This window comes from Siniperca chuatsi, linkage group LG3 (genome assembly GCF_020085105.1).
Source record: "Siniperca chuatsi isolate FFG_IHB_CAS linkage group LG3, ASM2008510v1, whole genome shotgun sequence".
Lineage (NCBI taxonomy): Eukaryota > Metazoa > Chordata > Actinopteri > Centrarchiformes > Sinipercidae > Siniperca > Siniperca chuatsi.
The window spans coordinates 16,908,428-17,196,785 of NC_058044.1; the positions used below are offsets into that span (position 1 = coordinate 16,908,428).

At 40.1% G+C, this 288,358-nt stretch overlaps 11 protein-coding genes and 1 long non-coding RNA gene across 40 annotated transcripts in view; 4 read left to right on the forward strand and 8 right to left on the reverse strand.

Moving 5' to 3' along the window:
• Nucleotides 1–211: 211 nt before the first annotated feature.
• Nucleotides 212–11,621, reverse strand: stim2a (tromal interaction molecule 2a). 3 transcript variants are annotated; one of them, XM_044190884.1, is made up of 12 exons: nt 10,759–11,621; nt 7,525–7,655; nt 6,152–6,263; nt 5,950–6,061; nt 5,698–5,813; nt 5,154–5,331; nt 4,883–5,060; nt 4,536–4,697; nt 4,241–4,341; nt 3,898–4,151; nt 2,617–2,803; nt 212–2,451 (listed from the first exon to the last, which is right to left on the reverse strand). In XM_044190884.1, the coding sequence occupies exons 1-12, from the start codon at nt 10,880–10,882 to the stop codon at nt 933–935; spliced, it is 3,174 nt and encodes a 1,057-aa protein (XP_044046819.1). In that variant the 5' UTR covers nt 10,883–11,621; the 3' UTR covers nt 212–932. The 3 variants fall into 3 exon arrangements, with proteins under 3 accessions (XP_044046819.1, XP_044046820.1, XP_044046818.1); XM_044190885.1 differs by lacking the exon at nt 10,759–11,621 and adding an exon at nt 10,049–10,238 and having other exon boundaries at nt 3,898–4,061; XM_044190883.1 differs by lacking the exon at nt 10,759–11,621 and adding an exon at nt 10,049–10,238.
• An 885-nt stretch (nt 11,622–12,506) lies between these two features.
• LOC122873635 (recombining binding protein suppressor of hairless-like) lies at nt 12,507–20,122 on the reverse strand. Its single transcript, XM_044190619.1, has 11 exons — nt 19,983–20,122; nt 19,092–19,130; nt 18,843–18,938; nt 18,548–18,713; nt 17,956–18,130; nt 17,625–17,762; nt 17,245–17,357; nt 16,922–17,062; nt 15,663–15,818; nt 15,400–15,503; nt 12,507–15,317 (listed from the first exon to the last, which is right to left on the reverse strand). The coding sequence occupies exons 1-11, from the start codon at nt 20,000–20,002 to the stop codon at nt 14,975–14,977; spliced, it is 1,491 nt and encodes a 496-aa protein (XP_044046554.1). The 5' UTR covers nt 20,003–20,122; the 3' UTR covers nt 12,507–14,974.
• Nucleotides 20,123–20,584: 462 nt separating this feature from the next.
• hgsnat (heparan-alpha-glucosaminide N-acetyltransferase) lies at nt 20,585–29,373 on the reverse strand. Of its 3 annotated transcripts, none has more exons than XM_044189583.1 (18): nt 29,187–29,373; nt 28,152–28,267; nt 27,906–28,042; nt 27,340–27,458; nt 27,133–27,202; nt 26,709–26,778; nt 26,402–26,505; nt 25,991–26,067; nt 25,819–25,849; nt 25,371–25,531; nt 25,103–25,218; nt 24,753–24,874; nt 24,195–24,321; nt 23,898–23,984; nt 23,661–23,738; nt 23,398–23,468; nt 22,791–22,903; nt 20,585–22,361 (listed from the first exon to the last, which is right to left on the reverse strand). In XM_044189583.1, exons 1-18 carry the CDS (start codon nt 29,356–29,358, stop codon nt 22,180–22,182), a joined length of 1,953 nt encoding a protein of 650 aa, XP_044045518.1. In that variant the 5' UTR covers nt 29,359–29,373; the 3' UTR covers nt 20,585–22,179. The 3 variants fall into 3 exon arrangements, with proteins under 3 accessions (XP_044045518.1, XP_044045519.1, XP_044045520.1); XM_044189584.1 differs by having other exon boundaries at nt 28,624–29,251; XM_044189585.1 differs by lacking the exons at nt 27,133–27,202; nt 27,906–28,042; nt 28,152–28,267; nt 29,187–29,373 and having other exon boundaries at nt 27,340–27,456.
• Nucleotides 29,374–30,158: 785 nt separating this feature from the next.
• Nucleotides 30,159–33,116, forward strand: LOC122873193 (dynactin subunit 6-like). The gene is made up of 7 exons (XM_044189589.1): nt 30,159–30,308; nt 30,517–30,581; nt 30,759–30,864; nt 31,013–31,098; nt 31,200–31,247; nt 31,358–31,500; nt 32,779–33,116. The coding sequence occupies exons 1-7, from the start codon at nt 30,280–30,282 to the stop codon at nt 32,869–32,871; spliced, it is 570 nt and encodes a 189-aa protein (XP_044045524.1). The 5' UTR covers nt 30,159–30,279; the 3' UTR covers nt 32,872–33,116.
• Nucleotides 33,117–33,354: 238 nt separating this feature from the next.
• On the reverse strand, nt 33,355–46,436 carry gtf2e2 (general transcription factor IIE, polypeptide 2, beta). 2 transcript variants are annotated; one of them, XM_044189588.1, is made up of 8 exons: nt 46,189–46,436; nt 44,953–45,113; nt 37,606–37,688; nt 36,825–36,932; nt 36,070–36,252; nt 35,785–35,878; nt 34,310–34,425; nt 33,355–34,144 (listed from the first exon to the last, which is right to left on the reverse strand). In XM_044189588.1, exons 2-8 carry the CDS (start codon nt 45,110–45,112, stop codon nt 34,025–34,027), a joined length of 864 nt encoding a protein of 287 aa, XP_044045523.1. In that variant the 5' UTR covers nt 45,113; nt 46,189–46,436; the 3' UTR covers nt 33,355–34,024. The 2 variants fall into 2 exon arrangements, with proteins under 2 accessions (XP_044045523.1, XP_044045522.1); XM_044189587.1 differs by having other exon boundaries at nt 44,953–45,117; nt 46,189–46,429.
• Nucleotides 39,314–43,304, forward strand: smim18 (small integral membrane protein 18). Its single transcript, XM_044189590.1, has 2 exons — nt 39,314–39,567; nt 42,141–43,304. The coding sequence occupies exon 2, from the start codon at nt 42,146–42,148 to the stop codon at nt 42,467–42,469; it is 324 nt and encodes a 107-aa protein (XP_044045525.1). The 5' UTR covers nt 39,314–39,567; nt 42,141–42,145; the 3' UTR covers nt 42,470–43,304.
• Nucleotides 46,437–79,816: 33,380 nt separating the features above from the next.
• LOC122873690 lies at nt 79,817–81,056 on the reverse strand. The gene is made up of 3 exons (XR_006377496.1): nt 80,916–81,056; nt 80,070–80,142; nt 79,817–79,950 (listed from the first exon to the last, which is right to left on the reverse strand). It is a non-coding gene; the product is annotated as an uncharacterized LOC122873690 (long non-coding RNA).
• Nucleotides 81,057–86,183: 5,127 nt separating this feature from the next.
• Nucleotides 86,184–199,251, reverse strand: adgrl3.1 (adhesion G protein-coupled receptor L3.1). Of its 16 annotated transcripts, XM_044189075.1 has the most exons (27): nt 198,739–199,251; nt 190,863–190,968; nt 188,422–188,502; nt 173,066–173,231; nt 164,046–164,259; nt 148,757–148,866; nt 141,339–141,353; nt 139,440–140,228; nt 125,613–126,047; nt 124,345–124,448; nt 123,271–123,456; nt 121,769–121,807; nt 115,773–115,956; nt 111,384–111,506; nt 110,968–111,173; nt 109,368–109,544; nt 108,169–108,378; nt 102,924–103,144; nt 100,369–100,435; nt 99,248–99,339; nt 96,277–96,445; nt 94,649–94,828; nt 94,006–94,099; nt 91,579–91,707; nt 90,855–90,872; nt 89,864–90,166; nt 86,184–88,853 (listed from the first exon to the last, which is right to left on the reverse strand). In XM_044189075.1, exons 4-27 carry the CDS (start codon nt 173,223–173,225, stop codon nt 88,210–88,212), a joined length of 4,869 nt encoding a protein of 1,622 aa, XP_044045010.1. In that variant the 5' UTR covers nt 173,226–173,231; nt 188,422–188,502; nt 190,863–190,968; nt 198,739–199,251; the 3' UTR covers nt 86,184–88,209. The 16 variants fall into 16 exon arrangements, with proteins under 16 accessions (XP_044045010.1, XP_044045009.1, XP_044045018.1 ...); XM_044189074.1 differs by lacking the exon at nt 190,863–190,968; XM_044189083.1 differs by lacking the exons at nt 188,422–188,502; nt 190,863–190,968 and having other exon boundaries at nt 91,579–91,617; nt 94,700–94,828.
• Nucleotides 199,252–199,544: 293 nt separating this feature from the next.
• Nucleotides 199,545–239,026, forward strand: si:dkey-92j12.5 (multiple PDZ domain protein). Of its 7 annotated transcripts, none has more exons than XM_044189065.1 (45): nt 200,164–200,652; nt 201,495–201,589; nt 202,358–202,524; nt 203,902–204,129; nt 204,429–204,497; nt 204,679–204,801; nt 205,497–205,580; nt 205,992–206,096; nt 206,297–206,399; nt 206,594–206,685; nt 207,128–207,341; nt 207,729–207,803; nt 208,409–208,488; nt 208,741–208,887; nt 209,978–210,163; nt 210,370–210,531; nt 211,000–211,209; nt 211,990–212,166; nt 213,762–213,876; nt 215,965–216,163; nt 218,153–218,194; nt 219,985–220,311; nt 222,086–222,286; nt 222,880–223,057; nt 224,592–224,702; nt 225,112–225,177; nt 225,634–225,705; nt 226,206–226,305; nt 227,712–227,920; nt 228,316–228,407; nt 228,526–228,655; nt 228,935–229,027; nt 230,152–230,226; nt 230,349–230,699; nt 230,984–231,067; nt 231,839–232,032; nt 233,109–233,256; nt 233,369–233,440; nt 233,670–233,793; nt 233,934–233,977; nt 234,274–234,396; nt 235,092–235,196; nt 235,884–235,987; nt 237,010–237,133; nt 237,662–239,026. In XM_044189065.1, exons 2-45 carry the CDS (start codon nt 201,577–201,579, stop codon nt 237,806–237,808), a joined length of 5,865 nt encoding a protein of 1,954 aa, XP_044045000.1. In that variant the 5' UTR covers nt 200,164–200,652; nt 201,495–201,576; the 3' UTR covers nt 237,809–239,026. The 7 variants fall into 7 exon arrangements, with proteins under 7 accessions (XP_044045006.1, XP_044045004.1, XP_044045005.1 ...); XM_044189066.1 differs by having other exon boundaries at nt 200,262–200,652; nt 233,697–233,793; XM_044189069.1 differs by lacking the exon at nt 224,592–224,702 and having other exon boundaries at nt 200,161–200,652.
• Nucleotides 239,027–242,452: 3,426 nt separating this feature from the next.
• Nucleotides 242,453–248,915, reverse strand: tyrp1b (tyrosinase-related protein 1b). Its single transcript, XM_044190956.1, has 9 exons — nt 248,763–248,915; nt 247,091–247,449; nt 246,699–246,807; nt 245,745–245,958; nt 245,106–245,310; nt 243,595–243,762; nt 243,081–243,260; nt 242,843–242,989; nt 242,453–242,761 (listed from the first exon to the last, which is right to left on the reverse strand). The coding sequence occupies exons 1-9, from the start codon at nt 248,774–248,776 to the stop codon at nt 242,556–242,558; spliced, it is 1,602 nt and encodes a 533-aa protein (XP_044046891.1). The 5' UTR covers nt 248,777–248,915; the 3' UTR covers nt 242,453–242,555.
• Nucleotides 248,916–249,313: 398 nt separating this feature from the next.
• Nucleotides 249,314–257,964, reverse strand: si:dkeyp-118a3.2 (actin cytoskeleton-regulatory complex protein PAN1). Of its 3 annotated transcripts, XM_044190937.1 has the most exons (7): nt 257,493–257,760; nt 255,786–256,970; nt 254,794–254,892; nt 254,578–254,652; nt 253,687–253,804; nt 252,855–252,965; nt 249,314–250,271 (listed from the first exon to the last, which is right to left on the reverse strand). In XM_044190937.1, the coding sequence occupies exons 1-7, from the start codon at nt 257,554–257,556 to the stop codon at nt 250,097–250,099; spliced, it is 1,827 nt and encodes a 608-aa protein (XP_044046872.1). In that variant the 5' UTR covers nt 257,557–257,760; the 3' UTR covers nt 249,314–250,096. The 3 variants fall into 3 exon arrangements, with proteins under 3 accessions (XP_044046872.1, XP_044046870.1, XP_044046871.1); XM_044190935.1 differs by having other exon boundaries at nt 254,578–254,892; nt 257,493–257,766; XM_044190936.1 differs by lacking the exon at nt 252,855–252,965 and having other exon boundaries at nt 254,578–254,892; nt 257,493–257,964.
• Nucleotides 257,965–271,007: 13,043 nt separating this feature from the next.
• Nucleotides 271,008–288,358, forward strand: part of ptprdb (protein tyrosine phosphatase receptor type Db) — a 169,554-nt gene continuing 152,203 nt past the window's right edge. Inside the window, exon 1 of the mRNA XM_044189821.1 lies at nt 271,008–271,227. The gene's annotated coding sequence lies outside the window, so the exon portion shown is untranslated. The remainder of the gene's footprint in view (nt 271,228–288,358) is intronic.

Consider the following 288,358-nt stretch of genomic DNA (forward strand, 5'->3'; position numbering starts at 1 on the left):
GCAAAATCCTGATTGGTGCATGGAAATACATGATATCACGTTTTTCCAACTGAGCCCCACCAAATCAAGCCAGTGAGAAGACCACAGAGAAACACACAAATACAGATGTATGTACATGTGAATCATATAATCAAGACTGTTCTATTGCTGGCTGAAAATTGTGTGTTCATATAGCACCCCATTATTTATAGTAAGAAGCTTATTGACAACATAGGTTTTCAGGGCCTTTAATCAGACTCTGTTTCATACTCATTATCATGCGACTCAAATTGGGATGGGGAGTGATTGAGACAACACTAAATTAAACAAAATGTCTCTCAGAATAGAACACAATAATTTTCTCTAGTAAATGTCTTCACTGGAGGTTTAAATTGAATTCAAGCATTGCCTCTGTTATGCAGAAGAACATCGTCAGTTTAAATATCGTCTAATCCTTTAACCATAGGCAAAGACTCCAAAAAATCTGCATCTAAAATAATATATGGTATCAACCATATGTCTACATAAGACTTACTAACAGAAAATAAATCAGCTTCATATATAAAATAAGCTATGTAAAAACTCATCATACTCTCCACTGAGAGTCATATTGATGTCCTTACATATGCAACTGACTTATGGGTCCAAATGTACTGTATTGTATTGCCATTTTTTTTTACAGTCAACATTAGACATCATACATTTATAGTGATTATGCCATTACTTTTAGTATCAAAGTCAGAGAATGGAAACATCAATATATTATTTGTTTCTCTTACTCATTACTACATTCATTTTGTTATTCTGGACACCACTGGCTCTGAAAATGTCCAGTTTTAGGTAAGATTATGCTTTCAAAAACTTTTCACTAAAAGATATGTTCAATGAGGTCAAACTCCCTTTTTTGGTTTAATAAAATGTAAAAACAAAAAGAAAACATTCTAAGCTCATTGTCAGAGTTTCTGAAGACCACTTTGAAGCTTCTCTGGAGTTGACTCATGTTTCTTTTTAAAAAGATTTTTGAGCTTTAACGATTTCTTGCTCTTTTCCTTATCCTTGTGCCTGTCATCTCCACTCTCACGGGCTGATGCAGGAGATTGTAAGGCAATCCTTGGTGGTGGCAATGGTGGCTCCACCGCTATCAGCCTGCTCTGGGGCAGGTTGGGTGTTGAGACAGAGAGGCTGGTTGGGGTCAAAGCCATGGAGTTGCAGGACTTCTCAAGGATTCCATCATAAACAAGCTGGCTCAATGGGCCAGCAGTGAAAACATCTGATGACGACTTCCATGGCACCTGGGAGGTTACCATAAGGTCTGGCTGTCCAATTTGACCTGGAGATGAACTTGATTCAGATACTTCCAACTCCTCCCTCAGTATTGATTGTTTGGGTATTTCCATTGGAACACCAACTCTGTCCCAGGAGATTTTTCCTGTGGGAGTGTCTGTGGAACTGTCATTGTCATCTCTTGGCATTCTTGGTATTCTCCTTCGGAGAGAACCAGCAGACATCTCAAGTTCATCTCTCAGTATCCTCCTACTTGTTGATAGTTCTAAACCGAACTCTTGCTTCTCTGTAGAGGACGAAGTATCCATAAGTGCTTCAAATTTCTCTCTGGGTAGCATCTTTATGGAAGCAGTATCTGTACAATACTCCAGCTCATCTCTAGATATCTTTCTTGATGGTGTTCTAGTGATCTCAACCATTTTGTCCATTGCTAATGCCCTCACAGAGGAATCAAGCTGGCATTCCCCTTTATTCCATGGAAGCTTTCTAGAACCTGTGTCTAGGGACATTCCCATTGAATCTCTTGTAATCCTTCTGGATACTGAGTCAAACGGACGCTCAACATCATCTCGTGTCATCTTTCTTGAGGGACTGTCCATTGAAGCCCCCATCATATCTCTTGATAGCTTCCTAGGTGCCACATCTGTTGTTGCTTCTAATTCATTCCAAAGAATCTTTCTCACATCCAGAGGTAAATCACTTCGTTCTCTGTATACATTCCTTGAAGCAGTGTCCATCAAATCCCCTATTGTATCTCTCTCTACTCTCCTGGCTGGAAATTCTGCATCCAACTCATTGGAAAGCCCCTTTCTAACTGAAACATTCATGGGAACTTCACTCCTGTCTCTGGATATCTTCCTTGATGTAGCCTCTATCAAAGACTCTTCTTTGGACATCATCAAAGAAGGGGTTTCCAAAGAATTATCCAACACTTTGTCTTTTGCCAGCTTCCTGCAGGAAACATCTACAGAAGTTTCATGCTCTTGTATAGACATTTTGCGAACTGGAGATTCAACAACAGCTTCTACTTCTTTACTCAAAGGCTTTGTAATGGAGCTGTCTGAAAGTACCTCAGTTTCATCATGATAGAGCTTTTGAGAGGAAGCATCAACAGTGGGACTAGGGAACATTTTGCTGAGAGGAGGTGAAGTCATATATTCTGTGTCTGAAAACATCTCTTGGGAGTCTCTATTAATGAGAGAAAGGAAAGGAAGAATAAGGGAAGGAAGGGACAAAGAAGGAAGGAATCAAGGAATGAATGACTGTATCAACACAGGTGTTGCTGAAGTGGTTTAGTATGAGCAGTGTGTAAAAACAAATTGGCTTCTAAAAGTTGTGGACAGGGAGACATACTGTTTCTTCAGAGTTTTCAGGAAGAGACCCTCTTCCTCATCAAAGCAAGGGTATGGGGCTCGGATGGGGATGAGAAGGTCGGGGTCTGGGGAGATCATGGCGACTGGTGGCTGAGTGACGGTTCCGGGACGACGTGACCGGCATATGGTGGATCCCCTTGTTCGAGGAGAGCGCTTCAGTGGTGGAACTGGAGGAAGGCCAAAGATGAACCAATCAGCAAAACTGATCAACCCATACATAACAGACAGTGGTGTAGTAGTAGTAATGAATATGTAGCCCTAGTTTTAGACCTTAAAGGCCTGGTAACACCAAAAACTGGCACAACAAAATTTGTCTGCGCGTCCTCGCTAAATATGTGGTTCTAGAAGCTTGTTGACGTAGGGACTACTCGCAGTGCTTGTTGGCAAACTACTGTAGCTGGCAAGTTAATCACCGAAATGCTAGCCAGCAGGGAACATGCTAGCACTATTCAGTCACAATAGCTTTTCAAGCTTCTTTCTATTTTCTCTGTACTGTTTCTGTACTCTGTAAAGAGTTGCTAAAGAAGGAAAAGAAGCTCTCTGAGCTAAGTTTCAGTTAGCTCAGTTGCTAACAGAAACATAAAGTTCACACAGTTTTTTTTTAAAGACGTATGTGTACCATTAACTTATTTCACCATGGAATTTTGCCATTTCAGATGCTGGTGTGACTAGACTTTTATGATACTGGAGCAGGTTGTTAGATAGTGTGTAGCTGTGTATACTCTGCATTACCATATTGGTTATGGTAGTGTCACAAATGGAAAAGAACACCAAAAGTAAGGGGTACCTGAGACTGTCCCTCACATTTCTGTTTTCAATTTATTGTGACATTTGCAATGTTTGAGACTTCAAAACAGATCGAGTTTTATCTGACCCATGTAGAGAGGATTCTTAGCTGCATATACCACAACCACAGCATTCCAATGTTCAACAGATGTTGATTTTGAAAACATGATTCAGATTTGAATGAATGAATTTACAGCTTTGTGTTAACTGAGACCATATGCCTTGGATTTACACAGCATATACATACAGATTGAAGAAAAAATATAAGAAAAACATGTGATGAGTAGAGAAACACAACAATTGCAGATATTTCCATACAGGACATGAGGCGTGACTGAATGGGTTGAGTATGAAAATTATGCAAATCACATGCCATGGTCTCCATAGTCACCAGATCGGAACCTGATTAAACACTTTGTAGACACTATTGGGATTCCAAATAAAGAATCAAAAACTCATCATTCCTGTTACTTACCTGGCATCTGTGGTAAGACTGGAGAAGCAGACTCTTCTAACAGATCTTCTATGGATCCATGAACGGAGCTGTGGCATGAACAAGATGGCTGGGGCACTCGGGGCAACCCAAGGGCAACTGAGTCTGAGTAGAGCTGAGCAGTGAGGTTCGCTAGGCCAGGATTCCTAATGATGGGGAAGCCACAGAGGCGCTCAATTTGCTGCCAGCGATGGAGGCGCTCCCGTAAGCAGGCTGTTACTTCAGACAAGGAATTTCTTTGGGAGATACAAAGACCTTTGTGACATATTCCACATTTACTGTGACAGACACAAACAAGACTTGCACAGGTAATTTTGTGACTCACTTTGCCTCCAGGATCTTGTGGTCAACTTGGTCTAGAGAGGAGCTATGGGCGACATGGAGAGTACCCAGCACAGAGCTCCTCTTCTTCTTAATCTTCTCTGCCTGCAAGGAAGTATAGGTGAAGGTCAGTTGATAGGTACGTAGGTAATTTGTTAGACATTAGAAAAATTTGCTACATTAATAACCCTGTGTCTAAACATTCGTTTTACATTTTTTGCAATTACTTGCTTACATATCCAGTTCAGTCACTCTAAATAGCAATACTTTTTCATGTGTCTCCCTTTTTCATGCATTACCTCTTCCTTGGCAGAGGCAAGTTGTAGTACTGCACTCTGCTTCTTGACATTGTAGTACTGGACCTCTACCTCATGTGTCAGCTGCAGCCACTGCTGGAGGGCCTCTGAGGCAGTCCAGCTAGCATGCATGTCCATCTCTGCCTGCTTCAGTGCTCCAAGGACCTAAGGGGATGGCATCAGTCTAATGTTAGAGATCAGTATGTAGAAGTTTTGTTGAAAACTGCAAGTAAAGCTTAAATCCTTTCCTTTAAATCCTTTAAGCTCCAAAGTATAGCAAGGGTGAGGAGCATCTAGCGCAGCATTTGCAAAGTTGTGACCTCTAGTTGTATGGTTTGTGGTGTGTCTACCTGCTCCAGCTCTTCCTCTGCATATCGGAGGCGGCTGAGCTCACTGACAGCTCCCTGCCTCAGCTCATGCAGGCGGTAAGCCTCCTCCTGCGCCCCCATGATCTCATCCCTCATCTTCTCCTCAAGGTTCTGTTTTTCCTCCGCAACATTACGTTTTTCTTCCTGGGCTCGCTCCAGTCTTAGAAAGTGAAATGTTTTTAGTGCAATCAAACAAAACAAAGTAAATTCAATGTACAGTAAGTGAGAGACTCGGTGAATACTGAATACTCACTGTTCTTGCAGATCTATGAGGCTCTGTTCAGCACTCTGCAGACTTTCCAAATCTTTCATCATCTTGCCTATGTGGACTTTACTGGCTTTGTTCTGGGCCTGGGCAAACCAGCAGCCTCCAACTCCCATCACCACCGATACAATTAGCAGCAGGTCCTTCATGTAGTTATGAGGGGGACCTATGGTGGAATGGAAGGTCATGATTATAAATGGATCATAAATGCATCATGGATGATGGGATAGTAAAGAGTAATTTTAATGACACAAAGTTTACAACATGGAACAAGCCAAAAACACAAACACCTTGCATATTTCCATTGACAAAACTTTTTAGCTTCAGCACACCCACCCACACAGGAGCTTTCTTGGATAAACAAGACAATGGGAGCATATCAGTGGTTGTCCTTCAAATACCAGAAAAATCTGGGGAAACTGGGAGCATTGGTTGGTATGCAAACTAAACAAGCAACTAGGCAGATAGCCAACAGATACATTAAAGAGACGTAAGAGTAGGGAGAGGGAAGAGTCTGAGGACTTGTTCTTACGTGTAGGCGGTCCAAACAGAACGACATCCAGAGCTTTGATGTTGAGCTTCTGTTTGTCTCTCTGGTCCTGAACTCTTAGGTGGCCACTCAGGAATGAAGGTTCATTCGCTGCAATCCTGCACACAGATGTCACATTCAGTTCAGCGTGTTGATATGACTCTTAACAACAACTGACTTTTACAGTAACTCACACAACAACACACAAGAGAGTTAGTCTTGGTTGACTATAGCATCATCGTTGGATATTCTTACCTGGGAAGTGTGTTTCCATTGACCTTAAAGTCTTTAAAGTTCCTCTCATACTGTGGCAACTCAACAAAGTCTTTCAGCCAGCGAAGCACCTCATCTTGAGTCCAATTATGTACTGAGAAGTGAGACAAGGAAAGAAGACAAAGTGAGACAAAAAGTGAGACAAAGTAGAGCTGGACAACTTTGAGCACAAACACACACACACCTTCAGACGACTTCCAGCCCCTCCAGAGCTCCTCAATTGTTATGTGCTGGTCTTCTCTGTGCAGATTGCTGTGTTTGTTGGTCTGCTGCTGCTTCATGTCTTCAATGATGAACTGCAAAGACAGAGAGGGACACAAGGAGGAAGTGAAAATAAAGACTTAAAGAGCAAGGTTAGGGGTCACAAGCACATAACATTAGCTGAGCACAAATTCTCAACCTCTCTGTCCAAAATAAAATGAGTGGGTGTTGCAATTTGTTATATAGGCTACTTGGATTTCAATCTAGGAGTGGGTGTTTTGAGACTGTTTTTATTGAGAATGCATGCAGAAGCATGCATGTGTATTGCAAACTTCAGTGATTGCGTGAATGTGTGTGTGTGTGTGTGTGTGTGTTTATGCTAGTGCTGTCTTGGAATGTGTCCTTGGCTGTAAACGGGGGCTTCATATGATGACTAGAGGAATCTTGTAGCTATGTTCTGATGAGCCCGGGCCCCACCCCTGACATCTCTATGGCAACCGCAACCTGAGCCCCTGGATACTGTATCCCTGAACTGCATTCTGGAAGGCAAAGGAATTCTAGAATTCTGGATTTACTACCAATGTCACATATGACTAGAGACACATGCTCCTTGGACAAAATACTTATTCACTCTGGATATTATTTATTACACAAACACGCTTTTACATGCAGTACATATACCTTTACACACACATAAAGAGCCATATGCAGAGTTGAAGCACTGATCACTTGTTTACATGGCTAAACAAGTGAAAAATGAAAAACGTGTTTTGTATTTGACTCATTAACAAAATGCTTTTGTAGACTATGCTTTGGAGGTGTAATAAATCATAGGTCTGCAAAAAAGCAACAGATAAATGTTTCAAACCTTGCTTTGGAAAATAATTTTGTAATATTTAGGAATTTACCATTAATATTTATTCATTTTTTTCATGGTTATATATTTTTACTTTGATGGGGAAAAAATCATGCAATTAACAAATACAAAGTGAAGTTTGATAAACTTGAAATATCAGTGTATCTCTTCAACTTGTTTGTGACAAGGATAACAAACTGGCTGAAGAATAAGGGAAGCTGGAGTCATGGAAAAATTAAGCAGAGTTATACTCTTAAGTGTGACTGAAGGTCACCAGTGTTACAGTATTCTATTAGTGCAAACCAATTTTGTCACTGAGCCAAAAGCAAAGTTATACTGTTGCTATCCTTGAAGTAGCATTTGACTCTACCACCAGCCAGGACACCTGTTGTTGTACTGCTTTACCCAGTCTGTCTCTTGCATGCAAGAACATACACACTCAAGGATTCAAACATGGTTTAGAAAATGGGGTAAACAAACAACAAGAGTGAGTTTTGTACCTCCACACTCTCCTCCACCTCAATCCCTCCATCTTGGTCATCGTCCATCATCTGATGGATGCTCCGCAGGGCCTCCAGGCTGTAGCGATCCGCCTCGCTCATACATGGTGGAGATACCACCATGCAGGGGTCTACATGGGTCAGGAAGGCAATGTCATTATTTCACTCAATTTATCCATGGAGTACCTTTCATTTATTCATTAATCTAGCTCAATCGATTATATAGATCAAGCACTTTCTTTTGTATGTTAGAGCAGATATAAGCAGAGATCATCTAATTGTCTCAGTACTGAGAGATTCTAATTATTTTTGGCTTATACAGGGAATGCACAATGTATCATTCCATTCATTTACTTATTCATTCTTCTCTTTTACTGTACATCAGAGAAGTCTCCTCTATTTGTCTGTCCAAAATGTCAACATTTCAACAAAAAAATCAAAACATGTCAATGGCCATGATTTCTCTTAAAAATACAAATATGTTTGGGCCAGCAATTATTAATTGCATGTGTATCATAATGAATTATACAGGGCATCCAGCTTGCTTAGTGGTTAAGACTTGTGCAGTATAATATTTCAATGTCCCAAATTTGATTCTGGACAGGGGAATTTGTTGCATGACATCCCCCTCTCTCCCTCTCCCTGTGTTTTCTGTCTGTCTCTGTCAATACAGCTTAAAATGGCTCCAAAAATATTTTTTAAAATAACAATGAAAATACAACCATGTCTATCTACATATAATGTATTAGGCAAATATGGACAATAAACTAACTGCATAATCAGTATACTCCATTTGATGACAAAACAATCTCACCTCAAGATGCATTTAGTAGCTACTATGGACATTTCCAAGGTCAAGAATGCACTCCTGAACCTCAAGCCATTTGTTGTTATACAATATTTGTAACAGAAATAATGTAATACGTGACATTTGACCTGTCTTTTCATCAATCATTCAAATCATTTTTTACCACCATTATCCAGGAAAGTGTTACAGTTTTAACCTTTTTTCCCCAAGATTTGCATCATATCAGAGCCCAATGTCCAGTCAGTCTGCACCAGAGCTCTCATGTACTTCTAATGTTTTTTATTTGAAGAATTCATTATAGGAGGCAGATGCCACTGAATTAAGAGATTGACAAGTACTAAGGCATACCTTTACATTACAGTTTTCACCAACTGTGAACTGGCAACACATATTGCCAATGACAAACACTTATAGACAGACACACTGTTTTCACACTGCACTTCTGTCACTCAGCTCAAGCTACAGAATCCCATCAAGAATGGTCCAGATTACGGTCATAAAACTAAAACATGTTTGTTACAACTGTGAGAGCTTCGACTGGTTTGACCAACAAGTTTGAGGCTCAATCCCTAACTCCAGCGCACTACAAGACAATGTGTGCCAAATGTACTTGGTCACATGCCAGTGAGGACTCTCTGGAAAATTGGTCATTGTGGACAAAACAACTGTTGTAATTAGGCTTTATATCGTACTGTGTGTTCCAGGCTTAATACAGGAACACTAATAAAATATATGAGAAGATGACGCACAGCTTTCTGTCATCTGTCGTACTGAGTCAGAGCCCATTTTTATCTCTGTGACCCAAGGGTGCTCCAAGGAGCTGAAGGAACTCAGGGGGTGAAAGATCTGCTAGTAAAGCCCACTATCAAAGCAAGCTCCAGTAACATTAGCCGCTCCCCATCCACAATGTAAGGATAAATAAAGCCATGGGAAAAAGTGGCTTCAGGGAAAAAAAGTGAATTCTTATTTCTGACATTAACTTCAGAACATTTTTGCAAAAACATTGGCCTCAGAAGTTGATGTTCAATAAAATAAAAATGTAGAAGAACAACTGAAATAGAACATCAGGGGATGAAATGGCTTAAAATGATTGTTTTCCTTGATTGATGTATGCATTGGATAGTATGACAGATGTGAACTGTTCTTTTCAAGATAATTATTGGCATGGCAATTAATAATTACATTTTTTGTAGTATCCTTAAATATTGAGACCTTTGAGAGACCCATGTTCGTCTGCTCTCTCCCCCAGCCAGGAGATGTACCACTGTGCCAAGCAAAGACATTGGTCCCCTGGTTGTTGATGAAACTTGCATTTCTCAACAGTGAGGACACTTCTCAGCTGGATGAGCTATCAAATATTAATGGTGTATGCAAAGGCCCTTTGAACAGTGTGTGTGTGTGTGTGGGTGGGAATTACTAATGTTGTAGGGACATTAATCTGTTTACACAGTCACATTGTGGGGACTTGCCTTCCTTATGAGGACAAAATGCAAGTCCCCATAACATAAATCATTAGATTTTAGGGTGAAGACTTGGTTTAAGGTTAGAGACGCTTAGGTTCAGGTTAATGTTAGGGTAAGGGTTAGGGTTAGTTTTAGGGGAGTAGTGGTTATGGTAAGGGTAAGTCTCCAGGGAATGAATGTAAGTCAATGTAATGTCCCCGAAATTTATGGAAACACGACCGTGAGTGCGCGTGTGTTTTAATGGACATATGACCTGAGTTTAACCCTTTCCACAGGTGAACTGAAGCTGTTGGAGTCCAGGGCACATGGGACTGGAACACAAAGCAGCTAGAACAACTACTCACAATATCAAGATAAAACCCTTTGACAAAGTCATGCAAGATGAGAAAGAACAGGTTCTTGTTTCCTATATGTCTTTTTGGCAGCATATGCAAGATTCACAAAGACTCCAAAACAAAATATTACCAAGAAGTGTTCTGATAATGTGAGCTGTTCTCTCTCTCTCTCTCTCTCAGTGTCATCAAAATTGACTAAATTGGCTTAAAAACAAGGTAATTCTGTCAAGTCAAATAAATACAGAAATAAATAACACTTTCAAAAACCTTTCGGAATTGAATACCAGTCGCCGCACGTTTTGCAAACAAGAGATGAAAAATAGAATGCAAAATGTTAATGAGTTAGAACAAAAATCAACCACAAATCATGAAAAAATTATTTGGAAAGCAAATTTCAAAACAGACGCATAACAAATGCCATGTTATTCTCAGCAGCGGCAATGTGTAAACGAGACTGATGTCCTGCTCCTAATAATTGGCGCACTATTGGCGATGACAGGACAGATTTGAATACGATGCAAAGACTTTGTCAAGCATAAGGGTGAGAAGTGATGTACAGCTTTCCTGTTTGATTTAGACTGTCCTTTGTTGGCTGGACGCATCATTCAGCAATCAGCACATAGCCTACCTGTTGGGTCGAAACCTACGCTCCTACCGGGGAAGGTGAACCCCTGGAGGTCCCCGGAGCCTTGCGCGGCCACAAAGAGCGCAGCGGGGAAAACGAGGAGGAACAGAGGGTACAGAGGCAGCATTTCAGATGGTAGATAATATTGTCGTCCAGAGTTGTGAAAATTATTTAAAACAGATGGCGAGAGAACATAAACAGTACCGACCCCAGTTCAGGAGGCACCAGTGTCAGTCTGCAAGAAGTGTCAAGCGATCTGTGTTGCTATTACGGGTAAAGCCAGAAGCGAGACGTGATACTGATGATTCACTTGAGAAAGGAGGCAAGCTGGATAACAGAAATGTATGAAAGAGCACAACAACACACTTTAGAAAGTTTGCAGTAATGATTTGCAGAGTCATCCAAACACAAGAGGGCTGTGCGTAAAATACTCCAAAAGTGGGGAATGGTATTCCGGCAAAATGACAGATAATGGTATTATAAATCCATACTGGGTAATAAAAACTTAGGATAAAAAGTCCTGAGGCTCATCCATCATTTTTAAAATCCAGTGTTAAAACCCCACACACAGCAGATCTCAGGAAACGATTTTAAGGGCGCATAAAAAACACCCCTTTTAGGTCAGATGATGTTTAAATGGGAAGACAACATAGGCCCATAATCCTGCTAAAGATGCAGACTGCTTCTCTGTTCCTCGTGTCCACTTGGAGATTGTTTTGTGTCGGCTTCTGCTCTTTTTATAAGCCTGCTAATCGTACTTGTCCACTGCTCTGTTCTCTCGTCTGTCACCCCTTTCCCAACACAAACGCCGAGATCTGACGTTCTTACTCGGAATTGTGACCGCCTCTCCCCCTTCTCTCTCTCTCTCTCTCTAGGAACAGGGCGTCCAGCACTTTATTACGTTTCCTAACCCATTCCCCCAACTTAGCGCAGAGGTCAAACGTTCCAGTTTGCTATAGCGTTGATCCAGTGACCTCGATATGACGTTTTTGGATAGGCTTAGTCTATCATTTGTAACAGAACTGAGCAACTGCTTCTAATGCATAATATCGATGCGTGAAATCAACACAACAGTCATTCCTACTAGATGATTTTACAATCCTTTCTGGTTTTATGGCTTTACTAATCCTGGTTTAGGTGGAAGTCCATTAGATCTCGCTATGGGAAGTATTGCTTGAGATCAAGACTATCATGCCAGGAATAGTGTGTAACATGTAAGGTCATGGCCAGGCTGTCTGGGTCTGACAGTTGTATCCTTGTTCAAGCTATGCAAAGGGACTTAGTAAATGTTTGTTCACCTGTTTATGGGGTTTGATGTCTATATATGGCTTGGGATTTCTTCAACACACAAAAACGCTCAGACAGAGTATACCTCCTCAAACTAAAATTATTAGTAGAAACGTCAAGAGGGACACAAACAGACCACAGGACTACACATGCACACACACACTTTAACAGTAACAAAGTGTCACGTTTCATTCCAGCGATTCAGCTCAGAGTTTAAAAATAGTGGGTCAGATTTGACCTCTACCCTGTGGAGCATGCCCAAGTGGCAAGAATCCAAGGATCTGAGTGAGTTTGCAGTACATGTGCATTTTACATGATTGCATCTAACCATAGTCCTACAGCTTCTACTCTGCTCATTGATTATGGTGATGAGACAGAGAAAGGAAGAGAAGGGAAGAATGCAACAGCAAAAGAAAAAAATATATACATCTTAAATACGAAACAAGCAGCCACCAAAACACTTATACGGGTGACATTCAGCTTCAACTTGTTTTTATTCATGACCTTCACTGAAGAACCTTGGCAGATTGAGTTACTTACAGAGTAATATGCCAGACTGAAAAGACGAAGGGATATCATCATATAGGGAAAGAGCAGTGAGAAACAAAAGGCTGGACATGAGAGTACAGACACTTATTCCATAAAACACGAGAGCAGTGAAAATGATCATAAACCTGCCAGTATGATGATATGATGAGGTTGATTTAGCATGCTAGCTCACAGTCGACCTTATGACAGTACTAACTTACATCACACCTGGCCTTGTAGATATTGTGTGGTACATGGTGACTAAGTAAGGCACATTTGAGAATGCAGACACGAAGAAGAAACTAACAAGGTAGATTGGGGATCCAATGAGCAAAGATTTTATCAGGTGTGCTAATGACCAAAAATGCCACATCCCTCCACCTCTGAAGATCCTGACGACTACAATGTTGTTGGAATACTAAAAGTACATCCTTTAACAAACTGTTGTGATATAAAAAATGAATCTAATCAAGACTATTGTATACTGACAGCATGAAAAGAAAATGATGGAGAATGGAGAGAAAGAATGTTCAGATGGTGTTGCAGGATTGTTATGATGTAAATACTTTGCTATACAACCATAGATCTACTTTTTAGGCATGTTGAAAAAACATATGCAAGAAATTAAGTAATTCACATCATTGTCATGAAAACATCCAACTGGCAATAAGCTGGCCAACCCACCACATTTACTTGAAACTCAATCTTGAAACGTGATATACAGTATGATACAAAAAGCATGATGCAAGTCAGGATACTTTGTGAGGAATTTTAAGCAAGACATGATGCTGTTAGTAGTGGTTTTTAAGGCAACATAACCTGAATGACATAATGTCATTCCTGACAGTTTAGTGAGTCAATTTAAATATCCATTTTTATATTCAACCTGCTGAACAAGGTAGGAGCTTGAATCTGTACAAATCATCACCTCATCGTATAAGACCCAAAGCACAACCACAGCTGATTCAACAAGGCCCAATCCCAACGTGACATTGCTGAGCTCAGGTGGACTGTGAGGACAGTGCTACAAGCTACACAGCAGAGACGATGGTACAGCTCTTCCTCCATCACAAAAGCACAAACTCAAAACTTGAGGCCCCTCCAAAACGACTGTGCCATGTGCGCGGAATGAAATCTTTTTGAGCAGACGGATATTAGTTTTGACTTTCCTTCTTTGTTCCTTGACTTAGTAGTAATTTACATAAACTTAGTACTGTAATTTTGTGTACAGGCTTCACTACTGTGAAATAAGCAGCACTGCTGTGTACATACATAGCTATGGTAAAAGAGGGAGTGATTATGTTTAGATTTGAGTTTAAGCACTCTGGTACAAAAACAGCATACTGATTAGAAAACACAGGTCTTGGTCTCGCAGAATACACTGATGGTGTATTTAATATTATCACATACATACACTACACTAATCAAAAATGTCATCGTTGATATAAAAAGTATTATGGGACTGATCAGTCAAGCCCAGTGACCTAGAAGATCGAAGGCAGCTAAGTAAAAAACTGCAAGCAGATATGCACATGTCTTAATTGTCTGATGAGTCTCCTAAAAAACTTTAGCCTGATCATCTTTTTTCATAGTTATACAGCATGTAGGAAAATTGAAACTGCTGAAATGACTGTTAAGTATTTATGAATTTGGCGATCTAGTTCCTAAACGCACCAGTGAAGATTAAAGAAAGAGGAGAAAAGCAGAGGAGCTGCAGTCAGAATATGAAGAGACATACTACAAGCCATTTCCACTTTGACCACCCCACTGAGATAAAACTCAAATAGGAGTTAACAACATGACGAATTCTATTTGGTAACAAAAGTGAACTTACTAAGCAGTATCATACAAAACCTGTCAAAATGTACCTCGGCAAAAGCTTATAAAATATAATATGAATAAAATAGTATAATAATATTCCTTGGTCCGTAAAAACTATGTTAGTCTTACAACAAATTTTTCCCTTGCACACAGCAGATAAATCAACAAGTTTTTCAGTAAAAACATGACTTCGGTAGAAAGAGAGCATAGTGAAAACGTAGCTTCCAAACCCACAGGCATATAAAACAAAATCGTTCTTGTACAGTTCAGATTCATCTTCTTTTAGGTGAAAGTCTTGGATATCAAGGTCCTTTTAAGTGGTGCTTTTTACATGTCCACAACAAACCACAAGAGGGAGCTAAAGAGATGATTCAGTCATCCCAAGTATTTTTTGTTCTTTGTTTTCAAACTCTCTTCAGCATTCCTGATGATCACAATTGCTCTCTGATGAAGAGTTTCCGAGTCTGTGTGCAATTCTTCACAGGTCCATGAGCCTCTTTGGAAAGTACATGCGCACATTTTCTCACTCAGTCATTCAAAGCACACATACAAAAACAACAACACACACACAGAGTAAGTATTACTATGACAGCACCGACATGGTTGACGTCCCTGACGACATGCCTGAGTCACTACTGTTATAAGCCCCATGGCCGTCCCCGAGCCCGCCCAACAAGGATGAAGGTGAAGATGAAGATGCTGGTGATGACGAAGAGGTGCTATGTGACCGCAGAATGGCACCAGCAGCACTGCAGTGGGGTCGGGGCCCTGGTTCAGGGGTGTAGGTGAAGGTGAGGGCGGTGGCGTAGATGATTCCATCATTGCGGACCAGCGTGACAGGGACCTGAACTGGCTGTCTCACCCAGCGCCAGCCCTCCCTGAAGGCAGAAATGTCCGGCACCACACACAGGACGCTCTCTCCACATCTAAGGGGACAGACGGATGAAACAAGGTTTGAGCATTTGAGCCATTACACACTAATGTGCACACTCAGATATAAACGCTCACCTGTACATGGTGTCAGCCTCCACATCTCCGAACCACACTCTGAGGTTAGGGGTGAAGTTCTGTCCTGTCAGCTCCAACATTGCCACATCTCCTCCACCATTTAACTTGACACAGACATACAAAAAAAGGTTTTATGTCTTTAAACGTCCCTACAAGCAGAGTAAAAACTAAAAGAGGAAGTAGTTGGTAACCAGAATGGCACTCATGTTTGCTAATAAAAACCATAACGAGCATATTTTCAACAGAAAAGGCTGTGTGCGTACCTGCAGACTTTCCACCACAGGGACAGGTGTGACTGGTGTGTGGACGGGGCCCATACCCTCAAAAAATGTGTACTCTGCCTTGTCAGTGCTAATGATAGTCCAGGAAGCCCCATCGTTAACAATCTCCTTGTTAGTTTCTTTGGAGCACTGTGTGGCCTGGAAAAAAACCCATTAACATAGAAATAAATTTCACTTTCCATTTTTATATCTAACAAGGAGGAAATCACACCATAGTGTCGGGGTAGGAGCTTGCCAATGAAAGGGACAGAGATTGGTCTTAGATATAAAAAAGTGAGCCACATTTCAGATCATAAAATTTGCCTTTTTTGCATGTGCTGAGTCTTGTGGACTTTAAATAGAATTTTCTTAACAGAGTTGCAAACTGGGAGGAGCTCTCACATCCGCTACTGGTTACAGAAGTAAAAATCCTATTCATTTTCACAATAGACAATGTTAGGTGACTCATAGTTTGATCACTTACTCTGGCTTGGATCAGCATGAAACAGTACAAAAGATTAACAACTGGGTTAGAAAATATCTGGATAAAAAGTTGAAAGTACAGGCTTGTGTACGTAAAAACGAAGAAGTTAACTTCAACTCCAAAGGTGCATTTTGACAAAAATCATCCAATCACCAGACTTAAAAATGTGTTATGTACACCACTAACAGCAGGTGGAAGCTTCAGATTATACTGTTGAGAAAACTGATAAGCAGCAGCATAATAATGCAATCTGCAGCTTAAACCAATATGTTTGAATTCTGGGTACATTTTGAATGATTTTGACAACTATGATGCCGTGTTTTGTTGCAAACTGCAATGACAAAATGTTTAGAATTTATTACAGCTCTGATTTGCGCCTCTGGCAGGCTTCTTCTCCATAGCAACAGCGGCCGAGTTTTATGGATACTGTATTTAGAGCCGTCCATCATGCAAAACGGACGGACAAAACTTGATTTTTCAGAAACAAAGTTGAAATAATTAAAACTGATGGCCACAACATAACATTATCCGGAAGAGCCCCATGTTTCTATGGTAAGTAGCATTGAGATTATCACTGAAATTGTCTTTAAAATGGGAATACAATACAATACAATAATACAGAATGGGGAGATATACATCCGGAACAAAACTTTCTAATGTGTTTATCACAAAAAAAAAACTGGAACTGAGATTTTATAAGAACCAGATTCAAAAAACAGAATTAAACACTACTCAAACCCGCGCGTGTGTGTGTGTGTATGTGTGAGAGACTGTGCACCTGGAACTGGATGATCCTCTCCTGTGAGAGACACAGATACATTCTGTCTGTATCTTTCAGATAGAAGCAACACTTGTGAAGCTGGGACACTGGGTCATCTGCATCCATTAATGCAGTCTGCTTGTCCACTTTGCGAATGACCTGAAGAATTGAGGCAAACACACCCATCATAAATACAAAGAAACAAATAACGAACATTTGCAAGTTAACACAAACACATCTGCACAATTACAAACACATTCAAGTACACTAGTGGTACGACTGCTCACTTTCTCGCAAACAATAGACAACTGACATATGAACTGACATAGACACATGCATACCAGTCTGGGCAGGGCCATGCCAGTAACAGAACAGACCAATTTGACCGTCTGGCCATAATGAATATAGCCATCTCTCACAGCAAACTCCTCTCCTTCAGACTCATCATCGTCCACTAAACAAAATGACACAGAACACAAAAATAATGTAAATGTCTATACCTCCCTCTCTACCTTTAAATAGGTGCTCCCGATCACTGAAATAGTCAACAAACACATGAAAGATAACAACACCATTAAAATGTGTGTGTTTCTGCTTTTATGCAGTTATGGTGTTTAACATCAATAAAAACTGAAACTAAGGAAATGGGCACAAGGGATAAAATAATATGGGGGGAAAAGAAAAAAACAAGAAACACAGATGAAGACAACGTGTGACTTACACAGGTGGATATAGAAGGCACCCCACTGTTGGGAGCTGGCATAAAAGTTCCCCCCCTCCACGTGAAGATACCTGGTGCTAACTGTCTGGGAACGCAGGCGGTTAAACAACGCCACTTTAGTCCCTGAAGCGATACACACTGGGGAGAGAGAAAAATAGAAAGAGTGAGTAAGAGAGAAAGAGGATAAAGGAAGAGAGATCAGTGTTTCTGCTGTCAAAGGGAAACACTTCTTTTTCACATTAAAATTAAATGTCAGTGTGAAACCATACATCTGTCCTTACATGAGCTAGTGTTTATGTGTGTGTGTGTGTTGACACATCCTGCAACTCACAATCTGCATTTTTCAAGGACTGTTTCTTCTTAGAGGGCTTGGAGATGACCTTGATCCTCTTACTGAGGAAGACTCCTATGTTGGCGCTGTTCCCATACAACATCTTCACAGACAGCATGAAGTGTTTCCTTTTATCCGAGTCACTGATATACAGTGTCTTAGCTGTGCAGAAGTGCTAACGCAGGAAAAAGATACAGATTAGGGGATTTTGTATGAGTGTGTGTGTGTATCCCTTTCACTTCCCTCTCTTCCCCATTCTGAGAACAAGTTCACTAGTGGCATTAGTGCAATAAGAAAACACAAGGACATGCAAGAATTATTAGCTACAGTGCGGACATAGTTAACAGGGTTTTACAGCAACAATTAAGAGAATATGGTCAAACTGCACATTTGCAAATTGCACTGTACATTTCATGCTGTGGTTACTTTGCATGGTTTATCAGCAGTGAAAAATAAAGTACAAGTACCTTGATTATTGTTAGAATGAGTGAAGTATGGGAAGAGTATGTGGACAGTGAAGACTACCAACACCATCACATGGAAATATAATTAAAACTCCTGCAGTACTGTGTTATTATAAATGCGTTCCCACCTTCCCCTCGAGATTGAGTTGCTGCATCTCCTGTTCACTGTTGCCTATCCCAATGAATGCACACGGCTGGGCCTCCTGCTCTGTGCAGCCCTCCTTCTCCATGTTCTCTAACTTCTTCTGCCAGCCACTGCCCATCAGATACACACATGGTGGAGGGCAGAAAAACCTAAGTGACACAAGTAGAAGTCAAAAAACATACAGGACTTCCAATGCATCTATTTTGAACTGAAGAGGTTTCTCCATCAAACACACACACACATTCAAATTGTGCAGCTTTTAACTGTCCCACACAAACCTTTTTTCATTGCCATATGACTTTTGTGCAACTTTCGCATGTAGTATGAGCACTGTTTGATCATCTTTACCCTTCAAGTAATTCCTCATAGCCTCCCTGAAATGGGTTGAAACACGCGTTAACACTTCGACAGCACAGTACAGATTGTTCTCACATCTACTTTATTCAAGTTGTTTTTTATTTACACTGCACTGATTTTAAAGTTTTGAGTTGTTTGCACTGTGAAGGGTTGCCTACGTTTCTACCTACCTTGTCAAACGCTGAGGCTGTGGACGCTCACCAAACTTCCTGCAAAACAAAAACATTTTGGTGCAAGGTGTTTACATGTGGTTTATAGTGCTGGGGTAATGTATTAGAGACAAAAACAACAAGCTTGACTGAAAGTGGGTGAAAAAACGGTGTGGCAAAGTGCACAATGTCAGTGACATCCGTAATGCAGGGGCGCTTCTACTATCATTCTATGTTAAGAAGATAGATAAACGTGTAAGACCATAGTTTGAGGTTTAGCCTCTGTTTCTAGGCTGTTTTTAGACTTGGGATGGAGCTACTGTACAGTAGACAATAATGTAATAATGCAGACGGAGAGTTTAACAGTGCAATGGTTCAGTGACACTATCATTCTCTTTTTGAGCTACGTTTTGATGAGAGGAAAATTAAATTAAACATATACATGTATGCTTAGGATGATGCTTAACTAATCTAGCAATACTCCAATACAACTACTTGCTGCTATGACGTTAATGTACGTTAACAATGTTGCAGTCTGAGTAACGTTAGTTTGTAAAGGTATTACATTGTTACTGTGCTCAACTTGTTGAAACTGAAATTAAACAGACACAGAAGCAGTAGTTAAGCCAAAATGCAAAACTGCTGACTGACAAAAAGTTTCTGAAATAGTATGTCGATATCCTGCGACAATTACAAATGGCAGGGAAACCAGGCGATACTACGAAGAATAGTTTTGCACAACTGACCCCCACATCAAGCCACAAAGTAGCACTGTGTGGGGTAAGCTTACTGAGGCCAAGGCAACAATAACACCCAAAAACATCACTCAAAAACACTATAAACTGACAACGGTTTACCACAACAAACAAAACTTATTTTTAATAACCTTATGCTGTGAATTTCAGCACTTACCCCGTAACAACGGGCGCCATCTTCCAAATAAGTCTCCCCCCAGAAAAAAATCGCGAGATCCCTCCCCCATCCCTCTCACCAAAGCCAACGGCACAACAGAAGAACCAGAAAGAGGGGCGGTGTGACGGGGCAAATGGGTGAGAAGAGGGGGAGGGAGTGGCGACCGACATAGGGCAGACGCCAAAACAACAGGCGTGGGAAAGTTACAAAGTCGCGCGAGAACGGAAAAACTCTCACAATAGACATGAATTACAATGGACCAATTTTATCGCGAGATGCGGAGGAACTCTCACATCTTGCTTTTTTTCCTCACAAGGAACCTCACTGTAACTCGATTCCCACGCCTTATTGAGCAATAAAGCAAACTACACCTCTCTACCATAAAGAGCTGGAGACACAGCTTGAAGATGTGTTACATGAACTGTAACACTGGAAATATACATTCTTATATATATTCTTCATATGGCCGTTAAAAGACTAGTAATTATTATTCTTAGAGGAACATCAGTATGTCCCCTGCTTTAAAGGACAACAGACTGATCATAAAGAAATTATTACAACATTATAATAAAACTCACCCTTAAACTCAAACAACAGCAATACTATTTTGGAATAAGTTTTATTACATAAACTTTTCAAGCAGTGGATATAAAAAAATAAATGTGTAAAAGTTTGACAAAATTAATTTAATCAATTTAGGCAGTACTAGATGAACAATTATTCCAGCAATCAGATAACCTACAGATTGAAAATATGATTTTGCTAAAGTGTTAAGAAATGTAATATGTATATTAAATGCCAATCGTAGAAAGCGGCCACATTTACACAGTACTGTGGGAGTAATGGCAGCATAGTTTTATGGTGAGATAAGACATCGTCAACAGTGGTGAAGGAAGTATTCAGATCTTTTACTTAAGTAAAAGTAGCACTCTGTAACAAAACACTCTATAACAAGTAAAAGTCCTGCATTCAAACTCTTACGTAAGTAAAAGTACAATATGCTTAAAGTATCAAAAGTAAAAGTACTCATTATGCAGAATGGCCCATTTCAGAATCATATATAGTGATATATCATATCACTGGATTATAATTATGGCAGCATTAATGTGTTCATCACTTCAATGTTGCAGATATGTTAGCAATGCTAACATAAAAAGGGACATGTGTAACAAAGTAATAAAAAAAGGCAGTTCTTTAACTTCTGTTTTTGAAAACCTAATCAAAAAGATTAACCCACATGCATGCTTCTGATTTAACCAAAATGCTAAACGAGCAACCACCAGTGGGGTTCAATAGTCATGGGACATGCCCTCCTTCACTTCCCCTCATTACTTGGTAACAGGTAGCATCATAGGTCACACCACTGGACACTTGCTGAGCGAGGGAGCAGGGTCGAAGGGGGAGCAGAAGATTGCAAATGGAAAAAACACTTGCACTTTAGAAAGCCTACAAACTGACAATAATAAATGATGATTACGTCTAAAGAGACAAGTGACGAATGATACATTGCAGATGTTTAACTTTCATATTTTAAAACCTCTACATACTGTTTCCCCTTGTTTACATATCACTTCCATCTTCCACTGTGTAGTGGAAATGATGAAATATCACAATGCATTCTTGGTAGCCTTTTCTCTTGTACATCATTTACTGTCTCTTTCTGGTTTTGAAGAGTCAATCTCACAAAAACCCACTTTAGTTTTCAGGGTAATGCAACAGTACTTAAGATGGCAGCAGGGATTCTTTCAAGGGGACGTCAACAAGGGCTTCTTTAACCACTACTGAAACAACCTGCTGCTGCAGTCTGTGGTACAAGATGAGGAATGAAAACCAGCATATATAACACAGTCACAGATTAACAACAGATTAACAATGTCAGTCTTAATAATTCTCAAACTATTCTTGGACACGTTCTTCCTGAGTCAGTTAAGATATTTGGCAGGGATCAGCTGTTTCATATATGAAGGTCTTTGGAAAAAGTCTTTTTTACGGTCCTATAGAAGAAGTGACTAAAAATTGAAAAAACTGAAAAAGAAAGAGGTGAAACCCATAGGTGTTCAGAGACAGAGAACCACCATAGTTTTGACAAAAGAAATCAGTCTCCTGTTTACAGCTTTCCAAATGTTGTCAGATTTTAACTCTAGCGATGTCCTCTGGTATTGTTGTCTGAATGTCCCATCATTTAGGGACTCCACTTCTAAATTGTCAAGAAAATCTTCTTTCTGTAGAGCACGTAGGAGATGAAGATCCAACAGGAAGTAGCCACAAGGTTCTGGGTGAGATGCTCAGTGTGGGATTGGCTGTTGGCCATGCGCCAACGGAAGGGGAAGTACTCCTCAAACACTTCATGGCCCACATACACAAGGATGGAGTTCATACCTGGAATCACACAGTAAGAGTGAGGTAAAAGTCCCATGACTTTTTTTAGATTTGCACACTAATAGTCCAACTCTAAAAGGAATTGATAAATTGGTAAATTTGCTAGATCTAATTTCTCTGTACCCTAACAGACAGACCATGCCAGTAGTTAGACAGTTCATTGATTGTATAGACTTAATACTCATACAAGTACTAATATTGAACTACATCTCCTGACCTAACCTTTATATTCATATCAAACTAAATGAAAATACTGTACTAGTCTGAGAAATGGAAGGTGGAACTGGTTTAAAGTCAAAGACAACAAGTGGGTGGCAAGTATGTCCACAGCTCATTTGTGATATCATCAAGGCCAGTGAACAAAATGCTTACAGTTAAAATTGTCTGCTAATCCTTAGCTTATATATGACAATGCAGTGCAATGCTCACCAGGGTAGTAGAAAGGTGCTCCAGACCACCACTTCTTCACATCCACTGTGTAGTACATCAGTACTAGCAGCACATACGCAAAACAGGCCAGTGTTGTCACATAGGACAGAGACCTAGAAGTGAAATGAACAGGCACATGCAGCATTGTTAAAGACATTCCACTGCAAATATTTAGCAATGATATCTTTGTAGGTGTAGGGAGCTTTCATTTCTCCCTAGTCTAACTTCACAAAGCTACTTTCATACATGACAACAATTCCACACCTGTAATTTAAAGTCCATTATTTGCAGTGGCTTGTGCTTGTAGGGATCTCAGATAGCATGTTTTTAAAACATTTAAAAACAAAGTGATGAAAGAAGGACTACAAAATGTATTATCCACCCAGCTGGAAAATTTCCATTGGCCCTCCAAAACATCCAGACCTATCAACACTAAGATATCAGTTAGGGTGGTACACAACAATAAAAAAAAACTAAGAATGTCTCATAACTTTTTAAACTGCCTATTTGTTGCAGCAACTTCCCCAAACATTCAGTCAACAGACACCAGAAAGCAGTTACTCAGCAAACATTGTTCCATCTGAAAGTGCATAAAAGCAAACTTTACCATAGGTTCTTGTTGACAGGAATGAAGCCCTGGTCTGTGGAACACTTGGTCAGAACTGCTGATATGACTCCCTGTGTGTTACAATAGACTTTATTATTCACTCAGGAAAGCAAAAATAAAATAAATGTGTGGAAAATCACAAACATGCTATTTAGCAAAACAATGACTCATTTAATATACTTAGAAGTAACAAAACATTGATACACATTGTGTGCACATACTGTAGAAGCATAAGATGTGATACAACAAGTTAATGTGCTTACCAATAACAGACCCCATATAAGAAACCTTGACATGATACTTGTGTGGAGATCTCTGTAGTGTAAGATTATTTTTCCTGCCTGGGGACAATTAAAAATACAATTCAAACATTAAAAATGGATCCTTTTCAGTTTTTCTAATGAGCTATACTATTATCAGTTTTGACATCAGAAATATAAATACAAGCAAGAGACAAAAAGAGAGAGAAAGAGAGAACCAGACAAATACACATTACAAACCTGTAATCCAAGAAAAGCCATGAGGATAGAGTTGATGCTGCCAAGAACACCTTCTGGATCATATGGCATATGAGTTGCATAAATGCCCTTAATTCAAGTGAAAACAGAAGTGGATTTTTGTAAATATACTTAAGTTCTGACACAGTTTACCCTTGCATCACCTGTAATGTTAGTATGGCTGGGGTTAGCAATTGTGTATGGGCCAATCAGTGAGAAACCTGATATGTAAGGTCAAGTTATAAAAAGACTAAATGTGACTACTGTTGGTATGTTTGGATTGTTTTGCTGGTCACTAACCCGTGATGAGGGAGTCTGGTAGATGTGGTTTACTCCAAGCAGCCATCTGTCGATGAAAGCAGCCGCTCCACCGGTGCAGTTAGCATACAGGCCCATGTCCCCAATCCCACCTGGACCCAGGTAGCCTCTGTTCAGAAGAGTGGGGTGAAGTCAATTGTCAATTATTTTATCAATTCCTTTATGATACATTATTAGAAGAAACTATATACAAGTGTTAATTTAGTTTTATTCCCTCATCTCTGTTGAGTAAAAGCTTAATTTAAAGCAATTTAGCATCTTACACTGCTAACTAGAAAGCAGTCAGAGTGCATACCTCTGCCAAAGCTGTGCAATTCTCTAAATATATTTCAATGAAAAATTTTTAAACCTGCAACTGCACCTGGGTCTGAAATTGTTTTTTAGCAATAGACACTAGTAAAGCATAGCATACAAAAACACATACAAAAAGACCAAAGACACAAATACTTTTCAGAAGTGTACAAAACTGTGTTGCTTGCTGAGCATTTCCTTTATTACATGGATACAAGGAGACACACAAACATGCCATGTTTGACTCACGTTGGGCAATCTGGTACAGGAAGTAGGAAAGTGAGGCATAGCCAGATGATTTCTAAGAGAAGCACGCACAGCCAGGCTGGCCAATACAGCAAGATGTCAAGGCCGGGGGACCACCAAGCATCCTGGAAAACATAGACACTCCTCAATCAAACACTTCCGTTCTCCTTTATATTAAAATATTTAGCATAAATACATTCATCATAGATAAATTACAGTCAGAACATCAGAATTAATGTATACTTTTATGTATCCACTGCGCATATGGTAATTTTATTTTAGGTAACTCTTGTACCAGTTGAACACTAAATAGAAAGTTAAAGAATGAGGGTAAAATGCAGCTGTTGGCTGACCGTTGTAAGGATGTCAAGATGACCTCTCGCCACCAACAGATCCAGGCAGGCTACAGCTAGGTATGACCAGGCCAGGCGCTGCAACACACCTGGGATCCGCAGGTTGTCCCAAGATACTGTGGAGTGGATGAGAATGGAGTGTGAGCACACATGCAAGCAGAAACAGGCAGGAAGAAATGACCACAGTGTGAAACAGTATTAAAGAACATGGTCTATTAATCATCTAAATGGTTTATAGTCAACATCAAAAAAGTCTTTTTATACTCACATGGTCCCTGGCAGTAGTTTGGGTTGATGATGAAGACCCCGATGATGAAGAGCTGCAGGCTCCTCCACACAACTTTCCTCAGCAGTGAGCAGCGAGTTGAGCCTGCACGGAGCAGGGAGTTGATAGACAGGGCGATGGATGTCCCCATTATAAACACAAACCTGGTGGAGGAGGGAAACACAAAGTGTGAGTAAATGAGACCTTTATTTAAGGTACAAATTTCACAATTTAACTGGAATAAGGTTGATTTCATGGTTTTGGTGCTTTTTCGGTACATACAGTGTCATTATTATTACAAAAAAATAATATTACTGTATATTTATTTTAATGTGTGAGTGGAAATAAAGAGCATTCAAATAACTTTCCAATTCAAGAGTGGGGTCAACTAATCGGCAGCACTAAGATATGACAGGGAAACTCTGTAGAAGAACATTTTAATTAAGCTTACCAAGGGAAGACTAGATCTGCAACAGTAAGGCCTTTAAGGAGACAAATGGGAAACACAGGCTTCAAAATCAACTACAATACCAAGGCAGCTTACACAGATCTGTGAATAATGACTAATTTGTGACCTGGTTAAAAAAATTTAAATTAAAAAAGTAGAACCAGGTGAGGCTCACCATTCCAGCTTTCGTGTCTAAAGAACCAGTATCGTCCCCCTCCATAGTTCACAAACACCATAATGACTAAAGCAACACTGACAGGAAATAGAGAAAATGTATCATTACTGAAAGGCACTGAGTACTGCAGGCAAGAGATAATACCAAACAAGACAAGCAAAGTTACATGGACACATTTGTTTCAAATGATGCAAAGTTAAAATTTAACAGAAATACGGTTAAATGGTTCACATTAGCAAGAAAAAAATCCCATGAAACAAATATTGCAACTTCAGGGCACCTGATCCATGTTAATATTATTAGTAGGGGCTCATTATTGAGTGGAAATTCCAGTGTCAACTGCCAAAATGTCTACAGTGAGAATCACATGATACAGTACAACGACAGATCAGACCGGGGGGTGTGCGCTACCCTCTGAATGTGTCCAGAGACCGCAGCCTCTTGCTGGGGCTGGGTGCTGGAGGAAGGATGTTGTCAGTAACTGTTGCCACTGTCCTTCCAGGGGAGCCCAGTTCCTGAATGGTGAAAGGTAAATATCATTACTGTTCAACTAAAAGCATACACACCTGCCTAATAAATATCAGCAGGGATGTATCACAATGCAAAATTAAAATACAAACCCTAATAAATAATAAATAGTTATCAGGGTAGTGCCATCTTGGCTAAATAAGGTCCTACAGTTTGTGGTTGGAAGAATGCCCTCTACACAAACACTCACAGAGTTAATGAGCCTCTCTGTCTCCATGGAGCCGCCAATTCGGAAGAGGATACTCTTCACTACATCGAGCCTGGACAAGAAGCAATCAACCAGTTTAGGAATAATTCTATAATACACACAAGCTCACAGTTCACACTTGATACACAAGAATACAGCAGCAGGAGCTCTGTGCTTGGCAGTACTCTTAGTAAGTGTTGTTTATGCCACAACACTGCGACAAATATTTCACCAAAATTATTTAAATCTAATGAAATCAGGCTATCCTTAATTTAATATTTCATATATAGATTAGGGTTTTGTTTGCATATGTACACAAGACTGTGTAGATTATCTAATCGGTGTGAAACTCATCACTCGCTCTACTTCTAACTATAGAGCTGTACTTCTGCTTTTAGAGAATAACAAAACAATAAAATTACTTTACCCTAATATTGTTTTTCCAATGGCAGACACCAAGGCCAGTCCAGCAAAGATAAGAAAAGCTACCAAGATCGCTGTGTGAAGAGAGTGGGGAATTATCTAAATGTAGCATGTTTTTTGTTCAGCATGGTAGGGATGAATATAGCATCAAAACACTTGACATATGTCCATGTCATACAAACTTATGAATGCGTTTGTGAGTGAGACTCACGTATGTAGCTGTTGACGGGGTCTGCATCAGTCACTATGGAGCAGTTGACTACTGAGGAGTCACTCAGATTTTTCACCCACAGAGAGTAGTTGCCGTGCTCCCCAAAATGGAAAGGAACTCTGAAATTAAAAATGATGATGCTAACCAGGCAGAAAAACAGCCAGACTGAGATATCTCTCTCTCTGACTAACTTTGAAGTGGAACTGTGAAGCATCTGTGTGGATCTGGGAAGATCCTCAAGTGTTATATTAATTTATTCATTCATAATTAGCCCAGCTGTATTATCTTGTCCATAAGGGCGTACTGTCATGTAAGACCATATCTCTAATTTTCAATCCCACAAAAAATATTTGTTTAGGTAACTAAGTAATGTGTTTGTAAAACATATTTGGGTCAGTTTAGTAAAGCTGTCAGAGACAGAGTGTTTCCATTAGTTGACAGATAAAGTGTAAATGAGACTTTAAGAGTGGATTTCAAGGTAATATTCCCAAACATTTATACAGTATACATTTTTATATATTTTCAGCTCTGGTGTATGTGAAACATGTCTGTGTTCTTTAACTTACGTGCAGAGCTCCAGGTTGACAGAAGTGCTGTTGAGCTGTAGTGTAATTTCATGCTGTGTGCTCACAACAAAGTCTACTGAACTGGGCTGGCCAGCACTGGGACCTGCAGGTACCACCCCTAGCTGCTGGTACAAACACTAGCACACAAGGAAACAAGGGTCAGAACATCTTCATCATCCTCATCTGAAACAAGTCATATAGCCACAGAATCAACTGGAGGAGAATATTTGGTGCGTGTAAGCCTACATGGTAGCAGCGCTCTGACATCCAGGACACCACCACCTCGTGGTCCAGCTCATTGTTGACTGTCAGAAATGCCTCATCCATCCTCAGGACTAAGTGCTTATGATGAGGGAAGCCAGCTGGAGTAGGATATAACAGTACACATTGTGCAGATCAGTCGAAATCCATTAGCAAATCCATTTGCTATACAGAAAGAGAAAACATGCAGAAAAGATGCTACAGCCTACAGTGTAGCTGACCACACCCAACCGTGAAGCCACTGTTCACTGAACAGACGTTATAAAAATTATTCATATAATCAGAAACCCATAACACTGTTTGCTATTGCACTGGTTACAATGCGTCAAATAATCAGTTTTCCTGACTCCATGTTGATAAACATGTTGTACAAGTCAGAGAAATCATACCGTGGAGGCTCTACTGTTTAATACCTTCGTAGAGGCTTCAGCTGTGCAACTAGCTTTCTGTAACTTACCTCAAACATATGGTTCACTGCTATCGTTATGGACGAGAAACCTATTCCATATCAAAGTGTGTGGTATCTTGATGGGTAGACGGAATGAAAAAAAAACTGCAATCTAACTTCAAGCTATAGCCAGTCAGCTAACGTTGCTGCCTGGAAGAAAAAAGCATGTGAGAGGGCTGAAGTTATGGCTGCAGAGCCCCGTGGTCACATGCTGATTTAATCCGTAAACTACCCCCAGGAGGGAAGTTCAAACTGGAGCTCATTCTTCGACTGTCAATTGTCTTCTTGAGTTGGTGTTGTTTTGCCCGAATCTACAGTTAGCCCCGAGCTAACAGATGTTATAACTTAAGTTAGCTAATAGTCGAATACCTAAACAACATATCTATCGTGGCGAATCTTCGGTTGGCTGCTGAAAGCCACCAATGCTGCAAGACGATTTAAACACAGAAATGGGTCAAAGTGATTGTGAAATTGTGCAGAACATCAGTTGGGTAATTAGCTAGCTATAGCTAACCTAGCTACGAAGCACTATCCTGCCATTAGTTCACTTGTCAACAGTCCGGCGTACTTACAGGTAGATATTTCAGCTGTCAGTGGTACCACGCAAACAGCTACAACCAAAGTAATGGCAGCAAAGGTAAACATATCATATTTCTCTGGTTGTGTCATTTCTTTCTGTATTGCCTTCACCCCTACGACTGAAGATATGTGTTTTGAGTTCTTCTTCAGTTTCGTTTTTGCCATAGCAATTTCCCCTTCCGACCATTTCTTGTTTTGACATTGTAGAGGGAGCGATAAGGGACAAAGTACACGATTAACGCTAACGTTACCTGAACACCACCACTGATCAACCACACTAGCTACATCTCTGTCTTGAAGCCTAGCTACTTGTGTTGTAAAGGACCATTGAGGCCACCATAACAGGCTGACGTAGAGTATGAGTGTGATGTTTGTGATGAAGGTTAACCAAACTGTGCCCTCATCTGTTTGGATATATGGTATTTCTGTTTGATGTTGTAAATAGCCAGTTTATTTTGACTGAGGCACTATAGTTACATACGATCTCAGTGCAGTAGTAGATAAGATACAATGTTTGAAATGTTAAACTAAAAACTAACGTTTAAATCCAATATTTCCATAGGCTGTGCGGCCTTATTCCGCTCTTCCTCGCTGAAACGAACGCATTGTGCGTTAAGCTCGCGGCAATGGCCAGAATAGTCTGTGGACATGTTGGATTTACACGTTGGTGTTTGTTTTTTCGTACCAGAGAAACATTTTGTCTGTCCAGACAGACAAAACACATATGTGGTGGGATGACGGAAGATGAGACACCCCGTTTCTGAATAAAAGCTATAATGTGACGGAATCACTAATATATGGAGCACTAAGGTCATACATGGGACTACACAATAGACTGTATAAAATAGCTACACTGTCTGTTGCAACCATCTAGGTCACATCGGTGTTTAAAAGCGTATCTTCGTGATCATTTTTACAAACTAGAGAAGTTCAAATGAGCTGAACTTCCCAATTCCCATTCCCAGATTCATAGCCATCTTTTAATTAATTGTCGACTGGCGCATGCGCATACGCTGTGATAACAAGGACTCCAAATCGATAATCGAGTGAATCGACTGCGCCTCCCACCGGACTTCATCTATCACAATGGCAGATAAACAAAATGCTCAGAAAAGGTAATATTAGTGTTAGCCCGTTAATAACGTTTAACAGCTAAGCTGACAGTTTATAATTAATAAAATGATGACTAAATAGCCACAATGAAGTAACGTTAACCATGTAGCTAGTTTAGACAGCTATGCGAATTGGCTAGCTAGCACCGTTAGCTAACATTTTCACCTTTTTTTTCTCCCATGTCCTCTGTCACTGTTTTACTTTTTTCAGCGTCAAAATAGCCGCTGGGGCCGTAGTTTGTGTTGAAAGTGAAATTAGAGGAGATGTCACCATAGGTAAGATGTTTCGCGTTGGGTCACTTACAAGTAGCTACTGCTGACTTGACAAAACTTGTATTTCTTTACGTTACCTTAAATCGGATCAGATTCTCAACTACTTTTACACGTTTACTTTTCGTGTGTGATCCAACGATAAAGTTAACGTTACCTTTTAAACTTTTTGTGTTTCCTTAGGCCCCAGAACAGTAGTCCACCCAAAAGCTCGTATCATTGCAGAGGCAGGACCCATCGTGATTGGAGAAGGCAATTTGATCGAAGAGCAAGCTCTGATCATTAATAGGTAATTTTAAGATTTCTTGTACCTCAGTGTATAATATGTACATCACTGTTACGCATACAATATGGTTAATATTTGCATATGGGCTCTGTTTGGAAATCATCTTTACCTGCATTATAATAATTACAAACTTGCTTGTTCTACCCTACAGTTACCCAGAAAACATCACACCAGATTCTGAGGTGGAACCGAAGACAATGACCATTGGCATGAACAATGTATTTGAAGTTGACTGTGGTATCCTTTTGACTTTCTATAAGTCAAATGATTTCATATTGTAACCATCTCATGAATGTTAACTATCAAAAATCAGTTTTTCCTTAGCTGACAACTAACAGTATCACAAGCCCTGAAAATTGGGGACAACAACGTGATTGAATCTAAAGGTGGGATATTTGCATTCTTGTTTGGCTTTCAGTTTGTGTTCAAGATGGATGGAGCATTCAGATGAACGAAGTCACGTACTGTATCAAATATCCTCTATCTTGTTATCTAGCTGACGTTGGTAGGAATGTGATCCTCACCAGTGGCTGTATCATTGGAGCCTTCTGTCAGGTCAACACCTGTGAGGTCATACCTGAGAACACGGTCATCTACGGCTCTGGATGTATGAGGCGGGTTCAGACAGAGAGACCACAGGTATGGATACGCATGTTTGGGGTGTAAACAGGTACACAAGGCTTGTGATTAGCTTTGCAATGTCAAAACCAAAGCATTCCATCCCATTTTGTGCTTACAGGTGGACCGTTAAAATGTAGGTTTTCTTGTTAAGACTCTGTCAGAGAGGTGTTGGTTTAACTCATATGATAAATGGAGACTGTAGTTCATGGTGGTGTTTTATTAGACTGCATATTAATTGTACAGGTGTTAGTGATAGTGTATCCACCAATTGTATCTGGCATCTGTATAGACAGGCAATGTCCATTTAATAGTTCTGGGCAGTTAATTTCTTACAAGCATCAAACACTGTCTCATCATTCCGATCGACATAATACTGTACATGAACATGGACTCAGTGCTGGCTATTTCCATAACAGACCTGTCTTACTAAATCAAACAAATCTGTTGACAGAATGGTAAAATGTGTGTTTTAGTGGACCTTGAGTTAGATTTAGCTTCTTAACTGATTTAGAATAATTTTAAACTGTATTTATTTAATGTTTTGTTAAGCAAATTGCTACTTAAAGCCCAAGGGGTGAGCAGTACAGCAATACTATTGCCAAAAACACATACCAGCAGATTGTCTCAATGTGCCTACCTTAAAAATGACTGTTAAGAGGTACATACTGTGCATAATGGTAAAACCCTGCTCTGAATGGTTACACATTGTGGTCATGTTTATATAATCACAGATCTTTATTGTCTTTGAAGCATGTCTTTGACTTCATCAGCAGTGTTTGTCATGTCTGAAAGTTCCTACATACATAAATATTAAAAGTAATGATCTTTTCAACCATGCTGTGTGCAAAATCACAGTGTGAAATACAAGCATAAATTGAAGCTTGAACACGTCAGACCCTATGTTTTTACAGCCCTCCACTAACTTAAGAATAGGATGCAGTAACATATTAACACTGCAGGTACCTCTAGGTGATCATATGGGATTTTGCACATTACTGCATACATCTGCATGGAAGGAAGAACAGTGGGACTCTGGGCACCATAAGTTTAACAAACTGTACGATAATTTTTGTTACAGCATTGCAGTTTTTAATTTCCATTGGGTATTTTTTTTTCCATAGTCTACCAGCCTGTTCAGGAAAACGCTATAAATCTTGGTATTTCAGGTCTACTGTGGTTTTAAGTAGTAGTGCAAGATTTTCACAACATGGCCAATGTCTGACTTTGAAAGCATTATGAAAAACCACGCTTATAAGTCCTCATCTTATTAACATGTTTGTTTTGTCATCTTTACAGCCTCAGACTCTTCAGCTTGACTTTCTGATGAAGATCTTGCCAAACTACCACCATTTGAAGAAAACCGTTAAAGCAGGCCACAATGCTAGCTAAAATTTAACTTTTATACTTTTTAAGTTGAATTGTAAATGGCAAGCAAACCCTTATTTAAATGGATCTTGCTGGAAGGAAGCATGAATGTATATACTTATATAATATGTACCTAACTTCATCAGTACTTTCTCACTTACTGATAAATATTTTCTACTCTAACTGCAACAGCTGATTAAGCATTTCATCTTTATCTTGCTGTGCTGATGTACTGTTTTTTTATGATTAATTAAATAACCTCAAAAATGCTGATGGTGTGCAGCATATACTAATTTATGATTACTAGGTTATAAATAGTGCAGTAAGAGTACATAGGAATTAGAATGTTTTCAGTGTATATCCACATTTTGAAAATGGAGAGAAATACTAACAATAAATGAAACATTTTAAGTATTTTCATTTAACACCTAAATGTTAGTATTTCAAATGGCAACCTACTGATGTAATAGAATTGTCACTGCAGCGCATGTAAATCAAGCAACAAGGCAGTCTTCCTGTAATTTATTAAAATAAGTTCAAAAAGTTTTGTATTTTAAAGCAATATGCCATGGTGCTGCAAAGTGAAAGAATTTAAATACTTTGAAATTCCACAAGAAGTAATGTCCAAGATGTTTCATGCTGGATGAGGTACCTCAATGTAATGCACTGCACAACACAAGCCTGTCTTCTGCAATTCCTATTAAAAGGATGGAAGGCAGCCATCAGATGAGGACTGCTGGCCTTTCAAATAAAACCTTCCACATACACCTCTTTGCTATATACTAAATAAAATGAAGGAAAAAAGTATTTACACACTTCAACCTCATTTACATTTTAACTAATGTTGCAGTGCCCCTTTAAGGATGGTCGTTTTGGTAAGGGCATTCAGTGTCCTTAATAGTCACCGTACTCTTTTCCTCGAGTGTCCTTCAGTTATCGCTAATCAGTAAACAAACTAAAAAGTATTCCACAACACATTTGCTATTCACTCCATGTAATACAAGACCACTGATCACTGAGAGGAGTGCAAAGAAAGGAAACAAAGCTAGTTTGTTTGACGTAACAGACAGCCGTGAAAAAGTCTTTGTATTGTAGTGTGGCCAGGGTCTGCAGCCATATCTGATTTATAGATTCTACATCACTCCTCTGAGGGCACGAAGCAGTGAGGGAATGGATTTCACTTCTTAACAGGAACACCATCTGAATAGTCCTCCAGGACGCCTGCCAAATGGTTGTTGTGGGTCTTGAAGTGTCTCTTCCTCTGCCCACCTTGCTTCTTCCTCTTCTGAACTGGTAACTGCAGGGAGCACAGAAACACAATCAGCACTGACTAAGTTGCTTGATTAACAAAGTACAAATGTCAACATTAAGTGTTAAAATGTTGAAGCCTTTATTTCTAGTGAAATAAATCAGAGCAAGTATAAGTGAAAATCAAGCACATGAGAGACCAGGGGACACTGACCACTTTCTTTGGTCCTGTTTCTTGCATGGAGGAGATGCCTTGTTTCTTCAGGTACTCCTCAATCTTTTCTTCATCCATGGAATCAACTGGGACGCTCCTCCAAAGTTTCTGGAATTCTTCAATTGAAAGACAAAGTTTTTGAGCCAGTTTTTATATCTTCATAACATCATGATAACAATACCCAAATGAAATCAACACTAGTGAAATCATAAAAAATACAAGGTCAATATAAACATGCTTATTTTATTACGCCAAAATGCCTTCTTCAGAGCATAATGATAAATCTCAGACTTTCATATTTAAATTACTCCTCTGTCAGGGACAGAGTACGTTTATAAACATGAATTAAAATGTAAATATGCCACAGACAGGAAAGATTGACTAACTTTCATCTGCAGTCTGATGCCAGAATGTTAAATAGCCCTTCCCGCAAAGATGAAAAATCAGTGTTGCTGCTCCTGTTAAATGTGAGACCAGGACATTGATGTATATCCTCGGGCAACAGTAGGCAGAGAGCAACGGTGAGTTATTAATTATTTTTGTATTTCACTAATATGATGCTCAGCACCCAGCTGAAGTTTTTTTTTAGGCATTCTCAAAGACTTTAAAAGGCTCTTTGCACCTATGGTCCACCCAGGCAGGTGTTTACATTTATTTTGCCTGATTAAACCTTGTATGATACTGCGTTCATGTCATACGGGATGGATGAGAGAGATGGGAAAGATTCCCATGTTTACGACTTGCAAGCATTTATGTCACAGAACAGCTCAAGACGGTTGTGCGATTACAGAGATGGTCGAGTGAGGGTTAAAAATACTGTGCATTGACAATATAACACTACATCCATTAAATTTGGCTTTAATCATCTTGAAGGACAGACTTTAGCTGATGCGAGGTGTCCGTATTTTCTTGATTTTCAGGCACTTCTGTATTATGAAGTCAAATATAACGGAGCTTTCAGAAAAGTTACAACTTTGTAACTTTGATTGCTCACGTGAACGATATTTACAAGTCGGAATCTGAAGGCAGCATGAGGGCTGAGTGGGCGTGCACAGACTGCATGATGGAAATTAGTCTGATCCTATTAGTTTTGTGGCACCTGTTAGGGTGGGAGCGGTTACACCTTTATCATTCTTATTGGTTCATGAAGTTCGGTAAGCTCACAAAATTTCAGCATAGTCTTGCCCAACTTGAAGTAAAACATTTACCATAAAGCCAGTTTCAGTTTTGGTTATTTATATTTGTTTTTCATTAACCAAAGAAAAATTAGAGGCTAAAGAGCCAAAGTTTGATGTTTTGAATTTTTATATGATTATATGAAAACAATTAATGAATTATCAAAACTTAACAGCAGCCAAATCTTTTAAATGCAGAGGGCCAGTAACTGACAGAAAGACAGCCAAGACAGAGACAGACACAGAGAGAGAAAGAGCGAGCCGTATCACAGTTGACTGACAAAGCTGACTTATGCTCACCTTCATCTACCACAAACTGGCAGTGCTTGTCATTGTAGAATAGGATCTTCTTCTTATCTGGTCTTGTCACAAAGATGATCTGATCCCCCAAAGCCTGTGAACACATGAGAGCTCATGTCTCTGCTAATATCGTTTTGTCACCTGAGCGTTCACTCACCATAAAATGGTGTGAGACAGAATTGTATGTCCCTTCCATTAATCAACATAGTATATAGTATGCATTAGGTGGGATTTTTGCGCAGACATTCATGTGCTTAAGAATAATTTATATTTATTGTTTGTTACCTTGATGGCCTTGGCAGAGTTGGGCAGCCCCTCCTCTACGTCGTCCAGCAGCACTCCTCCCAGGCCCAGCTGGTCGTGTTTGTCCAGCAGCCTCAGTAAGGCTTTCTTGTCCTTCAGGTTGTACTTGGGCTTGAAGCCATATGTCGCATCCCGGACATCAATTTTCGGGTTGTTGACCAAGGCCTGAGATTGACAGAAAGTGAAGAAGTAGATGTCAGGTTTTAAGTCTCTAGTTAAGTAGTTGACTTAGCTAGGAGAAGTGCATATGTATTTTAAACAATTTGTGTGTGATGTAAATATTATGTGAATTAAAAAAAAATTTGCAAACCGTAATACCCTTTTTTGTGGCTTTCATCTCTTTAAAAATAAAGACCATAAATACTGTGTTCTCCTTCTGAAACATGCACACTTATATGCCGATTTTCAGCTACAGTAGCTCCACATTTTTCTTCAGGTCATGTAGTTTTCCACTACTAACACGAGTATCTTCAACAAGGTATTGAACGTTGTATGATGTGTGTTATCAGCATCAGCCCTCAGCTTCTACTCAGTGTCTTCCTTCTTTTGCAACATACAGGATGGTGTTAGAGAAGAATTGTTTCCAGCGGCTCACATCAGCCTCCAGATGACTTTGAGGGAAAATAAGTGTTTGTGGAAGTGGATTTCAGCTGTAAAACACGTCAGTGAAATGGTGTAGGACAAGGACAAGTGTACTCCTGATGATAAATAATAGGTAGTATAATACATAAACACACCTCAGTCATGAGCCATTGTTTCTGTTTCATGCTGATGTCAAGAAGTTTGGTCTCATCCAGAATCTCATCTAGGGTCAGGAAGTGTGTATCGCCATTCTGATGCCTTGTCTGAGAGTTGAGTACAGAAAAGCACATGGATTAACAAAGAAAACACACATACAGAGTCAACAAAGTATAAAATATTCCTTAGCGCTTATTTTAAAATGTAAGCAATTCTTAGCCACACGCCTTTGACAGGGTTTTAGCCAAATTTCTACAGTGATTTTGTGCCTTACATCCAACTGTCAGGGCATTTTACATGGGTTAAAACTCTGTGATGGTACTAAAAATGCACACATTAAAAGAAAATCTGTCAACTTGAGTGTGAGCTCTGCAGCGAGGGATGAGTCAGACAGCTAGTGTGACAGGGCCTGGCTGTCTCTTTGCAGAGCCACAGCATGATAAACAAGCTGTTAACATACCAAAAGAAAGACTGGGAACCAAATGTTACGCAGCGGACACAACTGACTCACTGGGCTGACACAACAGACAACAAGTCAAGCTTTTAAAGAGCTTTAATGGAGATGACGACAAGCTTAAAATCTAGCAATTAAGTGGATGCTGTTGTGACAGCTTAAAATCAACTTGGAGAGGAACAAAAATCAAGAGACTGAAACACACTTGTCTAAAACAGTGCTCATTTGCAGAGGCAAAACTTCAAAGATTAATACAATCACCACTAAATTGCGAACTTTGAGAAACCTTTTTCAGAAGTAAAAAAAAATAATCTTCAGAGGCTTACCTTCATATAATTGACTATCTTGGCTAGGCAGCCAAACTTGTACCCAGAGCTCGTCTTGATGTTAAAGTTGCCATTACTAGACTCTGTGGAGAAAAATAGAAAGAACAGTTTAGGCTAAATATTTAAAATGTTATATTATTTATTGTTAAAGGTTGACACCAGTGGAGTATATGGACAGACAGAAGTCACAGGTTCTTGTGAAAAATGTTTTGTTGGTAAAACTCAATAGAAATGATTTGCACATTCATATTTTCCAACCTCTTTGTCCTTTCTGTGGCACTCAGACTCAATCCCATTTGTTCTGACTGAAGATGTCATTCTTTAAAACGGGTCACAGATATATTAGGGCTGGGTTTAAAAAAAACAAACAAACAAAAAAAACAAAACGATTTTCCGATTCAAATCGATCTTCATTTGAAATCTCCGATATCGATTCATAAAATCAGCACATAGATGCGCCAAACGTAAGGCGAAGGACGTTCACAAACAGTGCGTATAAATGTTGATACATAACCACATGGTATTAAAGTGTGAAAATTACTAAAAGTCTACAACATATTATGCTAATTTACATGTACCACGGATGTTTTGTGAGTCGAGTGCCATTCAGGTATACAGGTTCCCGGCCTCACCTGACTGAGTGAGTGAGCAGTCATCAAACAATCTTTATAACAATCTATTTTTGTTTTCTTTTAATGCAAAAATAACACCACAACATTTAGAAATGCAATACTTGAACTGTATATGATTAAGGGACATTATTTCATCCATAAATGTCAAGTTTTCTTTCTTATTATATATATTTAGAAGATAATGGCTGGGGAAACACTGGGGCGTCTGAGTGGAAATATCAGCTCTGTCATAGGTGATTTAAAAGGGTAAATTCTTAATGTTAAACATTAATATTTTAAATAAATAATTTACAGCATTAGTTCACTGTGAATCTCTTTCATATCCAAGCAAAACTGGTATTGTTACTGAAATGTCCCAAACCGAATCGATATTGAATCGAATCGGGACCTTGTGAATCGGGATCGAATCGATCTGGGAAATCAGTGGCGATACCTAGCTCTAAAATACAACTTAATTTTTAAACAAGGCTAAGCAATTTCCTAAGACAGTGGAGCACTGTAGTTTGAAGCAAACTTTACAGGAATAGTGTATTTGTTGGGGACTATTTCCAGTTGCAAATTAACACACATGCAGTATGGTGTGCTAGTGAGTATTTACAGCAGCAGGACAGTCTATGTGGGATTGACTCAAAATAAGGTAATACATAATAAGGAAAAAGCTATATCAGGCTTTGGCTACGCAGCCAAAACTTAGTTGGATCAATTTATTGTTAGTTTTGGTCTTTTCATGGGATTTGTTGACAGTAAGAAATATACAGAATATTACCAGCTTTATCCTTTAATATAACAAATATATCCTAAAAAATACTGCAGGAGATACTATGAGAGTAATCTGATAAGAATGATTTGAAGTCTGGCCAGCTGGTCCTATTCTCTGTTGGAGTCCAATAATGCTGCTCCCCCTGGAGACTGTCTGAAGTCTGGACTCAGCACTTGCCAATCAAAGCTGAAAACAGACACTGATTCATAAATGATTCATGGTGTGGGCGGGAGCTTCTGTTGCTGTGAGCAGCGATGTGGGCAGGACACTGGAATTGTGACAGGCCGGTTAACTAATGGTGCAGAGGCAGGGCTAAAAGAAAAGAGCCAATGATGGAGAGAAGCCTGTGCCGTTCAGCAGAGACATGAAGAGCTGCAAGGAGTGGCGGAGGGAGCGAGCGAGTACACGAGCGACGGCTGAAAGTGCATGAGAGCACTGCTGAGGAGGAAAACAGGTCGAGGAGTAAACGCGAAGGAGGGAGAGTGGAAGACAGAGTGATAGGTGGAGCACCAAAAAGAGGAGAGTGCATCTGTTGACTTGCGTCTTCTAAAGACTGAGCCAGACACACAGGTGAGTCTGCATATTTTTTGGAATAGCATCATCAGAATAGTGTGTGTGTGTGTGTTTGACATCAACAGATCATCCACAATCCACGGTATGAATTTAAGCTACAGACTGTTCTTGGTCTTACTGTGTAGCTATGACTATAAGGTTCTTTTTGTGAGTAATCCAGCATTTGCAGGGTAAATCATACATTCTTAAATGCAGCTGGTCTATTTATGAAGCCAATTCCTTCTGCATTAGAGAAACCTAAAATCGCACATAACCATATCCAGCAACTATGTATGTAAAAATGTAATTTATACTATAATAACGACAACAACTAAGACAAGATCTTTAGATGGCAATTTAATATTTAGGACAAGACTGAGCAAACACAGAAGGATTAAATAAACATGGATCTGTCTGCAGACTAACAGCTTGAATACCAAGCATCAGAAACAGGGTGTGTGTGTGTGTGTGTGTGTGTGTATTTCTATGTCTGTATGTGTACTCATGTGCATCTTGTCTGTGTTTGTGGAGATGCATGACTCGGTGCAAACTGCAGCTCTCAAGACAAATCAATGAGGGATTGACAACTGTGAGGAGCCAGCCTGGGGCATTAGGAGTGTATAAGTGTGTGTGTGTGTGTGTGTGTGTGTGTGTTTAGTGAATAGCAGCTGCTGTGTAGCCAGAGAGCAATATCTGGTCCTACAACACCTTTGAGAGCCTGAATGGGGTGGGGCTCATTTAGGGTGAGATAACAGATGCTGTAGGAAGCCAATCTGTCCTTATGTGTGTGACTGACAAAAGAAAGGAGTAGAGAGACCATTTTTTGGGGGGTGGGGTGGGGGGGTTGTTGTCATGGCAATGAGTTGAAGTGAAGTTAATATTATGAGCTGGGTCTGCAATAAGAGGATGCTAAAGAGGGACCAGCGAGTTAAGTTGCATTAACTGAGAAGAAAATACCACAAAACAGTCACCACATTCTGTGCACAGTCAACAGATGTGACAAATTAATTTATTTTATAAAGCACATGTATATTATTTTGAGACAAAACCAAACCAAACCTGTACTTAAAATGTGAAAGAACATTATTACTAAAAAAGAAATGCATCATAACAACATCTTTAAGGAAACAACCCCACAAAAACAGACAGCTCAAACTCAACATAAAGTATTATGCTGAGTTTGGGCACCAGTGCAAGACCATAAGTTATGCGTGATGTCTTGAGACAACTGAAGCTACTACAACAATGGGTTCTATCACATTACAGTTTCAGGTAAAAGGGAAAACAGTTACAGTTACAAACACACAAAGAGTATTCACCTGTTTCTGCAAGTGCACTAAAATACACTCTCACACATACAGGTCATACTAAGACACCACAGATCTATCCTACATACACAAAAGCATGTGTTTTTACACACAGTAAGCAATGTAACCTTACAAGATTAGCCTAGTGTAAAAAGAAGCACTAATGCCTTTCTTCCTCAACTCATTCCTCTGGTTCACTCAAGTAACTGGGTCAGCTTCCTTGGTCTCAGTATGTGATAGAAAAATGTCTGTGATTGTGTTTGTGCATGTGTGCGCGCATGTGTGTGTTTAGAGCATGTATGCTCACTGCACATGTGTGAATGCGTGTGTGTGTGTGTGTGTGTGGGCAGAGATACTGGCACACTGTTCCCTGAGGATTTAAGATGGTAGGCTTTGGCTGAAAATGTGAAAGGAAAGCTGAAGAGAGACAAATGGCCTGACAATGTGCACATTGCAGAACATCTTTTAACTTCATCACTAGATTGCAATTCCTTAACTACAACATCTTTATCAGGTGTTATGGCCGAAGAGTTGCAAACCCAGTGTGGGTGCCACATTTCACTGTGCAGCTATCCTTTTCTACCAGACTTTTAAGTCTATTTTTGTTCCGAGCAGATGGCCTCAGTGGGGTTTATGCTCTTTGCAATATAACCTTTTGCTCTAGAAACACATTGCCTTCTCATTTAACAAAAAATCTTTTCTGTAGGCTAGGGTTTAGTTTGTGTACAAACTGACATTGCAATTTCTCATTTTACAACATGATACCCTCTATGACGGATAATGATGTAGTACTGTCTATCATAATCACATTGCAGCAAATTACCTAAGAGAAGCTCTGATGCTTTTAGGAGAGGAAATGTCTTTCTTATCCTGTCTGTGGTCTCTAGTGAGACTATATCCTTCAAACAGCACATTAGCTGTATGAAAGTGAAAATTAAATTCAGGCACATGATCTGTAGAGATTATTCATTTTGTTTTGTTTTGTTTTTAATATTTAGGCTATTATTTTAACATTCTGGCACTACAGAGCCCAGTACATCACATTAAAAATAGTATATCACATTAAACAGTCAGAGACTTCTAAATATTATGCCCTAAGGAGTGATTCTTCGACTACTTTCATTTTTTAATCTTTCTCTCACCATGGAAACAAGTATTTTACAACCATCACTCTCTAATTTGGTCTCCATAATGCTGTCACCACCTCACAGTTAAACCCAGAACCAAACACTGTCACAGGCATTAACAATCTGTCTTTCTCCATTTTTTGTTGCTTCAAACCAGAAATCATGGCCAACATCACTACCACTATACACCCAAGTAATCTCCCATGGCACCCAGAAGCGGCCCCTCTCTCCCATGTCTCCTTGCAGGTCCAGGAGGTCTACCCTTTCCATGATGGCTGGAATGTAGCCTGCTTCATCATCCTTCTGCTCTTCATCCTTACTGTCCTGTCTCTCGCTGCCTTGGCCGTGCTCTATGAGCTACTGGACTGTGGGTGCTGTGCCAAAGGGAAGACACATCAGCAGCTACAGGAGGAGGGGCCGGGAAGCTGCAGCAAGCTCATGACCAGCATTTGCAAGGAGCCAGAATCCCACACTGAGGTGGTATAGTGGCAGCAAGGATGAGGATAAGGAAGAGTGGGGGTTGGGTTTCATTGCTAAATTGGGCAATATCCCAGCGTTGACCCCGATGACCACCCGAAGAACTTCTAAAACTGCCCAATAGTGGTTCAATTGCTCACAGTTAAGAGGATGCAGGGGGAAGACACAAGGTAACAGCAAAGTAAAAAAGGAAGGGGGCAGTTTGTCACCGAGTCTAATCAGCTATTCAATTCAGTTAGAAGGGAATCTTCACACATCTACCTTCAATACCACTTAAGACACAGGGCAGACCCTGAAAGCTATATTTTACACCAGAAATACTAAGACAGAGCACTTGAGAAGTCTAGTAATAATAGTACTAGAAATAGTACTAATAGTGTGGCTGGAAAAACATGATAACATAAAAAAAAACACTAATCAGACTGTATATCTGCTAGTTTAAAAAGCAAGTATTTTTGTTAAATGACACCTGCCCTGTGAGTACTGCATGTCCTTGTGACCTGCTGGATGCAAATGAGCTTCTATGAGACTTTGTAAAAGTGTTGTATACAGACAGAAAATGCTGTCTACATCTAAGGACTTGAATATCCTAGTTTCCCAACAGGACCTGATAAACAACAAATAAATGATAGTTGGACAGCATCATTGCTTTGGATAAAGCCTGTGTTTCTCTATTCCTTAGTAAATGTTATGCCTGTGTTGTCAACATGTTTAGCATAGCAACATTATCTCATGATGAGAGATGCTTGATTGCTGCACAGTGATGTAATTTGTCATATTGAGCACAATGTATGATTTCATATGCCTTACCACAAAATGCCTAATAAAATGTCAATGAATTATGTACCAGAGTTTTTTGTGCTGAAAGAACAGCCGTATAAAGGGAACAGGAAAGGGAAGATACGTGAAGTGATCCAACATAGAGCATAGCCTAGCCTAAAGTGTAGTACTGGGTGGTGAAAAAGAAGATGACAACTCAATTTGAAAATTTATTTTTAACAAAGCTCTGTTGTCAAAATGTCAAAAATTATAAAAATATTTTTATATATTATATGTTTTAATAAGTTTTTCTCTGTAAAAGGTTATAGGGTCGCTGGAGACCCGAGATATGCAAGGGTTACATTTTTAATTAGCGGTATGCTGGATGTAAGTAACGGCAGGTAATGTGTTTCTGTTGTCTCATTGTTACAATGAATAAATACAGACACAATGTTGAAAAGGTTTGTTTATATTAGCTTACGTCACAGTAACATGATGGTGCAGCACCATGGTGTCAGGTATAATGCAGAGAAAGCATTTTCTTTGATATTGGAGGGTTTTGATGACAGTAGCTCTGGAATCGAGATGTACCTGAGGCTACTAATGATGAGGAATTAGTTTTTGTGCCATTTATGAATCAGATCATTTAAAAGCAGAACTGGAGCATGAGAATGATGAATCTAGCTCAGGCGACATGAGCTCTGAATGGGACAATGGTCAAGATACAGTCCAAGTAGTGGTCTCAAGAGAAGTTAGGACAGATGAGGGAGCCTTATAGGGAGCCTTATATAGTTGCCTCAACCTTACTGCTATAAACATGCAAGTAGTTTTCCTGGCCAAATTTCCAACTTGGGAAGCCAGGAGATCTCACAAGCATTGCACTTTCCTGGAAAAGCTTGACCTTCAGCTGTTGTGGCCATGGCTGGAGAAAAGGAAAGAGGTGCCACAACTTCCAGAAGCTGATGGATGCTTTAAAAGTCTTTGGTTTATCCAGAAACAGAACAGCTTCAGCTGAGGAACTCATACAAAACTGCTGGAGATTCCACTTCTGTTTATTAAGTAGGAATCAGTAAAATTGTTATATCACTTTCTGATCCATCATCACTGCCTAATCTCCACCTAACAGTGTGCTACTTTAGAGATTGCAAAACTGCATGAGATGCCACGCAACAAGGCCCCATTGCTTAAAATCCAATTCTGACATGTTCTCTTACTCTGTTTAGATACATACAAAACTGCAATACATCCAACCAAAAGAGTGGTTATTTTGTAATATAGAATTGTATTATTCAAGCTGTTCTCTAATCATTTAAAGAGGTATGCAGGGGAGGAAGACTTATCCAGAATTTAGATGAAACTGATAATAGCGACATATGTTATATTTTGGAGGAGCTACTCCGATTTTGAATAGAATATGATACAAGTCAGTCAAAAGCAGTGGCTTATACAGGGGCTCTTATGTTTGAGCTTGCTGTTAAAATTACAAACATTAAGGACTGGTATTGACTTGGCTACGGTAATGACATTAGCAGACGTTGGTGCATCCCTACTGATACTTACAAGTACAGTGGTGAAGGGCACCAGAATCACCTGTTACAATGATACTGTATGTCGGCGGTACTATGGCTTCGACCCCTACACAACCCACTTACAACACCAGGAAGAGGCTATTCACTGTAACAGTCAAACATGTTAGGAATCATTATAAGACTAAAATAGTCTTCTTCACTTACCAGCGCTGTGTTTGGACCCTGAGGAGCTCTCCTTGTCAACTTTGGGCTTCTTCTTCTTGTGCGATCCAGAGTCTGAGGCAGCCTGTCTCTTCTCTACAGCTGGAGTGGACAGAGCTCTTTTCTTGAACAGCTCCCTCTCCCTCAGTAGAGCTGGATCCATACTGGCTGACAAGACACAAAATATATCAAAAACAGCAACCATTTGAATAAGACAATGGCAACTTTTTAACTTTAAATCAGAGCTAGCCATCTCTCTCCAAATAGAGCCTAGCTGTTAAGACAGAGATTTCATATAACCTGATACTTTTCATCATGCAATGAGGAGATGAAAAAGAAATCTAACTGTTTTCATATCAGCATGGAAACAGGTGAAAAATTGTAACTATAGCTGGATTTGGGGGATCTTTACCCTCTGTTCATGGTATATGTTCTCAATTGCCTCCAAGTTCCCATCAAGTACAGTGCACACAGCAAACTACACATTGGAGCTCCATTATTCCCGCACAAACAGAGGCCAACCAGTACTTCAATGCTGGCCCTACAGTTTCCCTGTGTAAGTTTTAAGACACATTTATTTAAGAATATGCACCATCTGAGCACAATGTAAACTAAAATAATAAAAAGGTCTATATATGGACAAAGGGCTCCTCTACAAGACAGGATGACTGACAGTGAACCTAGGCCTTTTGGGAGCTCTATGGGTCAGGGGTTTCCGGGGCAGTTGTCTGCTTTGCCCGTTTGATAATCTAGACTTGACTGAAACCAATATAATATAATTTGAAATTAAAATCTCCTTTTGTACCACTCTAGAACAGTTGTACGTAACTGGGAATTCATGTAAATACTGTATTAACACGAATGATCAGCGCATGAAAGCGCTTGTGCACCAAGTTAAACTGGCGTCAGAGAGGTAAAGGTACCTTGATAAGACCACCAAAATGTAACAACTACATTAGCATTAATATTAGCTAGTTCATTTGCAAGCCGGGTTACAAGTAACGTTAACTAGTTAGTCGGCATTGTTCTAAATTAGCCTGACGATGTTGCTTTATTGTGATCATGTAAACCCCCAAAATAGCCATGGCTAACGTTATCTACTTGATCACACGTTGATGACTACTTTGGATATTTGGATAACAAAATATGTAACGTTAAGCAGACATAACGACACAGTCTGACACTTGGGTTTGTTAGTTAGCGTTAGCTTGCCGATTTGTTAGTGAACGTTAACGTTACCTGACACTTTGTTCCTGTTCTCAGAGAAAGTGACGATTTAGTCCAGGAGGACTATCTAATTTCGGACGATATCAAACAGAATGAAAATGCTTCCTTCAGCAAATCACCGCTTTAACTTGTTTCTTCAAGGATAATATAATTTAACGTTAGCTAACTAACTTCATACACAAAATATCTCTTTTTTTCTCATCTTTTACTTCCGCTCTTGTTCGACTTTTCGGATATCGACAGCGAATCCTTGAATGACGTCATCACGTATGATAATTCACAATTCAGAAAAAAAGACAACGAATGGTGTGCGGATTATGTTATAGAGTATGATCAAATAAAAGCAATTATTTAAAACTATTATTAGAAAATAAATAACATATATGATGAGATATACTTTACCCACTGAATGTAATGATAATGGTAAGAACCACTGAAGAAACAAGATATTATAAAAGAGGAAGCAGATTTGAAAGGCGCTCAGGCTCAGGTTTTCCCTCAGGTTCTGACATATTTTACTGCTTCCATGGCAATGTTAGGTTTTTTGTCAAATTAGCAAAACACATTTAAAAGACAAGTGTATTAATTTTTACAAAACACACATAAATTACAATCCAAATTCCGCAGGCATTCTTTGCAAGGATTCACAATATTAAAATCACTGAATCTTATTCTTTTAATATATTGTTGAGAGTAGTCATTCAGAATACGTCTTCTCAGTAGTACTGCTGGGTATAGTTCTCTAATCACTGCACCTTTGATTATCTCATATCTTGTCCATTAATTTGAAAGTATCTACAAACCCTGACAAATGCTGATTATTTCGAGGGACCAAATGGCACAAGGGCGCCACTTAGCGGTTTGTTTATGCTATACTGCCTCACACACATTTTTCTCGTTTTTCCCCCTTCCTGCAGGGTTATACTGAAAAGTTAACTCTGAAATTCTACCAGTTCTGTCAAGTGTTTTAAATTGAATGAATATTTATGTAATCTAATATAAACTGTAATACATTATTACAGTAAATCATCCCTGGTTTGACTGACTAAAAGTGGTTAACATTTTTAGTCTGGAGAAATTGTCTGCCTTGACTGAAGAGCTATCCGAACTGCACATGATTTTAAAGGTTAAGTAGGGAGATGCTCTCTATTCTGACTCTTAAGTTGACAATAAACAGATATGTCCAAGCTCAACATGAATGGCATTTTCAGTGCAGCAACATGAGAGAGGAAACCATGTGACAGACATAATAACAAGGCAGTGAACAAAACAAGTCCCAGTTTCAAGTTTATGTTTATTTGTTGGTTCAACTGTTAAACATACAAACACTGATAAAAATACTGTTGCAATAACATAATGTTTCTTCAGGACTAACTGACAAAACATCAGACAAAAAGAAAACATCTAAAGTGAATCAAAACCTGAGTGCAATATATATGATCTGTTTTTGTTCAGTTAATGGATAAACATGACATCTATGCAATGATGAAAACCCTGCCATCACTGTGTTAGACTGAAAGCTGTGTCTTTGTAGTTTTATTAATGTATGAGGGCAAGCCCTACAGGAGTTTAGATGTGAGGCCCTTCAGCACTTCTAAGCCCATTGGTTTCCTCTGGCATCCTTTCAAAGGAAAATTCCACTCCCTAAAGGAATTGACCATTATTATGTGCCTATAGTGCAACTTTGGCCATGGCTGAGGCTATAATACATTCAGCACACTGATCAATAAATATGATTTAGCTTTACTTGTCACTACTTACTACATTCAAAGATGTACTATATGGGAGGGTGAAGCTGGTGAAAGTTTAAAAAGGCCATAACGTCCACACTACAGTGATGGCTGCTATGGAACTGAGTACATCAGTTCATCCAACTGAAGCTGGACTTTGCTGACTGAAGAGGGCAGGCAACACCACCACTGGGTATACTGATGTGAGAGAACCAAGACACCAAAGCAAATAGAGAGCTAAGCACCCGGGAGTTGCAGAGTGTGGAATATAAGATACACAGAGCAGAGCTGGACCATGGCGTTCAGCTGAAACTGTAAGAGGGGAATAGAGGGCATTTTCCCCAAATTAGTTCTCAATTCCTGCACACTTGTAACTTGTTTCAATCTGAAAGCTCCTTAGATATTAATGTAAAGAATCATTTCACAGCATTCTTTTTTGGTGTGATTGGCTTGAACATACTGTAAAAGTGTTTTCTTTGTGAATTCAATTGCTTTGTGAGTTGAGGTGCATTGAACCTTTGTATTTCAGAGTCTGTGGTCTGTCACATCTGCAGAAAATATGTGTATTCATGAAGGACCTCATCACAAAAAGCTGATTGGGTAAACATTTTTTTCAGGCCCTTAAAGACATCTGAAGGACACTTTTACAAATGTATTCAATACAGTCATTGTGGAAATAACATGACAAACAGATTGTACCAATTGTTCCACGATCTGCAGGTCTGTGTGAACACATGGCCCTGCCTATGGTGTGTGATTTAGAAATAGGTAAAATAACAACATAAATCAAATCAAAAAATGGTGAAAAGCCAACAGTTACACAGTAATTATCCATTCATACACCAAACACATGTAGTAGATACTGTACATACTGTACTCACTCCCTTTGTTCAAATTGTATGCTGTTTGGTTATCCCTCATGCATTTGTTACAAGGATGTTAGCATGTAAAGTAAGCACGGTGCAACAGCTCTCTGATTACTTTGCCGGATTTAGTTTTTGATGTGTATTGTATTCTCTTTTAAAAGCCCTGCCAGAGTTTTTTTATTCACTACACAACACACTGTAGCATATAAAGTGTATTATTATATACTCCATAGGGATATGAAAATTTGAATAGGAGTGTGTGTGCATATTTGTGTACATTATTTGAAAATTTCTCGTCTAAACTCATCTTATCTTTTATCTTCCATCTGTTTCTTTGCCACAAGCCTGAGATGTTGATATTAAAAAAAAAAAATCAGTAAGACCTCTGGTGTGGTTGCATGTGTGTGGGTGAGTGGACACAAGTCCTTGGTTGGGTGCATTGTTAAAAAATTTTGCTCAGTCCAACAAATATTACAGAACACTGTTTATGTGCAGGTACAGAACAGAACATAAAAACAGGCATCGGTTCATCCAACTTTCCAACGGATCATAGGATATAGGATAATTAGCATCTCCAAAACTCATAATTAATGATTCAGCAGGCCAGTCAAAGAAGTGAGCCCACATGAATGATTAAATATGTGCTAACCTAATTTAGGGCCTAATTCATAATGAATGAATTACACTGTTTGGACATAGCAGAGAGAGAACGGAAGAGAGAGGGAGAAGATTTAGACATCAGAGAATAGCGAGACTTATGAAGTGACAAACATAAATTATTCTGCTTCAGATGGCTCGACCTAACATTACTTCAACTGCAGTCACTTTCAAGCCACAACTACCTGGGCAAGTCAAGGTATAACCATGGCCAATTAGACCGATGCTGTCACCATACAGTGACCAAAACTGGAGACCGAATTAAATTCATTTTAGGAGTCACCATGTTCTCTTTTTCAGTCTGTAGAGGTTTAGTATTTTGTTGTTTCTCACAGCTAAAATTGTTAGAGACAGTCATTTATTAGCAGGTCTGTGTGCGTGTAGCCTACAAGAGAGGGATAAGAGGGAGTTTGTTTATTATATACTACAGTAACAGAGAGAGAGAGAGAGAGAGAGAGAGAGAGAGAGTCAGCACTGTAATCTAGAGGTGAGGAGTAATATCAAAGAGAAGAGACGAGTGAAATCCTGGAGCTGCAGCCAACCAGTGCAAATCCCTGTGGAGGAGAAAATCTCAAAGTGACAGCTTTCAATTACAACGGTATGAAAATGCATGTGTGTGTGTGTACTACCTGTCAGCACTTCTGGGCTTCACTGACAGTTCAATGTCACAGCTTCTGAATTGAAAGTACCTCATGTACACAAGAAAGCCCACGCACACACACACACACACAGACACACACACACACACTGTTTCTCTCGTTTTCTTTTTTCTTTCTCTCTGTCTCGTTCTCACATTTGTCTGTGCTGTATTCTCAGGTGTCTGGGTCGAACTGCTGTTGGACCTAAAACCAAAGAAAGAAGAGGCAGATACTGCACACTGGAGCTCAGTGTACTACTGTACATTGTGTGTAGGTGTATGTAATACACATGAGTGTTTGAGAGCATGTCATGGATATTGATCGTGTTTTACCTGGGGGAAGCAAAGGCCACTAGTAAACAAAATATAAGCAAGGACTGTGACATTCATTTTCATTCATATTCATTTTCTTAGTTTATTTAAACTATAGGGAGACTATATATACATATTGTTAAAAAAAAGGGATGTGTGTGTGTGTGTGTGTGTGTGTGTGTGTGTATGTATATATAGGAAATCTAGCTGAAGTTAATTAGCAGCACCCCCTGTCCCTGGTTAGGTTGTGCAATATCTTAAAATTCACTATGTGGCCAAAGTATATAGACACATGAACCAAGTATATGGACACAGAAACATTCTAACATACTCATACTTGATTGTTGAACATATCATCCCAAAACCATTGGCATTTAACTGTTGCAGATAGAAATTTGCTCCCATTCAGCCAACAGAGTATTAGTGAAGTCAGGCAATGATGGCGGGCGATCAGGCCTGGCTCACAGTCAGTATTCCACTTCAACTCAAAGGTGTTGGATGGGGTTGCGATCAGGGCTCTGTGCAGACCAGTCAAGTTCTTCCCATCCAAACTCTTAACTCAATAAAACAGTAATTCAAGGTAATTTATATTTAAGATTGATATTTAAGTAGATTCAGTGTACTATGTATTTGTTTTGTGAACACATTATTAGAATTCATATATGTGTAATTAGTCATTATTAACATCTTATTTTACAGTGGCACCTTGTGGTAGCAAATATTTTACCTTTGAAAAAAGTGCCAAATGCTCTTTTACAGAATTGAGATCAAATCAAACTTTACAATTATAGTAACCACAAGGTGGCAGTAGAACAGCATTATTTTCTGTTGCAGCCTGGCGAGTGACTCATCGAACCAGAGGGGCTGCAGCCTCTCAGACAGACAGAGAAGATAAAAACAGCCAAACCTGCTGTATTGACCCCAGTCTCAGGGCTGTAGCTCATCTTCTAACCTTTCAGAGTGAAAAGCACACTGTGGCTGCAGAGGCATCTGGATTTCCTAGTTAAATACAAATAGAGAAGATCATGGGACAAAGCACCTCTAATAGAGGAGACGTAGAGGGCTGACATGCTGTCACGCTTTAAACCAGACCAGCAGTATGTGGCTTTGTTCAGACACTTTCTCAGCATGCCCTTTCTTCAAACCTTGCATCAAAGAAATCAATGTTCTGATTTTGACTGACTGGTGAGAAGTGCTCTGGTCAAGCCAGGCAATCCTTTGCTAAATCTGACAATTTAAATGAAGATGCCTCTTAAGGATTTTGAACAAGCTCACTTGCTGTGAGGCGGCTGGTGAGGCATCATTATGTAAGACAGCACAGACACTCAAGGATGGGGCAGAGTTTTGTTGCCGAGGCAGTTTTTCAGCTATTCTGTACTTTGTAGCAGAAATAATTTCCCAGAATAAGTCTTAAAGACTGGTGAATGTGAGATGACGAACAGCATTAATCCATTATTCTGCTGTTTATGTAACTAGAGAAGGGGGATTTTCATGAATATACAGCAAGGGTTAAAGGCTCTACCTCTCTTTAACACTGTTTTCTTCTGAAACACACATACACGTCTTGTGAGGACCTTCAATGACTATATTCTTTCCCTTAGCTTCATTCCCTGACTTCAGCCTTCATCAGTAAATGCTAAACAATAACTCTTAACTTATCCATGCGTGTGCACATACATCTGTGCGTGCTACTACCAGATGTATGTGTTAGTGTGCTGTTTGGTTGTGTGGGTGGCACCCGAGCACTACAGGACAGCCAGGTGAAACGAGTGTGTGCTGTCCAAACCCTGCCGGGGCAAGCTTATCCTGGTTCTTGATGTTAATCTGAGGATTGAGTTTCTGTATAGTGGGGGGGTGGGTTGGGGGGGTGCATGCTGACACCTGATGGTGTGGAGGTCAAAGCTGTGTGTGTGTGTGCTCCTCTTGCCCTTTCCAAATGTCACAGAAGGGCCAACTCCTGAGGAGCGGGCCCATAATGTGGGCCCACACATTATGAATTTGTGTGTGTGTGTTTGCGTGTGTGTCACGATAATCTCCACTATTAAGCCCTTTAAACGGATCATTTCGACTGATGTATGTGTGTGTGTACTTGTACTTGCTACATAGTGAGGACTGAAACACATTTTTTACCTACAGAGTGAGGACATTTTTGGAAAGTGAGGACAAAGTGAGGAAGTTCTCACAATTTCAAACGGCTGTAACCTTCTGTTTGAAGGTTAAGACTTAGTTTTAAGGGTTAGGTTAGACTTAGGTTATGGTTAGGATGAGGGTAAGAGTTAGGGTTAGGCATTTAGTTGTGATGGTTAAGGTTAGGGTAAGGGGCTAGGGAATGCATTATGTCAATGATAGTCCTCACAAAGATAGCAGTACAAGGATGTGTGTGTGCAAACAAGAAAGTGTGTGCACATGTTTGTGTGCACAGCCTGTTTGCATGTAACTCTCTCGTCTGCATCCCGTTCTCTAGTCTCTTATTGCATCTTTAATAATCATCGTCCACAGTACAGTGCAGTTCACAAACAAAGTCTTCAAAACAACATCTGCTTACCACAAAATTTCAAAATGGATTTTCATATATTTTTCCCAAGTGTTTTATAGCTAAGTCTTGATTTATATTCATGAACAACTCTCCTAAAGTTAGAAATAAGAAAGTCAAAGCACTATTCTGTCGGGCTTTCAAGAGTCACTTTATTAAGTGAATGGAGGCCCACTTTTTCTAATACTACCATGTTACACTAACTAGATTTTCCAAGGATTTGTGGGGCAGAAGTGGCCCTGCTATGAAATAATTAGTTCACACATGTATAGAAACGCTATAAATTTCAACATTAACAATCTACAAGCCTGGCTTAGCTTGAATCCCCATTTGTGTTTTCACTTAAATTTATTCCTTACCCATGTGACTAATGTGGGTGAAAACAAAAACGAGTGCTCCATGGTGCTGGATCCATGCTAGCATTGTCCGCCTACAGTCTGTCACCAGTCGGTCCTAATCTATTCCTTACGGCATAAAAAACAATTAGCAGAGCCACAGTGGTTGCTTGAGAATTGTTGACCATCATTGCCAAAGAGAAACAGAAAACGTATGTGTCAAGCAATTGCTTTATGATGCTAATGTTTGTTTTTTCATGGGGACTTTTTAGCAGCACATCCTTTTTGCCAGCTGGGAGTGTGCAACACACAAGACAATGAACAACTGCAAACAGGCAATGTTTGATGTATTCCTTCTCTGCTCTTTTCACTGTTTCTGCTTCATTTTCTGTTTCTTTTTTTGCTTTTTTTTTGGTTGGTTTCTACATTCGACAGTGTTGTTTGTGTTACGAACACTGATTAAGCTGTCCAGAATTACAGATATAATACATGACTCACTCAGTTTTAGCCAGAATAATACAATGATTTGAGTTGTGCAGCAGATCAAACTACATGTCTCATATTGAAAAGCAGCTTTAATTTGCAAAAACATTATGAAAAACAAGTCAAATGCATCCAATGATTCTATATTCCATTAGTACATGCTGATGAAAAGGTACATATTTACAGCTTTTAGAGTCAAACTCTAAGGGGGACTGGGAGTGTTGGTGGTACTGATGGCAGGGGGTCGCACAAATAAAGCCAGAGTGCAGTTTATAAAACAGTTTCTATGACAATCATAACACAACGGGTTGTTTTACTCATAGGCAGAATGCATAATGATAGTGTTTGAATTCTTACACACTGCAAACTATCATTATTGGCAACACAGCTTTTTATCAAAGGAATAAAATGACCTTACAGTCATGTTATATCATCGGAGAAACAGATAAGACACTAATGGTTTATATGTACAGTATATGTTAAACAACTTTGAAGAAATACTGTATTATGTCTCTCATTTGTATTCCTTCAAGATGCAGAATGGCTAAAGGATAAGGTTGGTGATATTCTATATTTTTCTTATTGTCAACTAATCCCATGAAAAGACCAAAACCAACAATGAATTGATTCTACTAACAAGTATTGCCTCAGTGGCCAAAACCTGATATACTGTATCTTATTCCTCTATGCCACGGACCTTACTTTTATAGAAGAAGACATTCTGACATGTCACAGTAGGAAAAGCACAGGTGTGAATAATAAAATTAATAATGGCTAAATTCAATTTAGCTGCTTCAGTTTTAGGGTCCTCGTATTGTGCATGCTGTCACACTGTCATAGCTTACTGGGACACTAACAAAACCATTGTCATTATTAGAAACATCTGTGCTTTTCCTACATTACTAATACAAGTCAAATTTTCTGTTGTGAAAAATGCCCATTGTTGTGCAAAACTATTAAAAACACAAGTAAGCCACACTGAGGCACTGGGTGACATGTTACGTCTGGCAAGTCGCAAAATGTTGATACTGAACTCATCAGTAAAATGTTCACTTACAACATATTTTATTTGTTTTCCGCTAAAATAACTGATCTTGCAATACAATATTTCCTGCATAGTGACTACAGCATTCAAACATTTTAGGGTTATATTTAGGCAACAAAATAACTTTCGTTAAGGTCAGGGAAAAATCATGGTCTTGGTATGATACAGAAAAAGTCTACAGTGACTTGAAATACGAGACACAAAGTGATTATTAACTTTTAACAAACGCCATGATATTTCCCTAACCTTTATCAAAGTGTTGCCTAAACTTAACCACAGACGGGACTCAGGATGCGAACCCCGGTTTCTGGAGTCAAAACCCAGAGCTTTGTACGATCACCATCCAACCCGGCCACCTCCCTGTGACTCATGTGTGGTACGTAAATGTAGCACTTCATTTGCTCAGAAAAATAATCCAGCGATTACATTTGCCAGTATAATGTAATTGGGAAACCAATTTAGTAATATATAAACATAATTTCTAGGAAACAGGGTTGTCAGCAGGAATGAATGGGCTTGGACCTGAGTGCCAAAGACAGTGTAGGGAAGTGGGAAAGTATTGAAAGACAAAAAATTACTAAAATAGCACAGTTTCACTAAAGCCACTCATATCCACTCATCTACATCTATTCTGGACCAACTCACTCATGTTTTTGTAAATTCCTCTTATGTTCTAGGGTGGATCATTGTGGCTTTCCTACTTGACCAACTGGACCCTGTGGTAACAGATGTCGTGGGAACAGTAAGGGTCAGTCATTTGTGTGTTTGTGTAATTGTGTATGTGCCTGCATGTGTATGCATATGCATATCTGTGTGTGTGTGTGTTTACATGCATAATTTATTCAGGAATTCCCACGATATCAGCTGGAACACATTACTTTCCCAGCCTCTCTCATAATCCTCTTCCCTTTTCACAAGTGTTTCCCAGACCAAAATGGAAAACCAGCTGAATAATGAAGTACAATCTGATACAATACTTCACATGTTTTCCCTCTTATCATCTCTAGTAATAGACAAAAAGGGTAGCTTAATAGGCTGTTTAGGTTGTACACTATTGATAATTTAAAGACATCCCTTTAGAAAACTGAGGAAAAAAAGACAGATTCATATTCAATCCAGTATGTCTCTGCTTATTTAAATTATATTTAAGAGTGTATTGGGTAAGATTTTACTGTACCAATAACATAAAATGAGTATATATCAACAAAATTCTGCCCATATTCTCATTTGGAATAAAAACCCATGGGCCAGCACACTGCCAGCCCCTTTAGGTACCCAAACCCAAGAATCAGAACAATATTCAGTAACACTTTAGATTACAGCCCGCAACGTACAGCGTAATTACAGTGTAATACTTTGTACTAACGGTGTACCAGTACATATACAGTATGTAGGTACTGGGGAACAACGTGTGAAGTTATAGAATAAGAGGATCTTACAAAGAACTTAACTACTGGGTACCTATTCTATTATCATAGGGTGTGTATGACCTACTGAGTAATAATCTGGACATTTGGGATGAATTTATACTGTAGTTATTATTTAACTACTGGGTACCTATTCTATTACAATTACAGGGTAAAGTATGCCCATAAAACTGAGCAAAAATCTGGACGTTTCAGGGACGATAGAGTGATGACTTCTGCATCACTTAATAAATCTGATGTGATTTTATTTCAAAATGACCTTATTACCAACAAATAGGCAAACTACATTGTTCCTTTATAATGTTGGAGTACTTAACCCTCCTATTGTGTTCAAAAAGGGTTTACACCCTTAGTGTTCGCGGGTCAAATTTTACCCGTGTTTGAAAGCATTAACAAGCACTGAAAAAAACACTAATTATCATCCAGTAAAATGTTTTATCTACTAAATAACTAAATATTCATCAGTAACCATAATATTTATATACTTAGTTTGATATTTTACATAGCTTAGACCACATTTAACTTACAATGTACAAATCGTTTTTAGTTTAAAATAGGCACAATTTATCTCCTATTTTATTGCTCATGATGAACAGAACAGGCAAATATATTATAAAACCATGAGAGGCTAATGATAGCTGTTTCCACCACAGACAGAGAGCTTGCTAGATGCTCCACTATGTTCACCAGCAAGTTGCTAACTTTGTCTGCATGTCATTTGGTGCTGGGCAGGTAGTGCACAGTGGTTTTAGCAAAGCTTTTTTGCTGAACACAGGTGCCTGCTGCCAGAAAAAGGGGGAGTTTGTGGGCTGGAAAGCTAAACAAATAGCTAAAAGAAGCTAAAAAGATCCATAGACTGTGAGGTGAAATACAGAGTTGGGTGATTATTTATCTGTGAATTTGTCACTACAAGTGGCACCCTTAACATTATACATACTCATTTAATCCATTATAATAAAAGTAACACAACTAAGGGTCTACAGCCCATGCTGTGCACAGTAACAATGCTAACACACTGATGTCTAGCATAGCACATGTTTACAGATGTTATCATCATGACATCATTTTAGTTTAGTGTTAGTATACTAACATTTGCTAATTGGCACAACACATAAAGTACAGCTGAGGCTGATGGGAATGTCATTAGTTTTGCAGGTATTGAACAAATTAAAATATTGACCTGATGATGGCGTTAGAGGAAAAGTTGAACAAATATAATGGCAGTCCATGCTATTGCTGTCGAGACATTTCACTCAAAATCAAAAATGTCAACCTCTCGGTGAAATGAGTGGAAAAGTCAGGGTGCAGAATTCATCCTCTGAGGACCGTGAATATCTGTCGAAAATTGGTGGACCGACCGGCCGACCAACAGACCAAATGCCATCCTTAGAGCCATGCTGCTAGTGTGGCTAAAAATATTGATTGAATGCAGCTTTAAGTCATTTATGCTGTGAGGATATTAATTGCAACATGGGCAAAGTGATGAATAAAACATATAATATTTAGATCACCAGGAGAATGGTAATAGGAACATAGTGCATGTTGTTGCATAATGAAAACTTGGAGGCTGAATGTGGAGGATCAAGCTCTCTTCCATTTTGGGTGAGATTTAATAATCATTATGAGGAAGGAGATGATTGCCTCTGTCCAACATTCCTCCCTCCTCCCACACTCCCCTTCATCCCTCTTTATTGGAGCTTCTGCAGCACATTGAGCACATGCAGCCGCAGATCCTTCAAAAGGCGCTGCAATAACTACTCATTCACTGCTGTTTATATTTGTTCTGTATGTGTGTGCATATAATGTGTGTGAACCTGCATCCACACACAAACACTTTACTGTGAAAACACACGGATAGACACATGCACGTGTGTATGTCAGTATTTATATAATACATGTATATGTGGTTAACCATACAATGTGATACCTTATGATTTTCCTTTGTGATTCATGCAATCTATCAGCAAATCGAGATTTATGTTATAAAATGTGTTTAGCGTATGTGTTGTTTAGGCTCTCTTCCCTTACAGCTTGCTGTCAAATACTTGATGTTGATTAAAGCAAATGTTAATACTAAAATTCACTTCATACTTTCTGTCTCTCACACGTTTCTACTTCCTCTCTCCTGTTGCAAAGTTAACACCACACATGCTATTCCCTCTCTGTCATGCTTTCTCCATCTCATTCTCCCTGGCTGAGCCTGGGTGTGTGGTGTAGGTAGCAGTGATATTTTAGTTGTGGTTATTATTAGTCTCTCTGGAGAGCTCCACCTGTAAACAAGTCACGCCACTGTCAGAAAAGGAGGTGAAACCGACTGTGAGACATGGGCAGCAGGGGGGATGCAGAGGGAGCAGCACACTAATGAGAAAATAACAAGCACAGAGATAAATATTAAAGGAATACGTCATCCAAATGAGTATTTTTGTATTGATTACTCCTGTAATGAAAGTCTTGATAAAAAAGTTTGCAGCAACAGAGTCTTTAAAAGTGGAAGCCATTTCTGATACAAAGTTGATGTTGACACCACTCTATAGTCAAATCTCCCTAACCAGGAATTTAGTTTTAGCTCAGTCTGTAAACATCTTGATGCTCAATTGATCATGACTGTGCAGGATTTTGCTGATTAGTTTATTTTGCAATATTTTAAAGGGAAAAGAGCAAGGAATTGAACGTAAATATGTAATGAATGAGTAGATTGAAAAGTTTCTGCCGATGAGTTAATATTGTTTGGATGCTTTATAACTTTTCATCTGGCATTCCAAATGATTCCTAAACATTTTTGAGCGGGGTAATAATGGTTACATACTGTTACCCTAGTGTTACGAGCACAGAAAGAGCCCTCAACTGTGGTCTAACATTTGACAGGTCTCACTGTCGAAAAATGGTTGGATGTATTTGTTAGTGTGTCACATTAACTTGTGTGGATGAAATGGAAACTTTAAAGCAAACAAGCTGTGAGGTATTATGTAAATACATTAGTAAATGTACCTTTAAAATTTAAAATTTAAAAGTCTTTTTAAAATCCATCTAAAATTCATTCGTTTATTTATAATTTTAAGACAGAATAATGGAGTGGAATTATTAATTGGCACATGTAAAGGCAGCTTTAAAACTTTTTTTACTAATTGTTTTTTAATAGCACAATTTAAATGCAAATTTAATTAATCACTTAATAACTTGTTTCAATATATCAATTAATTAATCAATTATAATTAAGCACTGAAAAAGTCTATAATTATTTCAGTGGCATATTTAAGCCTCTATACAAATTGCCCCCAAGGGACATAAAAGATTTATTGAATTGTACTGAATAGAATCAACCTTGGCCATGTGTCTGCATGTGTCACTGTCTGCATGGTCAGCTTTAACATCGGGAGGCTACAGGTCTTTTACTGAGTCACTGTCACAACATGTGGCAGCTGTTATCAGAGACAAAGGTGGAACTCAACAGGATTTTAAATTTTTTCCGGTCACTTAGAGAACTTAGAAGAACTGAAACGAACTGTGTGTGTGAGTATGTGTGTGTTTGTGCATGTGTAGGGGCTCTCATAGTTGATTGCACTTGCATTTACTGCAAATCAGCTTCAGCAGCTTGTTTCTATAGAACATTGCAGTAAGAACAAAATGAGCTCACTTTTTAGTCCTTTGCAGTAGGACACTTTTTTTTGATCTAACTGATGTAATGTGTCTGTAGCCACAAATCATTTAAATGATTAAACTGTTTAATTAAAACTAATTGAATGAATTGAACTGAATTTACTTTGTATCACAGTTATTGATACTGACATGTAAATGTATAATATTATTCCTGTTATTATTAATATGCCTCTAGTATATGTACATTCAGTTGATCTACTGGCTTTTTTCTGGCTTTCACAGAAGAGTAAACTGTACTTATTTTGTTACATTTTCACACAAAGCTCCTGCATAAGAGGCCTTGCATTATGTTTACAAGTGTTATATGTTGCCATACAAATTGCATTATACATGTTGGAAAATATGAATGTGTGTTTCTCTGTAATGCTGGAACAGGAAAAGAAAATTTATTAGTGATTGATTGATTGAAGCATCCTTAGTTTGTTAATGATGCAATGTAAATTGATCAATTTAGGCTTATAAATGCAGTCAGTCATAAAGAACGTATTCATTGTTGTCTCTTAGGGTTATTAAATTAGAAATAACAAGCGGAAAAATGCATAACTCACTGTAATGTCTATTTCATTAATGACATTTTAAGTTTGTATCACTGATGGCCAGTAAACCCAAATTAGTTGCGAGTGATTTGATACATTATGTACATATTTGCCTGTGTTACTGCATATTACTAAGTATAATGTTTGATACTGTATGACTACTGTATGAATGTTATTAATAACTGATGTATTAAAACTAAACAATAATGTGCATTTGTCAACCAGATAAGCCAGTAAAAGATCCATGTAATGTAGCCATGAATATTTCTGTGACTGCATGCATTGCTAAAGCAATGTCTGCACCCAGCTGAGCTGAACACAGCCTCTGTGCTTCAGACATGTCAAATTCACAACTTCTGCCACCCAACCTCCACTCGCTCTCTCCTTTTAACTCCTGCTTTTTAATATCACTTTCACTTTTGCTATCTTCACGAATCTCTTAACGCAACCATCTCTCTCACTCTCTCACACACACACTCTCCCACTGTCTCATTTCCTCACACACCCAGCAATCTTTTCAAAATCACTTCCTTGATTCACATCTTTGCCCTCCCCATTTATGAGCACTTTATTGAGAAGCAGAGAGGTGGCAGAAAAACAGACATAATTGCCTAGGGTGGTAAGTTATTGGAAAATGGATGAATTGCTTTCTTCAGGGAAGGGCTGTGAGAGTGTCAGGAATAAAGAAGGTTCCTTAATAACACTGAAGGTCAGGTGCAGGGGTGTTGGGGAGTGACTTCTTCATGCTGCAGCAGGGGGATGAATAAACACATACAGCATTTTTCTCTCTCCCTTTCTGCATATGCAGTTTGTGTGTGTTTTTGAGGGCATGTGTGTTTGTGTGAATGGGGCACGTGAGTAGTAAATTGGGACCGCTAATAGTGTTATTCTTTCCTGACTAAGGTTAGTGATCCTTTTGATAGGGTCATTCATGTTCATCTCCGTGGTTACAATCAGACACCCTCAATATGGTTCAGTTATGTTAAATGAGGATGGATATAGAAAACAAAAGAATATTGCTGAGCGAGGCACACATAGTCAGTCTAATAACAGCATTCACCTATTGAGTTTTGATCATGTCTGTGTGTGTATGGTGTGTATTTGTGTCACTTTGTGACATTTTCATTGTCTCATTTCCAACTATTTCAACTATTTCAGAGTTTGGGAAAGTACATCACATACTAAAGGTGTGAGAAACTCTTTTAGAGTACTGTGTCTTTATCGAGGAAAGTCAGGATGTTTACAAGGTTTCTGGTATTTGGATGGTTTTAATGAAGCATCTCCTGCAGTCATTGTCACTTTAATGTTTTGGTGGCACCTGCAGCTGCAAATGAAAACTATTTTTTGTTTTGTTTTTTTGCTTCCAGTTACAGTGAATTCTGCCCAGTTGCTTTATGACCAACGGGTAATAGTCACTAATCTCCAGCCACAAGAAAAAAGACAAATGTCCTATGTTCGGAACATTTACGACATGGATTAATTTATATAATAATCGTATATGTGAGATGAAATATATAAGAATGTGGTCACAACAGTGTCAAAATAGCTATAAATACCTAAAACCAGTAAACAAGTGCAAAAAAAAAAAGGAATATTACACTTTAAAATGCATTTCTTAACCAGGCTGGCTACCTGTGCAAGCCAAGAGTTGTTACCACTATCCAATTGCTAGGATCAAACATTTGTCCTAGTCTGTGGTTTCATGATAGGTTGACTTTATACAGCTATTGAATTGTTACACCAATCAATAATCAATGTGTAAAAAGTAAATGTACATCAAAGTAGATGTGAGCAAAACAATCTGTTTGGGAGCAAAATACTAGCATTTACCTGTTCGCAGACCTGTTAGCAAAATATTTAGAATGCATACATAACATGAAAAAATAACAAAAATCCATTTGAGGTAGTTACAGATGCAGCAAGCAGGTACATATTTTTCCCTGTTTTTTTTTAACTAACTCTGTTAGGTTAAATAATCATATACCTTAATTGGTATACCTTAATTGGTAACACTTTATTATACAGCCTGCAATGTGCAGTATAATTATTTGTACTAACAGTGTACCAACAGAGTGTGTGTACCTGCATGTTTTTGGACTGTGGGAGAGCACCCAGAGAAAACCCAGGCAGGCACAGGGAGGACATGCAAACTCTACAATCAAACTCAACCAATCCTTCTAAATGCCAGATTGTTGTTCAGTCAGCTGTACTGTACTCCATGATATTAGAATGGGTACCTTAGGGGCTAGTTAAAAAATACCAACATTATAAATTCTTTTTAAGTTCCCAGATTGTTGCCTCCTTATTCTTTAACTTCTCATCTTGTTCCCTTGTACCTATCAGTATGTACTGTACAAGTACACTGTAAATTGGGAAGAATTACGTTGTAAGTTGCGGGCCCTATTATAAAGTGTGACCTCTTATTTTTTTATTAAGTGTTCTGGGTAGCAACAGAATGACAATGATCATGCTTTAGCAACAAAATGACAATGATGGTACTCTCAGTAATTAAGAGACAGAGATCCTGGACAAGTTGTGAGTATTTTCTCTGAAATCACATGGGGCCTTTGCATTAAGAGGTTACCAACCCAAGTACAGCTGAAGCAATAGACAACTTGCTGATTATTCGTTGATCATTTTGAACAAGTGTTTAGAAATTGCTCTCACAGTATCACAAACCAGATCTGATTTGATGTGATCGCTCAGGCAAAATGGAACATATGCTGCATTTCCGTCCAGTTGAGACCAAATCACTGCCTACATTAGGTGCTTGGGAAAGTGATGTGATGTAACATCCCAATGCACTGGTCAGTTGTTGGGTTGTTGTCACATAGGTAGTTATCTGTACTGAACGCCTGTACTATATTTAAGACATGATATGGCCTCAGTCTGTAGCAGAGGTTGCCTCCACTGATTAATCTAGATTTTGGGTGATGTACTAAGACAAGGTACAGTTCATTTTTCATGCATTGTTACTAAAACAACAGTTCAACAGTGACGATGTTTTAGCAAAGAAAGGAGAAACGTTAAAGTGTTGTTTAAATAGAATAAAAACTTTCTGTTTTTTAGCTTATTCTATATTTTCATTACTGACATCTTCAAACACCTGTCTCACCTGACACATTGGTTACCACTCTTACACACAAGAAAATGCAATATTCAGTAATATGAAAAGTGTATGGGTGAAATAAATTACTCACTGTATATTCTCTAGTCTATTTCTCTTTCTTGCATCTCCTTTACTTAACCTGTCCAATTAGTCAAGGCAGACAGATGGACACCTGATGAAAATAGATATAAAGGCAACTCTCATCAACATCCAGCATATCCAGCAGACCAGGAACAGTCAGCACATTGCTGCCATTCTGTGGGTGGACTTTCTGTGACCAATCAGTAAGAACTGCATGGGAGTGACAGGAGTTAGAGCTGCAGGAAGTTCCATGAGAGTTGAGATGTGTTTGTTGAAGTGTTTGAGGGCAAAATGATGGAGTCTTCTGCATTTTTGCCTGTTACTGTTTCTATTATTTTTGTTGAGGTTTGTTAATCTTTCCCATTATGATCTGTATCAGGTGTCAGAGGCTGTGTTGGAAAATTTTGAAAAAGTAATCATTACTAATTACTTATTGCTTTCTTAAAATTGTAATAATAGCAATCATAATAAGTACCTAAATACATGTACAATCCCAATACTCTATACTTGTTCTTATCTTATCTTACCCTCTAAAAGTCATACCAATCAGCTGCCATTGGAGTTTTGTTCAGAATTTGACAGATGATGTAGACATGAGCAGCATATCCTCCACTACGCAACCTGACACAAGGCATCATTTCTCTCTGTGTTACTGCTGCTCTACCTGTCGAAAACTGATCTTAGCCTGTTCAGTAGGGGTAGAGGAATTCTTAGTGTTATCCATAACTGGACCAGGCTCTTTGACATGGACCTGTTTTCTGATGAGGTGCTTCAACAGATTGTTTGCTGAATTTGCTTCAATGGATCGAAGATTCTCAACAGGACTGGGATTTTTGCATTCATTTTGATATGACAGTAGAGAGATGACAAGAAATGAAGGGAGAGAGAGGAGGGATTTGAACCATGGATGTTTGCGATTTCATGATGAGCATCTTAAAAACCAAAGCCACCAGCATGCCCTGGACTGGATTCAGCTTACGTTTAATGGTGATATTCTTTTCTGTACATGGCATGAATTCCTTGATAGATATTAAAACAGGTTTTAATTAAATGGAAATCAATTTCACTGAAATAAAACAGCAATGCCTTACACTGCTGTGTTACTGAGAAGAAAAAAATAGCGTGATTACATTAATGTCCAACATTAATGCATGTTGCCATTCATACGTTCCTGTCTGGCTGACGTAACACTGAATCAGACCTGTAATGAGTTAAGCTTGGGGCAAGTTGGTATGTTAGGAATATAACAACAGTATAAAGTGAGGTAGATAAGTGTGTGTGTGCAAGCATGTGTGTGCGAGATAGAGAGATGGAGAGTGAGATGGGCTTTGTAAGGATTGAAACCTTTCACAATTACAAGCCTTGCAGACAGCTCTGAAACCATGAACACCAAGCAGCACTTATGTTGTGTGGTTCTGAGAGTTTGGCTTTTTTATATATAGGCAAGTGACACCTCATGCCTTCTCTGCCGGGACACAAGACCTAACATCATTCACACAAGGACAAACACAGCGACACCTCAGTGTACATCCATCTACACATATAATGCCTGGACATGACCACACACGCGCACACATTTCCCAACAAAAAAAGTTTCTCAGTGGGAAACTGGGACAAACTGTTCTGGCAGTGGAAAACGTCTGTGCTCAGAGAGCAAATCTAACTGTTTGGCAGCCAACGAAGCGAACGAGCAGGCTAGCATGTGCACTGGAGTGGCTGCACACACACGTACATATTATAAAGTAGCAGGCCACAGTGGCAGATGTAAAATGGATGACATCTGGCTGTAGCGAGGTTCTCTCTCTGTGTTCCTGTTTGTCCTATTATCCTGAGAAATGGAGGGAGAAGTGACTAAATCTAGCATGACTTCTCAAGTTTTAGAGGTAAACAAAATCTCTGTCATGGGAGAATGTATTTATGTTACCTGAAGGCAAATAGTAACCCAATGAATGGAAGATGAGCAGGAAAAGGTAGACGTGAAAAGGCAATAAGAGGAGCTGAAAATAGGATGTTCAGGAATAAAGAAGAAACGATAAGAGAGCAGAAAGAAAAAAAAGGTTGATGGGAATAGGGTAGGAGGGAAGGAGAGGAGAGGAGGAGAAAAAAAACAGAGGAGAGGAAGCAGAAAAGGGAAAAAAAGATAAACACAGCGATGCAAAGGAGGGTTTTTTTCTCACTTTCATTCAGTCTCTCTTTCACTTTCTCTCCCCCCACTGCTGCTCTCACGGGAAGTTTTGAGTTGCTTGAGCTGTTTGGAGGTGTTTTGAGTGTTTACCAGTTTGTGTGTGTGTGTGTGTGTGTGTGTGTGTGTGTGTGTGTGTGGGAGGTGGTAAATTGAGCAGGTGTATCAGGAACAAAAGAGCAGGGAAGATCAGTGAGTCAACTTTCGCCATGCTGTGTGTGTTTAAGCGCATTTGGGAGTGCATGCGTGCATGTGTCTGTGTGCATGTGTGTGTGTGTGTGTGTGTGTGTGTGTGTGTGTGTGTGACCGAGAAAAAGAGAGGGAGTGTAATAAAACTGTCGACTTGGGGGATTTGTCAGGGGAAACAACACACGGTGAATACCACTTAATGTGCAAGAGAATACACACACTCAAAACACACACAAATACACAAACACAGCACTGGATTATGTTGATTTTTGTCAACTCCAATAGGCACTCAGTGATGCAAATAGGCTATGCTTCTGATTGTCTCTTGGTCTGAGGTGAAGATGTGGCTCTTGACAAACCGAAAGCCTTCCAAAGCTTAGTTTTTATTTTTTGAACATCAGCCTTTATAAACTGTCACAGTTGTTCCCTCGAACACACAGGACACACGACATCTTCAGTTCACATACTGTACAGAGGCAGACAAATTACACAACATTATGACAGCTCAGAGTTTGTTTATTGTACAGAACACAATGTGTGTGTGTCACAACATGCAAATCAAGTGCTATAACCTGAACACGAGTGAGTCAACAATATTATTGAGTACCGTTGTCATGTAAAGACTTGTGCTCCAGGTAATAGCAGAAAAGAGCGGCATCACCTTGGGAAACAAAGAAGCCATTTTAACTGCATTAAAATACTTAAGCAGATGCACATTTTGTCAAAAAAAATTGATTTTATTTAGTTTTTGTCTTTTTCCCCTTCCTTGTGATCCCTCTCTTTCAGAACTTTAATGAGGTGCAGCGTGGGTGCTGCTTCTCTTTCTGTCTCCATCGTTTTTTCCTGCATCCCTCTACTCCCACTATTCCTCTTTTTTTAATCAAACACACCCCAGTCCAGTTAAACTGCCTCCACTTTCCACAGTAGGTACTCACAGAGGAAGCTTTCTGAAAAATGGTCACTTTCTTAAAGAGTTGTAATGAACTGCCTTAGACGTTCCATGATGCAACATTTGGGACATTAAACTTGTGTGTGCATGGTCAGTCTATAACTGTCTGCAAGGGGAGCACACTTTCTGCTGCGGGCAGTGTTATAGGGGAGTGGTGTGTGGCCGTTTAGTGCTGCCACAGCTTTGGAAAGGCAATATACACAGCAGTAAAAAGATACAGACAGGCTTTTTTTTAACACTGCAGATTACCTATTATTACCATCTGCTTCTTCATTACTCTTGTTGACTTGTTGACACTCCAAACAGTCACTGAAAGATAATGAACACTCAATTGCTTAATTGTCATAAAAGTCAGAAAACACAGACATAATCATGGAATGGAAGTTTTATGCATGTTAGTGGTGTCATATAATTTATTTGTTTTTTTTTTATTGGTTGGTGGGTTTTTATAGGGTTTGTTTCAAGCATCTTGGTTGTTGGTTATTTTTGTACTATTAATAAAAAATTTTTTTTAAACAAAATAGCACATTAGAGGGGCTTTTAGTCTTATTGGTTGCCCAGGAAAGATGAATTTGGTCGTTTGCGTTTTATTTGTCAACTACCTATTTTTTTATTAGTCACTTCACCCTGTGTGCTTGCTGCTTTTAACTCCACTGGGATTCAATCCATGTTCACCATGTTCTTCTGTGATTCTGGAGGCGGTGTACTTCACCGCAAGATTATCTTCAGCATTGATGAACACATAAAACCAGAGAGGAAAAAGAAGAGCAGGCTGATGAAGGACTCTGCAGAAAATGTACCCAATGGCAATAAATGTACACACAGCTTAAACATCCACAGCGCTTTTTCCCCCTTGCACACGAGCTGAATGAACACAAAGATTTTGTGGTGCAAGTCCCCTCGGCATTCAGGCAGCTTCTGGCTGCAGATTCAGACCAGGTCAACATCACTGGTATTTGTCAGTACAGATACGAGTCAGCGCACTGGATTTGAGTATTATGCTTAAGTGCTTGAGCCCAGCTATAGTGGTCCTTAATGAGTTCATATTTGTTTTATAAAGTTAGAGAAATACAGACATTTTGTCATTTGTTTTCTTTTAGATTACTATCTGACCATATGCAAATGCTTGAGTGCCTCAATAAAATAAACAGAAACAGAAATTTCTTCTTTTGCATTTCTTTGTTTGCACAGCTGTTCTGAAACCATACCAAACTGTGACCCCAAAGCTGCAGTATCAGACCGTGAATTTTGTGTGGTGTTCGTGTTAGAGAGATAGATGTGCTTTCAGTGTGTGTGTGTGTGTGTGTTGCACTGGTCACAGTGTAACAAAACTTTCCCTACAAAGGATTATGAAAAGTGTCATATCAAGAGAAAAATGTCATTAGCGTTGTAAGGTTCTCATGTGACAGATGGGATGTGGGTGTCAATATCTCAGCCTGTGCTGGTGCCTTTATGTATGCATGCACTGTAGGCGTTCAGTCTTTCTTACCTGCGTTCTCACTCTGTCTCTCTCTTCCTCTCTCCCTCTCCCTGTGTATGTTCTATCATCCCTCCTTCTCTCTTTAACTATGCAATACATTTATGTGGTGTAGTACAGGTAACTCAGGGATGAAGTGGAGTGTGGTACTATGTGGGTGTTTTATGAGGGATGGATAGAAAAGATGGAGCAAAAAGAAAAGGAGACGTATAGAGAGAAAGAGAGGGCAGGAAGGATAGATTGATAGATAGAGAGAGAGAGAGAGAGAGAGACATGCAGGTTATCCAGCACAGCAGAGGAAGTCTCTACGTGCATGCTCTCAACTGGCTTGGTCGGAGTAGGACTCTAGTGCGCATGCTCTATTGGCCCAAAAATCCTGTCCAGTGATCAGTTTACATAACATTGAATAGGACGCCATCATGGAATGTGCTATCCTGTTTTCTTAAAAAATCGATGATAATAAGTTCATGCAGCTTATTCAAGAGAAGTATTTGTACCATCAACTCCTGTCTCATAAGCATCGACTATGCCTCTTTTGTGGAGCAGTTTCCAGTAGAGAGGCTAAATGAAAGAGGACAGCTAATAATCTTCGTTAACTTCCTCTGTTTTGACTTCCCAGCTATGTTTTCTCTGTTTTTGACTCTCAGGCTCTCCGTTCCCTCAGAGGTCAGCACTGTCAAGACCTACTATTGGTAAATCGGTGCATATTTGCATGTCAAAGTTCACCTCACTTCAACCCTGTGAGCAAATCCATTGATTGCGGTGATTCAACTGAAATGAATTAATTTTGCACCACTACCTGGCAGCACAAGCAAGATTATGTGCGTGTGTGCAGTGAGTATTCAAAGAGAAATGGTACATTTCTTACCTCATCAATTACTTAGTTCAAAATATCAGGCAAATATCAGTCTTAGAAACCTCACCTCTTTGGCATATGACAAAAATACCACCTATTATGTCTGAGACTGTACTCCCAAGAATTATAACAGCATTTGTCATTTCAGCAAATCACCAAAAACAACATGCAGTATGTTTACGTTTACGTGGCAAAGCCCTCTAGAGGACAGAATCATAACTCCTGTCCGTCGGGAGCAAGGAGGAAGTCGAGTGACGTTATTATAGCATGGGAGATCGCTGTTCATTTCCCATTTCCTACCGACAGTCAACATTTCTTTCCTTTCCCTGACCTTAACTACATGGTTATCATTGTAATCATGGCAATGAAGGTCACCTTAACGAAGTTGTATTTTTAATCCAAAATTACTATTATGGTCTTTCCTTAAACCTAACCAAGTAGTTTTTGTGCCTAAACCTAACCAAACCTTAATCATTAGCGTTGTCAGATCATAAAACAGATGTATTTTTCCAACAGTTATTTGTAACGGTTTTGGAAAGCACAGACAAATGATCCTGCCAATAGGGTCGTCAGATCAGATAACCATGAGGGCATGGACAAAAGTATTTTTGGAGGACTTGTTGGTATGTTTTTCGGCGTCAGTAATACAGAATGTCATCAATTTATAAAACATTTTAATAAACTCATCTCTGGTATTTCTGCTGAGAAAAGCAGGGGATAGTAGCAAATCTCAGTTTATCCTTTCTCTATGTATACAAGTTAAATGTAAAAGTATGATGTTTTTTAAAATGCATGTGGGCCCGCTGGGATCCATGATGTCTGTAGGCGTGATTCTTTCAGGCCTGAGGTGTTGTTTTGTGTGTGTTGGTGGACTATCCAACTTAAAGTGTGACATAGAATGAATATGTGGGCAGACAACAGTGTTTGGTGTTGGCAAAAGTCTGAATTCAAATGCCTTTTGCATTGTACTGGCCACCTGGACTGTTAGCCTACTTATGCTATATGTGGTAAAAACACAGGAATGAAATATAAGCTTGCTTTGATCAAGGTGGCTCACACCAGCTGCTTGGGTTTCCATAGTGTAAATGTATAAATTGCCATAACGTGGTCCAATAAAGACTTTTGAAATTAAAGTTCAAACGCATTTTGAGCAGGATATACAGAATATACACTACATATTGTCCAAAATGTATGTAACTCTTACTGTCCATGATCCATTCTAAAAGTTACTGACAGAAATTTGCATTGCATAAAAGAGTAAGACTGATTAAGTGGTCAGACCAGACCAGTTAGTTTAGAAAAATATTCCTTCAGGCATGTGGTACCATTGACAAATCAAGCTTGCCACTTTGAGCTCGGCATGTTTTTGGTAGGAGGCTCTGCCATCCAGGGTCATATCATTTAAGTGGAAAGTTTCAATAAAATGGGTTGAGGTCAGCGGAGGCAAGACAAAGATGGAAAACTCAATGTCAGGAAAAGACAATGCAAGTAAAATAAGTCATTACTATTCCCGAAAAACATGCAACGTGTTACTTGTGCTAGGATTGGTCAAGCTATTTTTCAGATATGGAAAGACAGAAAGACTCAGCCAGCTGACCAGTGTCCAGATGGACAGTATCAGTTTGGATTGACACTTTCGTCTAAAAGCTACAGCCAAACTCAATGTGGTTTCCAAACAGTGAATGGATTTTCTAATGACTTTCCAAAGATGTTGTCTTTTAAGTTAATGCTACAGGAAACTCAGAATCTTAAATTTACAATTACATTGGAGTTGGTTGCCTTGCCATCAACAATAAGTGTCATCAACAACTCCCTTACGCTTTCCTCCCTTACCAGCGCTTGTCCATTTTTAGTTGTGTCCGGAATCACTCCCTTTTGCTCCCTTTGTCTGCTGTATTTACTTTCCACAGGAAGTGCATTTGGCCCAAACCACTTGTAATTGTCTATTCTGCCTTGCAGGCAGTAAGTGCAAAAGGTCCAAATGCAAGGCGGGGGAAGAGTCACTTGTAATCTGAAGAGTTTTGTTTTTTTACATATTTATCACTTAATAGCTACACCTAGGCCTTCTTTCAACCAGTTTCATATACACAATTGCTACAGAATCCTGCAGTTTCCTACAGTCATATTACTGGAGTATCTTTTCGTAGAAAATCCAGAACAATGTTGAAAACTACTTTGATAGCATTTACAATGAAATAGGTCTTTGAATGTACACTCGAATAAATCTTTTTAATATTCATAGAGAATTTAGAGCCATTAAAGCCAATCCACAGCTTCTTATTACGTCAATTTGTTAGGTCACCTGCTCGCTGTAATTCTTGAAGCCTTTTCATGCCATGTTCCAATACTTTTTCTCTTCGGATTCATAAGAAATAATATGTCTCTGTACAGTTTGGGAGCTCATGGACAAAGAAGGGATAAAGAAGAAAAGTGAGGGACGGTGTTTGATAAAGCATGGAAGAGGGGATCTGGGATTAAAAGAAGAGATGGGGGGAAAAAGGGAAGAGGTGCCGTGGTATGTGAGTGGATGGAAGATGCGTGAAGTGGGATGGAGACCAACGACTTTCCGCACGTCTCCCAGTAGCAGTGAGCAGATGTTGGACCCACAGGCCACCACCAGCATGGAACCCCTGAAGCTGGCACTGTGGCAAACACACCAAACACACATATACAGTACATTCACACACACAGATGCACTTATACATCATGTGTACATACACACACCAGAGCACTGAAACATTTCTGTCCCACTGTACTGTATAATGAGGTCACGGAGCTGGGTGAATGTGCAGTGAGCTGATGACAGTAATGTCAAATACATTGAACAATTTCATTCATACAGTTAGTTGTGGGTTAAAGGTGCAATGTTAATTATTTTGTCTGTGAAAAAAACACACAGTATAGTTTCTTGTCCCCTGGCCTTGATAGGAGTGAATATGAATTTGGAGTACGATGAAACTAGGCTAAGGACATTCTGCATTAATTACGAAACAAAAAGAATTTATGTTTTCCTAATGCAATCCATGACACAGTGTAAAACAATCTAGCCAGTTTCCTATAAAATCCATTCCTGTGGGACACAATAAGGTTCTCATCCCTCTTGTTGATGATCTCATTTGTTTATCTCAGGTCTCAGAATCAATAATTTATTGATGGTAAAATGCTACATGAAGTTTTAATCAAATTACGGTCCACTAGCTGTCCGTTCTCTGTGTGTGCTCTGAAAAAAAATCTGGTGTACACAGCCCTGGCTCTGTAAAAGGTAAACAGATAAAGTGGCTCGGACCGAGCCATACAACACTAATCCAGCCATTCCAGCCATGATTTGTGTGTCAGGTGACTTGCCCATGGACATTCAGCTTACTTTCTAGTTTGTCAAGATATGTTGTTGTTGTGATGTTAGCTATAGTAGCAGGAGAGTTGTGAGTATCGCTGTCTGGAGCTGGTGTGCTCTTGTCCTCTCTGGCTGTTAGCATTGCAGCTGCAACTGTAGGAACAGTTTGCTAACCCACAACCTAGCTAACGTTAGTTACATTACTTTGTCGTTGTTCGCTCTATATGATGGTATTTGTCATGGTACTGGGTTTCTCCAGAATCGCATACCCCACTTTTAATTTCCATAAGAACATGATGATAAAAACGTTGACACAAACACTCACACACACACTAACAGCAGGGGCACTGGGTCGATGAACATGTGGCAGTAGATGAGAGACCACAAGAGTGTATGATAAATATTTGAAGCTTAGCGCAGCAGATCTGTAAGCGATCAATCAATCTGTAGATTCCATGGTGATACTATGTGTTTGTGAGGCTATTTTTGTGTGTGTGTGTGTGTGTGTGTGTGTGTGTGTGTGTTGGTGTTGTGGGTGCATGTCAATGTTTGTGAGTTTGTATGTGGGATGCAGAGACAGTTTGTAAATGTGTGTTTCTATGTCTATATGCAGTATACTACTGTGTGTGTGTGAGAGATCTGATGTTATATTTAAGAGACTTACTTTTTGAAGGCTTGAATAGAAACACATCTGAGAGGTCCTAGGCTGAATTCATACCAAATCAGGCGTTGCAGTGAAAACACCAGTCCTTCCATTCATTTGAATGGGGGTAATGCGTTTAGACTGCGGTGGTGGGTTTGGTGTGAAAAGTTGAAACAGAATCAACTTTCAGAGAAACACAACCCGACGTCACGCTGCGGTGGCCAATCACGTAAACCGGCGATCAGACCCTGTCAAACTGCTCCACAGTCACCCTGAAATATCGCTGAAACCGGGCGCTATCTAGGCGGAGTTCATGGACCAAACGATGATACTCTCCCAGTTTTGTTCTTCAGCTTTGACATCTGCGTCTGGCTTGCAGTCTTTGCTGCAAAATAGCGATACTAATAAGCTTCTTTTGGTTTGGGTCCATTTGTTTGAGAGAGAGAGAGAGAGAGAGAGAGAGAGAGAGAGAGAGAGAGAGAGAGAGAGAGAGAGAGCAGTGGTCAAGCAAGCTAGAAAGTGAGCTTGATCACTAGGCTGTGTTGGTTGCTTTTGTGAGCTTTTCCTTTAAGGCTATCGTCGACCTACACTAGCTAATTACAGACACAAGCAGAAAAGGTGATTCACGTTCACAGAAGGAACGATTTGTACACTATACGCACTGCTTCAGTGTGGTTGGTGTGTATTTATTGCTATTATCTATCACCATCTGAAAGTCCAGTAATAGGAGCAATAGGGAGTAAAAATGTCTGTACCAGATTTCATGGCAACCCATCCAATACTGTCAAGATATTTCAGTCTGAACCAAAAATGTCAACCTGCTGGTGGAGCTGGAGGAAAAGACAGGTGATCACTAAAATTCTATTTGAATTTGTCATCTGGGCACCATGGATATCTGTACCAAAATTCATGGCAATCTATCCAATAGTTGAGACATTTTACTAAAACCAAAAATGTCAACATCGTAGTGGCACTGGTGAAAAAGGATCACCAAAGTCAGTAGGCTTCATCCTCTGGGCACCATGAATGTCTGTCCAATATTTGTTGAGATATTTTAGTCTGGACCAAAGAAAGTGGTGGACCAACCAATAAAGGTCTAGGTTGACAGACTGACTCGCCCCAGTTGTAACAGTACAACTTGGACAAGGAGAGATTATTACAATGAAGACATTAATAAAGAAGAACACTTACTATATTTACTATAGTCAAATTTACTCTAATTTCAACATCTTTTGAACACATAAACAGGACACAATTGGTATTCAGCCCAGCAGTCTGAATTCAGGGTTTTCGGTACTCAGCCCAGCACTTTGCTACCCCTGACCTGATGGGCTGAGACGGCTGTCTGTCCAGATGAGAGCTGGAATCCTTTGGGCTGGATTCGTTCTGATGACGGTGCAATCCCCAGATTGTCAACCTATGCCAGGCCCTATGATTGGATCAGCAGACATGGATAAGGGGCTGTGTATGCGTGTGTGTAGGTGTATGTCTCCTCCTGTGTGCTTGTGTGAGTTTATATGGCCTCAAAGTAAAAACTCTGACCATCATATTTCCCCTGCTGTTTCTTCGTGTTTCTTCCTCCTTTTTGGTGTTTAACTGTTTTCTTTCATTCTTGTATTATCCCAAAGATTGGCTTGACTTGTGGTAGAAATAGAATAGATTAAAATAGACTTGGAATCACAATCTATCAGTTATTAATTATACATTTGATTTGGTTGGGAAATTGAGCATGGAGACAGGGTTTAAAAGTTTTTTACACCATACACCACATGAACACATTAAGGAGCAAAAGAAAAATTAAAACTAGAAGGGGAGGGAGTAATAGGTAAATAACAAAAGCACATAATCACCTATTTGTGCAAAGTTAAATGCTTCATTATTACATTTAAAGATTAAGCAAGTTAATCAAAAGGGAAAAATTTAATTCCTCATTATTTTTGTGGCTTAGCTCATGCTAGATACATTACTAGGTGTTTTCATTTTAACAATATACAAATTGAAATCCAGTTAATGTAGTGCATATCAAATTTTTTGTACTTCCTGATTGTAAGCTTCTGTAAGCCTTAAATAATAAAGATAAAATCTAGGATGTTGGGAACTGGCGTAGGCACAGCAGTGAGGCAACAAACCAATTTGCATACCTTAAGGCCTGTTGCTTGAAGCAATGTATTTTTGCTTTTAATTTAAAAAGCCACGAAAAATATTGTCTTCCTAAATTTAATTCCTTTCTCTTTCTCTGCCCATTCATCCACCCATACAGCTTTATTTAATCTACTTGCCACCAACAAGACATTTGGAGCTGGAGTACTGAACAATTTCAAATGAAACTTCAAGCAAACCATTGTTAGTTTGTCGAGACCATTTGGAGCTTAAGAGAAGCTGAAGTCCCAATAAGAATCAAATCTCATCAATGCAATAAGGTTGATGCTTGTTTTGAAAAGCAGAACACTTGTCCTTTCTAGAGAGAGTCTCTTTTTTTCTTCTTGCAACATTGTTTTCCAATAAATCAGCCATTGTTGCCCGTCCTTGAGAGTCTCTTCTCAGTCAAACAGCCAAGAGATAAAAACCCCTTGTATCGTCCCTCGACATACAGAGGTACCATTTGTGCAAAGCGATCCTCAATCAAAGGTTGAGATATCCTTGCAGATCTGAGGGTTAAGAGTGCGTGTGTGCGCATGATGTGCGTGCGTGCATGAGAGTGAGGGGTAATTGAGGCGCTTCATCCCTGAGTTTTGATAAGGGGACTAATGGTGCATGTGGTTGCCGTGGAAACCTTTGTTTGAACATAACAGTACAAAAATCTTCATTCCTCCACACAACACACATATATGCCCCTCTCTCTCTCTTTCTCTGTCATATGAGAGCGTACTTCTTGCATCAGTAATTTGAAAAGAGGCAGCAGATACATAATGAAGAGTCCTTGGATGCTCAGCAAACAGCTTTTTAATCCCTTCCCTGCCTATGAGGGTTGAATATCTACCAACAAATTGTAGTCAGGGTTTGAGTTTGGCCAGATATCAGGAGGATGTTGAACAAGTGCAAAAGAGGCTGCAGTTCATCAAAACACACACAAATATGGATGCAGGGATACATACACAACATAACCCACCTACACACACTCACCTTCCCAGGTAACCAGCATTCATGCTGAGAGTGTGTTGGTAAATTGTTAATATTGTGAGGTGCATTGTGGCTTATACATTTGAATGGTTCTTAAATTACATTTTAAATTTAGATGAGCTGTTTCAGTTAGCTGACAAATGTGTTGTCCTGTTCACTGAGGGAGGGCTCAGGGCATCTAGTTCCTACAGAGTCAGTTCAGGAAGGACCAAGCAGCCAATCAAAATGCACAAAACGTAATTTTTGCACATCACACCCATGCTAGAGTTTGACAATCAGGCACCCTTTTTGAGCAGTGCGAGATGTACAGTGTGTGTGTGTGTGTGTGTGTGTGTGTGTGTGTGTGCTCATGTGCCTGTATTATGTTAAGTTTTTGGGCTATGGATATTATCTAACAGTTTTCCAATGAGGCACATCCATTACAGCAGGCAATCATGCTAGCAGAAATTTAATCAAATTGAATGTTTGATGATGCTTCTGCAATTTCTTCTGTAAACTCCAACATTTACACAGCCCCTTCTCACACAAAATACCTATTGGCTATTGTCAATAGTCTACTGTACAGTCTATGGTACCAACTCAGCTTACCCACTGACTCTATGCAAATATCTATGATCTATGCAAATAATGCAGGTACATGCACGATGGAGATATGAGCCTGTAAATGTTTGCACCCAATATTCAACCCACATACTTCACCAGCAGTGCGCCCAAAATCAAACACTTTGTTTTCAGGAGTTTTGTGTAGGTGCTCAGTATTCCTGCATTCACTGATTTATGTGAGCTAACTATAGCTCACATAAATCTCCTGAAACCTGACTGTAGTTTGAGATTCAGAGCCACAGTGCTGCATATATAAACAAAGAGCTCTCCTCACATTCCATATAAAAATACATACTAACATGCTCTGCAATCTTTCCTGAGATGTGTTTAATCTAACTTAAAGTGTAAGTTCTCTTACGACCTACAGCAGTAAAAGAAAAAAAAGAAAAAAGACAATCTTGAAAATGTGAGCTACTCAACCTTGCACTTGAACCTTACAACACATTCTCAGCTTAACATGAGGTTTATTCATGATGTGCCGAAGAGTGAGGCTATGGGCCAACTAGAACAGCAACAGTGAAAAAGAGAACGACAGACAAAAGAAATAAGTCTCACTGGTCAAATTTATCTCACAAGGTGTCTCTGTGAGCCACAATGTACTGTAGCCATAGCAACTGGCACCCAGCATCTCCTGAAGGGAATGTGAAAAGGATTCATGATTCATATCCAAACAACAGCCTGAGAATCCAAATATATTGAGGTAAACCGCCACCCCCAGACAGTCAAGCTGACAGCTGTGAGGAGGAGGGGCCAAGCAGAAAACAAATAAACAAAAACAATCACACTGATCCTCCGTTCACTTCATCCTAAGCGCATCACTTGTGGTCATTGTTTTGTGTTTGCCTCTTGTGAGCTCATCCCTGTTGACTCGTACTGACAAACTGCATGATGGTAAGAAGTAATAACTTTGTCATGCCAGCAGGACAGAATAAAGTAAGACTGGCAGCTTTGCTACTGAGTCAGCTCCTGTGGATACACACTACGACTGAGTTGGTTTTCAAATTCACCAGTTGAGGAAATGGATAAATTAAGTCTGATATGATGGGGAGTTTTATATCAATCAGAGATAATGGTATGTATACCATCCAAAAAAATAACTGTCAGCAAAATTCTGATGCATAGTTTCATGTTTTTGAACAAAAAACATGCAAATGCAACATACAAATACAACTGTTTCACTCCACTTTTAGGCTTGCATCAGTGCAAATTTCTATATTTGCTCCAAAGCCATTATCCAGAAAGAACAGCCACGTTTATAGCCTTCAGAAAAAACACCACATTCACTGCCAATGAAAACATACTAAGCAAGCCAGAACTACTTGTGAACCGTATTTAGTAGAGCTGAGAATACCGTTCGGAATCATAATAACCAAGATTGGGATCTCTTCATTACCAAAAGTCCCCCCGTTCTCTCACTCACATTGCAATCCAGTCAGCTTTGCCACATTTTGCCTGCTCAAGTAAGTGGCAGCAATCAAGTCCCTGCCTGCTGGGCCCACTATAAGGCAGCTGTGCCTCATTACCAATCAGAAGAAAAAGGGAGACATGGCCCCTGGGAGACACCAGTTTGGACTGTGGTGCTATTTGGAGATAAAGAAAAATAAAAAACAAGTTTCAGAGTCATGTTGCTGCTTTACCTATCTAATACATCATGGTGAACTTGATGGGAATAGAGCTAGGGGTACACATGCAGGTTTCTATTGGTTATTTCACAACCTACTAAATTAAAAATCATAGGCGGGCTAATTCTCCATCACATTATAAATCACTTCCTAAAAGTAATTATTATGAATATTTAATTACCTTTTGTCAAATCCTACTGACATCCTTTTTATAGTTTATCTTTATTTCTTTCATTGCTTATGTATTACTGAGCTTTGCAACATTGCTTTGAAAAGAGCTATTTCAGATAGACAGAGCAGCTTACGTGTCTTGGATGTTTATTTGGTACGTCCACTTTTAGTCTGTTGCAATGAACCCAACAAACTGAGAGCATATTTGTCAAATGGTTTTTGTGTGTGTGTTTTACTGATGATTGGGGTCAGAAATTAGTGCACATGAGCTGCATAAATAACAACAATAGCAACAAGCAAACCAAATATAAGTTAAAGGAAAGTTAAAGGTGGCGTTCCACACAGAAGTACTCCAACTATCAAACACTGAAGGCAGAGCGAGTTAAGTTTCAAAGATTTCCAATTTAAGACAGTGAAAGATAAAGAAAAGTGATGTTAGAAAATAATGGTGGAGGTTATCTTGGTGACAACGTGAGGTGCTTGTGCATGCTGTTTCTCTGCACTACAATAGAAAATAGGTGGACAGAAACATATTTCCTTTTCTTTTCAAGACAAATAGCCTTTCATAATTAGTCGTTTGAGCACAGCTTTCCCCATTACACTTTCACGGTAAAACCAGAGCTACTTTTCTGTCCACTGGACAGTTTCACTACAGTTATAATGAATTCACTTTAGACCAGACCTAACACTTGTGTCAACAGCTACAATCCTTCTTAAAACTTAACAACGCATGCAATTACTTAGCATTGGTGTTTAAATCATACATATTATGTGTAATTTAATTTCATTATAAGACTGGTGTTAGAGATTAAGAGCAAGGTGGAAAAGCCACAGTATAGCCAGATACACTGGTTCCATTTAGCATCCAGTAGAAATTATGAAACTGTGAAAGGAAACACTGCTTACGCTTCTCTTTTCTCTGTATCAAAAAGAGGCAGGGTAGACTTTGGTCTCTAGTTTGTGCCTAAAACACGTTTGCAACTGGCCAACAACTACTCAGTGCATTGTATATATTAGATAGATACACCATGGTCACAAAGTCATAATATGCCTCCATTGTAAAGACAACTTTATGCTTATAAAGGGCTCAAATGTTAAACAAAATGTTCTTAGAAATACACAGTACCGTTGCACCTTTCATTCAACTCTTCACCGAGAACAACAGGTAGAGTCGAGCAAGGGAAACCTGCAAGCCACCATTTTGGGCCCTGTGGTTCCACCTGTGCACAAATTAACAGAGGTCAGATATAGTTTGTAAACGAGTTCCTACTTTGGTATGGTAGTGTGTCATAACAAAAACAGAAACGGCACAGTCTAGATTTAAAATGCACTCCAATACCTTGCTACAGGAAAATGTTCACAAGTGTCATGAGGGCTGACAGTACATCTCTTCATTTGCACTGGCTTTCCTCCTGTGTGATCACGGTCAATTATTAATTGCAAGTGTTTCCTTTTTTTCAACCTTTGCTCTATTATGCAGTTAGGATTATGTGTGATTGCACATTTGGGACAATCTAAAAGTTCTTTTGCTAGTGAAACTTGATCAATTTAAAAAAAGTAAATGAATCCATTTCAGAAATTAATATGACATGGGTCTGGCCTACTGTACTAGCTCTCCACAAAAGCACACTGGCAGTAACCCACTGTCTATCTTTCATATACACTAGTGACTAGCCCTCTCCCTCTCCCAGCCATCCCGGCTATAGTCTAAATGTCAGTGTTTTCTGGGCTCCTAATGTGTTCCTAAAATAGTATCTCCATTGCTGAGCCTCTGTGAAAAGGCACGCTCCAGAAAAGGCATATTGGGTCTGACTCACAGCAGAGGCAGCAGAAACACCATGCCATCCCAAAGCCAATTAAACATGCATGGGGGTGTATGTGACCTCAAAAAAGCCAGTGGATGGATGGCCACTCTCTCCCCCATCTCTCCCACTCTGTAGCTCACCTTCTGTCACTCTTTTGCAAAGGCTTTTCTTTTCCCCTTTTTGCCAATTAGAGTGAATTATTCAGGGTGGCCTGTATGTATCTGTTAAGTGTTTTTCTTCCAATGAGCACTCTCACGGAAAATTGAGGTGAGGAGACGATGAGCAAGAGCGCATATGCTACAGCACACAGGCTGGGCAGTACAAGCAGATGAGCTAGCATAGACATGGCTATGCATTCACACACTAGCATGCACACACACCTATAGGTCAGTGGAGGGATCCCTGTGCATTTTGATGTGTTTCCAGAGGTCAGGGCAAGGCTAGCCATTCAAAAGCTATTATGATGTGGCTTAGAGAAAGACTAATTAGCTTTATCTCACAGCGAGCTTCTAATCAACTCAGGAATGGCCACATAATGCTAGATGGAATTCCCGGACAACACAATTAAAATTGTGTAATTTAATTCCAAGGACAGCCCCGGAATTCTAGAATGTGAGGTCATGTGTTCCATTCCATTCTATTCCATCAGAACCTAAACTAGATGCCAGAATGGCTGGGAAATATGCCTCCTGTGCTTTGTAATGCCTAACAGTGCAGAAGAAGGAAATGGGATGGAAATCTTGAAATGTCATACTATATATGGATGGGCTGATTTTCTGCATTTAATCAAATTCAAACTCAGCTTTAAATGTCATAGTTGCCTTAATTAACAGAGACCACAATGTAATATCAGTTTCACAATGGGGGCTGCTTGTTACCAAGCCATTCATTCACATCCATCACTAACACTGGATTCCAATTGCATACTAGGTTGCATCCATCACAAAGTATTCAGGGACTGACTCGCTGGGAGAAAAGAGCACACTGATCAGCTTTAAATCTAAGTCAATCAATTAACCTTTGTTTCTAGATAAACAACATTAAAACATCTGTATATATATGAGCAAGCTCCATCCACTGATGAAGACTTCAAGATGTGGTTAAAAGCTCAGGAAAAAAGCCAGTAAGTGGACCTTGAGTTATTTGTCAAAATCTGTATTGTATATACTGTATCCAAACTATCATCAGTTAATTACTGATTTAATATTTTAAACAGTCTATGAGTATGTCATCTAATGCTGCGTTCTATGACATCCCGGTTTGCTTGACTTGAACTTTCATATTGCTATTTCTCAGCATAGTCTGAAGAATTGCCCGAACATTTCTGAACATGTACTTTTTCAACAACTCGCAACTATTTTAAGCTATGAGTGACTTTCCAGGAAGCTATTGTGCATGCCTTGCTCTGTTTAGCTTTTTGTAGTCCCTGCATTACAGTTGCCACATTTAGATTCCCTCAGCTTGCCATAGTCATTAATTAATCATATACAATGAACAGATTGATTCCCTTTAATTTATACTCCTGCTCATCCTTGCAGTCTTCTGCCTTTGGTTCGTGAGCTGAGTCTGAGAGACATGTCACCTTGTAAGACATACTGAATGCCTTCCCTTGAAGGAGGGAAACAGAGAGAGCGGGAAGATAACACAGCCAGGCAGCACTAACCGATCAGAGCTCTCCAGCAGAGATATGACCCACATAGACCAATGCTCGTTTAATCAGCCTGCTACCAGCAGCATGGCGGGGAAAGTGGGAGAGGGAGGGAAGGAGTGACAGGGCGAGTGTGAGTGTTAGGTGGCTCCAGTTAGTTTTAAAGAAAGCTAAAATACATTTATAAAAAAATGCAATTACTTTCCACATTTTTTCTTTCTCATTTTCTCACACTATCATTCCTTTTTTGCTTAGTACTTCTATTCCTGTGTGCACTGACGTGATAGTGAGCTGCTGTAGCAAAAGAGTTTCCCCTCGGGGATCAATAAAGTATTTCTGATTCTGATTCTGATTCTGATTTTCTCCCTTGTTTCTACTGGTCTCCTTGTTTTTTCTCATTATTTTCCAACTCCCCTTACTCTATTATTTTCTTTTCTTTCCTTTCCATAAACTGAATATATGATCAAAGCAGATAAGAAATGGTGAAAGTCCTCAATAAAACACAGATACTGTGCAGATATTACAACCAACTGAGTCTAGTGAAACATTTGTGGTGGCACTACTAGAAATAAAAGGGTGTATGGCAATTTCATGAAGCTTTTGATATCTATCCTAAGCCAGATAAAAAAAACATTTCATTTCTCTTTTCACACGTATAATGGAAATTTATTGTAGGTCAACCATTGATATTAACTGTCTGGGATGTGTTATGACCATAAATTGTCTCTTTTCATATCATTTTTCAGTTGTACATCAAGTCTCGAAATCTACAGCTACAACAAATACAAACCCAACGGACATCAGTGTGAGAGAAATTACATATAGATGGGTGTAGGTTGCAACGTTATTACAGTGTTAGTTGTTCTTGTACCATTAGCAGATAACCCTGTCATGTGTTAGCATTGTCACAGTCTCACCGAAAGTATTCAGAAATACTGAGCTCTGAATACCTAGCTAGGATACCAGTGAATGGAAAGAAGTTTGAACATCAGTAGTGCCCTGCTTAATGGACGGTTCTTTCTATGTAGTTATATGTATGAGTGACTGAACTACAGACATAGATAACTACTTTAAGACAAACCACATGTAAGTTGGCTCCTTTAGCACCAGAAGAATTGTCTCTTCACTTGGAGAACCATGGTTATATGTGTAACCCAAAGTTTTTTAAAGACCAACACACACCTGCAGGTTCTTGTCAACGTGCCAGGATATGCAACTGTGCTATTTTCCAGTGTAGACGCGTGCCATCTCTCCAGAAAAGCAGCAGTTATATCACCCTTACCTTGACTACGGGTGTAAATTGAAGTGTGTCAAAAACGCGACACTGCGTGAGACAGCCAATGTGTGTTATAGTAATGTATCTGTCAACCCAGTTACACAACCCAGCTTCAGAATGAGATGGTGTACCAAAAAAAGTTAAATCTGCATGTACTTCTAAGAAAAGACCAATGTGCAAATATGCATGCAGGACTGCAGCCCATTCCAAACAAGTTATTTACAAATCTACATACACACTCTTAAACCCACAAATGCTACCACACACAAGTACTGCTGCTTAAAGCCAATGTGTCAGATGCTACCAAGGTTTTGCTAGTCTTGCAAGATACTATGGCCAAATGGGAGGAGGCTGCTCAGTCCTGCCCTCCAGAGGCAAAAATGACTGGAAAAGGTAACTAGTCATCCCTCATCTAGGATTCACCACAGTCCACCCAGGGAATCATTTAGAATGGTTATTGCTGGGCAATGCTAAGCACCTGCTCCACAAAGGAGTTGCCTACCGCTACAGTACATTAAGCAGGTAGTACTGTATAAATGGACAGACCAAGCCCAAGAGGCACATATCTCAGCAAGAGGGGACCTACGCCACATTGCCCATGATGCCATGATGCCAGGGATAGATTGTGCCCTAACAACTGATGGCAGAGGCATAGACCTGTAGTGTAACATCCACAATCTGGTGGGAAGGCCTGGACTGGACAGTGATAGGTCCAGGAGCCCTGGTTTGAAAAATGTTATTTTTCAGTTTTCTGATGGGCCTGTCTTTTATGTACGACATACACTTTAAGAGCGCTGACAGGACTGACTTTAGGCAGCAGTCTGAGCCAGTCTTGGCAGAGAGGCAGCTGCCTCACTTTTAGAAGAAGCCACAGCAGGAGAGCAACCTTATATAACTGACATTTTCCATCATTGCCAGCATTTCCTTGAGTGTGGAATGGGATATCCCAGAGTCTGTGAACCCTTAAAAAAATGCAGGATCACAGGGGCTGAGTCAGTGGGAAGATGTGCCTACTGGGAACTACAACATGTCTTCCACCTATTTATGTAGATGAATCGCGCTGAAGGTGCCCAAGGTCTTAGATGTTAGTCAGTACCTTGGCTAGCAGCTAGGTCCACTTGAAGTCCAGGCTCAAAATACGACTCCAACTCGCTCCATGTCTGTAATAATACGTTTTTACCAACCTAGGAGGTCCCAGGTTGTCTCATCTAATATCTGCAGGATTTTTGAGAACCATGACATGCTTGGTCAATATAGAGCTCACCTCCTTTCTCTACACTGTTTGTAGGAGGGATGGAGTGAGGAAGGGAAGGAATGGCATACAACCGACATTGAGGCCATTGATGGGCCATATCTTATTTCCCAAGGTGAGAGGAGTAGTTCCCTAGACAGCAGACAGCAGTCTGTCCTTCCACTCTCCTGGACTGGGACCTTCCTTGGACATCTGGATTGTCTCTGCACATGGACCGCCCTCAGCAATACAAACCAATCTTTACGCCATTTTGCAGAAGCATGGGGGAACCTAAACTACCCTGCCTGTTGATGCAAGATGCTGCAATCATGCTGTCCATCCTGACCATACTAAGTTGGCCTTGCAGACACAGAAGGAAATGGCAGAGGGCTTGTTGTATTGTCGTCATCTCCAATTCGTTGATATACTGTCACAGAAAAAAGTAAAGCAGAATATACAATCTTGTCCCTGGGGCAGTAAACCACACAAGTACATTATGGTAGCCTCTCTTTTTATAAGTCCAATTTTAATACCCTACCATTTGTAATTCTAGCTTAACTTACTAGTTCTAGTGCAAGGACATGATCGCTCACCAGCTTCCCATCCATGAACACTGCCAATTATGTTTGCCAAACTAAGAGCACAGGTGCTAAGGATTTGACTCTTGTTTCTGCAGTAGTGGTCTAGTGCTTTTACCCCCTGCACTATCCAGGTGCTCGAACCAGTATGCTATCCCTGTACTGACTTTCGTAACCTTTAGGTGACTGGAAAAATAGACATAGAGATCATACCTATACCAAAACATACATGATCTTTAGATAACCATGATGAACCGGCAAACAAACTGGATCTTGTATTGTGATACCTCCTGTCTGTCTCCTTTTCTAGTATCCTACTGTTGTGGCATCAAGTAAATAACGTTCGGCAATGGACATTGTTTCAGATGAAAGATCTTACAGCAGATATTTGACCTAAACAGTAAAGGCTGCCCTCTTACACAAACATACATCTATTACGCATACACCAACCTGCTCTCAACCCTCAAGTGACCATTGAAGGTTAGGTGCACAGGTGCTTTGTCTGAAAGTAATTATTCTCATCTCATATGGAATATGTAAATGGTTGGAGAGTTAGTCTCAATACGATGGAGAACTGTGGCATGCATATATACTTGCCAGACAGTCAAAATTCTTAATATTCTTCTAATATTCTTAATAAAGCCCCTAGTATTATTCTGTAAACTTTTGCCTTCATTCAGCCAGGATACTGAAAAGCTTTTACAGACAGTTGTTTTTACAGATTTTCAGAGAAAGGTAGAATTTCATCCCAGAATGAAACAGAAATGCATGTGGCAAAATATTGGCAAACCTGCAGTATGTATTCTCCCTTAATAGCTAGAAATGCATATTTGAAGTGAAAACACTGTTGCGTTCAACTCTGTGTTTGCATTTAATTTCAATGTAATAACACTCAAGAGGCAGAAAACCGCAAAGCTATGTCAGTAATTTATTTGTTGGCAAACAACTTTCACTGTTACAACAAATATTAGTTATGAGATCATTCAACTTGGAACCCATACAAAAATAATAAATAATTAGCAATAATATTGTAATAATAATCATGATCATAATAATTTAATAAAAGAACCATAAAACAAACCCAGTGCCACTTTATTTATTCCTGCCTAAAGCCAGCTTTCTTTCCTCTAAGCTTGTTTTGCTGTCTTTAAACCAATAAACAGATAAATAAATAATTTCTTTCTCTGGGACATGGAGGGGGCTTGTGGGACACATGTGCAAGCTACACTTCATAGACTTGTGAAATTTTCCTCCCAAATAAGTAAACATTGGCTTTCCACATTGGACAGTGCTGCTGTGTGCAGAGTTTTCAGATCTTCAGTAATGTAATCTTGGCATTTCACAGGTTAGACCCACCCTTTTTCAAATAGTGGAAATTCTCTTCACTTTTTTTTAGTTTAGAGAATTTATTATTCTCAGCATACTTTTTTTGTACAATAAGATCTCAACCAGCACAGCAAGGTGATGTCAATTGGTAGAATATTTGGCAATAGAGAGGATATGTTTCATAAATCATTCTTGTGATACTCCAAATATCTGGTATCTTTGCTTTTTTCACCCAGGCTCCTTTTTGTGCCTAAAGGAAGGAATGCTTTATTCAAGAACAAATGAGATGAGACCCACTTCCAGCAAACACTAAAACGTAGCATTTCCATAATAACGGTCTCTTTCATAATTGTGCCACTTCATTTTCTCTTTAGTTTTAAATCTACACAGTGGTAAAGTATATAGTAACAATTGATTTGCAAAATGTAAGTGACAGTGGTGTTGCTATAAAAGGACCAGAATGAAGTGTGCGTAGGGTATATGTGTATTAATTAAGGAGTGCTTAACTGTCTCTGTATTTACGAAAGAGTGACATGAAAGATTGTTCCTTGCTCGTTCTGTAGTCTACACGTGACCAGAACATATCATTGACATTTCAGAACAGTTCCACAGACAAAAGGTTTGCAACATAAAATTAAAAATAACAGACTTGGTCATATGCAACATTTGTATTTGTATCTGTATTCTGTACAATACATAGAAACAGTTTGTGATTTCTTTATAATCCTTTGATAACTGAAAACTTTTACAGAAGAAAGGAGAAGAAACAGAACCCATTCTATTTTTAAATTCAGTCTGTTGTAATATGATCTTCCTTTGTTTTCAGTGAAATACACAGTAGCCGCAGTCACTACAACTTGCAGGAATGTTACACCAGCCCAGACACAACTCCAGTTTAGCAGATACGAACAGGAAGAGAATTCAGAACATCAGCGTGATATGGTCACAGTTCGGTTGCCCAATAAAATAGTTTTTGGGATGATCAGTAGTGAGGGCATATATCATACATCCTCCACTTGATTGGCAGGTAGTGGGGCGGGGCCTCTTTAAGACCAGTTTATGTTGTGAACACCAGAGTTTAATATCCTGCTTTACCCTTTGGAGAGGTGGAAACATTATCCCAGAACCCAGTGTCTTTAAGAGTGAGACAGAGAGACAGACATACAGACAAACAGACAGGCAGCTCCTTTAACCAGGGCTGGGGGCCACGCCCCTGTAGTGGTGGTAGTGGAGACTATATGCTATGATCTGCTAGAGGTCCATATTGGGGAACTTGTAGGGCTTCGGTCAATCCAAGATTCCAAATTAAAGTAACAGGTAGGGTAAAATTACAGCATCCCTCCCCCTTCCTCTCTTTTCCAGGTTAAAAGTTTCATTCCTGTTTGATGTTCACAAAAAGTCTCTCAGAACTGCCCTTTCAGCCTGCACCATTTATGACAATACGTTCAGTCCCTGCTTTCGTTTGACCAGCGATATCTCAACCATATTGTCATGAACCATAGTTAATGTCACACACAGTACATCAATCCAGTCAGTCAACACCACAGAATGTTTTCATTGGAAAGTTGGAAGTGTGAGAGTGGGCTGGGGAGGGATAGAAGTCTCTTGATTGGCTCTATAGACTGGTAACCAGGTGGGAAGGGTCTATGGGTGGCTCCTCAGGCGACGAATCGGACTCTTCCTTGTTGCCGGACACCATGTATCCATCACTGCCACCACGGCCCATGTGGTAGTAGCTCTGTAGCTCGTGGAGGTGATTCCTGGAACCCAAGTTTGGCATGCTCTTATAATAGACGTCATCCAGCTCCGGAGCAGTGGCACTCTTACAGGGCTGCAGCTCCCCAGAGCTGTCTTCCTCTCCGTCTGTTAAGCCATTCATCTGCCCATCCTGAAGGTCCGTCAGTACTGGCATGCTGGTGTACAGTGAGTCTCTGTGGTTGGGCGAATGTGTGTGCTCGTCAGTGTGCTCGTTGGTCAGCAGGGGGAAGAAGCTCTCACTGGTCTCCTGGGGAATGCGCCGTGGCCGGGAGAAGCTGTGGGGGGGTGGTGGAGGTGGGGGGTGGCTGTCTGGTGGAGGAGGCCGTGGCGGCAGAAGCGGAGCGTTGGATTCCTCTCTGATAATCTCCAAACCCAGGTTCTCCTCATGGGGGAAGGCTGCAGGGTTGTCTAGCACCATGGGCCCATTGTCCTCTTTACCACTGCCCACACACCCACCAACTCCACTGCTGCTGCTGCTGCTGCTGCCTCCTGCCATGCTCCCTGAAAGACCCAGGTAGGAATAATAGTTAAAGCATATTTCTGCTCATTTTAACGAGGAGCAGTGTTATTACTAGTATAGTGACATGTGGTGATGATTTTAGCACAGTGGAGATTTCAGTGTTAACTAGTCAAAAAAATTATTTTTTAGTGGCTATAATGAATATTTCCATATTAACAGTGGATAAAATTTACTATGTGTAATGTAAAAGGGGTTGGTCATACTGATGAACCCAGTGATGAGAATTATCACCTGACTCTGCAGTTCCTTTCAGCTTTACGCAGAGTTTAATTGTCTTTGATCTCATTGTTTTGGCTTTCCAGCCCACAACTTTACTGTTTTGGTTCAGCTCACCGCTCTCATTTTCGGTCACAGCAGGCAGCTTTCAGCGAAAAAGCTTTATAAAACCACTGTATGCTACTTTCCCAAGCGGCAGACAGGCAAATTTAACAACTAGCTGGTGAACATAGTGTAGCATTTTGAAGAGTAAGAGCAAGATATTTCCTTTTGGAGTTGGTAGAGACCAAAAACAGCTAAAAGGAAAGTGAGTATTGGACTGACATTCGCCAGGTGGCCAGAAATACGACTCCAAGTGAATGCTAATGTTTCTCAGTATCTACTGGATTGTAAATAGGTGACTGTACGCTATATCGACACAAAGATGATGATATATCAGTGTTGTGCTCACAAGCTGTTTCAGCTGCCCCCAAGTGGCAAAAAAAGTTATTGCAGGTTAATTTACAACATATGTATATATCTATCAATAGTACAAAACTCTAAATGCTGTTTTTGGCACCCTTTCTGTTTTGGAACATTTTGAGGCAAAAAAGTATTTACGCACCCAACTTGTAGAAGGGAGGTTCAGCTCTCTGAGGGAAGTGTTTAATTACTCTTTTAAAGAATCCGAGGCCAAGAATTCTTAGTTATGCGCTTTACAAGCAGTTCCCCTGTCTAGATAAACCAGAAGTATGTGACTGTCTAAAAGTGAAATGATTTCAATCAAAGCAGTCACCTCCATTGGCCATGCTGCTGTTGACCAGCTTGTTCATCAGGTTGTGATTGCGCTCGGTGTTAGCTCTCTCATGGTTGTTGAGGTAGGATGGGATGTAATTGGAGGTCAGCTCCTTGAGGATCTTCTTCTCCAGGGTCGTCTCCTTGTGGTTGCTGTGGGTGCCATAGCCGCCACTACGGTCTAGAATCTGGACGCAGTCACTCAGGTACTCACTGCTGGCCATGCTGTAGTTGTTGGCATGGTTACCATTAAGAGGGAGTGTATCCATAACGCTGGAGTCTCTTGCGTTGTTCAGGATGCCCTCTGAGGAACAAATAATTTAAAAAAGTAATAATTATTAGGATTCATAAATAAACTAAGTGGATTTCTCAGAAGAGAGATTTTAATTATTGTTTGATATCATAGCGTGTGCTGTGAATTGAGGATTAAAAAGTAGCAATGATAATTTTCTTGGAAGAAAAATGCTTCAAGCGTTCATAATTCATTTACGAGAAACCTCAGAAGTACTTTCTTTTCTCCATTACTGCCAGCACTACAGCAATACAAAAAGAAGAGTTTCAGTGCAAAATAAGATAAATAGTTTGAAGTGACACTTACATTGCAAGTAATGTTAAGGGCAAACCCATTGCACCTCAATGATAACTCAAATGCCAATTGGTACATTTGATCCACAATATTTCAATTAAATGAGATTCAATGGTAATACTTGTTTTTTTATATTATAGATGTATTGTCCCCCAAGAGAAGAACTTTTAAATAGCATTTTCTAGAAAATGAATCTGCAAATATGTGACAAACCAAATAAGACAACTGTATTACATGGACTGACTACTGATTTGGAAATAAGAGCTTTAGCATGGCTGACAGCCAAACAAAACTACTGTTTGGATGTTGATTGGGCTGAAAATGTTGGACAGAGTGCTTTGGAAGCAAGAAAAGAGAGAAGAAAGTCTGTGATACTGAAGTAGTTGGGTATTAATTTAGCCCATACTTGTATCTCGGTAAGGTGCTAATGGACAGCATGAGGGAGAAGAGAGAAAAGACACAGATGTGAGTTCATACATTGGGAGAAAGAAAACTTTCAGCAGCTATTAAATCAACAGTTGCACAGTAATTGGAGGCACGATGAAAAATGTTTAACAAAGAAACCCTTTCTCAAAATCAAAGTCTGTTTTTGCCTTATTGTTAACTGGCTGCTATCAGGTTTATTATTTATTTAACACAGAGAAAACACCTCACAAATGATTTAAAATGGTATATACAACAGACATGCAGTAGAAGTCAAGCAATACACAAGTCTCAATTGAAACATACAAAATGAAGCACATAAAATAGAACATACAAATATTTCATGGCTCCCAAGTAGCTTATAAAAGATATAGTGAATCTGCAACCAGTAACATATATTGTGCATCTATAGCATACAATAAATCAGCATGTGAACTTGTTATACTGTTGTGATAAATCATCAACAGAATTTTCTCTCTGTGAGAACTGCCCAGCGGGTGTCCTTTGTGAAAGATTATTGCAGTGTGATTGATCGCCTCACTTGGGAGCCACAATAAGGCTAGATCAGATATGCAGCCAAAAGTGCATCACAGTAGCAAACATTTTAAAATGAAATAATCATGCAAAATAAATTTAATGTAGTGAAAAAACAACTCAAAGCTAACTTTCCAAATGTTGTATGTTTATAATAGGAACATCAGGCACACCTTGGGTGTTGTACATGCCCACGGCTGGGTTGTTATAGACTGCCGAGTCCCCCAGGAGAGTGTTATAAGGATTGTTAGTACCATGGGGACGAAGGAGAGCATTAGTTATAAGATGATTAGCCATGGCTCCTGGTACAGGTAGATAGAGAAAGAGAGAGGAAGAGCAACAGCCATGTCGAGAGAGAAAGAGAGAGGAAAAGCAACAGCCAAGTCAAGAGAGAAAAAGAGAGAAGCGCTCGAGAAAGGAAGGCAGAGAAAGAGGTTGAAGGAGAGAGCATGTAGACGTTGCAGAGTGGAAGTACGCAAGAAGGAAAAAGAAGAGGGGAGAGTGAGATGGAAAGTGAGTGTGTGGAAGAAAGAGGGAGAGAAAAGGACAAGTAAATCAAACAAGCAAACATAGTTTGAGGTGAAAGCCAAGAAAAAGCTTGATAAGTCATTCTTGCAGCCACTGCGTACAGGCTGAGGGAGGGGACGAGAGAGAGAGAGCGAGAGAGAGAGAGAGAGAGAGAGAGAGAGAGCGAGAGCGTAGCATAGCTTGGAGAAGATTGTGCTGCAGTTCAATACACTTGAGCAGAGTAGCATGACTACAAGATAGTTAATGGACAAAGGGGCCACAAAAAAGTGTTCTCAGTGCATTTTCTTCCCTAGGTGGCAGAAAGATCAGGTACACATAAAGACACTGCAGAAAAACAAACACGAATGATCACAACATCTCTTATACATTCATCCTCATGTTGTATTCCCTACTGTATCAAAAAAGACACTACGTCTACCTCTACTCCTAAGTGTGTATGTATGTCATATAGCTTCAAAACATAGGTAAGAGGGAAAAAACTGAGACACTAAAACATCTCTGTGGTGACATTTATTTTTTTATGCTAAGAGGCACAGTGTCTTAAGCTGTTTAGCTGAAAGAAAATACCAAAAAACATTTTAGTTATCTAACTCCTAAATCCAATGTTTGAGGACACCACAGTTCAGTTCAGTTCATATTAGTAAAACTTCATTACTATTTCCCTTTCAGAAATGAGAAGTTGGCCATCAGCCTGAACTTGGCCGACAAAATAAAGCTCCAGGTAGAATAAATAAGAAAGAATGGAAAAATGGAAAAATACTGACACTATAAAGACATCAGGGTAAATATGTGAGGGTGACCAAACAGCTAATTCACACCCATAGTCCCAACTAAAACAGACAAAAGAAATAATATATATTAGACATAATAATGTCTTAAAATGTACTTCAAAGTTAAAATGAACACATTCCTTGTTCATTTTATTCTCTTCTAATTTCAACAAGTCTATCTCCTATCAGAATATCCAATTTATTCCACCCCATCTGTTTCACTAAGCCACAGTACGTAGTCATTTGAAATCTACTGGCTAAGCAGCTCTCTGCACCATACTTTAAAGTGTGAGGGAAGGAGGAGGTGGGGGTGTCTTAAACCCTGCCTCACTAAGTGTGTGATAATTCAGGCGCTGACACACACCGTGTCTGCTTTAACATCAATCTGTCATGCTAACAGCTTATTAGTGGCCTAAAGGAAGTGAGGGCCACACCTCGACTTAGAGACTAACAAATGGCAGTGTATGTGTGTGTGCGTTCCACTGTGTGTGTGTGTGTGTGTGTGTGTGTGTGTGTGTGCGTGTGTGCGTGTGTGTGTGTGTGTCAAAATATCTAGTCATTTGGGTGTCTATGTCCTCATTACCCTAGCCCTCAGACAGCTATAGTCATGGAATCTGTTTTTACAGTGGCTTACTCTGGAGGGACAGCAACAGAAGCTCAGAATAAAGTGGAAATACAGTGAACTAGGCCTAATACTCATTTAAAAGCTTGGTAACTACAGTAGCCTATATGATGAGATAAGCTAGGCTGAACATATAGATTCTCAGGTGAAAAATACTGCAAAACTTTGCTCTACTTTACTGTACATTTCTATTGCTGTGGTGCAGTAACTTCACCTGAAGTGACACACTTGTACATTCGGCTAATAATTAAGCATTAATCTAATGCAACTCTGCATAACTTATTACGTATAATAATAAAAGGACCACTGATGTTCAGCTCAAGACTTGCACACATACTTTAGTTTAAAATATTTATCACCCACAAATCCTTGGAAAAAGAAGTCCTCTGTCAACTCTGCACTTTATAATGGGACCACAGACCGGTTGATGTTTCAGTTGTGACAAGAGTCTGCTCCTAACTCTCCCGCCTGTAAAGTCATCCTTTGAAGCAGCAGAAAAGTAGTAAGTTATATTTACACTCTATTCTGCTAATCCTCCTCTCTAAAAGAACACAGTACCATTATCGGAAGTTTGGACTCCTACCTCTTTACTAAATGACTGCTGTCTGAGCCTCCCGCTATTAATAAAATAGATATGATGACAGTGATGAGGATGCAAATGGTAGGTATCCTGTGGTTACCTCTGTTGAGCGTGGCGGAGCTGTTGATGTCTCCAGTGATGAAGGAAGACTCCTGTTTCCTCACAGTGTCATTCCACATCCGCCTGATACGACTCTATACACAGGAGAAAAGAAGCAAGAGAGAAAGAGAAGGAAAAAGAGGTAGAGGAGGTAGGGACAAAGACACAGAGGAGTAGCAATAATGGAGGAGAGGAAGGAATAAAAGGAAGGTACAGGAACAAGTCAAGGGAGGAAAGACATGACGAAAAAAAGAGGGAAAGAAATATGGTAAGAAACGTAATATATGGGAGTATGTGCAAAAGAAGGGCAAATTAGTGCAGGAGAGGCCATAAAGGAAAAAGCAAATCAACAACCAGCAAGAGAGAAACAGGTGGGGGAAAATAATCACCCGTCAATGCCATTTATACTCCATCTACCTGTGTGTCAGCATCAATATGTGAAGCTGTAAGTCAGGGTTTGGGCTATCTCACTTTCAACACAAAATCCACATTTTAAGTCTGAACATATATAGCATTCTAACTTCACAAGTTCCACATTAGAAGTCTTTTTTTTGTTAAAATCGAAAAAAAATTGAAACTGAGCTGAATCTAGTTGAAAGTGAACAGCGATAACCCAAAACCCTCATGGCGTGCTCCGGTCTCACCTGAGAGTCTGCTGTGCTGTAGCGTCCAGGTGTGCAGGCAGGTAAGCTCACCTGTGAGCCTGTGGAGTAGCGGCCTGGGGTCCGTGAAGTGGTGGTCTTACTGGAGGAGGAGATAGACGTCTCCACACTCTTGCCGCTGCAGCAGTGAGTACGCAGACATTTGCCGTATTCTTTACGCACCTGGGCAGAGGAGGTGTGAGGTGGAGAGAGTTACACACAGACACACTATGCACATATATAAAACCAAAAAGCACAGGGGGGAGGAGGAATTGATTGATGCTCCAATTTTAACTTGTAGATAGTGAAGCATATTTTTAAGATGACACACCCACAAAGACACAGACTGGAAGGGCTTAACTTGATATAGTGTCCCTGTTGACTTCTCCTTTTACTCAAACTCCTTGTGCAAACACTAACTCCATGAAAATTTTGATATTAAAGGATTAACTTCATAAACTTTCCCCCATGAACATCCACCCCAAATGTTATTAAAGTCTCATATCCATATGAAATGAACACATTCCTTCGGGAGACATTTGATGCAGTTGTACACACAGAACATCTGCATTTAGATCCCAATCAAGTTAGAACAAATAGGACTGTAATTGCTTTTTAACAAGCTTGTTGGACTGGCAGACGTGTATTGCCACATGCTCTGTTTGAACAGCTGTGTGGTGAGTTGCTCCATGCATCTTGGGAGAAACCATGTTGGACCGCAGCCAAAGAAAACATCAGCACTGTTCTGAGGACATCTCTCAGGATACCTGATCCCACGGCCTAACACATACCTAAGTACAGTGCGTGCACACATGTACACACACTGCACTTGTTTACTGCTTGCACGCTTAAAACTAAAAACTCTCTGTGGGACTGCAGCCAGACGAGAGTATTAAGCATTTGATGAATTTTCTTTCCATATCCTACTCCTTTTCTGCACTCCCAGGCACTGACAGTGTGTGGGAGACTCTGTAAAAATATCCCAGGATGTGTAGGCTCTTCCTGGAAGCCACATATAATTCAAATATAAAAAGTGATACATGCTTCTAATCCTTTAGGCCAACCAAACCCAAAGCACATATAAAGGAGGTCATCCTTTGAAATTGGGGGTTGTGTGTCAGTGTGAGCAATGTATTAAAACACAGAAATCATCAGAGGAGTGTATCTGTAACCACTGCCACTGAGCCATCAAAACATACATAGATTTCCTCTGCATGTGTCAAAATTTAAAACAATTAATATTATTATTGAAAAAGCCATTTCAGGCTTGATGACCCTGTCTGATGATGAAAAACTTTCTTTTCTGTCTGGGGGAAGACAGAAACACCGTAAGACTAGCAGCTCAGTGTGTTACCTGCTGCCACAAGTCAAGACAGAAAGTGAAAGAGAAAGAGAGAGGTAGTGAGAGTGAAAAAGTGAGAGAAGCGAGCAGCCAGTAGGGTTACTGAATGGCCAATCAAACCTGTGACAGCTCTGCAGATACTTTTGGTGTCCCTGCTGATCACTTCTAGTATGTGTGTGTGTGTGTGTGTGTGTGTGTGTGTGTGTGTGTCTGTGTGCGCATATATTTGTCTGCCTGTCACACTGTCTGTGTATTTATGTCCAGCTTTGTCTCAGTTTGTCTCCCTCACCTTCTTCTGCAGGATGCAGTGAAAGATGAAGATGAACATGCCCTGCAGGGAGTTGAAGATGGTGAAAAGGTAGGCCATGATGACGGTGCTCTCGTTGATGTACATCAGGCCGAAAGCCCAGGTCAGGCCCAGCAGACACAGCAGGGCTATGGCCCCGATCACCCAAGACCTACACAAGAGGGGAAATAATTGAGAGGGAGAAATGCTCAGTCACTTAAGATTAAAATTCCATTCAATATCCTACATTCTTGACAACAGATATCTACATAATATGTAAAGGATATAAGGTTGCATTGTAAGTAGGGTAACATGAGAGGCTTGTCTCTTTCCCTGGATCAGAAAAGCTATTCAGCCAAGTTTGATGCATGTGGGATCATGAGGCAGGAGAAAGGGGTTAGAGAGGGTTCATTCGGAGTCCCACCGCTGTGGGAGTGGGATGGAGGAAGCAGTGGGAGGTTTTGCCTAAAAGAATTATACTCTTATGAAAAGGGTGAGAGAGTAGAGAGTGAGAGAGTGGATTTGCTCATTTAGATAGCATCTCAAGAGACGGAGGAGAGGTTACAAACCAGCTGACGTCAGCCATCAGTATCGAGAAAGTCAAGCATACAAGACTTTTTCCAAGTTTCATCCAAACTCTATCACTCAGAGTACCTGGCAGAGGGTAAAAGACGTTTTCACAGGCAAAAGTGGGCACTGAAGTCTGTTAGTGCAATTGTGACTATAACAATTTAATTGAATAAAATGTAATAAAAGTTTTCAAGACTGTGAACCTCCATTTCAAATAAAGCCTATGCAGAAGTGAGTCATAAAGGCCAAATGTCAGAGGAATTTGGTCTCGTGGCATGTGTATGCATTGTAAGTCCTCCCCTGAGCGTGTGCGTGTGATTGTGCGAGCGGCCATGTGAGTGACTCCACTGGGCAGTAAGTAGAGGGACATTACCGCCATTATAAATGACATTTCTCACTAAAGGTCACAGTTTTCGGGTCTGCCACAGCCGCTAAGATGGCCGTTAATTTGATTGGCTGACTGGGCAGTGATCACCTCTCATGCGAGGGATGGAGACAAAGAAGGGGGGTAAGGAAAGAAAGAGGGTGGATGGGGAGAGAGAAACACAGAGGGGGAGATGTTAGGAGAGTCAGGAAGAAGGAAGAAAGAAAGAGGAAGAGAGTAAGTAAGTGAGACTGAGGAGATTGATTCGATGTTGCCCTCTGTGGCACCGTTCAGGCGAGACAGAACCTCCAATAAAGCTCGTCTGACGACCCTCTTCAATAAAGGGTACACTCATCCCTCTCTTTTCCATCCCTTCATTCCACCTCTTCCTCCAGTGCTCCCTTGAGTCATTGTTTCTGTCTCAGCTCTGTTTCCCCTCATTCACATCTCACCTTTATAATATTTCAATAGCACATTAAGTCTATAGGTCATAGGAACTCACAAATCACACATCAAATAATCCATTTTACAAGGCAGGTTAATGGTTAATTTAAGGATAAGCATATAGACTCTAAGAAGGTTCTACACACAAGTAAGACAACAAGCAAACCAATCAAAATGTCTCTAGGAAGACGAAAGGCATCCTGATTGGAGAGTGGCCTTACCAGAGCCAATCCACAATAAAGACAACTTATGATAGCTTGGAGTTAAAGAGACAAAGAAAACAAAAGGAAGAAAAAAATAAGAAGACAAAAAGGGCATGATGATGATTAACAAGTAAATGAACCACAATAAGACATGACTAATGAAGTGAAAGTGATTAAAATCTATTCAGCCTTCAGTTTGCTTAGAAAGAAGAAGGAAAGTCATTAAAAAGGAAAAAAGATCAGAAAGCATCATATTCTAAATCATTCTTTGATTTTTATCTTTCATCAGGCTTTTTAAATACATTCCCCTGAACTGTGCTGAAGCAAAGATCAGCTGGTTTCATCTTTATTTCTGAAACGCTTCTCACTTGAAGTCCTACTTGAAACTGCTGTCATGAAAGATACATTGGCAATAATATTTAAATGATAAATCAAATGAGTAAGCCATTTTGTGATTTACATTATAAATTCTGAGCTGTGCCTCAGTAAGGCGTTGAGCTGAGAGCCATGGCATATTGTTTGAATTAGACTGAGCCTTTTGTCTTGAGCTGCACTGGAACGACAAATAACACAATCCTGATTAGTTAGCTTAGTAGACAGAGTTTCAGCATTCAGTGGAAATTAAGTCATATTTCACTGGCATTCTCTAAGGGTGATATGAGTAATAATGACATGACTGGGAATAACAATATGATTAATTCAATGACAAGCATCTTGAAATGATGTAAGTCAAAGGTGAAATGTGCTTCATGTGACACATGAACATACAAAAAAAGGATATTAGATTTAAAGGCATAGTTTGACATTTGGGAAATACACTTATTGGCTTTCTTGCTTAGAGTTTGATGAGAAGATGTATGCCACACTCACGTCTGTAAGGTGAAGCCAGCAGCCCGTTAGCTTAGCCTAAAGACTGGAAACAGCTAGCCGGGCTGTGTTTAAAGGTAGAAAAATCAAAAGCTCACTATTAACATGTTATATCTTGTTTGTTTGATCCATACAAAAAACTAAGTGTAAAAACAATAATATGCCGTTTTACACGAGGTTGTGTGCAGGTCTATTCCTCTCCTGGATAAGAAATAGTCTGGCACATAACCATCCATAAAACCACAACTTGTGTTTTTACACTTTGTTTTTCGTACAGATAAAACAAACAAGATATAACATGTTAATTAGTGAGCTTTAAAAGTGCTGGGAGGAGAATTTTGTTACTGTCAGACTGAGTCTGGCTAGCTGCTTCCCCTTGTTTCCAGTCTTTAAGCTAAGCTAAGCTAAAAGACTAAAAGATTATTCCTTTAACTTAATCCACACACAAAAGCATGCCAAATCATGCCTGCTTTCAAAACAAGACGCACTGGTGTGATGGCAGGACTGTGTGCACACATGTACTTACTTGATGTTGTCCAGACATCCAGAGTCTGGTTTGAGAATGGCCGTATGATGGAACATCTTATAAAGAGCGATACCGAGGAAGATTACATTCAGCTGAAACACACACACACACACACACACACACACACACACACACACACACACACATACAAGTTGATATTCTGCAGCAACAAGCCTAATTAAAGACACAATGTCACCACAACAATTCACTCACACACAGTGCATATCATTTCATTTTCCCTTCCAGCAGTAATTGGCTTGGGGACACAGTATCAGCCCACAATCAACAGCTCTTTATGTGCTCAAAATACAGCAGCTTGAGCATCAGGGAAAATACAGCAGTCATTACATCCATTGAGGATCATTGTTACAATAGAAATCCAATTCTCACAGATGCTTTCTATTCTATTGGCCTGCTAATGCATAGAAAGGGTGGTTTAATAATGACTGTCAGGACTGATGTACTGGGTCTCTGTATATCTTACCAGTGGACATAGAGTCTTAACAGTGCAGTCCCACCTGCACCTCTCCCACTTACAGCCAGTTAGATCAGTGATAGCCTGCCTGACATTTCTTAAATGAGTACAGAGCATGAGTGTACATGCTGACATTCACCTAATTGGGAACATCATTCTGTCTTTCCCAAACACTGTTTTTTATATATTTTTTGCTTTTTCTGTCGTCTAACTCTATTTCTGTCTCTGTTCACTTGTTCAAGATATAATGTCTGTTCCTGCTCCTCTGTGTTCCTCTTTTTACTGTGTAATTGGGCTACATTGTAATTAAGTAGCAAGGCAAGGACGAAGTACAGTGCCATCAAATCATCAAATAAGTGCCGAAGAGTAACATAACTTTAATTCTTATCATAATCTGCGATTTTGCTCTATGTCCTTCCAAAGATTTCTCGCTTGTTGGAATATGTGCCGACTTGAGAGTTAATCCATGAGTGGGAATTATTAAAATGACATATAAAGTTCCTTTAGCTTTCACTTACACTGCTTAGGAGCTCAGGCAAACCTTAATGTAACCTGTTGTTCCAGCACAAACATGTGGCAGCCATTCTACTTTGTACATGTGATGCTATGTCAAGTGTGTGTGAGCATGCATGTGTGTGTATCTCACCATAATGATGAGTGTAGCAGGGCCTATAAAGCTCCAAATAAAGTATGTATCCAATCGCAGCCAGCACCTAGAGAGACAGAGAGAGAGAAAGAAGTGAGCAAGAGGGAGAGAGACAGAGAGGGAGAGACATCATGCATGAGAAACAGAGGGAAGAAGAACAGGAGAGGAAAGACGCATAGGGATTAAAAACATGCGCCATTCTCAGATGGATGTAGGGTACCAAAGATTTACCATCAGAGGACAGGACATGCATCATAGTTACACACACATACACACACACACACACACACACACGCGCACACTCAAAGGAGGCATGGGACAAAACACTGTACATTACATGACATACAGTATATCAAATGCATCCCGATAGAGGGAGGAAAGGAATTGGGGGGGATGAAAAAGTGAAAGAGATGAAGAACAGTGAGAAAGGTGTTGCAGGATGAAGGAAATAGACTATACACACACCTCAAACATACATCACACACAGAGGTGGAGACAGCGAGAGATGTGCCCCTGTGATAAATAAAGCTTTACTTCCCCCTTAGGGCACAGATATATGACACGACCACATCCTGCGGTCGCAAAAATATGACATGACTGTGTTCATTTGAATACTGAGTTATGGATGCAGCCCTCATACCAGGCTATTTATGAATTCTGGCTGTGGAGAGGTTAAAGGAGAGAGGAGGGAAACACACACACATATAATGTATTCACACAAACATTCACCTACACCTTCAGAGACAGAAGACATGCATGAACACACATAACCACACACACGCATGCATTCATTTCTGACCACAAGGTTAGCATTGGTAGTAAAAGACAGACTGCTGTATGCTAAATAATGTTACCCCAAACATCTTCACTCATCAATTGAAAAAAAAAATCCCAGAGTGACCTCCACTGAGGTCAGACCCAACGGGTTGCAGAAAAAGGTGCCAGAGAAAAAACGCTGGAGCAAAATGGCCAACTGATTCATGACCAGCTGCTTTTGAATTATTAATCTTTCAATTTCCACCACATTAGAGAGCCCTCCATTATGGGTCCCTGCCTGTGTCACTGTATCCTCCATTAGGTCTCCTTTGCTAACTCATAGCAACCTTCATTATGGGAGGTGAATGAGACTCAGTGCCACTGGCTAATATAGGGGAGAATGGGTTCTGGTATGTGACAAGGTGACACAGCAGGGGATGGCAGATGATATTTTCAGAGGTTTTGTCTCAATGTGTTATGTCAAAGATGATAAGCTGTGGCATTTTCAAGGCTGGACTGATAAATGAGTCATATAACTTTTTTTCTACTTTTAATTAAATGTACTTTGCTATTAAAATACTTCTTCTACTCAACTTCTTTTCAAATTCTTTCAAATGCATAAGGCCATTAAAAGCAGAATTGTTTGGGTGGTGACATGAATCTTTTACACCCTCACTGATTTTGGTGTGATTTGTATGATAAGCTCTACGTTGTTCTCCAAAAACATATCACTTAATTTTGCATTTTTATTGTTAAACCATAGCTATTGTCTCAATTCAAGTCTCCTCGTCTAATGGCATGCAGTCTGATTATTCATCCAGATCTTGGCATTCACACACTCATGTTTTAATGATCATCCCACAATGAAATATTGATCTAAGTGGCATAAGGATTGGTGTGGCTTGACAGTTAAACACAGTTAAATTTAACCCTTTTCTTTGTCTTCAAACCTTTACGAGCTGATGTGTAGCTGGTGAAGAAAACGTGAGCATTTGAATCATTTAACAGTCCTATAGTGTCCTGTAATTTTTCACTTTTACTTTCATTTATATGATGAGATTTTAAATGCAATGTCCACATTGTTAATGTCCTCTTTAGTCCTTATGATTTCATACAGTCACAGAATACAGGAGAGGTCATGGACTTGTGCACCATATACATTATATGCACATTATGCACATAATATGCATATGCACTGTATGAATAAAATGTTGGCTTCTTTTCAGAATTCCAGCTTGAATATGTTGAATATATATTGAATGTTCAAAAGTGTATTTGTAGGTGGCCTGTTATGCATATGCTTCATATGAATGAGATGTTGGCTGCCTTTTCTTGGATTCACCATGTCTCTCAGGTTGGACAAGTCAAGCATGCATGAATACACTACCATGTGCCTAATGTATGTCCTCATCCCACTCACTACTCTGCTCTTCCTCCAGGGAAGCCAGCTTTTGTTTTTACCGCACACAAGTGCAAGTCAGTATGGCACACCCTGACTGACTACTTTATCACTCCCTTTATCACTCCTTCCATATTCACACATTGTTGCTGCTGTGCTCATGCAGGCACTCTGTGGTGCATCCTTCCTTGCTAGTCCCCATACTTCCCTCCCCCTCTTTCTTCTTCTCTGCCTCTCTCCCCTCTCAACCTCTCTGTATTGACGCTTCAGAAGTGCCACAGCTTGTAGAGTCCACTGTGGCAGACGCAGCCAAAATGACAGCAGGCACAACAGCCTCCCTCCCTCCCTCGCTCCATCCTTCCTCCACGCTATGCTCTCTTTGCCACCCCTCTATCCTTACACTCGGTCGGTGCCGTAGCTCCTGTAGTCCACTGCAGCGGAGACGGCCACTATGACAGCAGGCACTCCATATCCTGCCAGGTAGAAATACTTAGTCCTGGAGTGTTCGCTCTCAAACACCTCTACCAGCATGATGTAGAGCTGCACCCCTTCCAGGAACATCCAGGTGAAGGCTGCCAAGAAGAAGAAATGGAGCAAGGCCGCGAAAACTGCACAGGCAATCTGGTGTGGGAAAGAAAAGATGGAGAGGATTTAAAAATACAGTAACACTACACACAATATTACTCAAGAAATATCTAATCTGGTGGACATTTGCACGGATGAGTTAGAAAGTGGAAAAAAGACCTAAACACTGCAGGCGATAAGGGTATGAGTCAGACTTAGAAATTAATCATTTATCATATTCACATAAGGAAAGAAATGAGAAGGACTAAAATTTGGGCTGCCAATACTGGAAGAGACAAGAGAGGGAGAGGATAAGGCAAATAGATACAGAGGGAACTCACAATCATAGTATACTATAACAGCAATTACAGGCGACAGAATGACTCAAAATCACTTCAAGATAGCAATATTAGTTGAGCCTCCTTCACACTTTACTCCACGTCTACATCTACAAGTCATCTAAGAAAATAAATGAGAAAATATAAATGACAAGTTGGTGCTGCAGCCTCTGCTGATTGACCACATTTCAAACAGAAATAGTAAAGCACTTTCAAAAGGGGCTGAGAGAGAAGGAGGTGGGGAGTTGGTGAGGAGGGCGAACGACTTGGCAACACTTGAAAATACAATATGATTTTTTGTCAATGCCAAGGATGAACAAAAATGAGTGGAACTGCTGCAAAAATGACTCAGCAGATTGGTATGAAAGAGACACATAACATTTGACACATTTTAGAGCTTGGAAAAAAACAGCAGTAACATCAGTTTAGATACTGAATAGTAGGGGGAAAATTACAGTTTTTATGCCATTACTGGAGCTGAACTGTATGTTTTAAGTGAACAACATAATCAAAATAAGGTACAAGTTCTTAATTTAGTTTCTTGTGAAATGGTGATTATCAAAAATCTAATAAAAATGACAACACTGCTACCCACCAGTGGTTATACATTCACATTGAAAGTGAGTGAATGGATTTTAAATCACATTGTTAGTAGCCAGTGAAAAGTGACAGATGAAAGGGATGTAAAAGAGTTTGAGAGGCAGATGATAAAATACTTGGAAAACCCTGTGAGAGAGTATCCTGAATGTAAAAAAGAGAAAAACAGAGCAGCAAAGGATGAGCAGTAGGAAAATGAAAGAGGGGTATCAAACCTAAAACTGCATTAACAATTTAGGCAATAGGATAGGAAGAAAAGAGGGGTGCTTAAGAAAAGAAGGCGAAAGAATGAGCGGTGAGATCTGGCCCGTCACATTCAAGGCAATGTTCTAATCCAAAGAGTCACTCCTAAATCATTGAATGGGAGAGCTAACAGACAGACTTTTATAATGGAGGGGTTTGCAGCGAGAGACAATTACCTAATGTCTAAGAGACAATGAGTTTAGGGGGCGAGGGAGTCACTCATTTCCATTTCTAATGATCGCACAGTGTAGCTTACACACACATGCACACACACACACACACACAGGTAAAAAGTGGCTGCTTATGCAAAGTCATTTAGTTTTCCTCCTGGAATTACTGGCTTAACTGGCTGTGAGCTAAGTGACGCCAAGGATGTTAATGGAGGTCACAAATAGTCACCAGTAATTAACAGGAGAACGGCTCACACAAATACAGCAGCAGACATACATACAAAGAAACATGATCCCTCCCACACAAACACACACAGACAAAGAGAAATACACAAACCTCAAAGTCAAAATACATTCTATCAAATGTTTGTGTGAATGTTTTCTCACTGAACGCTCAGCGGGATGCAAAGGCCTGAGGCTGCTCTAAGGTTTCTTGAATACTATGCAGGAGATAAAGGATACAGCCCTGAGCGCTACCTCCCCCACAGACATACATTCCGTCATGATTCAAACAACTCACAGACAAAGAAAACATAGGCTACCTAGCACTAACATGTCTACAATGTAAGAAACTGCGCTCTGTAGTACAGTAAGGTTATGACAGTAGTTGCACATATCGAGGTTTACTACAGTATGTGCTGATCATATTTGGGTGACTGTGCCCAGAGGAATTAAAGGAGAATGTCTCATCTCAGAATCTGACCCATACGATTTTTGTGCAAGCCTTAATCCATGATTAGCGTACTAAATGTGGACCATATGGAAAACCCTCCACATTCTCTGGGGGCAGGAATATTTGTTATGGGTGTCATCAGGACCACTGCAGTTAAGGGTGCATTTGTTGTGCTGAAAATCTCTATTCCACATTTAAAAAACACAATAGTAGAAGAACAACACATGCAGTACGTTTGATAAATGTACTGTCACAAAAACATTCTAATTTTTTAGCTTGTGTAAATTGTATTGTACAAAGCTCAACCAACCTCCACTGCCTATACACAAGTACATACAAAGGATAATGTTATTTGGCTAACACCTTGAGCTATTACCCCACAAATGGGTTTATTTGTTCATAACAGAGGTCAAGCAGATCTTTTTCCATATAGCTGTTGATTTTGGTAATGTTCTTCCTCTTCTACAGTTGTGAGTTCCAAAAGCTGAGCACAGTTTCCACATGAGCAATAGAGGTCATGCATCATTAACCATAATAGAAAGTCACAATCTGGTAAGGTCTGGCTAGTGGGAGTGAAAAAATGAAAATGGCCAATTAGTTTTTAACTAGTTAGTTATGAAAGTTACTTTAGCTCTATTTGCACAAGCCTCAATGGCTGCAGAGAGTGGCGCCGTTCACATTGAACAACATTTCAACCATCCAGAGTCCACTTGAGCCAATCAACCAGATACTCTAAAGAAGCCATCACTGGTATTAGCAGAGGGGCTTGAGAGATTTTGCCATCACAAATAATTGCTATGACCATAGAGGTGTAGAGCATGCTGCATTCATGAACAGTTTTTACTTGAAGGCATAGCTGACTCTGAAGCATAAGGATCATTGGACAGTATGTTGCTTGACATTGGATGCACACAATGACATACAGCCAATTCAGACTGACAGTGACCCAGAATTAAAGGTTGGTCTGAATGTCAACATGCATTCTCTGACCTGGCCTGACCCTGCTCATGAGCCATTTACAACATGATGGTGTACATTGTAATTCTCAGGTTTAAGTGTTAAGTGTTTCAATACTAACTGGAAGAATGCACTCAATAGAGTGCAGATTTCCGCCAGGCCTGGTATCACCAAATGGCATATGAATAACACACCACTGAAATTTTGCATGTTATCACAATGCCTTTTTAACTTTTCATGCCATTTATTCTTCTGACTTTTATTGTGCAGAGACGGCGTGTCATTTTACGCGTGAATATCATGGAGAAAAAAATGTCAGGTGACGTAGTATAAAGAGCGACAAAGTCTGCGTAGGGATGAGGCACTGACTGTATATAAAGATATACAGTCTATGAGAAGAGGTCGGGGTGGATGGATGGGTCAAACAAATACAGGACTTTCATCCAGGAGACCGTCGTTCGTGTCCCTTTAAATTACGTAACCTAACTTAACTTACATACATATGTAACTTAACTGATGTAGCTATCGTACTTACCTACCGGCCAGTTAAGATGAGTGAGGAGTCAGCAGTCAATGGCGGTATAAAACAGAGCAGTCAATAAAATAGGTTTTTCAAAAATTGTAAATCACCGCAACCACAAGAGGTCCTTGAGCATAGAGTCATAAATGTGCACAAAAAATATTAGGCTAGGCGAGATTAGCTGCAGATAGATACACACACACACACACGACCAAACGATAACAATTGAATTCATGTGAAATTTCTATAAACGTATTACTATACTCTAGTATAAACCTCTATATTGCATATTGGCAGCATCTATGTTGCAAACATAAATTCTGCTTTTCTGAATCTCAGAGAACCTTGAAAATCTTTGATTGCATTGTAGCAACTTTTTATGAGAAGACCAAATAAAGAAAATAAGTGACACCACTTTACCAGCACTTTCATGATCAATATCCAGAGTAAATATTGCAACATCACTTTAAAAGAAATGAAAGTCCACAATGCTGTTAACCACACAGGCCTGGATTTATACAAGGTAATTCTACAGTTTAGCGGTGATATGTGCACACTTGGGTCTTGTGTGAAACTACAGCACTGACAGCACTCTAATAGGAATGGTCAAATGCAGGTTGAACCCATATTCACTATCCTGCTTCATATGGGCTTTGTTTGTGATAGTAAACATCCTTCTTACAACCATCAGGATTCCCTGGCAAAGGAGATAGACTGCAGCTACAGTAGCCTGTGGGGGGAAATGACTAACAAAAGCAACTGAAGACTGGAGCACAGAACATAAACATCAGCTAAGCTAAAACAAAGCTTTAATACATTATCTAGCCATTAAGGAAGTCTGTGTAATATGCACTTTGTGCATTGTAAATAATTTCTGTTGCAACTGGGAACAGACCAAAGACCAGGCAAATTAGTTTTTTTGTACTCTACATATTTATTATATTTAAGTTAATTTGCCATTCAAGAAGTATAACAGCCTAACTGTGCAAGTAGCCTAATGTTATAGCATTGTTTTTGTCTCCTTTTCTGTCTTGGTTGACAATCCTTTCTGAATTAGCCACAAACTATAATACAATTAATCTGAGGAAGGTTGTAGCGCTCAGTATAGTAATGATGTCATGGAAAACTGAGCATTTGCAGTACAAACAATGCCAGTCAACTCAGTAAAGAGAGGTGCTTAAAAAAGTTGCATAATCCAGGCTGGTTTGAATACACAGATATGGTTTGTTTAACAGCCACCAAGAGAAACTTCTGTTTTCGATTTATTCCGGGAACGCTGCATGTATCAAATCTGCTCTCTTATTCATGTAGCAGCAATGTGGTCAACCACTGACAGCAAGTTAGTAAACATTTCACAATTTACTGTGCCAACAATGCAGTATGATCAGTGGTATTGGTCAGTGGACATTTATGCCAAGCCTTCGCCAACACAGCATGAATAAAAAAGCACATTTTGAAATGGAGCCTGTGTGCAAAATTTGTTTTTATTTATCTATTTCATTGCTTGTAGTCAAAAGGATATGTATGCACACATGGTGTGAACTGTACACACACACACACAAAGAAAATGACACCCTTCTTACCGGCTGATCGGCCCTGTTGATCCCGACCAGGAACAGTGACTCAGCGATGAAGAGGCTGATACAGAGGTTCTTGTGGATGGTGTTGCGGTCACTTTGCAGCCCGCGGAAGAAGCAAAAGGTGAAGATGCAGATAAGAAGGCAAACCAGCGACAACAGGATCCCCACCCATGTGATGACGTCCAGGAGCAGGTCGTGCATGCTGTCTGCTTTCTGCAGGAAGTGCAAGAAAAGAGAGAGACAAGCTTGAGTGGATTATTTAATAGCCAATTACAGCTACTATATTTAGCTATGTTTAGCCTCGGATTGCTGAAAACATACATGAGTCATAGTGTTGTCACATGAAACATACTGTAGGAACAGACACACAACCCCCCTCCCCTGACTTATGTGAGACTGGCTGTGTGTCGCTGAGCATTCAGGGCCACAGCTTTACGCTGCGTTGCACAGGTGTGCTGGCTCTATCCATCAGTGTCCTGCAACCTGGCAGGCAGAGCAATGTTCAACATAGCACTACTGTGATGGATCTACTGCTCAAACCCTCACACTGTGTTCACAAAGGGCTGCCAAGCTAGCTCTGACCATGACCCCTTTAGAAGTAACACACATCCTCTGGTCCAGAGGGAGAGACTGGATGTCACACAATATCCAGAGTTACAAGAGCCGATTTGTGAGAAGGAACTTGGTCTTAACGTAACAAAAGAGGGAGACAAAAAGTACTTATCCCACACACAGCGGGACAATAAGGTTTTTATCCACCGCCCATAGTGGCTCATGGATATCAAAATATATGAGCCACTTTCACTTTCTGATCAGTCAAATATAATTTTTCCAATAAAATAGGACCAGCAGCTTTAGTCTCTGATGTAAGTTTCTATGGTAAATTAAAATGTATCTGTTTTGGTAATCCAGAACTCCATAGACTGAACGTTTGAAGTGCAAATTTTTGTCAACCCAATGTCATCATCTGGCTTGACGAATCAATTGTAAAATTTCTCTTGCCAAGTATGATTACTCAGTGCTGGAGAGTCTGGAGAGTTATAATCTATTTTCCAGATGTTGTGGTCTCCTTCTCTTCATTCCTTCCTCTTTTTTAGAATCTGTTGACCAGCCTTGCCAGCCACAGCTAATCAAATGACGAACAACTGACCTTTTGATCCTGCCCATCCCCCCCTGGCAGGCACGGCAGATTAAATGCCTACCTTGACCTTCACATGGGCCATGAGCACTGCAAAGCTGGTGAGGTGTGTGCAGGAGCAGCTGGTGTGTGTGCGATTGGTGCCCAGCAGACGACAGTCCTGTGTAGACCAGAATCCCGTCATGGTGCGCTTGGAGTAGCTCCAGAATGAACAGTTGGGATTGAAGTTCTCTTCCGAATGCTAGGGGCAAGGGAGGAGGAAGGGAGAGAGAGAGAGAGAGAGAGAGAGAGAGAGAGAGAGAGAGAAATCAAGACAAGAAAGAAATTGATCAAGAAAGGGACAAAAAGGAGGAGGGGTGAGGGAAGTAGGAAGACAGAACAGATACTTAGTCATGGGGAGGTGGGAGGTAGAAACATGGAGTGGTGGGAGAGCCAAAAAAAGCGAGAAAAATGGTGGGAGGAATTAGTGGAGAAAGGGATGAGAGGAAGAAACACAGAAAAGGAGTCAAGCACACACAACAACAAAACAACAAACAGAAGGGACAGAATGCGAGAGTGCAGCAACAAATAAACATGGACCGTGGCAGGAGGTGACAGTGCTGTGTCCGTGCTTGTTGTGTGAGATTCTGGAGTGTAGGAGCTGCTTGTGTTGTGTAAACTGATGAAGCCGTGTGTGTTAGGTTTGTAAAGTTGCACTCAAAATGAGCAAGTGAAACAGTGAGGATCTTTTTGCTGCCAACAAGCTGGATCACCAACTGGATCAGCATTTGCTTGCTGAATGAGCAACACAAAATAAAAGTGTTGCATTGAGCACGACAATTCATACAGTGTGAAGCAATGTGGAATTATACCCTAATTCAGTCTGTAATTATTGTCAATACCAGAGCTGTCCTTATGTCATTTGGGGTAGGGTAATGTCAATGTAAAGTCACGTCTTCACTTACACAAGCCTTGATAAGCAAATAATTCAACATTCAAGCTATATGGCTATGCCTGTCCCAGTCCTATTTTTTACCAGGTCAAACGAGAATGTTTTTGCTTTTAAGTCTTAAATTAAGTCAAGTCTCCAGTAAGTCAGGCCCCCAGCAGTCAAGACCAAATCAAGTCTCAAATCTCAAGTCTAGAGTCTACAGCTCTGGTTATTACATATAGTTGTTATCAAAGGATAGGGCTTCTGTTATTCTATATTTTTCTTATTATCAACAAATCTTACGAAAAGAACAAAACCAACTATGCATTAATCCATTTCTCAATACTTTCCGACTTCCCCAGCCTGTTTGTGGCACTCAGGCCCAAGCCCAATTGTTCCTACTGAAGATGAAAATCTTTAAAAATGAGTCACAAATATATAGTGTCCTTTTTAAAAATGCTAAATAATTTCCTAAAACAGTAGATTTTAGCAAGCATTACTCAAACAGAAAGAGTAGTGCATTTGCTGGGAACTATTTTACTGACTGACTATTCAGCTATGCATTAATACACATTTGGTGTTCTAGTACTATAGCACCAGAACAGTATATGTAAAATTGAATCAAAGTAAGCTATAGAATATAGAATATCACCTGCCTTATCCTTTAACCTGTATTTCGGTCCCATTATCCCACAGCAAGTTCTTTTTTTATTGTTTACAAAAAAATAAGTCAACACCTTGAACCCTTTCTTACCTGCAGGTGTTTGACAGTGAAGACCACAGGCTCAGACAGGTAAACCTTATTGCTCTCCTTGTTAATGGATGCTGTGATGACCGGGGAGTTGACGATAACAGAGTAATTAGGGTAGACCGCCTCGCTGCTCAGTCTAACGCTTGCATTCTCTGTGGACAGGTAGGAACCCAAGTTCCTGTACAGGACAAAGGCCATCCTGATCTCGCCTGTAAGAAAACACACGGGACATGGAGGAGGTGCACTTGATAATTGTCTGGCTTAAACCATGATGACAGAAATAGACGGTGCATGTGAGAAAGAGCAAGAGATTGCAAGTGGGAAAAACAGTGGGTTAAACAGAGAGAAAGAGAGAGAGAGGGGTCATAGACCTCATAGTGAGAGTGAGAGGAGGAGAGAATGTGAGATTTCTCTTCTACCGTTTCTGCCGTGCTGCTTGAGAGTGCTGGCTGACAGCTGGATGGAGTTTCCATGTAGTTCTGACTGAGGGAATGTCAGGTCTGCTAGGTTCCCATCCGTGCTCAGCCTGGCCACTTCCAGCTCTGGAACACACACACAACACACACACACACACACACACACACACACACACCCTAATGTCAAGTCATAGCATAGCACGTTACATCAGGTTTGTTTTGCAGCTTCTTGTAATAACCATGTTTTCTCACTAAGTGCTTCACAGCAGACCACAGGCATGAATGCTGGAGCAGTTTCTTCTAAACAAAGAAAATGAAAAAAGCTGACATGCATCAAAGTGAAATAACTTGGATTTTTTTACTATAAAAGGCAACAATGTCTCCAGGCAACTGGTCCAACACATTGAGGTAGATAATCCAGCCTCTCTCTTGTATTGTAGGAATCTAATTTCACCATCCAAGTTCGTTAGCACATTCCCGATTATGGCTGTGTAATGTATTAGATAAAGTTTCTAATTAAGGACTAATTATACCTTTGGTGTATCGCTATCTTGTGCTTCTGAGTGATTTGGTGATTTAGACACTGCTTTCATGGTGAAAACAGCGCCCTGATCAAATAAACAACACAAGGACATGCTCAGATGGAAATGAGAGTGGAAGAGGAGGTGGAGTGGGAGAAGAAGGTGAAAGGAAAGGAAGTTGAGGAGGTCAGGGAGAAGTGCTGGAAAGAGGTAAAAGAAAATAAAGAGTGTAGTCAGAGGAGCAGAATGGCTGAGAGATGGGAAATGAGCAGATACGTTGAGAGGAGAGGACTAGAGTGGTGATAGGCAAAACGAAGACTATGTTCTCTCACAGAGTACAATAGATAGGGCACAAAGGCAAGAGATACTAAGGTCTGGGAGAGAGGAAATGGAGGCAGAGTGAGGCAGGCAGACATAAACACAGACACCGATATGCAAATACTGGCAGAAAGAAAGAGAAACACTGGATAAGTGTTCCTCACTTGCACAAGAGCCAAACTAAACATTCAAGCCATGTACACAAACATATACACATTAACACACCGACCTACCCACACACATGCACATACATGTACACACATCCACAGCCACAAACAGCGCAGTGGTATCAAAACACGCTGAGTCTAATCTAATTAAAGTATCCTTGTCATGACAATCCTCCTCCTAAGAAACACACTTGTTCATTATCGTTATCACACAAGCATGCTGTTACCGCTGTGTTATCCCTTCAAATCACTGTTTTGGTTCTAATAATAACACTATTTATTCATCTGCCTAATACTGTGCCGCATAGTCACACACACAATTTAACACAATAATATCACCTACAGTAGCTGCAGTGGCTTCTTTAAAATGCGTCATTCAAATAATTTATTCCTGTCGTTCACTCTCCTCTGAAAGACTTGTTAAAAAAATGGGGGGGGGAGTGCCATGAGGAGAGTAGAGAGGGAGGAGATGGAGAGAGAGGGAAGTGAGGATGGAAGAAGAGAAAGAGAGATGAGAGGCGGTATCGGGCCGGTTATGAATAAAGGGAAGAGATAATCACGGTGGATCTGCCCACTGGATTAGCTGGGAGGGAAGATTAACGGCACAAAAAGGAGAGGAATGCGGAGACAAATTTTTCCACAAAAAGATGATTTTGTGTTTTAAGTTCTTCAGAGATGTGGTAGCCTACATCCTGATGACTGTTTATGTAACCATATTTATGCGGTGCGCTCAGGAGGAGAAAAAAAAATTGAAGGAGATAGTGAAGAGTCTGAAATTATGTAAGGTGAAATTGTGTAGGATGGCAGTTGTTGGGAATGAACTGTTGTACTAAAACTCAAGTGAGAACAAGACAAAGTCATGTTGTATGGAGTGACTTTGTGGAATCTGTCTCTACTGTCTGTTTGATAAGAATAAATGTGGTAATGTTATCACTATGTCACGTGATTTAAATAGCTGTGATTTCATTGCTTACTGATGTGAAAGTGAGCACCAAAAAAAACCTTAGAGCATCATTTGACATTCCACCACAACCATCTCCCTCAAGCATGCACTCATCCAGTCTTCCTCTTTACTCATCGCCCTCAGTTTCCTCGTCTTCTCCTGCTCCTCCTCCATGACTTTTCATCTCTGACTGAGTAATATACACAAGCACAGTGAATCCTAGTAATGGGGAGATGATGTGTCGGAAATTTTGAAATATCAAATCAAAAGGGGAGTAAACAGGAGGATAATCAAGGGAAACATTACTGAGTGCATCTCGTTGGTCTGGGTGCAGATGAAACGATGGCTCACAGATATATCATCATCTAAAGGCATGAAATGCAAAGAGGGTTTTCGCTCTCTAGTATTTCTGCCTTATTCCATGGCCCAATGATGACAGGATCAGTGAGAGAAGATGAGAAGAGATGATGGAAGGAGAGGAGAGTGATGTGCACAACGCCATAATAACTAGCTTTGTTCTGCTTTGTCAAGTGTGCCTACAAGTGGAGGGAAGGAAATACAGAAAGAATAAATAAATAAAAATTATTGTGTCTGGCAAACAATTCATCCCTGCCTCAGAAGCCTCAAGAGCAGTTGTTTTTTTTTCCTGCATTTGTTGATCCATGAGGATGGGTCTCTGTGGACTTGACCCTTCAAAGCCACTCACAAAACAACCTGGACCTCTTCATCATAACCTCTCTTTGACAGCTTTACATACCCACTCTACATAATGGAGCATGCGTGTAAAGCTGTAAATACATGTAGTCTATTGTATTATTTTATTTGGATGTTTATGGAGCCAGACAGGTACTAATGGTAAAAGTTTTGATAACTTTTACCACAAATTAGTAATTTGTTCACTCACATTAGTGATATGTCCAAATGACACATTATACAAAAGTATTGTATAGTATTATAACAGTAGGACCTGAAGTTATAGGTTAGTGTGTCGCGTCCAGTAGTAGTTACATTTGCCCCTTTATCATACAATTTTGATATCAAATTGGATGTTGTTTCAGTAGTTCTATTGTACTCTTGCTGGTCAGCTTTGGCTGCAAGCTGCACACATGCTGCTGCTGTGCAAAATAAACAGCAAACGTTGTCACATCATGGATAATAAAAATGAGCTACTTCTGTTTTACAGTTTTATTTCGATTTTATACTTAATAAAAATAACATGGTTATCGTTGACATCCCTTTAATGTTTATTATGGGATAACATATTTCCGTTCTGTTTCCGTTGTGTTTATTCATGCACACAAATTTTTAATTGGACAGAGTGGTTTACCAAGAAGCACAAACAAATATTATTAAATATTTTACACTCTTTCTTGAAGTCCTGTCAGAACAATATCTCTTACACAAAATCTAGTGGCAGCCATAGGAAACTACAGTGCAACATCAACAAACGCATCTTCTTCCACAACCTTCCATGATTTTTTTCTTTTAGAACCCCTTCCGAACACATAATATGAGAAATATACGAACACATAAAGCTTTATACAGTATTGTAGTGATGTTTAATATATTTATTTAATCTGCAAGATTTTTACCAAGGTATCGTTGGCTATCTGTCCAGCAAGTTCAATGCCTGCTTCTCTGCTTCAGTATTAAAGTATTTCATATTCTTCTACCATTTTACTTTTGCTCCTTGTAGAATATTACTGTAACTTATTTACCATGCAATCAGGCAATTGTTTAGCCCGTCACATGTAGGGTCCTGGTGCTGTTAATTCACCTCGCAGCTCAGATTCATGTGCACAAACTACAAACTAATCTTGCAGTATTTCTCTCAATAGCATTCTTCTGCCCTACTTCCATTCTTGTCTACTCGTGTCCATTCACGTGTACAGAACCTGTGTGTGTGTGTGTGTGTGTGTGTGTGTAATTGCACACATGAAGGATGATGTTATTTTTTGACGAACTTTGAAGTTAGATAGTATCCTTTGTTTCTCATTTCTCGTTTGTATTATAAAACTTTGATTTGAGGCGGCGGGTTCAGTAATGCCTGCTGTCATTGTTGCCTCTTACTATGATATTACATCATATTCTTAGATTTTCAGCAGCCTGAGCTGGTTTACGTTGTTATAAGATGTAGAAGAAAAAATAGTGAAATCTAAGAATCATATGCCGAAATAAGGGCAGAAATTCTTCCCTCTATTACATTGTATTCAGGTAAAGTCAACGAAACGTAAAAATGTTTTTGTTCCAGCCGAGCCATACTTTGCGATTTAACACCTAAGACAAACCCAGTGCAGCCACAGCCTTCAACAGCCACTGTGTAGCTTCACCAGTGCAAATACAGGTTAAGTGCCTTGCTTGAGGGCATCTCGACAGGCTCCTTGACAGTTGCAGGGTCCAACTGAGTTTGGAGGACAGGAAGGAACCAAAACAATTTACTCACGGATGTTGTCAGTGGTCTCCTGCACAATGTCAGTCTTGAGGAGGTTGTCAGCTAGCATAAAAGCCCCAGTCTCCACGGTGTCGAGGAGCAGAGTGGCCGAGTGCAGCTGCTCACTGGTGGGCAGCTCTCTCCACGCTGTCTGGGCTCGTGGCTGCAGCAAATTATTCACAGTCTCCACCATAGCCTGGGGCAGCAGTAGAAACACAGAGGTCACATGGAGGAAGCCAATGCTAATGCTTTTTATCACTTTCAGTCAATGATGCTAATGTGAAAATTAATGCAAATCCATTGGAAGTACAAATAACATTGCAACACCATAACTACTGAAGACAGCAGTCAGTGGGATGCAACAGTGAGAATGCAGTGCCTTTTCATTTATCATGTTGATAAATCATGACAACAAAAAATGTTAGCGATGCAAATATAGCATTCCCATGCAGACATAACAAAGGCAAAAAGACAGAAGCTGTTAAATAAAAAGTAAATTTCCAAAGTTGTAGTCCACACTTTTTAATGTTCATTACCACCTTTTTTTCCTCAAAAATTCTCTTTGTAAAAGGCTGCTGTGATAGCAAATCCATCACAGATGCTCTGAAAATCAAGCTAAGCTAATTAGCTGATTGCAATCACCATGTGTCTACACCCCCAAACCTGGTTCATTTTCTTTTTTTTAAAGCAGCAGTCTTATCTTTGAGTTGGAAAACTTGTGCTTGAGGGTCTGAGAAGAAATTAGAGTTTTATCAGATAATGTCTGCTGGGTCATATCCAGCAGTGCAGAACAGTTTTGAATCCAAAAATATTACCAAACGGAGAAGAGTTGGCTCACATAGATGAAATGTTCTCTGCGAAACAATACTTATTTTGTCTCCAGCTCACATTCCTTTATGCTCTTAAGAATTTACCTCCTCATTTTCAGACATGAGCACCACACATACACAGACACACACACACACACACACACACACACACACACACACATCTTTAAAAGACCCTGGGAGAGATAAAGAAACAGAGAGAAAAGATAGCCGGTGGAGAGAGGGGGAGAAGAAGGGGAGAGCCATGGGAGAGCGATAAAACAGTCCAGTGAGTCCATGGTGACAGCTGTCCACTGGGAACAAGGGAGCTGGAAAAGCGAATACAGGTGCTATCAAACACACACATCTCACACTCCTGTTTGTCTCTTTATTTTCTCTTTCTCTTGCTCTGACTGTAAACCACCCTTTCCGCAAGCACACTCCCATCCCTCACATATCTCTCACTCTTTCAATGCTTCTCTCACTTGAGGAAGGTGGATGGGAAAATGGAAAAATGACTGCAGGTGCCATTATACAAGCAAAGGGGGTCTCCAGTGGGGAATTGCAAGGGCAGGAAGAGTGAGAGACATCAGTTTATTGGCATTCACACATCAACCATTTGACTTCCTCCCTGCTCCTTTCACTCAGGGTTAGGGAGAAGTGAGAGACCAGGAGAGAGGAGGGAAGACAGTGGTTGTCGAGAAGTAAAGAGTGTGTTTTGGTGTGTGTGTGTGTGTGTGTGTGTGTGTGTGTGCAGTGGGTAGGGAAACCATCCTAGATAGAGAAGCAATGTAGATGATGACTCATATGAGTGTTGATGGCATGTGCTACAAAACGTGCAGTTAGCCTCTGAGATTATAACTAGTCCTACCTGTTTATTTTGGGGGTGTGACACCCACATGTAGATACAGTATATCACACACATGAAATGGGTGCTTAGCCAACAAGCTAATATGATAATATTATGTCCTCTTATAGCGCTATCAGCTAATTAGCTGGGACGCATATCTTATGAGTTTGGGAGGGCTACATGTAAACAAAAACTAATTAATCCACTGCTTCAGCAAACAACCAGAATAAGCAGGAAACACACACACATACACCAGCAAATCTGTTTCTATCTCCATTGTTTCATTGACTGTGACAAAAGACTACAAGTTTCAATACTTTAAAGGAAAATCCTGGTTTATTACAACTTGGGTTGTGTTTTTGTAGTTGCCCATCATCACAAATGATGGGCAAAGTGATGACATTTGGGAACACAATGACAAGTCCAACAGAGCAGGAAACACAAGTGGTCAGACAATCAAACTGCTTTCAAACAAGCTAGTGCTGAAACAATCGATGATGTAAATGGACAAAAATTTAATCAGCAACTATTTTGATAATCAACTGATCATTTGAACCATTTTTCAATCTAAAACGCCAAACATTCTCTGTGTTCGAGCTTCTCAAATGTGAGGATTTACCTGCTTTTCTTCTATGATAGTAGACTGAATATCTTTGTGTTTTGTATCATTGTAAATTGCCTATCTTTGGGTTTTTGAATATTGAACACATAAAACAAGCATTTCTTGGCAAATAAATAACTTCAATTAATTAACCATAAAATAATCAACAGATTAATTGATAATGAAAACATTCATTACTTGAAGCCCTAAACAAGCCAACAGTTTATCCAGATTATCTGAACTGAACTAAAAGTGAGCATACCCAAAACTTTGGTAACAATCCCACTTTGCACAGGAAAACAGTGTGCACGCACTCTAAGTGTGATGGATGTCTGGTACCAACCAGACAATACAGTAATAATTTTACAATTCGCCTTTGTTATCTCCTCCAAATGGCTTTGTCAAATCTGGGGATTTGTTTAAGACCTATATGATTGTTTGACTGCTTGTGTTTCTTGCCTTGTTGTACATTAGCAATGTTGCTGCATTTCCAGATCTCTGCAATTAATGTGATGAGTACAATTATCACTGATAGAAATGATGGCCAAAACTACAAAAATAATACCCAAGTTGTATGAAACCAGAATTTCTTTTTAACTGCTTGTATTGTGGAAATAACACTTCCTCTGTAGCCCAAGGGCTGTATTGGGTGTGTGCATGAATGAGTCCATATGCACTGACATATGCATGCCATACATACAATGTGGCGGTGCATTTGTTTAATGTGCAGGTACTGTATGTGTGTTTGCATAGTGTATGGGATACACGTGTGCTCTTATGAGTGCTGGCATTAAAATGTGTGTGTGTGTGTGTGTGTGTGTGTGTGTGTGTGTGTGTGTGTGTGTGTGTGTTTGAGGGTGTGAACAAGGGGCTGGGAGAAGCATTGCAGTGCATCATTCTGCTCCACTTGCTTTACAGTAGCAGTCCAGGCAACAGAGAGAGTTAGAGGAGAGGATTCTCTGTAGGCACGGCAGATATGACAGCAGTGGCACTGCTTTCCATTCACTCATGCTGGTGGTGCTGCTCCTAAACGCTCACTTTGATGTGTTTCAGATAACCCCCCTTTTCTACTCTCATTAAACTTTTCATTGCTTTTTATTGAACTTTTGATTATCTTGCATTTTCAATTTCATATAATTTTTTCATTGAAATTTAATTCGCTGGCACTGAGATTGCATCTGTAGAGGAGAGAGATAGGTAAGGAGAAGAAGGGGTGTGATTTCCTTGAGGTCCAGACATCTCCACATCAGAAACTCAAAGATGCAATATATGTGTTTGTGTGTGTGTGCGTGTGTGTGTGTGTGTGTGTGTGTGTGTGTGTGTGTGTGGTTGGGTGTATGTGTGTGGGCGGGTGTGCCTGTAAGCTCTGGTGCCGTTGGTGACATTTCTATCTGCACAAGTATGAAGACTTGAGGGCTTAAATGGAGACAGGTTTTTTTAGGGGTCTTCAAAGAGGGGAGAGACTCTGCAGAGACAGATAAGGGTGTCGTTTGTGTGTGTGTCTATGTGTGACTATGTACTACAGGGTAGGCACGCGCATGTGTGTGCACATACACACATACACACACCAGTAAATGGGGCAGAAGTGAAATGCTTTGAAGCGTTGGGGTAATCCAGCGTAAACAGCAGCGGCAAGACAGACTAGAGCTGGGCTGTTCTACTACTCCCAGCTACACAAGGGGAGCACGGGCACACGCACAAGCACATGTGCATGGATGTACAGTATGTGTACACTCACGCACAGTAGGACACACTTTGTAAAATGACGGAGTTGGGATGTTAGAAGTATGGAAAGGAGCAAGAGAGGAGGAAAGAATGGGATTTTTTACTTGTACTCGCTTGGCTGAGCTCTGAGAAAGTGCATGTTTTGAAAATGTTTTCATCAGAGAAGCAGGCTTATCTGTCAGTTGTTGTTGGAGTTTGTCTTCCCTGACAGGATGAGTTTGCAGCTAAATCAGGCTTTAAATTCACAGCATGCCGTGTTCTGACCCACCATCCATAAATAGAGGGCAAATTAGACATTGTCATTGAGCATCACTGTCTCCTCACTGCCCCCTTTATTGTTTTTCTCTTTCTCTCACATTCCATTTCTGTTTCTGTGAATCTCTTTTCTTTCTCTGTTTAATTTCTGCCCTCCCCCCTTCCTCATGTCTTTCTCAGCCTACCTTGCAGACTCTACCTCCCTCCATCAATCCACCCTACAGCATCAAAGCCTCTCCACACCACCAACTTCATCATGAATAAATTGCCAATTTAGTATACATGAAACGAGTCCCCAGTTCCCCAAACGAAGTGAGAGAGGAGGAGAGATGAAGTGTGAGAGGGAGAGAGAAAGAGAGAGAGAGAATTCAATTATTTTTTGTCTCTATTAAGAACCCAAACCTCCTGCCCACTCTCCTCACTTGGCAATTAGTGCTGTAGATAATTAACGAGGAGAGGGCAGCACCACACCACATCCCTAATCACACACATTTCTATTTGGCAGAGTAAGGGACTGTTGGTATAATTTTGTTTCACATTACTAAGGCTAATTATATAATCGATCACTCCCAGCCCCCTGCAGTACCCAAGGTGTGTGGTGGAACATTTTGATTTTAACCTGTAACTAGCTGTCTGAAAGCAGCCACTCTTTGAAATGCAGCATTTAATGGATTAAGGAGACACATCAAAATGGCTGACTATTTTGATGTGACGGCACAAGATCATTGTTGAAAATATATTTATATATTTGTAGCGTGTGTGAGTGTGTGTGTGTCAGCTTGCATATAGTCCTAAGCCATGTTCTATGATGTGACATTGCTGACTGGTGCTGACGTTAAGACTTTTTCAGGGGAGAGTGGAAAAAAGCCTGCATCAGGAGAAAAAGAGCTAGCACATCAAGGGTGTGTGTGTGTGTGTGTGTGTGTGTGTGTGTGTGTGAGTGAATGTGTGTATGTGTGTCAGAGGATGCAGAGAGAGAAAAAGAGCTGCAGTCTATCTACAGCACATGGATGAGGAAGGTGGGGTCCTTTGATGTTCTGAATAGTGATTTTAGCTAAATAATGTTAAATTTTCTGTTCATGACGTGAACCCATGGCATTAACACAAACAAACATCAATACAAGCAGACCAACAAGGATGACAAATAAATTAATAATGAGCCACAAACACAAGCTGGTATTATTTTTAAGGCACTGAGGCCGTGACCAAGCAATATGCAACAGAATATCTATCACACTCAGTTCTTTCTCTCTGATACAGCAGCAGAGAGGACATTTCATTGAATGGAGATGGATGGCGAGTCATTTGGTTCCAGGCAGGCCTGTTTACAATTCTGCAGACAGAACTGCAAAATAGATGAGCTTTTATTGATATTGATCATGGCCTCTTATCAGTACCATTGATTCTGAATGCAAAAAAAAAGAGAAATTGAAAACAAAAGAGTGGCAGCAAACCCTTTGAGGAGACTAAAAACTTTTGTTTGCAGACACCAGTGGATAGTTACCAGGGATTCTGATGCACACTGTAGTTCAGGACCAGAATAGACATTAATAAATCACCACCCTCCTCAAAGAGTTGGGATGCAATTCATAAGACAACTGCTGCAGCATAGAATTAGAATTCTACATAGAGCGTTATAATGTGTGATCACACAGACACAAGCTTGCTTTGCAGATTACATGCTGAGTGTGAAAAAAAAACAAAACACGTCTACTACATCACGGGACTACAGTGTGGCAAAGTAAGCAACGATACCAGGAAGTGGAAATACCTGTGTGAAAAACCTGCAGGACCTTTCTCTCTTCTGAAGCTGTAAATTCAAACAATCCAGCTGTTAGCGATATAAGACCTCTCAATCATACACACACATGCACACACACATACACTTGGGTGCACAAAGGCAGTCACACCCACTTCATTAACACTGCACAAAAAGACTTTGGTGGCTGAAATATATTGCTATTCTACTCACTCTTTCTTGCCTCCTTTTCCTTTCCCTTTTTCTTCCAGAATGTTTTCATAATTTCTTCTGTTCCTCCATTCCCTTTTCTACTCATTCTCTGCATCTACCGTCAAGTGAATTGATGGCATTAATTACTATACCACTCGTGCGTGATTGGTCATATTCGATTCTTAACGAACATTAGCATAATAAGCTGGCATATTACTCAATTAGGTAATTATAATTGGGTCATTATTAAAAACAAGGAGGAATGCTTTTCCTCTTTTTTTCTACAAATTCAACCTTTAACAGGCCATTTGGTCAACAGCAAAACACAGATTAATTGAATCCACTTATCCAGTATGTATTTACTTTACATGTGTTACCGAATTACTTAGAGAGGGAGCACAGGAGATGTAAAGAGTGTGACATTGAGACAAAAAGAGAGGAAATGAAGCGGACACAGTGACTGTATAAGAGGTGGCACCAGCTGTCAATCTGGCTACTAAACCCCGCCTATCACTGTTGACCGCAGCAGAGACAATTAAGAAATAGTCCGCCATATAGTCAGTCTGTCAATTAGCCAGCCAAGCCAGCCAGTCAGCCATTCCCCGATGATTTAACTCACTTTAATTCAATGCCTATATGAACAAAGTACAGAACTAAATTCTTTCCTTGTCTACCGGAGTAGTAAAACAGATCCTTTGTATACTCAGGATCGAGTTTCCATTAATGTGACCCTGAAGTAAGTACTCAAACCTGCTTGTCGACAGCGTCTTCGTAGCCGTAGCTCAAAGACTGAAGTTCATAAAACAATGAGCTATGACGTAAAATGTGTCCCAAGCCTGTTTTCATCTCAAGTACTGTATGTTTTAATGAGAATAACTCCCAGGGCAAGACAGAGTTTTATTAAATTTCAGTCCTGATCTGAAAAGAGCTGAGGAACCCTGCCAAAGACTAAAAGCAGTTATCTATCACCAATAATGTTGAGCAAAACACAGAAAAGGATAAAATAATGTCTAAAAGCAGCTATTTATCATCCGGAACTCTACAGAGTTATGTATGGTTTTTCATCAAACTCTGCACACAGAGACTTTTCTAACCCCTGAAGAATAATAAGAAGAAGAAGAAGTGGAAGACAAAAACACTAACCACTGACAATATTCATCTTACTGTTAACTTGAAAGAGTCCCTCTATCTGTTCCCTTTTCTCTCCTTCATCCCTCTTTCTCTTAATTTACCTTGCATCCTTCCCAATACCAGTGCCTGCAAGAAAATCATTTATCTCACTCAATCACTCACTATACACGAACTGTCCCTGGCTGCATTACCTTGGTGAGGCTGCGGGCAGCGCTGTCTTTACCCCCGGGGGTGAGGTTCCTGAGCTGGACATCCAGCAGTTCGACCAGTTGGGCCATGGCCCGCACTGTGGATGGCACATCGCCAGGACGCAGAAGCCCTTTGGTCTGTTCTGCCAGCTCCCTGGCAACGATTGCTGCTGTCTCGCCCGAACGGAGCTGGGAGTCAAACAGGGTGACGGGGGCGGAGGGAGGAATAAAGTGAAAGAATGAGAGAGATGGATGGAAGTTAAAAAAAAGTCAGATGAGGTGAGAAGTGAAGGGAAAGTTGGGAAGAGGAGATAAAGTTAGTGAGAGTGTGAAGAGAAGGACAGTGAGAGGGAGGAGAGAAAAGAGTACAGCAAAAGACAGATGGAATAATGAAAGGACAGGAGAGGAAGGGCAGAGAATTAAAGGACAGATGGAGTGAGAGAAGTAAATGTGGAGGAATGGAGGTGAGCAAGACAAGAACAAAGAGGACAAGAGTGATTAGGTTATTTGAAGGGACGAGAGGAAGTCAGCCTTTTCTTTCCATCACCTTACTAGTGTTATCATAAAATTATTTAGGAATACTTTACAGAAACATCTCTTACTGTAGCGCCTCTGCTGCAATGCTGATTATACAGGGACCAGGTTTTTCATGTTTTGTCTCATAAAGAAAATCCTTAAAGCCTTGTGGCTCATGTGAGAACAGACACAAAACAATCAATTGAAATTTTAGGAAGTTGTGATAACTGGGGCAGCACTTTCCAGAATAAAAGTATCTTCACAATGCAATGCATTCTTTGCAAATTAGCCTATATCATGATGCCTGGTAGCCTATTATGATGATAGCAAAGTGTAAGTGAATTACCTTATTGGACATTTCCATGCCCCTACAGCTATATAAAATCTCTCAGATCTCAAACACGAGTTTAGGTTAACAAATGAAGATGGATTCATGGCCTTAATCGTACCCTGTGGTCAGTGTGTCTTCATGTGTGAGAAATTGCTCCAGGACTATATCACATACCCTTAAACTAGGGCTCAATGGTAGCCACGAGGGCCAGCAGCGGCATTCAGACTTACTTTCTGCATGATGTGGTTGACCCAGGGCGACGTGCAATTGCTGAGGTCAGGGCCTTGGGGATCCCAGTAGCCAAAATGGGCCACGCACACGTATGTGGCCACGCCTGCAAGACAAGCAAAACAAACAGGGTAAGACAGCGCTGACATTCACCAAGAGACACAAAGACTCTTGAGGTGCCTGGGGTTCACTGAGCAGTGTGTGTGTGTGTGTGTGTGTGTGTGTGTGTGTGTGTGTGTGTGTGTGTGGATGGTAGTTGAAGGATAGAAGAATCATCCTTGTCATGTGAGCTAATTGATGTAGGAGAATTTGTCCTAAGGAAGTGTGTGTGTGTTGTGAGAATTTATACTACTACTCTACATTTTTAGAGGGAATTGTATATGTTGTAATATATATGTTTTACTTTGTAACAGCCCCTATTCCACCTTCAGACCCATTCCATCTTACTCCTCTCCACTCCACAATCCCTGTCAAAAAAGGGTGATTTTCCATTGCTGTAGAAAAGTATCTCTCACTGTCAAGTCTTCTCTATGCACTGCCACTTTAACATCTTGTGATCACACATGATCAAGTGTGGGTTGTGTGTGTGTGTGTGTGTGTGAGTGTATTGCACTTCTTGCACAATCTTTAATCTATTTATTTTCATTTTAATAATTTAATTGTCAAGTCAATTTATTGACAATGAATGTTGACTAATGTGCTTTACAGAGGAATTTAAAATACAATGAAACAATTCAAATTATAAATAATTACGTTTTTATGTTCTCTGTAATGCACTTTGGTCAACATTCATTGTTTTTAAATGTGTTCTATGAATATATTGACTTGACTGGACTACATTTAATTATTGGAGATAGTAGCTAGTTACTTTACAGGGCAAGGTTTCACATGCAAACACACATACAGCTCCTAAAATGTGATGTGCTGTTTAAATTACTAGCCCGCAGCATGTGTAGTATATAGACCAGCTACAACGTTAGAATACTGTGCTCATAAAGGATGCTGTGTTCTGCTGCGTTTAGTTTTGTATTTAATTATGGTATTGATGCTTTCACTTAAGCAAAGGTAGGAAAATGTTTCCACCTTTAGCCAATGAAACACTTCTAAAGAATGGAGGAAAAAGGAGCAAACACAAAATAATAATGACATATAGAAGGACACATTGCACTGGACAAAGCTTTCACACACACTCTAACCAACCATTCACTGGTCCTACCATGCCAACTACTCTATACATTCTGCTATCCACCCACCCATGCAGCTTCCTTACCCAGTGTCCCTACAGGGCAGGGCTGCTTGGCTGTCTGGCCTTGCTGTGTCCGAGGCCATGATATATCTGCTGTCACCCTTGGACTGCAGAAGTCTTGGGGAGGCAGGGCAGGAGGCTGTGGGGCTGCTGGAGGGACCTGCACTGGAGGGGAGCGTCCTCCAGCTTTCTGGTTGGTGTCAGGAATCTGGTTGGTGTCAGATGACGAGCCACCGGCAGGAACCAGGACAGGCTGGCGAACCGTGGTGGTGGTCCGATAGCGCTGGCCAGGGGAGGTGGTGAGGAGAGGCCGTGGGGTGGTGTAGTAGGGAGGAGAACGAGTGGTGGTGGTGCGGCTGGTAGATGAAGAGGAGGAACCTCCACCACCCACTGGACCTCCTCCTCCTCCTCCTCCTCCGCCTCCTCGGTTAGGGGGGATCATGGGAGGGGGGCGATAGTCTGAAGAGAAAAGAGAAAGAGAGGGGGCTTGAATTCACAAAAACATAGGGTGTGGATTCTTAAACTAAGATTCAGGACCCAAACTGTTGTGCAGATTTGTGGGTCCCAGCATGACTGGAGTGTAGATGTTTTTTTATGAGGTCTTCATGCCAGAACAAGAGTTCAAACTGTATTCCCAGGATGAAAAAGTAAGAACAACAGAGTTCAAGGAACTGTGATCAAGCAAACTGTCTGTGTCAGCACCAAGTGATGTGAGCAATGGCTTATAAACGTAAATATTATATTATAGTGACAGACACTAACACATTTGCAGGCATTCATTTAAACAGCTCTAAATAGCTTTGACAGGGAGTAGCTCATGTTTCTGATGACTTCCCAATGTTAGTGTTTCATCCTTCGTCAGTGTAGCCATATGCCAGATCTCTGTGGGTGTTATTTTATTTCTTTATTTACTCCCAAGTTCAGGACATGTTTCCAAATGATTCAGTCAACAACAGTTATTACAGAACAGCATGAATGTATGTGCTAAAGTGGTACAATAATTGCAATAATGTCCAAGAAAGACCAAATATTGGTTTGTCCTGCAAAACATGCACAAGGTTACCAGTCTTTCCTATGGGGCCGGTACACACAGTGGTGGTTTTTGCTGCCTAACCTGGCAGAAAAAAACATTATTTCAGTGTCATGCATGATTCATAACACCATGAAATCACAAAAGGCGTGAGGGCCACTTATATGCATGACACACTCTTTTACTGTCAACATTCCATTGTAAAAAGGCTCAATTATTCACATTGACCCTGTTCAAGGGACAGAAATAAAAAATGAATGGATGAGATGATGGGAAGAGAAAGGAATAGAGCATGTATTTGTGAAGTGTTACAGTGTCCTCTTGTGAACATACTGTATCAGTGTGTTGCACTCTACCCGCTAACCTCCGGTTGCTTTCAACTGCACGTGGTACAAATCAATATTGCACGATCAAAAGTTGGGTAGAGGGAAATAATTATTTACAATTTTCCATCACTTTCCCTTTGAATTCTTTTAATGGCCTCAAATAATTTGGAAGTCCTTATGTGTAATACTGCATTCAGGTGGAGCCAATTTTCTATTCAATTCAATTTTATTTATATAGCCCCAAATCATAACAGAAGTTATCTCATTGCACTTTTCCTATAGAGCAGGCCTAGACCGTACTCTTTATAATATTATTTACAGAGACCCAACAAATCTCACCATGATCAAGCATTTGGCGACAATGGCAAGGAAACACTTCCTTTAAGAGGCAGAAACCTTGGACAGAACTAGACTCAATGGTGGGCCGTGTTAGGTTTTGAGAGAGAGAGAGAGAGAGAGAGAGAGGTTTTGGGGGTGGGAGGTGGGGAGAGGGAGGCACAATGCAAATACCACCTAGAATTATTTTTTTCTAAAGCCACATCTTCACACATTCTTAAACAAAGCAGAGAATAGCTTTGTCTGTCACTGTGAACACTTTTATCATACAGCTGAGATTGCAAAAAGTATTAAAGTAGTAAACTCAAGAATATCTTTAGAAATGTGTAATTACAGAAAACACACCCACAACTGTGTATTAAGTTTGAACCTGCAGAAGTTCCATATTATGCAAATTAGTTTGGATAGCGCCAGACTTTTTAAAATATTTTCTAAACTATATACTTTTGCACCTGGTTCTTCTAGATGCAACTACAACTTACTGTATGCCAATGAGTGCTTATGCCAAATCATCACAGACCACCATACTTTGCTTGCAGGCCTATACGGATAGATTTCCTAAAGTACACATAAAGGCAAGCCCACAAACAAACACATAGGCAAACAGACATAAACACAGCGGCAACTCCCCTCACAAAACTACTCAAATATAAATATAAATTTAGCAATATCATGTTATGCCACTTTCACAATAGAAATATATATTTCATATTCTCAGGTTCTGTGCTTAGTCATTGGCTGAAACTATTTTCTACACACAGTACGAAAAGCTAAACCTAACAATGAAATACTGCAGAGTCCAGAGAAAGCTGAACCTGGCTGAACTTGCCTAAAAAGATTTTCCTCACCATCTCCACATCGACCAGCAACAATGAATAAGATTTATCTTTTTCTGAAGAGTGTGAAATATAATGACATCATATTACATGATTTCTGGGTAATGGAATCCTTCAAGCTCTCAAAAATGCAGGTATCACTTGCTGACAGTTGGGGTAGCGAAAGTGTGAAGTTGAATTGTGCAGCTTTAAGTTTGTCCTGATTTTCTCGATTCCATGATTATCAGCAAAAATGGAAAGCACAAGCACTTGTGTTTCTCTGTCTAAGGGGTTGGTGTGCCTAAGGCCATAATATGTACTACATGCTGGTCACTGACATTGAAGGGTTATAGAGTTTCTCATCTCTCAATAGGGCTGTATGTTTTGCTCAGGAAAGGGCTGTGATTATATGAATTTAACCAGTACAGGCTGGTATAATTGGACACTGCAATGGGTTTTCGGTGTACTGTATATAGGCTGTATGCTGTTAGGGTGTAATGAAAGTCATTAACATGTGCTTGATTTGAGGGGACCAGATTTCCATGAGGTCTGAATTGGGATGTGATGTGCACAAAATTAGTTTACTGCAGTGTTTTGGTACATTTTGTCATTTTTTTGATGTTTTTTTTGTTCCTTTGGGGGTGAAGGGAAGGTGTAAGTGTGGAGAATGATGTGGAATGAGTGTGTGGACATGTGGGTGGTAGGAAAGAGTGGGTGTTTATATTATTTACTGTGAACTGAAGTTGTCCCTTCCTGTGGATTTTGAATTTAATTAAATACACAGTACTTCTCTCTTTCTCTCTCTCCCTCTGTCTGTCCATCTGGTTGACTGACAGCCATGTAACATCCCCCTCCTCCTGTACGTTCTGTTCTCTTCCTCCTCAACTAAATGAAGTGTTTCCGTACCTAAACTGTGCTGCTCCCCATTCCTGAATCACTGCCACCCTGCCTCATGCATTCTCCACGGAACATTGCCATCAATCATGCGTAGCAGCAGTGGCCTAGGGACTAGCTGTCAATCTCTCTGTGTGTATATGTGTGTGTGTGTGTGTGTGTGTGTGTGTGTGTGTGTACTTATGAAACAGAGAGTGAGTGTGTGTGTGTGTGTGTGTGTGTGTCTATCTGCACTCAAATGGGAAGCTCCATTAGGGGCTCTGCCACAACAATAGAAGAGTAATGTGTGTGTGTGTGTGTGTGTGTGTGTGTGTGTGTGTGTCTGTGTGTGTGTGTCTGTGTGTGTGTGTCTGTGTGTCTGAGGTTGATGTCTGCTGTCATTTGAGTACAGGGGGAGAAAACACAGGGGCTGGCAGCTTGAGGTAAGGTAACACAAAAGCCTGCAAGCATCACAGGCAAGAGGCCACAGCACTTCACTACCCATGCATCTCTATCTCTTCCTTCTCTCCTCCTCCGTCCTCTGCTGTTCTCTTGACATTTTCCACCTGATTTGATCGCTCACTCACAATGTTCTTTCACTTTCTGCCACACTTTTTATTCTTCCTACTTCGATTTCTATATTTCCCATCACTCTCTTTCAAGTGTGCTCGCCTGTGTCTTCATTTTGTCTTCCTTTGCTTTGTCTTTTGCTGCAAAAAAGATCTTGTAATGTGGTGAATTCATCACTGGCATCACTCAGGATGCTGTGAAAGATGCTGTGGGGAACTACAGCAACTTGACATAATAGCTTCATGAAACATTTATAGAGAAAAAGGCTAGAGGCTGTACTCATGGGGACTGACATATTGCCCTGCGTTTAAGCTTAGGAAGTCTTGAGTAAATGCGCTATGACAACTTCATGATGTCAGCTAACCTAAATGTTCTCTTCACCAAGATTGATGCCACAAGAACAAGCATGTGACACAAAGCAAAAATACAGTCACAAAATCAGTTAAGATTTTTGCACTTTATATATACCCTGCACATGCATGTAGGTGACATATTTTGACAGATATGTTCCATGCATTTGTGTATCAAAGTTGTATGATAAATGTGGCTCTTCAACAGCCACATTCTACTGCAGAAATGTAAGAAATCTGATTTTTTATGTTCTTCCTGCGCTGTTGCTGCACTGGCTCTCCGCCCTCAGTCCTATTGCAGCATAAACTATTCTATTCAGCACGGGGCAATATGCTTGAAATCAATCACATGATATTAATAAGAATGTCAAGATATCACAATATAGTCTATGCAAAATAGAAGGAGCATAATTACACGCATATCACTTGTAGGCACAGGGCTATTTGAAAATAGAATAAATAATAAGAGAGCTGTGGGTGTGGTAACCATATTTTAAGACTAAGATCTGACTGGGACTGAGACATTGTCTAAGTAAATTTGTGGTTTGGAGGTTGTACTGTATATGCATACAAGATCACATGTAAAAAAATAAATAATTAAATAATTAATAAAAAAAATGTGAATTTAATGAACCGTGTTCCACAGTTGCAATCAGTAATACTCTGCAAACATATAAAACAGAACCCTCAATAATTGTTTCATCTTTTCTTTTCTCTTTCCATATTTTTGTAAAACAATAACACATTATGAGCATAGCATAATGATACGATACCACTAATAGCTGATAAGCCCTAATTCTATTCTGTTCTACTGGTCAAATTTCATCTGCCACAAAAGAATGTGTGATACATATTTCTCCTCTGCTGTTTACATGGTCAATAATAGATTTTCAATTTCTGCTTTCTAGCTATCATGGATGGGAAGTCCTTAAAGTGCTCAGAAAAATGGAAATTTGAACATTCCATGACAACTGACAAACTCACAAATCTGCTGAGGAAGATTGTTTGGTATGATCGAAAACTCTGGAACAGCTGGAATGGTGAGACTGTTTTGTTGACTATTCTGCTCTATTCTTTTCTATTCTGTTTGTTTTCCTGACCTGTAGCAAGCCCAGGGGAAGGTGAAACAATGGCAGGCTGGCAGTAAACTTGTTCCGGGAGTTGTCTATCTGTCACCACACTGGAGGGGCCATAGAGATGCTGTCAGCCTGGGATGCTAGCACATGATCGTCTGACATGCAGACAGACGTGTGTGTGTGTGTGTGTGTGTATGACTGTGTGTGGCGATGTTTTTTTGTGTGGGTAAGACTGCCTGTCTCTGCCTCTACTCTGTTGCCGAGAATGCTCTTGTTGACTTCTCACTCGGTAAACAGAGGGATCGTAAATCCACAACACAAAAGGTAGAAGGCAGAGAGGATAGGGAAAATGAACTTCCCCTGGCAAGTTTCCCACATCGTCAGAAAAGTGGTACACAGCGAGTGACAGAGAGGCTGAGTGAAACAGAAGCAAAGAGAAGAGGGATTTGAATTAAGGCTCAAGTTTCACAGAACTGAGACGAAGTGTCTATTATACTCGTATGGTCTTAATATGCAAGATGATTACTTTCAGCAATTTCCTTAAAAGTTACTGCCTCCTTGCCTTCACACACACACACACACACACACACACACACACACACACACACACACACCATCTTGAACAGTTGGGAGGGATGGATCCAGAGGGCTAACAGCAAAATGATAATCTGGAAGGCACAAAGCTTTCTAGGCTGGATAGTAGCACAGACATTGAATAGGGCTGCATACTGCGATAACGCACTGCCCCTATGGCTGGAGTGCACACACACAAACGTACACACACTCACTTGTACATACACTTTTCGCTCAGTTGTGCTCTAAGCAACACACACACACACACACGTGCATGCAGATACACACACTTGAGCAGAAATTTACTTTTCACTCACTTAAGTGCAATGCAATGCAATACACACACGCATACGCACACAGAGCTTGTGGCGAGTGGCTCTAGCCTGCTGATAAGACAGAATGGAGCACTTCAAAGCAGTGATACTTGGAGATAGAAAACAACCTCAGCTAATAGAGCCTCCCTCAAAATGGCTGCCAGGCACCACCACGTTCCACAGCTAACGTGTCACATATAGACACATCACTGCTCAGCCCTATTGGCTTACCAGTTGCATAATCATGTCATCCCTCTGCTGAGGATGGAGACACCTGCAGCAAGTTTGCCAATTACATGCTTCTTTCTTAATCAGGGGAAGTTCCCTTGTTCAAAGCAAAACGCTAATGGAACAGACCATTTTTTAAATTTTTTGTTTTCCTGTTTAATAATGGAGAGAATCATCAGCATATTTCTTTAAAGTCCAGATTGTGGCCTCTCCTATTCCAAACATGCATTGAATTCCTTTTAATTCTGTGAGGTACACATGAATATATAGTAGGCATCCAGCAAAATCCTATTACTGTGTTAGAATGAGTGCTGCAGTCTCTAGCAAGTGACCCTGTGGCTATTCAATATTTTGCTCCCCATAATTTACCACCACGGCCCATCATTTTGAGATTAAGATTGTATCCACTTTGTTGCCCTCCTACACATTTTTATACATTTCAAAAATGAAATCTGAATAGAGCACAGCTATGGTGACACGCTCTGCTTGCTGCTCTCTTCTGTATTTACTTCCTGCGAGGCTGTGGGTTTCCCCTCCACCCTGTTGTCCTGGCTAGGCCTGCTTAATTTGGCATCTGCTTTTTGGCAGAAGAGAAGCGGTGCGGAGGCCAAATGCACACAGTGGGCCTGGCTGGGGCAATCCAATCGATAAGGACACACTGCAGGCAAGGAACAGGTGCATCAGACTCTCTCAAGCAGAGTTCAGTCTCTGCTGAGACGGCTGTGTCGTAATCTTTTTGGGAAAGAAGGAGATAGGCAGGGAGGGGGAAGGCAAAAGGTAAAAAACAAAGAAGAGAGGGCAGAAGTGAGAGCGGGAGTGTAGATTAGTGTATATTAAGGTTGCCTTGTATAATACTGTTCACTGTTGTACATGATTGTGGATTGTTGACTCCTTTTTTTGTATGACTTGAACAATTGTAAATAATATCCAACAAGACACACATGAAATGTTCTGATCATAGCATCAAAAACATTTAAATTCAAAGGTTTATGTTTTGCAAACAATCATTAAACATACTAAGTAAGCTGGCTTTCATTTAGACAGAGCTCAATCATCTCAAGTGGTGTGAACAGTCAGGTCTGTCAAGTACTATACACAGACAGTATGCACACTCGCACACACACACACACACACACAAACAACTTGGTGTGACAAGCCAGAACAGAAATGTGCTGAGGTTTAGTCTAATCAGTGATTTGGAGAAAGAGGGGCTCCACTTCAACCATTAACTCTTGTTATTCTCCCAACTTTAACTTGTTTCCAGCATTTCCTGCACTGCTTAGCCCTGTTGCTTGATTGCAATCTGGTGCCAAGGAAGGAAAAAAGGGAGAGGAAAGGAGAGGAGAGGTGGGGGAGGATGGTGTAAATATGTGGAGGGGGTAAAGACAATACATACTCCATGCTTGACTTCCTTAGGAAATGGAACACTGTGATTCCAGACATTAAAAGTTCAAAGGTGAACCTTTACATTTCCATAAACTGACAGAGGGGCAATTAGAGTGTATTTATTATTTATTAACTGTGTATTTATTAGATTCGAATAGAATGCCAGTGATTGATTACTCTCTAATTAAGAGTGAGGGTATCACTTTTTACACTTTGAATATTTGGCTGAAGCAATGGGTTAGTATAATGCAGTTTTATTTGTGGTTACATGGATTTCAGTGGAGTTACACAGTTTTTTTTACTTTGTGTAACTCTCAATAATAAAATGATGCTTGAGCAAAATGCATTCAAATGCATTATTATTTGCACTGGAGACAGTGCAAATAATAATCATTAATTTTTCCTGCATTTAGGTATTGTTAAAAAACAAATTGTCAAGTTTGAGTTATTTTTCACTATGAATAATTTTTTGTACAGCATAATTAAGAGGTTGGAAAAAAATTAGCTGTATAGTAGGTGCGCAAACATTTGGTGGTTGATTTTGAGCAATAGAACTGTAGTAACAAATTGAATATTGCACATGTATGTAAAAGCATTGAAATAATCTTAAAGTGAGTGAATGCTCTTACATAAGTTGCTTTGATAGTTGAAGTCATTATTACAAAATGCTTGTAACCAGTTGTAATACAATATATTTTTGTCTCCTTCAGATTAACTTCTTTAACAATGTCTCTATATGACAGAACAAAAATACCTCCAGGGTTGCACAGGGAAACTTTCATAATTACATACTGTTCCTGTTATACCAGTTTCAGTGTACTAGTTTTATCCTGTAGAAAATGCAATCAGATTGTCTCACCTGAATTTAAGAACTTAAGTAGATCATCACCTTAAAGGTCAAAAATTGAGACAGCACTAAGAAAACATATGGTACTTGCAAGATGTAAAAAAATTGCACCAAAGAAGAAAGAACAAAAACACAGAGAAGTGGAGTAGCAGGAGAAACTGAGACAGAAATGAACAGAAAATAAGGGTGCAACAAAGATGGGAAAGGGAGCGTGTAAAAGTGTACCCTGTTTGCCCCTCCCATTCTGAAGATGCAGATAACATGAATAATTTTGCAACTTTGTTGGGAAAACTTTCTAAAGTGTGGCAAGGCAGACTGGAGGTGATAAATTATTCAAATGTTTCATCGGAGCCATGCCGCTTGCGTAGGGCAGGCCTCTATAATATGCATGTAAGAAGACATGATGAAACAACTCCATAAACAGTAGAGAGTGAGAGAGTGTTTAGGGATTGTGGGGTGGGAGGAAGGGGTCATGCAGAGAAAAGTGACTTTGACTCTGATTCTATGTAGGCATTGACACACTAGGCCTCTATGATATATACATCTAAGGACACTCGATGAAATAGCCTTGTGTGATGAGGGAAAGAGTTGAGCGCAGAAAAGGAGGGCAGATTAAGTGAGAGATAAAGGACGACAGATAGAAAGAGACAGTTATATGTGAAGGGGAAGGGGAAATATTGAGATTCCTGCTATTGTATTGTGAGTGTATGTGTTCAGGTGAGAGACTGGGAGAGAAAGAATGGGTTTTTAACAGACAAAGAAGAAACAAACAGACATGGGAAACAATAAATGTAGGGAGGCAGTTCACTTTCTTCTTAAGCACCAAGGGAGGAGGAATATGCATTTCAAAAAGATCATTTTCTGCTGCATGCTGCATCAGTGGTGTGATGGAATACATGGGAGTAAACCTTTATATTATTTGTTGGCCTAAGGTGAACTAAACCTTGCCATTTTCATTTCTTCCCCTGTGATGTTTAAATTCTTATGTTTAAAGCAAACTAGAGCTGCAACGATTAATCGCTTTGTTGTCAAATATTAAATTAATTGGCAACTATTTTAATAATCAATTAATCTGTTTGAGTAATTTTTTAAGAAAAAAAAGCCAATTCTCTGATTCCAGCTTCTTAAATGTGAATATTTCATGGCTTCTATACTCCTCTATGACAGTAAAAGGAATATCTTTGGGTTGTGGACAAAACAAGACATTTGAGGATGTTATCTTGGGCTTTCTGACATTTTATAGACCGAACAATTAATCTATCAATCGAGAAAATAATCAACAGATTAATCAATAATGAAAATAATCGTTAGTTGCAGCCCTTAAGCAAACCTCATGTGATATACAATGCTAGGCTAAATGTTTAAATTTTTCAATAGTGGGCTCAATTCGATACTTCTTTCAATACCTTATACTTTGAGGGATATTAGCACTTTTTTCTAAAACCTTTTTTGTTTATTAAATAAACACAAGCCAAACTTCTCAAACACAGCAGTGTTTAATGTTGTCTTATAACAAAGCTTAAATTTCTGAGTTCCCAGACCATTTTCACAATTGAGAATGACTTCCAGATGGGAGCCGAAACATCTTGATTCTGAAAACAGTGTCCAGATGACTACGACTGAAACCTTTTCTACGATGGAATACTCCTGGACGAATGAGGGACTACACCGTCTTATAACAAACACCAATACTAGAACTTTGCTGAAATGTAGCACTACAGAACTGGCAAAGTTATGACTTAAATTAAGACTTATTTTGACTTAATTTTAGATTGTGTCATAAAAAAATAAACTATCTAGTCCAAACAGTCACAATACTTCAGAATGGCCTCTTCTAAACGGTCCAGTGAGCTGCCATTGTTAGACAGGTAGACGGACAAACACAGTAATTGGTGCTTTCTGTGTCGTACCCAAATTACACTCAGTTCTCAGTGGCCTACCTCAGCCTTCAGCCCCCATTTCCTGTCTCATTTTATATCTTTAAGAAGTCCATATGAGCCCGAAACAAAAGCAGGGCAAGCATTACGCTACATCAATAATGAGTGGAAACCCTCAGAGTCACCTTAAAGTATATGCTATATAATATATTTATAGTGATCCTAAATAGAAAAACACCTTTCTTAGACAAGTCAAGAAGGAATGAAGAGCAAAATATAGGGTCCAGATACAACAACAAAATAAAACTTGAATGAATCGACTTGTCGCCTCATTTTCCGAAGAATGAGAAAATCATGCAGTTAAGGTAATTAATTTATTCCTTGTCTTCATTGACTGAGGGAGCGGAGCGAGAAGGACAGTAAAGGAGTGGGGTAGCATTGATTGTATGTATTTATCTCCCGCTGGTCAGCAGTCTGGCTTGTTGCTGTGCACTGGAGGTCATTCTCCACATTGAATCCCCATTGATCTCCTCTTTAGAGCCTCCTGAGACACCCAGAGCTCCATTATGAGAGTGATCACACTCTCAAGTGTACACCAATAAACACATATGCACGCTCATGAATAGAGAAACACAAACTCATACTGTAAGTACATTAGCACATTAGCACAAGGACATGCACAACATTATGCCTGCGTAAACACACACATACGCACACATTTACTGCATGGCCTCCCTTTCCACACACACACACTGATCGGTAGAAACCAAGTTTAATACTGCCTCTCTCTATAATTCCTTGTACTGCGCTTCCTAACTTCGTGTAAGAGCATGCATTAATTCAGACATCATTTAATAAGACACGCAGCCAGACTGCCTTGACCACTCCATAGAAAGGTGCTGAAAGGCAATTACGTTGGGCAAATAGCCCTTCAGGCACCAGGGGCCTTTCCATCCAGAGGAAGGAAGGAGGGGAGGGTGGACTCTGACCTCACACCAGTTGAAAGAGAGTCACTGTGGGTTAGACAGTATTCCTTGCCTATTCAGACGGACACAGCGATGCTAGTTAAAACCTGCATTGGTGGTTGCTCTACAGTAAATGAATCAACCTGCAAACTGGATTCATGACCCTCCTGACCTGGGTTGAAAATGAGTCAGACACTGTACAGCTTAACAGTCATATCTCTAAGTTTCATAAAGAAGATCCGCAAATGATTTTATTCAACTTTCAACTTTAACCTGCTTTTCTCCTGATTTCCTGATCAATATATGACCACCCCAGTGTAAAGGATCAGTTCATCTGGATTACTCATATTTTCTTACTTAATATCTACCATGTAGAGAGTTTTGGTTCACGTCACTGCTACACTTTAAGCAGCAATAATTGATTTTGGCCACTTGGCAGCAGAACAAGGTGTAAACACAACATTGACATGTTATCACCTTATAAAATTGCTGTGGCAAACGTGTTAGCAAAAAACTGCCTATTTATACATTCAGCAGACAAATGTATTCACTCTTCTTTTAGCTCTTTTTTTCATCTCCACCAACTCCTTAGGGAAATATGTGGCTTTTAGCAGCTAAATGCTCCACTATTTTCACCAGCTAGTCACTAACCTTGTCTGCTGTTTGGTGTTGTGCAGATAGCGTACAGTCAGTTTATCAAACCTTTTTGCTAAAAACAGCTGACTGCTGAGGCTAGAAAAAGTTTTGTGAGAGCAGTAAGTGAACCAAAATAGTTGTGGGCCATAAAACCCAAATAATGAGCTGAAATATGCTAAAACGCTTCATAGAGCTGAGGGGAACTGCAGAGTAGGGTGATAATCATGTGTGGGTTTGTCATTGTGAGTGGCTCCTTTCACATTACATGTAGTCATTAGATCTTTTGTTGATATAAAGATATTGATCAGTGCAGCTTTAAAAAATTAAACCACATGTCTTTCTAGACAAAAAAAGCCCTGGTTAATCCAACAACCTAGCTGTCAACTGTTTTCGTTGAAAGCATGGTGTTTTTCTTCTTCTTCTGCCACTAATGTAGCCAATGAAACAGTTATACAGACAGATATTTTTTGTTGCATGTTATATCATACAAATTAATTGAAATACATGTGTCTGTGTACAGTTGTGTAATTATTTATTAACCATACTATTTCATTAGAAGGGTGTTATTTTTGTTACAGCTTTAGTTATTCTTGACATTTCCCACTTTTTAAACATCAATATGACAGAACATTTTAATGTATTACAATTGAAGAAAGTTTCATATTTATTTCTTGCAACAAATAAGAACGTAACTTCCATTCAAAGAGCCGTAATTTCCATCACTACATGTCATCCTCTCCCTCTCCCCTGCCTTTCCTGTTTCTCTCTATTGTCACTGTTAAATAAAGCAGAAACGCCAAAAAAAAAGAAAAGAAAAGAAAAACATCTTTAAAAAGCTGTCTGGTCGAGTTTTTCAGAAGCCAAGCCCCCACCCCCACCCCACCCCAGATGGCGCCAGTGAATCAAACACAGGTTGAAGTGTCTTCAGATTGTCATCATAAGATGTCCTGTATGAAAGCAGTATCAGTTCCTCCTCCCTCCAGACCCATTTGGCTCCATTCTTGAGGAATGCATTATGATTTGTTAAGCAGCTGGGGAAACTAAAGAGAGGGCTGACAAGTGGTACACTAAAATGCAAGAGGCATTTACAGTATGTAAGGCTCAGCATGACATCATTATAGATAGCTATTCTTCTAAAAGGTAGAGATTAAGGTAGTCTTTATGATGTCTTTGTGATGTCTGCAGACATCTACAATTGGTATATCCAGATCACCTATAAATGTATTCTCTTTTTTTTATTTGTTTTTACTCTAAAAACATACAGATACCATGGGGTGGTGGGGAACCAGTCATAATTGAGAATTGAGACAGCACAGATGGTGCTTTTCTTCCTTTTTAAAGTCATTTTGCAGAATTAATTATTGGAGGAAGATTAGTGTCTGTAAGTATTCCTTATGTTACAACAGAAAAAGCATTTATCATTATGAATATTAAAATTAAGTAATATTAAAAGCATTACAAATATGCCAAGGTATTTCATGTGAAGATTTAAAAAATCACATCACAGCTTGTCCAATAAATTTAGTGGGGAAAAGTACTCAAACTCATCTTTTTTCTTCTTATTACCCATGTGTAATAAAATAAAGAAAAGAGACATTAAGAATGGCAAAAGGAAGAGAAAGAGGAATTGGGTTGAAGGTGGGACCTACCATTGTTGCCAAAGTCCAGTGAGTACTTGACCACGTGGTAGTTATTCCACACGTACAGCAGGTTGTCTCTTGGGTTGTAATCCACTGCAGCAATGTACTGGTAGGAATTCGGGAATGGTATGTTAACCGTCATCTCCTTGCTCTTATCAGTGTTGTACATGTAGTCAATTTTGTTCCCCGTCCCTTCATTGTCGTCATCTTCGTAGACTGTTTTGACCACGTACAGGACTCCGCAGATCATGAAAGCATTGGAGGCAGAGCGTTTGTCATAGCTGGTGTCCCACGAGCCTTCAATGCGCAGGGTATAGGGGTTGAGCTGGCTCACCACAATGCGCCCGTTGTTCTGTTCTGTTGCATAGATCACCCACAGTCCATTCTCATCCACCGCTAGGTCAATGTCTGACTTGCCCCCCCAGCGGTATGGCGAGGTGTCGTGGTAGTTGGCATTGGCAATAATGGCCTCTCCACTCTTGATGCGAGTGCGCAGGTCAAACTTTACAATGTTGCGGGTGCGCTCCTTGTTGAAGAACAGTGCCCCGTCATAGACGACAAAACCAGTCCCATCCACACGATGTGGGAGTTTGTAGGTGGTGGTGGGACGGCCTGCAATGAAGTCCTCCTTTGATGAGTACTCTGTCAGTGTATCTGTGCGGTATGGCGTCCAGGGCATGTAGTAGATCTTGTCTGAGGCCTGCAGTGGGTCTTTGCACCACGCGCCAGACTGGTGATCTGACTCAAAGAGATGTTCACTTTGGTACACTCCTCGCAGAATGCCAGGGCAGAGAAATACTAAGGAACAAAATTTTCACATTAGATACAGTTTTATGCACATGCTGTAAAATGTAAATACTATTCTCTCTAGAATTTCTGACAGTGGCTGTGAAATATTTGCCTCTTTTCATAAATGTTACATTGTGTTTTAACTTAACCTTAACCACCAGTGAGTGAGGATGACATGATAGGCTTACTGTGTTGTGATTTCGATGTTGTAAAGTCACTGTCATTCTTAAGTACAGCAACAGCATGCCTCCTATTCAACAGATAATACCCTGCTCTCACAGCTAAGAGAAAAAGAGAAAATGGCACATTTTGTTCTACTTCCCCCCTTTCCCTCTATTCCCATTCCTGCCTCCCTCCCCGGCTCCTCATTAGTCTCATAGCTCTTTCTTCCCTTCTCTTCCTTTCTATTGCTGTCAGGAACAACCAACTGTAGAACTGAACACGTCTTTTATCGCCTGCTGTTTCTGCAATTGTTACAATAATTCATTTCCCACTCCGTGCTTGGTATTTCCATCTTATACTGGGGTCATGTTTTATGAGTGATGTGGGAGACGTAGTAAATTCTGGGAAGCCAGAATCATAGGGACCTTTGTAATTTAACTGGAATGTTGTCACATACACACACACACATACACACAGCAGATACATACAGAAACGGGCCAGATGTGCATCGTGGTTTTCCCATTCTTCCCAATAATATAATTTCAGATCCCACACAAAGGGCTGAGAATATTGATTTAATTTTCATTGGCTATTCAAATCACTGGCATAATTTTCATATCATGGGGAAGCATTTGAAATATTAAATGTCAATGTAATTCTCTGTTCATTGGCTCATCATAAAAATGTGCTCAACCCGTGGAGAGTTTGTTAACTGACATTCTACACGATACCATGGAATAATATGGGCCTAGAGTGTATCTAATGAGAACCAGTGTTTCGAAATTGCCTCTATATGCTGAGATCAAGCTGTCTTAATATAGCAGCAGTGACTTTGAAAGAGATGTCAGTCTGCCACAAGGTACAAAACGCTTCAGGCGCTAGCATCAAAAAGTGACACCAACCCCAACCCCATATTTTGAGCATGTGTGCATGTGTGAATGCGGGCGTGAGACTTACCTTTCTGTTCTACTTCTGCATGAGCCATAGGCAAAAGATTTGAAGGGGAAAAAAAAGATGGAAAGAAAGAGACAAAAATAGATTAATGATGCAATAATAAGGAAATCACGATAATACAATCTCAGATCTCCATAATCGTTCTCATATTTCATTCTAACCTTGTGATAGTGCCAGTATGCTCTCCATGTGTGATTGGTAATAACATTACATAAGTGTCTGAGGAGACTGCACTGCAATGGGAAAGCAATCTGACAGTAATGCATCACACATATGTCACACACACACACAAACACATATGGGGGAACAAACACACATGTGCAGACACAGAGAGAGGAAGTGGGATACTGAGAGTAAACCCACAAGAGCATGACACCAAAAACACACACATATTCATAACAGTGGTCCTATCCCTAGTACAGGACAAAATACAGCAATACAAAATGACCTGAGATAATGAGCTCTTTAATGTATGCTAATAGCAACAGAACAATGAAAACCAGAAAATTGATTTGATTACAGGGATTGTGTTTCAGTGGACTAGCCAAAACTGTCACATTAAAATTTCTGATGCTCAGTGGGTGAGCAAATGCTTTGTGTATGTCACCTACTCTGTGTGACTCTGTGTATGAGTGCACAATCATCTGTGTGTGGAGGTGGGAGCATACTGAATGCACTAGAGATTCAACGGAGGGTTGTTCATGTCGCCCCGCAATGAAATGTGCACACTTGCTCGAAACCTCTTAAACATATGAATTCCATTCCACCTTGCTCCCAGGGGGACTGAGTGGAATGTGAACATGGCAGAAACCTAATCCTGCAGGCAGTGCCCTTGTGTCTTTTAAGACCGTTAGAGACCTGCTGAATGGAACTGGTCCCCTGAGAGAAGAAACAAGGAGAGGAGAGGAGAGGAGAGGAGAGGAGAAAGACAGGCAGAGTCCTCAAAGGAAAAATATTTGGAAGGAGTTCCGGATGGCATATTTATATATAGCACAAGTGCACCACATATTGCACAGTACATGCATAAATTCTTTAACACATTAAAGCCAAAACTCATCACCAGCCACAAGACATACACAAACACGTGAGACAAACAGAAACACACAGATATAAGCACACACACACACACACACACACACACAAGCAACCATCAAATCCTAGTCTCATGAAAAATGCATGGTAACTAGTGTGGCTTAGCACAACTCCCGATAAATAAGCAATCTCTGGAAGGAGATCGTGTTAAACCTAAAACAAGTGTGTATATGCGTATGTGTGTGTGTCAGTGTGCTGTTACAAGTGAAGATATGAAATGGTTCACCACAAGGAAGCAGTTCCCCTGTGAAAAAAGCTGGGAAAGAAAGCAGATAGTGTGTCTGTGCAGGGCGTTGTGTGCGATGGAACGACAGATATTGATGTAAGAAATGCACACACATACTTGCACACACACATTTAAACAATACAATGAGACACATTGTGGTTGAGAAGACGGGGATTAATGACACAGAACAACAAGGACTTTGCATCACCTGAGTCTCTTGTACAACCTCCCAGACACAAAGGAAGACACGCAGAGTTCAAGGCTGCCAGTAACTAATAGATTTTAAATGAAAAAGTGTGGCGGCAACAAGTATACCAAATGGCACACAAAATGTCAAACAAATGTCATTCAATTTGTATTGCTGCTTGTTGTTTCACTAGATTAGCGGATACCTCTGTTGGTGACCTCATTGCAAGATTTTTTTCGAGGCATCTCTGTTTTTAATCTCTGTGACAAAGGTAAGAAACAAACATTTTTCACGAATCACAGTCATTCATCTTTCAGTGCTGGATATACGTTGGTGAGACATTTGTTGGTTTTCTCAAGGTTAGTTCACACGTGCAAGGTGATACAAGAGATGAGAGGTCTTTTGTGCTACTGCTAATTCAGCAGCGAGTAGAAGAAGAACAGAAAAAAATATGGACTACGACAACTTGCCAGAAAATGTCCTTGTTTCCAAGAGGACGTCAACAAGAAAGCATCTTCTCTCAATATTTTTCTCAGTGTTATTCATAATTGAATTCTGCAGAGGTGTCGCATGTTTTTATCTATCCAGTATCTTTGACTGATCATTTGCAAAACCACTTAGACTGCACTATTGAAGAGTTAGTTCTGCAGCTACAACACCCCCCCCCCACCCCACCCCACCCCCACACACACACACACACACACACACACACACACATAAATGTGCTCATTTATTCCTAGCAAGGCTTTGCATGAATATTAGAAAACAACAGCAGAACAATAACACTAACAGTAATGCTGTGTTGTGAAAATGTGTTGTCTGTCTAGTTTCAAATTCATTAAAAATCATCTAAATATTCATTAATGTCTACGGTAGTATCTTCTATCTGCATTAGAGTTTTCAAAATTTCTTTAATCACATGAACACTGTACCTTGGATACCTTCTCTGTCACTTTCCCTCTCTCTTTCCATTTCTATTTTTCATAAACACACCATGCACACACAAACAGTGTTAACCTGACTGTGGTGTAAAGATAATTAGCATTTTTATTGAAAGCGTATGGTTTATTAAGGAGGTATTTGTCTAGGAGGAAAGACAGTGTGTGTGCTCATGAGTGTGTGTAATATGTGTGTGTGCGTAGGGCGTGGGCATGCTTGCGTGCATGCTTCTGCAGACGAGTGGCGACAGCAGCCTTACCACTATTATCTCTGATCTCCAATCAGCTCAGCCAGCTAAAGCCCAAGGTCATTTATGGACACGGACATTTTCTTCATTCTCATTTCATTATTCTATTCGTCTCTCTGTCCTCTCATCCTCACCTGCCATTCGCTCTCGTCATTTCATGCTGTGCCTTTCTCCTCGTTCATCCTCTCCGTTACGTCCTCTGTATTTCCACCACTTCCCCCAACCCCAAACCCTGTCCACCTCTCACACTGTGTCTTTTATCAGTTAATTCATTCTTTCTGTTCCTCGTCTGCTGGCCTCGTCTAACCTATTTCTCTCTATCTCTGTTTCAGTTGTCGCTCTCTCGCTCCCTCGCTCCCTCGCTCCCTCGCTCCGTCCCTCCGTCCCTCTCCTTCTGTCTCTTTGGGTCCTTTCCATCTTCCCTCATTCTCTCTGGGAAACAAAATCGCCTGCATATGTGTACACACAAACACACACACATACAGTATACTGTGAATGCACATAAAAAGAGACATGCACACAAGGCCAGAATCCTAGCTGTGAGCAATTGTTTCCACGTCAACACCTGCACACACACGCACTCACACACAAACAGCTCTTCTCATGTTATCATGATAAAGTTATTCCAAGGGTCCAATCTGACAGAAGTCTTTAATTGGACAGACAAGAAGGTGATTTTATCTTTTAATTAGCTTTCCTACTGAGCCAAGATCTATTGTCTAAAATAGACTGCATGGGTATTGCATAACATATCACAGTTTTTCCTGATTAATACACTAAAAGTGGTAGTAGGCTAATTGCTTCATAGCGGCAGTTGGAGAGCCAGGGTCTACTGCATGAAGATGAGGAAATGGATAGACATAATCCCAAGTGTTCCTGGCTTTTATTAATGGATGACCATGAATGAAACAATACAAATCATCACATAGCTTTTTTTCTGCAGCATAGTGTATTTGTAGAGATTAAATGTATCCATGTGTAAGAGCTGCCTTGGAGAAGCACGTTGTACAATAGTGTGCTAATAAGATATTTATAGTCTGCCTACAGTGCTATGAGCAAGTATATACAGGTGGCTAATTACTGCCAAAGCTAGCTGGCTAGTTTGGCACATGACTGCCACATACTCATACCACAGAGAGCCAGACAGGGAAAGTGAGAGAGCACTTGATTTTAGCTTTGGAAAACAGCCAAAAACCTGCAGTGCAGGGAGGAGAGATGAAGAGCTGAGTAGGTAGTGCAAGCCAAACATCCTCAAGAAAAAAAAAAAGGAGGGGAGAGTTAGAGGGGCAAAATTTCCCAGAAAACTAAACCGTACATAATTTAATTACCTGTTTTACAACCCACTTTGAGATTTGTTTGCAATATCTATGTAGTGGGAAGCATAACAGCTCTACTTCAACATCCATGCTCGGGAAAAGTACATCTACAGTATGAAGTGGTGTCTCTTTGGAGCTCAGCTCATTTTTTTCCCCATGCAATCAGTTTCTGATTAGCAACACCTGCCCTCAGAGGCGATCGCTAGGGGTCAGGTGTTTACACTCAACAACCAGCACAACCTGTGCTTAATGTCGAGGGACACTTTGAGTTATGGATGTCTCTTGATGTTACAGCCATTTGAGCGCACTAAAGCCAACCCTACCATCAAATGTAAATATGATGATTTGTTAAAGTTGCAGCATGTGAGTGCTTTAGGAATGTGAGTTTGAGTACACTGTCATATATTTCAGAAAACAAGCCTCCTTTATTGATCCGTCTTGATTTATGGCAACATTTTGGAGATATATCACCGCTTAATGTCTTACAGAATGTATCTTTCACAACATCGCAGCTGACAGCATTGATTTGCTATGTCAAACACGCCAGCTTGATCATAGACGGCTGGATCTCCGGCCTGAATGTCAGGGAACAGGAGTATCTTATTCTTAGGTTCAGACATTATTACAGCTTTCGAAGAAAATTGATTTCATAAATATTTGAAGGATGCAATATGTGGGCTCTGTAAAGGGTCTTGCCACGTAAAGCTTGAGGTATTCTCAGACAAAATAATGTAAAGTGTGGAGTCATGGTATCCAAAGACTTGTTTCACATTTATACAACATGTATTTCTCTGCAAAACTGTGAAACATTTCTCATGGCTAAACACACCCACAGGAGCTAGGTAGTGTATCACAGTGCTACCTGATCCAGCCTGAACACTTAGTCAGTACACGGAAACTGATAATGTACTGTCAAAGGCTCTCTCTCTCTCTCTCTCTCTCTCTCTCTCTCTCTCTCTCTCTCTCCCCTTCTCTATCTTTTTCTCCAGTGCTTCATCTCTCTCTCTATGTCCCTCCCTCTGTTAGATGAGCTCTCTGATGACTTTGGTTTCAGATGCTGTCTATTTTTGAAGGGGGGGCGTTACCCTGACAGACCCATTGTTTATCAGATCAGCACACAACTCATCTCCCTTTGCGCTTAGTTGTTCCTAAATTGCTGCTCTCTACCGTGATTCATCTAGGAAATACGTGGTGCTGTATTTTCAAGCAGGCACGGAGTTATAACAACAATAAAGACAGAACATGCAGACAAGTTTCAAATTAATGGATGAGACAAGAGCGAAAACACACACACCCTGTTTTGATGCATGTGTGTGGTGTGTTAGTGTGTGTGTGCTCGTGCTCGATGGGGCATTAAGCAGGTATCAGGTTGTGTTTCCATCTGCTCCAGAGAGGACTCTGATAGTCCTATTATTTAATCTGCTGGTCATTCTAGACGCCAGGCAAGAGCTGTTTAGCCAGACATAATTGAATGCTTCAGTGTGGGAGATCACCTTGGCTGTCTGTATGGACCATGGTGCCAAAGCTGTACACTCACAATGTTAAGTTTCGAAAGAATTATCTGTGGTTTCTGCAGCACTTCAGAAGGAACAAGGCAGTTTACTCATAACAAGACTTCACTTCAAATGTCTTCAAAACAAGTGAGGCTAAGTCCACTTTTTCAACAATTTTTGGCAAAAGTAAGATTTACAGACAAGGCTAAATGGACTTGTGTTAATAAATCATAACTATGTCTTATCTCAGCTCCAACTCTGTCTGTCCTTCTGTCTTATATTTATTCCACCGCAGAGATGTTTATAGCGAACAAAACATGCCAACAATAAGATATATAGTACTTCACTGCTTCTCGAATCTATGTTTATGTCAGCTTTACAAAGGAGACCATGTATAAATGTTATGTGATATGGAGTAATATGAAGTATTCAGTTGAAAAACTGATTATCATTTATTTTCATCTGAAAGTTATGTTTGGAATCTGCCACAACCTCAAGTGCAGTAGGTCGACTATTGTCATAGTTTTGGCTTTGTATTCTGTTATTTCCTGTATTATTTTGAAATAGTCTCCTTCCCTCAAGTATCTTTTAGTTTTGCTTCTGGTCTTTGATTGCTTTGATTGTTTTCACCTGTGTCGTGATCCATTTCACCTGTGTCTCATTGTCTCCCTAACCTAAGTGTATTTAAGTCTGTGTCCTTCCTGTGTTCATATGTCTGTTTGTATCTCTGTCAAGCATGCTGGTTTCTTGTACCTGTGAGTTCTGGAGTCTTTGTTTCCCTTGTTGCTTACTTGTCTGTAGATTTTTGAATTTTTGCCTGCTCACTGTTGGACTTGTTTTTCTGTTTTGGACCGCTTACCTGCTGAGAGTTGCTTTTGCCTGCCAATTCAGTGTAAGCCTTTTTGTTAATAAATTATTGATCTGCACCAGCCCTCCCTGCTAGTCGACATATGGGTTCCATTCCATTCCATTGTATACCCTATTTCCCTGCTTGACTAATTCTAACAGCTACTAGACTGAGAATTGTATTTTTTTTTACTGTTCAGTGCCTGTACTCTACTTATTGTGTAATAGGTCCTCTCATTGCAAAATTTGCTATAATTTTGGTATATAGTATAACATTTTTCTAATCTTTTAATTCAGTGCTCTTACCAGTATGTTGGGTTTTTTTTGTTTGTTTTTTATTTTTTTTTTGAGAGATGTAGACAAAGGTAATTCAGCTTTCAGTAAAAACTATCTGAACGATGAACATTGAAGGAATCCTAACCAGGAGAAGCTGACAGCAATGGTGGTGAAGACAACAACTCCATGATCCCACGCTACTTCACAGCGTCATTTGTTGTTTTTTTTTGTGAGACCCCTAGCGGCAGAAATGACACTCAGAATCTTTAATCCACACTGAACCCTTTCATTATACAGTGAGCTGTAACCTAGATTTTGGGGAAAACTGTACTGGTAAAAGTTTCAGTTTTTGGGATATTTTACAACCACTTTCCATGAACGTTTCACTCCAGTGACTACGACCTCCCAGTCTGTTATTGCACGGTCAAAGGTCATATCACCATCTGTTATCACTGGAGCCTATCCTTCTTTCTCATCCTTCCTCTCTCTGACTTTCCCAGTCAGTTTACCATATAAACTTCCTATGGGCACACTAATTACTGATGTTTCTTTTTGGATTCAAACTGCAGGCTAAGTCAGAATGAAACACTACAGGCTTTTCACAATTTTAACTTTTAGAAAACATATCGATTTTTAAAATTAATTTTAGAGACTGATGTATGTCAAACACATTTAATTGACATTCACAATGTGTGGATAAATGTTGCTGAAAACAATTCACAGTGGTGGTAAGAGGTGAAAAACATGTTTTAAAAAACCTTTTTTTTAAAAAAAAAAAAAAAAAAAAAAGAATACTTACTGTATGGGACGCACTCATATTGGACTTCCAAGTATTTGTATGTGCCAGGGCAGGGGTCAGGGAAGACGTCAGGCCCAGCTACCACTGCACACTGGGTACGGTTGTTGCATCTACATGGGGACGAGGCAGATATGTTAAACACATCCAGATGCTCAGATATATGCTCACAAATACCCACTGAAAGATGCACATGTATCTTTGAAGTCCAAAGCGCTCTGATACAGCACACACCCCCTCTCACATGTGATGTAATACAGTGAGATGTATTATATTCACATATGAATCACAACATTCACCCTGACACTCAAGTGTCATCTGTGTTTAAGGACCCTTTACATAGAGCAGACAATATGTCCTTATTGTTACACCTGGAGTGAACATTACATTAATGGAATCATTGAGTTCACTTTTATACAAGGTGGTCCACAATGGCTACTGAAGAGCTGTTGTGCAAGAACACTTCTGGTGTGTGTGTGTAGCAGTTAGAACAACCTATGGCTTTAAGAGTATTTTGCCCCAGACTCCTGGTAATTAATTTTAATTATCTGACACACAAAAAGTAAGTATTTCTCACTCGTATTACCACAGGTTATATAAGGCAGCACACTACGTATATTTACTATATGCCTGTGAGGGTTTATGTTTGCATGCATGTAGGTGTGTGACTATAAAAAATGCATATATGACATTTATGTGTGTTTGTAATTAAACATGCCAAGGCCAGTCCTCACAACCATGGTTGGAGCCCATACATTATCATGATAGATGCATGTAATAACATAAAATGCTATGCCACACTGAAGTGGCACTTCATCTAAATACCGCTTCCTGGTTTAAATAAATTATTGAAATAATGTGAAAGAAGAATATATCATGTGCAACACTAGGGATGCAGAACGCATGAGGGGAGAAGGCCTATTTTAAGAAGGCTTATGAGTCATTTCTCTTCTCATCTGAATATTTTCTTTCAATTAGTACAACTGTTCTGTCTCTCCCTCTTTCCCTCTCTGCGCACCTGTCAAACAGGCAACTTTAAAAACGTTCAGATTCTCCCATTGAGATTTTTAATGAGCATGCTAAAACCCTCAAGTCTCTTTTCTTACAGTATCATTCAACAATTTGCATAATGAAATATGCATGAGAGCTAATTTAATATATAGTTCAATATTCACATATAACAAAGAACTAATGTAGGCTACATATCCACTTACTATATTGGTGTCTATTACTGACCAGTGCGTCTGTGGTCAAGTGAGGGGTTATTGGAATTTAAAAGGTTTAAAACTCTGTGTTGCGATGTCTGTCATATTCTAATAACAATACCCGCCAGTCCTCTCTCCCTCCCTTCTTTTTTCTCGCCTCTGTGCTTTTTAATTTCTTGCCCCGGTGCCTTCATCATCGGTCACCTGTCATCAGTGCAAGTTGTGGACTGGGGGGACACAAACTGACACGCCGCCACAACTTTGCTCACAACACCCACCAATGGACACGACTGGCTGGCACACGGTGGTGAATCAGAGCGCAAAAGCCCATTTGCTGGCGCAAAAAACGCCCAGTAGTTATGATGTCGTCACACTGGGAGATGAAGACAAGCGATTAGAGCTACCTGTTTCACTCAAAACTTTGTGCTCAAAAGTGCTGCCATAGGCGTAACTGTGGGATTAATTATTTCCACACACACAGTTTAAGGAGAAAGAACTTGAACACTGTTAACACTAAGAAACCCAAGGGGGTTAATAAAAATGTCTGATCCCTAAAGGAGAAGGAAAAAAAATCTAACTGACACAAACAGATGCTAGTGAACTGGGCAGTGAAACCACTTGACATCAAAAAGTCATAGCACAAAGCCAACAGAATAAGTAAAGTAACTGAAATACAATACATTAAAAAATCCCAGATGCAGGGAACAGGCAGCGTAGAAGAAAGAAAAGATGTAAATGTGTTCAAAGAGAGCAACAGGGAGATATTTAGGTTTCGCACAAGCTGTGGGTGTGAGTATGTGTATGTGTATGCGTTTATTTCTACTTTATGATACTGCAAAAAAGGTTCAGTTCTCGGGACTTTCACAGCTGAGTCATAAAGCACTGAAGGTTATTGACTGGTATTTTAAATAGAGGGTATAGAGCAAAGATTTGACATAATCTCTTGCACGCTCTATATCTCCGCTATCACTCCTTCTTTCTCTGTCTATTTTTGTCTGCACTACCTTTCTTTTTCTTTTCCCCACACTCTCTCTAAGCCCAGATAATAAACTAATTTCTTTCTCAGCCTTCGTCTTCATCCTTCCCGCAAAGGAATTATTCCTTTCCGTTCCTCCTTCTTTGTCTCTCATTCCGACTGTCTGTTTATCTGTCTTAAACCCACTTAGCTGCAGTTTTCGAAGTCACACCCAGATATATGTGGTAGGCCCCTTATTGCTGGCTTCTTTCTCTCTCTCTCTCTGTCTGTCCTCTCTCCCTCCCTAATATCTTTCTCATTCCTGCCTCCCTCAGGGCGTCATCTCCATCCTCCCTCTGTTTCTCCCTCGATCCCTCCATCCTTAGTAAAGCCTGTGCTGACGTCACCATTCTGTCTGAGCCAGTAGTCTGAGTCAGATCCAAAAAAGACTCCCTTATGTCCCCAGTGCCTCCATCTCCTTCTTTTTTGTTCCTGTCTCTCTGTTACTTTCATTCGCTCTCTGCCAATGTGTTTATCCAGCAGCCTTACAAAACATAAAAACATCAGCAAAAATTCACATTTCATTTTCCTCTCTGCATTCTGACCCATGATGAATGTAGATGCAGAACATGCACATATCACACACACACACATCTTTTCAACCTATTTCTTATGTTACACCAAAATATTTTTTGTGGGAGTTTTTTTGGTGTTGGCAGAAAAGCTCCTTTTTTTAATTAGCATGACCACATCAAAACAAGGCAGTGGCCTGGATACCGCCTTGCCTGCTGGCTTTCTTCCCTGCAACGTGCAACACACACGCTCACAAACACACAAACAAACTATTCACTAACAAAGCCGAGCTGTGGCAGGCAGGGAAAGAGAAAGCTGCGATGCTGCAGAGGGTGCTGCTGTTGTTATTGTCTCTGATGTTTTTCACTTTGTTTGGCAGACCTCCCTTCACTCCGTCTCTGTCTCTCTGTCTCTATCCCTCATATAAACATAACTGACTGACTGATGATTTGATAAGGCTGACGCTGCTGATGGAGCATGTGTGTGGGTATGTGTGCATATGCTGGCACATGCATGTGTCTGTGTGCAGATGTAAAACGGAATAAATATTTGTGTGTGTGTGTGTGTGTGTGTATGTGTGTGTGTGTGTGTGTGTGTGCGCGTCTGCCTGCATGTGTGTATGTGCTCGAGTGCAGATGTGCTGAAGAACTATATAATTACAGAGCAAGTGAGAGCTGGGAACTAATCCTCATGAGTTGAAAGAGGTGTCTGAGAGTGAGTGACGCACAAAGCCTCAGCACAGTCCTCTGGAATCAGCATTCAAGTACAGTCAAATCGCTCCGCAACACTGTCTGAGTCATCTACAACACTGTGTGAACATGTTTAACACATACAAACTTTCTGGAATGGTGTCTGAATATCATAAAGACACACACACACAATAGACTGTGCTGCCAGAAAATTCTAAAAGCATACAAACATTCCAGAACAAAACTGGAACATTATACACACACATTCTAGAACACTGGCTGTACATCAGTATATTAACTTTTTTTTTTGCTGTTTATATAGTTTTCACTTACTTGTATTTGGATTTTTAACTGCAAGTCTACAATTTATTATTATTATTATTATTATTATTATTATATCTTACTTATCCGTATATATTTTAATAGCACATTTCTTGTGTTTATGTATTTGTTTTTATTTCACACGCTTTGGCAATGTTAACATCTGTTTCCAGTAACTACTAGCATATTGATAGTGTTCAAAGAAAACTTTGATATTGATACATATTAAACTGCTTCTGTATCATATGCAAAACTGCACTACCTTTAACAAATGTGACTACATTCATTTAGGCAGACATTCACACATTAGAGCAATTTGGGGTTCAATATATTGCTCAGTGGACAGTAGGTGTCAGGAATCAAACCATTAACCCTCCTATTAATGACCAACTTGCCCTACCATCCGAGCTACAACCAATATAATTTTCATTATACTGAGCTGCATGGAAATACAAAGTTTGATAAAACTCAAGTAATATTTCCTCGGGTCATGTGATAACAACTGAACCAGACCCGTAACAACTGAGGAAATTCCATTTGCTGATGAAGACTGTAAGATGCGTTTGAAAGATCCAGGAAAAGCTGGTAAATTGACCTTGAGTCAAGAATATTTTGTCAAATTACTCAAATATTCCCTAATTTGCCTCAGATCCTATTTTTGAGAGATTTAGCATTTATCTTCATGAGTAATTCAGTAAACAGAATTGTTTGTAGTCATGACGTCATGTCCAGTCTAGCCTCCACTCTATTAGCTTCTGTAGCTCAATGCAGTCTCTCATTTCTTTCATCTGTCTTTCTGACAACATTAAGCGTCTTCCAGGGGTTTACTTTCCATAATCTGCATCTCCTACAGCCCTTTCTAACTTGTTAAAAGCTGCTTAAAAACAGAAATATCAAATAAACAACATTATATTGTTTTCTAAATCTACCGTCCTTATCTAGACACATGAAGGGAGCCACACAACATACTGTTGAGAAAGGCTCTGTTCCAAGTTTTAGTTGTGGGTATGTCAGTGGGATTAAATTTATTTTTTTAATTTTAAACTTCTGGAACAGAAAGATTATTAGTGATGACAAGAGACTGAGCATTAAAGTCCTGATTTAACATTATTATTACAAAACATTATAAAAATAAGCATAATAGAATTTTGTGGAACGATGGAGTGCTTTCTGAAAATTCCTAGAACATTTATCTAAAAACAAGCAAAGGCTGTGTCCGAAATCTCTCCCTATTTGCCATATATTTACCTTTCACCATTTTTTTTATGTCAGTGTGAATTTATGTGTGAAATGTAAGCACTATATAATGCCCTCATGAATTCCCACATTGGAACACAAAAGTAGTGCCCATGGCTTGAAAACAACCTGCTAACAATCCCACAATGCAATGCTTCACATTGTATAGATGCGAGAATTATAGTACAGTGGTGCGACTCTACATCTCTCAGTGGTGATGCAAAATGACAATGATTCAGGAGTATCCAAAATCTCAGTTTACTTCACTACTACTTACTGTAGAGTAAACTATTAAGTAGCATAAGTGTCTCTTATATACGGAGTAGTGAATCAGGGGATTTTGGACACCAAGATATTTTCTTTTTTCTTTCTTTTTAAAATTTTATTTTGACATATTGAACAAAACTAAATAAGAACAGAGCTTAAAATCCCTGAACTACTTTGCAACAAATTTCATAACTACATTACTGAGCATCTTTTGGCTTCTATTTTCACAGAATTCAGAATATTGGGAAATCTCTTGATAGATCTCCCTCTGAGAGTTGTGCAATGGTGGGAACATGCAATATGGACTAATGGCGTGCATAATGTCACCATTTTTTTTTTCTCACGTAGTTCACACACACGGTGGGGTAACTTGCAGAAAACAGACTGGAAAAACATGTTCTGCTTTTGACAGTTGGACTCATACATACACCCAGAATGAGGAAGACGATGGAGGAAATGGTGGGGATGGTTGGGATAACTCTACACAGACTGAAATTATTTGAAATAAAAACATGAAGAGTGGAAGGTAAAGGAGCTGATGTCAAACTGCATAGTGATTCATTCAATTATGTTTCATATGAATGTGTTTGCCTTGTGATCACGTGTTTGCCTCTTTAATCAATAATATTTATGTTCATTCTCATTCCTGTGTAATGTAGTGGCCTTTAGCGATTGTTTCTTTGTAAATAACATAAATCCCATATATTTCCTCCTACCTTTAGCCAGCATGTAGTTCCACAAACAATATGATTGAACACAACTTGACAAGAATTATTGCTCGAAAATACTCTAAATTGCTCTGTATCAGAAGTCCAAATTATCCATAAAAATGAATGAGTGAATATTGTACAGTACAGTATTGTACAGCATTGTAATAAGCCTAAAAATATTTCCCATAGTAAAAAAAATATTTTATAAGATTGTAGCACATTCTGAAAAGAAATTAATTAAATTAATTAAGTAGAGGGAGTTGAGCAGTTGGAAAAACATAAAATAGAAGACAGTTTGTGAAAATAACAAAAGGAAGAAGGAGAGATGATTTCACAGGGCTTTTTATGTCCTGCAGGAGTTCAGGAAACCCATTTGACAGCAGACAGAGCATAGTTACTGTATCTCACTACAGGATAAAAAGCTGTTAGGCTGCCCATACACTCTCCTCCTCTCTCTCTCTCTCTCTCTCTCTCTCTCTCTCTCTCTCTCTCTCTCTCTCTCACACACACACACACACACACACCATATATGATATTCCACTGCTACTGGCCTCATTTCTGTTTTATTAGCTCCCTGATGTGGTTATACACACATATACAGCAGGGCTGCTTGGAGATGGACAAATGGAGTGATGGGAATGGATGTTGGACAGGAGGAATAAAAAAGGGAGTGAAACTGTGGAAAGATGCAAAGAAACGGGGATGTAGTAAGTAATTGAAGAGTGATGCAGGGATTGTGATTGACAGAGGTAAGAGAAAGGGAGCAAAAGACAGGTGTCTGTGTGTGTTTGTGAGGATATGTATGTGTATATGTCTACCATGGGGTATAGTGAAGCAGATGCATCACATCCTGTGCCAGCACCACCACACCACACTTATAAAGAAATGACAGATCTGTCTCTCTCTTTCTCGTTCTCCCACACACATACGCACAAACACACACATATGCATACACACAAACACTGACGCACTCCTCTGTGGTCCCTGAATGCATTTCTGTCAGCTCTCAAACAGCCTGTCAGACAAGCCACAGGTAAAATAATGTTGTTTTCACTACTGGGACAAAGCTTTGAAATGTGTTACATTATTAATATTTGGCTGGAGGATGTCACTCTGTCCCATTTTCTACCATTCTTTCTGAGCATGTCAAGTCTAATTTTTGACATGCAGCATGAAATATATACTGTGTACACCACAAATACTGTATATGCTGTATGTCCAATATGTAGCTTCTGTCAAACAAACAGCACTTCCCTGTATGCCTGGCATTCTCATGCACGCTCTTTGGTAATCTCTCAAGTCAACCACTAAAGTCAAAGTGTACTTGAACAGTGAATCAAATTTTGATCCTGAATCCAAGAAATTGCAGTCAAGGCAAAGGAATCAGCCGCTTGTACTGACACATTTCGGTGAACAAAAAGAAGATTTTGCTAAAGTTACGTACATTTCTGCAGCCTGCATAATGCCAACATGACAACATATAATAAGAAAAACTTTGCATTGAATGTGAAATGTGTGGGAAAGTTGTCTGAGTGACTATAAATAACTGGATAGAAACTGGATATGTGATGGATGTTAATTCAGCCTTTAAAATTGACCTATTTTGTTGGTGATAGTGAATCATTTTTGAATAATGTTCTATTTTTTCTGCAGGAAATTATCTTCTGGGTAAGAAAAAGGAAATATTACAAGAAAAAAGTGCTTAATAATAATAATAATAATAATAATAATAATAATAATATTATGTGTCTTATCATACACAGAGCCACACAAATAATGCCAACACAAACACATTATGGCCTCTTTCTTGCTAGCAGGCTGATGGCCAAGTAGTTTTTGAGCTCCGCCATCTCCCCTCTCCTTCCCTCTTCTCTTCCACTGGTAACCATGGCAACTTCCACATCGTCCGATTCCAGGACACACTTAGGGAGTGTTCCTCCTGATTCCACCTAGCAACATTCCTGTGCAGACATCTCTGTGTTTCTCTCTGCCTTACATCTGCGTGTGCATGTGTGCATTTCTCTACGCGACACCTCTTTCTCCACAGTTTAATCCAAGACCACCTGCTTGCACAACTCCAAATCCTCCTAAACGCTAAAAGACGAGTAGCATTTCAGACAGCTGGGGTGTCTCTCTTGGTTGGTGAAAAGCAGAGAGGCGTGTAAGACACCATCACCACCAAGACGACGGAGCCACGCCACACCGAGACACTTTAGTCAGCCTCACCTCAGGATGCACAAAAAATGCATGCTGTTTCAATACTTTATTGCCATATCAACATGGTTGATTGGAATTTGTCTTAGAGTGCTCACTTAAACAAAGACAGAAGAAGACAAAAATAGTAAAACCGTTCACTTGTAAAGCACATAATACATTAAATAAAGTATAAAACAGATAGGTAATATCCAACCCATACGATAATCATAAAAGCATAAAAGCTTACATACAATACTCATAAAAAACATAAAACAATGGGTAAAATAAAATCCAACATATATAAACCTCATAATAAAACATTAGCACCTGTAGGGAAATTAGCAGCAACATCACTGCTGCTGCTTATGCATGTATGTTCATGTACAAAGGGGGGAGGGCTGTTTTTTGTGGCCTGGTCTGGTTCTGCACTTCAATGTCAATGTCAAAGTATGAAGTCAGCCAGGAAGTCAGTCGCTGTCTACATGCCAGCATGTCTTAGGCACTGACTCACATGCTAGTCTCTGGATGTGTCAGGCTTTGTGTGTGTACGTGAGAGAGAGAGAGACAGAGAGAGAGAGAGAGAGAGAGAGAGAGAGTGGTGTCTAGACCATTCTCAAACCATTCTCAGACCACCATGTAGCTTAGGTGCTCGGTGAAGCATGATAACTAACGCTAGCAGAGCTGTGGCAACAGGAGAAAAGGGTCAGACTGTCAGTGGAGACTTTGACATGTGGAAATACAGAGGTTTTTGGGAGAGCAGCACAGCTGTCAGTCAGGGTGAATGTATATTGGTGCATGAGTGGGTGGATGGAGAATGCAGCTATGTGTAAGGGACAATAATATTATGTGTTGATGAGGCACATTTGTGTTCAATGCTGTCATATATCTGAAGGAAAGTTACTGTATGTGTTTCAGGACTGGCTGTATGACAAAATACAGTATGTCCATCTTTAAGTGTATCTTCTCTTTAGATATATGCATTATCTGTGTGTGTGTGTGTGTGTGTGTGTGTGTGTGTGTATGTGTGTGTGTGTGTACATATGCATGTATGTGTGTGGGCCCTAATTACCGCACTGAGCAAGGGTGACAGTTGGGCCCCCAGGGTGCCGCAGGGCATCTCCTGTAAATGTGGTGACTATATGAGGGTGGCAGCACGCGCACACACATGCACACACACACATACATACACACATTAAGTAGGACATTTCCAGATATGACCTCATTCAGTGGGAAGCAGGATAGTTAATGGAGGGAGGAGAGAAGATGAGTGAACAGACAGAGACAGAAAAAGTCAGAGATAGATATAATAGGAGGAAATAATTGTAAATATGCTGGTGTGTTCATCTCTGCAAGACATCACACACACACAAAATGGTAGTCACAGCCTCAGTCGCCTCAGTGCAAAACTTCAATTTAGCAGATAATATTGTTTTTGCACTTAGAGTCACTGGGCTGGAATAATGATCAAAAATGTAAGATTTATGTAAGGTTTAGAGCATTTATTTATCTGTGTCTCTCTCATTATCTGTTCCGCCTCTCTCTTCTTCTCCTTCTGTGTTTACAGAGATGGATTAGACTCAAATGAAGAAGACAGATGAAAAAAAAGTGCCAGACTGTATGGCATAGTTCACTGGTTACGCAGTCCTGGACTGCAGCACATGCCTAGATTGCAGTCTATGATTCAAGTGGTTTTCTATAATTCAGAGAATCAAAGGAAAAGAACTTCACAGGTTTCGTTACAGTCTCCCGCGTGAATGGTTCAAACGCTCAGGCGCACGCTCGCTAACACACATGCACACATACAAAAGCATACAACTATAGATGCACGCATGCGCACACGTGCACACACAAATGTGTTCACACAATCGCACACTAGCGTGGTGCTTTGAAGGTTCTAAAGAGACAGGCTGCCAGAATAAGTTGACCAAGATTGGGAACTGATGAGCAACTCTCTCAATTTATCTCTAAGTGTGTGTTTGCGTATGTGGGCAAGAGAGTGTGTGAGCAGACATGCATGAGCCAGTAAGAATGTTCATGAATGTATGCATGTGTATTCATTGGTGTGTGTGTGTGTGTGTGTGTGTGTGTGTGTGTGTGTGTGTGTGTGTGTGTGTGTGCACGCACGCGCACAGGGGTTGGTGCATGACTGGGGTTTAATCTAGAGACTTGCGATGTCTCTCTGGCCTTCAAACCTGGTGCATTTGGTCAATATGGGGCCAAAATATAGAATACATACTGTAAAATTAGGCAACATGCTGAACCCCATAAGCCCTTGCACTTCAGCCTCAACCCCACCTTTCCCCTGAGCTGGGGAAAGAAAAGGGTGAATGGAAAAACAGGAAAGGGTGATGAAAACTAAAACAGATGGTGAGGGAGAAAGGAAAAGTGACAGCAAGGGTGAGAAGTATGGGGCGAGAAGCAATTTGAGGAATGAAAAGAGGGAACAAAAAACCTGGAAATGGAGTGACAAAAATGGAGATATCAAGAGAGTGACAGATAGGAGAATAATAGATGAAGTATGTTGTTATTTAGCACTTCCAAAAGCAAGGGAGAGAAGGGGAGCAGAAGAGAAGGGGAACATCTCCCTACCCTTGTCTTTCATGTCAAAGTGGTTTTCCTTTGTGTTGAGGGACTTCTTCAAGAGGGATAGGAAGGAAGAGAAAAAGGGAGAACAATAGAAAGAAAGAGAGGAGAGAGAAAGTGAGAAGGGCAAACAAGGTGACAAGGTGGGAGAGGCGGTATAGAAGTGTCAGGGGATAGTCTGTTTGAAGTCCAGAAGTAATTTTCTAACATGGTAGCTGTGGCCGTGGTAGCAAAACAGAGTTTGTGTGCCTGTGTGCACTGTCTACACATTCTTCAGTGTTCACACTTGCAGCCTCAAGTGCCTGAATGCATGTGTGCGACATTGAGAGAGAATGAGAGCGAGTGTGCTGAAAAGGTACTCGGTCCATGAAGCACTCAAGTATCAGTGAGGGACAAGGAGTGCATTGTGAAGCATCTCCGTAGAAGCCATCAAGTCACTTTTATGTCAATAGATCGCTATAACTTGCAGGCATTCCACCATTTTGGCTTGCAGCTCTCTCCCTGTGCAGAATTGAACAACCCAAACCTTCAAATGCTTCTGCTGTCCTGATATAACTCTCCCCAGTGACACTTTAATGTACACTCAACCTAACCACCCTAGCTGTAGCCAACATGGCTGCTTTGAAAAATACAATGAAATTGATCCAGTTTTTTAGGCAAACACATATAAAGTACAGTGGAGGAGACTTGTGTCAGTGGAGTAAGCCTAATAAAACAATACAAAATGGAATGATATGTGCATTTTCTTAATGAAATACTAAAGGTAAAACCTAAATAAAATTGAAGTAAGCTGCAACAGACAAAGAATGTTCAGTAGCCATTTTGAAATAGAGGCATTTCAGTTCAAAACACGATAAAACAGAGTGAGTCATTGAACTGAGGCCAGTATATCGCTAAAACAGATTAAGAGTAACTTTCATGGCCACGGCTTTGTTTCCCCTTCAACCCAGTGTATCCCAATGGGGAGATAATCTGGGAAACGCAGTGATATCAGGTCCTCTCTAGGTTGCCTGAGAAGCCTTGTGAGACCCTCTAGAGATATGAGGCTTTGATATCAAGACCAATTATGTGGTATGGGCGCACACACACACACACACACACACACACACACACACACACAAACATACGCGCGCAAACACACACACACACACACACACACACAGATATCCTTGTACTTCTATCTTTGTGAGGACCGTCATTGACATAATGCATTCCCTAGCCCCTTACCCTAACCTTTACCATCACAACTAAATGCCTAACCCTAACCCTCACCATAACCATAACTTAATTCTAACCTAACCCATAAAACCAAGTCTTAACCTTCAAGCAGCCCTTTGAAGTTGTGAGGACCAGACAAAATGTCCTCACTTTCCAAAAATGTCCTCACTCTGTAGGTAAAAAACATGTTTCAGTCCTCACTATGTAGCAAGTACAAGTACCCACACACACACTCCCTGGCCTTAGAGAATGGAAGAGAGGAAAACAAAGAGAGAATATGATACTGAGGAAACACTGGGCAGGCAGAACATGCTCTGATTTTATCAGCCAGTTGAGCTGGGCTTGAAAACCAGAGACGATACAGACACAGAGGGAATGACAGAATGTAAACTAGACAGGCTGAAACAGACTGAAGAAGAGGGCTGAGTATGGGAAAGATTTAAAAGCACACCCAAGCATGCACAAACCCACTGCAATGTGTGCAAAAAACCCAATACAGCCTTCAACACACATTATCAAGTGCATAAACACACACATTAGACATGTGAATGAGCACACACTCAAAGATTCTCTGTGTGCATTTATGTGTAATACTGGTGCTTTTAAAACACACAACACACTGTGTGCATGAGCATATCTGAGCTTCGTTCACACACAAAGGCTCACTCACAGCCTCTTGCAACACACACACACACACACACACACACACACACACACACAGTGAAATATATATGTGATAAACAGTTGTTTCCGGTCTGAGTCACCTCCATAGAGGATCACTCAAGATTAAGTTTGGCCTCTGGCTCTGCTAATTGGAGCTTAAAGTCTGGTATAGCCCCTGGGCAGTGTATGCGTGTGTGTGGCACATGCTGTGTGTATCTGTGTGGGTGTGTGTGTGTGCTTGCGCATGTGTATAAATTATGGATGGTAAGGGCTGTAGGAGAGTGGCCACACAAGCTGCAGCTGCCAGAGCGAGTGGAGAGACCGAGCCAGGCCAAAGCAATCGCAATCAGAGCATCGCCACGTGACACAGACAGGTGGTTTGACAGAGAGACAGAGGAGCGAGCGAGAGAGAGAAAGATGACAGCAATATTGGGACAAAAAAAATAAGAAAGAAAATAATGAGACAGCAGGAAAGAGCACGCAAAGTCAGAGTAACAGGTGATCTGAAAAATTGAGATACTAATGGTGACATGAATGAATTCTTCATATCCAGACAGTCTCATTACACAGAGCATTCCTTTCCCCTCATTGCTATTTTTGTTTTGCTATTAGTTTCCAGTTAGGTCTCATCATCATAGCTGTCCAATAAAAAAAAAGTTGGTACTGTGAAGAGGCCACAATACTATAAAACACCATTAACAATACAACTAACCAAGACCACTTCTTCATAATTATAGCTAGTACCAGTAAAACGTATCATAAGAACTTTGTAAGGAAGTAAGGAAGTGTTAACAAAATGGTCATCAGGATCAAAATTTTAATCACTCAAGAAGTAAGTAAAAAAGCGTTCTCTCCATTATTAAAAGTACAATCTAGAATTAGGAGAAATAGTGACCGCTGTGCAGGGTTAAGCGAGGAAAGATGAGGTATGAGAGTAGCTTTGGCAGAATCAGACAGCATTAATACATTTTGTAACCAAAAAATAAGCTTCTTACAGAGGTGATAGGTGGAAAAATTATTGCTGATGCAAAATTTTACTTTGCACATTAGTGATGATCATTTCCTTCAAGCAAGTATGCTATGCTATTCAATGAGCTTGTCTAAATATAACTCAGACACCTAAAAACATGTTGGCTAAGTGAGACAATAACCTTTCTCTATTTCAGTTATAATTGCTGGTATCCACACTTTATTTATCCACACTTTACATATTCTATCAAGCTCTTAATTGTCCAGTTTAGGCCTCTGAGACTTTTAAACATGAGTGGGAGTCAGGGCATAGTTGGCTAACATAACTATGATACCTAACCCATATCTTTCAAGTCTCGTGCTTATTTTGTGAGCTCCATGTCTTAATGGCTTTGTTGGCGTCTCACAGCAGTAAAGTGAACATCTCAGGGGTTGTTATTCTATTGTTATACTAAAATACCAGCGTGTATTGTAACCCTTATTCAATGATAAACTGCTAATTCTGTGGAGCACTCTTCTTGGCAGCACTGTCAGGAGAGGAGGCAATCACACTGGCCAGCTGTAGCGAAAGGGTTAGCTGAGTAATTTCCATTGTCTGATAAGGTGCAATTGTATGGCATTATACTGCATGTACAGGAAATGAGAGCAGCAGAACTGCATAGGGTGGGGCTCACAGGTTACTCTGGTTTCCACAGATGTCCCATCACCTTTTCTCCATCACACTACATCTGACAGGTGTGCTATGCTGTTGTGTCGTTTTTATTCTGTTGTTGTTTGCTGTCAACTTTGTTAAAGTGGGTTAACGTGTGAGTAAGAATTTGACATTGATACTTCACCAGGATGAATACTAAATGAGCAGTTGACACTGCACACCTACTGCAGCATGGATCTCTGGGACTGAGAGATGTCTGTCTCTCTCTGCTGTACAAATAAATACAAATAAGTAAAACAGCTGAAAGTATTACTGTTTTGGCTAAATCTCTTTGTGCCATGAGTCAGCCTTGTGTATTTTGTACCAAAACCTACCATGGGACAAACGTAATTAACAAAGCAGTACACAGAATTAATTATTTTCACTGTAGTTGACCAATTTTGTTGGTACCTACAGTCCTCTGAAAATGGGAGATTTGAGGGAAACCTTCTACAAAAGAGGGTTTCACACTCTCACAGGCATTTGTACTTTTCACAACACTCACGCAAACACATATATACAGTGTTGTGCATGAACATGCTTATGTTTTTGGTGAACGGTGAACTGAATATATCTGCTTGCAACGAACGTGAGCGTCGTTCAGTCCCGCGAGAGTTAACAACGCTCAAGCACTGTGTTTTACGGCCCCTAGCATGCCGGTGTATTGGGTCACAGAATCTGATGGGTCACAGATTTTTGAAAAGACACATCGAGCTGAAGCATCCGACCAGTCTTGGGAAATGCCTGCGAGTGAATGATTATCACAAGAAATCATTAACAAAGGGTAAGACCATGAGCCAACAGCCACAAATTCCCCCACCCAAGTCAAACTCACAGCATTTTGTAAAAGAAAAAAATGGAAGAAATGAACGAGAACTAGTTAATTTTTTGGTACTGTTAATTTAGTTCAAAATTTAAAATTGTGAACTATGAATGTGAACTAGTTCATTTTAATTTGTGTGAACTGAACTTTGAGCTAGCTCTCAACTCTGCATATACACATACTGTACACTGACCTGAGTGACATGATCTTGTATGCATCAGGCAGGTAGCACCGTGTGTTCTCCATCTGGGCGGGGTCTGAGTCGCAGATCTTGTCATCAGTGCGGCCATAGTTGGCGCTCTCGATCATGATGACATCTGTGCCTGGGCAGCGCAGCTCAATGGGGTAGGACTCACAGGACAGCTCCCTGCGCACCACTGCCATGGGGATTGGTGCACGGCCATAGGCTGGACACAGACACACAAACACACACATTAGTACAAAGATGATGTTATGATATAATGATAACTGTCTCTACTACCTACTGAAATACTGGAATACTAGACTTATTTATAGGGCTGCCTTTAAAATGTGTGCACTGGAGGCCTAAATTGTACAAGCACAGATTGTGTTCAACTAAAACTGCATTTGTAGCCTTGTCATATAGACTAACTATCCCACTATACAAAAACAATAGCATCACTGAAGATTTTTCATAAGGGCATGTCCACTGTCGCAAGTGAACCGACTTGTAATTACTGTTTTGCAGTTAGCAGTTTTAGATATCACTCTAGATAGAGAGTAATTGTCTGGCAATTTCAACAGGCATTTAGTGCTGCAGAGATTATTCAAAGATGGCAATGCCTAATTATTCTCAGAAGTTGCTAATTTGATGAATACATCCACTCTTACTGTACTGAAATAGGAAACGTGTCATTAATTCCAATAAGATTGAAGCTATCTGTCCCAGATCGTTTATACTGCTGTTGCTTTACTTCCTTGCTGGTTTAGTGAATAGAACTGATGAAGTCTCTTGGATGTTGAAACATCTGCAAGACCAAACAGCAATCAAGTTGCCATTGACTAATCAAGTCTAGATATCCTATAAGATGAATGTCTGGCAATCATTACAAAGGGAAACAGCAGCAGCTTCTGGTGCAGAGAGGCGTGGGATATGATGGGGCATGTGCTCTTCATAGTCCCATCAAGTTCCAAGATGACACACACTGCAACCAAAAAGTAAAAAAAAAAAAAGTGCTTCAAGAAAATATGAGCTTGCAGTTCTGCTTCTGGGATGCCTCACCTTGCAGCAGGTGCTGCTATCACACTTCAAACCTTTTTCACGGCAGACATTTTGACTTGTCATATCGGGAAAAGCACAGATGAAACAAATTTCGTTAAGGGCGGCTCAATTCCATCAAGTGTCCATCAGTGAGCCATGACACTGAGCCAGCATGCAAAAATACCAGGACTCTGAAACAAGCTCACCTAAATGGAATGCAGTCATTTTTAATTGTATCATTTTAACCTGTGCTTTTCATGCTGTGACAAGTCAAAATGCCTGCTGTGAAAAAGGTCTATAATCAGGACTATAATGTGACATTGTAGTTTTTGCTGTATGTGTTACATATGTTATTAGAATAGTTGTCCTAAGAACATGATCTAATGAAATGATCTAATTTCATTAATAGTATACTATTAATAAATTATTTAATTGAATAATTCATTTTTTTTTTTTTAAATGCAGATGTTTGTATTACTTACTGTTTTTGAAACTATTTTATCTTTTCTAACTTGACAACAAATCTTATGAATCCACCAAAACCAACATTCTGGTATCTTATCTTATCCTGCTAACCACTACTGTCCATGTAGTCACAGCCTTAAAACTCTATTGTCATCCAAAAACTAAAACAGTATGGCACCTGCACTGACCATGTTCAACATGATGGAAGAATATGTCACACACATGTGGCTCTTTTATGTGTCCTTATTCTTTAATTATTTGCTTATTAACACTCTAGATACATATTGTCTTGTGATTAGAGTAGGGTGCTGTGATATTGATGGTGTGGGGCTGGATGTTCCCAGGGATTTTGGTTGTTGTGGTGTAGCTTGGATGTTGTTATTCTCTGTTCTTGGGAGCAGCAACCCCTGTGTGCATCAACCATCATCCCTTGATAGATAGGTTATCAGCTGAGGTGTTCACTTGTGTTGCTCGGATTTGTCATCACCTAGCCCTACTGTAATTGTGATATAATTATAGAGTTTCTTGTGTTTACTTTTACACAGCTTCATATTGTGTGTCACCGGCTACCCCTGCCAACGGACCTCATCTGAAAATTTTAGCTATATCTGGTGCAATATACCTAATATGCATTTTCCCTGAATAGACAAATAAAATATATTAAATCTGACGGTCTGTAGTTTGTGGCTACAGGCCCAGTGATTGTGGACTGCTTGTTGTCCCGTTTGTTTTTATTAAAGAATACATCCTGTCAAGGCCTCCCAAATCATTTCTTAAAATGCACGTGCACACATACACACGTGCATACACATGTGCATGTATGAACACACATACACGACTACCCGCACTTCAAACACAGACCTACAACATCCATGAAAAGCAAGGCACAGCACCACCTTTCTTGCTCTCCCTGTCACAATAACCATAGCAACCCCGTCCTCCCTCCCTTGGCTCTCTCATTGGCTGGAGGAGCGTCATGGCTACACAAATGCTGCAAAGAATCTGAATGAGCTCAATGACACTCTGCCCGGGCTCTACTTAATACTGCCCTTCACCACATCACACACAAGCACACACACAAGCACACACACACACACACACACACACACACACGCATACAAATGCTCTGAGTGATGACATGTAGAGGCAGACATTCATAGCCAGTGTAGCCAACATCTGTGTGGTGCTGGTACCTAAGGACATTCAATTGATAATGGCAGGCGCTAGTTTAGAGATAAGACTGATATATAAATAAACTTTACTGAAAATGTCCTCTCTAATGAACACACACACCGCAGGCTATGATTAGACATTAAACACACATTCAGATAGGATGTGTGTCTCAGTAGTGGCTGAAGATTTGAAGGACTGCATGCATTTTTGTGTGTATAAGAGGGGAGTGCTTAGGGCAGTGGGTCATTATTGTGTTAATACGAGTGTTAGTTTATTAGTTTTTCAATGGCTGCATCATGTCTGCCTTTGTGAGCATGAATGTAGATTTTGAAGAGAGGGTTAATAGAAGCGTGAGGGGATCAATACGCAGTATTGTAAGGCAGCTGTCTAGACTGGCTTTGGATCAGATGTCTTACAGTGTTGCCTTACAGGGTCCCTGCTGGGCATAAAGAGAGCATTATGACACAAACACACACACTCACACACACAATTCAAATAAGGGGTCTATCTTTATTCCAATTAAAAGCCACAGAAAATGCTCTGACTTGCATAAACCGTCCTGTCTCGTCAGTCACCTTTTGATTCATCTGTTTATATCAGCCAGTCTCACCTATACAACTGCACTGTGTTTAACCTGGCTCCAAAGGACTCACTCCGCACATATATCTGTCACTTTTTTCCAAACAAGCATGTGCCGTCACACAGCACCTCTTCATTCATACACATGATATACAAACACACACACACACTCGTGCACATGCAGTACAGGCCAATATTTAGCTCTCTGTCTTTGCACACATGCAATAATGTGTGAGCTGGCAAGTGCATGTTAATGTGTCTGTCATTAGTTGTGTAAGTGATGACAGAAACTTGGCAGCCACAGACAGTGCAGACAATCTTATTCAGACACTCTCATTGCCTCAGGGGGGCTGAAACAAAAGGATATCGATTTTTACATTTGGGCCAAGAACAAGAGAGTGGCAAAAGAGGTGGATAGATGGAAAGGAGAAGGAGAGGGTGAGAGGCAAGAGGAGAGAGATTTAAAAGGTGATCTCTCACTCGAACTGCCAAAGCATTTGGCCAGTGCTGATGTCTAAAATGTGTGTCTTCTGAGTTAGAGCAGAAACAACACATTTTTAAAGTGCGAAAGATTTTTTAAAGGATAAGGCTTGCAATATTCTATGTTTTTCTTACTGTCAATAAGTCCCATGGAAAAACAAAAACCTACAATGAATTGATACTTCTAACAAGTAGTGCCTGTGTAGCCAAAGCCTGGTATAGCTTTTTCCTCTGTGCTACAGAGCGTCATTGTTGTCTAAAAAATTATTTATGTCCAGTATATAAAGGTCACTGCTCACAAAATAAAGGCTTGTTGGAGGTGCTGGAGCTGAGACTTAATGTATGATAGGAAAACCATCCGCACACTCCAGTTGTGCAAGTTTATTGAGGCGAACTTTTGGTCAGGCATCCTCTTCCCTTGGGACTCTTGAAAAAGGTTCCTGACAAAAAAGTTGCCTCAATAAATGAATATTCCACAGGCTGGAGTGTGCGGATGTTTTTACTATCATTGTCTAAAAAACTATTAAACACATAAATGAGCTACACCTTTGCACTGGGTGACATGTTTCTTTATTAGGATGACTATGGGCATTGTACTTTATTTTAAAATGTATTATTCCACTGCTAAAAATTACAGTGTCCGGCTGCTTTAAGAAATGACTTAGCCTTTTATTACAGTTTTTCTCAGTCGCTTTGGTACATATCTCAGATCAGAATTGAAATTCTCAAAACTACCTGTTCAATTCTCACATCATTGTGTCACTTGTGCACATCAAAAAAGCAGTTTCTCATTTCTTTGAACAAGTTGCAAACGCTTTGGTACATGCATGCAAATGATTATGTACAAATCTCTGTTGTTTCCTACATTATCAGTTGCTTATGTCATGTTGATCAAAATGTATTATATTGGGTCTCTGTTGAATAGTCTCACCCCCCACAACATTTAGGCACAAGCTCATAGCATAAGTCTTTACATGCAAAATGGTTGAACAAGTTATCATAATATGTCAAGCATATTTCTATACTTTCTATATTTCCATTAGACTTTTTTCTAAATCTGTCCTGAATTGGTAAATTGCTTCCAGGTGAATCTTGACTTTCTCTAACGAAGGTGCTTCTCATGAAGCATCAACTAGCAGGTATATATATAGCTGGAGCAACAGAATGTTACAATGTTGGACAATGGAAGGACAAGGAATTGGACGGGGTCAACAGCCAGAGAGAAGACGAAGAAGAGCAGTGAGGCTGCGTGGTGGAGGAGTTGGAAGGCAAAACCGAGGAAGAGGCAGAAGAGGCCGAGGATATATGCGCGTTCCTGATGAGATTAGAGCCACACTCGTAGACCACGTTCTCAATCATGGGCTTACAATGGCCGAGGCTGGTCGAAGGGTACAGCCAAATGTTGGAAGAACAACTGTGTCCTCGATTATTCAGACTTTTCGTCGACAGAATAGGTATGTAATCTAACAATAGGCATTGTACACTGTACTTTCATTACTAATTTTTTTTTCCCCACATAGGACTGCAAGACAAATTCACAGGGGTGGCAGAGGGCCCCTTTTCACACGTGAACAGGAGGAGGCCATTTGCACCATGGTAATAGAAAACAATGCAATAAGACTAAGGGAGATACAAAGTGCCATTATAGAGGACAACAACATCTTTCAAAACATCCAAACAGTCAGCATCTCAACCATTGATAGGGTGCTGAAAAGACACCAAATGAATATGAAGCAGCTCTACACTGTTCCGTTTGAAAGAAATGGTGAAAGAGTGAAGGAGCTGCGTTACCAATATGTACAGGTAAAACATGTATGAGCATGCAGCAACTGTACCTCAGAGTAAACAGTACAACATTGTATAGTGATATACAGTACAGTAAGTGTGAACTTGACACATTGCATCTTCTTTTCTACAGCCGTAGCAAATATGTGCTGTATACATTTGATGTAACTGTATCTTGACCAAAATGAAAATGCATGTAATTCATAAAACTAATTTTGTGTCTTCTGGATATAGTGTATAATGGAACTGGAAGCAAGTGAACCACCGCACAGCTTCCTCTACATGGATGAAGCTGGCTTCAACCTAACAAAACATAGAAGGCGTGGTCGAAATATCATCGGCCACAGAGCTACAGTTGATGTGCCAGGCCAACGGGGCGGAAACATAACCATGGGTTGTGCAATCTCTGAGAATGGTGTGCTAACGCATATTCCCATTATTGGGCCCTACAATACAGAGAGTCTTGTCACCTTTTTAGACACTCTCTACAGGGATCTCATCCCTGAACAAGAGAGGGGTCAGATTGGAGATGACCTGCCAAAGTATGTGATCGTTTGGGACAATGTCAGTTTCCATCGTTCCAACATCATCAGGCAATGGTTTGCTGCCCATGACAGGATGCTGATGGAGTTCCTCCCACCCTACTCTCCATTCCTTAACCCCATTGAGGAATTTTTCTCAGCATGGAGATGGAAAGTATACGATCGTCAGCCACATACACAAATGACCCTTCTGGCAGCCATGGATGCTGCATGTGACGACATCACAGCAGATGCCTGCAGAGGCTGGATAAGACACTCAAAAAGATTCTTTCCACGCTGCATTGCAAGAGAAGATGTTCGTTGTGATGTGGATGAGAATTTGTGGCCCAACAGACAGGATCGTCAAGAGGTGTAGGAAGATTGTAATTCCTTAATGTAATTTCTACAGCGCCGCATGTACAGTTTTTCCTATGTTCACATTTCTTCTTTAGGTTTTTTTTTTGTGTGCTATTCAGTGCTGTCTTTTCATTTCTGTATCTCAATGACATGTTCTGTCAATAAAATACAGTACAAACAGTAAGAGTGTAAATTTGAATCTTTTCCATTCTCTTGCAATTACACTCACACATACACTAAGATGTAACTTACAATTGACAATAATTGTCATCAAAACTTTAGCCATAGTTTCCATCAGAACATCCCTCCAGAGTAAACTGTTATATTGACAACATGACTAAACAATTTGACTGTCTTATCCGTACACAATGACACAAGGACTTGTCATTCTGATGGCACTGACATGTTCATTGACACAGATATTTACTTTTGAGAGATGAACTAAGGATTTTGAGTAAGAGAGTGGCTTTTGCAGGTTATCCATGGTGTTTTGCTATTTGTACAAATTGTTTTGAGAAATGCACTTACTGTTTTGCAAATTGTGAGTTTGATTCGAGAAATGTACCAAAGCGACTGAGAAAAACTGTAAAAAAGGTGTTTGTTTTTAGTAGAATAAATACCTTGGGATAATAACCTCAGTGCCACAGACAGGTACAGAAAGTATTAAGGAATGGACTTATATATATATTGTTGGTTGTTGTCTTTTCATGATTTGTTAAGTAAATTTGTTGACATGAAAAATATAGAATAACAGCCTTACCCTCAACACTGTGAAATGTCCATGTATTTGCCACATTTTCTTTGAGGTCCTCTACAGTGACGTTCACATTTGTACAATCGTAGCATTTTTCCAGTGTCAACGTGATCAACAAGTCCACCCTATCAGGTTTAACACTGTTCATGCCAGACATATACTTTTTTTTATTAAAAAATCCATGCTTTTCTATTCTCTTTTATTTGTCTCCACGCAACCCTGTAAATAATGACAAGACACGGCTCAGTGGAAAAGATGGAGTGCATGTTGCTGTGTGTCCTCAAGCTGAACTGTCTTTGTTTCAACTAATCCTTGCTAAGTATAAACAGCTTGATTTGCATATGTCGACTTATTCTTTAGACATTGATGCAAATACCTTTGACTGAAACTCATCTCTTGGTGTTAAAGCAAAGCCTTTGGTGTTTGTGTGGCTGTCTGTGAGCACTTCCTGTGTGTGTTTATGCATGTGTGTTTTTAAGGAGAATCTGTGTTCGTGTGGGTGTACAATAAATCAACGTTTAAAGTATATCATCTGTGCACATGCATGTCAGCAGGCATGTGAACAAGTACATGTTTGAGTGAGGGTGTATGTGTGTTTACTGTGTGTGCGGCAGTTTTTTCTAACAAAAGTGTGACTGACAACAACCATTAATAGAATTAAGTCCAAGTGGGCCAGAGCTCCCTCTAGGAGTCTTCAAAGCCCACCGTCACAGGGGAGAGATGGAAACATACAGACAACCTACCGGGGCTGCATCTGCACTGTGTATGTGTGTGCAGCAGTGTAAGTGTGTGTGTGTGTGTGTGTGTGTGCGAGAGGGAGCGTAGAGGAGTGAGAGAAAGATATAAACGTGCACAGCAATAAGACAGAGGATATGTGTCAATGAACAAGAGTAAGTGAGTAGTGAGTTAAGTGTTTCCTTGGTTTTGAAGCTGCAGTGTCTCTAGCAAATGCACGGGTGTGTGGGGGTGGATAAGGAGTCCGAGCTGTACAGTCATTACTTCCATTTGTAGTTGTGGGCATATCAAGTAAATCTGAACATGTGGACTTTATAGTAAATCACTGCATGTAGAAATGTGTTTCTAGGTGGACACATGTCTGCAAGTGTGTGCCGATTTATCCAGAGTGACCATGAAATGCAACTTGTTACAACAGCGCTGCAACAAATAAGCCTTTATCTTCGATGACATTTAGACTTTAGTCAGTCAGAGCAGGAAGCGCAGGTGCTACTAATGACATTATCTGTTCTTTTCAAGTGTCCCGGTAAGCCATGACAGTGTGACAACGAGCCAGCATGCACAATACCAGGACCCTGAAACTGAAGCAGCTGAATGGAATTCAGGCATCATTAATTTTATGTGCGTTTCCTGCAGTGACGACATATCAAAAAACCTTCCGTGGAAAATGGGGTGAACCCTGTGCAGCTTCACTGTGCGAACAGGAGTGCATGCAGTTTCTGGCGCTAACGTTAATGCTAGTTGTTGATGGTCAGTAAATACCTCCAAACCGTAGGCTGGCTACATGTGTACACAATGTCTTATTTTCAGTTTCGACATAAGTCAAATTCAGAAGATGTTTGATTGAGTTGCAACTGTCGGAGTTGGAATGTTATTACTTTTTCAGTGAGTAATATGTAAAGAGTAATTGATTGCATTATTTAAGCAACTTGCCCACACATTCCTAATGTTCCTAAGATTTTGTCCAACCTATTATATGTATTAAGGAGCAAAAATATTAGAAATGCCATGCTATAGTACAGTCCAACAAAACAGCACCACTAACAGCAGCTTCAAAAATGCAGCTTCTGTGAAACAGTCACACACTGTCCTGGATGTAAATGTATTTTTACTTCTGTACTGTGTGTGGTCTTACATCTTACCAATGGCGATGGGAGCAAACAAGGTCGAGACGAAGAGCAGGCATCTGGTCCACATGACGTCTGAGGTTGACCTGGAAGTAGATATGGAGGTACTTCCTGCTGAGCCCAGACAGCCTTGTGGTGAGCTGTTTTTCTCACAGCTCAGTGTTCCTGACACCATACAGGCCTGCAAATTGACACACAGAGAAGATTTGTTCACTTGGATGCCATATCTAAACAAGTTAAGGTGCCTTATCTCTATGTTTTGGACATATCTGTATAAGGTACATATAGTGTAAGTAACCATTAGACCTCTAGTTATTGTATTTACTAGTAACTGTGAATTTTCACAATAAAAAAAAAAATCACAAGCACAGATTTATTAACAAGCGCTTATGACCAACAGCAGCATTCTCTAAAATTGCATTTGTAAAAGTTCTCTTCCAAACAACAAATCAGCTTCCTGATCATTACTGATAAACTGCTTAAACAACAAACAATTATTACACTTACAGAGTTTATGCAGCACAGCAAAAGATTTCCTTAACATTTTATTACTCTGTTTACTTATGGCAGATTGATGCTTTAACAAACAGCACTTTACTAAGGTCAATGCAGCTTCCTGTAGATATATGTCACAGTGGACTAGACAGTAATCAAAAATTATCTTAAACAATGCTGGGAGAAATACAGAGAGCATGGAATGATTAAGAAGCATAATAGTAACTCAAATGGTTGTTATCAAAACCCTATAACCCTCCAGCCTAACACAATATGAACCAACTTTCTACAATATGAAGAACATGTAGAATATCAGGAAAAGTAAAATTAGAAGAGGAGAGAAGTTGTTTTATGGATTTGGGGTGGCGGTGGTGGGGTGGTGAGTTATAAGTGTACTGTATATAGATGTCAGTCAACGAAAAGTACAATGAGATAAGGTTGAAAATCGTCAAACTGATCCCCTACACTGCTACATTATGGAACTCACAATAGCTGAGGAACTATTTTTAGTTCAAGACATTTGTTTGAGAAACAAGTAAGTAGTTAATCCATCATTAAGTTGTTCTCAAATCATCTTTTTATTGTCTTTGGGGTCTCAAATTATCTCACAATATGCTGTAACTATTTCTAAATGAATCAAGAGCTGTTCTGATATTTGTGGCATTTACAGCGCCAATACAGCTGGAGTAAAAGAAGAGATGATACTGAATATGAAGCACTAACAAGAACAGGAACATTTGTACAAATGCATATTTCACAAGACAACAGACCATATGCCGAATAATCCATGCAGATCAAATCTTTGAAGGAAATGCAAAACTAAATGCTAAATGTTGGCCTTGTAGAAAAAATAGAAAAAACACAATAAAATGGTGTTTAATGTTTGCATAATGATGCTGCCATCTGTATTAGGATTCACTTCACACATCAGCATCAAAGTGTGAAATGTATTGATGTTCCAAACTAATTGTTCATTTCATGGTCTATCAGCAATAAACAATTAATAAGAGGATGGTCTCTGAGATTAGTTATAGCAGTGACAGACTGGTAAGCATCATTTCTCCATCTTTTTTCTAAACGATTAAGCTGACCAGCATTGTTCAATCACTTGCTCACTTGCACACTCGCTCAACCAACGACAAACTTTCTTTCTGCACTCCCAAATTCACTTTTTAATTCTGAAAAACTATGATTTTTTTTTACCCATTTCCTCTGCAAAAGACTCTGAGTTGTGTGTTTGTATCATATATTTTTTAAGTCTGCAGAGGGGTTATTGTATCACTCAGTCCTTATGCAATCATAGTTGATGTCAAATAAACATAATTTTTCATGGGAGTAGCTCAAAGGTAACAGCAGCCCTGTTTTGTGCCTAAATGTTCACTGTTCTCAAGGGAACCCATACCCAGCTCCAAATAAACAGGCATGTAGAGTGTGTGTGTGTGTGTGTGTGTGTGTGTGTGTGTGTGTGTGTGTGTGTGTGTGTGTGTGTGTGTGTGTGTGTGTGTGTCTGACTGAGAGAGAGAGAGACAGACTGCAGAAATTTGCGACAGCCGGGGACAGATGGAGTAAAGCAGACAGCCAGAGCTATGGGAAATGCATCATGTGTAACAGAGACTATTGATCAGTGTGACCATATCATTTTGGCCCAGACAATAGCCAGCTATCTCCGTCATGCCATACTGTGAAGGCAAATAGCTGCTTTGGCAGAGTCTCAGCCTTAGATATTTTTGGATAGCTACAACCACTGATATAAGAATACCAGATTTTTTACTTATTTATAGAAACTGTCAGAATGATACAGACCTTTCTATAACCACCAGAGACGTACTACATATCCATAATGCATCGTCTGTACATCTACAATGACAAAAAGGCTTCACGCTGCAGACAGGACAAATAGACAGATATACCCAGAGGCACATGTACACAGCAGAATCTGAATCTCTGGGAACAGACCCATGCCAGAGACACACAATATGATAAGAGCTGTGTAGTCATCTGGGGTTTTATTGACTCTGTTCTTTTTAGGATGTCACAATAAATCCTTGAAATTGAAAATTAATTTAAAATTATTGTGATAAAAAAACAGGCTGAAATTGATTTTCACAAAGTTGGAACAATTGTAGGAGAAACGGAAAGGTTAAAGATGTCAGCAGGAAGAGAGCCTTAAAGCTATCATCTTTCCAGCTCGTGTGCAACGGGAGCTCGTCAGGTTGCTCCAAGTAAAACCTTTATTTTTGACTATTTTATTTGCATTCCAGCATAAAATAGTCACTGTATCCAGTCAGTTCAGTTTTATTTTCTAGACTTTTGATTTTTAGTTCTGAATAGTGGAAAATATATTTGTATATTTTGGTTTAGTGACACAAATCTATACATTTCCATTTGACAAGTCTATAAAGGCTTACCATCAGCTGAGATGGAGGAACACACATTTAACTACCATTTCTTTTCATGAGTTTAATAATCTAACAACACTGGCCTGTGATTGTGACAAATATTATGGAGCATCTTCAAAATCTGAAGTTTTTTATTTTTTCATGCGACCTCTACTTAACCAGGCTGGTGTCTTGACATCAAAATCTATTTTCCAAAAAAGTGCTGGTCAAAATGGCAGCATAGTTTTGTTGCACAAACCAAAACAGAACCAACAGAGGGAAGAAGAGTAAAAGTGAGGTTTTAATCCGACGATTCAAAACTGCCAGTTTGGATGACCTCAGGCTTTCTATTGATCCCTCTTCAAAATAACCTCAAATGCTGCGCTTATAAACATACACATTCACCTTTCTAAGCATCAGGTGGTGATGGAGAGTGATTTCATATCTGCTAACAGTTCCTGACAAATCCATAATGGCACCAAAGTGATAGAATCACAATAGACTCCCGTGCTTTATCCCCCTGCTTAAACAACTCAACAAGCTGCCCCATTTTGATTGATTGGTCCCTAACGTGGTTGAACATGAGCAATCTGACCAGCTGTCCCCAGCTAGACACAGGAGGCACACACTGACATATGGCTGGACGCCACCAGCCACAGAATTCCACTGTTCCATAATTCAAAAGCTATTCCATCACCCCGTATGCTCCATCACCATCTCACCCATCAGTTAATTAACCCTCTCATTTCCACCATGCTCAGGGTATCTTTTCAGACAACAGTTGCGTGACAGCCTCCAGCACTAATCTAAACTCAATTGCTTAAGTTATGTTCATAATTCAGCAGCGCTACATACTCCCATATGCTCAGATAATGACGTAAAAATATGTTCAGTCCACAATGCATAGACAGTGATCGCCCAAAGCATTGCCCTGTTTCTCTAACCTGTTTCCTTTCATTATCTTAATGTGTTGATAGGTTAATATATTATGAATAAACAGGCAGTAATGGTGCTAATTATCAGAACGTATGTGATGTGTTCACACCCCATATGCATCAGTTGATCATGCATATAAGGTTTGGCAATCATCATATGCCCCGTCTGAACCCACTCACTGTTAAAATGATGAAATAATCGAGCCATATATTTTAACTGAACTCAATATTTCCTATCCTGAGCTAGTTATATCTCACTGGAGACTGTCCCTGGCAGATAAGCAGCATCTGCATAAAACTGAGAAAAACATCAACTAATAAGCAGGATCAGACCAAAACAAATAGCTGTCCCTGGATCCAACTCCTTTGCTTTATCTGCTGTTTCTATCCATCTCTGACCCAGTTATATCTGCTCGGTAGACATCTATTAATCATTCCAGAAATATAAACATGCGTTAAATTTTTGTTCCTTTCAGACTATTTTGCCACCAGAGTTTATAGTATATAAAATTCACAATATCTGTGATTAAAAAAAAAGATTTATAATTTAGATTAGATAAATGTAATCTTATTAAAGACAGTTAATTATTCCTCAACAACAACCTATTATTTAGTGTACCACTAGGACAATCTGCTCCCCAACAGTCTTGCATGCATAAGAGACTTGGTTTCTATGTGCTATATTTTCCTGCCCTGAATCTTCATTTCCTACAGGGTCGGCATTAACAGAGCTGTTGCCGGGGCTACTTCACTCACAGACTATATTGCATGCATCCATGAACTAATTGATGTTGGGCTGATTCTGTGCACCGAGGAAGCCTGACCCTGTGTGTGTGTGTGTGTGTGTGTGTGTGTGTGTGTGTGTGTGTGTGTGTGTGTGTGTGTGTGTGTGTGTGTGTGTGTGTGTGTGCAGTCCCCTAACGAGAGTCCTGACTGTCACAGCACTCCTCATTTGAGGATTCTCTCTTTCACTAATGAGTGCTGACCGGATTGGGCTACCTTGTCAATGCACGTGCACGCGCCCTCACATACACACATTTACACACACATGCTTATCACTAGGAGACCAGATGCCCTACTCCCTCAGCCTCCAGGAAGAGAGTCTCAAATGTGTCCATGCTGCGTTTGTAGTCTACCCTGTGCATATGCCTAAAAGAATACCATGTGGACATGTGTGTGTGTGTGTATGTGTGTGTGTGTGTGAGTCACAAAAAATAAAAAGATGCTATTCAATAACAGCAAATTCTCGTATTTTGTAGTCCATCTGAAACTGTATTTTCATGTTCTCCTAATGTAATGTGAGTGGAAGCAAACAGGGTTGGATTCTTCAGCTGTAACAGTTTTGAAAGAAAATATGCTCATTAGTTAAACCCCTCAATTTGAAGAAATTATTTTAACAATATTCGTTTATGTAGTACAGTAAGAGGAGGCATTTGATGTGTTTTGATGTGTGTTTGATGTGTCAAAAACTAATAATACACTGATGCATATATCTTCAAATATAATATTATATGTATTATATATATATTTAGTCACACCAATTTGTTGCACAGTAGGCTATAATTGCAGTTAGAAGCTCAGCAGCTTATGCGTTATTTTTTCCCTTGCCATTTTCCTTCATTTAGTTTTTCTTCACCTGTTCTTTTCTTCTCCCTCTCTTTAGTCTCTTAAGTTGTTCATTCTTTGCTCTGTTGGAGAGAAGTCTGAGCGGAACAAAGCTCAGGGGGCCATGCACCGTGTTCAGTAAAATGGCATGTGTCCGCCAAGCTACGGTAAATTACCTCCAGTTGGCTTGCTAGGGTGGGTTTAACCACCATGGACCATTTGTGTGTGTGTGTGTGTGTGTGTGATGGAGAGGGTTGGAAAGAGGTTTCGTAGGTGACAGAGTGTGAGTGGATATGGGTAGTGTAGCAAATTATCATCAGCGCAGGTAGACAGGCTGGGTGGAATTTTGATTAGAGTGACCATGCACACACACACACACACACACACACACACACACACACACACACACACACACAAACACATATAAACACACACAACTTCAGGTAGCTCATTTGGCAGTGTGGAGCTGAAGAGATGACTAAGACATAAGACACATGCACATGCATGCATGTGCAAACAAGCACATGTACACACACTCATACCAAGTATGCACAATGCAAATAAAGACACACATATACAAAATGCACACACACACACACTCAAACCACCATGAGTGATTTTAAATAGAAGGCCCGCCCTCATAATTGCCCTGTGCTGATGAAGCCTGAGATACTGATTAGCAGCGAGTGGCCCCTCAGTGTGACCAGAGGCTCAGGGAAAACATACTGTCAGCTCCCAACAATATGAATGTCTTGACATGTCGGCCACAACATGTATCCGTACTGTTGCATGTGCCTGGGTGTTTCGGGAAGGGGGGAGTTCACATACAAGCCCCCTCAGACCACATTAAAATCACAATTAATAATGAGTCAATGTCACATGTTTGTGCTGGCCAAATCTTAACGCAACAAGACAAACAGTCGTGTCAACTTGTGTCTCATTTTGAATCTATACATTTGGCTGGGACAGCCAGATGCAGTACAGTTGCTCCACTGGGTATTTTCTAACATGTACAGTATATACACACAGGCGAGTGCACACGTATGTGTGTGTGTGTGTGTGTGTGTGTGTGTGTGTGTGTGTGTGTGTGTGTGTGTGTGTGTGTGTGTGTGTGTGTGTGTGTTTGAGTAGGTGGGTGCGGGTTCACTGTAGGAATGTGCACAATTGTCATCGTGCCCTGAAGACAAATGGCCTGGCTGGCAATTTATTTTATACAGCACTGGTTGTAAATCCTTTGTGTGGCATCACAGCAAAGAACTGCAGAGTGCTGGTGTGTAGCCTTAAAGGTATAGGTCACCCCCACATCAGTGTGACATGTTTTGGTCATTGTGATCTCAATTCAAAGTCGTCTGTAAAAAATGAATGGCAGCAGTTTAGCACTGTCTAGTCATATAATGGTTGACTGTTGTAATCGCCCTGTTTGTTAGATTAAAATTTCTCATTGCGCATTTTTATAGCTTTTTTTTAATAATTGAATCAAAGCATTTATTCTATTTTAACATGTTATAATCCAGGATAATGGACTGTGACAGAGCAAAACTCATTTTTATTTTAAAGAGATCTATCCCTTTAAAATAATTTCCACACTAAAATAGTTCAAAGCTTTGGGCTGCGCACCTCATCCTCTCCATGTTAGACATTCTATGCCCGTCAGAAAATTGCGTCTGGGGAGGCTCCGGCTTTGGCCAGACCACTGCTGTTTCTGCATGGCTGCCTCTGGCTGCTCTGAGGACGCTCCCAGAAATCCGATGCACCAAAACCACCCTGAAAATCCACCGCCGATGACCTCGTCTGTAAGGCACTGCTGTTTTGATTCCTCATCGCCTGGCGGCTAAACACCATGCTCTGTTCTGCTCTGAACTTTCTAATGCTCCAGTCTAATCAACTCTACGCGCCCTCCCTCCCTCATGAGACAAGATGGGCTAAGGCGGAGATGTGCAAGGGAGAATGGAGCGAGGAGGAGAAATGGAGGAGAGGAGAGGGGTGGGGAGAGGAAGGATATGAGAGGGGGAAGAAGATGAAGGAAGAGATACATGGATGAGGTCAGGAAGGAAAAAGGCTGAGGATGATAGAGATGGAAAGATGGGATAAAGGAGGAGTTACAGAGGGATGGAGACAGAGAGGATGGAGGGAGGCAGCGGGAGAGAGAGGGAGTGCCAAAAGAGATCAGAGTGAGTCGAGGAGAATCTTAAAGCAAGTTAATAACCTAAGGCATTTATCTTTATCCTCCCTGTCAATCGGTTCCCTCAAATACTTGGACAAAGATTCATAAAACAAAACCTGAAGACATCAGATAGTGGTATAAAAAGATCAACTGTCGAATGATCAGGAAAAATGTGCATATTAAATTATAATGGCAAAGCTCAAAAACATTAGAAACTATACTTCCCTACAAAGCAAAAACGCAGGAACTAGCTACATATTTGGTTAAAAATTACTGAGCTAAGATCAGAATCTGACTTTTTGACATCTGTTTCACCATGTAAAAATGATCATGCCACAGAAATGTAAAAAGAAAATGTAAGAATTACAGGTAAAATCAAACTGCAATGACTGTGCAGTAGCTAAATCTTAAATCATAATGGAGGAAAAAAAGCAACACCATATAAACTAATCCTGCTAAACACTAACTTGGCTAGCTTTGAAGTCCTTTAGCTTGTCCAAACATAGAGTAGGGCCACAGTATTTGATTTTATCTGATTTTATTTACTACTTTTTTTTCTTTTCAGCTGTTACATACTAGCTAAGTAGCCTTCACACTTCTGACCCTTTTCCCTAACTTTAATGTTTCTGTAGTTATTTCCATCTGCCTTTGTAAGGCACTATAGTATAGCTAATTTCACTGTTGCAAACTCATCACTTCTATTTGTGTCTGGTCAATATTTGTCATCTTAGAGTAGGTTGATTCATTCAAGAATCCTCGGCTAATGACAAAGAAAATCTTAGAGTAGGTTGATTCATTCAAGAATCCTAACCCATAGGGGGAAGTTAATGGCTACAAATGACAAAGAAAAACAAAGTAAAAATAGATAAATGAAAGTTTGTCTGTGCGTGATTGTGTTTGTGAGAGAGAAGAGAGAGAGAGAGAGAGAGAGAGAGAGAGAGAGAGGGAAGAGAGAGAAAGTTGTCCTGTACAGTACAGAGAACAGCCACCTCAGCAGTGAATGATGCTGCATCAAAGAGGAGGCAGACAAACAGGCAGGATACGGCACTCATGGCCTAGATTTAAACCCTCATGAAAGGGACGAGTTTGGTTAGCAGGAGAATGCACTCAAATGTTCACATGTAGCCTTCTCCTGTTTTAGAGCTTGTGCCACATGAAATTCAGTTCCGCTCTCTTCCTCCGTTTATTTTCCTTCCCTATTGTTATCCTCCATCCAGTCTTGTTTGCTTATCTGCTTTTAACTGATCTTCCCTCTTTCTGTCTTCTTTTTTTATTTTGACTCTCTCATGCTGCCTCATCTGTCCCCACTATCATCAGCGCTGTCAGTCCAGCTCCCTCTGTTGCTCTGTAAAGAAGATAAAATGTTTGCTGTCTTCAGGTCCTCTACACCCATTGTTCTCCATTTCAAAATAACCTTGCATAAAAGACTTCTAAAGATTCTCAGGACCTAGATAATGAGATTCCTACTGAGGCAATATGTTTTTTTTCCACTTTCCAATTGCTACATAGATCCAAATACTTCCCCAGAAATAAACACATGCAAACTTTCAAAGATTTGTTCAGAATCAGCAAATTTAAGTTCAAAAACTCTAGTTAGACACTGTAGACTCTAGTAATTTAGTTAGAAGAAAAAAAAGATGATTTCTGCATAAGACATTAGGACCAAACATTTGCCTCTTGCATTGCAGAGCAGATATGAACTGTGTATATCAGAGTCTTGAAATATTTATTCAAAAAGGCCTTTCTGGGGCGCTTACTGGGCCATGTTCATAATTTAATAAAGCATAAGCAAAAACACTAGTATATAAATATAAGAGGAGGCACTTAACGCTGGATTGTCTAACTGCTGAGAAAATGGCATTGGAAATACAGAGAGATCTATCTAAGAGGAGAGTACATTCATTTGCAGACTGTCACCTTGACTCCTGCATAAGAAAATGCACTGGTGGACACAAAAATAAATATTTCCTTTACAGATATAGTGGAGTAACATTAACACTACAATCTCTTTGAGTCACTTTGCTGGCTGTGCTGCTCAGCACAATGATGTGTATAAAATGTCTCGTGACAGATGTCCACAGTGATATGGGAGTATTTGTCAGCAAACACTTTTGTCAGATATTACATTTTCACTTCTCTGGAAACAAAATTGAAAAATTTAAACTGAAGAAGAGATTTTCTTCAAAGTTTACTAAAGGGGTGCAGCGGTGGTTATTCTGTGCAAGAAATGTACCTGGAACAATAATACATAAAAATCTGTTATTACTGTTCCCAACAGGGAACAGTAATAACAGTAATAAGACAGCAATAAGACAGTAATAAGTAATAAGACTTATAATAAGACAGTAATAAGACTTATTACTGTTCCCAACAGGGAACAGTAATAAGTCTTGATTTTTATGGGAATTTTTCTTTATGGGAGTTTTCAGCTGGCAGGGTAAAAAAAAGGCATATCATTTATTTTTTTACACTCAAACCCTCATCAGTCTCAGGGAGAAAGCTATAAAAATCGTTCCTGTTATCAAACATGTTAAAGACCTATTTTAGAGTAATTCACCCTCCATATGCATTGCATCCACTATGTTTACAATGATATTCAGCAGTGTTTGAAATGCAAGCTTGTAACAACCACTGTTCCATGATTGCAAGGCAATATGGTTATTTTCTACAACGGCACAGCCCACAACTGTTACATTTTTGATAAGCTGTATCCATCACTTTTCTGAAATAGCATAAAACTGGTGATACAATGAGCTCCAGCAGGATGTATGGATGGTGATTTTGAAGCAATAAATGGAGACAGCAAAGGTAAACACAGTGCTAAATGTCAGCTATGGTGATTGCGCTGCCACAATATCAGCCCAGGGCGAGAGACCCAAATAACCAAAATCAATAATCTAATCATTTCATATTCAAATCACGCAGGGTAGAGGTCTGGATCTTATTGCAGTTTCATATCCCTGGTGTGCTGATGTATTCCAATCAACAAACCAGAGCAGGCAGATACATTGAAAATACAGTCATTCAAGGAAGCGGTGGGTGGACCTCAACTGTGTATCTCCCTTCTGTAATAGATTTTTGAATGTTTATCGTTTCCTGTATCTGATGCTGACATACATGTAATATGCCATACTTCATATACAGTACATGTTATTGTTGCTTTATATAATGCTATTACAATAATACCTAAAAGGTCTTTCATAACTGCCATTGGCATTTTGAACAATTTGATGTGCTTCAAATAAGTTTTGTATTTTAAAATGACAAATACAATTTTTTATATTACAATGAGTACAGAAATAGTGAGAGAATAGTTGATTTTAAAAAAATTACTAAGTCCAAACAAAAGAAAACCAGGGTGTGCAAGATTATGTACACCCCTTGTTTCATCAATGCTTAATTGAGCCAGTGAGAAATATTGGATCAAAAATTAATCTTACGCTGCTCAGATCTCATACTCAGGTTGTAGCTAGAGGTCTAGAGGACATCGATTCCCTTTCAAAATTGTAATTTTGGATAGATTCAAGTTCCGAAAACACGAGTTGAATGTGAGGGTCACATATGGATGCCAGTGAGGTCTGCATCTTTCCATACAAAAGCTGAACATGCATACAGAGAGAACAGATTTAATCCTCTCTGATAATGGATAGGATAGATAGTGAAAATCAGAACCCAACAGCCTCCTATACCAGTTGGCACATACACATATGCTTTCACAGTATTTCCCAGCACAATTAGATTGTAATCTTTGACCAAGTCAGACATATTTTCTTAATCTTCATGTTACATAATACAACAGTGTGAAATAAATTGTATTTAAGATTTGACATTTGTGGTGTTTTTCACACTCCCAAATGTATCAAACAGATAGTATCTGATTTTCATAGTGCCAGCAAGAACGGAGTTAACAAAGGCTTGTAATACTTCAGTAACTAGTGTTTTTGTTGGAATCTATGCTGAAGTGCTTAAATAGAACAACAAATCTCTACAGTATGTGATAGGGATAATTGAACTGGTAAACAGACACATGGAGGGAAAACATCTGTGAGTGCATTTGCTCATCATTACGCCAAGCCTGTTGGAAATCTGCATTCATAATATACTGTACTCTGCTTTACACAATTAGCACCAGTTCATAAGCAGAACACCACAAACAGGAGAAGACACAGTAGGGAAGAGAGAGTGATCGTAACTGCCACAACTTGTTTTGTTTCACACAGGCTCTTCACACAAATAAGATGACTTATCCTTTCAGGAATACAGTGGCCCTAAATAGCTGCTTTCTTCCAAGTTGTTGACAAAGAGCATCTCTGTGGGCTATTCCCTGTTGTCAAATGTGTGTGTGTGTGTGTGTGTGTGTGTGTGTGTGTACATGTACTGTCTCTGTTGTGGAGGGTATGTTGGGGGATTGTACCACTGCACTCAGGTGGCAATGTATTTGTTTTTGTAAGAGGTGTATGTGTGAGTCTTTGTTTATGTAATCACGTCAGTGTATATGTATGAGTGTGTGTGTGTGTGTGTGTGTGTGTGTGTGTGTGTGTGTGTGTGTGTGTGTGTGTGTGTGTGTGTGTTTGCTCCCTTGCTGCCCTGTCTTGATCCAAGGAAGGAAAAAAAGAGTGCATAAGGGACAGACTGGTATCTTTAGCACAGTCAACAGGATACTCAGCCACCAGGCAGCAGACATTGTAAAATTTCATGTATCAACAATAAACAGCAAACCTAAGATCAACAGCATTTATCCTGAATGTCACTGATACAGTACACCAAATTAGGAATGAAACTGTTCACACTCAAACCTGAAATAATAACAGAAAATGCCACACATTTATAAGCTATCAAGTCATAAGGCTCATTTAGCGTGGCTCATTGACCAAGAAAGAACACATTCATGTTTGCATGAATGGCTGAGGGGGAGTAGCTGAGAGGAAGGAAGGCCGGACATTCACACATTAACGCAATCACACCTGGGAGCTGCACAGCACAGCCACACAGCCTCGCAGTATTGGGCACAGAGCTGCTCCACTGGAACAGTTAAAGGTTAAGTGCCCAGAGGTCGCAGCCCTGATGGTAGTTGTTGAGGGACCTAAACTGCAAGGATTTTCACAGCTACTGTACTACTCAGATTTTAAACTATGACCTTTCAGTCACAAGCTCATTTCCTATGAGTCTGTCTGTTACTGCAGGTCAATACATGACTGGAGAAGCTAAATATAGATAGATAGATAGATAGATAGATAGATAGATAGATAGATAGATAGATAGATAGATAGATAGATAGATAGATAGATAGATAGATAGATAGATAGATAGATAGATAGATAGATAGATAGATAGATAGATAGATAGATAGATAGATAGATAGATAGATAGATAGATAGAGGTTAGGTAGATCAACTTTTTGAGTGATGTTTAGTGGTTGCCCTGGCAACTCTATTCTCATTCCTCAGTTTCCACCTCCATTACAGTATCTGTCAGGTCTAGTGTTTCAGAGACATCTGCTTCATGCCCAGCCCTGGGTGTGTTTGTATGCGTATACGTGTGGGTTTGTGTGTGTCTACTTGTGTGCACGCGTGCATGTGTGCACACAAGGGAAGAAGGCTGAGTCTAATTGCACAGGCCCATCTGCTGATTCTGGAAAACAGGCTTGCATCTTATAAACACAAACAGTACAGACAAAAATACACATTCACAGACAAACACACACAACCACACACACGCCACAAGTGCCTGCCTCAAAGCCTTCAACTTGGACCCTGGACAGTCTGCATCCATTCTCTGGCAGCTGTGTGGACGGCATTGACTGGCATGGTTTACAATATGGACTCTATTGTCTTAGGACAAAGGCTCGCTACTCAAGGCAAAGGTCACATTATAAGACAATAAGCCTGTATTCATGGGGGGTGACGACAGGGGGTTTGTGTGTGTGTGTATGTGTGCAATTTGTGTAAGGGGTGCTACAGCTGGAATTGTAATTATTTTACTTATATTATATGATATTTCTTTAAAAATGACTTATCCTGGATTTAATCAAAGAGACAGAAAATTAAACATTTCTTCACCACCTTTATAGGATGTTAGTTTTACAAGTAGATTACTTTTTTTTAATTCAGTTTGACACCTAGTATTTGTTACATTTGGTATGAATGCACCATTTGAGCATTTGTCTGCTTATCTGTCCATGCATGTGCACTGTACTGCCATGTGACTCACTTTACATGTAATCGTTGTTTAACCAATGAAACTGATGCGGATTGTATTTCAGTCTTCGCTCTCATAAGTAATGTGGTAAATGAACGTTGTGTGTTTGTGCATGCGGAGTGGGAAACACCTGTTTCACACAGAGGAAAAAAACACATCCCCCATATGAAGAATGATATATCCCCTTTCCTGCTGTTCTTTCTTTTCACTCATTGTTTCAGTGAAATAAAGACAAAACGCAGCCTTGATATCACAGAATTAGATTTCAAAGCAAGCATTCAGAGTCATATGAGAGTCAAGGAAGGAAAGCATGCAGTGTGACACACACTGGACAGGAAGTGTATTAGAATGGACACAAACTCACATCACATATCACACACACACACACAGGTTATATCATTAAATAGAAAATACAGATATAATAAGGATGAACAAATGTTTTAGCGTCAAGCTTAAATAAAAACACAAACTTAAGCCAAAAAAACATTAATTAACCCCACTGACACAACCTCTGTTGTAAATGTTGTTTAAAAAATAAAACTGTGAAGGAAAAATCTCCAAACTAGCTGATCTTTTCATACTCACAATTGATATTTTGAAATTACTTGTCCCACACATGTCTTCTTGTATTTCTTTTAATATTTTATTCAAGTGGTTGAGTGAAATAACCTTGGCCATTAAATAGATAAAACTTAACTAACTACATAGCACACTGCCAAACCACACAGAAGGAGAGAGAGCGAGAGAGAGAGCACTCTCATTCACATTACTCTCAGCCAATTCAATCAATTAAAAACAGGATCCCACATGAAAACATGGCCTCAGGGTTTTTATACAGCAAAGACGCAACATATTTCTAGCAGTGAAAAACTGATGTCAACCGGAGTACTCTGACTGGCTGTCAATACCCAAGAACTGCACCCTCCTCTATCATCAATAAATTGAATGTGCAATTCTTCAGCCCAACTCTAGGAGACAGTATTTCTAATTAAAAAGGAGCTCGTAAATTCGACATTTTACAGGCCCAGCTCAGCCTGTAAATACACTGTAAATAAGTTGTAGTGAGTGGCTTCATGGGCAGATGAAGGTCTGGCTTTGTGGTTTAACTCCTGTTGATGCCTTCAAGAGAACAGCAGGCTGATTGCAATGAATTTGATGTTTGTTTAATTTGTGTCCTCCGTTTTAAATTCTCTGAGGCTAACAGCACACACTGTCTTTACTTTAACCATTCTTTTCTATTCTGTTGTTGCATTCGCTGCATATTGCATGCTGTTCTGTATTCTTTTTGAAGCTCGGCAGGTCATATCTGATTGGATTAGCAGTTTGAGAGGACACATTTGTCGGGCCAATTAGAGCACTTCCTGGCACAGATGGAACCCTGAGATCTCCGGGGAGAACGCTGGGTCATATTTGGGTTCTAAAAAGCATAATGTGTACTGTAGAGTCGGCAAAAACAACATACCAGGTGACTATCCCTCAGGCCTAAATAAGCCTGCTGTAAATAAAAATGTATTCTGAGTCAACATCCCTGGTTAAATATGTCTAAAATTATAGAAGGGTCAGATACTGCAGACATACAGCCACAGATATTCTTACCTGTTATAGTGTATTTTGCTTTGTCAAAATGAAATGAAACCCCAGAGAATCACATCTCAATGGCAGTTGGACGTTCTAGTCCTGGAGAGACAGAGAGAGAGAGGAGGCCGAGCAAAAGGGAGAGACACAATGGCAAAGATAGAGAGAGAGACAGAAATGCAGAGGGGGAGAAGGGTGGGGGTTATTCAAGCGCAGTGAACTGAAGTCCCTGTCATTTTTCACAATAGAGACAGATAGCCATAATATGTAGTGAATGTGGGGTGCAATGTGAATAATGGCCCCCTCCAGATTGTGTGAATAGCCATAACCCACTCAAACACAAGAACCAGACAGTTCACAAACCACTTTCGCTTGCGATTGCATAAGTGTTTGTGTCTGTGTGCACGCATACACATGCACGTGTGTGTGTGTGTGTGTGTGTTCTGCCTCATAATGACCTCTTAAGTGTCAGGGTATCAAAGTCTATAATGGTCTATCTCACACTCGCTGGCAGTTTACAGCTAAAAAGCTCTCTCATGCCATGATAACTGGTTTATATGGGTGCCAAATGCCACATACACTTTTCAGAAAGGGAAATTGTTAGCTCTGTTACTAGAATGCAGAGTGGCAGTTATTCACAGTTAGAATGCCTCTTATATCCTTTTCTATCTGTTCCTTGTCTCCTTCCCCAAACTCCCTCTGCATCTTCCCCTGTTTTCCATCACTATGTACTTTTTTCACAATAACCCACACCCCTCTCTCTCTCTCTCTCTCTCTCTCTCTCTCTCTCTCTCTCACTCTCTCCAGTATGCTCTTCAGCTTGGCCTTGAATTTTGTCTGTGTGCCATGCAAGATTTTTACAGGCGCACAAAAACAAATGTGTCAACATACTGTAACACACATCTATACAGATTGTCAGAGCCTGGACCTCTGTGGAGCTCTCAGGCATGGCTGTGCAGTAATTGGGTCTATTAGCCAGTACAGGAGGCCATGAGCAATATCTCTGTGGTTGGGTGGGCAGAAACTGCAACAAAAGATGGATTCACAGTACTGTGTTTGTGCGCATGCATGTGTTTGCATGCATTCATGCGTATGCATGTGAATGAGTGTATACCCCCAATGTGATATGTGTTTGCATGCACTACAATGCAGAATTGCCAGAGGCAAGAGAGTATCGGCGAGAAATAAGTTAGGTGCTAAACTCCCCCACCTAAACAGCAACTGCGTTCATGTCTAGCTTGCTTCTCTCAGAACACGGTATACATTATTCACATGGAGCTGGTCAACAATGGAGGGATCAATGAATGTGGAATGGAGAAAGAAAAAAAACAGGTGCACAGGCGAGGTGGAGAAAGAATAAGTTTGTATCAGGAGTGAAACTAGGTGGGGAATGAGATTTTTCATTAGGACTCATTTACGTGAATAAGTGGAAAAGGGGAAAGAGAAGATTAAAGATGCAGCCAATACCAAAGTTCATGCATTCATCAGTGGTGCACCATCGCTTTGTTCAATCCCTGAAGAGGAATTCTTCATTAAATCCTAAATTCGTTCTCTTTTCTGCTGTCAGAAGGCACAGGTCAACAGGTTTCCAGGGAATAGTCTGGAAAGCTGCAACTGAATGAAACAAATGTTTTTGTTATATTTTGCCTATGGACATGCCAGCCCAGTCTCACTAGGAATTCTTGAATAATTCCATACTTCACAAGGAAATAGTGTGCCCTATAGCAAGGTGGAAAGCAAGGATATTAAGGTTGAGGTGACGATGGGCATGTAGCGCATCCATTTTTAATGAGGGAGCCCGTAGTTAATGTCTTGCCACAGACTTGCAACTGTTTTTAACTATTCTTTTAACCGAAACACAATCTTAACCATCTATTTTAGTTGCCTAACTGTAACCATATCGTAGTTGCCATGCACACATATTATAGCAAGACAGAATTGTCACTGAATGTAATCAGGGGTTTTGTAGAATCATCCCATAAAAACGTTCTTATCTTCTGATGATAGAATTGAGAGAGGCGGAACTGAGGTGTGAAACGGGCTAGCAGGACACACCTCTTTCTTTAAATGTCTTTTTTTTTGCTGCTGCTGCTGCTGCTGTTGACCATTTTGCTAACCATGTCAACATTTGAATAATGTCTATAGTGTTATCAACAGATAGCTCCCTTTCCGATTCATCAGTAGCATCTCCATAGGCCACTTGCATAATTTTAGGTCTTCCCTACTATAGTACGTTTTTCAGTAACCATAGACTACCATTTTGAGAGCAGTGTTTCAGATTTAGCACCGTTTGAGTTCATAAGAGGAGATAGAAGATTTTGATCAAATGAAGGTGAGAGGGCTCCTCTGAGAGCAACCAGCAGAGGAGCAAAGACGAGGACAACAGACAGAGAGATTTAGATGGGAAAGTGGTGAAACGCTTACAGCTTTCACTACTGTAAGAGCTAGGGTGGGGCACTGACCGAGAGGGTTTTGGACAGCGAGTGGCTTATCCTGACTGAACAATGGATGGACGTGATGAGGAGAAGGAAGAGATTTTCCAGAGAAGTCTCTGGGCTCAATGTCTTCCTGAAAAAAAAAAAAAAAAAAACAGAATAGATTCCACATGATAGATACTGACCATTTTCTCACAGTAAAACAATGGTGTTTTCTATTATGAGAGGCAGTGGTTGTATTGATGTCCCATGTCACCCCCATTACTCATAAGCCTGCTGTATTTAATTAGGATCTACAGTATGGTTTCATGATGGTTTTTCATGTATTACCCTTTGTAATTATGCTTCAAACAACAGATTGCGCCATAAGACACCAGAAATTGTGTTGATGGCTGTTGGTAGAGATTTATGACGCTTTCAAATGAAGCAATGTGATGCCTTCCTTTAAAGGGTGGAGTCCCCTATATGTTCATGTTAACAGCACAATTCTCCCACTGGGCTTCGACAGATTCGATATAAGCATCAAGAATATGGAGCAATAGGGTTCATGGTCTATCGAGGCGTAAAATTAAAGACTCTTGTCTAGGAAGGGAGGTGTACATGATGAAACAAAAAACTGGTTGATTTGTGATTGTGAACCATTGAACTGTAATCAGCTGTACTCAACCCTGGACAATGAGATGTTTCAATACATGGATGCACATACACACCCAGACACACACTCACACACTCACCCACACAAAGAAAAAGACACACACCAACATATATCATTCTAACCATAAAAATTGCTTATAGTAATTGCCTGACATGGGTTTTACACAAAGATTGGTTTTAACATACCAAATATAATTTATCAAAGGCTTGCATCAGCACATCCTTACTCCAGTCCAATTCCCTCTAACTCTCATCTTGATATATGTGATGGATACCGTCTTATCTATCATACATGTACCTTCTGAGCGAGAGCCAATCAGGGGGTTCAAAATGCACGTAAGCACACTGCAGGAGAACAGGCATACAATTCCTTACATGGTTAGAAAACAGACACATGGCCAATGTAAGTTATTGTTGCAGGCCCACAGGCCAGAGTGGTACTCATCTGTCTTGGTGTGACACTATCAGGCTCCCTTGCAAAACACAGAGGTGGTAAAATGGTTTTATTGCGAAATGTGAAAGATACGTTGGGGACAAATTGACGGGTGCTGATACATGCCAAAGAGGCATGGTGCTTTTATCTCAAATAAGCTGTAATGTCCTAGGCAGAAACTGAACCACACAGCTTATTTTCGAGTCACACGTTGTGAATGTGCTAAAAGTAACCTAGCAGATTTGAGCGCCATTCTCACACAAACTTATTCACGAGCTAGTCAAAGGGGATTTAACCTTAGGCAGAGTTAGGTGCTATATTTACACTTGAGACTAGTCAGCTTGATAACATGAGGGGAAAACACAGAACAACGCAAATGATGTAAACATACATTATCAAGCCATTGATCACTACTGTGTCTGTTAATATCTTTGTTCCATCAAGCATGACCATCTGGTCATCCTCGCCCTCCTTCAGCCCATCACACTGCACCATCAACTAAGCTTCAGATCAATACTCCCTGGCACATATTCTCACTCTCAAAGACTTGGAATGAAAATGCTATTCAATATCAGTCAAGATCACAGCTGTGCCACTGAATAGGCACAATAAATGACAATATTATTTTTCCATTTTGCCATCAAACGACCCGTTGCATCAAAGTGCTTCGAGTTAGATCTTTCAGCCTATGTTGAAAGGAACCAGATGAACAGGGAGTGGAAGATGTACTGTATGTAATGCAGTTAAAGTAAAAGCCCAGTAAGCAGGAAATTTAAGAGGGGCCTGGGGATGATGGTATTACAGCAGACGCTGATTGTGGACAATCTGCTGAAGAAGGAAAAGATATGGAAAATATCACTGGATGCAGTGTGGTGGATTTAAGAGGCATGCAAACACTTGAAACACTTGGGGAAAGGAAACATTGCAACAATTTAACACTCTGCAAAGAAGCTGGCATATTTTAAAGTGATCAATCAAAATGAGTGACAAAATGTAGCTGTTAGCTAAGTAAACGGTACTCAAAAAAACAATGCCACGGGAATCAAACCTGAATTCCCCTTCCATTGTCTCAGCCCCTCAGTCACTGAAGTCAACCAACCCAGTCCTTTATTGGCAACATTGAATCAGTCTCCTAAACAATACTGCATTTTCAAATCCTGCTGTAGTTTCCTCCATTGATAAGAAATGCTGTGTTATACCACGGCACTGGGAGATTTATGCCCCCAGCCCTGTGATGACCTCATTGTTCATTGCCCCATAATTCAAATCTGCTCCGCTGTGCTGCATCACATTGTGTATGACTCATTTCCAAGTACCCCATTCTCTAAACAAGCGAGGCCTCCTCATAGTCAACTGCACAAACAACACAGCAAAGAATTTCCCCATCAATGCTGTGGTGACTGACTGATTTGAGACTTACTTATGTGCAGCACACACATACACAGAAACACACTGTTAAAATGGACTGAACTGGGAAGAGGAGAGGAGGGGTGAGTGCTATTGTAAATGATTTCCTGCGGAGACCAAAATAATCGGCAGACCTTTGAGTGAGCTTCTTACAATCACTCTGGCCTTGTACACTGATTCTCCATTCAGCTCCCTAATGGCACTGTGTGTGTCACTAAATATCCAGCTGCAGGCAATGTCTATGTGGGTGTGTGAGCATGTAGTGTACATGTGTGCGAACGTGTGTTTGTGTGTGAGAGAGAGTGGTGATAATTGATGTGTACTGCATTGATGTGTGTTTAGAGTATCTGTGGGAAGAAATGCGCGTGTGTGTGTGTGTGTGTGTGTGTGTGTGTGTGTGTGTGTGTGTGTGTGTGTGTGTGTGTGTGTGTGTGCGTTTCTATTGAGTGGTGACAGCTTTGAATGGGGCGCATGGAGGTGAAGGGCACAGAGGAGAAGTGTGGACAGGAGATGTGTTGACTGGAAGAACAAGTGTCTTTTCTTTGTGAAAGAGGGATAACAACTACTGAGTGAGTGAGAGGTTTTGGAAGAACAATGGGCTGTGGATACACTAGCTAACACAGAAAGCAGCTGCTTAAACATGTAGTTCAGAGACAAATCGAGCACTGATAGTAAATGCCATTTGCAGAATAAAAGCCTATAGACATAAACACAAGCGTTATTCTATTTCACAACTCAGACTTTGAGTTGCAATACTTACAAGGTTACTGTAAACTGTGCACAGCATGGTTTAAGTCAAAACTAGATAGACAGGTTAAGATGAATTGAAAAATCAATAGTGGTACATCCAGCCATCTTTCTCAGATTGTTACCTAGAATAATTGTATTAAAAATTGACATAAATGTACCTTTTTACAGCCTCCTCACTCCACTTCAGAATGGCACAATAATAACCTTCATCTTCACGTTATATTGACCTCTTCAAAACAGTATTACAGGGTGTTTTGTAACCAATAAAGCCACAAGAAATAAAAGTCAACGACATAAAGCTGGACATGAAATAAATTCTGGGCTGCCTAAGAAGAAAATTAAAGGCTGAGACTGGTCAACTGGTCAAAGCAAAACAAATAAAAGTCTGTCTGTTAAAAAACCTTATTGTGAGATTTTACCTGCCTCTCAGACTGATCACTCCAAAGGAAAGTCAATGAGATGGTAAAGTACAAGCCATCAGCGTGTGTTTAGTGTTACAGTGGACAATTCATAATATTTGTTCTCTTTAGGATTTTTATGGTAGGAAGGTAGCAAGAAATACAAAGTAGGGAATAGTCAAAGGCATCATCACATTACCACAATTTTAATGTCCTAATAAATGGCTGTGGGGTGATTTCAGTTCATTTACACTGATTGATTTCTCAGTAATTTTGATCCTTTGTGAGCTGGATCCCAACGAAAGGTCCTTAGGCTTGTTTAATTAAATAATTACAAAACTGATTAAAAACAAGACACAATCAAACCTTTGAGGAGGTTCGAGGACTTTTCACCTTGTTCAACAGCTTTGCTTTGTAGCTGTTTTCTCAGGAGTGCTTCATAAGAAAAAATATTATTATTATTATTATTATTATTATTATTATTATTATTATTATTATCAGAAAATGGTGAAAAATGACCATCACAGTTTCCTAAAGCCCAAGGTGACATCTTCAAAGGGCTTGTTTTATCCAACCAACACTCCAAAATGCAAACATATACATTTTACTATCACATAAGCAAAGAAAAGTAGCAAACTTTCAGAATTTAGAAGCTGAGACTGGGAAATGTTTGGCATTTTAGAGAATTACTTTATTTAAATACTGCACTAATTGATTAATCAACTATGTGTATCAGCTCTAATCACTAGATTTGATCCCATGCCAGTGGGTTACAGCGAACCATCTCTCGACAATCTTTCTTTTTTGACCTACGCTTTAGAACCATTGATTCAGAACCACTGCTGATTTAGCATCACAGCTTATGTTGTTTAATAGTATGATTACAGCATACTGCTAAACAATGCAATAATCACTGAGCAGGATTACAACATGTATCACTTTCAGAGATACACACAAACAGCCCAGTTAACAGACGGCATGAGCAGTCAGGCCAACAGTGTACATTTCTTCCAATCGGCCCCAAAATAAAGACAGATAATAAGCTGTGGTGGTTCGAGCAGAAAACCTTCCAACAGTTCCATATTTAGGCAGAGTAAGACATCTATCACTGGAGGGCTATTCTAGTCGAGGCCATAGGAGCAATGAGTCAGTGAATACCCTGTGATCTGACAGCCAGATCTACTACTGGTTTTCCCCTTTCCTAAGCATATATCTAATCAGGTAGCAAAGTAACTGCATAGTCCTCTCGCATGGGCTGAACCTCTAAAAGGGTTGAATGATATCGGAGGCAAGTTTCACACATTAAGAGAGGTGAACTGAACTGATAGCTCCAGTTGATGGTGGAAAACGCAGAGAGCCAGGGTTATTCTTTGAGGGAAGGAAAGGGTAGGAGGAAGGATGTGTTAACACATGACCGAGTGCTTTAGGTGGATGAGGAAGACAGGCAAAGATCTGGCCTCATTATTTCAATACGGGAGAGAGATGTCGTCTAGCACAGGAAAAGGCTTTTGAATTAGGTTAAACTCAGCACACAAAGTGGGGTTGAGACTAGGAATGTGAATCATCATCGCATTAGTGCAGTGAAATTCAACAGCTCTGCTTTCATTGAAACTTAATATTATTATTGCAGCATTAAGATTTGTTTTGGTTTTCCTCGCAGCTTAAGCCACAAGAGTGACAATTTATTTATGCGGGAAGGTTAGTTGTCTCCTGTGAGCACAATAAACAGCACCTTCTGTTTATCTACAAGGTTCTCTGACACAAACCTTTACCTTACTATGCATAAATTAACTAAATAGAGGACTGGATCCCAGGAACTGCAAATTCTTTAGGAAACGCTTGTTAAAAATGGTTCTGGGGGAATCAGCCCTTAGGTTCTATGTGCCCACTAAACAGAATTAATTGCACAAGTGTTGAAGTTAGACTCTCTAATAACCCTTGACGATGGAAATAGAGACTTCAGTAACAAGCAGTTACACTTGTTACAACACTGATTATATGCCTGCTTGTCTTAATCTTCAAGTGTGTATATGTGTATGTTATTGTCTGTCTCCAATGGATCATGTTGTATGCCAAAGTTTATTTTCATTATCTCGAGGTTTCGATGTGCACACACGATGTCTAACATACAATTCCTTATTTAAATCACAGGCTGCTTTCATTGCAGGGGTAGATACTGTTTTTGGAGCCATCCAAATCTAAACCAAATATTGTGTTACATTAACAGCTCTAAACAAAGAAAGTCAACCCTCGGTCAATCAAGCAGAACAATCCGAATTAGCACAACCATCATAATTTGCACCCTGTTTTCCCCCACATGGAGCTTTGTTTTTTCTTGTGCATCATAACAAGTGAAATGAATCAGTGACCTAATTAAAGGAGGACAGACAGACCTACTGTCAGCAAAATGCTTGATTGCTGCTGTTGCACTTTATACAGCTTCAGGTGCTTCAACAACATCAGTGCTGTGTGGGTGTCATTACTTAACGTGACCCAAGATGCTCTTTGACACACCTTGCATCCATGGTGTGACGTCTGACTAACATCCTATTGGCTCTCTGGAGAGGCTGCCCGAGCCTGTTAGAAACATAAACCAAAAACATCCACTGTAACACTACTACTATTGAGGCTACAATCTTCTCCACTGCTAAAAACAGATTAACAACTTATCTACACCTACAACCAACAACTTCAGGATTTGATTGGCAAAATACAAGATTTGTCTTTCTTTCTCAAACATTTAAAACAAATAATCAACTCGGCACAGAAATGCAACCAAGGAACTGTATGATCACTTAGACACAAACAGATGCACTGATGACAGATGATTTAGTGATATTCATCTCATCCACAAACATAATAATCGCCTTGGAGACAGGCCTGTGCTTTAACAGATGCTGCCAAAATGGCAGCCAAGCAAATCCATGTAAAATTTCTCCAACACAGACAAAGAGATAACTGTCTACACTGACCATTTTCCCACCTGCTCAGTGGATTCCTTGGAGACACTTTTCCTAGTTGCAGCATTGACAGATGTGTCAACATATTGTCAACTACTCCTATAGAGCCTACATCCACCCTCCATATCACACTGAACACAGAGGTCTACACAGAGTTCGCACATAATATATTTGCTGATGGCTATTTGCATGTTGAGAGTAGTGATTCAAAACGGCCAGTCCACAGCCACCCAAGCAGACACAGACACCAAATGAATATTGAGGGGCAATTTGATTGCCAGATAACTGCATTCATTTGTGAGGCAGGCCACTTATGATTAACCATATAGTTCATCATCAGCATGGAGGCACAAAAGGATTAGGCTGTGTGGTTATTTGCTTGTTTTATTTTATTTTTTTTTTTTTTTTAAATATGCTGATTACAAAGAGTACACTGTACATCTATAGTCACACAAATCTGAAGCAGGGTGCTCTTTCCAGTTTAGGTCAAGATCGAAGAATTGTGCAACCTTCAGTAGTTTTCAGTAGAACATCAAGGTCATCTGCAACCCCGGAAGCCCCTTCTGTAAATAAGAGCCATATCTTTCACTCATGAATCCGCATGATTGACGTATCCTGGGGTGCACTGGCCTACTGGATACTCCTTTTCTTACAGAGTAGTTGGATTTACTCTGGATTTTAGACTGCGGCTGACAAACCAGCACACCCCCAAATAAGCAAACTGCATTCCAATATAGCCTACTCAAATGACAGACACATACAATTAGACCAAAAAAAACAAAAAACTGAGGAGGTGAATACTTAGTCTATTTGTCATCCATCATGCCAAAGCATGAGATCTGTCATTGCGCCCTGCAGTGAGGCAGATACATGCGGTTACAGAATAATAATTATGTGTACACCTTGGAGAAGCCGTCATGGGATAATGTGTTTGCATTGATTATTTGCCGGAGAGGTAATAGGTATCATTTCTTATCGCTTCGCCTTAGCGACATCTCACATGCGAGCGACGCCCATCCAGCCACAAGTCGCTGGACCATCATCTGTGCAAATACGGGAACCTTACATTTTACCCCCTCGTCTATTAGGGCCAGTTTCCGCGCCCTTTAATTACAATAATCGCAGGCCACATTCCCATGGGCATCCGTGAGAACCAAAGTCAGCGCTGCCATATAGCTTTTCAGAGCAGGTCAGTGACAGACACGGGTTGACATTTAGCCAAGAGGTTTACCGACGGTGTCACTGGCGATGTCTGCAAAAATTCTGCATCATTTGTGACGGAATAAAGAGCGGATCCTTACCGTATCACCACTCGTAGCGATATAGGTGCATATGTACACATCCAGCGCACAGAGGAGTCAGGAATAACCTTTTCTGCGCTCTTTCATACAGTCCCCAGAACGTAGATCTTGGGTAGAAATATATCTTCCCAGTCGATAAATAATTTCACTGATTGGCGCCTCGACTCCGGGTCTGTTGTTAATTCTTGCTGCCGCAAAAAACACGACGTGGGCCAATCTCACCGAAAGAGGTGATGGAGATAAAGCTGAGGGTGTAATAAACCAGTGGCTGCGTGCTTAGTATCCCGATCAGCGCTCAAACAGGAGGAGGTATCGCGTCCGTCCAAATGCTCTAAGTCCAGTGAAGTGCTGGAGGACAGAGGCGTATTTCTCTCTCTATCCGTCTGTCTGTATCCCTTCCTCCCTCCCTCCCTTTCTCTCTCTCTTTATCTTTCTCGGCTGCCTTTATGTTCTTACTGACTTCTGCTGAAGTCCACAGACGCAGAGCGCAGCGGAGCAGAGGACCGTGGTCAACACAGAGAGAGAGAGAGAGGGGTCAGAAATGACAAACCAATTTGGAGGCGCGGTGGATGCTCGGTTGATCGAGCGCAGCCCGGCGAAAGGAGCGTTGCGTTGCAGGCGGGCGGGGAGCCGAGGGTGGGCGGCTGGGTAGGGGGGTGATGATTCCTGCCTGGGGGATGTAGAGAGAGAAAGAGGGAGAGATGAAGTGGGGTGTCTGGTGGAAAACATGGAACTGGATCTGGCTCCTAAATATCTGGACCTAGGGCTCCACCTGCCGTGTAAAAACACAGGGGCTCCCAAACTTTTCACAGCAAGGACGGTTTGCACATTAGACCCCCACTGGATATGATTTTGACTCAACGCCCCAAATGAGAGGGTTTTTTTGTTGTTAGACATGACTTGGTGTATGATTGCATACTTGTGCTTTTGGGTGACAACTGCAATAGCCTATGTACAGTTCCATTCATTTCACTTTCTCAGCTAAATAAAGAGGAATAAAAGTGAAATCTCAGTTCTCATTTAGGCTACTCGCGAACCCATTAAATGGCTCGTTATGGTCCCTGGACCCCAGTTTGGGATTTAGAAAGACAGAAATTAAATGTGGACGGTGTATAACAATTCAGCCTACAGCGGATGTAGGGGTCTATGGGCAAAGTTAGCATCGAGAAAATGACAAATTCATAGCAGCAATGAGCTGGAAATGTTATTAGGAAAAAAATCCAATCAAAATAAGGTCTAAACATGAAAATTAGCCTCTTAATTGAAAATGTTTATTTAATTTCATCCCAGGCCATATGCATACATATGCCTAATAATAATAATAATAAAAGTTTGTAGGCCACTATCCTTCCATGGCAACCTATTTTCTAGCTCCAGGTAATAGCCTATGTCCTACGAGATTTTGACTTCAGTCTTAATATCTATATATTATATATTTAATAACTTATTCTCATGATATCAGTCACTTTCTTTAATTTTCTCTTGTTTTACAACAATTTTCTCAAAAGGGGGTATAAGTACAGGGACTGTGTAGGCTGAGTTTGGAGTTTATTTGGCTGTCACCATAATGCATAAGCATTATTTGCAGTGTCCCACTGAAATGCATTACAGGATTACTGGCTATTTCTTTTTCATCAGGGATGAGCCCTCTGTGCCTCAAGATCAGAGGGTGACATGCGCACTGCACGGAGCGCTCACAAGCCGCGGACACAATGCTGGAAAATAAAGCGCACAGCTTGCTTCTTGATATCTTGCCGTCTCTCAATAAGCTGTTATGACTTGTCCCATCAGGAAAGTGTCATTCTTGGTATTCGGTACTGGTAAATTTACCCTGCGGACCGGTGGAGGTGGTGGATGTGCTGTGCTTGGAGCTCAGTGGGGACCTGTTGATAGCCCACCGGAGCTGCAATGGAGGTGAGATGAGGCTTTTTGCAACAAGCGATTCAGAACTGTCCACGATGTCCGTCTGTTCGTCACAGTAATAGGTCTAATGTGTCCAGGTCATTTTTAAATAAATTAATAGAGTGGCTTGTAGATTATATATCAAATTAGCAGCTAATTGGCCTGCGCCTAATTAATGAAAATAATTTATCTGTAATGATTTTTTTTCATTCTGAAGTAGTCAGTATCGCTTTAATATCAACAAGTATAAGATATAGATTCCATTAGTGAAGGGCATTTAAGTACTGCGATACCCCGCGCGCCTATCAATGGCCCAAAAATTAGATTTCAGATGAGACGTTGTCATTTCCAGCCCATCGTTTTGCAAATCAAATCATGTCATTGGTATCATGCGTTGATGCTATACAGGCTTCCCCTCAATCAGAATGGTCGGGAAGCCATGTGTCGCTGTTAATTATCATCACTGGCTGATAAAGCCTTTTGAAGATTTAAATCCTGCTAAAGAGCATTAGTGCACAAGCAAGGCGCTTGCAAACAACACAGGCCTTGGAGGAGAGGATGTAGAGGTAAAATGAATGCTACAGAACAGATTTATAATAGATATTCCTTCACTAATTGTTCCTTTGCACATGAGCAGGAGGAGACTAATAAAAGTGTTTCTGTCATGATTGTAAAAATGTATCATGAGTGGAGCTATCTTCAAAGAGAAACCTCCTCACATGGCACTTTTAATCCACAAATATATATACTGTCAACTTCCACAAATACACTGTCAAAAAAATGTTAATAATTAATCTGTACAAGGTCATGTTAAAGCAGAAAACTTTTGTATTTTGTTGTCATTCATGTTGCAGGTGCCAAACAGAGAAGAATGACATTTAATTGAGACGGAAAGTCACAAAGAAGTAAATCATCTGAAAAATCTGTCAGGCTAAGATGGAGATCAGGGGTAAGTGTATTCAGTGACCTGCAGATGTAGAGCGCTGTAGCCATGTTCTGGCATCCTCACTAAGACTCCCCCCACTACTGATATCATCAGAGGCTTACAATTAAGGTGTCAGACATGGCTGCTACAGCCAGACAGGAGGGAATAGTTACATGTCCAGGTGGCACAGGACTCACAGTCTGGTTGGTGGTCAAAACTTTGTGGTGAAGAGTTTACAGGGTCTTAACCTTCTGCCACATACAATTACTGCAATTGTGGCGTGTGCTCATTAGCTGCTGCTCCATTAAATCAACAAGGGCATTTTGACCTGACTAAAACATTTCAGTTCCACATCCTCCTTTAGTACTATCTTGATGTTTTATGATTAGGTTTTTTTATGTAGTTTTTTTTTTTGAAATTGAAAGAGCTCACACTCTAGCAGCCATGGTATATATTTTTTCAGACAAACACAGTTCATGTCCACTCAAACCTTCAGAACACAATTGTTTTTAACACTTATCACATTGTGGATCAGTGCTGACAGAGGATTTGGAAGAGTCATTCAAAGACAGATGTTGTATCTTAACAAGATCATTTTGCATGACTTGAGAAAACCCCTTTTATTTTCCCACCGGTCTCTATTAGGTATTGATATTCCATAGCTCATTGTCAAATGTCTGGGTTTTGGTCAGGGTCACACAGCAGCTGCTGCAACATGTGGAAACTAACGCAAAGCCAAACGGGAGAAATCCTGTCTCTGAATGACACAAATGATATACAATTTCTCTGCAGATACTCAGCGTGCCTTGTTGGCTGTGGAGAGACTGCAAGCCAAACTGAAGGAGAGAGGAGAGGCCCCCACACAGGAGAAACTCTCCCTGCTAAAGACTGTCCTGCAGAGCCCCCTGTTCCATCATATACTCAGCTTACAGCAAGCTCAGCGGAAGACCCCGGCGAAGGTACAGCAGGAGCATGTGTGCGTGGGTGTTTGGTGTATGTTGAATGGTGGGGAAGGAGACGGAATCATTCCAAAAATACTGAATGCAGGAACCAAACTGGATGAGTAATCAGCTTACCTAAGCTTACCACCAAAGCCCTGAGAAAGAGGGGGTGGGTGTGTGTGTGTGTGTGTGTCGGGGGGGGGGCTATATATCATGTTGAGGAGTTTGCAGAAGTCATCTGTAACATTGTTATAAGTTTTGAGCTGATGTGTGTGTGTGTGTGTGTGTGTATGTGGGATGTGGTCCTGGTGGTGGCTGATATATGTCACCAAGCAATGTCTATTCACACACATCTGCTTTATCATAGCCCACACACATGTACGACATAAGTGTACACATGTTGTTGTTTGACATTTATGACACCATCAAGGTATTCAACTGATTTCTCAGCTGTAATCATCCTGGCTTTGTAAGTGTCTGTTGTGGTGTACTATAATAGGCTAACCCTATAAGCACCACAGATCTAAACACACACACACACACACAAGCATTATTACATTAGCTTTGTGTGGTGTGAGCCTGTAGCCATTTAGCATCTCTGCATTCCAGGAAACATGGCACTGGATTATGTCAAAGGTTTCTGGATTTTTATCAGGAAAGACATTGACACAGTTTTTGCTAGTTCAAGTTCTTGTTTCTTATAAAATTCACGGGTTCTTATATATAGCATTAAGTACAAATCCAAGGAGTGTGAGGTTGCTTATTAATATTTTGATAGCGCTCTGTCTTTTATTCTACTACTGCTATTTCAATAGTTGTCAGAAGTTGTTAGAAAGGAATAGCATACAGATCAGAAATAAGCATCTTCTGAAACTCCCTGTTAAAGTTTGAAACAGAAAACGTAAAAGACAAAAGGGACCAGTTTTACGATTATGTGGTATTGAACAGAAGCGTTTATCTCAGATCCTTGTGTTCCTGCTCTCCTATCTTTTCCCCCTCTGCTCCATTTTAAAACTATCTTTCCGTACCTTTTTTCTTTTGGCTAACACACACTTACCCTCGTTCCCTGTTCTCCCTCCCACATCTTTCTTCATTGTCTCACAATGTCCTCCTTTCTCAATTTCTTTATCCTTTCTATTTCCCTCCATCACTCTCTGGCCCTCATCCTATTCCTCTCTTCAATTAATGTCTCCACCTCTCTATCAGTCCCTTTCCCCATCTCTTTATCTCCCTCATCCATTTCCCTCCCAATCTTTTTTTCTCCCTTCCCTTGCATCCCTCAATCCTTCTCTCATTCATCTATTCTCTCTCTACCCCGCCCAATCCATCTTTTTTACTTGTATCTCTCCATGTGTCCTATCTATTCACCCCTTATTGCTCTCTCAATCCTACCAGGGAAAGGGCATTTCCAAATCTGTGTCCATGAACTGTGGCCCCTGCCAGGGCATGGTGCTGGACCTGAAGACACTGAGCCACAGTGACTCCTACACATGGGCCATTGAGAACCGAAGGTCCAGCACTGCCAGATCCGTCCACAGGGATGGCAGCATCTCTTCTCTGGGCTCGCAGGATCTGTCCTTCTCAGACATCTACACAGACAACTGCATTTACACTGAATCACAGGTATATAAAATATACATTGTAAATGAGAGATAATATAGGAGGAGTTTAGTAATAAGGAGCAATTTATTCTCAAAGCACTCTGTCCAAGAACCAACCAATTTTTTTCTTTTCAATTGTAAAATGTAACACATCACCATTCCAAATGTCACATTTTACATTTGAGAATATTACATTATAAAACTCAAGTACAGTTGGATATTACATCGTCTGAGGGTTTCAGCTGATCGTAAGAGGCTACACAGCTAACTCAATGTCATTTCAGGTTTGCTTTTGTTTTACAAATTACATTTATTTTTTAGTACTGTACTCCCCCTCGAATCTCCCGCACCATGTCGATGGGGAGAAACCTGTCTGCTATTGCTCATGAGGTACAGTAAGCTTACATGTGAGGTGATACTGTAGAGCTGGTAAATGTGTGTCTGTGGATGTAGATAAACAAGGGAATAAATACATTTAACACTTTTTTTTACCAGTTTAATGACAATAGATTTTCTCTCTCTCTCCTCTTATCTGTCTCCCTCCCTCTTCTTCAAACCTCTGCCATCTTAGAGGCGTCATGTGGAGATGATAGAGCTGATAAATGATGGGAAAGGGCTTGGTTTTGGCATCATAGGGGGACGGAGCACAGGAGTCATGGTCAAGACCATCCTTCCTGGTGGCGCTGCCGGACAGGTAAATCCACCTGCCAATCAATCGCATAGCCGAACCTTATATAGCCAGTTAAAGCAATAGTTCAACATTTTGGGGAATATGCCTTTATACTTTTTTGTTTGATGAGAAGATCGACACCATTGTCATGTCTGTCAGTTAAAAATAAAGCTACAGCCAGGAGTTGGTTAGCTTAGCTTAGCTTAAAGACTGGAAGCGTGGGGATAAAGCTAATCTGCCTCTGTCCTACAGTAAATAAAAATCCCCCTACCAGCACCTCTAAAGCTCACTAATTAACACCTTATATCTTGTTTGTTTAATCCGTACAAAATTTGAAATGTAGAAACAAGAAATTGTGGTTTTGCAGGTGGTTATGTGATGATCTTTGTCTTGCCAGGCACAGTTCCTGGAGTCTTCACTAGTTGCCTGGCAATCTCACATTGACAAGAAGACTCCAGCAAGCTAATCTAAGCTAAGATAACTGTCTCCTGCCTGCGGCTTCATTTTTAACGGACAGACATGGTAGCAAATAGGTGTATTTCCCTAAATTTCAATTTATTCCTTTCTTATTAATGAATTCAATCTTAGAACAAACAACATACTGAAATGTTGTATTTAAGTGAAGTGTGTTTAGTAGAATTTGCAGAATGTTTAAATGTTTAAATTATTTTAACAAACTAAATCACACTAAATGCTTTTGTTGTAATGGGGCTCCCTAGGATAAGCGCCTGCGTAGCGGAGATCAAATCCTGCGCATCGGAGATACAGATCTGGCGGGCATGAACAGCGAGCAGGTGGCACAGGTGAGGTATCATTTGTAAAAATTTACAAAAGTTTGATAAGTTGAAGCGCACACCAAAATGAGACATAGAAGATGCAGCTTTAGAAAACTTACTTGGACAAGCAACAAGTGTTTTCAAACAGCATTTTTCAGTTTTACGTGAGAGAAGACTTAAAAGATGAAGACGATCTGGTTGGTTTGGCAAATGTACGTCTGGTTAAGTGCCTGTACCACCATAACGGGTTGGCTTTCCTATGGAACCATCCAGGATTGTTTCCCCACACAGTTGATGAGACCCTCCCAAACGGGCCTTATCTACTGTCTTTCCAGGGCAGCTGTCTCTTAATAACAGATTTTTCATTTTATGTTATTTATTTATTAATTGTCACACGCTATCACTTTTCATCCGTTCACAAATGACCAACTGGCCCAGGTACTGCGAAATGCTGGTACCAAAGTGAAACTGCTCATCGCCAGGGATACCAAGGACAACCACCTTTCCTCTCCTGTCCTTAGCCAGGACAGCTTGGATGACAAGGTTTGTGTGTGTGTGTGTGTGTGTGTGTGTGTGTGTGTGTGTGTGTTTGTGTGTGTTTGTGTGTGTATTAACAGCACATAATTAAAGTAAATGCAAACTTTTTTATGTAAAATAATTGGCTAATCAGTGACATGTGTAATACAGTATTCTCTAAACCCAAAAGATGTGCATAGGATTATTCTGTCTGTGCTTCTTTCCAGCTCAATGACCTGAATGATGACTATGAGTTCAGTGTGCAGTTCACTAAGAACAGTCGGGGCCTGGGATTCACCATTTCCAGCTACATAGGTGACCTAAACTCAGGTAATAATATCTACCAAGTGTTAACTTTGTGAAAAATGAGCTAATTTTTCCAAGCTAATTTGATGGAAACAAACTGGGGATATAGCAAAAGTATGAATACCTCCTTAATGTAAGGCATTATTGATTATTGAGTTTAGAGCTACATTTACACAATCAATACTAAGTTTCCCTTTAATTTATCTTGCTTTCCTCAGTCTACAGTGCTGGTGTGATAGTGAAGAGCATAACGAAAGGCAGCACTGTCGATCAAGATGGGCGCATCCACATTGGAGACATCATCCTCTCTGTGAGTTCTACTACAAACACAACAGATGGCATTTTTATTGTGCTCTCTGACGACATATACCTTGTTGTCTCAAATATATTCTCTACTGAATCTTTAACGATTTCAGCATCTCAAAATCTGCACAGTTTGCAACTTTTAGCAGTTCCATACACACCAATTAGGGTCTTTTTTTAGCTGATGAAGGGGAATTCTTCTACTTTTACTTTTACTCCCATCCATCTCTTCATCTTGTTTTTACCTATGCTTTCCATCTTGCACTATTTTTATTTTTGATTACTATTGATTTCTTTTTACTTTCCCATTTAATTTACCTGCACTTGCCATGCCTCCATACTGTCGACTCCATCCACAAACATTTTGCTTCTGTCTCCATCATACCTGTGCTTTCATCCTGGCTCTTTTCCCTGCTCCCTACTTTCACATCTCTTGTCCCCTCCCTCAGGTGGATGGGGTGAGCCTGCAAGGCTGCAGCGAGCAGCGTGCCATGGAGGTGCTGAGGAGGACAGGTCCTCTGGTCAGACTGAGATTGCTGAGGAAGGCTGTCCGTCTGAGTCACATCCTGCCCCCAGTTCCTCCCCTGCAGCCTCTCCGACACTCCCACAGCTTCCATGAGGGCAATCCCTACAGAGTGGGCCTCAACAAGATTCAAGAGACAGGTGCTTTGTGCTGAGAGAGAGGAACATATTGGCTCAGTGGTATCATAAGGGGATTGGTTTTGAAGTAACTGAGCAAATGGAGAAAATGTGATTTGACAGTATGCACTAACATACACGTATGTAAATAATTGTGCAAGTAATCATCCACAGGTGCTACCTGCACTGTCCAAATGACCAAATTAACTTTCTGATATCTGACTTAAACTAGACTTAAAATATATTTAGGTGCTTGTTTGGGCTGAACTTTGATACCTGCTGCATGTTGTCATCTCTCAAATGTATGCTGGGAAATTGTACACATTATCTTTTTTTTAACGCAAGTGTGTTTGAGTGCGTGTGTGTTTGGATCCCTGCATGTGTGCTCAAACGTGTTTCCCCGTCTCCCAGGAATCTGCTCGCTACGTGAAATCTCCCGCCGAGCAGCATGTGCCAACAGAAGACCCCGACATGATTCCAGAAATGGTAAGCTCCCCTTCCCATACTGCACTGCAGTCTGGAACTGGATCATGGGACTTTTTGTCTGATATACTGATTGGGCTCAGGGAATAGCAATGTGGCAGCGAAGCATGCTGTTTGATGGGAGTCTATTTATAGTGTTGTGCAGTCATGTGTTTATCCAACTCATTCAGCTCATTCCAGATGATTTGTCTCTCGCCCCGCCTGCATATATGGCTTTATTTAGACAAGGATTTTTGGGCTTGATGAGAGAGCACAGCCAAATAAGCCCTGATTGCTGTGAGGCTGTAATAGATGAACGAGAAAACATTAGTTTGCCAAGAAATCATAAGATGGTGGGTGGGTGTGAATATACATGTATTTGTGCCTGTAGTGTGGGCGGGTGTGTGTGTGCCTGTCTGAGTGGTTGCGGTTGACATCCTCTTTTGCCATAAGGAGAATTATGTTGTCTTATCTCTAGCCGAGGGTTTTCATATAGCCTATTCTGTATTGATTGGATCATCTAGGGCTAGGAACAATGTGAATGGGGATGTGTGTTTGTCTCTGTGTGCATATCTGTGTGTGTATGTGACCTGAGGGTGATTGTCTCTGTGTGTGTGCACATTTTACAGGTGTGAAACTGACGCCGGCTGAAGAGGAAGACCTGAGGAAGAGGTGGCAGCATGCAGTCGGACCACGATATGAAGTTATTGTACGAAGATAAGCATACAATATAACATGCATAGAAAAACACTGTCTAAAAATATTAGTATTGTACGTATCTAAATGCTTTATCATTTTATTTCACCCTGTACAACATTACATGTAATTACCCATTTGAAGAAGAAAAACCCACTTACCTCACAGTGTGATGCCCACGCTTACCCTCCACACGCTTCTTACTCACCAAACTTTGCTTCTCTTCCTTTGTTTCCTACCACTCAACTTCACATCACTTTTTCAGGTGTGTCATCTGGAGCGTTTCAGTGAGACAAGTGGTCTTGGCATCAGTCTGGAGGCTCGGGCGGGACATCACTACCTGTGCTCCGTCTTACCTGAGGGGCCCGTTGGCCAAAGCGGCAAGATCTTCACTGGAGACCAGATATTGGAGGTAACCAACTGATACTGATCCTTTTTTCCAGTTGCTCTGCAACTGACCCTTTAGTCATTTGATAAAGATATTAGGTCATGTAACATGGAATAAGATATAATCTGTGTGGGACTGATTATTTTGCCACATCTGTGGGATATACGTGTATGACTAATAAAAAGGCTCCCTCATGGATTATCTTTAGCTCACAGTACCATAATTCAGTCATGGTCCTGCTTTTTATTCAAGCAGTTAGCAACAATAGTCTGTTCTTTAAAGTGGTTAAAAGTTTTTACTTAAACCTTAAACCATACAATATAGTTCAGAGTTTTTTAGTAAACATGACACAATTTCAAGTACAGTATGCATCTTTTTCCCTTGAGGCAGCAAAAACAGTCATAAGAAGGTGGGTGTGAATATGTGTGCCTCTGTGCATTTGTGCTTGTACTGTAGGGGGAGAGCTTGCCCTCCTCCCCCTCCGCTGGGCAAGTTCACGCACCCACATGTATCACTCATCATGATGAGCAGTCTGATGAACTCTTGGACATGTACAGTAGCTTTGCTTGCGATACAGAAAACACTGCAAACTGGCTTGTGTCCTTTGTATCTTTGAGTGCACAGCCAACATCTGTGTCGCAGCTCAACCCTTTGATCTCCTTGAGATGACATCAGCGAGGCAAAGCCATTGTTCCGTTTTTAAATGAGCCCAGTTTAGTTACCGCTTTTAGCTTTAATTGTTCTTTGTGTGCCTTGATGTAATTGCTCCTTGAGAGCCAAAACTGAATCACTGAAAATATGAAATTTTAGGGCTGTCTGGCAGATTTAGTCATGAACACTCATACTCACACAGTCATTGCAAGAGTTACAGACAAATGTACAACGTCCAAAAAAATATGAACATATTGCATCTTTAACCTCTGATAATCAGTACAGCTGGGTTTTATCAGGTATTTTTTTCAAATGCTAAAAGCATGACTCAGCCAATCAATTCAATTCAATTCAATGTGCTTTATTGGCATGAGTGTAACAAAGACGTATTGACGTATTGCCAAAGCGTCTGACCATAGGAATATCTATTTTAGAAATACTGCATATATATTATTCCTGGCAGGTGAATGGGATCCCTCTCATTGGAGAGACACATAAGGAGGTTGTCAATATTCTGAAGGAGCTGCCGATGCGTGTTTGCCTGGTGTGCTCTCGCATTGTACCCCCTGCAATTCCCGACAGTGATGAGGAAGATGATGACGATGTCCGTCTCACCCTGAAAGAGCTGCTGGCAGAGTTCAATGACAAGGTGAAAGCACACATTGATGAAAGGATGAATGGAGGGATTAAGCATTAGTGGTTCAGTCTGTTCCCTTAAAACGAGATAAAACCACATTAGAATTGTTACACATCCTCTGCATTTGAAATGACACTCAAAAATGCCACTGACATGCTCTTTTTCTTGAAAATCAGTGTCATCTTCTGTGTCCTCTGTCTCCTCTCTGCTTGTCCCAGTTGGACCAGGGCTGTGTCATTCCCTGCCCTACAGCTGAGGACATCACCAAGCGTGGCGTGCCCCCCATGTCACCTCCTTTGGCCATGTGGGAGAGAGATGCTCAGGTGGTGGAGCTGGAGAAAGGCGAGTCGGGACTGGGCTTCAGTATCCTGGACTACCAGGTCAGAGACATGCCCCCGAGCCTTTCTACAAATAGAACAGACTGGGATAGGCTGCAGTCTAAGAATATCAGTGTCGAGTTGGATAGGGTGAACACTAAGTATTACACTACACTAAGCATGTGGACTTCTTGTATTCTGTATATTTGTGTGCTAAACTGTTGAGACTGGAAAGTGTTGTTGTTTTAAATTTTAGATTAAAAACACGTCCAATCTTTAGCAAAAGTCAGTGTAAAGAAATAGTAGCTTTACTACAGCTGCTTGCCCCTCTGTGAGACCACCCAATCCATTTGCTTTTCTTGAGTTAATAACAAGCTTGTGGTATAGACTGGTCATTTTATTCTGTTGTTTACCTGCATTAATCTTTCATTTTAATTCACAATGTATTATCTGTATTATCTTGCACTTATCTCAAATTTTCCATGTATATCTTGAATAAACCATCCTCTCCACCCTTATGTCGAACTCTAGGATCCAGAAGACGCCACTAAAACAGTTCTGGTAATCCGGTCCTTGGTGCATGGAGGTGTAGCAGATCGAGATGGTCGGCTGCTACCTGGTGACCGACTCATGTTTGTTAATGAAACTAACTTGGAAGGCTCAAGCCTGGATTATGCTGTACATGTCCTGAAATCTACCGGCTATGGCCCTGTCCACATTGGAGTTGCCAAACCATTGCCGGTATGTAAAGAGATGTAAATTTAAGTACTTAATTTAATATAAAAAGTAGTAAATACATTTTTGTGACATGAAATCTTCACCCAAAAAGGTTATAATCTGCACAACTGTGCACAAGTGGACGATGTGGATAACATCCTCATCCTGATATATTTTATTTGATGTTGCAATATCAATATAAATCATGATGAAGTAAATTTTCTTGAAAATCAAATGATAAATTGTTAATGTGTAATTGCTTCATCACAATAATGCAAAAAACCATAAAAATGCACTAGTGCTTCAAGGAATTCCTGTCCACAATGGCCTGATACACCCAGAATCATCAGAGGGAATACTATGAATACTATGGTATAAATGGTATGGCAGTAGACATATACCCATAAATTCAAAAGTGGATTATTTTTTTTCAGGATTTCATAAAATTCTTTACCGAAATTATATTTTATATTAATGAACTCGTAAAAAATAAAATTTATTTCCACAGATATGCAAGACAATTACTTAAATGTATGTTACATGTTAAATGAGTACAGTATTTCTTTTTGTTGTGGACTGTGGCTTAGTAACAAGGAACAGAGAATCCAGTTACAGGCCGTCTGAATTTTTAATGCACAATGCTCGACCACACTACAGATGGAGAGAGAAGGGGAGAGGAGAAGAGGGTGTCTAATTTACAGTCACCTTCTTTAGCCTGTTTGCTTCCATGTGAATTTACTCACTGTTAAGCACATATCCAGTTTTTTTTCCCTTAATTTCAATTTTGGAATTTTTTATTCTCAGCTGGAACTGTGTGGCAGCTTAACGCCGATCTCAGAGAGGAGTGTGCGGGCTTCCTGCGATGACACTGACAGCCACACTCAGGTCAGCCTGCTAGGTGAGGCAGGGGAGGCTAATACCAACACCAACACTTGTAACTCTGAGGACAACAGCATCATCCATCCGCGTTATACTACAACGGTATGTCATGCAACACAAAACGAACATCAGTAAAAAAAAAAAAGATTAATTTATATTGCTGGATTATTCTTTGTACATACTTTTTGCTCACTTTTTAGCTTTTGTAGTTAGAAAAACAGTAGAACTTTGGTCCACAGGAGAGTAAATGGCCGTTTGTTTGTCTCTTAACATTTGGCTTGACTATAGTTCAGAGTTTGTCCATTTCTTTATAGCACCAGTTTTTCTGTGTATACTGGGTGCAGAAAACAGATCTGAAATAAATAGAATTGTCACAATCCTTGTTGAAATTCACAAGTGTAAAATGTAATATTTTGTTCATAAACATTAGCTAATTTATTAGCTAGAGCGGGTCGTCCACCAATCAGAAAGTCGGCTGAGACGGCTTCCCTCAGTCCACATGTCGAAGTGTCCTTGGGCAAGACACTGAGCCCCAAATTGCTCCCGAGGGCTGTACCTTCGGTGTGTGTGTGTGTGTGTGTGTGTGAATGATTAATTAGTTTCTTTGTACTGATGAGGAGTTGCCATCAGTGTATGAATGGGGTGAATGCTATATGTAGTGTGTGAAGCTCTTTGAGTGGTCAGAAGACTAGAAAGGCGCTATTCAAGTACAGTCCATTTATGTTTATGATTATCATCTAAGGATTCTTGTAAATGATTCATGCTTGATGCTTTAGACTCAGCAGGACAGTGCAGTGACAGTTACAGTAACACTGCAGCAGCTTGAATCTTGCAGTCCATCACACAGGAAGCATTGCTCATTACCATGCAAACCTGAGATTCTGTGGGTAGCCATTTTAGCTGCTCTAAAGGAGATTACTATGACAGTGTCTGCTCTCTCTCTTCTCGCTCTATAGTGGGGAGCTTAGAGCTGGCTGTATCGGTATCACTGGGTCAGATATAGAGAAAGTGCTCAGTGTCAAAGACTTGTTCCTCTAATGTGGCCTCAACTCAATCCTATTGAGGCAGCCCTTTGTACTTGCTTTTGCTTAACTACCAACAATTGCCTGTCAATGAAAAGTCTGTACTGCTTACATGACATTGGCACCTGGTGTAGCACAAGGACATACAGTACTGCCTCAATGTCTCCCACACATACACACTCACAAAGAGACTCAGAGTAGCAAGTGTCAGTGTGTTCTCATCAAAGACAGGCCTGTTGCAAAGGTAGTTTCAGAACTTCAGTGTTTCTTGTACTTTCAATGAAGGTTTAAAGACGATCGTTGCCCTTTTTCTTTGGGAAGTGCCCGGAGGGACCAAAGAAGTCTACCTCTCTGCATGTTTTACATCTCAGAATTACTCCAAAGGCCTTCACCTTGGAGAGTTAATAGTTGTTTGAAATCATTTTTGTCTCACACCAGAAATCTGATTGGTTGTGATGATATCAGTTTAGATATCAGAGGATGAATTCTAATGACTGCGGTGATCCTCTGACTTTTCCTCTAGCACTACACCCTCATGTACTTTGTATTTCCTGCTAATTAGCACATGTTAGCATGCTAACTGTAGACTTTTACTCTTGTTTTATGTATTTGTTGCCCCACCTTTATGCTCTTACTCATTCATGCCCTCTGCTGTCTCTCTCTTGGGAAAACCAGCTGCGTCATCGTTTCAGCATCATGGAAGACGACGATAGGCAGCAAGCGCCACCTCTGCCCCCCCGCACCAGCTTTGAGAGGACAATCACTGTTGTCCGGGGCAACCGTAGCCTTGGTATGTTCTCCGTCTTTCTCATGGTGATGGTGTCTTGGTGTTTGTACGTCGCTGGCATAGCGATAATGACGCTAATAGGCGGTGGTGATGACGACTGCCCTGAAGAGAAGTGGTGAAGTGAAGCTCCTCATACCTAAAGGAGGAGATGATTACTGTGTGTGTGTGTGTGTGTGTGTGTGTGTGTGTGTGTGTGTGTGTGTGTGTGTGTGTTTGTCCGAGAGGCTAGTATGGGGGTCAAAGTAAGGTGAAAAAATATTAAGAAGTAATATTAAAACCAATTATTATATTTTTACTTGAATGTTAAGCTAAATATATTTGTTTTTATACTCCAGGGTTGAGAGTACATTGTCTTTACTGCTCCAAGAGCAAATCCAATGTTTGGCTATTCAAACATGACAGGGAGAAAACAACAGGGTGTAAGGCGCTCCTGAACTTTCATCTAAGGGCACTATGCAAAGCATAAAGGAACAAACTAATTTGTATGCTGGTAACGTGTTTTAATAAGGCACCACACAACCTGTGTGTGTGTGTGTGTGTGTGTGTGTGTGTGTGTGTGAAAGTTTAAAATTATGTAAATGTTTTTAGGTAGAGAAAATCAAGGTCATAACCTACAGTCTGTGTGTCACTGCATTCTTTGGTTTTCATCTGTTTAAAATATTGTAGGTCTTCTTGCTGAGATATTTAATGTAGCATGGTTTTCTGGAGGGTTTACAGATTTTCTGTGTTTCTGGTTAATTGAAATATATTTGAATTTGAAGCAAAAGCTTTAGCTTGGGCAGAGTTATGGTCTGTATTTGTAAGTCCTCAATACTGGGGATTTTTTTATGAGCAATAGTATTGTAGTACAATATTTTCTTGTACTACTTTACACTCTTCCTATTATTAGGTGCCATGTACAATCCTAGTCATTGTGTAACTATGACTTTATGCCCAATTTAGGAGATGAGACATGCTAACATGTACAGTATGTACAGTGTATGGTTGGTTTGTACTACATGGACTGCATGGCTTTTAGAGCAGGGTGTTAAAGGAAAAGGTTTGATGGACTAAAATGGGGTCTTTTTTCTTGCCTTGCTCGTCTAAAAACATGAATATAAACAGCCTTTAGAGGTCTTTGCTTATTCTTGAATGGTGTGAACCTATTGCACTTACTGTAAGTTTGTGGTACCCTAAAGAAGTTTTGTTGAGGTCAAAACAAATAGGAATCAATACAAATATGGAAATTTTCATGTGGGAATTTACCATAAATTATTATTTAGTTGTAACTTGTATTTTGATGCTGTGTATTTCAACACGTGTTACTTCAGACTTCCTCTCATGTCTTTGAAATGTGTGTCTTCTGTTTGTTTTGTCAGTGTCAGTAGCTGGGTCTCCAGTCGATTGTATTCCAGGCACTATGATTGTATTGTAATTTGAATGTAATACCAAAAAACAATAAACTATTTATTTGATCAAAAATAAGCACAAAGTCATTTCTTTGACCAACTTCAAATTATGTACGACCATAGTGTTGTGGATGTGCATAGTCCTCTATAAGATAGCAATGTAATATGTAAGTGCCATAGACTAGACTTCCTAATTCGCTGTGGCCTTCCCTGTCTGCAGTGTGTGTATATGTGTGTATGAAGTGTGCACATATGTGTGTGTGATGCCTGATTTACCTGCTTCTGCCTGTTTGCATTAAGTGTTTGTGTAATCCGCCTAGTGTCCACTTTGATAAAGCCAAGGTCAGGTGTTTGTGTGACTGGCATGTGTTACCCCTCTAGTCACCTGTGCCTGTAGCCTATGTGGGTGTGAGTGTGAGTGATTGTGTTTGTGCACCTTATGCGAATGTGACTGTGAAGGATGGTGCTGTGTAAATGTCAAGCATGTGTAGCCATGTTTGTGTGCTAATCTGCCTAGTGTCTGTCTTGATTATGCTGATTATGCCACTGTCAGGTGTTTGTTTGGGCGACTGTCTGTTTGGCATGCATTCAAAGCAGCCTTAGCCAACCCTCCACTCACCTGTGCTCAAGTGTGTGTGTGTGTGTGTGTGTGTGTGTGTGTGCGTGTGTGTGTGCGTGTGTGTGTGTGTGTGCATGTTGGCAGGGATGTCGGTGAGTGCTATCAAGGACGGCTCAGGCATGCTGGTGTGCAGTGTGGTCCAGGGGGGCTCTGTTAGCCAGGATGGCAGGCTGGGGGTTGGGGACGCCATCTTGGCCATCAACGGAGAACCTACCTCCAACCTGACCAACGCCAGGGCCAGGGCCATGCTCCGCAGACACTCTGTCATAGGGCCCGAGATGAGGTGAGGAGTCAGTCACTGTTCAGGAGCTTTACAATATATAGAGTGTTATTTTCTGGGCTGAAATAAGAACAGGTGATCCTTACTGTTACATCATGGTGTATCTCACACAACTCTATGAAAGCTCTTACGAGCATTTTAAAGTTTTCTCACTCAGCATCACTGAGCTTCCACTGGATCACCTGTTCTCCATAATTCTCAGTCTGTATCAAAAAGCAGTTGGTGGCTGGATGTGCAACACTGTGTGTGTCATCCTCTTTACAATGGCTCAAGTGCTGCTTGAATCTTCACATTTCTTAATCGTTGCAGAGAAAGACCACTGGCTCTGACACCCCACATGACATCATCAACTACAGTCACAGCAGTAAATGTTTTGCTAATTTTGACAGTAGCAGGAGAGATTTTTTTGTGTTATTTAGTGTTTTTTGTTTAGCAAAAAATTAAAAGCAAAAACTTAATGTTAACAGAATTATTATGGGCAGTTTCTACTGTATGCAGTGATGTTACTAGGCCTTTTTCACAGCAGACATTTTGACTTGTCATGGTAGTAAAAGCACAGGTGTTACTAATAACATTAACAATGGCTTCATTTTAATGTTCCAGTGACAGTGTCACAGTGAGCCAGCATGAACAATATCAGGATCCTGAAAATAAAGCAGCTGAATGGAATTCAGCTATCATTAACATTATTATTTACACCTGTGCTTTTCCTACTGTGATATGTCAAAATGTCTTCTGTGAAAAAGGCCAATGGCTTGAAGACCCCACAGCACACCCAGACAGGTGTTTTCACTTATTCTGGCTAATTTGACATCTGCTCTGGCTGAAGGTGGGCAGAGCTATGTTGGATTTACATGAGATCACCATGACAAATGATAAAGGGGTAACGCTCCAACCCTAATAGGTGTGATAAAACTGGTAGAGGGTTGGAGAGATTTCATTGAAGCACAGTCTGTACATGCCCACCAGTCCTTAGATCAGGCACATTAAGTTAACACCTGTATGACATACAGGAAACTCACAAAATTGAGTTTTCTTATATGGGACATATTTTATTGTGGTGTTCTTCAGTATACAACTCTACATCATTACACACAGAAAACATAATGGCTGGGGCTTCAGTATCTCTAGAATTGTGAATTCATCTTAACATAATCTGCCCTATTCTATATAAATATCATTGTTTCATATTTAGGGTCCCATATTTATTTGTGCCTTGCAAAATCAGTATGCTGGAAAAGCCAGTCTTGACTCAGTGTTAGGAAACTATCAATAAGCTATCATAGGAAGTGAACTGCTTTCAAAAGCAATTAGAAGAACAGATTTGATTTGTCATGATGATTCCCAACCCCCTACACACCCAATGTTAGTGATTCTCCTAATCCAATGCATCTCTAACTGTGCCGCTAAATATTGGTATATTGAAATTTGTGACATATATTTAAAAAAAATGAAATACATATGTTTGAATAATATCATCATCTTTATCTCTGTATATAATCAATTTTGAGCTCCCTTTGTTGAAAGTTTACACAACTACACATCAATCAAATGCAACCTGTCACCACACAGTGCTGTGCCTTTTAACGGCTGTTACTACCTCGCAAACAATGTGCAACCAATTGTGCAGGTTATAATGTAGCTGATAGCATGTGGCTAAAATGTTACACATAACATGGTATCCTCACTTTGGGACCTGCAAATAGGCTGAAGTGGCCACAACTTAAGACACAAAAAAGGCCCTGCATTGGGCCCAGCATTAAATTAGGATGTGTGGGCAGAAAACAGATTCCAGTCAGTTATTTAGCACATTTATTTATATTACATTCATATACACTTTCCCTCATTTCATAGTTTAAACACGTCTTTTCTTGAAAAACGACAAAGCCAGAGTTCTTAGTTTAGAGAGAATGTAGAAAGGTCCTTTGGGAATACAGAGAACAATCAACCACTGAAGGAATAAAGTAATTGAATACTGCTCACGTTTTCTAGATCTACCCATGCAGATCTTGACAGTCTGTGTGTCTCGAATGAGTGAGTATATGTATATCATAAATATAGATATGTGCTCTCCGCAGTCACAAACATGAGTTTCACTGCATCATCACGTATAAATGATCTTGTCTCACTTTGGATCTCCATTACCACCTTGTTTTTGACACTGCAGTCGTAGTTGACTGAGGCACTGCAGTCATGTTAAATTAGATTAGATGATGAAATTTCAAAGATTGCCTGAGGGGAAACTGGGTAAATTATTACTTGTTCTAACATCAGCATTTATGGCTCCACATTGACAATGCTTGTTTGGCTGATTGGAGATGTGCCCCACCTCCACCACCCTGTTGCTCTGCAAAACACCCACCCTCTCTCTCTCTCAACCCCTCTGTCTCTTTATCCCTTTCTCTCTTTTACAGGCACACACACACACACACACTAACATACACACATACACAGCCTTTCAATGGTCTAACCTCCAAAAACACCTTTTTCCTGCGATGGGAAATATCTGAATAATTCATCACTCAATTCACCTTGAACAGTGCGCTTCTGAATAAAAAGGCATTTTAAAGAGCCTCTCATAGATGCACACACAATACACACAAAGATGAACACACACATGTATTCTGTCTTTCTCTATCACATGCACACACACAAAAAAACACTCTCCCACACACACATGCTCACACTGCCTCCTCCTGACAGCACTGCAGACAAACTAACACAGAGTGGAGGCAGTTGAGTCGCTTTGGCAATCTCAGAATAAGACAGACATAGAAGGGTGAGGGCTTGTCACTATCAAAACTGCCTCTGTTGAGACAAGACAGGCTGTCCACACTTCTCAGTCACAACAGCTTAGCGTAGAAGACCTCCATATTCAATCTGCCACCATGAGAACAGAGAAATTGGCTCTTTCAGCTGATTCAAACAGCATGTCTACTGGAAGCGTAACAAAAGAATGGAAGTGGGGGGTGCTTTAATGATGTCCTTGACACTTAAGTTAAATGACATAGCTTAGATAGATCCAGGCTTACGCAAAATAACTTTTTATCAGAAATGTTGTGTTTCAGAAAGGCTTACAGCTGTCTTGAATCAGAGATGCATCTTTTAGTGACATTAAAATATACATTTAGTCACATTTTTTTATTCTTATATCAGCTGCAGTACAAGCAGTGTTGATGGAGTGGGGCACATCTATAAGTTCAGAGCACTTAAAAACATTTGACATGTAAGACAGCAGGTGGTTGTTTTTAAGGTGAGATAATAGTTATTTAGCATTGCTAAGCATTGCTTTAGGTGTCCAGCTTTCCCCTCTCATATTTGGTGGTGCATAATTGTTGATGGTTAAAAACTGTCTAATGATGTACCACAACTTGCGTGAGCTTTAGAGATGCTAGTAGGCAGATTTTTGTAACTGGACAGAGCAGGCTAGCTGTGTCCAGTCTTTATGCTAAGATATGCTAACCGGCAGCTTCATAGTTACAGTACAGACATGAGAGTGGTATCAAACTTCTTATCTTGCTCTCAATTCAAAAGCAAATAAAAGGGTTTTTTCCCAAAATGTCAGACTTTTAAACCATAACATTCCTTTATTCTCTCCTTCACTGGCAGAGGTAATGATCCACCTATCCTGTATAGAAACCATTTGCTAAGTGCCATGCCATTTGTCTCGTTCCTTGTCATCGCATTAGTCCTTGTTAGGTGTTGAAAGTTAAATAAATGTGCAGCTGTGAAAACAGAATGATGGGAAAACTTCAGTCATATTAATATTTAAAACATTTTCACCCCACCCCCACATTTGTTTTACCACATTCCCCGACCCTTAGCATAACCTACGTCCCAGCCCATCAGGTGGATGAGTACCGTACTCATCTGTGTTTACCCCCTCTGGCATCCACTGAGGCAGACAGCGCGTCTTCATCATCCACCCCACCAACCCCTTCTCCAGAACCTGCCTCGGTCCCATCAAGATCCCCCGGTCCAGTCAGAGCCATAGCTCCAACTCCAGCTTCATCCACCCTCAAACTCTCTGCCTCAGTCAAATTTAAAGCTGCAGCTCCAGATCCAGCAGCAGTCCGAACGTCTGCTTCATTCAAATCTCCATTCAGAGGCCCAGCCATGCTCGCTACCATCACCCCGACCCCAGACTCAAGGTAATGTAAGATCCAGAGGTCTCAGCCTATTATTTATGGTCACCTAATCCCTACTCTGGCCACAGAGTCCAAGATAAACCTGTAACAGGGTTTATTAGACTTAAAGGCTCCAGCTTTATTACATGTTGATATGTTTTCTGCAGAGAATTCAGACTATGAAATAGCTATACATTGTGCCTGATGTGAGTTCTTCAACGTGTTAACCTTTGGCTTTTGATATTTATAGCAGTCGGGGTTTTATTACTGTAACAAATCACACATTTCAGTTACCTAGTAGCTGAAGTCATACTAATGATCTGAGTTATTATCTGACAGTTTAATTAACCATATCCATGAGGAAACAATGTGTTTCAGTATGCAACCAGCTCACTCTGAGTCTCTTCCACTCCATACTTTCTCTTCTCCATTCTTCTCTGTGGTAAAGGCAAAAGCTTCTCTGAATGTTGAATCTCTGAGTTATATTTAGCTGTTCGCTTATGGATCTCAGTGCTGACTGTCAGCGAAAATGAATTGTTTCGCTTCTGTCTGTCCCTGCTTTCGCTCCATCTTCGTGCCTCTGCCTTTCTCCTCCCTCACACACCCCCATTTCTCTCTGCAGCCTTTTCTTCACTCTTATCTTTCAATACATTGTCTTTGTCTCTTTCTCTGCTAGACTTCTCTCTTGACTCTTTGTCTACATCCGGCTCTCATCTCTCTCTCCCTCGGTCATCTTGCTCTTTTCCCTTTACCTCATTTTCCCCCTCCTCCCTGCCTTGGTCCTATCCCCCTCTCCTGGTCACTGTTCTTCAGCCCTGGTGGAACCATTTGTTCTGCCCTCTTCTGTAACTTAACTGGCTATAGGCTCCTGCTGCGCAGATAGCACCACTATCACTCACCTCCATGGGCTTATTACAGCCCTCCACCGTTAAATATATTCATGAAAAATTCTCTCCTTCTCTACCTCTTTCTTCCACCCACCCACACACACACACACACACACACACACAAACACATGCACACACATATACAGTGTATATATACAGAGATACCGCATATATGTATTAACACTCACATATACACACACATAAAGACACTACCTTACTGTGACCTCGCTGGCAGAAAATGTGTATTTTCAGGGCTATTTGCACCTAAAGCAGTGTATCTTCTCAAGGCCCGCCAATATAAGTCACTATTGGCCATGTGTCACAGTGTGTCAGGACTTGAAAAAATAACCAAGTTACCTTGTTACCCACAGCAATTCTGTTAGTGTGATCTAGTCGAATGCTATTTATTTCACAGCGTGAAGGCTGCAACTAATGATTATTATGACTAAGGATTCATCTATAGATATGTATTTTTTGTATTGTTAGACTATAAAATGTCAAAAAATGTGGAAAATGCTTATCAGAGCTCAAAATGATGTCTTCAAATATCTTGTTTTTTTAGTCTAAAACCCACAAAACTTTCAATTTACAGTGACATAAAACATGGCATGTTTGCTTGTTAATTGAGTTAAACAATTAATAACAGAATTATTGTCAATTCATTTTCTGTAAATTGACTTATTAATTGTTGCAGCTCTACACAAAATACTATTTGATCAGTTAAAGTATAGTATTATTAACTGAATGCATATTTGTTCTGATTAAAACAATTTTATGTCCAGAGAGTTAACTGTTGAGGAAAATGTTAACATTTTGAGCATAGACAATGGTGTACGTAATCATCAGGTTTTCCATTCAGCATCACACATTAATTCGATATTATTTCTGTTTGCATGTTTTCTGACCATCAGTTGGCAGATCCCAAAATCTCTATCTCACAAGAAGAAGGAGGAAGGAAAAGAAGATGGAGAGATTGTGGAGGAGAAAAAGGACAGGAGTAGTGCAGATGGGAAAGTACCAACACTGGAGGTGGAGATAAAGGTAGACGGTAAAGAGGAGGAAGAAGAGGAGCTTATTTCTCATACCTCAGTGTCTTGGGATCAACCCAGAAGGTTGGTGAATCAGTGTCTTTTTTTTTTGGTCATCAGATTTTATTCAGATTTTCTATATTTTCCCTTTTTTCAAAACTCTGCCCACAATGTCCTTTATCCTCTCACTGCCAGAGAAGGCTTAGCAAAGTCCTAGTGTGCTCAGGTTATGTTCACAGGAGGGGTAGAGCAGCACAGCGCAGACTCAACACGCTCATATTTCTTAGGCCCAGACAAAGCGACTACTTTCACAACCTGTATTTATCGCATTTATGACTGCATCCCACTTGGATATATCACATAAGCTGCACTGCATGCAAAGACCAGCTTTTGTGTGTCTCTCCCTGGCAGGTATAATATTCTATTGTTCTGACTTTAATCTCTGAAACTCTATCCACAGCCCTAAGCAGCGGATAGAAGAACGAAAGAAAATAAAAAGCACACCCATTGGATTAATTCTCCTTCTTATGCATTTTTATAGTAATATTTCAAACCAAGTAGGTCCTCATCAGGCATACAGAAGACAGACATTCATCATCACTGTACCTGTACCGTAAGAAGGATTTTCAGCTCTACAATATGTGTGGATGTTCCTTATATCCTGCTTTGTGTTCCAGTGTGCGGCTGACTCGAGCACTGGGCCAGTCCCTGGGTATCAGCATAATGGGAGGCAGAGGCATGGGCCGGAGAATGAGCAGTGGAGAGATGATGAGGGGAGTCTTCATCAAGCACATCAGTCCCGACAGCCCGGCAGCACATAATGGCACCCTCCGGACTGGAGACAGGATACTAGAGGTATGCGTGTGTGTTTGTTCTTTGCTGTGTGTGTATTGCAGAGATAGAGGAGGAGAAACACTTATTGTACCTGTATATATGCTACTGCATGAGAGCCTGTGAGTGCCAGAGAGACTGAAAAGTGGGGAAAATGGGATTGTGTGTGTTTGCTGCATGAGCATGTGTTCATACACTGTATACTGTGTGTGTGTGTGTGTGTGTGTGTGTGTGTTGTGGTATCCTGTAATCTGGTATTGTTTTTGGTCTCTGTTGTATTGAAAGATGATGATTTGATGGTAATTTGATATAATGATGAACAATCCTGTTGCTTAAATAACCAGAAACCATTATTCACTCCAATCCATTATCTACTGTAGGTCCAAGGTTCAAAGTTCAGCTTTATTGTGATTATACAATACAGGATTGCACAATGAAATGCAATTGTACCCCCCTCCATGCTACACACACAGAAACTTTTTAAATATAACAAAGAAACTGAACTTTTAAAATGCAAGTGTGCATCACTGAAGGCAACACACTCATAATACTTTTTAAAGATGTTTTAGTTGCAAAATTTTTTCATACAAAGTAATAGTGCACACTGTAATTTGTCAATGTACCAAGACCTCAGGACAACAGCTAGCGATATGGAGGTTGGCTGCTAGCCAAGTTCTACAAACTTTTTTTTCTCGCCCCGGACAAACTCTGTAGAACTTCAATACAACGCGCAACTTGCTGCCAACAATATTGTTATGCAAGTGTTGTTTGAGTAATACAATGTCTTGGTGCTTACCTCGAACCCGCATTGTATCAGTCTTCTTTCTGTCTGCCTCTTTTGCCTCCGTTGTCTCTTTTTACCGGAAGGTGTGCACGCACATGCACACACACACACACACGCGCGTGCAGAGTAACTTTTCTTTTGTAGCACGCCACTACGCTTAGTACAATGAATGCTGCCTCCACCCGACCGAGTGCAATTAAACAAAGAAAAGTATGAACTTGAACGTGTCTCGATGACAATTTTTGGGGGGGTCAAATGTACATTGGGGGGACGTTTCCCCTGGTCCTCCTTGGCAATTACGCACATAAATTACATGTGCTTAAATTACATGTGATTAAATTAATCCTAACCCACTGACAAAAGAACTCATGACACATTTTAAGGAGCACTATTAGACCACCATTAGACATCAGATTTTTCCATATCATGTATACCAAGGTAGCTATCTCTTTAATATCTCAGGTTGAATTGGGTCATTGGAGACTACGTTGCAAATGAATGAGCAGGTCTGCTTTAAGACAATATGGGATTTACAGGATTGACACATCATTGCGATTCCTTGATTATTTAGGTAATTTCACTAGATTCACCTAAAAACCGACTTTCTATTTTATATTTGATCTATAAACAGTTTCTCAATTTAGTTTCCAAAAATGTGGAGGATTTTATCTATATTGCACACTCCTATTAGCCCTGTCATGACACATATCAGTTAAAAAAGAAAAAATATATAGTTTTTGTCCAATATCTGCTGTGTGTGTTGACTTGGCCAAGGTGTGCGGTGTGGACCTAAGAGATGCCAGCCATGAGCAGGCGGTGGAGGCCATCCGCAGGGCTGGAGACTCTGTGGTCTTCCTGGTCCAGTCCGGACAACACAGATCTCAGGTACTGCATCTCAGAAAACAGCCAAAAAAAGAGCACATTTCTTCTGGCTTAGAATGCACTGTGCAATGTATATTGAGGTATGCATACATTACATTGTGTAACACTTGAGTCTCTTGAGGCTCCAGATTCTTTCACACTGATGTTCGATACTCAGCAAATGCAAGGAGAAGGTGACGTGTATATTCTATTGAATTCCATCAGAAGTTTCAGCAATGTTGTGCGTGGGAGTTTGTAGCATTACAATGTGATGTCCTCTGGACACAAAGCATATTGAACAAAGGTATCTTTGACTAAAAACCTATCTAGAATCATATAACAAAACACATTGGATGCACAATTTGAAGCATCTGTGTTCCACAGTTATATAGATATTCATCTTCCTACTCTGCATCTTGTGTTTCGCCCACAGTCCCCGATGCTTACCAACCATGAGAGACTAACTCCAACACCACAGTCCAACTCACACAGCAGCAAGGTAACACTGCACTAGATACTTTGAGCTTCACACTGCGGTTTTCTATTTCAGAGAGATAAATGTTGTGTAAAGTTTACACCAACCTTGAGACAATGATAGTATAGTATAGAAAATGATATGCACTGAAATATATATTGTATACCGCCCTACAAAGTCAAAGAGCAGTAGCTACTTTTTTGTGTTTTAAAGGTTGTGATTATTACTTAAGACTTCATTGGAATAGATTACAAGCTGTGAAATAATTTTTCTGTTTCTGTTCCCACACAGTCACTTGGATATGTATGCCTGTAGTGTATAGAGAATGTTATGTATACACTATATTACATATGTAGTGATGAGTCATTAACACCTACATGGTATTCCACAAAGAATGAAGAAGGGTTTTTTGAGAGGTAGATTGCTGTTTTGGTGGTGATGTGTATAGGACTATATCTGTGTTTCCCCTCATGATCGTAGGAAGCAGAGACTCTCAGTGGTCTGTTCCTTAGTCTCTCCCCTACAAACCCCTTCATTCCCACCCCCTTCAAGGTTAGTACACTGTTGTGTGTGTGTGTGTGTGTGTGTGCGTGTGTGTGTGTGCGTGTGTGTGTGTGTGTTATCATGGGTATGCAGCATCTTAAAAGCAGCCTCGCATTAGCATTTGCGCTAAGCCAACTTCCAAAAATTTAATTAACGTGCATATTTGTAGATAGAACCCTTGTAGTTCAAAGTCCCTTGCAGCTACCTTGTTTGTTTAAACCCTTTGTTTTTCTTTTTGGTGGAGATGCCTAACACTCTAAATAGACAGTGCATTCTTTTGAAGTTATTTTTCCATGCACTTGTAAGTTGGTTACAAAATAATGCATGATTCTGGTCATCTTTCATGTTATTTTTAGCTGATGTGTTCATTAATTCATCCTGTTCGTCAGTTTTTCCCACTGCTACATCAAGCACACTGAACAAGCCTCAGGGGTAGTCCAACGCATGCCTGAAGGACCCCTGAGGCATCTCCAACTCTGCCTGTTCAATAATGCAAAACTTCTCCCAAGGTACCTTCGCCAACATCAGATAGAATGGATCGGAGAAGCCCCATAACTGCCACAACACCAATCACAGCGGCAGCTGAAGATGAGAAGGACACTGGCAGGAGTAAGTCTGCATCATAAAGACGTCACACAGACATGCACAGGGATCCTCTTAAGTGTAAGGAGCAGGAGCTGTGTGGCGATTTTAGTGTAGTGGCCACCTTCACACAGTGCAGGTCACGTGATGCCTTCTGGCCCAGAGAGACTTTGTGCATCCATTACAAAAGAAAAAGCTGTAACACACAAACAAAAATGGCATGAGTCTCGCACACATTCAGAAATTACACTTTGAATTATCCCAGTTTGGAACATTATTCAAATGTCCATTATTTGAAAGCCACCAAGAGCCATATGAGCAAATCATTTTAATGCCATTCTCATATGAAGCCAGTTGGCCAGGCCCAGACTTTAATGAAAATGCATTATGAGCCAAGAATGCAAAAGCCTAAAAAAAAATCTGTACAGTATGTCCTGAGAGAGCAACTTTCTTTTGTATGATTGGGTTTTAGTTGTTCCGATGAGAACTTTCAGTCTGTTCTTTGGCACAAAAAAACTGTTATTTAGGTTTAAGTTTTATCAATTATTTTGTTTGCTCAATGTACATACAGTATTAAAAGTACTCCATGGAGTTTTCTTGTAAACAAACAAAGTTTCTGTTTACATTCAGTGTTACTCATCAAAATGCATTGTGTGAATCCTTGAGGTCTAACAAATGTTTTGAATATATTTCTTTCCACATAAAACATTTTCAGGTCCGATCTTCTTTGCTAGCTTGCAGTCTTCTTCTTCACTGCCTTTGTTGGCATATAGTTATGTTTGTTGGCATGTTACTGCCTCCTGTATCAGTGAAAGGGTGTTAAAAACTGTTAGCAGGAATGTGTAATATGCTCGAACAAACAAAATAGGGACCCACTCAAAAAGCATTGATCCATAGCGTTACTAGTGGTCAAAAACTCCATAGAGCACCTTTCGGTATGTGACCATGCTTATTTACACATACTGTATGTAAATCTGATTCACGCAAATATTTGTGCGCATATGAACAAGTACATACACATGGATATAGCCATGCACACATAGACAAATTACACACACTCAGACACCCACACATATATATATAACATCTATTTTAGAGATACAGTACATGTACGCACACTCACACACACACACACACACACACATACCTCTTCTCTCGGCATGATCGTACACCCTCAATCCACATACAGTCATAGTGTATATGTGCATTGTACAGAAACACAGACATCCTTCACCTTTCCCTCAACATGACTGACATCATCCCTTCCAGACAAATTGCAGCAACACACACTCACACACAAGCTCCTCTAGGGTGTAATGTTTCCTCTCCACATGAAGTGTCAGTCATTACATGGAGCATTCCACACTTTTTTTGGCATACCCATCATATCCTCCTCCTAACAGCCTCCTGTTTGTTAACGCTGTCTCTTCTAGAAAAGATGCTTCAGCGTTATGGCAGCCTGTCTGGGAAGCTCCATATGATTGAGCTGGAGAAGGACCCTGCAGCTCACGGCCTGGGAATCAGCCTCACAGGGAACAAGGATGGTTCCAGGGCCCGCATGAGTGTCTACGTGGCGGATATAGACCCTCAAGGACCTGCTGGTTTAGACGGGAGGATATGGGTTGGAGATGAGCTACTGGAGGTAAGGAGGAGAGTAAATGGGGACAGTAAGGGTTAGGATGGTTTGAGATTAAGAGATGGGAGGGTTTTTAGGGACAGAGTCAAAATTGAAAGCAGCAAAAAGAGAGCAGTGGGTTGTGGGTACGAGGCATGGATGAGTGCAGAGCGTTGAGTACCTGCACAGTAGATTTATCAGACAAATTACCATTTGAAGGATGGTTGGTACTGGGCTGGATTCTTGCAATGAGCAATCGTGTATTAGAGATGGTGAGGAAAATTGAGGTAGAGGAGCGGCTAATGGCTGAGAGGGGGAGGGGAGTCAGAAGAAGATGGCAGAAAGGCAGATTAACGTTGAGATTGATGGGATAAAGGAAAATATCGGTGAGGACATAGTGCATGATGTGATTTTTCTTCTAGATCAACGGTCAGATCTTGTACGGCCGGAGTCACCAAAATGCCTCCACCATCATCAATAACACTCCGTCTAAAGTCAAGATAATTCTCATCAGGTAACATGCAGAGAGATTTTCTGGTGGCATTTACATTTCTCCCAAACCTTTAGTAAACAGGATATAGGTGTTGATGACCAGCTCAGGGATAATACCAGGTTTTGTTTTGTTTTACTAGGAAAAAAGCAGCTCTGGGTCAAATGACTCAGGGATCCAGAACAGAGTGTGAGGATGCAGTCGACTCCCAGACAGACTCTGCAGAGCGTGGAGGATTATCCAGAGACGTTCAGCACATCATCCTACCTCAGGTACAACACCTTCAGTAAATCTTGGCATTAACCATTGTCAGGCCTCCAGCTGCACATATCTAGCAGCTCAAGCAGCCGGTTGAGTGGTAGCAGATTCTTATTGTAGCAAAAACAGTCTTGATACTAGAGGAAATATAATGACTTTCCCACAACATGGTAAATATAATGGCAAATCCAGATCTTATATACGGCACTGCTAGCTTAGCTGCTGCTTAGCTTCACTAACTCTTGGTTCAAAGTTACAGTTTGTTGTGTGCTTTTTTTTAAATCTCCCTCCAGGATCACGTAGGTCTTGGTCTCTGCCTGGCAGAGGAGGAGTCCAAGGAAGGACTGGTGGTCAAGTCCCTGATTCAGCACGGCACCGCCAGTAAGGTGCGACATCATCAGTAGCATCATCATAATCTTCAGCACCTTCATCAATAACATAAATATGTTTTCTTTATAGGAATTCTATTCCTTTGTGCAGACTCCATACTATTACTGTATCTCAAAAATGTTGGTGTCATTTGTACACTTACCTATAATGTGTATAAATCATCACTTGTCATTTATTACGAATATGCAACCATACTTTTACTTTAGTAGAAGTACTAAAGTATTAAAATGTACTTGAAGGCAATAGAGTGGCCCCTGTCAGAGTGTTCTATTGTACTTTTGGATTATTATTACTGGTTATCATTAAGAAGTAAACAACTTTAATAATGTTAACTACTATATCTATTGTTGGGTAGTTTAATCTATAACAATGCCTATTTTATAATGGTCATATGTTTTATATGTAAAATCTTGATCTTCAAAGTGACTATATCTGTCCAAAAAATGTAGTGGAGAAAAAAGTACAATATTTGCCTCTGAAATGTAGTTGAGTAGAAGTAAAGCAGCATACAATGGGAATACTCAGGTAAAGCACGAGTAGTTGAGTAAATGCACTTTGTTACATTCCACCAATGCGGAATTTCAGAAATAACCTGCCCTTTTTTTAACTCAAAGATTATTCTCTGTAGTTTGGGTTTTTTTTTTCTTATGAGGATTTGTCATCTCAGTGATTTTAGCCTACATGACAGTAGACATCATCCTAATCATTACTTTGGAATTATTTCAGCACACAGGTTGCACAAAATTTCATCAGATTTTTGCATCTATCGAGCCTCAATAGCTTGACTGTAACTTTGGCAATCAATAATCTATCAGAATAAAGAGGCATGAATGAGCGCCACATCACTGTACAATGCAGCTGTAAACTGTGATGTGATGGCTCTAGTCTCTTCGTATTTCTGGTAATATTTAAACCAGATTAACCTCGAGATGATGGTTGGCAAGTTTTGAAGTGATGTCGTCATGTACTAATTTGCTTTCATGTAGGGCCCCAGGCAACAGTTATTCAGATATTTGTCCAGAGGGTGTGTTTGATTTTTAATCTCACTTCCTCTGCATCCTTCATACATTTTCATACATTTTGCTCATCTTCCATTTTTTATTCATGTTTCTGTGTGCAGGATGGCAGGATAAAGGTTGGAGACAGAATCACAGCAGTAGGTGATGAACCTGTGGCAGGACTGTCAGTGTACAAGGTACAAACACACACACACACACACACACACACACACACACACACACACACACACACACAATATGCACTTCAAGGTCAAGCTGATTTAATGATTAATGACTCACATGTCTTCTCTGTATGCAGGTGTCCAATTTGATTCTCAAACACCGGGTCACTGTCAAGCTCTCCATCAGCCGCTCCAAGAGTCTCTCCTCCTCCTCCTCTTCTTCTCTACCTCTCCCGACAGCTCTTTCCTATCCCTGCTCTCTGTCTCCTGCTTCCTCCCTAACCCTTCCTGTCTCCTCCTCCTCCTCTTCCTCTGTCAATACCATGCAGACCTTGCCCATGGGGAGGTCTGATTGGCTAGGATCAGCTCCCACAATTTCTGACCCCCTGAGCTGCCCAGTTATGGCTGGCAAGGAAACCACCATAGAGATTTGTAAAGGAAATGTAGGCCTGGGCCTCAGCATCGTAGGAGGATATGACACTCTGTTGGTGAGAGCAGCCAATTGATATTTGACATCAACATTTCATTTAACATTATTAGGTAAAGCCACATTTGTTATCTTTGTTTATGAAATGCATTGCAAAGCCTACCTGGAAATAAGGTGAAAGTGAAAGTCAGTGGAAGTGGTGATGCTGTATTGTGGAAATAACTTCTAAGTTTTGATATTTAAGTGCATGGTGTTGTCTGAATTACTAAGTAGTACAATGCTGATTAAATTTAGCTGAATCGGATTCTCTGTAATAATAAGAGTGTTTTCTGATTTTTCCACTAGGGGGCAGTGATAATCCATGAAGTAAATGATGGAGGAGCAGCACAGAGAGATGGAAGGCTGCAGGCCGGAGACCAGATATTAGAGGTATTATGGGTACACACAAACAAACCATTATGTATTCATTTGACTGAGTCAGAGTCACAGTTTTTAGTGTTTATCCAAATCTGTTGTGATTAGATGGCATTCCATTATACCATAATGCAATGCTGATGGTATTGGTCTATATTGTTTTCATGTTTTTTTCCCCAACCCAGCAACAGAGAACTATTTCTGTGGGCACATGACCAAAATATAATTGCATTGTTTAATTTTGGTGATCAAAATTAAAGCCAAGGCTTGTATCTTTATTCCATCATTGTCAAGTGAATGCCATGTATCTCCAACTTTTGATACTAATATATAAATATTGTTGTTAATTTCTCATTTCTTTAATAAGGACAACAAACAGTAGTCAACAGTTCTGTAAATGTGCCAGTGTTAGCTTGTCGGCTAATTTTAAACTGCAGTCCTTTGGCAAAATGTTCTAAAACCAATGACGTGACAGGTTAAGAAATACAAACATAAGATGAAAAGATGCTGAAATGATGATGAAAGCAACAAAATCAGCACGCACATAACAGTGCACAAATCATGCAGAGCAACAGGAGGCAGCAAAACATTGATGATTTAAAGCATAACATGCATGTAGATTGATGATATGGCCCTCAATGTAGCCATTAATCATGATAAAGCACTCCTTGTATTTGGTTGTAAAATCCATCTGCTGTTTGTGATATACAAATACAGTTGCTCCTTATCTCTCCTAACACTCGTCATACAACCATGGCCTGTCTCCATCTCTCTCACTTCCTAAAGGTAAATGGTATAGACCTGCGTCAGGCCACTCACGATGAGGCCATTGGCGTGCTGCGGCTAACCACCCAGCGTGTTCACCTGTGTGTCTTCAGGCACCAGGAGGCCTACAAGGAGGAGGACCTGTGGGACGTCTTCAGCCTGGAGCTGAGGCCTCGTCCTGGAGAGGGGCTGGGGTTCACCACTGTGGGGAAGAGGTATATGCATAACGTTTATTAACAAATGAGGAGCCTCCCATTTATTTTGTACCTTCAGGTATAAATGTCTGACCAAATTTTATTGCACTGTAGGCTGAATGACATGGGGCATTGTAGTTCAAATCATACATGTAGCCTCCTAAAGCCAGCCTAGGTCTTGCAAGGCCAGTTTTATATGTTTTACTGTAAGCCAAACCAATAGAAGAGGTTGATGATGACGTCAACATGCAGCATTGAATTTGTAGTCCAAACACACCACCTTTCAACTCTTGTACCTTGTGAAGATGAGAAATAAAGTAGACCATTGCATTTGCTGAATCATGCCACTATATCCACTTTTTGTTGATAAATTGAAATTAGCTGTTTCCAGAATGCCAGTTTTGCTAGAATATGGCAGTGTTTTTATAAAACAATTGGACTTAAGCAGGAAAGGTTCATATTGATGTTTCAGTGAAAAAGAACACTTGCCACTTGAACAAGTGGTTTAAGTTAAGTGGTTTGGTTTAAGGCTAATCAGGTGGCACACAATGTAATATTTATGTATGTACCTATTGATAAAGCCTCTGAACTAAGCACAGCTTACCAATCAGGTCCAGTGTGGTCTTACCAGACCTAAACCAAATTTGCAGGCTGGATGTGTGAATTGAACTTAACCACAGTCAAACTCATGGTGTGTTCTTCATTTTAAAATATCAAAAAGACTATGAAGACTGATTTATTCCCTCTCACTTGATAAGGCAAAAAAAAGTCCAAAATTCTTTTAGCATCTATCATATTTACAATTTATTTTTCTTTTTGATGTAGTATCAGATGGTATCATTTACTTTTATACATTTCAAAAGTGTTTTCATTTTTGAATTGTTATTTTTGCGTTTTTATTAATTGGCCCATTTCCTCACTGCAGTGAAGACACGGGACACATTATTTGTAAGAGTTTAGGTGCAGATTTTCATGCAGCTTCATGTATTTGCACAATCAAGTGTGATGTCATGCAAAACGGCAGGCTTACAGGTCCCATAATTCATTCAATAAGCGTGGAACAGACACAGTTTTTGACCTCTGTTTTCTTCCAATAGTAATGACACGGGCATCTTTGTGTCGGATATCGTCAGAGGGGGCGTAGCGGATTCAGATGGCAGGTTGTTGCTAGGTGACCAGATTCTGTCAATTAATGGGGAGGATGTCCGTGCAGCATCACAGGAACATGCACAGAAGCTTCTACAGGTCTGACACATTCACACTTACACATACAAAGTCTATAAACTAATTAGTAGTTGGTTATGCATTTTTTATGGATTCATTATTCTTATGTGAGATGTGTCACTTTTGCTCTCAGAGCTGCAGTGGAACGGCCCACCTGGAGGTGGCTCATTTTAAAGCCGGGCTGCAGTACTCACAGCGGAGCCAGGTAAACTGTTTCACATGGCTGTCTGTGTCTAATCCATAACAGGCTATCAAAGAAAATGTAAAACTGTATGATGTTATCAGGTGCTGAAACTACCGTTTTTGATTTAGCTATCATTTCTATTGTATTGAACATCCAGACTTTCTTAAATTAGCTCAGTCATGTTAATGTTGTCTGTAGTTCAACTATTACTCTTTTGCAGTATTTTAACAATAGTACTTTGTGAACCTAGGAGTACTTTAAGTTATGTTTTATCCAGAGCGAAGACTCTGACTGTTCCACCCTGACCCCCTCAAGTGGATGTGATGCTTCCCTTGGCCACCAGAGGGAAACAGATAACAAAACAGGGAGCTACTGTGAGTGGCCCTCATGTACAAATGCTTATTCTTAAGACTTTATTCATTGACGCGTGTCTCAGATGTTCAGCAATTTACTCTGAGTGGCTGATTATTATCAAGCTGATTATGCAAACATATATCTCTTTCCCCTCCCACAGCATTTCAAGACAACCCTGACATCAGAAAAGTAGTCATACAAAAGGTAAGGCATAAAATCTTGAAATAATAATCAATAATTGTTTTATTAGTGCCCCATACTGTCTTGGAGAAACTATCTTGCAATATTTTGATGTATATTTTCAGAAAGTTGGTTTTTGGCTGTGACTCCTTAGAGCTTTTGTTCTTTTACTTCAAATGACGAACTCCAAATTCAAGATATACCTGGCTGGGCCCGAGGCTTACATGACATTAGATGTTTATGTCAAGGGCAGAATCTGCCATGTGATTTACTGATATTGTCTAACATGTCTATAATGTGTGTGTGTGGCGTCACCACAGGGTCCATGTGACTCTCTGGGCATCAGTGTAGCAGGAGGAGTGGGCAGTCCCCATGACAACGTACCTCTTTTTATCGCTACCATGGATACCAACGGACTGGCTGCCAGAACACAGCAAATACAGGTGGGGAGTGCCGATGTATGTGTGCCTGTGTGTGTGTGTGTATTGTGTATTCATCGCATTGTGGGGACAGATCTGTTATTGTCATCACATCGTACGGACTCGCCTCCTGTCTGGGGCCAAAAAGTCAGTCAAGGTTAACCATTCATTTAAATGTTATAACTTAATTTTAGGGTTAAGATTTGAATTATGACTGTGTTAAGGTAAAATAAAGGTGATGCATATTTATTAGCATATTTGCAGATCCATATTTATTAGGATAAAGACCAATTCAACAATGCTGTCTTTGTCAGGGTTTAAAAATGGCATACCATAGGTTATACATAGGGGTTTAAATAAAATTGGTGAGCCCACTTGATCTAGTTTTACATAGAAATACTGCCTCTTAAGCAACATAGACATACTGTACTAACATAAAATATAGTACAGAGATTAAATAAATAAATGCAGTATATACAGAGGTCATCACACTTGTAGATTAGGAAAAGTAGCCTACTAAAAGTCTCAAAACATCAAAAAGAAAGGAGGGCTTTATAAAATCTTAGAAAGGAAAATGGGTAGGTTAAGGGGGAAGGGTTGTGGTTAGTTATGTAGCGCTGTTGGTTAAGGTTAGGTTATGTCTCCAGGGAATTTTCTGTAAATCAATCAAATGTCCTCGCAAATATATATGTACAAGTTTGTTTGTGTATCTCAATCAGACAGGAGACAGGATCCTCAGTATCAATGATGTGTCCACGGAGGGAATGACTAATGTCCAAGCTGGAGCCCTGCTGAAGAACGCCACCGGAACCATCAGTCTGCAGGTAATGTCACAGTGAGACATACAGCAGTCAATCTATAATGCCTGTGAGGCAGTAAATTGCAATAACATCAGCAAATTTTAGTTCAGTCTTGTCAGAGAAACGCAGTAACACACCATAACCTGCTCCCCTCTATGTCATTGTTACTTTCAACTCACCAAGACCTAGTTTTACATAAAAACAACTCAGTCTTTAACAAGGAATACAAATTAGATTGTTTATAGTTTCAGTCATCCCTTCACTATCAGTATTTTGCAAGTGAACACTATACTGTCATTTTAAGACAATAGTGTGTCTGACAATGATTGCACTCTGTTTGTCTTCATGTTAATACGCCTCTGGAAAGATTTTTGTTGTAAGAGATCAAAAGAGGTATTTGTAAGGAACCAGATGTCAGTTGTTCTTGACAAGCACATTGTGTGTAAAAACAAAATGTTTTATAGTTTTATTACTCCCACTGTACACCTGCACATTAGGACAGGCATGACAATGTTATTACAGCAGTAGGATATCAGATTATTGTCCAACTAGTTCATGACTAGCTAAGTTCATTAAGAGCTTATAAAATATGTTTGTTTGTCTATATCCATATTTACACATTCTTTTATCATAATACTTTTGTGTGTGTGTGTGTGTGTGTGTGTGTGTGTGTGTGTGTGTGTGTGTGTGTGTGTGTGTATGTGTATCTAGGTGGCAGCATGTTCCGGTGGGATCAGCACAAAGGACCATAATGATGTGCATGCCCGGTCGTCAGGCCAGCCCAGCATCCTGTCCGGCATTCACAACAACCTCCGGTAAGAATCATTTTCCTGACAGTCTCCTGCTGTTGTACTTTATAATGTTACTTTGGTTCCCTCCTGGTTTATTAACTGAATTAGGACAAAGGCAGACCCTGGTCCGCTTGACAATAATGAGGAATTTTTTAAAGGCAATTTTCAGCAAAAAATACCAAATACCAATTTCTGTGTTTCATTTCATTGTGAAAATAATACAGGGTTTATTAGCAGCTTATCAAACTAAACACTACATTTGAAGATGCTGTAAAACTTCATTTTAATCAAGTAAATGATTGAAGCTAGAATAGGTAACGTTGGAGAAACTAGCAAGAGACAGCTAGATTTTGAAAGTATCCAACTGAAAAAATCCCACCCCCCTCCCTCCAAAGCCATTCCCCAAAACACATCTTCATGCGCAATGAGTGCACGGCCAGAGTGTGCGCAGGTAGTTTCATTCGGGCTGAATGAATGAAATGATTGGATGAGCTTATTACAGGCCTGCGCCAGCCACAGATACCAGAATTTTTCTTCTTTTTTTTTTGGAGCATTTGATTTATTGATTGCTGTCGGGATTTAAAGAGAACTTCAACAAATATAACAAAAAATGCTTCTGAAATACATTACCTACCCTAGCTTTAATTGAAAGGGCATTAATTACTTGTACAAATAATTATTTGTAACCCTAAGTAATTTTTTTATTAAGGAGACATCAGTATATCAGTCTTAAATCTACTGCAACCCTTTGTGCAAAACAGGCAACCCAACCCAACCCCAAGGTTGAGAAACTGTGTTCTTGAATATTGCAAATTATTTTGCTTTAGTTCTGAAACCAAAACTCTGTAATCATTCTGGGATTCCTCACATTTAACCATACAGCTCATTATAAATTCACCTCTCTTTTCTCACCTATTGTCTGTCCTGGTGAGATGAGATTACAAACACACAGTGTATTTCAGTGCAGAGCTAGTGCAACACTCAAAAGCATGCACACTAGCATGCCCAGCAACACACCTACATTGTTTTGCATTCAATCCCCACAGTACTCGCATGTATAAGACCATCACTCTCGAGAGAGGCTCCTCAGGCCTGGGCTTCAGCATTGTAGGAGGGTTCGGCAGCCCGCACGGAGACCTGCCGATCTACATCAAAACTGTCTTCAACAAGGTGAGAGAACGTCCTCCAGGGAGAAATATTTCATAGGGATCCTGGGATTCTGAAATCTAATCTCAGCACAGCATGTTGTTCAGTTATACTGGCAGAGTGTCTGTGTTTATATACTGTCAGAGACAAGAACACAAAGGTAGGAATCCAAAGTTATAAACTGCAAAAGGCTTAAGGTTTTTAACAGCTGGTGAGTGAGTAATAATAACATAAATATGTTGTAAATTATAAAAAGATCATAAATTGTTTCACTATTTAGAATTCTACATCATTGGTTAAATGTGTTACACCTTTTCATTGTACAGTAATAATGCTATGTTATTACCTCATCCAGCAATTTATCCTTTTAAACATCTTGTTATTTTTAATATGATAACATGTTAAACAGAATTGAGTTTAGAAAGACATATTCTTTCAGTGTGATCAGTTGTTAAAATTCCCGTTCAGTTATTACAGTATCACTGTAATGGTGTAAATAGCTTGTGATCTCTGATCTGCACATAGTGATGGACTAGTCTTTGTACTCTGCAGGGGGCGGCTGTAGAGGACGGCAGGCTGAAACGTGGAGATCAGATCATTGCTGTGAATGGACACTGTCTGGAGGGTGTGACTCACGCTGAAGCTGTGGACATCCTGAAGAAGACCAAGGGAACTGTAGTCCTAACTGTACTCTCCTGAGACACAGCCCAGTGTGTCTAACATTATGTCATTATGTCTTTGCAAAGTAGCCCATAAAATGATGTAGCCTCCTCCTGTAGAACTGCTTCACACAAACCTGAGACGGCAAATGTGGACAGTTAAAGTCATATCGTTTTGGTTAAAATCACAAGAAGAGTAGATACTGTAAGTGTAAATGTATCTGAATTTAGTTTGGGGAAGCTACTACTAACTGCAAACACAGCTTGGGTGTGTTTACACACACACAGTATTTACATTATAAACTCATATTCCTGTGAAGGTGTTATTTGAACTAATATGTTTATGTTATATGGATCTTCATATCCCAATCATCAATATCTCTGTATTCGTACAAACATACAATACAACAACAAGATTCTTTTTTAAATTACCATGAAAGCGATGCTCATAGAAACCAAAGCACCAAAAGCAGATATTAAATAAGCCAATACCTCAGTTACCAAGTCTTAGTTATCCTGTTCATTGTGTTTCATTGCCCATTTAAACACACTCATGATGAAATTACCATCCCCAAACCCCAGTATCTGCCAACCGTACATATACATGCAATAGAAACATGTCTTAAGAAACAATGTCAAATGTATTTACTACTGTCTCTAGACTTCTGTTGATTCAGAGTTAACAACTGTGATAGACTCCTATGCCAAGTGCTTCTGCCAATCTTTTGTATGGCAATAAGGTTTTAGGACATTTGCTTTGAAAGACTGTTTTAGTTTTAGTTTTCATTTACATATCCTAATAATTAATAGTGTGTCATGGTTGCTTAAATAATCAGTGTATTGCTAGACATGTTGATAATTAGCAATGATAACCACCTTATGTTAAGCAAAAAACTCATTTTGTTACATCTGTTGAAAGCAGCTAATACAAATTACTTAAATATCAGCTGTGTGAGTAACTGATTTATTATTTATTACTGTTTCCATAATATTTAACTTGATCAGTTGTTTTTTAGGACTTCACATAAGTTGTGTTATAGTGTAATGTGCAATCTTTATTTAGAAACCATCTTATACCTGTTTTATATGAATTTATTTATACTGTGGTATTTATGTTTTCTTCACAGTAATTTATTTTTATTTTATTTATGTCTGTAGTCCACAGAGCCACAACACACACACCTGTGTGTTTGGCATTGTGTAACATTGTATAAATGAATGTACTGTAAGTGATCCTATTAAATGTTCATTTGTTAGAGTTTTGTACACAAATCGTTTTTATAGTTCAGGACTTTCTATTATTTTGCTCACTTACTTCCTGATTTACCTCTGTGTATGGATGTATCATAGTGAAACAAGCAGTCACCTTAAATATGGTTTTATTTTAATGACAACAACCTAGAAATCTTTTTTGTTATCTGATGTTTTGTGGTGTCTCTCTGGAATAATACTGAGTAGGATAAGCCAGTGGATATCACATTGTTTGACTTTCAAAGCCCACAGATGCAGACCAGAAAAAAGTATCTGAGAAAAACTGAGATTCCTGAACTGTTAAACAAGGACGTCTGTGCCTGCAGATACATTTTTAAGGATACATGCGCAAACTGTTTTAGCATTTTTTGCATATTTTTGCACCTATTTCCAAATCAGTGAACTGAATTTTGCCTTGGAGATGTTTTATTACCGTGGTTATGCTTTTTGTCTCTCCCTCGCTTTTTCTCTTTGTCAAACATGAATACATATTCAGGATCACTCAGGTTTAGTCAAGGTGCCAGGATGAAGTGTGTGTCATCATGGAATGACAGGGCAGCACTAAATCACAGAGAAGGGACTAGAGTGACAACAGGAGATGAGAGGAGGGGAGGGTTAGTTAAAGAAGTAGAACATCTAAAGAAAGCTGAAGAAGTTAGAACAAAGACGTTTTTTAACCTGAGTCAGAGAAACACTAAGAGAGCGTAAATCTGTGCCATTTTTTTGTAAATGCACAGAACTTTCACTTTAATTACTGAAGTTACTGGTGACAACTTGACAAACAGTACATTTGCACACAAATGTCTCATTTAGGAAATAGGAGGCATCTAGGGAGATCCTGTCTGGAGCCTCCGCATTAATCAAAGCCATCTGTTCACATTGCAAGCTTTATTGAAACCCAGCCATCGCAGTCTGGTTTATCCATCTCCATGAACAATTGCCTTGCCTAAAGGCTGGCATGAAAAGGGTTTTAAGATGGAGAAATAGCAAAATGCTTTTTGTGCATTTAATGTTTCCTACAATATAATGGTTCTTCTTTTGTGAGAAATAAAACTCTGCTACTTGGTTGGCATCTAAAAACAAAATCTACATTCTATATTTTTATCACGTGAACTTCAATGGATTTACAGTGGCAGTGGGAGTAGCAAGGGGCACATACTTTGACATCTCCTTTTCTTCTCTTTCATTAAGCAACAAAACTGATCTTTGGTTTTCACAACCAGGCTCAAATTCCCTTCCCCTCAAACATTTATGAGGAATATGTCAGCAGGCCACAGGCAGCGGGCTCTTTTCCACAAAACTGTAATGCAGTTTTCTGCATTTGAGAATAAGATGACTTTCATGAGAACACACTTGACATGAAAGGCACTAATGATCTCTCCCGGGAGGGTAACAGTGGCCAAATGATTGCTCTGTTGTGACTGTCACATCTATCCATATTAATAAATTCACAGGATTGTGTCTTTTTGCTGTCAGTGTGACCTGCTGGTACAGAGAGAACAGCCAACTGATGGTGGATCCAAAAAAAATTCTTCTTCTTCTCCATCCATTCCCATGAGATACTTTTTCAAGATACCAGCCTGCACTGCAAAAATGCCAATCCTAAGTAATTCAGTCCAGTGCTGAGTCTTAAAATCTTGCTTTCTTTAAAGCAAGATAAAAATATCCCAATAGGGAGATTTACTGTAGCCACTGTACATACTATAGATCTACAGTGTTTACAGCAAATTACAGTTCTCAATTTAGTTGCCATCAATTTCACGTCAATACTGAGTCTTGGATGTCACAAGCACAATGAGCTGGACTGATCTGAAATTTGGTGCAGAAAAGTATGCATGCCTATGTCACGCCGTTTTATTCAGTAGCATAGCCTGAAGCGAGAAATAATTAGACATAGTCATGCAGTTATAGCAGAGAAGCACAGCATGACATGCCGCATCATCTTGTTATGAGTTTTAAAACTGCTCTTATTCTGCCCGTCAAATAATTTCACTCTTTTAAATGCAGATTATTAGGACTTTCTCTTCTTTATTCATTCTTTCACCCAACTCTAGGCAAGGCCGTAGCCAGGATTTTAGAAATACTGTACCCAAGAGACCTGAAAATGATTCTATTCATTTTGATAGTTTTCCTGTCTGCTTCATTCATTTATTGTGGAAAAAAAAAAAAAATATAAATATATATATATATATATATATATATATATATATATATATATATATATATATATATATATATATATATATATATATATATAGAGAGAGAGAGAGAGAGAGAGAGAGAGAGAGAGAGAGAGAGAGAGAGAGATTGATTGATTGATTGATTGATTGATTGATTAAAAACATTGGTATCTGCCTTTTCAAAACCCACTACGTGTAACCTCAAATAAATATCTAGAGAAAATACCAAGGACATGACCTCTCTTCTTCAATTGTAGCTACAGTCCTGGATTAAGCCTCCACCAATGCAACATTGGCATTATGGATACCTAGTTCATTCTGCTCTCTTGCTTTTGTGCGTAATTACGCAGGGGCAGGTGTCACCAATTTCTGCGAGACTTCGATGCAAAGACTCAACGTGGCCTTTCCTTGCAGGTGAAAAGCTCATATCATGAAGCAGGCCTATTTATCCTTCATGCATTGTGCAGTTCAGAACCTACGAGGGAACATGAGCTTAAATCGTCACTAACGGGTGTGTGCGACTTCTCCGACCCTGCTCCTATTTTGTACCACTATAACACGTGTGGACAGACAGTGTGTCTAAGGTATGTAGCAGGTATGACATTGTCGTAGTTAATTATCATTAGTGATACTTCAGTTTTTCCTTTTGGTCCAGCAAAAGTGTCCAGGTCTTATTCAGCTCGACATGGTTATTATATGCAACATATTTTGGTCTTAATTTAGAATATATGAGTTACATTTATGGCTAAGGATTGTGAGAAAAAAAGTTGACTTGTTAATTGGATCGTCTTCTCTTGTTGCAGTAATGTGTCATATCCACATGAGGACGGTGTTTGTGCTGTTATGAAGACAGGGACATTCGCATTGACTTGAACTAAGCGGTTTGATTTGTTCTTTAGCCTCAGGCTTCAGACAAGCAAATTTGCGTCTGCAGCAAAAGGCCTCAAGTATTAAGTGGTCTGTGCATACCATACAGCATGTTATTCACATAGGCGTAGTGCAGAATGAAAGGAATAGAAACACAAACATCACACTTATCTGCATGAACATATTAGCAACTGGGAGCTAACGAAAAGGGAAACTATAAGAGAGAAATAGTTCCCTATATTGTCTACCAATAGCAATTTTCCCATTCTTTACAAGCTGAGCTGCACCAGGCAGTCTGACCTCTTGGCTGCAGTCTGATCTCTTCTGCTGTATATGTCACACTCTACCAGCACTTCAATTTATAGCAAATTCACTGACCCAGACAGTCTGGGTTCAAAACCAGTTCAACTTTATTAGAAGAAGTAGGGGAATTTAAAAAAAGCAAAACAAATGCATGAAAATGTTGTGTTTAGACAACAGACTGTGGATTCAGACAACGGACTGTGATTTGTCCAATCTCCGGTGATCCTCTGAGTAGCGTCGGAAAGTCTCTCCCAGCAGTGGTTCCAGGGCCTCAGCTGAGCGGTAGGAGCGGGCGCGCACGGCAAAGGCGATGACGCCACCCACTACTGCCACTACCAGCACCGCCGCGACAATGGCTATGGTGATGATCTCAGACAGGGTGTAGGCACGAGCTATGGAGAACGATAGGAAGATCGTCAGGGGTCATTGAGTTTTGTGGCTGTGTGTGTGCATGTGTGTGTGCTGCTACTCACTTGGCCACTGGACCTCATAGGAGTATCCCAGGTTTTCTGGGGCAGAGACAAACATCTCAGCATTGGCGACAGGAGGCCAAAAAGGAACCATGTTGAATCTCCGGTTGTGCCCAATAGGAGCATTCTCCTCAGGGTAGACTATTTCACCTGCAGGATGAGAAAAATAGGTTTATCCATCTATTCATCCTTCTGAGTAAGTTATGTTTCTGTATCTGCATCTAGTTCAGTCTGCGTGTACCTGGTTGGTGTCTGCTGAGCCACTCGTCAAATATTGCATCGGTGAATGTGTGCAGCAGGACAAAGATGGGATCATTGGGCGAGAGGTGAGTCTGTCCGCCCGTCCCGTTGAGGAAGAGGTGGGCCAAGTTGTGGAGGCTGCGGATCACCGGGTCGTACATCCCCTGGGGGGCGCTGTAGCCTACAAAATCCGGAACAACAAAGCCATTAAATGAAAGCCCAAAATTAGGAAAAACAAATGCTGTTTTTGAGCTAACCATATGTGCATGTGGGATGAGGGTCTTGTGTGTGTGTGTGTGTGTGTGTGTGTGTGTGTGTGTGTGTGTGTGTGTGTGTGTGTGTGTGTGTGTGTGTGTTTCTGGCTTTGTGTTTGTATCTGTGCAGTCACACATTATTTCAGCAGCTCTGTAGTTTGAGCTGAGCCCAACTGAACCTGAACATCCCCCTTCGGTTGATGGGAGGATGTTTAATCTTAAGTGCTGCTTTGATTGTGACCGTGACACATAACTGTGCACCTTCAATGGTGTTCCTGAAGCTCTCAGAGGAGGTGGAGTAATAAGGTGGAGTGTCGAAGGCGTTGAGCTGCAGACAGTCCAACACATCCTGGGGCTCTGGCAGCCTCTGCACCATGGGCCGAGCCACGTTGCCCGCTGGGTTCCTCCTGATGGGACTGGTCTCTGTGCCTGGGCGATAAAAACAGAACCCAAGGTCAGAGATAATATTATCTAACTCAGGTGAAATATAATTACCTCTACACTCAGACAACAGATAACTTAAACAACGACAGTTACAGTTTTTTGTTTAGGGGGGCACTCAGATTGTATTTCAAACTCAGACCAGTGGTCCCCACAGAAATGGAAAGAAAGATGATTAGAAATGCTGTATTATTTAACTACTTTCTAATTCTATGTGGGAGTCTAGACTAGTTTGATCAGTCTTAAACATGACAGGGTGGCAGTTTTCTTTTTTAATTGTTCACTATAAGTCAACAGTAGTGAGTGGGAGCTCTGTGACTGAACAGAATTTTTTTTTTCTCCCTCTTGCACGCATGATCTCATTCTCTCATTCTTTCTTTTTTTGTGCTTTCTCTCCCACATATACACAAACACACACAAGTGCATAAACAGAAGGCTACATAACTGCGTTGTCTGTCTGTTTGAAGATTATTCCCTCAGATCAAAGGAACCAGTAGACTGCTAGATTCCTGTCTTCAACAAGCACATGCACAAATGAGGCAACCCCCCTAACCCATTTAAGGAGATGTTGCTTGTTGACGCAGGAAATACCAGGCCTGTCCTGACTCTCCAAGGGGATTAATGAGACAGATCACTCACACGTTGGCCACTCACATGTTCTACCTGTATACCAAAATCTCTCAGCTTTTTTCTTATACATATGCAGTTGTTTCAAAAGGACTCCCCCTTAATGTGTTTGTACACTACAGTAAAAGAGGATAGACATTCTTTTATTAATACCAGATGAAAAAAAATATTGTATGAATTAGGTGTATTTGAAAACTAAAGCAAAGGTAGTGATTTGGGCTTGTAATATGGTGCCAGTGTGGAATGAGATCCAATCCCTGCAAATCTGATCACCAAAAGTCCAGCTTGTTACAGTGTTACACAGAGCTGCCTTATTCTAGTTTAAACAGCTTGATCCATTGGGAATTAATACTTGAAAAACTATTGTGTGTTCTGATGTCTGCTATAGAGATATTAGGCTCGCTGAATCAAAAAAAAATTTGAAATCCAGCGTTTTAAGATGCAGTGTACAGCACTTTGAATGCATACAGCAACTCAGAAGAAGTTGTTTAACAAATTGAATAGTTTCAAACAAAACTGGAGTAATAGCAATATCGAATGCAGCACAACAGCTGTGAGGTATTATTTATAGCAGCTCATGTTCTACATGCTCTCTTTATGAGCTCTTTGCCCTCTTTTCCGATGCAGCTGAGACTATGCTGTATATCAACACTGCTCTGTAACACAGTGTGGTATATAATGTGTGTTTCTGTGAATGGCCTTACTGTTGCAGACGGTGCCCAAAGTGTCATAGTCATCTACGCTCTCACAGATGACCCTCCACTGGGAGAACACAGAGTTGGAGCTGATGGAGCTCATATCGAAGGAGCTCCTGGCTCCCAGCAGGTCGTCAGTGCAGATGTCACACTCGCTGCCTCCGATGGCAAAGTTCCAGTAGGGCAGGGCGAAGGTGGGGTCGCCCAGCATGTCCTGCATACAGTGGATGGAATAAAAGAAGAAGGCAGGTGTTCATAAATGAATCGATAGATACGTGTGTGTAAAAAATAAAGTGTAATGAAGAGATGCAGTTTAATTTCCTTATTCCTTTCATGTTCCACTGTCTTTGCACTTTCATTCCCTCAGTTTTTTCACCATTTCCCTCATTTTCTTGCCATTTCCCACTTTGGTATATTTCTCTTTTACCTCTGTTCTCTTCCCTCCCTGCTCCCACTTTCTTCTGCAGGATAGCTTTCCGCTCTGTCGCCATCTCTTCAAATCCCCACACTCTTTCCTTCCTCCTCTTATCATCCCTTCTCCTGTCCTCACTTCCTTCATCATTCCATTAGCCCAAAAGCCTCCTCTGCTTCCCCTCTTCCTTTTCCACTATCCCCCTCTTTCTCCCTCCTTCCCTTTCCTTTACTCACCTGCATGTCTCTCTCCAGTTGCAGCAGATGAAAACGGTGCCAGGTGACAAAACCTGGGCCCTCATGGGAGAAGTCTACGCCTCCAAAACTGGTCTGGCCCGGCCCGAGGTAGGTTTTACTGACAGAGTAGTAGTGGCTCCAAACAAAGTAGTTGTAAACGGTGATGTTCTCAAACTGCGGGGTGTTGCCATCGGGCCCAAACACCTCCTGGTACCTACAGATCGGGGGGGGGTAGCAGGGTAAATGTCACCTTGTGTATTCCACACTGCTCTGAGATAACCAGTTTATACTTTCATTTTTCAATGTCTCCAAAACTCATATTGGTTGATTTGATGTGTGAGAATATATGCTTTTAGTAGACTGTATGTACATTTTACTTATGTGTGTAGCTGCCTAGGGGGACTTGGCTTCAAATATGAGGCCTGTAGTGTGGCCATTAATACAGGAGACATTTTATTTTTTTATTAGGAGGTTAAATGGGTTCTTCTACCTGCAGCCAAGAACTGCTTAAAAAATGAATCTGCTATAATCCTCAGATGACTTGGAAGGATGTTATTCACAGATGTATGTACTGTTACTTTGAAGATTATAAATCCCTTTACTCCTGCCTAAACTGATCATTTGCTCTTCCACCTGCAGCTTAATTGGAAAGCTGCCATGAGAAATTTTATGATTTTACTGATAATTTTCAAAACACAGCATGGGTTCACCCATAGCTATATTACTGAGCTTTCAGCTGCCAGACTCAGCTAGACTGAGCCTGCAGGTCTTTGGGCAAAGCTTGGCTGTCTGTTCCACAGTCTTGATACAAGACCAAAGACTGGCTGAATAAAGACCAATCTTCCTTTGAAATTACTTCATTAAATTAAATCAGTATTCTTAGCATTATTTTTATTATAATCAAGCACATATAAAATTATTAAAATGATATAATATATATGCTTGTGTATGTACCGTCGTGTACAGATGACCAGGTCAGGGTGGACAGTCCTCTTAGCTTGGTCCATAGCGTTCACAAATGCCTGCTTCTCAGCTGTGCTCATCTGCATGATATTCCTCCTTACTGGAGCAAGGTTAAGGGGGTAAAGGAAGACAGGAGGGCAGGAAGAGAGAGAGTAAGGGGTTGTTGAGGTGTGGGAGGAACGAAGGAAGAGAGCAGGAAAGAAAATGTTATTAAAAATGAACACAGACATTTGCTTTCCCTAACAATAAATGCTGCCTTCATTCCCTTGCCCAAATTTTCCTACGTCTTTGAGGCCCACTGGTATCTTAAAGGGTACAGTAGGAGATAGACATTGAATTTTTAGGTTGCCAAAGCTTAGTTTAGACAGCATCCACTCTCTTACCCACAGAGATCCTCTGATCACAGTTTGGTCCAGTCAGTCCATGTCGGCATCGCCCACAGTTATAGCCACTGAAATTCCCATTACACTGGCAAGTGCGGTTGAAAAATCTCAGCGGCCACCTCTCTCTGTCATCACGCCCAGCATAAGGGTACTGGGGTCCATGGCGCCGGTTGTCTGCTGCGATGGCCACACACTGCCCCCTTCCTGTGCTGGAGCCACACTCGTCCCCTGCCGTCCCGGTAGGAGACGGGCAGCACTGGCCGCTCCGCAGCCCCTCAGGGGTGACGCACTCCCGAGGGAACTGGGCCAGCGTTAGGGTGACACACAGGGTCACCATCAGAAGACCCACTCTCCACATGCTACCAAAAATCCAGAGAGAAGGAAGGGTGAAAGGAGGGGGAGTATTTTAGGTACATGAGGTGAGTCAGATGGGAGAATAAGGTTAGAATAAAGTAGGCTAGGAATTTCAGAAACACAAAGAGTAGACAAATTTTACATTTTGAGAATTGTTGTTTTACATCCATTCATCCATCTTTGTCTAAACCACTTATCATGTTCAGGGTTGTAAGGGGCCGGAGTCTATCCCAGCACACATTTGTTAAGATGAAGACAAAACATTCAATACTCTGCAGACATACACTTCAGTTAAGCTCAAGAACAACTCACTCATCTTGTGTTCTCTTGTTAAAGCCAATTGTCTTAACATTATTCTGAAACTTCACTTCTTACACGCCCCTGCAGGCAGTACGAGTCATTCATAATTCACAAAGCCATTAGCTTTCAACTGTTACAAGTTCAGAAATGCTTTTAACAATAGATGGCAAGAGATGAATTGCTTCAACCTTTTTTTGAGTTAGATTTGCTTGTCTTTTGAAGCTTGTTGATTAGGAATGAATGAAGGAGCAATTATTTTACAACAAAACAGTGATAACAACCACCCAAGAAAAGTTACCAATTAAAAATGAAAACTTGAAAAAAAGTGTTATACATGTCTTTTGCAGAGATACTGCATATTATGAATGATTGAATGCATGACTCAGTCAATAATAATACTCAGCCAACTAGTGTAACATGGGCTGCTATGTGACAACCTGTCATATATATGTCATATATTCTCATCTGAAATAAAAGTTGATTTTCATTCTTTAACTTTGCCAATAGCTTAAAGGTACAGTTCACCCCAAAATCCAAAATACATATTTGTCCTCTTACCTGTAGTGCTATTTATCCATCTAGATTGTTTTGATGTGAGTTGCTAAGTTGTGGAGATATCTTCCTTAGAGATGTGTGCATCTTTTTAATATAATGGGACTAGATGGCACTCGTTTGTGGCGCTCAAAGCACCAGAAAAATATATTTGAAAACTCAACAGCAATGTCTCTTGACCAGGTTACTCAAGATAATCCACAGACCTTGTTGTGAGCAGTTTCATGTCGGAACTATCTTCTTTCTATCAATAGTTCCTCATCACAAGCCGAGTTCCATATAGTCCCAATATATTACAAAAATGTATTTTTGATTTTGGGGTGAACTGTCCCTTTTAAATGTACATTAGTCCACTTTCAGTTTGTAAACAATGCTGAAGCAATCATTCACCCTGTTAAGTTGTAAGACTTATTGCATTCTACAGTTTATTATGCGACAAAGCATCGGTGTAATGTGTTTACCCTACCTCTGACTGTGCATGCTGCTCCTCTCTGTCTGCAGAACTGTAGCACCCCAAGGGTCAGCCCATTCCCCTCTTCTGGCTTAAATAGCTATTGAGCGCATGACCAGACCTTTGTGGGGCTTATGTAAGCACACACACACGCACAAACACAGTAGACAGACAGTACACATGGATACACTTGAGGGTTTAAGTGGTCTCTCAAACACTCATTCATATGCAACACACACATGACTTGTGATCATAACCCAATATACACCAGTCTGTGTGGTCACTCACACACAGACTCAACTGTGAGATAGCATTCATTCTTAAGTCATAATTGAGTAAATTCGGCTATTTTCATCCAAGTAACAACGTGGTGGTGCAATGGTTTGTTATCTGTTGAGACAATCAGGTATGTGGGGAAACATTCTTGATCATTTGTGCGCACAAATTAGTTATTTGTTCCCTCTAATTATTTAATTTTTGTGCTCAAATTCTCAAAATTTTCAGACCAGGCCCTGCGGAGTAACTACAGAAAAAGCCATATTGGGATGCAAGAACGAAAGCACAAATTCAACATTAACATTTTAATTTTGTTCTTCTCAAATCACAAATGATGATACAAAGGTCAGGAGTTATGTAGATTAAAAATCAAATCAAGTTTTAAACTTCATCTCAATAATGAAAAATCTTTTTTTCTTGTAGGCTAGTGCTGGACATTTTAATGAGACCATGCAGATATTGTACTCTATGGTACCGCCAAAGCACTTTGTGAATAAATTGTATTGAATTACTGATAAAACAGGGAAATTGTTCATACCCACTGCTCCTTTTTACATTGTGTTCAACAGTTTTGTACAGCATGACTGATTTGGTCAGTATGAAAAACATTTCTTAACAATTTCATTCTGGCCTAAAGAGCTCACTGACATCAAACTAGATTCATAACATTTTTATCACATTTACACACACACACACTCCCATACATGCTCAGAGTATTTTAAAACATGCTCTTCCTGTTCACTCATTCTCACAAGTGTGCTTCACCTGTTAAGGCACACTCCTACTTCCACACATTCACACATGCCAAATGTGGTAGTATTCCTTTCTTTCAATTTACACACACACACTCACACAGGCAGACATACAGTCATAAACACCAAATACAAATGTGTTACATATACAGTAGTTATTACACTCCTAATCCAAGGCAGTCTGTGTTGGGTTGGTTAGGGTTTGAGAATTTAGGGTAATTCATTGGGTGTCTGAGTAAATTGGGATTGGGTGCAGGGATGGAGAGTGGCTTTTGGGGTTTTATTCAGATACAGTAGGAATAGACAAAACAGTTGGACCCCCTAGAGAATGGAAGTCCTGAGGTCTTGTGAAGAGTCTGGTCCTGGTCCAGTGTTGGCCGACTCTTCTGTAGTGCTGGGCGGGAGGTCAGACATGGCTATCGCATGCTCCTCTTTGTGCTGCTCTTTGTTTTGGGCCAGAGTTGAAGCCACATCAGATGGGTCAAGCACTGCTATCCTGGTAGAGAGGACAGTAGGGCAGTTGGCAGCCATTGAACAGTTGTAATGGATAAATAAACAGAAAGGGAAAAGGCAGGGCTGTTTGATAGCAGGAATAATCACTGCATGCAATAGATACAAATTTGATACAAATGAGGATAAAATCGGCTTTGCTTTACACGAAAACAAAGACAGGCTCATTCTGATGGGACACTTAGGGTACCCGTAAAATTCAAACACATCTTAATTTGATGTTTTCATAATGGCTGTTGAACTGCTGTTGAATATGGTGCCTCGAGCAAATGCGAATATTTTCACTGCAAGGTCTGTTTATTTAATGATTTCCACACCAGATGGAGAAGCCTACAATCTGTGGTGGAAGGAAATACACTGAGCGGTAATGACACACCCAGATATAAATAGATCACTTGACATTACTTACTAATTGCAGGTGAAGCTGTCCTGGATGAAAGAATTTGCGCTGCATGCATTTTAACATGCCCTAGTTGATTTACCCTCAAGGGTATCCAAACTGCCATCTTAAGCGTCATTCCAGATGTATAACGCATGTATGCTAAAGGGCTGCAGCTTACCCAGAATGCATTGTGGTCATTCATTGCTTCCTCTGCTGTAGTCTGCCATGGTGCACAATTGAATTCAGCTACCTGCTAGGTCAGTACTAGGTTTTCTAGGTCAGGTTGGGGCTGTTTTGTTATGAAAAGCACTTTGTATAATACATTTTTTTGGGGATTTAGACTTTTTTGTTAAACTTGTGGATCTCACTTTTCTTTATTTTATTCTTTATTCTGTTATATTCTCATTAATTAGTCCTGCTTAATGGCCAGTACTTTCCATTTCAAATCCTTCGCTCCCCCCCAGACCCTGCCGTCCTGCTTTCCAAGTAACTACATCCACGATGTATTGTGCCACATATTATCAAGTTCCAAGAAGAAATAAAGAAAGGCCTGTTCAACAGCTACTGGAATACAGGTTCAGCTGGTCTGCCTCAGGATTGTAGAGCAGTCATAGTCAGATGCAGTCCTTTCTTGTGGTTGCAAACCCACCGTTTTGCCCTGCAAATACTGTATACCAAGTTCATTATAATTCTGAGTAAAATACTAAGTGTGTGAATCCTGATATCTTTGGTTCAATTACAACCATTTACCTGCTGTACGACTCCGTCTCCTTAATTTTGAAAATGCTTATTTTGTCAGGAAATCTCAAGAAGAACATTTTGGGTTTCAAAATGTACATGATCTCCATAAGGCTTTTCTTGTGGCTTCCACAGTTCATCTACACTCACTGAATTTGTTTGCTTTGCACCACGGCTTCTGGCATCCCAGTATGTGCAAGGAGCAGCACTTTGTGCCTTTGTTGTTGAGATGATACTGCTGCTAAAGATGTGACTTTTAGATAGTATTCTAAAAGAGACTTTTGGTGTCTGTTGGCAGTGTTTTTAGTGATTCCCTCTTCCAATGACAACTGGATTGTCACTGCTGCTATAAAGTATCTTAACAAGGACACATTTCAAGATGACTCTGTCGACTGTTTAATAATTCAGTGTTGCTTTGTTATCGTCTGTGCTAGGCACGCATCAGATTTCTTTGTGTCTTGCACACTTTCACTTGCAAAAGCAACAGACATACTCATAGGATCACATACATGCAACTTCAAGTGTGCATGTGAGTTTTGTTTCTATACACAGAGTCTCTCAGTCTCTGTCTTTTTTTTCTCATTTTTTACACACATCCTCACCCCATACTTTCACATGATCACCCCCCACACACACACACACACACACACACACACACACCGTTGGCTTATTATTGATCCAAGCCTGCTAGACTGATTAGAAAAAATAGTGGCATTACCCAGTAATGCTTTGGGTTCACGGGACTCACAATCTCATGTGACCCAGTGAGCAGCCTGCTGAGCACATAGCTTACAAAACAGCCAGGAGGGAATCAGCTGAGAAGCACACAACTGGTGGTTCCTATGAACCATAAGTTTTCAGGTCAGTGCACCACATTTAGCCGGCTGACAATGGGCAAGTCTGACATCCGGTTAGTGTTAGTGACAAGGAGACTGATGCTGTAGAAGTCAGTCTGGTGGGTAGCAGAAAATCTGACTCTAGTAGGGAATCTGAGAGAGAGACAGTAAGAGCCTAGCAGAGAGGTACTCTCTGAGCTCAGTGAGATCATGTCAACCTTGAAATGAAACCTTGAAATGGAAATTACCTGCATACTGAATTTATAGCTCCCAGTAAATCTAGCATAGATTTCTAGCATTGTCTTTGCTTTTATTACATTTATTGGGAGCAATCAGTACAGTATGCAGATGTTTTGTCTGATTAAATTTTTGATTCATCACATGTGTAAAACACTATCATCAAAACACCAAATGAGGAAAAATCCTTTTAGAGTAACGGTGTACATCCCTGCAGTAGAGCTCCACAGACTTGAAAAATCTATGTCAAGGAGCACTGAAGCTGTTATGGCAGCTTGTGGTGGCCTAAAAGACCTGATTTTTCCTTTAATTTATAACTAATCTGTATGAATCTATGTAACCACTATAGATGTTATAGATTTTTATTTGAACATACTGTTGAGTGTCCCCATTGCCTGCAGGAAGTGTGTCGTCACTGCAGTCACCTCCTGTAGCAGCCTCTGGTTCAACACACCCTTCCTCACATGCCCGCTGTAGGGCCAGGGTACTGCATACACACATATTCACAAACAAACACACAGAATCTCAGATATTACTGTTGTTGCTGACTGTTGCCGGTCTACAAATTAACTACATGTTGCACTGGGCCTGTGGAAAAATAATTTTAAAAAAACTAGTACAGCAAATTACTGATGAAAGACCATTATCTTTTTGTTAGAGAAATAATAATTTTATCAGTGTGGAAATGTTAGCTGTAACTTGGGCAACATCAGAAGCAATCTTGTACCAGCACTGCTGTTAAGTCCCATCTGTGAATGCAGCGCTGTTGGTACTACAGGAAGTAATCAGATGGCTTATTTCGGCTATTAGAGAAGAAGCACTGGGAAATGATTGATACTAGTGTGGATGCAGACTAAATATTATTTTGATTCCCATTCATAAAAAAATAAAGAGAGGAAAGGAGTCTGTTTTACAAAGACTGAACCAAAAGAATAAATCATGCTACGGCATGGTAAGATTAGGGTTGTAATGGAAATCTATTTTTGTATAAGGCTGTTGGATGTATAATGTAGCTCAGCCTTCCCAAATTATGTCAATGGATGGCAGGCTACAGGAAATAATATTGGCTAGAAGTTGAGCAGTATTCATTAAAGAACATTTGATTTGGACTGTACTTTAAGTCCACCAGAAAAGTTTGGGGTACAAGACCAAGTTTTTTTAAATGAGTATTCCTGGAAATTAAGTGCAGAGAAACCGGTGTTACCTACCTGTTTTTGTTACGACATTTGAAGATATAGATAATAATAACAACGGTCTCCAAAACCAAGAAGACTGCAGCAGAAATAGCCCCAATCTTCCATGCCTCCAGGCCCAGCTCACTTGTCACTAAACAGAGGGAGGGCAGAGGAGGAGGGATGTGTTGGATTTAGTGGTGAATATACAATCATTTACCCATCAAAAACAAGAAATCTGATGCACTACGCTCAATCAGTTGTCCCTCAACTGCACATAAAGGAAGCTGTACTCTGACATACCATTTATTTTACACTGTCACATAACAGTTTTCCAGAAATAAAGAAAAAAACGTTTTTTTTCTACTGTCACGTCATTTACACAATCTACAGTCTAGCTGTTTTAAATTAGGCTAGCTCAAAGGGGCATGTGTGTGATGCATAGGGGCACAGAAAGAGTATAAACTAAATACTTCTCATCCATTTTACTGAGGCAGAAAATAGCATATTATATTGTGACGAGATGGTCCCAACTTTCTGGTCTTACCCCACCAGTCAGAGTGTGTAGTTACTGCTCCACTGCTTATTTAAATGGAACATTAACTTGGCCATCTGTATATTTTGTTGGCAGAATCACGATGATGATCTGTTTTCCTCTTCTTTGTTCTACCCAAGTTTTAAGCTGCAGAAAATCTGCTGTAATATATAACCAAAGCCATTTTTAGCCTAATACGCAGTTCTGAAACTGCTTGTGAGAACTACAGTATATATTATTTTAAGAGTTCACTTCCCCTCAAACTTTTCTTTAATGAGACATTAAGAAAGAATTTGATCAAAACCAGAAGAATTCATAGGGGCCCAAGGAGTCAACTGTAATATATTGTATTTTCCTTTTAGATTTTTATATCCTTTTGTAACCCATTTTACCTGTGGTTCTAGCTGTATCTTCCACCAGCTCATTGGCCTCCCCTGGTTCCTCGCCTTTTGCCTGAGGGGATTCAGCTAGAACATCCGTCACAAAATGATCCAGTGTTGGTTGGGCCACAACAGGGTCATGAGGCAAAAGGTCATCAGTAGGGGTGATTATCTCATTGTCATAGTTAGATTTCACATTACCAAGGGTATTTTCTCCGATCACCTCACCTAGGGATGGGCTTGGGGTGGGAGCCTGGTTCTCAGGGCTCTGCTCAATGGGGGCGTCAGCACTATCTTCGGGCTCTGGTGCAGAGATGACCAGCACTTCTAGAAGAGGGGTTTGGTATGTGACACACACATGAAAATTAAGCCAAGAGGCCAATGTTTAGGGTTTAGTGGACCTATGGAATGTAGAATAATGAATAGATGTGGTGCAGCTGAGAGCAGCAGGTGGATCATGATTTGTATGCATTTGTGAGCGAACTCATGGTATCACAGTATCTCTATAGTGCAGTATTTGTATTTAGCATATCAGTCTTTGCATGTGTCACAATAATCATTGGGCTTTAAGAGAATGTTAGAACTTTTGACTGATAAATTATTAATGTTCATGTCAAGATATTCTGAGAAACATTTTCTCAGATACTTTCTACCAAAAGCTTGTTGAAAAATCCTGCTCAATTCCCATCCAAACTACACAGCTGACGCAACCAGAGCAGCTAATGTTGAATGTTTTTACCTTAGTTTTTCAGGACATGGGCTGGTAACCAATATTATTGTAAAGCGTATTAAAGGGGCTCATAATCTTCTTTTAAGAGCTTTCCTCTTTTAAAGTAGGTTAAGATGCAAACGATGCAAGCTTATCCAAAGCTGCTGAGTCTAATGCAACTGAATGTTTAAAGATAAATACCATTGCAGTTTTAGGTTTTTGTGGCCCAAATTATGAACAGGTTTTACATATTCAACATTTCAGATAGTTAACAGATAAGGATGTACTGAAAGTAAAATGAATGGGGCAAAATATGGAGCTCATTAATAAAATGGGATGTAAGTCGACAAGAAGATCTGGAATCGTTGGGAATTTTGAGGTTACAGTGGGGCATGGTGCCAGTTTCAGACCACCACACTGAAGACTAATTTCTTTGTGCCATGTTTCAATTTTATTGCCCAAACACATTCCCAACATTTTTGCATTTTTTCCTATTGGAAACATTTCTCACCTTGATCCTCCTTTTCACTGCCCTGTGAGGTCTCCAAAGCAATCTGATCCTCTTCTCCTGCTTGGTGGTCACCCACCTCATTTACCAATGCCACAGATTCCTCCTTGATTACACTTTCTCCATGTCTTTCACCTCCTTCTGCTCCCCCCACTTCTGTACCTTCTGCTTCTACCTCTTCAGCAGCTCCGTCCTCCACCACTAAATGGCCTTGTTCATCCTCTTCCTCTGGTCCCTCAGCCTTCACTATATTTACCTCTTCCTCCTCCTCTACCAGCTCCCCTACTACAGTTTGTGTGGTCTCCATCTCATAATTATCAGAAGGCGGTACTATCACCTCACCTTCAATTTCATCTACGTGAGTTTCTTCCTCCAGAGCTTCTTCCTTTCCCCATACATCCCCTATCTGCTCCACATCAGCTACCGCCAGGCTAGGGTCAGACTCTACCACCGTCTCCTGCTCTGGCTTTCCACCTATTGCCACCTCCACAACAGCTGGAGTTTCCTCTACCTCCTGTGTTTCTGTTTTAGCTGCTCCTTCTTCTTCCGACAACACAACCTGCTCTTTGTTGTCCTCCACCCCTGCCTCCTCCACTGTAGCTACAGTTTCATCTACAACCTCCTGACTGACTTCAGTGTCTAGAGACTCATCGATAACCTCCACTCCCTCTGCTTCTCCTCCTCCAGTTTCTACATCTGCTGTGGTCTCTTCCACGGATGCAGCTGCAATCTCAACCTCAAAAACTCCTTTCCCCTCTCCAGCTACATCTTCAAATCCATCCACCTCTTCTATCTCCTGCTCCTCTCCGACTCCAGTATCTCCACCCTTGGCGCCTATATCTTCACCCTCCATCTCCTCCTCCACTGCCTGCTCCACCTCTGCCTCTGTGTCTCTTTCAGTCTCTCCTATTTCAACTCCCAGCACATCCTCCTCAGCCATTTCCTGCTCTGTAGTCTCCTTTGCTTTCGCTTCACTTCCTCCTTCTACCTGCCCCAGAGCTGCCTCCACCACCCTCTCCAGCAGCTCCTTCAGCACTTCCTCTGCCCCACGACCCTCCACCTGCTCTGAGGCCTCCTGCACAGCCTGCTGCACCTCCTTCAGGCTAGGGGGGGCCACCACGGGTACCACCTCTGCAGGGGGCAGCTCTGGTTCCTGGGGTAAGGCCTGGTCATCTTGGAGGGTGACCACTGTGGAGGATTTATGGAGGTAGACAGACATAAGGCATACTATCAAATATGTTGGTGTTTTTTAGCAGCTGTTAACACCAGACAAACCTGGAATATATGATCAGTGGTGTTATATGTGGTGTACTATATTGATACTGAGGATGAAGGAATGTTGAACACTCAAGGAACAGGTGCAAGGATTATGGTTATGGCATGTTATAAAGCCATATGTGGCGCCATAATCATCTGTAAATCCCTTTATGAGAAATATAGCAACATTCTCATTTATGTCATTAATGCATTAAGTCATTCTAATTCGTTCCTTTATTCCTTCATTCAATTAGACATTTATTTACTCATTTATTCATTGTTTCAAAATACAAAAACAGAAGGAACTTAGTTATACACACATCACACAGGTGCAAGGTTATTAGAAATTATTAAATAAATTTGTGGTCAGTGTCCAGGTGTAACTCTTTTCATCAAAATACAAAGACATCATCAGATTGATAATAAAAGGTATTTTGCATAATGCCACCCTACCTTCAGACGTGCAGTGTTGTATCAACAAAACCACTAGGAATCCTTTCAAAAAGCAGTACTCCATGTTGTCAGAGAAAACATAAAAATATACTCCAAAACAATCCACGTCTCTCCAAGGAAAACACTCTTAACTTCCTTTCGTTCTTTCAGTCTTGCTCAAATGTCAAGTGTGAGTGTGTACACCACCGCAAGACATATACTGAGTGTGTAGATTCTGGATGGTTGGACAGTAAATTGGGCCTGGGCAGGGAGGGTAATGTTAGCAGGTGACGCTGAAAGGAGGGAGGGTGAAAAAACGAACATTGCCATGTTAAATATTGCCACCCCGAGGTGTCTTCGTACTACCAGGTGTCTCTATGGGAGTTGGGGGAGGGTGGGTAAAAGTAGCACTTCAGTGATAAATGCTTTTAAGACCCTTACAAGGGCTGTGGTGAAGCTTGGCCGGCATGTCACACACACAGTGAACTCTGGAGGAGCAATTATAGGTGGGCTGTGAGTTTGGGGCGTGAGTGATGCCACCATTAGTGCTTGACATAGAGCTAGGGAAAGTAGATCTGAGTGTAGCACAAAAATACTGAAAGCAAAAGTTCATAATATCATACACCTAACAAAAAGTAGTTTTCTCTTGAGTTGTTTCACGCAGAAGATGTGAAATGGCTTCCCTTGTGTTTGTGTTACAGGTGTTTTTATTGATCAGTTTATATGGCATTTCTTTCTACCACTACACTATATGGTTTCCATGTTAGGTTAACAAAGACATCTATGTCTATCATGTTATGTAATACAAATAATGTTTATGTTACATGGATGTCTAGCGTGTCACTGTTCAGTCTGTTAGTGTTGCAATACACGGAGACTGGATGTAGGTGTTACATTAATTGGGATCTATCTGTAAATGTACAGTGTCAGCTACGGTGTATTGCTAGAGGCATTGAAAAATCCCCAGTTGAGTTTTTGTGCCGCAGTTTATTTATATTCATATCCAGGTTAGCAACATTGAGACATCCCAAGCGTACACAACAAGGAAAGGACTGAAGTGTTTCTCTGTGAATGCAGCCAGGTATGAAATTGAGCATCTGTGTTTTGCAATCACAAATTTGTCCATTAACACTGTTAAATATGGTGAATTCCAGGTCCATACTGTAAGTTAAGGAATAAGTGACCAAACAAACTTAGTGCTGTATACATCCAGTGGAGATAATAGGGGCTGGGGTGTTGCTGAGCGGGCCTAGTTTTTTGGGGATTTTTGTCACACTAGCTTTGTGGCTCTAGGGATGGTCTGTCCACCACATTGGTCCAGACTGAACTATCTCAACAACTAATGGATGGAATGCCAGAAAAAAACAGACATTCATGATTCCCAGTCAATAAATGTTGATGATTTTGGTGAATATTCCTCTATTGCCTAGTGTGTGAAATGTGTGTGTTGCCATTAAATTTGGTACCCACATTCATGTCCCCCTCAGGATGAATTGTAATAACTTTTTATCTAGTGCCATAACCAGGTCACAATTTTAATTTGCCCAGTACTTTGGTTCATGACAAATACAGACAAAACTGAAATTCCCATCAGCCTCAGCTGTACTTTGTGTTCAGTGCTAATTAGCAAATGTTAGCATGCTAACACAGTAAACTAAGATAGTGAACGGTAAACTATACCTGCTACACATCAGCTTGTTAGTATTGTAATTGTGAACATGTTAGCATGCTGGCATTACATTTAGCTCAAAACATCGCGGTGCCTCACAGAGCAGCTAACATGGCTGTTCAGTCTTGTGTCATTTGTCAAAATTGTTACATATTGAGACAATAACATTGTGTCAGTCAGGTTAGTTTAAAAATGGAGCCTAATTCTTGACTAAAGAGAAATTTGTTTTGTTGAAGTCACCCCAGTTTACCATACCAGCTGATCAAAAATGCCTAATAAACATCCAGCCCAGCCAAGTCAATAAGACAGTCATGATGTGATAAATTTTGCACCATCCATCTTTACACTTTTATTCAGCTGCTTAATTTGATTCTGATCATTTATTGTCTTGCTAAATGCGCTGTAGGCCTACCATCAATTGTGGCAACATGAGCCATTTATACTTAACATAAATAGCTCTATTCATTGATGGCTGGCTCAGTGGGAAATAAGGATTGAGGCTCAAGTGGTTGAGTTTAAAATGAGTAAATGTGTCCAAGGAATTAAATATTGCAAGAAAAACCATGTGAAATGTGAAATTCTCATTTTTTCCCTCCAGCCAAAGATATCTGTCCAGAAATATGTCTGATATCTGTGTTCCCCCCCTCTCCCTGTTAGATCATACGTTGTTGCCCTGTGATCTGCCCAATAATAGTAGCTCTTCTGGGAAGCTTTTTTGTAGCTCGCCTTTTCAATGAAATCAGCTGATCCTGACCAAAGGCTCCATTGACTCTCATGCCAAAAGACCAGCGTGACAAAACTATAAACCTGTGTCATGAAATCAATAAAAACTCCTTGACCCACCAGATGTATGATCTAGCCGTATCCTCAGCAGGAACACTGACAGTCAGCTCCAAGCTATAAAATTAACTACGGAAGTAATAGAGACTTTTTTTGCTGTCAGTGTTTGTATAAGAACATGTCAATGTTATTCTCTGTGGTCTTTGTGTTGCTTTTGAAGCCACGGGGGGTTCTGCACAGTGATCTCTGCTTCAATTCGATTTACTTGACAATTCAGCGCCAAATCTGCACTTCTGCATATCAAGAGTCTCTGTTCTCCATCTCAAAACAAACCATAGATAGAAAGTGAGACTTGAGGGGGACTTCAGAGGAGAAACAAAACATATCTGAATTGTTTTCTTCTCTGCTTACTTTGTAGCATTCTTTTGAAATATCTCTAACTTAAAATTTTCTCTTTCTCTCATTTTCTCTCATTCGTGACTGCAGGAGATTTGGTCTGAAAGGTTAATACAGTCACATGAACATTGTGCTTTGTGCTACCAGGCAGTAGCACTTCATACTTGGCTTGTGACTGGGCTGGAGAGAGGGATTATTGCAATGATGTATCCTGTATATTGTCTACATACATATACACAGCCACTTCACCCGCTTTACCTCTATATCTCAACACACACACATATAGTATACACACACACATATGTGTTGACAAACTCAGGAACACTTATCACTACACGCATTGTATAGTATTGGAAAACTGAAGTGAGTGTGAGTTTCACACCCACAAATCTTTCTGAGGCCTAATTGCATGTTAGCTTTAGTTTTGATCTGTAAAACAAATACTCTATACTTATAGAAACCATCAGTGACCAGTAAACGCCACTCTCCCGCACTCGCTCTGTCTCTCTCTCTCTCTCTAAGTAATGGGTTTCTCCAAAGCACCTAAGTGGTTAGATCACCCTTATTGTTGGGTAAACCAAAATGATCATCGTAAAAGTAAAACTGGTACGTGGTTGTGTAGCTTCTGAAGCTGGTCTATGTTTAGGCCTGGGAGGAGCAGCACCCTGTGCAGTGCTGTGAGTCCATAGGAGTTGCTGTCTGTATTTCACATGTCAATGTTGGAATTTCAGATGTGCTCTCCATGAAAAGAGGGCGGTGGACGTGAATAATCAACACCAACCTCTACCCTGGCCTGGTCCACTGGCCATACTCACCAACACTAAGTACTGATCCATATCTAGTCGCTTTGAACACTTGTATTTACATGCATTACACACAGTTTAAGGTGATGCTCCATTGGTGATTTGGACAGAACAGTTTATTTTATCCTATCAACATGAAATTTAATATGAGGAATGCGTGGACAAGACATTAATTATTATGACATTTGGACAATATTGCCTATAAAGTATGTTTTCTTTTGTCATGTTGCAATCTGATGCATAACCAAGGAGTTGGTAAGTTACAGGGTGATCTGTCATCTGTTCTTGTTAGGAACCAGTGTTTCATGTTGCTGTCAAGGTTGTTTATATGAAGCACCCTAAACCATCCAATACTATTCACTTACAGAGCCACAGTGCCCACATATTCAGGCCTACATTTCTAGATTTGCAGTTCCAGTCTTTCAACTTTTAGGCAAGAAAACTAACAGCAGCAGCAGTAATGAGGTGGAGATGTAGACATGTAAATGTCCTCCTGGCTACTTTGGAGATGGAAGGTTCCTAAACAGATTGACCGAAGACAAAAAGAGGGGGTGGGGCAAAATTATCAATTAATGTGAAAAGTCATTATCACATTTATCGTAAAGAGTATGCCTTCCTTCATTTCTCCTAGGCACTTGGTAAAACGTAGTACTATACAGCACTCAAGTGCCCATTTTCAGAGCAAAGGGGTACAAAGAGTTACCTCTTGAGATTACATTAGACAGTGAAGGTTCAATCACACAAAAGGCCACTTGCGTTTCCAGAGTAATGGAACAGTATTTAAAATAGCAGCGGGGATTCCCCTGAGGAAGGGCTTGTTAAACCACTAGTGGAACCCACTGAGGGTAAGAGGCCAGCAGAGGGGGCTATCAGCCCCCTCTGATGGGCATTAATAATGATGTCCATAATCTTCAATACGATTCACCACTCACTCTCACTCAGCAGTAGTTGTGTCAGAGTCTTATGGCATCAGTACTAATAATTATGTAACGTACAACCATGCTGTGTCTCCAGAATGTACTAAACATATTGAGTACTTTTTGTAGTCAAAAGAGAGCTGTGTTTTTGATTGACATAGCAGAGAAATGTTTAAAATTATAAGTCCTTCACAATACAGGAAGAAGCTCCATTTCATCTCATCTCTCCCTCTACTCTCTCTATCTCCCCCTCTCTCTCTTCCCCTCTGTGCTCTCTGTCTCTCTGTCTGTAGTTTCAGGAATTTTTCAAAAGGATGTTCCCCAAATATCTAGGACATCTTTTTGGGTCACCATTAAAATGATCCTCCAAACTTATAAAACATGCAGAGAAGTTACCTTTTTTTGCATATATGGAGATCTGAGCCTTCCTGCCGAGACAAACAACAACATCAACCACTACCAACAACAGGAATAATGTATGCTCTCATTATTATTCCTATTTAGAGTTCTAATTTATTCGGCCTTAGTGGGAACAGCAGTTTCAAAGGAAAAACCACGTAGAGTGGCTTGTTGATAAGGCACGAAAGTTAAGTCAAATTATTCAGTCTTCCCCTCTGTTTTTTCCCTCTCATTTTCTCTCACACACGAAAACACAAACACATACTCTACATGCACACATCACTCAGTGTCCCCACTTCAAGCAGTGACAATTTACAATTAATTAGAGAGAATCCATATTCCCTTGCTTTTTTATGCCTTTTGCAAAGGCGTTATGGAACGGCCTTTATCATTGAACGATTGACAGCCGTATATGAACTGCCAAATAAAACATCCCAGTCACTCCCCCTCAAAATGTACATCCAACACCAGAATAGAGCTCCATGAGTGGTTAAGTCATCACTCATTTTGCTTTCATTTTCATTCGATGTGTAGTTGTTGTTTAGGTAGCATGATATTGATATGTTGAGTTACTCTAACCGTGCGTCACTGTTACATTTGAGTTATAGGTGTGTTTTTCTACATGTATTCTTCTGTGTGAGCACTCAATGTGAGAGAGCTAGAGAGGGAACACATTTGTCCAACTGCTTTCAACCACTACTCTCATATGCTCACATTATTGTCTGCCAACATACAACAGTTTTTCTTTTTCTGTGAGGTTAAAAAAAAAAGAGAAAACAATACCTCCCTGCACATTTCTGCTTCTCCTTGTAAAATGGAACACTTATGTAAGGCACCATTGTGGATTACATAAATGTCTCAAAGTTATCAATATTTCATCCTCTGTGCGTTTGATGTGTTTGGTAATTGGATATTTATGTTGTGGGCTTCCTCTCTCAAAACCCCCATTACACTTTGGTATTTGTGTATGTGTGTGTCTGTATAGTATATATATAGTTGCAATGTGTGTGTGTGTGTGTGTGTGTGTGTGTGTGTGTGTGTGTGTGTGTGTGTGTGTGTGTGTGTGTGTGTGTTTCTTCCTCTCCTTTGCTTTTGCAGTTTTCTTGGAAAGAAGAAAACAGTCGTCTTAATAGTGGATTCATTCAAAAAGAGAAATACAAAGTCTGTGTGTGTGTGTCTATTTGGTAGTTCAAGCCCCTTGTAATGTTAGACATGGAAAGTCAAGGAGCCCCCCCCAGAGGAGAAGGTCAAGACTGCTGGAGTGTGTGTCTTTGTGTATGCAGATGGAACAGTGCAGTATGACTGTTATTGCATTTATGTGTGCATATGTTTTTCCCCTCTCCTCACAGTGGGATGGTCAAGTAGAGAAGAGAGCTGGGAGGTTTGTCTGTCTCATTATGGTGTCTCCCTCGGGCAGACAGAGCTGGTGGTTCTTCTTTGATGAAGACAGCAAACATGGAGAGAAGAGAAGAAGAGGAGGAGGAGCACTAGTATGGGACTCCTTAGTGGGAACTTGAGTCTAATAAATGTTTCACGTTTCTGACAGTTAATGTGACAAAAGAACTGTCTGTGTATAGAAAGTATCTGACAAACCATTCAAGGACCGACCTGGGTATCGTAGCATGGCGACTGAGTGGAATATCACTGAGGCAAATGGAGGAGAGAGGGAGGAGGAGTGTGCACCATATGTATAGATGGAGATGGAGAGGTGATGGAGATACAACAGGGAGAACGCAAGCAGCAGCTGACATCTCTGGATGTAGTTCCCTTTTGTGACCGAGCGAGGGAGCTATTGGGTTTTAATTCAGTGATCCCAGAGGAGTAGAAGGAGTAGCCTGCCAAGACAAAAAAGAAAGAGAGAGAAAAAAATCACAGAGATGGAGGGAGGGTGAAACAGTGAGACAGCGAGGGGGAGGGAGCGAAAAGAAGGAGCCTGACTAGTACCTTCATGGTCCATTACATCACTGTTCTCTATGAGAATACTCCTCTCTATCTTACGTCAGTGGGAAAGACAACAAACACAGTCCTTCAACTCCTAACAGCTCCTAACACAGCAGAAGATGTATGACATTTAATTAGGACATCACTTACTGCACTCTACATGCTTTGAAGGTTAAACTACATGTACAGGAGGAGGATATACTGTAACGTGAAGGAGAATGTTACAAGGCAGAATGGATTTTAGGTTGATAAACATGAGAGCAAATGCAGCTCCTTATAGCTATTCTGGTGTTCTAGACAGCTTTACTGCTCATCAGCCTAACAGCACCTCTGCCCCGCTGCTGATGTGCGTGCTTACCTGCCTGCCTCCTCAGCAGTTCAGCAAAAACTTGTCTCAAAGTACACGAGAGAAAGGGAGAGAAAAAGAGGTGGCAGCAGAGTGTGAGTTGGTATGTGCGCATGAGAATCCGCTGGCATGTACAGGCATTTGTGCATATTCTGTGCACAGGTCTGTTGGTGCATGCATGTGAATGTGGGTTGGGTGGTGTTACAGCCCTGTGTGTGTGGGCTAATGATCCCAAGCACTCTTCCTCTGCCATGTGAAAGCAGCTCAGTGCCTGGAGGTCCCAGATAACCTGTTTGTGTGATTTTGCTGTGGCTGCGGATATTCCAGTCTTATCATCAATCATTAGGCTCTCTCGCTAGCTGTTTGAATCAGGTTTACCCTGCTGTGAATACATTTAGTGTAACAGGATCTGTGTGTGTGTGTGTGTGTGTGTAGGTTTGTGTGTGTGCATGCGTGTGTGCATGTCCTGCTGTGAACGCAGATATAGCAACACTCAGCACTGGACATCACAGCAGGCAGCACCTGAGAGAGATTGACAAAGGAAGGTGTGTGTGTGTGTGTGTCTATGTGTGTGATGGGAAAATGTTGCGCTATGAAAAGGTGTAGAGTGGAAGACAGGAGGAGTGAGTGAGTGTGCATTCAAATCAGCAAGCCCCAAACAGAGCTGTACAGTAAAACCTGAGAGACACAGGGTGCGTTTTCTCAAATGCACACACACACACACACACACACACACACACACACATGCACCATCAAGGTGCAGAAATAGGTCAGAGACTTCAGGGCCTCTAGTCTGGAAGGCTGGACTCTGTATCTGTCTATGTCACACACACACACACTACAAACCATCCAATCCCAAGGCTGTACTGTAACCTACAGCCATTGTCTGTTATACAACATATAGTTTTGCTTTAGTATGGTCATGTCATAAAGACATACAAAAAGAGAGAGAGAAAACATTTTTGTGTTTTACTGGAATATGAGAACCAGAATTAGCTTATTATGTACATACAAGCAGGTTAAAATAGATGCAAAAACATACATAAATAGAAGAATTGTGATATCAAAATATATAGTAAGATAATAATAATACTAATTTATAATAATAAATTGTAGACTTGCAGTTAAAATACAAATATAAAACTGAACTGAAAACTAAACACTGCAACATTTTTTTATGTGTGTGTCTGTGTAGGTCATTCTCTCTCTCTCTCTCTCTCTCTCTCTCTCTCTCTCTCTCCAGCTCTTCTCCTCTGTATCTGGAAGTGGGATTAGCAGTTATGGCTGTGATATGGGAATGAGGCTTACCTGCGAGTGGAAGCCTAGTCCTCAGTCCCTTAGCAGACGAGAGGGAGATTAGCCCAGTACATAAACACACTGGGATTACTCACTACCAAGGATTAATGGATGCATGGATACAGTGTTGGTTATGTTCCTACAGCATGTATATTTATGCATTTATATGCGCTTTGAAAACCGGGGCTTTCTCCCTCCATGTTCATGCATTTTAAAGATTACTTGCAGTGAGATTACCTCGACAGAGAGTTGGGGCACTTTCAAACACAGAAACCGATGGGGGGGAAGATTAGTCAGCAAATTTAAATCAACACATGACAAACTGTTGAGATACGCCTCCTCCTTTTCAAATTTGAATTGTGCAATGTTGTTTACTTACAAGTTGTGCCCATGTCAGTTGGTGACTATTTATTTGTTAGAATCAATATTGGTATTTTTTATTCTGTTTGCTTGCAAGTTTTGCCCAGTCAGTGAGTTGGTAGCTATTTGTTTGTCCAGAATCAATATTTTTGTTACATCCTCACCTGCCAAGCAAAGCAGCTGCTATCGCAGGGAATATACCTTATGTAACTCAGCATGGAGCCCGCCAAAATGAACAGATGAGTTACTATAGACAAAGGACATGTTCGTGTGTGGGTGTTTGTATATGCATGTGGTTGCATGCATGTATATAGCCAAGGTTTGCTCTCATTTTTGCAGGAGCCAAATCAGGGAAGGGCAGTGATTCGTTGTGCCTCATTTAAAGTACAACTTGGAAATGTAATTGGTCTCCTGACACAGTTGTGCACAGACAGACAGACACACACACACACACACACACACACACGCACTCACTCAGTGGCACGCTTGTTCTCTTACTTGCTCATTCTCTGTTTTCCGTGCCTTTGAACCCATCAGAATGCATTAGCCAGAGAACAAAGACTGTGTACTTTGGATGATGTTGATTAGTCAATTACACACCAGGGAATATGATAAGAAAACTCTGGTGGATCTCATGAATATAATGCAACATTATGTCCTCCACCAAGTCTTTCTTTGGAGAGGGTTCCCCTACCTTTGACAGATCATATACACCACACAATCTGTGTTGGGATAGGGAATACCAGGTTGTCAATCAGTCTTTTGGTACCGCTGAACAAATGAGGAAATCTTATTTTGTAGCTATGAGACATACTTGGAATTCTTATTACTTGTAAAGTATTAACGTTACCCATCAGTGCCCATGACATTTCAATATGGGGGTCTTCACTGTGGGGTACACATGACATTTCCCACTATGTAAAAATGTAATATTTATCTTTACAAAGTTTCACACACAATTACACAGTATAAATGAATATGTACCGGAATTTCCTTTGATAATAGAAGAAGAAAGGAAATAGGTTCAGACACAGCAACCTAATAAAATTGTACAATAAAATACATTATGAGCTCATCTTTCCCTTAAATCTGCTTTTGGTCCCTGGATACATATGTCTTGACTGTCTGTCAAATATTAGGTCAGGCATTTCAGAGGAGCGTTCTCATTGTTCGTTATTCTCTGGCTTACTGAGGGAGACATGAAGGTGCGTCTTCTCCCTGCTTCAGGTTTCAAAGCCGTGTTACAGCTTCGCACTGGAAACAAAGCATATGTTTTCATCTTGACTTTTAAGAGAACCTACTTGCTATTTATATCCCATCACCAGCAGAAGAAAGATGACAGCTCTCTCTTCTTTTGCTTTCTCTCTCTCTAAACTTCCTCTGATAAAAAGAATTAAGCAATCACTCATTTTCTTTCCTCCCTATAGCATTCACTGTTGTGCAGCATTGGCACCAGTGTGTGTGTCTGTGCACTGTATCTGTGCGTGTAAATGTGTGTGTGTGTGTGTGTGTATGACTAGTGTCCCTGATGCCTCACCGACATATGAAAAGTACAGAACCGGTTAGCTGTCATCCTTGGATGACAACTTCAGCAAATCAAAGGCATATCACACTTGTAAGTTTTTGAAATACACAAATACATATTTGACATTACATTTTAAATAAAATAACATTTAAATAATACCTTTCTAACAACATGAATGCTTTCTGAGATGCTGGTTGTGAAGATGAAAGTGGTAATTCTGGGAAAACACATAGGCACAAAGGAGCAAACAGGGAAGTGAGCAAAAAGTAGAGAAATATATCGTCTGACAGGTGGCACACTTTCTCAGCACAGTTCCTACACCTCGCAAATGATGTAAGATAGAAGAAAACAATTTAACATTGTTCATATGAGTTGTTTGTTCTCAACTGATCAACGGGCTGCGCTGCAATGTGTAGTTCATATAGAAGTGACTTCATCTGAAGAAATGCTGTTTCAACAATAACAATATTTTCTTTTAAATAAACTATGAGGTTAAGATGAACTGTACTGTACTGTTCCATACATTACCTTTCATAAAATCAGTGCTTCACATTACAGGGTCAAAGAAAGCATAAACATGTATGAGCACACCCCAAAAATAAAATGCACATAAAGTCACCTTTATCCAGTGGTTCTCAAACTGAGGTGCAGGCACTCGCTGTGGGGTGTTGAGGCATTGGAGGTTCTAAAGTTAAATGGTTAGCCAGATTTATTAAGACAACAAAACAACATGGACAGATTTTTCACAGGTGATTCTCTTTAAGCAAACACATAAGTCGAAACTAAAGTTAATGAAATGTGATGAATGTGTCTTTTGTGTCTAAAACTGTGGCAGTTTGGTTTAAAGTTCAACCTGCATTTTTCATTTAGACATCAGTAACAATAAACTTGGGTTGCTCTGTCACAAATTTCCCCAATATTATCAATAGTTGAAGTGGACACTGGCAGACAAGACAAATGCACAAATCCAAGATGGAAAGATAACAGCTCTGAGTTATCTGCAATATGCTAACAGTTACAACGATTAATAATGATTTTCCGGCCATTGAGTGTTACACATCCTCATCTAATGGGATTCATCTAATTACACTGTTTTCTGGTTGTTGTCTTGCCTCTGGGATGCCTGTCTGTTGAGTTTTCTCGCGCTATCTCGCCTCCAGGAACCCTGTAAATCTAAAGATCACAGAACCTGAGGAACATTTTAATGGCTGCCGAAATGAGCATCTCTTCAGGCAACAGCTCAACTCTCTCCCACTCAGAAACTTTCCTGGAGCTTTACATGCGACCCACCAACTACTTTTTCACTGTTGCCTACTCTCTTTTGCTTCATGCAGGGTCCTCCCACCAGTGCCTACGTCCTGTGGCTGATAGTAAGTGGAGCAGAGGGGGGAGTTCTTCCCATTCAAACCGCTTCGGAGACCATCTAACATAATTGCCGTCAGGGTTTTTGTGGGGTTTTATACTGTGCACGAAGCCTTCAACATGTAGGCTGTTCTCCACAATATTCATTAGCATCAGACATACAGGAGCTTCCAGCGCATCATCTGTCTAGAGTGATACCTGCTGTACCGGTGTACCTTCTGGTGTTCAGGTTAATGTTTTATGAGCTTGTCTGGTTAACTGCTTACAAGCAATGGTTGTTGTTGCCATGCTGACATGTCATCTCATACCTACTTTTACAAAGGACAGTCCACATTCTCTATGTGGGCATATTGTTACTTTGCAGTACTCGGACTGAACAGAAATAAAACACAAGCCTCAAGAAAGTTACAATATTTGGGATGATTCGATCTCAAATTTTCTCATTATAGATAAATAATTTCAACAAGCACTATATGCACTAGACCGTTACACTAGTTCAAAGATCACTACATGTTGTCAAAGTCCAACCATAGTTATAAAATGCAGTTTTTGCAATAAAAAATCATACGAAAGTGATTTTATCATTAAAACTAAGAAAAAAGACATCTCTGAAAATATATCCAAAAATCCTTTTTAGCCTCAAGCCTCAAATGGGGTGGGCCATTGTGTTTGTTTGGGTAAAGAAGCACAATGTAGATGATGATATAGATCATGATTGGTTGACATCTCTCTCACTCTTGAAGAAAGTTCATTTTCAAAAACAGATGAACGCCATTCTTCAAATTAATAAACCGACATCAGTTTGACTGATATTCCCTGGAGTGCATAAAAAACATTTTAGATTTAGGAAAATAAATAAAAACTGAGATATCTTTTTTTGCAAATGAACTCTTCATTTGCTTGCATCTCTTAGGGAAAGACTACTTACACTTCAAATATTCTTAATAGTGCATTTTGGTGACCTCAAAAACCTCAACCTGCAGAGCAGAGGTCTAATTAGCCAGAATAAGTGAAAACCTGTGTGTGGGTGTATGACCTTTAACATTATACTTAATGTTAAAGGTCATACATATAATGTGACAACTTGTGGTCAACTAATTGTAAAGAATATCCATCTCCAGATGGCTGCTCTAAAATGGTTGTACAGGCATCCAATAGACGTTTTCACAGCAGACATTTTAACTTGTCATTGGAAACACACAGGGGTAACTAATAACATTAATAACGGCTCAATTCTAGTAAGTGTCCCAGAAAGCCATGCAAGTCCACTAAATGGCCAGAAAGGGGAAGAGATCTTCAGACTCGGTTTCGGCACTGCACTGGGTTTCACCTTGTACTGCTGATATCGCCATCTCCTCGGCTGAGCTTCGTTAAACATTGCTGTATAAGACATCCAGAGTCTCCTGAAGTCTTGTTCATCTGAGTAGAGATCATATCAATTTTTCCATCACATTAGCCATAACTGTACTGTATGTTGCCTGCATGGATTTACAAACAATTCAGACCAAAAGTTAGAACTTCCATTACATCAGCAGCCTTTTGCTTTTATAAGTAACCAAAAAGGGTTTACTGTTGTGGTTTTGGGGTTCAGTTGTGTTATTTTCCGTTTTATTTTGTAAGTGTTCTGCCTCATGTGTCTTGTGTAGTTTTACTTCCTGTCTTTGTTTGTGTTTCCTGCCAGTTTTAATTGATGGACCTGTCCTGATTAGTTGCACCTGTGTCTAGTTGTCTGTCCGTTCTGCTTCTGATCCTCAGTCCTGTATCTGTTCCCCAGTCTTTTGTCTGTGCTTCTGTGTTCTCTCCGTGTTGCTACGTTTTCCTGTTGTTCTCAGATTCTCTATGGATTAACATTAACCTTTGTTGGACTACTTTTTTTTGTTGTTGGACTTTTTGTGGATTACTCTTTGTTGGACATTTACCTGGACTTCTCAGCTGCCTTTGGTTGTATTATATTCTGTTGCAGTAAGTATATAAAGTAATCTTTTGTTTATTATACCAGGTCCTTGTGTGTCTTGTCTGCTCATGGGTCCACATACTGAACTGAACAGTAACATTTACTAACTTATCCTTTCTGGTTTAAATGACTTACGTTTCTAGCATCCTTGTGCAATGTCGTCACAAAACAGATATTTATAATTGTAATTTGGTAAAATAACACATCCAGTTGAATACAGTAATGAGGAGTTGTCTTTAACTGATATGTAACTCATCATAGCCATAAACTAAAGAAATAAATGTAACAGTAAACAATCCTGACATGATGATGATAATTATGCAAATAGTGAAACTTGCTGCCCACAAGAGAGGTTTTCTCAGTCAACCCACTAATCATGTGTGCATGTGTGTAACTTATTTCCCCATGTTAGATATTGCAAATGATATTGATACATTTCTCAGAAGCATATTACTTCTCATACTGTCTTTGGTCCATTGAAGTGCAATGCATTTCAATTTAGTGCTACTATGCTTTTGGCAATCTGAGAACATTTAACTAGTCAGGGATTTTAATGGCAGCTGTACAGTACCACTACTCAAAAGAGCCCATCTGTCTTATATGGCATATTCAAAGTATAAAAGAAACGGCACTGAATTTCGGCATTTAAATCTGTCATTTCCAGTGAATATGTTAGGGCTATATTGCCCTTGCAGGAATGACAGCACTATTTACCCCAGACAGCAACTGGGGTAAACTAAGAGCACTAATATAATGGTAAGTTCCTAAGGTTGTAAACATTAAGACAAAATACGTAACCGTCCACAAAGTTATTGTACAGCTTAAGGCTGTACATCTGTTTGACATGATACATTAGTCTTGGTTCCCAGCTTTGAAAAGATATTTCCATGCACGGATAATGATTTGACAGTTCTGGGTCACTGGAATACCATACAGTGTGAATTGTAAAACTTAATACAGATGTGACATTACCACTTAAATCTTGTCATGCTCCATTGTTTCTGTCCTTATTTTCCCCTTTCTTTAACAGTTTCACAAAATAAACCAAGCCCTTCCTACTTCTGTCAGGATTATAATTGTTACTCTGGTTTCCTGGCAGCCCTCTGGGTTTGCTTTTGGAACACTTTGTTTGGAAAACTTTTTGTAGATTTTGTGGTATAATCATTTTCACCTTTTAATAATAATGTTCAGTCACCATGTTAAAAAACCTCACATTCAGATTCATCATTATTTTTTGCTATTTGTTCAAGTTAGTCTATTCAATTTACAATAAGTATACCTATTTACACTTTGGTTGTATTTAACAGTTTATACAATATTATTACGCCTTTTTGTGGTGATTGACATACTTGATAAGCTTGATGATTCTGTGATCTTACAATCTAATACTGCAGGTAACGTTTCTTATGTGTATTTTGAGACTGTCCTCATCAGAAAAATGATAGCATTGGTTGCTTTTTCAAACGCCTGAAACAACCCATGTTTTAATTTTCATGACCGGCGACCTGTTTTGCAAAGGATGACTGCCGTTTCTCAAATGTTGTTATAGGACACTTTCCTCCCAAGAAAAATGTCAGCATCAGTATTTTCAGCAAATGTCCCAAAACAGCATGTGTTTAGATTCAAGTGACAAAACCCTCTCTCGTGGTCATTGGAATTATGTTGGAGTAAAGGAGGAAGTAGTGTGATGTAAGTAGTGTGACACAAAATCCACAGAGGTAAGAGGTTAGGGTGGTTAGACAACAAAGGATTTGCTGCTTTCCCTTTTTAATTTATTGTTAATAATTTTGAGGTTTGGACTGTTGGTCTGACAAAACAGTCATTGTGAAGGTGTCATTTTGGGCTCTGGGTAATTGTGACAGCATTTCTCACTATTTCAGAATTTTTACAAACCAATCAATCGATTTAATAGATAAAATAATCAGCAGATTAATCCATTAAGAATATAATCATTAGTTGCAGTCTGGAGCTCCACCTCAACCAACTTACAACAGTGAAATCCTGCTTTTACATTAATGCACGAGTAATAATAATCTAATGATATAATATATAACAGTCCCAGGGGGCATTTTTCTGCATTGAGTACTTTAAATTAAGTACATTTTTCTGATTATACTTGCATACTTTTACTTAAGTAACATTTTGAATTCATGACTTTTACTTGTAACAGAGACAGTGTGGTATTACTACTTTTACTTAAGTAAAGGATCTGAATACTTACTCCACCACTGCCCTAACCATGAGGTAACTGTAACCATACCAATAAAGTTCCCCTAACCTGAAAGTAATTTTAACCCGAACCATGATCTTTCTTCAGATCAGAAACTGCTTCTGTGTGTCATTCTGGAGGGCGTGGACAAGCGACATGTATCTAGTCATTTACTTTGGAGGACTTGTTGTGTTACTTGTTTTGAAGTTGGGGTGGATGGTTGGCCATACAAAATTTAAGACTTTGATACCTTCCATCCTATTTCCTACCAATAGTCAGCTTTGGTTTCTTTTAGCCATGAGGTTTTCCTAACCTTAACCCTCTAGTTGTTTTAACCACAATCATGGTTTTCCTTAACCTTAACCAAGTAGGTTTAGTTGCCCAAATTGAACTAAATCTTAACTCTAATATGAATCGTTATTGCAATCATCATATGGGTTCTTTTGTAAAGAACCGACAAACGACCTGTTTTGTTGTTTAGATATCAGGGCTTATGTATTTTTTTTGCTGTTGAGTGACAACCTTGTATCTATAATTAGTCAAATGATGAAAAGCCTTAGTTATTGCTTGATGTAATTTTGATTTTGACCTATGGATTTCAAAGTGCTTTATAAACCCATGATGGCTGAAAATGTTCTTTTCCCTTAGAGAAGCATGTAATCCTTCATTTGAAGAACTAGAGATGTCAGATATTGGCTTTTCACCCATCAGCAGGGATATGTTCATTCATCATTTGACAGTAAATAATACAATTGAAAACAACATGATTACCAAGGCATAATAAAGGATGGAGATGATTTATGTGTCATTCCGCAAATTACTAGTTTCAGTAACAGACATAGCCGTATCTTATTGTTGTTGCAAATATTGTCTGGTGTCACGGCTCTGTTCAAAGCACCTTTCTTGCCTAATCTGAAAGCCATGCCTTAATAACTGGGCAAACCAGAAAGTATCAAGTTGGATGTAATTTATTTTTATCATTGATCTAGATCATACATTTTTGCTTTTTTGCCTGGCAGGCAACCAGAACAGATCAGCTTTTGTCCTTTTTCCTCCCACATGGCTATGATTCGCTGTCTGTTTGTAGCATTTGATAGTAAATGGAGTAAACTGGTGCAATCAGTTTTTTTTTGTTTTTTTTTACCTAGTCAATGTGTATGCTGTGAAGCAATGAGTGTCACCTGTTGTGTTTTTATGATGTGTTGATTTTCAACAATGTTCTACTTGTTGTATTCATTATTACTATTTTTTCCTTGAAAAACATGTTCACAAGTTTACTACTGGCTTGTTATTCCAAAAGCTTTTTGAAATTTTTCCTCTGGCAGTGAGGACAGAGGAATGATTAACAATAGTTTCATCAATTTCATTATTTCAATAACCCTTGGTGCACTGATTAATTGCATTACTTAAATTGTGATCACTCATTCTCATGCTTATGGGGGTATTAATCTCAAGAGATTTAGCCCCTACATTTGTTATTTCGGTGTGCTTTTCTACTTTCTCCTCTACCTCCAAAAAGGCTGGAAAACTATCCCCTATCACTGTGATCAGTGAGGCCTAAAAAGAGAGAGTTATCAAATTCAAAGTCTCAAAGGTTTTGTTCATCCATTAAGCCCAAACAAGAGAGTGCTTATTAAATGTTAGTGAAAATGCTGTGCTGCTCATCTAAAGTTTTGTTTCCCAAAGTCCATCCACCTGTTCTTGCATGAACTTTCTCAGAAATGTCAAGTAGCCTATATGCTATGGAAGTTCTGTTTTTGGAAGAGAAACAAAGTTTGTTTCGTTCTCCCATTTGTAGACCAGGGGCACTAAAGCAAAGAGTCACAGGTCATTGTTTTTGCAAATCATTTTTGGACAATTAACACTTCCACCCTGTATTAAAATTGTAATACTTAATGAACAACTTTGACTTCAATTTTAAGGTTTTACCATGCTTTGTTTCAAAATGCATCTTAAATATCTCTGCAAAACCAGGATTACATTCAGTGACGTGAATGACATTGGTAGACTCAGACATTAATGTAACCCGTCGAAGACTCGCTTGTTACAGATTCTGCCTTAATCACATTAATAGTTGTATTTTGATGGACATTTAAATAGGCCATGTAATAAATGCAAAATGTATTCACACAACTGTGTATTATAATATGAGTGCAATAGTTCTTCATGATTTAACAGTAATATATTTTGCCAAACATGAAGTGTGTCTGTTTTTAAAAGGTTTTCATATCATCCTAAATGTAAATCCAAATACTCATATGTGGTTTAGAGGGACTTTGGACCTTTGACTCCTAAGAAAAATGTCTGGCTCTAAGAGGCTTGCTAAAAGACATTCTTCACCAGTCACTTGTTTACTTACTACTCCTGGGATGGCTTCCCACAGTTTTACTGTTTATTACTGTAAGTGACATTATCTTGTTTTTAGTTGCATGGATGCCCAAACCAATGGTAACAAAGGTAAACAGTGGTATTGGCAGCATTTGTAATTCTTTCACATAAAAAGTGAATTTAGGCATAATCCATCTTTGATTGATTTGATCTTTATTATTTATATTACGGATAAATCCTTATCACAACTGAGGGGCTTTTGTGCCTCAGTAACCCTGGGGAGAAATGACTCCATGATCAAAGTGAGACATCAGGGGGGCCTGAATGTGAGTGGGGAGTTCTTGTTAGACATCCAAGATAGCTATAGACTGGTCGCACAAAACACCCTGTTTCAACACAAGGGCACTTGGGGTACAAGGTTCCAGATTGGTGTGGTAGAGAGATGATGATTTATATTCTGCCTGTGAGAGTAGCATAAAAGAGAAAAAGGAATGAGGAAAAGTACAAGTAGTGAGTGCCCTGTTGTTTTTGACTTGAGTGAAGTTGTAAGAACCCATGTACCTGAACTCTTTATTCATCTCCCACATCGGTTACATTAGCCATTATCTAGCTCATTTAGTACTTTTTATGAAATCTATATCCTCTGCAGCAAACGCCATCAGTACTATATCTTTTGGCTGATAGTGACTTGTGTGGATAGTTGTGCTTTATCTGTTTAGAGAGCTACCAAGCAGTGGAGATGCAGACTTTGGTTAGTCTGGTAAGTGGTTCAGAGATTTAGAACCTAACTTCATTATGCTTACCTTTTTAAAATAAGACGGTGTAGTCCCTCATTCGTCCAGGAGTGTTCCATCGTAGAAAAGGTTTCAGTGGTAGTCATCTGGACACTGTTTTCAGAATCAAGGTGTTTCGGCTCCCATCCGGAAGTCATTCTCAATTGGGAATGACTTCCGGATGGGAGCCGAAATGTCTTGATTCTGAAAACAGTGTCCAGATGACTATGCTAACCTTTAGTGACACACAAGTTGTTCTCTTCAAATTGCCAAGATGCTCAGACCATAATCACTGCTGTTCGGTTGTCAACCCCGGCTTGGGCCAGCAAGCATACAAAGAGTGATCAATTATGTCATAGGTGATGGCCCATGCACTTAAGTATTTGCATACTGGTAGCTGTGAGTACCTCGGCTTTCAGAACTTATGGAGATGCAAAAGTATCAGTGTATTGAACATTTGAAAAATGACAACAAAAGCACATATAATATATACAAGAGGAGTGAGACAATGCCTGCAAATAACAGGTTTGGCAATGGAATGGTTATTTCAATTCTTAAAATATCTACAATAATTGCTTTTTTTTTTTTTTAATACAAGAGTGAAGATTTAATTGCTTACAAAACCTTTAGGGCTTTGTTTCAAGGTCTGATCTCACCTCAGTATTTAGTATTTTGTTCTGATTTTACAGTGATCACAAGTTAAAATGTATGCTACATATTCTTAAAAAAAACGACTTGGAGAGGGGCTTTGGATATACTTTCTTTGTGTATTTGAAACTCCAGATTAGATTATACACTTCCTGGATAAAAAAAAGTCTTCAAAGATGTCTTCATTTATATTAATATAGATGTGAGTCAAAAAGCATAGCTGCATCTGTCTATAAACCTGTTGCTACATGTCATGTTATCATGTACTGCACCAGTACAGCTCGAGTTAGACAACCTAAAACTGTCACTAAAATGAGAAACATTAAATTAAAGCAAGTAGACAAATTAGAATTTGTAAAAGCACACTGATTTTTCACAAATACCAAACAAATCAAACAACATGCTACCTACGGTGACATCACCTTTTGATTTATTTTTTATCATGTAAAAAAGTCATGTTTCTTTCCATAGACCTCCAGGATGAATAACACTACTCTTGGAAACACCTCCACGCTGCCCTTCTGTGACAACCTCTTAAACACCGATGTAACAGCGATACGCAATCTTGTCAGCCCAATCCTCCGACTCCCTGTCAATATCTACGTTCTGCAGCTGATAATAGCATGACACTTGATCACGTCGGAGTTCTATACTCTCAAAGAGGCGATCCTCATCTGCCTCTGACATTTTAGGAGTGGCTACATATGTTTTTCCAAACACATTTGATGAACATCAGAGGGTTTTTTCTGGGTTTCATAGTCACAGGTCGTCCATTTCTCCTGGCACTGATTTGTGTGGAGTGCTATCTAGCAGTAGTTAAACCTCTTGTTTTCTTGAGGTTCAAGCCATTGAAGTACAAATTTTCCTTGTCTGGGATAATCTGGTTGTGGACACTGGTTTCTTGCTTCAGCAGGCTCTTAATGAGTTCACTACATTGTTTTAGTGCAGTGTAGTGAAGCTTTTCTGTTGTGTTGCTACTCTTCTGGTCCTGAAACAGCCTGGTCCAGGAGAAGGGGTCAGACAGAGAGAGGGCATGAGTGATGTAAAACTAAAAGCTTTTAGGATAATATTGATCATCACAATATCAGTATGTCCCCTTGATGGTTGTTATTTTGTTAAAAGATTACTTGACACAGCAACAGTTTCTTAACATCATAAATGTGTGCTACACCTGCACTGCTTTTTCAGGGTTTGTCCAGGCTTTGCTGTTCCTCCAAAGGTCTGGTAAAATCAAGTGGCCATAACATGTAAGTTTAAGTGTCAAGATAATGTGCTATTCTATATGAATTACAATTCATTTCAACCTTATCTTCATGAATAACTTACAACGTATATGTTTCAATAACACAGCAGACTTTTTGAGATTTACAGTATCAGCCTGTACATTTATGCAAAACTACAATTTCCACGAAACAATCACATCCTGACTTTAGTTCATGGACTTTTGTGTGTTTGCATATAATTTGCAAAAGGGTTTACATCAGCACTCAAGTTTCAAACAGCTGAGAAGCCCACTGGAACAGATGGAGTGTGTTTTGGTACCAAATCAACGTGCTACAAAAGTAAGATGTCAATTTAGGTTGGAGAGTGCTCAGTCTCTCTGCCAAAAACCAACTGGATTTGTCAATTTTTTGCAACCAAGCTACTACCAAGAATCCATATTTTTCCCTGTTAAGTAAAACACAGCAACTTTTGTGTTTTTCATCCTCCAACTTCATGGTAATTTAGCAATCAACTTTTCTTGCTGAGAATGTATCATTTATTTCAAAGGCAACACTTGCATTTTCCATCATTGGTATCACTGTTTTTCATCTGAATGTTATGTCCCCACACATTCAAATTCACTGATTATGTTTTGAAAAAAAAAACAATAACGAGCTGGCCAGCACATCCTGTGTGTACATCTTACAGGCAACTACTAATCAAAGCTTTTCTGATGCTACACTGGAGGCAAGGCTGATCACCACTGTAAATGTGCAGAGATTAGAAACATTTGTTAAGAGTTTACTGATGACTATTCAAGATGTTTTTTAAATGTAAAGCTTTTTTTAAAGGCATAGTTAACTAAACAGCTAAGCATGTGAATATTGAAAACATGGTATAACAACAATCATATTCTAAAGGTTGTGCTATACCCTGCAATACTTGCACTGGTTCACTGCAATTCAATGGCCATGTATTATTGCTTAAATGTAGTATGCTTGCTTACCTGAGATTTAAGATATCTGATTATTTTGTTTGTTACTGAAGGAACTGTTACTGATTTTTCAGAAGTCCTGTTCCTCCTTGCCTGAAGGTGGAAGAAATTCTCAAAGTATGCTTAATCTTTTTATAGGGCAGCTAGAGGCAAGATGGATGGAAATCAGTCTACTGGTTATTGTATCTCATCTGATCCAATGTGCAGATGTCCAGGCTCCACTCATAATCGATATCATTCTTGGTCTCCCTGCCAACATGTGTGTCATGTGGTTAATATTGGCAGGACCTGGAGATAAAGCTGCAGAAATATTTTGTCTTAACCAGGCCATTTGTGAGGTTGCCATCTGTATGGCATATCTGTATAATCGTTAATTGCTATAAATACTACAATTTCCAATGTTGTGGTTTTTTACCTACCTCTGGTATACTATCAGATTTTCTGTGGGATTCATATTTTCAGGGCACCCACTGTTCATGAGCTGTGTCTGTTTTGAGTGCTATTTGGCAGTCGTACATCCTGTGATATTCCTGAAGTACAAGCTCTTGAGATACAGACTAGCTGGAAGTATAATTTCTTGGCTGACAGAGCTGGTGTCTTGTATAATCCTTATATGGGTACCACATCCAGGCGTTTACTATGTGTCTTTTGGCATGGCTTTCACCTGTTTTCTTGTGCAGCTCTTTTGCTGTGTTGAGACACTTTGCGCACTTCTAAGGTCTGGACCAGGAGATGAGAACCAGGAGAGCAAATGGGATGAACAGTGCAATACAGAATCATTATAATCATCATTGTATCTGAAGCTCTCTCCTATCTACACTGTCATTTCAATAATTTTGTTTGGTCATTCATCAAACGAGGACATTTCTAAACTGTTTTGCATTGCCAACTACATTGCTTTGGTTGATGGATTCATCCCACCCCTCCTCTACATTCATAGAGCTGGAAAACTGCAACATTGTTTTAAAGATATCAGCAACATGACACTGAACACTTAATCACATTAATTAATTCTTAATTTGAAGTATAATCGCACAAAGTATAATGTTGCAAAGGAATAGCTCAAGACGAAACAATGAAAATATTTGTGATTCAAACTCAGATTATGTATTTTAGTTTATTTTGGCTATGGCTTGATCTGTTGTATTGGAGGGTGACAGGGTGTGGGAGATGGTTACTGGTTTAGTTGATTGTAATATAAATGTAGACCAAGACTTTAACATTTGTGATGATTTGACATGTTCAAAAATATTTACTCATGAACTATGTATTCTAAATCCTGCTGTATATCTGCAGTGTATCTCTTTCTTTTTATAAGCTTACATATTAGAAAAACACTGATTCTTTATTTTATATTATCTGTTCATTTTACATTTTAAATGGTATTGTCTTCTACAGTTTTCAGGGTTATTTGGCTTCTTTCTCACTGAAGGACAGTGTGGCAGCATTTGAGAGTTTAGAGACTTAGTGAATTATGTTTCTGTTTTGTTAACAATTTGAGCAATGACTTCACAACTGATCATTTGAATATGCAAATACCGGACCCCACATTCAAAACTCTGTCAAAACGAAAATCCCTTTGTATCTAAATAGAGGTGATGAAGAAAAAAAACGTAGCCACATGACTGATTTAAAAAAGGATTGCTACTTATAAAAGTGTGGTGAAGAATACGCAGTGAAGTCATACTGTGTAAATGGTTTATAGATTTACTTTGTTGCATTAGTTATAATGATTCCATTGATTTGTTTTTCTGGTTATAAAAGTGTGTGATTGTTATGTTTGTAATTTATCTTGTTGCATGTTCTTAAAATGACAATTTGTTGTTGCAGAACGAAAAATATAATTTAGGCTTTAAAGCCGCACGTCTGTTAACACTGAGTCCTGCCCTTTTCTTTCTCTTTAACTCAGCTGAGTGCAGTTTCTGTGATGACTAAGACTGAGAGAGACTGTTCACTAGAGACCCTACACACACCCCACCACCACCACCACAGCCACCTGCTTGTCATGAACGAAGTCTTTGTGATTGACACAACTATCTCATCTGCCTTCCCCTCACGCCCTGTACACGCCATGGCTAAAAAGCAGTGACCTAGTCTGTTTGATGAGAGCAGATCATAAACTTGACAGCATTTTAGATTTGGGTTGGAGTTGGAAGTCACCTCAATTAAATTTGTTCCCAGTGGCAAATTACAACTGCTGTCACTGACTCACAGCCCTCCCTCCAAACATGTGAAATGCTAGGATGTGATTTACTTATCCTTCACCTTCTTTGTCATCCCTTTTCTATTTTCAACTTTTCTCTCATCCGTCCTCTCTAGCTCTATGCTTGGTTAGAAAGTGTGCTTTTACATTTACAAATGTAAAACACAAGGATAAAGAATTGCAATCATACCAGTGAGCTAAATGTCACATCATGCATCAGCGGTACATTCTTTTCAGAAAATACCAAACCAACCCACAGTAACAAGGTCTGTGAACCAGCTTTAACTAGTTTAAACAAACAAAAATAGAAATTGCCATGATGTGTAGGAATTATAGAGGTTCATTTCCAGATTGATTAATGACAGAAGTAATTTCTGTGCCTGCACTCTCAACACCACAAAATGTGTGTATGCAGTACTACAGGTAAAACATTTAACTTTTATTAAAGAAAAGAAAAATCTACATGTTAACACATTTGTGTCAACAGCCACTTGTATTAATGTAGGCTATGCATTTGGTATTTAAATGGTAAACCAATGCAAAGCAGCCACTTGGTTTTGTGTTGTGCTTCTTGTGTTGTTTTGTTGCTTTATTTTTGGAAGGAAAGTAAAGGCTTTAAGTGCAGCTGCAGTCTAGCCTGTTGGCAGCTGTATGCTAATGGCTTGCCTTGTTTGTGACTTTGAAATCAAAGCAAGTCTTATTCTGGTCAGTGCTGGCCTTAAGGCTGTCAGTTTTAGGAATGCAGTGAAAAAAATAAATAAATAAAACCAATTCAGTTATTGACATTGACAAAATGGAGATCTCAGGTAAGACTTAGAAAACAATGTATCAGCAAGTCATTTAGAAGCTACATGCTAATACTTGTTTTTACTTTCATAGTTACAAGAGGTCTGACCAGGAAAAACATTTGGGGTCTTGAAAAGTGTAAAAACAATCTGTGACTTTATTACGCAAAAGAAAGAGATTTGGGGATCAAATCAAGCACATTTATAAAGGCAGAATCCCACGACTGATACTGCAGATGAAGTGATCGGCACAGCATATGTCTCTTATCACTTAAGCTCTGTTACTCTTTCTTTGCACCTCACACTCCCTTCAGCTATACCTTTCCCCCACGCCCAGTTTCTTTCACTTGTATTTTTCCCCCCAAGTTTCTCTTTGAATCCTTTCTACTCCCTCTTCAGTTTTCTTTTCTTCATATCAATTCTCTTTCTATCTCTCCCTGTCTCTCTCTACCTTTCTCCTTTCTCTATCTTTCATGCCTTCCTCCCTTCCTCTCCATGTAGGCTGTGTGATATGTAAATGCGTAGACAGCTGCTCTCGTTCTCCAAGTTTTGATTCAGCAGTCGGCGTAATTAACGGCTCTGCGAAATGTGACTCATCCCAAACTAGGTGAGAGCAGCTCTGTCAGCCAATAAGCACACTCTTTCTCTTTCTCTCTCACACACACACACACACACAAATGCAGACACACATACGCACATGTGGGTATTTTCTGAGACATTTACTGAGACCCTTGCACACCTATCTCCAAAAACTAACCCTAAAACATTTGGGGTCATCTCTCAGCGGCTGACTGGTGCATTGTTTTCCCTGCCCTCTCTTGTCTTGGGTCTTCCTTTCTCATTCCAGCCATCATCAGCCGTCATCTTTCTCCTCATCTTCCTCCTCCTCTCCTATCTCTTTTCGACTACACCCTCCAGTAACTTCTCTGCTCTCTGGTCCTTTTGTCCTCCTCGAGACTACTTATCTCTTTAATGGGGATATCAATTAACATGGGAAACTGGGACCCCAGGGCCCTTAGAGAATTAATGCATAACATCTTAAGCTACAGAGACAGGCTCCAGTGTGCTCATCTGCTCCCTCTCCTGCACTTTCTTCTTTCACTTCCTATTTTTCTTCTATGGTGGTTTGCTTCTGCAGAGAAATAATTCATTTTCTCTGAAACCTCTTCCTGGGTTTGAGTCACTTGCTGTTTATACAGTAGCAGAAGGTTTTATGTTACGTTTTTTATAATTTGGCAGGGGTTGGCAAGCTGCATCTGCACACCTATCTCAGTATGTAGTAAACATACACTGTTTTGACAACGTGACAGGTGTGGAGATTAATGACCCAGGGGTTTGTGGTGGGTATGAAAGAACATAAGGCAAACAAAATTATTTCTAGACTTCAAATCTAAAATCACCCAAAGGGCAATTTAAATAAAAAAAAAAACTAATAAAAGGTATATGTGACCACATCATAAATGTGTAATCATCAGCATCAACATCATATTACTCTTCCTAGTAACACAGTACTGTATTTCAGTAGGTTTAATTTTCAGTAATTCAATTACAGTTACTGGCCTGCCAGAAATTATTAGTTGTTTTTAAAATGATTTCGCTTTGGGTCATTTCCTCCACCGCTGTATGTACAACCCGATTGCCAAGAATAAAATGTAGCCATTTTACATTTCTGCAAACCATGGATATGTTGAATCAAGTTTCAAACGTTGAATCTCAAAGTTTCAAACACTGCGGTTAAGTTCTAGTTATGTTTAGGCACAAAAACCACTTGGTTAGGCTTAGGAAAAGATTATGATTTGGGTTAAAATATCGGTTTTGTTGCCACAAAAAATGACTACAAATGCCCAGTTTTGTCAGTTGAAATGGGAAGCTAACAGGCTACAAATGATATGTATTAAAACGTAGACATTCAACGTATCTGTGGTTTGAAACATAAATGGCTGCATTTTATTCTGGTGACTGGGCTGGTATGTAGGAAATAAAAACATTAGGTGGCAAGTGACAAGTGTGGTTATTGTAGTTATTTTTGATTTGATGCTACATAAAGATAAGAATATCCCCATTAAAAATTTAAGTTGAGTCCAGGTCAGAATCTCCTGTCTACAGCAGCAAACTCAACAAATACGCAAAATGGTAAGTACTTGATTAGAAAACACAGTAGTCATCAAATTTACGGCAAACCAACTTCATCTTGTTACTGATTAGTGAAATTGCCTCAACCACTGCTGAACAGGTTTTCAACCATGTGCACAGGAAGTAACGCAGAGAGAGATGGGGAGGCTTGTAGCAAGCTCAACCCTTTCACCAACCCTTTGATATTGGCTGATTCTGTGAAACCTAGTCAATGCAACATTTTTGAATAATTGTCAATATATTTTGTATATTAATCATTCCTACAAAGGCATGGCAACCAAACTAGGGTTTCACTATGATCAGTGTTTAGAAACTAAATAGTTGTTGGTCTAAGACTGCACATGGACCCTGGCCAACAAAGTTGAATGCATAAAAACGACCATCCACCAACACAGGTCTGACCTTAACAACGTTACCTTTCACCACACTATGTAAGCATCACACAACGTATTGCATTGGTACTGAATGTTGGCAGGAAATGCAGTGCATGTCTACAGTAGAATTAGCAACAAAAGATCCCAATGACAGGTAAGCATTACTATGATTTTTTAGAAAGTAATGAGTAATATGATTACCTTCTTAAGGAATAGTAGTCTCTTGGTAGAGAGAGAAGTAAGTAGTATAGTAATATTTCACTGTACAAAACAATTAATATATCAGCAGCGGTTTGCAAGTACAGCTGCTCAAAGTCATTCTCTCCTCTGTTAAATCAAGCACGCACAATACCAGGACCATGAAACCAAAGCAGCTGAATGAAATTCAGCCATCATTAATTTTGTTATTTACACCTGTGCTTTTCCTACTTAACTTGTCAAACTGTTGCATTGGATGCATTGTTGTCACTAGCCTGGTCTGAGCATTTGAAAAATGTATTCAGTAAAAATAATAAACCAACAATAAATGCATTCAATATATTTACACACAGTCATCAGAAACATTGTGCTTTGCTGTGTGTCTGTGTGACAATACGAACTCTGCCATTCTGTCCTTAGATACATACATCCTCAAGATGGTGTGTTTAGTTGCTGCCTTCCCTTCCTCCACTGAAGGTATCATAAATATTTTCTTAAACCTAAAATATCCAACAGGGTGACTTGACCTTATGGTGTGAGGTTACATTAGGGTTCTATTTTCTACTGTGTCAGAGCCTAGGGTCCTAAGGTCAACAGTGAAATGACATAATCAATGTCTAAATGGATAAACAGTTGGGAGGTGATGACCTGTAGTGGCAGAAGAGGATATAGGCTAATATCAATGGCATTATTGATAGTCCTAGTCATCTTGAAAGAGAAACACCCCCACCCCCACTTCACACTCTTGCATACAGGCAAACACCAGAGTAATAGTCTTATTTTGCTTTCTCAAACATTTAAGCTTAAAAAATTATTGAAAAATGTATGCTATCTTCTTCCTGATAGTAATGTAACCATGTCCTATCAATATAAGCAACTTCAAACCCAGCTCATGCCTCCAAAACACACAGCTAAAACTTTTTGCTTTAACCCGTCTGCCACTGATGTGGTCAAAGGGTGAGTTAAACCGCCGCCTCTGAGATAAAATTCAAAACTAATCAGAGCGGTTCCCATTCATATCCATTATACTCTGAACTGGATCGATAGTGACAAGGTATGCAGCTCATCGCTCTGGGGCTGTCAGCAGGGGAAGCCCTAATCTATAGGAAAATGGCTGGTCACCAGCGCAAGCTGGAGGAGGACGTATAAATGAAACATGGATGTTTATCAAGCTGGATAAGATTTATTTAGATATGTGTGTGATTAAGTGTTTGATGTTACTCTTTGAACACAATGTGAGCCAGGGGTTTATCAGATGGTGTGTGTGTGTGTGTGTGTGTGTGTGTGCACGTGTGTGTGCGTGCGTGCATGTGTGCGTGAGACTCCATATGCGTTGTCTTTTTTCCCCCCCTTTATGGTGTCTGAAACGCTTTTTTTTTCTTATTTAAACCATGTTGCTTTGGTACCCCCTGAGCTTTCAAACCCCTGGGTGGTCGATATGGCCTAGTTTTTGAATATCCTGCTGCACACAGAGAGGCACACAAACAACTGGCACACATACAATGCACCGTCAGCCCCACTCACACAACAGCACATACACGGCAATACAGACCTTGCAAGCGAATCAACAGAGCACGTATGAAGGTGCTTTGTTTTTTCCATTGTCATTCCGGAGAGGACAAGAAAAGCATCTGAAGAGGGGTAAGGGAGGATGAAGGAATGGAGGAGTTGAGAGAAGACGAAGGGGAGGAGATGAGGAGAGGGAAAATGAAGAGGGGGAAAAGGGGGGGGCTGAAATATAATAATGTGTCACAGTATATGGAGCCTAGCCAAGACACACGCTGTGAATAATCTGTGGTGTTTTTTTTGCTGAACCGGTTGTTGTAGCATTAAAAATATAATGCCAAATATGTCCCAGTGTCTGGCTTGCCTTAATGATGACAGCCCAGGGGATGGCTAAATAAGACAAAAGGATGAGCAGTTTGCCTCTATATAGCTTTAATAGTTTTCCAGTGGGTCTTATTCAATGTTAGGACACTGATATGTTGACCAACTCTGTGACCAGTGCTAGTATCAGTGTATCAGTGCTAGTTTAAAGGAGACCCCACAGAAAAAAACGTTACAAAATTGCATAAATATGCAACATTCAACATGCTAGTTCATTTAACCTCAAAAGTGAAAACTCTACTTTGTCTATTTTTAAAAACATACCGATACCAATCTCCAAAGTCTGCAGGTGTTTTATACATACATTAAAGCACATGCAAACTGCCGGGCCTAGGCAAGCCTGCATAAGAAACACGGACAAAGGATTTCCTCTTGTTATTTAGGTGAATCATGAAAGCGAATACAGATGGACAGGTGGATACAGATATAACAGCAGGTGCATAGCAATAACATTCATCACCTTTAAATCCAGGTTTAGACCTAAATCTACTGAAGTGTTGAGTCCCAGTAGTGTCTTAAATAAACCGCTCTGAAGCCAACGTAGCTCCCACAAGGAAAGTGGAAACTTTAAATCCAGAAAGTAAAGGCTTTATAATATGCACTTCTGCCCTTTTCTTATGACTTCCTCTGCCTGCCCTTTGCAAGGAGAAATGAAAATGATCTGATTGATTAACCAATTATCTAAAGTGACCAGTTGACTCATTGATTCACATATAGGGAAGTATCTTTTAACACTGTTGTCTCTTTAAGTAAACTGTTCCACATGGTTAACATTTAATTACACAAAAATCAAAGAGTTGTATACCATACAGGGCAAGCACAGATCAATATCCCAACATTTATGCAATGTTGGACATATCACAAAAACCACTCCAATGAACCCACATACATATACACAGTTACACAAGTACAAAGCTGACGCACGCACATACACACACACACATTTCATCCCACATGCTCTGTAAATAGAGAGCAGGATGTTGCAGACATTTGGGTGCATGAACAAACAAGAGATACTCCTAGAAAGAGAGAGAGCAGGGAAGGAGGGACGGATGTGAGAGAAGGGTAGAGAGACAGCGAGGATGGAGACAGAGAGAGAGAGAGAGAGACAGGAAAGGAGAGCTAGGGGTAGGTGGACAGATGAAGTGGTGACTCAGGAATGAGATATGAAAAGAAAAGATTCAGCTCTTGGAATTATTCTCCTCGTCCTCCTCCTCCTTTCTCCTCTCTCATTCTCTCTGTGGACAGGAAAGGTAGCATGAGACGGACATGGATCTCACCATGAACTTTGCCCTTTTTCTAGTCGCTCCATCCATCTTCTCTCTATCTCTCTCTCTCTGCCATCCTACCTCTTTAGCTCTTTCCTCACATTCCTTCTCATTGTGTCTCCTTTGTGTGCAGAAG

Coding starts and splice junctions, on each gene's coding strand:
- stim2a (XM_044190883.1), bottom strand. CDS start 10,223: ATGCTGCCAAAAAGACATATAGGAAACAAGAACCTGTTCTTTCTCATC. Junction 6,264..7,524: donor AGGTGGAGGAGAGTGTGGAG/GTACAAAACTCA, acceptor CTGTCTTTGCAG/TTCATCATTGAAGACATGAA. Junction 5,332..5,697: donor TCTGTTTGGACCGCCTACAC/GTAAGAACAAGT, acceptor ATTCCACCATAG/GTCCCCCTCATAACTACATG.
- LOC122873635 (XM_044190619.1), bottom strand. CDS start 20,002: ATGGCGCCCGTTGTTACGGG. Junction 18,131..18,547: donor AACTCAATCTCGAGGGGAAG/GTGGGAACGCAT, acceptor TTCCTGCGTTAG/CACTTCTGCACAGCTAAGAC. Junction 17,358..17,624: donor TGCCTTCTATATCCACCTGT/GTAAGTCACACG, acceptor CATTTTGTTTAG/TGGACGATGATGAGTCTGAA.
- hgsnat (XM_044189583.1), bottom strand. CDS start 29,358: ATGGCAAAAACGAAACTGAAGAAGAACTCAAAACACATATCTTCAGTC. Junction 25,850..25,990: donor TAGACACGAAAGCTGGAATG/GTGAGCCTCACC, acceptor GTCTCCTTAAAG/GCCTTACTGTTGCAGATCTA. Junction 25,532..25,818: donor GCAGATCTAGTCTTCCCTTG/GTAAGCTTAATT, acceptor CTCCTCCACCAG/GTTTGTGTTTATAATGGGGA.
- LOC122873193 (XM_044189589.1), top strand. CDS start 30,280: ATGGCAGATAAACAAAATGCTCAGAAAAG. Junction 30,865..31,012: donor CAAGCTCTGATCATTAATAG/GTAATTTTAAGA, acceptor TCTACCCTACAG/TTACCCAGAAAACATCACAC. Junction 31,501..32,778: donor TTCAGACAGAGAGACCACAG/GTATGGATACGC, acceptor TCATCTTTACAG/CCTCAGACTCTTCAGCTTGA.
- smim18 (XM_044189590.1), top strand. CDS start 42,146: ATGGCCAACATCACTACCACTATACACCCAAGTAATCTCCCATGGCAC.
- gtf2e2 (XM_044189588.1), bottom strand. CDS start 45,112: ATGGATCCAGCTCTACTGAGGGAGAGGGAGCTGTTCAAGAAAAGAGCT. Junction 36,933..37,605: donor AGATAGTCAATTATATGAAG/GTAAGCCTCTGA, acceptor CTCAACTCTCAG/ACAAGGCATCAGAATGGCGA. Junction 34,426..35,784: donor CCAGTTTGTGGTAGATGAAG/GTGAGCATAAGT, acceptor TTTCAATTGAAG/AATTCCAGAAACTTTGGAGG.
- adgrl3.1 (XM_044189073.1), bottom strand. CDS start 173,225: ATGGTGTCAGGAACACTGAGCTGTGAGAAAAACAGCTCACCACAAGGC. Junction 148,867..164,045: donor TACAAGATCATGTCACTCAG/GTCAGTGTACAG, acceptor GTCCCCATGTAG/ATGCAACAACCGTACCCAGT. Junction 111,507..115,772: donor GGAGACCACTGACAACATCC/GTGAGTAAATTG, acceptor TGTGTGTTCCAG/AGCTGGAAGTGGCCAGGCTG.
- si:dkey-92j12.5 (XM_044189065.1), top strand. Junction 222,287..222,879: donor TCTTGGGATCAACCCAGAAG/GTTGGTGAATCA, acceptor TTTGTGTTCCAG/TGTGCGGCTGACTCGAGCAC. Junction 232,033..233,108: donor TTCACCACTGTGGGGAAGAG/GTATATGCATAA, acceptor TTCTTCCAATAG/TAATGACACGGGCATCTTTG.
- tyrp1b (XM_044190956.1), bottom strand. Junction 243,261..243,594: donor CTTCAGGAACACCATTGAAG/GTGCACAGTTAT, acceptor CGGATTTTGTAG/GCTACAGCGCCCCCCAGGGG. Junction 242,990..243,080: donor GCTCAGCAGACACCAACCAG/GTACACGCAGAC, acceptor CTCATCCTGCAG/GTGAAATAGTCTACCCTGAG.
- si:dkeyp-118a3.2 (XM_044190935.1), bottom strand. CDS start 257,556: ATGGAGTACTGCTTTTTGAAAGGATTCCTAGTGGTTTTGTTGATACAA. Junction 253,805..254,577: donor AGATACAGCTAGAACCACAG/GTAAAATGGGTT, acceptor CCCTCTGTTTAG/TGACAAGTGAGCTGGGCCTG. Junction 250,272..252,854: donor GGCAATGGGGACACTCAACA/GTATGTTCAAAT, acceptor CCTCTCTACCAG/GATAGCAGTGCTTGACCCAT.